General features: G+C 41.5%; 5 protein-coding genes and 1 long non-coding RNA gene across 8 annotated transcripts; 2 read left to right on the top strand and 4 right to left on the bottom strand.

The window, feature by feature from the left end:
* Positions 1-3,430: 3,430 nt before the first annotated feature.
* LOC309835870 lies at positions 3,431-18,430 on the bottom strand. The gene is made up of 4 exons (XR_014298058.1): positions 18,353-18,430; positions 17,558-17,783; positions 4,675-4,765; positions 3,431-4,430 (listed from the first exon to the last, which is right to left on the bottom strand). It is a non-coding gene; the product is annotated as an uncharacterized lncRNA (long non-coding RNA).
* A 146-nt stretch (positions 18,431-18,576) lies between these two features.
* Positions 18,577-24,920, top strand: SAP18 (Sin3A associated protein 18; the record flags this gene model as incomplete). Its single annotated transcript, XM_082675898.1, has 4 exons — positions 18,577-18,705; positions 18,836-18,945; positions 22,769-22,891; positions 23,152-24,920. 4 exons carry the CDS (start codon positions 18,577-18,579, stop codon positions 23,306-23,308), a joined length of 519 nt encoding a protein of 172 aa, XP_082532024.1. The 3' UTR covers positions 23,309-24,920.
* Positions 24,921-30,874: 5,954 nt separating this feature from the next.
* SKA3 (spindle and kinetochore associated complex subunit 3) lies at positions 30,875-51,817 on the bottom strand (the record flags this gene model as incomplete). Its single annotated transcript, XM_082675669.1, has 8 exons — positions 30,875-31,003; positions 32,376-32,579; positions 34,459-34,544; positions 40,814-40,899; positions 44,483-44,882; positions 48,033-48,198; positions 48,306-48,367; positions 51,715-51,817. 8 exons carry the CDS (start codon positions 51,815-51,817, stop codon positions 30,875-30,877), a joined length of 1,236 nt encoding a protein of 411 aa, XP_082531795.1.
* A 119-nt stretch (positions 51,818-51,936) lies between these two features.
* MRPL57 (mitochondrial ribosomal protein L57) lies at positions 51,937-53,168 on the top strand. The gene is made up of 2 exons (XM_082675589.1): positions 51,937-52,027; positions 52,137-53,168. Exon 2 carries the CDS (start codon positions 52,142-52,144, stop codon positions 52,448-52,450), a length of 309 nt encoding a protein of 102 aa, XP_082531715.1. The 5' UTR covers positions 51,937-52,027; positions 52,137-52,141; the 3' UTR covers positions 52,451-53,168.
* Positions 53,169-53,370: 202 nt separating this feature from the next.
* Positions 53,371-126,615, bottom strand: ZDHHC20 (zDHHC palmitoyltransferase 20). Of its 3 annotated transcripts, XM_082675755.1 has the most exons (13): positions 126,377-126,615; positions 99,062-99,088; positions 95,005-95,108; positions 89,314-89,434; positions 80,693-80,762; positions 79,351-79,383; positions 78,415-78,535; positions 68,919-69,051; positions 65,566-65,692; positions 61,171-61,260; positions 59,672-59,787; positions 58,213-58,290; positions 53,371-56,832 (listed from the first exon to the last, which is right to left on the bottom strand). In XM_082675755.1, exons 1-12 carry the CDS (start codon positions 126,492-126,494, stop codon positions 58,253-58,255), a joined length of 1,098 nt encoding a protein of 365 aa, XP_082531881.1. In that variant the 5' UTR covers positions 126,495-126,615; the 3' UTR covers positions 53,371-56,832; positions 58,213-58,252. The 3 variants fall into 3 exon arrangements, with proteins under 3 accessions (XP_082531881.1, XP_082531882.1, XP_082531883.1); XM_082675756.1 differs by lacking the exon at positions 58,213-58,290; XM_082675757.1 differs by lacking the exons at positions 53,371-56,832; positions 58,213-58,290 and adding an exon at positions 60,137-60,181.
* An 8,954-nt stretch (positions 126,616-135,569) lies between these two features.
* Positions 135,570-220,404, bottom strand: MICU2 (mitochondrial calcium uptake 2; the record flags this gene model as incomplete). Its single annotated transcript, XM_082675897.1, has 12 exons — positions 135,570-136,224; positions 137,789-137,946; positions 138,365-138,473; positions 140,239-140,410; positions 144,921-145,018; positions 149,746-149,811; positions 163,781-163,863; positions 164,805-164,852; positions 171,946-172,021; positions 172,125-172,156; positions 191,741-191,885; positions 220,198-220,404. 12 exons carry the CDS (start codon positions 220,402-220,404, stop codon positions 136,120-136,122), a joined length of 1,299 nt encoding a protein of 432 aa, XP_082532023.1. The 3' UTR covers positions 135,570-136,119.
* Between the last annotated feature and the right edge of the window lie 23,389 nt (positions 220,405-243,793).

Below are 243,793 nucleotides of genomic sequence, written 5' to 3'. Positions count from 1 at the left end.
GTGTGCAGGTTCCTGACTGTGGTGCTTTGACTGCCACTCGGGAGCCCGGCCGGGCCGGCAGCTTCGAGGAGGGGTGCACAAACGGTCTTCCCAAGGGGCTGCACCACCCTGCGTTCCCGCCACCAGCGACCAGAGCGCTTGCTGCCCCACATCCTCGCCGGCATTGGGTGTGGTCGGTGTTCTGAATTTTGGCCCTTCTCGTAGGGGTGGAGTGGTATCTCATTGTTTTAATTTGCATTTCCCTGATGACGTGATGTGGACCATCTCTTCATAGGCTTCTTTGCCATCTGTATGTCTTCTTTGCTGAGATGTCTGTTAAGGTCTTCGGCCCAATTTTTTAAATTGGGTTGGTTGTTTTCTTACTTATTGACATCCTTCTTTTTTACTTGTGCATTTTACTTCACGTATTTTATTGAAAAGGTCTCTAAAAAAGCACGACCCACAAAAATATAGTGCAAATCACATATTAGGAAAAATGAAAAAAAGTGAAATAAATTTTAATTATATATTTTTCTTAACTCCAAATGCTATTTCAACATGTAGTCAATATTAAAAATTTATTGAGATATTTACTTTCTGTTTTTTTTGCATTGAGTCTTCAAAGTCTGGTGTGTATTTTAACTTACAGTATATCTATTATAATATTCAAACCAAAGGAAACCATAAATCAAACAAAAAGACAACATATGGAATGGGAGCAAATATTTGCGAATGATGCAGCCAACAAGGGATTAATTGCCAAAATATACAAACAGCTCATACATCTCAATAACCCAAAAAACAAACAATCCAATCAAAAAATGGACAAAAGATCTAAATAGACATTTCTCCAAAGAAGACATACAGATGGCCAACAGGCACGCGAAAAAATGCTCAACACTGCTAATTACTAGAGAAATGCAAATCAAAACCACAATGAGGTATCACCTCACACCAGTCAGAATGGCCATCATCAAAAAATCTACAAATAACAGATGCTGGAGAGGGTGTGGTGAAAAGGGGACCCTTCTACACTGTTGGTGCAGATGTAAGCTGGTGCAGCCACTATGGAGAACAGTATGAAGGTTCCTTAAAAAACTAAAAATAGAACTTCCATATGATCCAGCAATCCTAATCCTGGGCATATATCTGGAGAAAACTATAATTCGAAAAGACAGGGCTTTCCTGGTGGCGCAGAGGTTAAGAATCCGCCTGCCAATGCAGGGGACACGGGTTTGAGCCCTGGTCCTGGAAGATCCCACATGCCATGAGCAACTAAGCCCGTGTGCCACAACTACTGAGCCTGCGCTCTAGAGCCCACGAGCCACAGCTACTGAAGCCCGTGCACCACAACTACTGAAGCCCGCTCGCCTGGAGCCCGTGCTCCGCAACAAGAGAGGCCATCACAGTGAGACGCCTGCGCACTGCAACAAGGAGTGGCCCCCACTCGCTGCAACTAGAGAAAGCCCGTGGGCAGCAGCGAAGACCCAACATAGCCAAAAATAAATTAAAAAAAAAAGATACATGTAGCACAATGTTCATAGCAGCACTATGTCCAATAGCCAAGACATGGAAGCAACCTAAATGTCCATTGACAGATGAATGGATAAAGAAGATGTGGTACATATATATAATGGAATACTACTCAGCTATAAAAAAGAATGAAATAATGCCATTTGCAGCAACAGATGAACCTAAAGATTATCATACTATGTGAAGTCAGACAGAGAAAGACAAGTATCATACGATACCACTTATATGCGGAATCTAAAAAAATGATACAAATGAACTTATTTATGAAACAGAAACAGACTCATAGACATAGAAAACAAACTTATGGTTACCAAAGGGGAAAGGGGGGGAGGGATAAATTATGAGTTTGGGATTAACAGATACACACTACTATATATAAAACAGATAACCAACAAGGATCTACTATATAATACAGGGAACGATATTCAATATCTTGTAATAACCTATAATGGAAAATAATCTAAAAAAGAACATATCTATCTATCTATATATATATATATAGATATAACTGAATCACTTTGCTGTATACCTGAAACTAATGCAACTTTGTAAATCAACTCTATTTCAATAAATATAAAAAAAAACCCTAACAATATTCAGACTAGTCACTTTTTTTTTCTTTTGGCCACACTGCACGGCATGTGGGATCTTAGTTTCCCGACCAGGTATCGAACCCAGGCTCCCTGCAGTGGAAGCACGGAGTCCTAACCACTGGAGTGCCAGGGAATCCCCCAGACTATCCACATTTTAAATGTTCAAGTCACATGTGGCTAGTGGCTACTGTATAAGGGCATCACGTGTAGGAGCAACGGTTAACCAGGACCCCCCATGGCTGAGAGGGAAAAGTGTTGTGCTGTGGATAACAAGAATAATATTGTAGAGCAGATTTTGGTTTGCAGAGACTTTCCCAAACATTATCTCATGCAATCCTTGGGGCAACCCCATGAGATAATTATTTTCACCACCGTTTTGCAGCGAGAAAATCCAGGCTCCGAGGGGTGAAAGTGGTTGAGTAGGTAATGCAGCCGGCTCGTCTCCCCCGCCACCAAGGCATCTCATCTCCACACAACCTCCTGTTAAGCAGAGACCCTACAATCTAGGCGTCACTGAGGAACACAAAGCCCCTTTCATGAAGAATGCGAGGGCTATACCTCCTCAACCATTCTGGAAAACAACACCCCAAGAAGGAATGCTCACATTAATGTGGGCAAAGGCCAGGGTCACTCAGACTTTAATGCTCATAAGAATTTCTAGATGGGCGTATTTAAAATGAAGATTTCTGGGCCCCAAACCCAGACATTCTTATTCAGCAAGGCTGAGGTGGGAACTCAAGAATCTGCATTTTAATCAAGAGCCCCAGGGTCCTGATACAGGTGGTCCTAAGGCCCATGAGTTTCCATAGATGACCTGGGAGAGAGTGCAGGACCTTGAAATAAGAGTCCTACTGGAGAATTCCCTGGCAGTCCAGTGGTTAGGACTCCGTGCTTTCACTGCTGAGGTGTTGAGGGCGCAGGTTCAATCCCTGGTCGGGGAATCAAGATCCTGCAAGTCGCGTGGCAAGGCCAAAAAAAAAAAAAAAAAAGAAAGAAAACATCTTACTGAAGAACTGAAACTCATATCAGAAGGTTGTTTGACCTCAGGCAATTCCGGAATCCCGGAGAGGCAGCAGGTTCACAGAGGAAATCTACACTCTGCTATACAAGAGGATTTAATGCTAGGTTAAGATGATTGTCATGTATTGCATATAAAAGGAGGTTGTGCATTTTTCTGTAGTATATATTGATGAAATGTTTAGAGAAAGATTATCAAATAAATGTCACCATGTCATTCCACATTGGCACGTATTTATTTATATACATGTGTATCCACACAAAATGAATGAAAAACACCAAAATATTCATAGTTGTTATCACTCTACCTCACAGGGTTATGGATAATTTAAAAAATTTCTTCTTTCACTTTGATATTTTCTTCTGAATTTTGTGCAATACATGTTATTTTAATAAAAAATAAAACATTTCAGGAAATAAGTAATCATAGAGAAAGGTCTTGAAAGATCAGTCCAACTAGTAGTTACTTCTTTGTATAGATGAGGTCTTAGGAAAAGTTTACATTTGGTAGGTTTTTAAAAGACCCATGTTTTCTCACTTGGGTGATAAATGAAGACGATTCATGTTCAATATACTTGCACATTGAGTGTAAAACTGAAAAAGTTGGATCTGTCGGGTCCTCCAAGGCTGGAAGCTGCTTAAAGGAGTTTCCGTCCATTGGCGCCAAGCTGCCCCGGGCACTTTGCATCTCGTGCCAGGTAAGCAGAGATGGAGGAGCTGAGGCTCCAGGGTGTGGGGACCCGAGGGAGGGACAGGGCACCTCAAGTTCTTCTGACATCAAAGCCCAGGGGAACCTCGTGCCTCACAGGGCCAGGCAGATCTGAAACCTAAGGGGCGAGACAAGCCACAGCTGCTGATTTAGCATACAGGTAGCTCTACCCCCAAGCCAAGTGTTCTCTGTTTAAGATGAGAATGCTAACGTGCGGGCATCACAGTTTCAAGGGAGACATCTGAATATGTGTGTGTATTTATATTTTTACATATAAAAAAATATATATATATAATGTATATTTTCTAGAAAGTGCAAGCAAATTTCTAAAGGCAGGAAAAAAAGTGTTTCCAGGCAGCCTCTCCAGTCCTGGCAAGCATGGTACAGCCTTCCGTGGGGCACACGCTCCTCGCTGAGGGCCTGTGGGTGCCCCGCGGGGTGAGTCCTGCATTAGGTCCGGGTTTGGACCTGCCTTGTGTGCTCTTGGACATTTCCTGAGCTGCGATGACAAGGATGCCAAGGGAAGGCGTCTTGAGCCCCCCTCGCTGGGACCCTGCCTGCATCCTTGGGCTCCCAGCCGGGACTCAGGGTCTCCACACCTGAAAGAAAAAGGAAGAAGAGTCGTATAACTTCGCAAGGTTTTTGTGAGCCTTCCATGCACTAATTCATGAGAAGTGCTGAGCCCTCACAGATGAGTAAAATGGAGAAAACTTTGCCAGAAATCCCAGCCCTGTGGTTGCTTAACCGCCAGTTGCTAAGAGCAGGGAGGGCCAAGCACCTGGCGCCCACACCTCCGGGCTTGTCCTCGCCGTGTCCCAGCCCACATCTCTCCTTGAAGCTCACCTGCAGGTCTTAGCATTTACTCCACCAGCTTTTCTCCTCCTTCTTGGTGTCACCCCCTCCTCCTGGGCAGGTTTCATGGGAAGGTCAGGATCTAAGATGATGGAAAGGGCTTTGATGGTCCCATGTGGCCTTCACTCCACCTGGCAGGCAGCACAGCAGACGGAGCTGGGGGAGACAGCAGGAGCCCCCTCTTCTTCCACAGCCAGGGGAGCAGGCCAAGTGCATGGACCTTGGGGACCACAGAAACCTAAGGACTCAGGACAAAACAGGCGTAAAAAGAATGGGGAGGAATTGTGTGAAAATGGCTAAGCCACGTCAATCACTGCAAAACTGCCAGAAAAATTCTCATTTGATGAAAAAGCAGAGTAACTATTCCTTCTGTTCTGTACAGTGGGAAGGTGCATTTCACTCAACGGGACACAAAAATAAACTTTAAAGAAGGAAAAAGACACTGCACAGCATGAGCGAGCTGCTTCTGAAGGAGGCCCCTCCTGCTGCATCACACACAGGACCCGGAGAACTTGCGCTTCTGTGAAGTTCCTTTCAGGGTGCTCGTCCTGACTGAACTCCCACAGCACCCCAGCCTGTACCACCTCCCCACCCCCTTTCCAGCACTGAGCTCCAGGCCCAGCTTCACCAGTCAGCTCCCACTGGTACCAGTCAGTGTGCTTTAGGAAGGAGGTCTGAGGGCCCTCTGCAGAGAGCGTTTGTCTGGCTTTGGGATCAGAGCAATGCCAGCCTCATAGTAAGAGTTGGGAAGTGTTCTACTTTCTGGAAACATTTGTGTAGAGTTGGTCTCATTTCTTCCTTAAATGGATGGAAGAACACAGCAGTGGAACCATGTAGGCCTAGAGTTTTCTGTATGTAATAAGACATTCCTTCTCTTTTAAGAGGCTTTTATATCCTTCTGAGTATTCATCCACTTACTTAAACAGTGATTGAATTAGAACTGCTACACGCTTTGGGCCACATTGAAGGTCTCCAACCCAACTGAAGTGACATGGGCTGAACTTCTGAGGCACCTTAAAAAGCTCACTGGTCTCTAGGTTGTTTGTGAGCTATTTTTGTTATGTAGTCTTACAAAAGACACGAGGATTGGCTGAAAACAGCTACAATTCAGCACTCTATAACAGATTAAAACCCAGATACCTGGCCAAGAAGCATATGAAAAGATGCTCAACATCACTAATCACTAGGTAAATGAAAATCTAAGCCATAATAAGATACCACTTTAATAGTGGGTGACCACTATTAAAACAAAACAAAATGAACGTGGGCTGTGGATCATTTGGGCATGCTCCCTCTACCTTTCTCTAGCTCACTGGTATCTCAGAGAAGAGCTTATACGCTCGTCTGGAGTCCCAGTTTTTGCAGCTGCTGCCCAAGGGGACACCTCCAGATAGCCTGGCTCTGGTGGCCAGTGGGGCTTACACTTGCAGTCCCACAGGGCTGTATACATTGCATTCTTTTAAAAGCTGCTGCCTGAGGGTCTGGCTTCCAGTCAGCCTGAATCCAGGTGCTGAGACCCTCCCCTTTGGGACATGGCAGGTCTTGGCACACGCCTTTTACTGGGAGCAAGTAAAAATATCATAGGCTGTTTGAGCTGCATGTAAATCAATGAACTGAGAACACACCCTCACGCCCTATACAAAAATAAACTCAACATAGCTTAAAGACTTAAATATAAGACATGACACCGTAAAACTCCTAGAAGAAAACATAGGCAAAACATTCTCTTATATAAGTTGTACCAATGTTTTCTTAGGTCACTCTGCCGACCCAATAGGAATAAAAGCAAAAATAAACAAATGGGACCTAATCAAACTTACAAGCTTTTGTACAGCAAAGGAAACCATAAACAAAATGAAAAGACAACCTACAGACTGGGAGAAAATATTTGCAAATGATGCGACTGACAAAGTATTAATTTCCAAGATACACAAACAGCTCATACAATTCAACAACAACACAACAACAACAAACAACCCAATCAAAAAATGGACAGAAGGGCTTCTCTGGTTGCGCAGTGGTTGAGAAACCTCCTGCCAATGCAGGGGACACGGGTTCGAGCCCTGGTCTGGGAAGATCCCACATGCTGTGGAGCAACCAAGCCCATGAGCCACAACTACTGAGCCCACGTGCTGCAACTACTGAAGCCTGCGCGCCTAGAGCCCGTGCTCCACAACAAGAGAAGCCACCACAATGAGAAGCCCGTGCACTGCAACAAAGAGTAGCCCCGCTTGCCACAACTAGAGAAAGCTTGTGTGCAGCAACAAAGACCCAATGCAGCCAAAAATAAATAAATAAATAAATATAAAAAAGAAAAGAAAACCCTCCTTTATTAAAAAAAAAAAAAACCACACAAAAAATTTCATCTACTTAGTTCTTGCCTGTGCATTTTCTAGGCAGGCATTTAAAAAACAAAACAAAACAAAAAAAACAATGGGCAGAAGACCTAAATAGACATTTCTCCAAAGAAGACATACAAATGGCCAACAGGCACATGAAAAGGTACCCAACATTGCTAATTATTAGAGAAATGTAAATCAAAACTACAATGAGTTGCCACCTCACACTGGTCAGAATGGCCATCATTAAAAAATCTACAGGGGCTTCCCTGGTGGCACAGTGGTTAAGAATCTGCCTGCCAACGCAGGGGACACGGGTTCAAGCCCTGGTCTGGGAAGATCCCACATGCTGCGGAGCAACTAAGCCTGTGTGCCACAACTACCGAGCCTGTGAGCCACAACTACTAAGCCTATGTGCCACAACTACTGAAGCCTGTGCGCCTAGAGTCCATGCTCTGCAACAAGAGAAGCCACCGTGAGAAGCCCGTGCACCGCAACAAAGAGCAGTCTCCTCTTGCTGCAACTAGAGAAAGCCTGCGCATAGCAATGAAGACACAATGTAGCCAAAAATAAAAATAAATAAATAAGTAAAAAAAATCTACAAATAACAAATGCTGGAGAGGCTGTGGAGAAAAGGGAACACTCCTGCATTGTTGGTGGGAATGTATATTGGTGTAGGCACTGTGGAAAACAGTATGGAGAACAGTATGGAGGTACCTCAAAAAGCTAAAAATAGAGTTGCCATATGATCCAACAATCTCACTTCTGGACAAATATCTGGACAAAACTATAATTCAAAAAGATACATGCACCCCAAGGTTCATAGCAGCACTATTTACAATAGGCAAGACACGGAAACAACCTAAATGTCCATTGACAGATGAATGGATAAAGAAGATGTGGTACATACATACAATGGAATACTACTCAGCCATAAAAAAAAGAATGAAATAACACTATTTGCAGCAATATGGATAGACCTAGGGATTATCATACTAGGTGAAGTAGGTCAGAAAGAGAAAGACAAATACCATATGATATCACTTATATGTGGTATGACATGATATCACTTTTATGTGGTATGACACATACGAACTTATCTACGAAACAGAAACAGACATACAGACATAGAGAACAGACTTGTGGTTGCCAAGGGGGAGGGGTGTGGGAGGAGGGATTGTTTGGGAGTTTGGGATTAGCAGATGCAAACTATTATATATAAAATGGATAAACAACAAGGTCCTACTGTAGAGCACAGGGAACTATATTCAATATCCTGTGATACACCATAATAGAAAAGAATATGAAAAAGAATGTATATATATGTATAACTGAAACACTTTGGGGTACAGCAGAAATTAATTTACACAACATTGTAAGTCAACTATACTTGAATAAAAAAAATAATAAGCTGTTTGGACAAGCACAAGATTTGAGAGACAACCAAGAGCTGGGGCAGGGTTGAATGACAAATTTCACCTCCAGCACGAGGCCGCTCCTTCAAGACTGGGTGAGGTAGTTGTTTTATCTACTGTATAGAAACCAACACAGAAAGTCAAGCAAAATGAAGAAACAGAGGAATATGTTCCAAATGAAAAAATAAGATAAAATCTCAGAAGAAACTGAATGAAACCGAGATAAGTAATTTACCTGATAAAAAGTTAAAACTAATGGTCATAAAGATGCTTGCTGAAATGAAGAGAAGAATAGATGAACACAGTGAAAATTTCAACAGAGAGATAGAAAATATAAGAAAGTATCAAATAGAAGTAACAGAGCTGAAGAATATAATAACTGAAAAATACACTTAAGGGTTCAACAGCAGACAAGATGAAGCAGTAGAAACAATCAGTGAACATGAAGACAAGGCAGTGAAACTCAACAGAGCAGCAAATAGAAGGAGAAAAATAACTTGTTACATACAAGGGAACCCCCATAAGACTCTCAGCAGATTCTTCAGCAGAAAAAAACTTTTCAGTCCAGGAGGGAGTGTCATGATACATTCAAAGAGCTGAAAGGGGAAAAAACTTGCAACCAAGAATACTCCACCTGACAAAGTTATCATTCAGAATTGAAGGATAAAGAGTTTTCCAGAAAGCAAAAGCTCAAGGAGTTCATCACCATTAAACTAGCCTTAAAAGAAATGTTAAAGGGGCTTCTTTAAGCTGGAAAGAAAGCTGTACGACATTGAGGAAATTGAGAAAACAATCTCATTTACAATTGCACCAAAAAGAATAAAATACCTAGGAATAAATTCAACCTAGGAGGTCAAAGACCTACATACTGAAAACTATAAGACATTCAGAAAAGAAATTGAAGAAGACACAGCTAAATGGAAAAATATTCTATGCTCATGGATTAGAAGAATTAATATTGTTAAAATATCCATACTACCCAAAGCAATCCACAGATTAAAAGCAATCCCTATAAAAATTCCAATGGCATTTTTCACAGAAATAGAACAAACAATCCTAAGATTTGTATGGAACCACAAAAGAGCCTGAAGAGCCAAGCAATCTTGAGAAAGAAAAATAAAGCTGGAGGCATCATGCTCCCTGATTTGCCTATCTGGGATAAATCCCACTTGGTCATAATGTATAACTTTTTACACATTGTTGGATTTGATTTGCTATTATTTGTTAAGGATTTTTGCATCTATGCTTATGATAAATATTAGTCTGTTGTTTTTCTTTCTTGTAATGTCTTTGTCTGGTTTGGGTATTAGGGTAATGCTGGCCTTACAGAATGAGTTAAGAAGTGTTCTCTCTTCTTCTATTTTCTGGAAGAGATTGTAAAGAATTTGTATACTTTCTTCCTTAAGCGTTTGGTTGAATTCACCAGTGAACCCATGTGGGCCTGGTGCTTTCTGTTTTAGAAGGTTATTAGTTATCGATTCATTATAATAGACAAAGGTCTATTCAGATCATCTATTTCTTCTTGTGAGTTTTTATAGAGATTTACTTTTTAAACATTACTTTTAATTTCTAAAAGTAAATATATACTCATAAACAATGTGGAAAACAAAAAAAGATGGAATCACAATTATCCATTACTTTCCAACTCAGAAGAATTTGTTAATATTTTTGAATATTTCCTCCCAGAATGTTTGTGTGCATATATTTTAAAAACATAATTGAATTACTTTATTTATAATATTTTATGCTTCCTTTGAATGTAACATTCTATTACCAGCATAGTTTTAGTCATTAAGAACTTTTTTTAAAAAATAAATTTATTTATTTATTAATTATTGGCTGCGCTGGGTCTTGGTTGCTGTGCGCAGGCTTTCTCTAGTTGCAGTGAGCGGGAGCTACTCTTCGTTTCGGTGCGCGGGCTTCTCATTGTGGTGGCTTCTCTGGTTGCAGAGCACGGGCTCTAGGCGTGCAGGCTTCAGTAGTTGTGGCACACAGGCTTCAGCAGTTGTGGCACACGGGCTTTAGCAGTTGTGGTGGACGGGCTTAGTTGCTCCGTGGCATGTGGGATCTTCCTGGACCAGGGCTCGAAATGATGTCCCCTACATTGGCAGGCGGATTCTTAAACACTGCACCACCAGGTAAGCCCCATTAAGAACCCTTAATAAACATTTTCCAAATAGAAATGTTAACTTACATAACATCCCTGTGTTTCAGTTTTCTCATCTGTAAAATAGGTTCAATAATATACACATCTCATAGGATGGTTGTGAAAAATAAATGAGATAATGCATGCAAACGTGTAAAGTGCCTAGCATGTAGATTGTTAAAAATGGCCATAAATTCCTCCATCCTACGTGCATGCCCTTTTGTAGTGTGTCTTAGCTATAACTGACCAGGAAGTAAAGTCTACTTCTCCACTTCCTTGATTCTTGGCATGGCTTTGCGACTTGCTTTGGCCAACCGAATGCGGCAAAAATGAAGTTGTGTAGCTAATGAGCCAAGTGCTTACTATGCCTTGCAGCTTCTGGTCTGACTCTACTGGAACCCTGAGACCACGAAGTGAAAGACACATGGCCCAGACAACAGCCATAGCCATCAGCTAGATAGGGAGGTGAAGTACCTTAGACCACCTAACCCCCTTCCTCCAAGCTGAGCTCTCAGATAACCACAATTACATGAGGGAAACCAGGCGAGACCGGAGCTGCCTAGCTGAGACCAGCCCAAATAAAATGGTTGTTACTTTAGCTTCTAGGTTTTCAGGTGGTTGTTACACAGCAATAAAAAGATAACTGATACAGTGATGATTAAATACTATTATTATTACTGCCATATAAATCTAAAAGGTGAGACTATGATACTGGGATACTTATCTAAGCACTTTAAAATGTCTTCAAGCATTCAACACATATTTTACTGTCTCATATATATAAAGCAGAATCTTAATATTCAGGCCATGGTGGACATCAATACCACAAAGGAATCTATTCACATACATTTCCTAATCCCAAAGAACTAACAAATAAATTACTGGAGATCTTTCTTCATGTGTAACTTTTTTTTTTTTTTTTTTTTAATATTTTTTGGGGACTTCCCTGGTGGCCCAGTGGTTAAGACTCCATGCTCCCAATGCAGGAGGCCCAGGTTTGATCCCTGGTCAGGGAACTAGATCCTGCATACCACAATTAAAAGATCCTGCATGCCTCCACTAAGACCCAGCATAGCCAAATAAATAAAAGAATAAATAAATATTTAAAAAAACCACCATTTCCCACATGAAAATAAAAAATAAAAATATTTTCAAAATTTTATTTTATTTTTCTTGGCTGTGCCACTTCCCAGGCATGAAGATCCCAACCAGGGATTGATCACACGCCCTGTGCAGTGGAAGCATGAAGTCTTAACCACTGGACCACCTTAATCCCAAGATTAGTACATCTTTATTTGAATGTGCAGGGTAGTGAATTGGCAGAAATGTATAATTAAGTAATTATGGCAGCAATGCTATTTTTTTCATGAAGTTTTCATGAAATCATTTACCCTTGGGCAATATAGGGAGTTGACGGGAAATTAGCCTCTTATTCTGTCCCCCTTGCCTCATTGCAAAACGAAACAGAATCTACAAGACGATGATGGTGATTACAATGGCTCACATTTGTTGAGTGCTTAATATATATAGCAGACACTATGCCAACTATTTTAGATGCATTTATTCCTCATAACAGGTTATTTGGTATTCTGTTATCCTAATATGGATCAGGAATCTGTGTTGGAGCAGTTAAGTGATTCAAGATTAACCAACTAGCAACTGACTGAGCTGAAGTTTAAACTTAAGATCTATCTAACTTCAGAGCCTAAGCTTTTTAAGCATTACTTAAGCTTTTTAGTTGCCTTCCACAACTTGCTTCTGGCAAATACACTGTTGACACTCCGCAGACTCTTGAGGAATAGCATATCTGTTTAAAAATCACTTTCAGGGGGCTTCCCTGGTGGCGCAGTTGTTAATAATCCGCCTGCTAATGCCAGGAACAAGGGTTCGAGCCCTGGTCCTGGAAGATCCCACATGCCGCGGAGCAACTAAGCCCATGCGCCACAACCACTGAGCCTGTGCTCTAGAGCCTGCGAGCCACAACTACTGGGCCTGCCTGCCACAACTACTGAAGCCCACGCACCTAGAGCCCGTGCTCCTCAACAAGAAGAGCCACCGCAATGAGGGGTCCATGTACCACAATGAAGAGTAGCCCCTGCTCGCCGCAACTAGAGAAAACCCGCGTGCAGCAATGAAGACCCAACACAGCCAGAAATAAATAAAATAAAATTTATATAAAAAATAATTTTCAATATAATCATTTAAATGCTTAAAACAGGGGGTCACTTAAAAAAGTGAGAGATATTTCAACTCTCTGAAAAGCAAATGTGACCCGTCATTCTGTTCCATTGGCTTAAAATGTACTGTAAATGAGATGGTTCTGAGAACCAGGGAAGGGCTTAAAAAATGGACTCCCAAATCCCATACCTCAGAGTGTGTTGTAGTGGGAGTAGCCTTTAAAAAACGCTACCAACCGCCCCAAGCTGTAATGCGAAGAATGACTAGAGATGACACAGCAAGACCACTTAGGGACATCAGGACTGGTTCATGGCAGCACTGCTTGTAGTGCTAATGCCAAGCAGGCACGTATGCTCATTTGTAAAAAATACACTTTTTAGGGGAATATGAAACAACCTATCTTCTAAGTAATAATTATACTGCCTCTAGGCTTAATTCTTCTAGGAATGGTTATGGAAATGCATATTTTTTTTCTACTCTTGGTAACAAGCAGATGCTTTACTGAGAGTGTTTACATACACCTTTTTCTGAAATAGAAACCCATAAATAAATATTGTGCTTATAAATGCCATACACCTGGTCTCCCACAGATGTACATGAAGGAAAAATTTGAAAAGTTTAATAACGCCCCCAGAGAGGTTCAAATTTACAATCCACAACTTTTATCAAGAGTCAGAAAATTCTATACAAAATATATTCTATTAAATCTTTTCCAGAAACATGTTTTGTACATATTCATGAATGCCTATTTTCCTGCCACCAGAAGCTGTCCTTAACCTCAGCATCAGAAATAGCCGTGGAGCTATAGTCACTGACTAAGGAGTATTCTGTAAAACTTCACATTACATATTTCTGATTTTAATTAGGATAATTTACCTTTCTCTCAATTTGAAATGCCGGAATATGCAAAAGAAAGAGGGAGAAAAGGAAAAGTGAAGAAAGCTTGATGACCTATTTTCACATACTTCAAATGTTCACTCTTTAAAAAAGTTTTGTGGTAAAATATATATAACATAAAATGTATGATTTTAACTATTTTTAGGTGTACAATTCAGTAACAGTAAGTATATTCATAATGTTGGGCAACCATCACCACTGTCCTTTTCCAGAAATTTTCATTGTCCCAAACAGAAACTCTGTACCCACTAAATAATAACTCCTCAGTCCCATCTCCTGCCAGGCCCAGGTAACCTCTATTCTACTTTTTGTACCTATGAAGTTGTCAATTATAGGTGCCTCATATAAGTGGAATCATACAATACTTGCTCCTCTGTGTCTGGATTATTTCACTTGGCATAATGTTTTCAAGGTTCATCACTATGGTGGCAAGTACCAGTATTTACTTCCTTTTTTAAAAAATTTTATTTATTTTTTGCTGTGTTGGGTCTTCGTTGCCGCACGCAGGCTTTCTCTAGTTGCGGAGAACGAGGGCTACTCTTCATTTTGGTGTGCGGGATTCTCACTTGCAGTGGCTTCTCTTGTTGCAAAGCACAGGCTCTAGGCACACGGGCTTCAGTAGTTGTGGTGTGTGGGCTCAGTAGTTGTGGCACATGGACTTAGTTACTCTGAGGCATGTGGGATCTTCCCGGACCAGGGATCGAACCCGTGTCCCCTGCATTGGCAGGCGGATTGTTAATCACTGTGCCACCAGGGAAGTCCACTTCATTCCTTTTTGAGGCTGCATAATATTCCATAGTATTCATAACCATTCATCTGTTGACACTTAGTTATTTCCACTTTTTGACTATTGTGAACAATGCTGCTATGAACATTGTTCAAATAGCTGTTTCAGTCCCTGCTTTCAATTCTTTTCAGTATATACCTGGAAGTGTAATACTCATTTGAGTAAATTCTAAAGAAAAAGAGAACGGATGCATACTTATATATTAAAACGTGTGTTCAGAGCTGGACCTAGAAGGCCAAGTGAGGTGGATTAAGGGATGCCTGAAAAACTACCTTAACTGTTCTATGATAAAACTATAGTTCCACTGACTCAAGGTATTGGGAAATTCTGTTTTGATGAGAGCTTATTATTTGGAAAGGTTCAAAATGAGAGCTTATATGTAAGAAACTAAACCTCCCCAATATCACCAATAAAAGGTTGTGAGGTTCTTCATTTTCAGTTTCAATGTTTTCCCTTTAACTGATTGACTAGAGTGCCCTCATGTGTCTGTATTTTTATACTACGGTGGTTTTGAAAAAGATTTAATATTGGAATCAGAACTGGGGAGGAAATTTAAGTATCATGCTTTAAAAAGTTGAATGCATGCAAGGTCCCATCCCTAACCAACTTAAAAAAAATTTTTTTTTACAGTGATGTAAATCACATGCATAAAAGACAATCTAAAATGTATAGCTACAATGTAAAGAATGAAAAACCACGCCGCTTTTAGTGAGAAAGAGTACATTACTAGTGCCTTAGAAACTCCCTGGATGCCCTTCAAAATTGCATGAGGCTTACTCTCAGAGGTAACACTGTCCTGAATTTAGTGTTTTCATCCCCTTGCTTCTTGTTATAGTTTTAACACTTGTGTTTGCTTCCCTATATAGTATTTTTTTTGGGGGGGTGCATTCCTATTTTTGAACTTTTCATAAATTGAATCTTATTGTGTTTTCTGTGACTTGCTTTTTTTATACTACCTTTTCAAAAAGCATGTTGATTCATTCGTTCACTTTCAAGTCTTTATGGTACTCCACTTTATAAATAGTCTTCATAGACATTCAGATTGTTTCTAGTTATTATGAATAAAGATGTTAGAACATTATTCAACATGGTGCCTGGTGCTCATGTGTAACAGTTCCCCTAGAGTATACTAATAGGAGTGCAATAGATGAGTCTTAAGGGGTGCACATATCTAGTCTTTCTAGGTAATGCTGGTTTTTCCAAAGTGGATGAGACTAGCCCATAATAATTCCCTTTCCTCCAAATCCTTGCCAGCACTTGGTCATCAGACTTTTACATTCCCGCCAATCTAGTAGAGTGAAATGTTATCTCATTGTGGTTTAAATGTGCATTATGATTATTCATGAGGTTGGGCATCTTTTCCATGTTTCCATGTAATCTGTGTTTTCTCTCCTATGAAATGCCTATCATGTCTTTTCCCACTTTTCTATTGGATTGTCTTTTCCTTACTGATTCATAGGCATTCGTTTTTTCTTTAAGGTGCTATTTTTAAAAAATAGCAAGAAATAACATTCATGGAGAAGAGTATGCACAACACGAAAGCACTGTTTATAAAGAATACTTTTAAATCAAACAACTGAGTAACCACCACCTAGGTCAAAAAATAGAATGTTCTCAACACTCCAGAAGCACCTCCTCTGACCCTCCCTGATCACAGTCCCCTCCTTTGCTCGGAGGTAACTACCATTCTGACTTTTGTAGTAATTACTTCCTTGCTTTTCTCTTTATAATTACATCACCTGGAAATGCACCCTGAACAACATAGTTTAGTACTGCCTACTTCTGGATGTTAAAATGGATTCCCACAGTAAATATTCCTTTGTCTTTGTCTTCGTATACCCAGAACTATGTTTGCGAATTTCATGCTGTTTCGTGTAGCTACTGGTTGGCCAAAAAGTTCCTTCGTTTTTAAGCAAAAATAAAAGACACATTTTTCATTTTCACCAAGAACTTTATTGAACAACCTATTCACCCTTTTGTTCCACTACCTTCTGCCATTTTTCAGGCAACTTCATAATTCCATCTTCCCAAAACTTTTTATCTTTTTGAGCAAAGAACTTTTCTGGCTGCCTTTCACAGTCTTCCAGGGAATTGAAATTTTTTCCATTAAGAGAATTTTGTAAAGACCAAAATAAATGGAAATCCGAAGGTGCAATCAATGTCTGGTGAAAACAGCGGATGAATCAGAACTTCCCAGCCAAGCTGTAACAGTTTTTGCCTGGTCATCAAAGATACATGCAGCCTTGCATTATGCTGATGGAAGAGTATGCATTTTCTGTTGACTAATTCCAGGCACTTTTCTTCCGAGTGCTCCTTTCAGTTGGTCTAATTGGGAGCAATAGTTGTTGAAATTGTTTGGTTTTTCTGTAAGGAGCTCATAATAGAGGACTCCCTTCCAATCCCACCATATACACAACATCACCTTCTTTGGATGAACTCCAGTGATGTTGGTGTGGTTGGAGGTGGTTCATTTCGATTGCCCCACAATCTCTTCCGTTCCACATTATTGTACATCATCTGCTTTTCATCGCCCGTCACAATTTGTTTTAAAAACGGAACGTTTTCCTTATCTTTAAGTAGAGAATCGCACGCGGAAATATGGTCAATAATGTGTCTTTCGCTTAACTTATGTGGAACCCAAACATCAAAGCGATTCGCAAAACCCAGCTGGTGCAAAGGATTTTCAGCGCTTGATCTGGATACTTTGAGTATGCTGTCTATCTCCCACGTGGTATAACGTTGATTGTCCTCCATTAATGTCTCGATTTGATTGCTATCAATCAACTGGTCTAACCCTGGTCTAACCCGAGCGAGGAATTTTACAAACCATTTTTGACACGTTCGATCCGTCACAGCACCGTCTCCACACGCTGCACAAATCTTTTTGTGCGTTTCAGCTGCATTTTTACCTTTCTTGAAATAATAAAGCATGACATGCCGAAAATATTGCTTTTTTTCCTTCCATCTTCAACAGTAAGATGGCTACACAAAAATTCACCAAGTTTTATAAGTCTTTTTTTAAATGCACGCTGATATGATAGCTGTCACATACAATCTAACAAAACTTTCCAATGAAGTGAAAGACAACTAGGTACTGCTAGAGACAGCTTACCGGGAAAAACGAACGAACGTCTTGGCCACCGCAACAGTCCGTTCGTCCTGGTTGCCGTATGCCACCCACTGCTGCTGGGTAGTTGTGCTGCTGCACGGTCTACCACAATTCACTGAAGTATCGTCGCCTTAGACACTTGAGGGGGGGTTCCAGACTTCGTCCTTATTAACGACGCCGCCAGGAATATTCCTGTAGCGTCTCCGGGTGTCCTTGAGCCAGGTTTTCTCTAGAGTAAATACCACAGAGCGGAATTGTTAGATCGCAAGTACACGCACCTTCACGACCCTCAACCGCCCAGAGTGGGCGCACGGCCTACGCCGCCGCCAGCGTCAGAGGATCCCCGCGGTCCACCCACGGCGCAGGTCAGAGCGTCTCATTTCCGCCAAGCCAGCGGGTGCAGTGTGTCTAAAATCCAACCAGCCTAAGCCAGTCCCTGTGGTTTTAACGCGTCCCCGGGTTAGCACTGCGCCCGAACGCCTTCTGTGTTGACCGGACACCTGGATTCCTCCGTTTTAAAGCACTTGCCCAACTCTTCTGCCCACTTCCCACCGGGATGTCTGTGCTTTTCTCCAGGAGTCCTTGGGCCTCCCGGACACTAGCTTTCCAGACACCACACGCCTCTCGGGCGTCTCCTCCGGGCCTGCGGCTTGTTTCTCTGAGAAGCCTTTTTCTTTTTTTTTTTTCACTTTAGTCAGATTTGCCAGCCTTCTCCCGTTAGCGCCTGTAGTACCACGCATCCCATCCCTTGGCCGCGAAGGCGGCTCACGGTTATTCCCAGAGCGCGCTCACCCTTACCTTCCCGGCGTCCGCCTCCCTCAAGCAGCCCCTCCGCGCGCGCCCGTCCCTCAGCGTCTAGCCCGCTACGCCGGCGCCCGCCCTTTCCCAGGACGCAGCGCGCAGGCGCGCCCGCCGGGCCCCCGCACCGCACCGCCTAGTGCGCCTGCGCCGAGAGACGCCCCGCCCTCCACGCCGGTCGTCTATAAATTCTCGAGCGTCTCCTCGCGAGAACCTTGATTCTCATGCTCGCTGTTGGGGTCGGAGGTCAGGGCGAGCGTCTAGCGGGCCGCAGGAGGAAGATGGCGGTGGAGTCGCGTGTTACTCAGGAGGAGATTAAGAAGGAGCCCGAGAAGCCCATCGATAGGGAGAAGGTGCGGGTCTAGAGAGGTAGAGGGGGCCCCGGGGCGGAGGGGCGGCCGGGAGGGGGCGGCCGTGCGCGGGTGGAGGGGAAGGAAGGGGCCGCGCTCGCCGCCTCCTGACTCTCGCCTCTCCCGCCCCCAGACCTGCCCGCTGTTGCTGCGCGTCTTCACCACCAACAACGGCCGCCACCACCGCATGGACGAGTTCTCCCGCGGAAACGTGCCGTCTAGTGAGCTGCAGATCTACACCTGGTGAGTCAGGGCCTGGCGTCGGGGCGGGGGTCGCTGGGGGCCCGCTTGGCGCGTTTTCAGTTCCTCCAGCGCTCGGGGCCTCTGGGCGCAACTCGCGGGAAGTCGGGGTCTCAGCTGTTGGAGAAATGGGTATTTGCTTATCTTGTGGCGCTTTTACGTCTGAGGTTGAAACTTTTGGGTTGTAAAGAATTGAGCCAAGGTTGCTGTCACTGTCTTGGCTGCTTGGTACGAAAGTGACACGTAGGTCGTTCAGTGCGGTAGCCGCCCCTAAACTTGGTCGAGTTTGTGGTGCTAGAATAACATGGGGCGGGGGAGTGGCGCTGTTCGGTGGTATTTGTCGTCCTCGTAGAGCGTCTGCACATAATACTAAGCCTTAGGTGTCCTAGCATGGAAAAAAACAGAACCGGGTGGTTTTTGTTGTGGTGCTTTAATGGAGAAACTTTTGATGTCTGTTTCCTGAAGACCTGCCCCTGAGCGTTTTCCACTCAAGCGTACCTTTCCTACCCCGCGTCTGACTAGGAGCATCACATACAGCAAGCTGCATGCAGCTCCTTGGTTGGACGTTACCGTGGCTTTTTAGTAGCTGTGAAAGGTGTATAATTTTTAAAAATACATCTAGTGTGGTAAAATATATATTTGCCATTTTAATTGTTTAAGGGTACAATTTGCTGGCATTAAATATATTCACATTGTGCAACCATTACCACTATTTACAAAACTTTTAAATTCCCCCCAGCAGAAATTCTGTACCCAGTAAGCAGTAACAATGGGAATTCCTCCCTTACCCCAGTTCCTGGTAGACACTCCTCTATGTCTATATGAATTTATCTATTCTAAGTATTTAATATAAGTGCTCTCATATCGGATTTGTCCTGTTGTGTCTGGCTTATTTCACTTATGTTTGCAAGGTTCATGGTTTAGTATATAATAAAAAGTCATTCTTTCTTAGGGTTGAATAATAGTTCATTGGAAGGATGTGCTACATTTTGTCCACTTGTCTGTTGATGAACACTTAAGGTGTTGTTTCCACCTTTCAGTGAAATTTATGTAGTATGATTCTAGTTAAGTATTGTTCCAGGATAAAAGTTCAGGAAGGTTGATTTAACTTATAGGGAAGAACTGTTATCAATAGATTGATGAACACCTCTGTTCAGATGTTAAAAGTCTATATTTCCTCCAACAAATTAAGAGTTCCTATTTGCCAGGTGCTTTGCTTAGACCCAGAGGGTATAAAGAGGGTACTGCCCCTCTCTAGAGTAAACAATCTCAGAGAGAAAGCAGATGAAATAAATGCTAATTAAGACTTTAGGGTGGAGATGGCAGGGTGAGACTGTTCCACAGACTCTCTACTCTCAATCAAGAAAGAAATTACAAAAATTTCCTGTCCTAAACTGTCCTGTCCATAAACTGCAACCAAACTAGGAAAGACAACCTTATGTTATACCTCAAAATGGTGGCTAAAGAAAGACAGGATGGTTGGTGAGGGGTAGCACAGAGCCCTGCTGCCACTCCCAGAAGCAGTAATGAGGGAAGATTGGGAATTCTTAATTTGTAGAAGTAGACTGAGGGGCCAAAGTAGGAGGCCTTAAGACAAATCAAGGAAAAAGGAGTGAGGTCCAGAGGAGCCCAGCAGAAGCTAGTTGAGTTTGCTAATGTCCAAGGCACTGTGTGGAGCTGTGGGAATACCCACACAGGAGTGATACATCCTGTGCTTGGGTGACCACTAAACAGGTTATGGGAAGAGAATTATGTAGATCACTGTAACGGTTCAATCAGAAACACAGACCAATAGGAGATATAAAGAGATTTATAGCAAAGAATTGGTTCACACAATTGTGGGGACTGCTTAGGTACTTAAGTCCCTAGTCTGTGGTGCAGGTTATGATGAAGAGCAGGCTGGAACTCTGCAGCATAAGCTGCTGAATTTCTTCAGGGAATTCAGTAGCTCTGCTCTGAAGGCCTTTTCAACTGATTGCATGAGGCCCACTCATTGATTAAAAGGGTTTACTCAGATTACCTAGGATAATCTGCCTTAAAGTCAACTGATTATAGACTTTAATCCCATCTAAAGAACACCTTACACAACACCTACCTTAGTGTTTGAATAACTAGGGGCTGTAGCTTCTCGAAATTGACACACAAAACTGACCCTCACAGTCACCTAGCAAAGGCTTCAACCCCGAGAAAGCTCTTGCATTTGTCGCCTGTGTACTCACCTTTTAGACTGCTAATCAGAAAGCAACACTTGGCACTGCAACTGTTGGTTTGGGGAGAGTCCTCAGCAGGTGGGAAGCTTGTGGAGGACTCCCACTGTTTAGGACTGACAAAAGGTGTGAAACGAATTCCCCACGTTCATTATGAGCAAGATGACAATATGTGGGAAATGTTGGAAAGGAAGAAAGAGTCCTTTCTGGTACATAAGTATACACTGTACATACCAGGGAATAATTGACACAATAAACATCATTAGAATGTCAGGTTAAAAAAAAAAAGTTGAGATGAGTTGGAAGCAACATACAGAGATTTGAATAATGAGAGGTTGAAATAAAGCTGTGATGGTGGAGATGGAGAAAAAAATACATTTGATCTGTCTTTTGGCTGTGCCACGTGGCATGTGGGATCTTAGGTTCCCGACCAGGGATTGACCCTGCACCTACAGCAGTGGAAGCGTGGAGTCTTAACCTCTGGACCACCAGGGAAGTCCAGTTTGATCTGTCTTTAGGAGGTAGAAACAACAAGATAGAGATGGGAAGAACTGAACAATGCTTAGGTTTGTGACCTGGGCATCTAAGTGGGTGACGGTAGTTTTGAGAGTAATATGAGAGGAAGGGCATGTTTTGCGGGGGACACTGTTGAGTTCTGTTACGGGCATGTTGAGGATTCAGCAGCAGTAGAGAACGGAAGTCGATGTGGTCATCGTGGATGTTTTTGTTCTCACTGCAGTTGAAGCCATGGTTCTACTTGAGGATAATGTGGTAGAGATGGTATAAATAGGGTGCAGAGTTAAAGCTAGATGATGCCTTGGGTGTTTGATTCCCTGCTCGATGCTGTCCATTGGAATTGTCATCTTTACAGGTGCCTTGTGTCCAGGGTCATTGTATAGCACTCTGCAGGCTGTGTTGCTTCAAGTTCCAAGTCCTCTGTTTCATGTTCCCAGTTGTCAGGGAAGAAAACAATTCAGAAACTTAGACTGTTGCTTATAATACAAGATGCTTATATTTTAAAAGGTTTTTCCAGATTGTGCCATATTAGCTCAAGGGACTATATTAAATTCTGAGTTCAAATAGAAGTTGGCAGGACAAGAATATATATTGTGAAAGGAGCCTATGCTTAGTCTTGAAAATTCCGTAGGTTTCATTGGCTTTAGGAGTCCATCTATTGTAAAACTCATCAGAACACTCAGTCTTAGAAAGGAGATGCTAAAATGTATAAAAGTATGTCTTTGAAATCATGAAAAACAATTATTTTAAGAATTTGGATTAATTTGGACTAGTTATCCTTAAGTGGGTAAATCACTAGGCCAGTGAGATGTTACACAGCAACAAAAGGTAGCATATGTAATTCTGAACTCCCTTTTAGCATATTACCAGTCTGACCTTAATTCATGAAAATTTCAAACACTGAGGCTGGTAAGGGGAATATTTGGGGGCAAATAGTATTAGTAGGTGCTTCAAAATTAACTCAGTTGTAAGACCCTGACAGTTTCTAAGGTAAAGTTGCAATTGAGACACAGGTAATTAACTCACTGTGTGTCAGTATCCTTGGTTACATCATTGCTGATTAATCAAATGTAATGTCTTTTTTTCTAAAAAAAAAAATTCAGGATGGATGCAACCTTGAAAGAACTGACTAGTTTAGTAAAAGAAGTCTACCCAGAAGCCAGAAAGAAGGGCACACACTTCAATTTTGCAATTGTTTTTACAGATCTTAAAAGGCCTGGCTATCGGTAGGTAACTTTTCATTCTTAACCCCTATAATCTCTTTGATTTCAGTATGTTCTGACTGATAGGGATAATCCCTTCAATGAACCCCTTCAGTGGAGGGGAACTGCAGATTTATACATCTTAATATCTGGTTTAGATTAATGCAGTACTTACATTTTAACTGTGCTGTAAGATAAGGGAGCAAGTCCAGCCCCACGGTCACTTTGTAGCACACACTGGCATTGACCAGCCACCCTTTAACAGTTGGTCTCCTTCCCTGCAGAGTAAAGGAGATTGGCAGCACCATGTCTGGGAGAAAGGGGACTGACGACTCCATGACGCTGCAGTCGCAGAAGTTCCAAATCGGAGACTATCTGGACATAGCAATCACTCCTCCAAATCGGGCACCACCTCCTTCAGGGCGCATGAGGCCATACTGAATTTTATTTACTGTTTCTTGAATTTATTTTCCATTCAGTTATGTAAAATAAACTTTCGCTTTTTCGTCCTCCCCTTATTGCCATTAAGCCTTTAAACTCTAAACAAATTGTAATGCATCTATTTAGGAGTTAGATTTGGCTTTGCTGTGGTATGAATATTAATAGAAAGTCCATGTTTCACGTTCTTCTGTAAAATATGAGAAGTGCTCTTAGCATTATATGTAAAACTGTATTATGTTGCAGTCACTTGGAGTGGGAAAGTTAATGGGGCATGGGTTCAGGGTTTAATTTAGTATTGGGGGTTTATACTAAGTAGTGGAGTTGGTATGTTTAAGCCCAAATGGGGCAGAACAGGAAAGCCATGAGATTGTATTAAATAGAGCAGGAGTTTGTCGCCCAGAAGGTTGTATGGAGTTGGGAAGACCTTTGGGAAGGTGAGAGGGGCAGCTGAGGTGTTTTGGAACAGTCTGAGCTGAGGCAAGTTGAAGAAGCTGTCTGTGTTTGAAGGGAGCGGCCTGCCTGAATCAAGGTGTGATGACAAGTTAGAGAAAAGGAGAATGGGTGCCACAGTGATGCCTTTTTATATTTTAAAAATGGTGAGAATGGGGCATTCTGAGGGCAGGAAGTAGTATAGAGGAACAAGGATTAGAACTTAGGATAAGGATGGAAAGGTTTACCTTGAAGATCTGAAAATGCAGGGAGGAATGAAAGAAGAATCTTAAGATCAAGGGAGAAGGTCAGGGATGAGGTCAAGTTAAGTAGGGGATGTTCACACACCCTGTTCAGTGCTGGGGCTGACTCGCTTCTGATTTGAGAGGCAGTATGCACAGTGGTTATAAGCAGTTGGGCTGAACATTTAAATCCTGGTTACACTAACAGCAACCTTGGACAAGTTACTTGAACCTGTTTTTTTTGTTTGTTTAAAATTTGTAAAATGGAGGTTAACAGCCCACAGGATTGTGAAGACTAATTAAATGTTTGCAGAGGGCTTAGAATAGTGTTTGACGTGTAAGAAACAAAGTTAACTATACAGTTCAGTCAGAACGGGTGCCGTCTCTTCCACAGCACTGTTACCGTCTCATTTTGAAGTTTATAAACAGTGTGCAGTATGTGATAAGGCCAGTTACCTTTAGTCTACTGCAGTGGAAAATTTTGAAAATGTGTATTCCAAAATTTGAAAAAATGTACTAGCAAAGTAAAATTGCACTAATTTGATCTTGTACCTACAAAAGCAGCCTTTTAAATCTAATGACTGTAGGATTGGGGTCCCCGGTGCAGTCAACAGGTGACAGATGCAAGCCTGCAACCCAGATCTAGGGCCTCTTCTCCACTGAAGTTTGCACAGACCCTTCGATTCTTTATTCATTCACACTAGATAGGCTTGAGCTCCTTAAGTCACACAATTAACTTAAACCTAATTTTTTGGAGAAGAGGAGCCATGATTACCTTCCTGTTTGTGGAGAAGATACATACTGTGCAGATCAAGAAGGCAGGAACTCATTAAAGGACTTTGAAAGCCAACTTTTCATAATGGTGTGAACTCCTACAATGGGGGCTTCGCCTGTAATTCCAGGCGAGTAGAAAATAAAGCGGTTTATTTGCTTGGTTCCAACGTGGATTTTTTTTTTTTTTTTTTAGGTAAAATTGGTACCTAACAATATATTAGTCTCAGGTATACAGAATAATTCATTATTTGTATGCACTACAAACTGATCACCACCACAAGTCTATAGTTACCATCTGTCACCATACAGTTGACCCCCTTAACCCTTTTGCCCACCCCTGCCCCCCTCACCATTGATAACCAACAATCTGTTCTATCTATGAGTTTGGTTTTGTCTTGTTGGTTGGTTGGTTTTGTGTTTTGGATTCTACATCTAAGTGAGATCATGTGGTACTTGATATCTTTCTCTAATTCTACTCAGCATAATGCCCTCTAGGTCCAAGTTGTTGCTAATGGCAAGATTTCCTTCTTTTTTTATGGCTGAGTAATATTTCATTGCATGTATGTATGTGTCTGTATGTATCTCACAACTTTATCCATTCATCCACCCACAGACCCTTAAGGTTGTTTCCAAACCACGGCTATTATAAATAATTCCTTAGTAAACATGGGGGTGCAGAGAGCTTTTCTCCACACTCTTGTCAACACTTATCTCGTCTTTTTGACAGGTGTCAGGTGTTATTTTTGTGGTTTTGATTTGCATTTCCCTGATGATTAGTGATGTTGAGCACCTTTCCATGTGTCTGTTGGCCATCTCTATGTCCCAACATGGAATTCTTCCATCAAAAGTACAGTTAAAGAATACCTAGTGAATTTATCATTGAATATAATGCTAAGAATGAAAAGACTTGTACTTGGTCCTTATTCATCTCTGGCTGTGACAGTACGGCTTTGAGTGAGCAGCTGAGCTGTTTCACGGTCACCGTGACGGCACGTGCTCAGCCTTCAGTGTCCTGACTGCCTCACAGGCTCTTGAAGTGTTTTCCCTTCGGAGGTTGGTATCTTCAGTTTTCTCACAGCATACAGGAGCTTGGCGTTTTCAGCTACTTACCGGATCCTCGGTAGGGAGTCGATGTTAAGTTTATACTTAAATTTTCATTACCATCGTGGGCACTGGCTCAGGGGATGTTTCAGACATCAACTCTGTGTGTGTGCATGTAGGGGCAGCTGTGAAGGGGAAAGAAAGCTGTTAAACTGTTAGGCAAACTCTTGTTACTCTTACGTAGAGCAGAACTCAGCCTACCTGTTTCTATTCTATCACAAACTCCAAACTTAGCTGTTGTGAAATGGAGCAGCTTATAATTTGAGTGCTGAGCTGTGCTGAGGAGCTCGGGTGGTGCCTGACCTCATGTAACCTTCAGCACTGAGGTGCAGGCAGTGGCTACCATTTTCACTTCAGCGGAAGTGGAGGCCTGCTTTAAGTAACAGCTCACAAGTGGGCTGGGAACCTCTAGGTAGACAACAATAGATGACTTGAAACATACGTTTCCAAAAATAGTGTTGTGTTTTCCTCAGCTCACTGCCAGCTGGCTTCCACCCGCTGCACTGGTACTGCTCTTGCGGTGAAGCTGTCTGCATTACAGACTTCTGCCAGGGGACCGTCATCCAGAGTATGTGGGCATGCTTCAGTTCTGGTGCAAACCAAAACACCTGTCTTTTAAGGAAATGATATGGTCATGGTTTCCAGGTTGAGTGTCAAGAGCAGCCAGGTGAGGTCTGAGTGTTCTGGTGTGTATTGTATTGCTTAGATATAGGTTGTTCTTACAAATTGCTACAGTTTCTTGGAACCTGTAATGGAACAAGCTTGAAGGAAGCATATTTATTCTGTTAGGATTAATCATGAACTAGGCAACTCTTCTATGAAGACAGTCATTGATCTCCCCCCACCCTGTAATCCCTAGGAGGAATAAGCTGAAACCTAAAAAGCAGTTTTAATAATAAATACTAAAATAATTTTAATAAGCAAAACCCATCAGCCTGGGAGTGTCGTGAGTTTACTCTATAAAGGTGATCTAATCACACGCCTACCTCAGAACACCGTTGAGAAGAGCCAGATGAAGGGGGGCTTAGAGGAGGGCCTGGTAGAGAGGGCATGTTCAATAAACAGCTGTTTTAAAAACAAAGAAGAAAAAAGGCATATGTAGCCCCCTCACTTCATGCCTTCAGCTGTCAGAATTTCCTGCTCCTGCCCACGCTGGCGGGCCAGCCCAGCTGCAGCCAACAACTCCTCAGAAAGCGTCCAGGAGAGGATGAAACTATGAATGAGGTGAACCACCCGAGGCCTTTCCAAAATCTGCATGCATTACTGGAGACTGTCAGAATCTGTAGTAGTACTAGCTCCTTCCACACTTCAGGGAATAAAATACGGGATGAATGCCGTGGGCCTGGGGGTGCAGACAGACCCGACACACAGACCCTTCCTCAGAAAGCCGCAGTCTGGTAACAAAAGGTGTAAGTGCCGATGATCAAAGGCGGATTAGAAGGTGTCGTGAGAAAGACAAGTTGCTGCTGAGGATGGCATGTGACCTTGTTCAGCGCCCACAGGGGTTGGATTTCGGCTCCCAGTAGATAAAGGGTGGCGTGAGCTGAAACGCCAGGAACACCGGAGCACTCACCAGGAGTTTGGCCAGAGATCAGGATGAAGAGGACCGTAGGATGCTTCTGCCGTCAGGTGACAAGCGGGGGCGTGGTGGAGGATGGGGGGAGGGAACACAGCCCAGAGGCGGTCAGCAAGGTCTGGGCTGGGAAAATGGGACGTGGAAAGAGAAGTCCATCATTAAAGCCTCAATTTCCTCATCTGAAAAGTCAAAATGCTAGCACCTATTTGCTAAGAGTTACTTTTTAAGAATTAAATGGGTTAATGAATGTACTTAGAACCATGCCTAGCATAGTAAGACCTCAGTAAGTGTTTGATGTTATCACTAACCAGTAAATATTTTAAGTTGGCAGGTACCAGTGTAATAATGAACAAGGCAAGCAAATGAGGTCCTTGACCACATTGACCTTATGGTCCAGTGGGGCAGTGAACATTAAATAAATGTACACTCAAATATTCTGTTACAGATTCTACCAAGTACTATAAAGGATGAGAATAGGGCGCTGACTGGGAAAATCGGTAAAATCTTTGATAAAATGACATTTAATCTGAGACCTGAAGCAGATGAGGCAGGACTGTTAAGAGCTTCACGAAACGAGAAAACAAGGAGTTTATGAATCATTTACCTGAAAAATTGGGGTTAGAGTTGGCCTCCAAGCCCTCCCACGTCTCCTGCTGGAACTTCGGTGGCAGCTCCACCTTCGGCCTCTCCCTTCGTGGCTCCGGGTACACATCTCTGCACATCCAGAAAAACGTTCTGCTCTTCCTAGTAGTTCCCCAAAGTCCCACAATTGGCTCTCTTGGATATGACGTGGGTCACGTGCCCAATACCAACTGGTCAGGGACTGTGACCCTGCTTGGTTGGTCTTGGAACTGGGCTGAGCTCAGGGAAAATCGGAGCGTTTTCCTTTAAGGGGGTAGGAGTGGTGGGCAGACAAAAACATCAAGTATCTACAGCATAAGGATGTGAGGGATAGTCAGCTGAGCAGAGTGGGTGGGAGAAGCCATTTGGGCAGAGAGAGCACCTGTGAAGCCCGGGGCCTATGAAGCCCAGGGCAGGAACGAAGGGAAGGAGAGGAAAGGCCGGCTGCCAGCTGGAGCCCAGGTTTTGAGACAAGAGGGAGGGGCAACTGAGGGTCGAGTCACAGGGGGGTGGTCCTGGAGGCCATGTTGGGACCCTGGATTCCTCTTGAGAGCAGTGGGAGGACACTGAAGGGTAACATTTGAAGTTTGATAAGCCGGAAGCATCCTAGTTCTAGGGAACAGAAACTAAGATCACAGGAGGAGAGTGGTAAGGGCCAGGGAAAGAGAAATTCTGGTCAAACTGAATTGAGGGGCCATCACAAGACAGGTGGAGACACCCAGCAGGCCATCGGAAATGATTAATGGAACGTTCTTTATTTCCCATCTTCAAAAACCTGGTTTCACTCACACCCCCTCTGGCTGCAGCACCATTTCTTCTCTCCCTTCTTGAGCAAAACTCATGAAAAGAGCCGTCTCAGTCCGTGATCTCTGCTTCCTCACCTCCGACCTTTCCAGTCCACCCCAGAAGTCCGTCCTGAGCACTCTGTCAGAATTCATCAGTGCTGTCAGCAACAGCAATTTTGCCAAGTCCAGTGGTAATTCTGTCTTGTCTTGGATTCTCAGCAATATTGATAGAATCGATCACTTGGCTTGAAGTATTTCCTTCCTACTTCACCAGCTTCTTCATCTCCTTTGCTAGATTTTTCTGCCTCTTTCCATCTTCTAAAATGGAACTCCAGGACTCAGCCCTGCATGCACTTTGAATATACTCCCTCCCTCAAGCAATCTGTCCACTCTGTGGACTTAGGTACACAGAGCCATGGTAAATAGTGTATAAAAGGCTGATACAATTTGGGAGTCACCATCGTATATACAAGGCTGACCAGAGCTTACCTGGAAAAATAAAACTAAATATCTTGAATTTTACATTGTATCAATATTTAGCAAAAATTATTACACAGTAGTTCCTAGAACAAAGAATAAATTGTTTTGTTTTAGTGGCAATTTTCTGACAAAACGAAGATTCACAATGTGACAGGTCTTCACATTTGACTTTCAAGGCCCAACCGTAAAAGAGGATAATCTTTGCTGCATCAACTTTACTTAGGCCGGAAGGATCTTGGGCTCCATGGACAGGGCAGCCTGGAGCTCTCAGACAGCTCTAGAGGCACAGCGGACAGTCCAGAGATGAGCACCTGGCCAGGAGGAGTCCTGGGACCCTCCACAGAGCGTGAGGCTCAGGCTCTGTTGGGCTGCTGAGCTGGAGGGGGACCTGGAGAGGTTGCAGCCATGCTGGTAAGAGGTGATTTGAAAGGATGAAACTGACAAGTAAAAATAAAACATCCGTCCTGACTGCAGGCAAGCGTCTAATTTCCAAAAGTCCGAGACACCTACTTCAGTATAGTTACCTAGGCCTGTAAATTCCTCTTCCTAAATTAATTTAAGCTGTCATTTGTAAACAACAGTGCCTTAAAAGAGCACTGTTGAAATAAAAGGTGTAAAAGACTTGGGATAGTCATGAGAGGAGACAGAAGGGCAGAGCTAGACCCAAGGAAGAAGCCCAGGTCTAGCAACAACTGTCTAGCCCAAGAAGACTGAAAGTGGCCTTATCTGAGTAGCAAACTGTAACCTTTAAATTTCAAAAATTATTTATCCTGCTTCCTAATATTACTTAAACCATACTCTTCCATTAGGCAGGGTAAATTTGAAATCAGTGAAATAGTAATGATCTTTCCAAACTGAGTAACTGAACTACACGTCAACAAGACTGAGGTTAGACTAAATCAAACTTAATAAAAAGCATTTAATGACATCAGTGTCCGTGCTCATCTTTAATATGAGTTGGATTTTCAAAAGGGGAAAGATGTCGGGGAATGTGAAAAACAAAGTAAGAGTAGGTTTGCTTTCATCTTTCAGTTTCTATAATGGAAGGATGGATCCACTACAATTTCTGTAGAAAGATACAAACAGAAAATATCAATTAGGTATAACCAATAGCCTTCAATGAAACAAATGACACCGAAGCCATCTATTTTTACACTTATAATATGGTTGGGAGTAGATTCCCAGTGACATTGTAAAACATGGTAGTGTGGGAGCCTGAGATGCAGGGATCACGAATTCTGGACCAAAAGAGAGATGGGGGGCTTCCCTGGTGGCGCAGTGGTTGAGAGTCCGCCTGCCCATGCAGGGGACACGGGTTCGTGCCCCAGAGCGGTTGGGCCCGTGAGCCATGGCTGCTGAGCCTGCGCATCCGGAGCCTGCGCTCGGCAACGGGAGAGGCCACGACAGTGAGAGGTCCACATACCGCGCAAAAAAAAAAAAAAAAAGAGAGATGGGCTGTTACCTAGCTGGCAGATGTCAATTACAAGTGTTTATTACCATTCCAGTGTTCTCCTCAGGTAACAAATCTAGTCCCTCTAGGATGGGAACATACGCACTTTCACCAGTCTTCTCTGTTGCCAGCGTCTCGGACGTCCTGTCCTTCACACCGAGGAAGGAACACTCTGCTGGGCGGCACTTCTCTAACTGCTACCAGAGTAGCTAGGTTTGAGTTGTATTTTGATAAAATCTGAAAGAAAGCAAACTCCTTTCACCAAGTCATATGAACAACATAAATTTGGAAGCTGTTATAAAACATTCAAGAAAAACCAAGGAAAGTTTGAAGATCTGGGTTATTTAAAACAGAGTATTTAGCAGCACAGACATTCAGCAGCACAGAGGTGGAGATATTAGAAGTTTAACTTGGGTGTAGCGGGGATTTCTAAAGCTAAATGCACTGCTGGGTTAGCGGAAGCAAGCAGCAGTGCACCCCTGTGAGCAGATCAGGCCTTTACAAAGGCGGTAGGGAATCTGCATAGGAAAGAGGCGAGATAAACGCTCAAAGAAGGATCATTAGCAATAAAGATTATAAAAACAGGAACCTGAAATGTCAACTATGATTTTTTCACAAAGAAGTAATACATTAAATGCAAGTTTTCCCTCCTTTAACACAGAAGTGAAGAGAGAAGGATCACCATGGCCAACTGGAAACTGTATATAATGCCTGTAGACAGAAGCTGCTCCTTCCGCAGTTTATTATAGTGCCGGGAAAGCACAAAAGATAGAGAAGGAAGGATAACAAATACTTTACTGCTGTCTTAGGATGAGTCCCTTCCCAAGTAGCTTTATCCTTCTCCATAAGCTAGGAAGGTCTCTAGAATGGTTATTAAGAATTCCATTTGCTTAAGCAATAACTCCCCAACACCGTAGCTTTTATCAAGAGGGGATGCTCAAAGAATCAGGCTGGTGGTTATTTAGTAGAGTCGGTAGTTGCTATAAACCAGTAACAGACTACTGGTAAATTATGTTGTACTAAAGAATCAAACATTCTGTGGGAATTCCCTGGCGTTCCAGTGGCTAGGACTCGGCGCTTTCAGTGCTGGGGGCCTTGGTTCAATCCCTTGCCAAGGAACTACGATCCCACCAACCTTGCGGTGGCCAAAAAAAAAAAAGAATCAGATATTCTAATACGTTTAAACAAATGTTTCTCAAACTGAGGCCCAAGACATCTCAAGTTCAAGAAACAGTGATACAAGTTATGCATGATACTCCAACTCTGGAGAACTGGAGGGTAAATGACATTTCTGACTTTGCTAGAAACGCCAGTGGAAACAATGGTCACCATGGTGATCACATTTGAACAATGATTAGAAAATATTATGAGAATACATTTCAGAACAAGAAGTTAAAGAGAAAATGCCTCATGAGGGAACAAAGGCATGATGACATCACTAGCTTGTGCTCAGCTCTGAAGAGCCTTAGCCAGGTGGTCTTAGACAGGCTTAACAGCCCAGAATTTAGATTTAGATCCAAACGAGCACATTAGCCCGATGATAAATAACACAGTTAAATATGGTTTAAGGTATTTTTGCAGAAAACAAACAATAGCCTAGAAAAATAACCTGGCGAATATCTTCTGGAATTGTAGTTACTTCTGGAGGTGTAGGTGTTCTGAGCAGATTCTCATAGGAAGAAATCGTAGGAGAAGAGGGATCCGCAAAATTCTCAAAGCACTCGTCTGAATTTAAAACTAACGATGTACTGTCTTTCATTTCCAAGTCATTTGATGAACTATTTGTTTTTGATAATGGATAATTTGTGGATACCTATAGAATAAAAAGAAATAATTAAATTATGGTGGTATAAAGTAATATAGTAAATAAAAATTGTTAGTTCTGTTGTGATCTCTAAGTAGGCCCCCAAATTACCCCCTCTTCCCTGACCAAGAACTAAATAAAATCAAGGACACAGAGAAATGGCATATGGAGGAAAAAGTACCATCGTCATTACTGAAGGCTGAGCAAGAGCTTCATGTGAAATCTAAATAGGCCTGTTGGCTGAACCCCAGATTTAGACGGATTCACCACCCAGACTCAGGCAACACTATCCTGGGCCAGGTAAGAGTCGTAGGAGGATGAGCTACGCCCTCACTGCTGCCAGGGAGAAAGCCCATTCACGCCAACCTGGCCCGTCTCCCTACGGCAGAGTCAGCAATGAGGCCAGGAACATAAGCAGTGGATTACCACAAGTCGCATGGTGCTACTAAAATTTAATTATACATTAATAACATTTAAAAAACTGAAAATTAGCTTCTCGGATGCACTAGCCACATTTTACATGCTCAGCAGCTAGCTACCACACTGGAGAGCACAGATCACAGAACATTTCCATCACTGCTGAAAGATCCACTGGACGGCCCAATCTACCATATTGCTTGTCTTAAGTGTTCATACCAACTTTCAACAGGGATGAGGTTCTGATTACATAGTAAATTTGTTCAATGGGAAAAATTTGGAAAACAAAGGCATAAAAATCACCCATAGATAACCACTTTCTGGTGTGTTTCTATCCATTCTTATTCCTTAAAATAAAATATATGTGTATATAGGGCTTCTCTGGTGGCGCAGTGGTTGAGAGTCCACCTGCTGATGCAGGGGACACGGGTTCATGCCCTGGTCTGGGAAGATCCCACATGCCACGGAGTGGCTGGGCCCATGAGCCATGGCCGCTGAGCCTACGCGTCCCGAGCCTGTGCTCCGCAACGGGAGAGGCCACAGCAGTGAGAGGCCCGCGTACAGCAAAGACAAAAACAAAAACAAACAAAAAATATATATATATGTGTATGTGTGTATTTATATACATACACATATATATCATTTTCCGTATCATTAAATATTTCTTGAAGACATTCTTTCTATATGTTCTTATCTGTTTTTCAAAACATCCTAGTCACATGACACTGGCTCTTATGGATTTACCATAATATACTTTGCTTCCCATTTATCATTTGACATTTAGTTTGTTCCCATATTCTGCTCTTATAAATAATGCTATTCTTGGGCTTCCCTGGTGGCGCAGTGGTTGAGAGTCCGCCTGCCGATGCAGGGGACGCGGGTTCGTGCCCCTGTCCGGGAAGATCCCACATGCCGCGGAGCGGCTGGGCCCGTAAGCCGTGGCCGCTGAGCCTGCGTGTCCGGAGCCTGTGCTCTGCAACGGGAGAGGCCACAACAGTGAGAGGCCCGCGTACCGCCAAAAAAAAAAAAAATTATCTTTGTCCCAATGTGCCTTAGAATAAATGCTGGTTAAAGGGTATGGAAAAATTTTTTTTTTTTTTTTTGCGGTACGCGGGCCTCTCACTGTTGTGGCCTCTCCCGTTGCGGAGCACAGGCTCCGGACGCACAGGCTCAGCGGCCATGGCTCGCGGGCCCAGCCACTCCGCGGCATGTGGGATCTTCCCGGACCCGGGCACGAACCCATGTCCCCTGCATCAGCAGTTGGACTCTCAACCACTGCGCCACCAGGGAAGCCCTGGAAAAATTTTAAAGCTCTTGATATTTCCTGCCGAATAACTCTCCGGAAACACTGTAAATATACTCCCAAAGGCTACAACAGTCTACGTTTTTTAAACAGACTGTTTGAGTCTGGAAATAGTGTATCGGATTTACTAGGGAAAAGATTAGCACTTTCAATTTTATAGAAGTTTACCAAAGCTGTGCTGTTCTTTGTAGAAGGGATTTTCAAACCAGGAGTGCAGAATGTAGGTGCCACAGGAGAATGTGTATGCTCGGCATCTAGAAGACACATACAATGGCATGAAATACATATTTGAAAATAAGGTTGAAATAAAGATTTTAACTTTTATATTATAATCTTTGTCAGTTTAATTTGTGCACTTTATTTTTAATAACTGAAGAAATTATAACTATTGTGTACTTGACTGGACAAGAAAAAACAAAACTGTCATATTCACAATCTAATTATCATTAGCACTAATAAAAGTTCAGCAGGGTTGCAAGATGCAAATGCAATACACAAAAATGAAGTTCTAGTATAAGATCAACAAACAATAAAAAATATATTTGAAAAAGAATATTTTTCACAATAGCAACAAAAAAGATAAGATACCTACATATAAATCTGTTAAAAACTGTGTAAGACCTTTATGGCAAAATCAAATTTCTGAAGAAGAAAACGGAGGAGGAAGAGGGCAAGGAAGGCCACTTGCCCTCCAAGATATGAGGACTTCCTCTAAAGCTGTAGTAACTAAAAGCAGTGTAACACTGGCCAAGGATGGAAGAACTGGCTACTGGAACGGAAGAGAGAACCTAGAAATGAGAACATGTGTATATGGACATTTGCTATCTGTAACAAAGTATGCAAGCACCCTAAAAATACCGGAGAGAAAAAGTAAACATGTTAGCAAAATGGTCAAACTGGCAAAAGTTTATTAAGTCTAATCATCAAGTGCTGAAAAAGATGGAGAAACAAAAACTCAAACACTGTTGGTGAGAATAAACCACAATAGCCACTTGACAGTGGCAATTTAGCATTTTCTAGAATAAGTAAAGATATGCATCCTCTTTGATCTAGAAATTCTACTCCAAGATGTGAGAGACATGTGTCCAAAGGACAATTTAACTAGAGCACTGCCTGTAATAGTAAACAAACAAACAAACAAAAACAATTTAACTATCCCTTAATAAACAAATGAATAGGGACTTCCCTGGTGGCACAGTGGTTAAGAACCTGCCTGCCAATGCAGGGGACACAGGTTGGAGCCCTGGCCTGGGAAGATCCCACATGCCATGGAGCAACTAACCCCACGTGCCAGAACTACTGAGCATGTGCTCTAGAGCCCGTAAGGCACAACTTCTGAGCCCGCATGCCACAACTATTTAAGTCCATGTGCCTAGAGCCTGTGCTCCACAACAAGAGAAGCCACCGCAATGAGAAGCTCGCACACCCCAACGCAGAGTAGCCCCCGCTCGCTGCAACTAGAGGAAGCCCACGCACAGCAATGAAGACCCAATGCAGCCAAATATAAATAAAATTATAAAAACAAAAAAACAGCACAAAACAGAAAACCAAGGAGGCTGAAGGATAACATTCTAAAATATATCTTACAGGAATCTGAGGAAAAAAATCGAGGAATTAGGAGAGAAGTAATATTATTAAAGAGGTAATATCAGAGAATTTTCCAGAATTAAGGACATGAGTCCTTAGCTTGAAAAATCATGGCTTCACAGGCGAATTCTATCAAACCTTTAGAGAAGAGCTAACACTTATCCTTCTCAAACTCTTCCAAAATATAGCAGAGGGAGGAACACTCCCAAACTCATTCTACGAGGGCACCATCACCCTGATACCAAAGCCAGACAAAGATGTCACAAAGAAAGAAAACTACAGGACAATATCACTGGTGAACATAGATGCAAATATCTTCAACAAAATACTAGCAAACAGAATCTAACAGTGCATTATAAGGATCATACACCATGATCAAGTGGGGTTTATCCCAGGAATGCAAGGATTCTTCAATATATGCAAATCAATCAATGTGATACAACATATTAACAAACTGAAGGATAAAAACCATATGATATTCTCAATAGATGAAGAAAAAGTTTTCAACAAAATTCAACACCGATTTTTGATAAAAACCCTCCAGAAAGTAGGCATAGAGGGAACTTTCCTCAACATAATAAAGGCCATATACGACAAACCCACAGCCAACATCGTCCCCAATGGTGAAAAACTGAAACCATTTCTACTAAGATCAGGAACAAGACAAGGTTGCCCACTCTCACCACTATTATTCAACATAGTTTTGGAAGTTTTAGCCACAGCAATCAGAGAAGAAAACGAAACAGAAGGAATCCAAATGGGAAAAGAAGAAGTAAAGCTGTCACTGTTTGCAGATGACGTGATACTATACATAGAGAATCCTGAAGATGCTACCAGAAAACTACTAGAGCTAATCAATGAATTTGGTAAAGTAGCAGGATACAAAATTAATGCACAGAAATCTCTCGCATTCCTGTACACTAATGATGAAAAATCTGAAAGTGAAATTAAGAAAACACTCCCGGGCTTCCCTGGTGGCGCAGTGGTTGGGAGTCTGCCTGCCCACTCAGGGGACACAGGTTCGTGCCCTGGTCCGGGAAGATCCCACGGGCCGCAGAGTGGCTGGGCCTGTGAGCCATGGCCACTGAGCCTGTGCGTCCGGAGCCTGTGCTCCACAACGGGACAGGCCACAACAGAGAGGCCCGCGTACTGCAAAAAAAAAAAAAAAAAAGAAAACACTCCCATTTACCACTGCAACAAAAAGAATAAAATACCTAGGAATAAACCTACCTAAGGAGACAAAAGACCTGTATGCAGAAAATTATAAGACACTGATGAAAGAAATTAAATAGGTGGAGAGACATACCATGTACTTGGATTGGAAGAATCAACATTGTGAAAATGACTCTACTACCATAAGCAATCTACAGATTCAATGCAATCCCTATCAAACTATCAATGGCATTTTTCACAGAACTAGAACAAAAAATTTCACAATTTGTATGGAAACACAAAAGACCCCGAATAGCCAAAGCAATATTGAGAAAGAAAAACGGAGCTGGACGAATCAGGCGCCCTGACTTCAGACTATACTACAAAGCTACAGTAATCAAGAGAGTATGGTACTGGCACAAAAACAAATATAGATCAATGGAACAGGATACAAAGCCCAGAGATAAACCCACGCACATACGGTCACCTTATTTTTGATAAAGGAGGCAGGAATATACAATGGAGAAAAGACAGCCTCTTCAATAAGTGGTGCTGGGAAAACTGGACAGCTACATGTAAAAGAATAAAATTAGAACACTCCCTAACACCATACACAAAAATAAACTCAAAATGCATTGAAGACCTAAATGTAGGCCAGACCCTATCAAACTCTTAGAGGAAAACATAGGCAGAGCACTCTATGACATAAATCACAGCAAGATCCTTTTTGACCCACCTCCTAAAGAAATGGAAATAGAGACAAAAACAGACAAATGGGACCTAATGAAACTTAAAAGCTTTTGCACAGCAAAGGAAACCATAAACAAGATAAAAAGACAACCCTCAGAATGGGAGAAAATATTTGCAAATGAAGCAACTGACAAAAGATCAATCTCCAAAATTTACAAGCAGCTCATGCAGCTCAATATCAAAAAAACAAACAACCCAATCCAAAAATGGGCAGAAGACCTAAATAGACATTTCTCCAAAGAAGATATACAGATTGCCAACAAACACGTGAAAGAATACTCAACATCATTAATCATTAGAGAAATGCAAATCAAAACTACAATGAGATATCATCTCAAACCAGTCAGAATGACCATCATCAAAAAATCTACAAACAGTAAATGCTGGAGAGGGTGTGGAGAGGTGGGAACCCTCTTGCACTGTTGGTGGGAATGTAAATTGGTACAGCCACTATGGAGAACAGTATGAAGGTTCCTTAAACTAAAAATAGAACTACCATACGACCCAGCAGTCTCACTACTGGGCATATATATACCCTGAGAAAACCATAATTCAAAATAAGTCATGTACCACAATGTTCACTGAAGCTCTGTTTACAATAGCCAGGACACGGAAGAAACCTAAGTGTCCAGTGACAGATGAATGGATAAAGAAGATGTGGCACATATATACAATGGAATATTACTCAGCCATAAAAAGAAACGAAATTGAGTTATTTGTAGTGAGGTGGATCGATCTAGAGACTGTCATACAGGGTGAAGTAAGTCAGAAAGAGAAAAACAAATACTGTATGCTAACACATATATATGGAATCTAAAAAAAAAAAGGTCATGAAGAACCTAGGGGCAGGACGGGAATAAAGACGCAGACCTACTAGAGAATGGACTTGAGGACACGGGGAGGGGGAAGGGTAAGCTGGGACGAAGTGAGAGAGTGGCATGGATATATATACACTACCAAATGTAAAATAGATAGCTAGTGGGAAGGAGCCGCATAGCACAGGGAGATCAGCTCGGTGTTTTGTGACCACCTAGAGGGGTGGGATAGGGAGGGTGGGAGGGAGGGAGCGACAAGAGGGAAGAGATATGGGGATATGTGTATATGTATAGCTGATTCACTTGTTATAAAGCAGAAACTAACAAACCATTGTAAAGCAATTATACTCCAATAAAGATGTGAAAAAAAAAAGAAAAATCATACTAAATTCTAAACATAATAAATAAAAATCTTATAGACTACCAGGGAAAAAAAGACAGATTTTCCACAAAAGAAAGCTAATCAGACCAATAGCACTCTGCTCACCAGCAGCTCACCAGGTCACAATGGAATACTTTCTTTAAAACGTTCAAGAAAAACAAGCTGTCAATCTAGTCGTCTATATCCAGCTAAATTATCATTCAAGAATGAGCAACGACATTGTAAATCAACTATACTTCAATAAAATTTTTAAAATAAGTAAATAACATAAATGATAGCATGGGGGGGGGGGAAAGAATGACACAAAAAAAGGGAAATCTAAACCCAGAAGGAATGAGTGGGATAAAAGAAGCAATGGTAAATTACTAAATTTTAGTAAGTAGAGACTGTAAAAACGGTAATAATCACACTTTTGTGGCATAAAAATAGGGTCAAACTAAATACAGTAGAAACTCTATTAACAAACAAGCCTCCACTTAACCAAATTACTAATGGGTAAACGTAAGCATTCTGTTCCTTCCGTGAAATATACTGCTGATGGTATATTAAAGGATTTCAGTTGGTAAGCTTTTCTTTAGAAAATCCATCCCACTTCAGAAGGCCTAAAGATATTCTCCTTTATCATTTTCTAAAAAGTTTATAGTCCATTGGGAATTGATTTCTGAGTATGATGTGAAGGAGGTAGTGGTTCATTCTTTCTATTAAAAAAAAAAAGGCCTTTATTGAATGTAATCATGCTCTTATAAGTTGAGCTCAGCTTACTATGAGTCAGTTGTATTTTTGTTTTTTAATTTATGTTTGGCTGCTTTGGGTCTTCATTGCTGCACGTGGGCCCTCTCCAGTTGTGACGAGCAGGGGCCGCTCCTCCCTGTGGTGCACAGGCCTCTCATTGCGGTGGCCTCTCCCGTTGCAGAGCATGGGCTCCAGGCACGTGGGCCCCAGTAGTTGTGGCTCACGGGCTCCAGAGCGCACGCTCAGCAGTTGTGGCACATGGGCCCAGTTGCCCCACGGCCTGTGGGATCCTCCCGGAACAGGGCTCGAACCCGTGTCCCCTGCATTGGCAGGCAGACTCCCAACCACTGCGCCACCAGGGAAGCCCCCAGTTGTATTTTTTCAAACCTGTTTATGCCAGCAGTATTTGTTAATTTAATAACAAGTCAGTGCAAATAGCGCAAAAAAAGAATTTCTCTGAAAACATGTCCAAAACTTTGGAAAGACCTGATAGACAAGTTACTTTAAAAAATTTTCCAGTAAATTTGGTATAGGCCAGATGATTATAAATAATTATTCAGGGAAATCATAAAACTCTAGGATTTTTCATTTTATAGTATGTGAAAACCAGTGTTTTCATGTTTGCTGGGACAAATACGAAAACACTACATGAAAATGATTTTCAGTTTTTGTACTATTAAAAAAACCCCAAATTGAAATGGTAGCTGATGTATTCTGGGCGTGGTTTAAATAAGGAAGATAATGTAGAACTCTAATCAACAGGCTGAAGCTAAACTAAAACTAAAAAAAGTATTATTGGCTCTACATCAAAAGATTGGTGAATGAATATATATTTATGTTTTAAGTTAAAATGTTAAAAACAAACAAACAAGCTGATAAATACTGAATACAATCAGGAAGAGTATGAAAAACATTCCAGAAAATTATTTTTCTCTTGTATGAAATCATGCTGAACCTGAATGGAATGGCACTTTCTGTAATTCAATATTATGAACCGAGAAGATGCAGAAGGCTGTTAGAATGTCTCAGGTGATAGAACCATTTTTTTGTACAAAGATAGTCTGAAAAGAGTATAGCTGAGAAGTAACTTGATTTTCACACTTACCATTTTTTTCCAATGGCTGGGTTATGGGGCCAGGAGTGGCAAAGAAATTATTGTTGGTCACTGGTTCTGTTTCTATGGCCTCCTCACTGGCGTGATTCGTAAGGAAATAATAAGGTCAAAAAAAAGTTAATATTTAACCTCTGGAAAAAAATTTAATCTTACTATATATCATCAAGTCTGGACAAATATTCAGTTATGTTTTATGGAACAGTAGTCCCACGGAACAAATTGTTTTTTTGTTTTTAAATGTATATCCATGGCTCAAAAAAAGGTTAAGAACCATTTTGTATTGACAGTTTTGACTTAGAAGTGGGTTAAAAGTCTTTAACGTAGGGACTTCCCTGGCGGTCCAGTGGTTGGAACTCTGCGCTTCCACTGCAGAGGGGCACAGGTTTGATCCCTGGTCGGGAAACTAGGATCCAACATGCCGTGCGGCCAAAAAAACCCAAAAACAACTTTGACTTCAAGGAAAGCTATGAGTTCAACTCATTAGTTCAAATATAGGAATTATATATAGCTCATGGCTTCAAAATCATAAAGTGGAATTTTATACCAGTATACAGATAGAGATTAAGAACGTTTTTTTAGACTAAGAAGACTCATCCTGCTATCTTAAGGTAGTTCTAGCCAATTACCCAGATGTCTGAAATACAGTTATAAAGAAGAGTATCACTGAATACTAGAAGATGGTTCAATTAACCAACTGTCCTAGTGTAATTTACTGAATAATCTTTACTTCAAAAACACCTTCAGTATATATTAAGTTCTTATGTAAATTAGAGGCTGTTTCTGGGCTATTCTGTTCCTGCAATAGGTCCATTCTGTCACAATTTTATACTGCTTTACTTACTGTAGCTTTATATATTTTAATAACTAGTAGGTTAAGTCCCCTCATTACTGTTATTTTTCATTATTTTCTTAGTTATCCTTACTTTTTATTCTTCCAAATAATTTTAGAATAATTCTGTCAAATATCCCTCACTTTCTACCTTAAAAAAAAATCCCAAGGAGGTTTTATTGTAATTGTATGATATCCATAAATTAACTTGATATGATTGAACATCTTAATAATATTCAGTCATTCTATTCAGGATTATGGTCTATTTTTTCATCCTAATTTTCCCTTTATATAACTCAGAAATATTTAATGGTTTTATTCATATAGGTCTTTCACATACAACTGGCATGAGTATTTTACCTTTCTGTTTCAAATTTGAATGATTTCCCCCCCTGTATTTACCAATTAGTTATTAATACAATATAGGAAAGCATATTACTTTAAATAGTTATAACTATATAAAATACATCTTATCAATATATCAGCTTCTTTCTTGAACTTTTATTATTTCTAGAAATTTTAGATGTGACTTTCTGGAGTTGCCCAGGCACAAAACATGGCCTAGAAATACATCAGAGTAATACTTATTTCTGTTTCCTATCTCATTACATAGGCCAGAACATCAAGAATGACATTAAAAAAAAATGATGTTTAATAGTGGTAACAGATAGCTTCACTATTAAGTTAGATATTCATATTGTTTATTATGTTAATGAAGTATCTTTCCACTTAGAATTTGACCAAACAATTTAAATGAAGAACAGGTGTCAAATTTCATAAAATTCCTTACTGAGGAATAATAGGATAATCTATTGAGATTACCCTAGTTTTAAATTAATTAATTAATTTTATTTTTGGCTGCGTTGGGTCTTTGTTGCTGCATGCGGGCCTTTCTAGTTGTGGCGAGCAGAGGCTACTCTTTGTTGTGGTGTATGTGCTTCTCATTGTGGTGGCTTCTCTTGTTGCAGAGCATGGGTTCCAGGCATGTGGGCTTTGGTAGTTGTGGCTCACGGGCTCTGGAGTGCAGGCTCAGTAGTTGTGGCGCAAGGGCTTAGTTGCTCCACGGCATGTGGGATCTTCCCGGACCAGTGCTCGAACCCATGTCCCCTGCACTGGCAGGCGGTTCCTTAACCACTGCACCACCAGGTTAAGTCCTCTTTTTTTTCTTGTTGAATCATAGAAATGGTGTATTTTATGAGTTCCCAAATATTAAACTATCTTTGCATTCCTGGGACAAGCTTAACGTGGAAGTTATGCATTATAGTTTTACTATTCTGTAGAATTCAATTTATGAGTATTTTAATTGGGATTTTAACATGTATATTCACAATTAGATTGGGCCATAGCTTCCTTTGGTGTGCTCTTTCTGTGTTTGTATCAAGGGTATATCAATGTCAAACTGAACTGCAGAGTTTTCTGTCGTATTCTAGTTTTAGAAAAATAACTTTTTTTTGAGTGTGTGTTCCAATAAAATTTTATTTACAAAAAATAGGCAGTAGGCTGGGTTTGGTCTCTGGCTATAGTTTGAAGACCCCTGAGAATGACAGTTCTTTTTAAAAATCATTATTTTCATAGTATCTCATTCTTAAGGCAGTTTATAATTTTTTATCCATTATACCCCACTAACTCTATGTAAGCAGGATGGGTATGGTTGTATCCATTTCACTAGCGTTTGTGAGTCTGGAGGTCCCCAGGTTAGGTGTTGGCATCTGAACTAGAACGTATGTCTCCTTCTCAGAAAAAGAACTTTTATGTAAGATGGAAGGTATATGTTCTCTGAAATTATGAAAGGATTCAATCCAGGAAACCATCTGTGCTCAGAGCTTTTTGGAGCTACTTCTCTGATAACTTTTCTAGTTTTCTTCTCTGATTTTTGGTCTATATAGGTTTTCTAATTCAAGTCTGTTTTGATAATTTTGTGTTGTTTTCAAAACTTTTTAATTTATCTGAATTTTCTAAATTTCCCAGTATTATACCCTATAGTATTTCTAATAGCTTGAAAAATAAAAAATATAGCCCATAGTTCCTAGTTTTGCCATTTACATTAATGTTTAAATAAGAACCAATTCTTCAACATATCAGTTTTACCCTTCTGAAAATATTTTGTAATGACATTTTATCTTTAGTGTTCACTCTCTTCACTTTTCCCCACAATTGTGGGGTTTTCTTCTGACACTTTGAGTTGAATGTTTATTTTCCTTCTTTAATAACCACAGTTCTTAAAGGTATAGATTTATATGTGGTACTGTGATATGCGGTATTTTCATTTTCATTGTAACTCATTAATTACCACTTCCATACTAATCACTCCCCATCTCTTTAGTCTAGCATGGAATTCATCACTGCGCTTCAAATTCATATTAAAATACCTAAGCTTAAGAGCACCTCAAAACCAACATGTAAGGAAACTCATCACCTTTACTGCATCCCAAGCTGCAGGTATTTCTATTTCAGTTCCCAAGCATCACTTCAGGCAACAAAACAGAAATCTGTGATTTACCCAAGATCCTCTTCTCTTCCCAAGTCTCCATACCAAATCAGTCGTAAGTTTTTAATAATTTTACTTTTTATTTTATCCCTTCTTCTCTATCCTACCATATACCATCTGTTTTCAGGCTCTTACCATTCCTTCTATATCTTCTAACCTGAGGAAACTAATAGCTAACACTTTACTGATGGAATTGGTGATTCAGAGAAGTTTGGAATATGAAGTATCTGAAAATCTTTGAAGGAAAGATATTGTCTGAAACATACTTCTTCTAGGGAAGAAAAATCAAATACAAAAGATTTAGAAAGTTAGATAAAATGCTCCTTTTAAGAAAGCTGCTCACCTGTTATTCTTCACATTTTTAAGTCCCATTGTATAATCTTCATTTAAACACATAGTATATTCAGAGATACCAAAGTGTTCTAATTTAGGAGTCACACACTCAAAATCATCCATCTTTAGTGCACATTTGGGAGTTTTTACTAGTGGCCGTTTGGAAAATGGAGTTAAAATTTTTGGCTCTTCCTTCTCGTTGTTTACTGCCTGGGGAGGGTTTGGCAGAACTTGGGATATCATGTACCGCTCGAGTCCAAAATCGGAAAGTTGTGGACTACGTGGAGGCTTCTCAGAAACAGAACTGCTTGGAGGAGCGGAATCCGACAAATCACCCTTCACATCAGGCTTCTCAGGATTTTCACGTTTATTGTTCTCTGGTTTAGAGTCAACGACTTCTTGCTCATCCCCTGGGAGGAAAAGCCAAGGTCATATTCTGGTCAAACAGCAGACTAGAAAATGTCATACACTAAAACCACATAAAACAGCTCCATTTGAAATGTCCCAAATCAGCAAAGGTCCTGACTCTCTCCTTATTCTCTAAGGTTTTATTTCAATTGTCCCTTTAAATTTCTGACATGTACCGCCTTGTCCATCCATATGTCATCTAGGGGATTACATTAGAGAAGGGGAGTAAACTAAAATGTTAAAAGATGAAAAAACAATACTCACAAATAAAAGTGTAATTTCCTTACTTTCTCAGTTAATGTGATTTACCAGTCTTTCTTAACATATTATGAAACTATCTTATCATGTAATGACATTTAATTACAGTGTGGAGTTAAACTACTATCTAGATTTAACACAAAGTAAAATAATATTATTTTAGATTTCTAACTTACAGATGGCCTAAGGTAAAAAGGAAAGACTGTTACACAAATATAAATTTTTAACCTAAGTCAGTCTGGAACACCTGTATCAAAAACCTAGTTGAGAGAAATCAGAGGAGAAATTAGTGGGATAAGTAGTTTCTCAATCTTTAATAGGTTTTATCTGACTCCAGACCCCCATATGCTTAACCACTACACTGTACATTTCAGACTAAATAACTTTACTAACAACTATACTTTTTCCCACAGTCCTCTGCCATTTCCTGGGTATACCACTGGTTAATAAGTTTGGTGTGGAACTTAGGTTGGATCCAGGATAGGACTTACAATGCCAAGAAAGAGTTCAAGAAGGAGAAATACTAGTTTTTGGTGTGAGAGACAACAGAAAGTGAAAGAGGATACCTAGAAAGAAGGTAAGTGGATTTGGTCAGGATTTGGGCAGAGATTAATTTAACAAATGATAGGGCTTCAGTTAGACAGTGAGATAGCAAGGTATAAAGGTATAAAGTAGAGAATGGAATGGTGGAAGAAAATGCAGAATAACAAATATAAAATGTGTATTAAAGAAATGTAGTATGAAGTAGAGAAGGAAAATTAACCAATAATTGGAAAGGGCTGATAGAAAGAAGAGACAGAGGAGAGGGTGAGATGAAGGAAGAGAAACTAAAATGTATTTAGAATCCCCGATGGGATAGGCATTTTTTTTTTTTGGATAGGCATTTTTATATTTAATTTTTACTCCATTTAATTTTCATATTAACTGCTCCAAGCACAAAAAAAATCTTTGAATATTTTTTCCTCATTTAAAAAATTAAGGTACTTAACAACATTTTGGAGAACATTCAGCTGATAGAATTTAAAGAGCCAAGATCTGAACCCACATCTTTTGATTCTAAATGCTGCCTTATGTTTAAGCATTCGGAGGGAGTTAATAAAGAGATTTGTTTTAGATAATTTTGAACAGATAACATTTGGTTGCTAAATGGGAAATATTAATTGTAATAATCATGCATATTTATTGAAAGAAATGGGAAATAAAATTTTCTAAAATTTCCTGTTTGTTGCATCCTTTTTAAGAAAATACCGGGAAGGGACTTCCCTGGTGGTCCAGTGGCTACGACTCTGTGCTCACAGTGCAGGGGGCCCGGGTTTGATCCCTGGTCAGGAAGCTAGATCCCACACGCTGCAACTAAGACCAATGAGCCAAATAAATAAATATTAAAAAGAAAATACTTATACTTTTTTATTTTTTAGGAGTCATTACAGATTGAAGGAAGTGAAGGCTTGAAGGAGGTGAAGAGGTACACACTTTTTCTATGAAGATATTACTTTCCTTGTTTTGATTGGCAACCGAAACGAACTAGGATAGGATATTGCTTTTTGTGCATGATAAGCCATGACATGTTAAATGTGCAGGATGCACCATTAAAAAAAAAAAGTTATAAACTTTGATTTTGTGGCTTTTGGCCCTTGGAAGAGCTGCTGATTCAGAGCTGTTCTGGCATTGTACTTTCTGTTAATTTTGAGAAATGTTACAAGAACTACCAAAAAACCTATTGTTGAATTTAATTACAAGGCTGTCACTGATGAGTTTAATAAAATAAAGTTATCACCATTATTACTACCTCTTAGGGAGGTATTAGCATCTCTAGTTCACTAGTGAGGAAAAGCAATTTAGAGAAATTATCCAAGGTCACACTTGTAGTAACTGGTGGAACCAGTTTCTGAGTAACCAAAGTCAACCTGTCCACACCAAAGTCAACTGAATTCTTTCCATTATACCATGCGGATTATTTAATATAGCTTCATATATATCCTCGATATATACATATTTGTTGAATCTAATTAATGTTTTATTTATGTACAAAGACTCTCATAGCAGAAATGAAGACACTGAAGCATACTGAAATTAGTTACTCACAGTTATGGGTATAACAATAATAATAGTTAACAATGGGTGATTAGCATACGAGGTACTGTTCTAAGCAAATTTTATCTCATTTAATCCTTATACAGCCTCAGAGGTAGATACTATTAAACGTATCTACTTCATAGGACTTCCCTGGTGGTCCAGTGGTTAGGACTCGGTGCTTTCACTGCCGTGGTCCTGGGCTCAGTTCCTGGGCTCAGTTCCTGGTCGGGGAACTAAGATACTGCAAGCCATGTGGCGCAGCCAAAAACAAAAAAAAATTCTCTCATTTATAGATGAGAAAGTGAGGTACAAAGTTAAGTAACTGGTCAAAGATTAATACAGCTAGAATTAATAATTCTAAACCATCATGCTATCCTACCCTTCATTAGAATTTTAGAACTAAAAAGGACTTTACGAATTTATATAGCCAAAAATCTCTCATTCTATGGAAGAAGAAACTGAGAACGAGAAAAGTGAAATAGCATGCCTTAAAGCTGGTCTCTCAGCTGTTTACTGGCAGAGCTGACCAGAAACAACTATCCTCAAGTGACATAGATTTATCTGGTACCCTTCTTTCATCTAGCACTGTGTTGGTTCTCATCTAGCATTTGCAAAGGAGAGCAAGGACTGTCTTTATATTGTACCACTGATCAGCACTGCATCTGGAACACAGTGATTGCTGAATAAATGATCAAAGGACTATCATATAATGGCAGAGTCAGAACTAGAAACAATGGCCAAGCCTATACTAGTCTTAATCATGCTGCCTTCTTTCTTTAATACTAAAACACATGCTATAAAATGCAAGTTATTCACACCTGAATTTTCCTTGGCACGTGGATTATATCCATACTTCTGGAAAAACTCTCTAATTTTCATGATATCCATTGAATTTTTTTTCATCAGTACTTTTGTTGCCTTTATGAAACCAATGCTTTCTTGACTTTCCAGGCTTGCTTCATCAAGAAGAATATTGACATCATCCTTTTATGAGGAAAGAAAGTACATTTTAATTTAACTTTTGACTAAGTCTATTTAGTTTTTTTAAATTACCACATAAAAATGATAAATTAATATTGTAGGATTGATACCTTTAGAGTCTGGACTTCTGAATGAAGGTCATGTAAAACTCTCATTGGATAATCTTCAAAGTCTTCAATATGAATATTGAAAGAAAAAAGTATAACAAGGAAAAGGAGGAAAAAGAAAGAAAATGTAATTTAGTATAGTTATTTAGAATTACAAAATCCTTGTAGATACTTATTTATAATTTATATCCTGTCATTTGCAAAGAAAAGTGTTAAGACTTTTCTTTAAAATTTTTATTAAACTATAACATACATACAGAAAAGTATAGAAATCATAAGTATATAGTTTGATGAACTTTCAAAGTGAACATACCTATGTAATCAGCACTCAGAGCAGGGACTGGAGGAAGGAAGAGGGAATGTAGTCCTACTTATCTGTTTTTCATTTATGGTGAGTACGTTTTGGTTCCTATTTTTAAAATCTTTGCCAGTGACAATGCTTTGTTTTCTTCTAAAAGCTTTATTGTTTGGCCTTTTGCATTAATTTAATTAATTAATTAATTTTTGGCTGCATTGGGTCTTCGTTGTTGCACGTGGGCTTTCTCTAGTTGCGGCGAGCAGGGGCTACTCTTCATTGAGGTGTGCGGGCTTCTCATTGCAGTGGCTTCCCTTGTTGCAGAGCATGGGCTCTAGGCGGGCTCAGGAGCTGCGGTGCATGGGCTTAGTTGCTCCACAGCGTGTAGGATCTTCTGGGACCAGGGCTCGAACCTGTGTCTCCCGCATTGGCAGGTGGATTCTTAACCACTGCACCACCAGGGAAGTCCTGGCCTTTTGCATTTAGAGCTACAATCCATCAGGAATTGATTTTTGTGTATGGCAAGATGTAAGGATCAAGATCCATTCTTTTTTTTCCATGTGAGTGTGCAATTGACCTGGCACTGAAAAGAAATCCTTTATCCACTGTACCATCACCTTTCTAATTAACCAGTTGGTCATATACCTGACATAGAAGCAGTTTTTAAAAAGATTTCTCTTTTCTATAATATGCCTCCTTTCAAGACTATCTCCTTCCACCTGTTAAAAGTTGATCAATTTTCACATTTGTAGAGATGTGGATGGACCTAGAGACTGTCATACAGAGTGAAGTAAGTCAGAAAGAGAAAAACAACTATTGTAGATTAACGCATATATGTGTAATCTAGAAAAATGGTACAGATGAACCGGTTTGCAGGGCAGAAATACACGCAGATGTAGAGAACAAACGTATGGACGCCAATGGGGGAAAGCGAGGGTGGGTGGTGGTGGTGGTGGGATGAATTGGGAGATTGGGATTGACATATATACACTAATATGTATAAAATGGATAACTAATAAGAACCTGCTGTATAAAAAAAAGAGTTGACCAATTTTCATTAGGAAAATGCAAATCAACAACACAGTGATATTGTATTTCATACCACTAGAATGACTATAATTAAAAAGAAAGACAATAGGGCTTCCCTGGTGGCGCAGTGGTTGAGAGTCCGCCTGCCGATGCAGGGGACACGGGTTCGTGCCCCGGTCTGGGAAGATCCCACATGCCGCGGAGCGGCTGGGCCCGTGAGCCATGGCCGCTGAGCCTGCGCGTCCGGAGCCTGTGCTCCGCAACGGGAGAGGCCACAACGGTGAGAGGCCCGCGTACCGCAAAAAAAAAAAAAAAAAGACAGACAATAACAAATGTTGATGAGGAAGTGGAGAAACTGCATCCCTTATTCACTGCTGGGGGAAATGTACAGTGGTACACTTTGGTAAACAATTTGGTCGTTCCTCAAAAAGCTAAACACAGATTTACCATATGACCCAGCAATTCCACTTCTAAATGCATCCCAAAGAGAACTGAAGATATTACGTTCACATAAAGCGTTGGCACACGAGTGTTTACAACAGCATTAGTCATAATAGCCAAAGTAGAAACAACCCAAATGTTCATCAACTGATGGATAAACAAAATGTGGTAAATCCATACAATGAAATATTATTCAGCAATAAAATGTAATGAAATACTGATACATGCTACCATGACAGGGATGAACCTTGCAACCCTTCGCTAAGTGAAATGTCAGTCACAAAAGAGTACAGATTGTACAATTCCATTTATAGGAGATGTCCGTAATAGGCAGATCTAGAGAGACAGAAAGTAGATTAGCGGCCGCATAAAGCAGTGCGGTCGGTGGGAGCAAGATTCCGGGGACTGGCTGTCAACAGTCACCGGGGTTTGTTTCGGGGGGTTATGAAAATCTAAACTCAGTGTGATGATGGTTGCACACCTCTGTGAAGATACTGAAAACCACTGAATTGTATCCTTTAACATGGTGAATTTTATGAGATTCATAACTGTGATCATAGAAGGCGAATTTAGGGGATGTTCATTTTCTCTAATTATCACAATTCCATATTTTCTGTAATACATGCAGGCCAGGAATTGAAAAAATTATTCCAACTTTTTCTTGTAAAACCAAAAGAAAAGAAAGAATGTGTGTAACCAGGCAATAGATGGGTAAGGAGGTAAATTAGCAAAAGCTTTATGGAAAACTATTCAGCTGTCTAAAAATTCCAAAACCATTAATACAGTTTTGTGTCTTATAGTGTTATCTCAACTACGTAAACAAAGTCAAGCAAAACAAGGCAACGCTAAAAGTAAGGATGGTAGAAAAGCTACTGAACTATTAATAGCTGTGTCTTCTGACGATGAAGTTATAGCAAAGACTTATTTTCTTCTTTCTACTTCTCTGTTACCTCAAATTTTTTGCCGTGCACATAATATTGCTTTCACAGGCACAAGCATAAACATTTTTAAATGGCTGGAAAACTATTCATAATATAGTTAAAGGAAAATGAGTCTGCGTCTACAGGGTGCGATATTTTAAGGCGGATTACAGTTATGACGCACAAAATAATCTCAAAATCTGCACTACTCTTGCAACAACTTCAAAAAGTCTCTTAATACAAACGTTAGTGGTGGAGAATTTTGCTTTACCTATATCTTAAAAAGCAGTACTGCGTATTAGCTTTCGTTTTGGCAGTACGGTTTGTTGGGAAAAATACAGACACTGCAACTGTGGACCATCTGGGTGAGACCAAAGTCACTCTACATGTCAAGAACAGGGCTGAGCGGCTGCGGTTAGAAGAAACGTTCTCTTGGTCGTATTTTTCTTGATAAGCCCCCACTACGTGCACTTGAAAGCTCGTCGTGTGTAAATGAGCGTGTGCATTGCGAGCCCAGCCTGCCGGCTCGATTAGGGCTTTGGTTTCTAAGTGCGGCTGTTTCTCCGCCCCGCGTCCCTGGTGGGGCAGAGGCTGCGCGCAGCGCTGGTCGGGCCCAGGGGTGCCTGGGGCGAAGGGCGCCGCCGCCTCCCCCGGGAGGGCTCCTCACAGTCAGCCGCCTGTCGGTCGGCCAGTGCGCGCACCAGCGCCCCTCACGCGGCTCACTCACCGCTGTCCTCTCCGTCCAGCGCTCGATGCAGCTGAGCCGTCTCGCCGTCCAGGGTGACGGCCAGAGACCGCAGCTTCCCGCAGAAGCCCCGGATCAGATCCATGGACCAGCCCCACGCTCGTCCTCAGCGCGCGCGCACGTTTGAATCCCGGCGCCGGAAACGCCATTGGTTCCGCGACTCGCGCAAGGCCCTTCTCGCGAGAGCTGAAGCCTCGCGCGAGGAGACGGGCGACGCGTCGAGAAAGCGCGCTTGCGGTTTCCGGCTTCCGGCGTCGTGTGCCGGTGTGAGGAGGGCGGCCGTGCGGCGCGGCTGGTGAGTGTTGGGGCGCGGTCGGGTTGGCCTGCGGGCGGCGGCGGGGCTCCCCTCTCCCTTCTCCCCGTGGCCGGCGCGCTGCCGACTCCCGCTTCTGTGCCCTCGGCAGGCGCCATGTTCCTGACCGCGCTCCTGCGCCGCGGCCGCATCCCCGGCCGGCAGTGGATCGGGAAGCACCGGCGGCCGCGACCCGTGTCGGCGCAGGCGAAGCAGAACATGGTCCGCCGCCTGGAAGTCGAGGCGGAGAACCACTACTGGCTCAGCCGGCCTTTCCTCACGGCCGAGCAGGAGCGGGGCCACGCGGCGGCCCGCCGGGCGGCCGCCTTCCAGGCGCTCAAGGCGGCGCAGGCGTCCAAGTTCCCCGCGTCCCGGCGGCTGGAGGACCAGCTCGGCCACCTCAAGGTCACCGGGAAGTGGTCCTGACCCGCGCCACGCCGCCTGCGTCCTGCGGCGGCGAGCGGGAGCCTCTGGCCGGAGCCCCACGGAGCCCCGGCCAAGCCGAGCGAGTGCCTGCGACGGAGGCCCCGGGCCCGCGCTCCCCACCGCCCGCAGTGTGTTTCGGTCGGATCGCGTCTCGCTTCTCTTGTCCTGAGGACGGAACGGACGGCGCCTGCGTCTTACGGGATGCGGAACGCAACCTGCGCGCAGCCGCAATAAAGCTGCCGACCGCGCTCTGGCCTCTGGGCCTCGGTGCGAGATTCTGCCGGGGGCTTTGCCGTGCATGCTCGCTTACCTTCTGCCGACAGGTCTTGCCTAAGCGGACATGAAAAAAATCTACTTTTCCAGTTGAACGCGCTCCTAAAAATAGCGGTTTCTGGTGAGATTTGCTCCAAAAATTGGACAATTGGACATCGTCTATTTTGGGGGACTTCCCCCGGAACTAAGACCCTTAAGCCAGGCGGCGCAGCCAAAAAACAAACCAGACAAACAATAGTCTGTTTAAAAAAAATCAGGTTGTCACCTCAGTATTGAAATTTAAGGATGATTTATGTGTTTTGGATATGAGTCCTTTTTCAGGTATTCTTTTTCCAGTGTTCGACTTTTCATTCTTTTAACAGAATGGCTTTCAAAGAATGGAAGTTCTTAGGTTTGATGAAGGGGACAATTGAAAATTGTTCAATAAAAGCTAAATTAAAACGTTTTTGATAAAGCCGTGTGTGCTCTGGCGTAGGCAGACCACAGTGTCGTCGCACTCAGGTAGTCCCCGTGGTTACCCGAAGGATCAGCCCCATCGCTTTCCCAAGGCAACACTGTGCCTTGCCACACCTGCCAGGTGACTAAAGCAACAGTCATACTCTAACAACAACAACAGCAACAACAGCTGTTCAAATACAGGACTTTATTTATTTATTAATAAAGTAATCATTATTACGATTTTTGGAAAAAAACAAGTTTTAAAATGTTCAGCCTTCATGTTAATGTAGGTTAGGCCACCCAAAAGGCAAAGCAAAGATAACATTAAGTCATGGTCCAGGGTTACACTTATGAAAAACAAATACAAGATTTACGGGACATGATATGTAAAAACAACCAAAGTAAACTATTTCAAATTTGTTTATATAAAAACATATTAAAGATCACTTTAAAATAGTGTCCACCTTTTCTGTAAATGGGCATAGACTAACCTGCAATCATGTACAAATGTGATAAACTCAACAGCTTTCTGAAGCTTTTAATACAAACACAATTCCTTGCTGCTTTATGCAACTCAACAAAATAATACAAAGTGAAGTCGTTAGAAAAATATGGACCTTGCTGAATCTATCTTGCATTTTTAATTTAAGTTGGAAAATATAGTTCAGATCATAAGAAACACATGAATTTTAGACTTACATATTAGCTGTATCTTATAGAATATGAGATACGGTCTTTATTTTGGCTGAAATGCAAAAATATGGTTAATTTCTCTAACAGATCAGTTAAAAATACTTTCCATTGATAGCAGTGCTAGTCCTAGAACAAAATGTAAGCAAAACATCTGTAAGTCAGTTGTCTTATCAGCGCCCCAAATATGCAGATCCTAACACTGAGCCCTTAAAATGCATCTGCTTTAAAGATGACGGAAGGGAAATCTCACATGACTGAAAATCTGAAAATCCTACAAACAGTCAAAATCTGCTATTAATAGAAATAAATTCAAGTAAACATTGCATATTTGATTTAAGCTAAGTTAACTTATGACACTTTGGATCATAACCACTAAATATGTCAAAGGATTTTAAAAAATCATCCATATGCAAAGATGAAACTGTACTACGTAAGCGGTGCAAGTTCAGTGACCACTAAGCTGTAGCTGCTCTTTGGTTTGGCACAGTGACAGTGGTCAGATGCCTCAGGTACTGAATATTCAAGTAAGTTTGTACCCACGTAAAACCAAGTTTCCTGTCTAATTTGTTTTTAATGGCGATGGCAAGACCTGAAATTCAACTTTTATTTTCCTTAAATATTATCACAACTGTTCAAGTGTTTGAAGGAACAAAGACAGTACTAATAAATTTTGACAGGGCTTCATTCTGACCATTTCTCCGCAAAGGTTGGCAGCACTAATCAATCCCAGAGAAATACCAAAGAGTCAGCCTTTCCCTGATTCCCATACCACTTGTAGGCCCTTGCCAACAGTCATTAATATGTACAACTAAACGAAGCCAAATATTTAGAACATGGCAAATGTTGGCCATAAATTAATTAAACCAAAGGTAACTAAATTAAAAGGCTTTAGCTGAAAATTCCTGAAAAGGTGTTTACTAATGCTATTAAGATGATGTTAACATAGTGAAAGAACTGAAAAAGAAACACCACAAAAGCACCCAAATAGGTTAAAGGGAAAAGTAAGTTTCCTCAGTTGTTAGGTGCATGCAAATCCTTTGACCTGAATGTAAAAATACCCACAAGAAGTACCAGGACATTTCTGAAAGCAGTCACTTACGTTTAAACATTTACTATTTCCTTATAATACTCAAACCGCCAAACTGAAGTGGTGTTTCTGGTTGGTAAACTGATATCCCTTAACTCTCATAAGTTTTCTAGAATCAAGATTATTAAGACTACAGTGTTGAAATAAAGGTAGAAACTGTATTACAGTATTCCAAACTATATTTTCAAAGCTAAACTCATTCCTCTAGTTCAAAGGGGGAAAAAATTACTTGCTTTTAACATCTAATATTAATATAGCCCATGGAATTAGACAAATCCTATAAATTATAAACCTGGAATAGTAGGCTATAAAATTTGTGCTACATTAGGAGATTATAGAGCTATCCCTAGTATATTGTTTGGCGTCCAGAAGGAACTCCAAATATACCTGTTGGACGAATGTTAAGTAAGGTATTATGCAAAATTAGAAATTGAAGAATGTTAAAGGTCGTCCAGTCGAAATCATTCTTAACACCCCTCTCCCCAACCCCATTTTATAGACAAGGAAACTATAACATGTTTTTACAGACGCTGGTTAAAACTGATCTCCACCCACCACTGGAAGCAATCAGTCATTTTAGCTTGTGTGTGTCTGACTAAGCAGAGTATAAAGGAGGAGTAACATCTGTATATTGTTTCTCCGCTATAGGACACTATTTTCCTTTAGAATCAATGCAACGATCCCTGTCACTTAGATTGGATTTCAAAAGGAAAAGGGGGATAAGTGTCTAGGCAGAAAGGGGTTGCTGTTAGGAAGTCAGATTTAAAATCCTGCATGTAAGAGTGGAATCCACCTCTCAGAGAATGGAAGCTTTGAATGATACTCAAGTGAGAATTTCCTTCTTGAGAGCAGTGTTATGCTGAACAGTTTGACCCTAGTTCAAATTGTATTTTATGTTGCTGTTTAAGCTATTATAGGATTACTGTAAAAAGTTTCAAAGCAAATTTCAGTCATTACCTAAATTGAAATTTGCAAGTCAGCTCAGCAGCAGGCAGCACTCTGAAAACATACTTTAACAGCTTTCTGTAGCTTGTCTTTCGCTTTATTTTTCTTCCAGCCACTTCTACCCAATCCTACTGTGTCCAGTATTTCTACAGCACACGTAACCTTTGTTTCTCTACCTGTATAAATACTCATGAAAGTTCAACAAGAGTATATTGAGAGCAGAGAGAAACAAAAAAATTTCTTATACTGCCAAATTTTCTTCAAGCCTTGGGCACAACACTGCACATGGTTTAATTAATGCTTAGAACTAAGCCTTCAATGAATTATACAAATATGCTCCATGTTTTAAATGATTAGGTATCTAAATCCTTCTGAGTGTTATTTTATAGCAACAATAAAAAAAATCTTTAGTAAAAATGTTGAAAAGTATAAAACAGTAACTATAAATTAGCAAACACCAAGTTGTTTTTAAAGCAATTATTTTCTTTTTCTTACACAGTACAAGCACTCTCAGCCACCATACTGACCTAGATGTACTTCACTTAAAACAAGTTTTTTACCTTGTGTTTCTGGAGTGAAAATTTATATGGATACTAAGAACTCTAATAATGTAACTCAGGTATCAAAAGAATACATACGCCATGTTAACATGTGACCTGACAGCTCATATTATAGCATATCATAATACGTTATTATGAGTAAATGTTATTTCCAAAGTAAAATTAAGTCACTTTTGTAGCTGTAAGTCAGTGTTGAACAAGTGGGCTCATTTAAGATTAAGGCATCTTCCAGCTCTGGAGCAGTGCTTCTGTGGATCCAACAATCTGTACAAAGGTTTCCTTTTTTAAAAAATATATCTTCATTTATACTTCAATTATTTAATTCCACTGATCATCATCTTGCGTATAAAACTGAAAATATTCAGTCCATAATGTTTTTTATAAACCTATAAAACCGGAAACAATTGAATTATTGATTAAAACTTGATTTTATATTTCTGAAAATAAGATTAAATAGTTCTTTGGGCTAAGGTATAAAGCTGCTAATACAACACAAAAGGAAAGAAATACTTTAATATTACTAATATTCTAATAATAATAAAGGTTCTTAGACGCTGTAAATAAGGGACAGATCACTGACTTTCCCTGAAGCCATTAAGTGAGCATTTTAATAGAGGCAGATCCTTACACTTTTCCCTTAGTGTTAACTTGGGCATAATCTGAGAAGACTGCTATCAGATGTTTATGGGAATTTCAGTGAGGATTCTCAACCACCACGAGCATCAGCCATTGCTCCGCCTACAGCCTACACTGAGAAGACGCGGTGGGGCTGCCAATGACACGGGATCACCGCCTGCAGCTCCTGCTGCCCTCTGCCTGCCCGGAGCCCCACCGGGGGCTGTTTCTGATGCTCTCTGAGTCTTAGGCTCTGGCTGTGACTTGGACATGGACTCCAGGTCCTTGTAAGGAACTGAATGCTAATGATAAACACCAAGCAAGGAAGCAGATGTCCCCTAGATGAGACTACAGATGAGAACAGAGCAACTGAGGTAATAAAGGTGTGTTGTCTTAAGCTGCTAAGTGTGTGATAATTTGTTAGGTAGCAATAGGTAACCAAGAAACACTACACGTAGGTTTTCAAAACTCTAACAGCTGCGCGTGATGCTGCTGAGCCAGTGAGCTTAGCTTCCGACTTGAATGTGCATACCTGTCTTCTCTGTTTTTAAGCAGCAGGAGAGTTCACTACATCCCTGCATTCAGTCAGTGTTAGCACTGCCCTCACTGCTCCTACTGGCCCATGGGGAAGGGCTTCTATTCCTACTTCAATCAACCTCCTCTGGCTACCGCGCCTCCTCTGGCTACTGCAAAGGCATCACTGACTCATGTACTTGGCTGCAGTAAGCTGCTCTTCTGCTGTATCTTTTACCAAGTAAATAACATCAATGAACCTCTTAAGTCTTTTTTTCAGACTTTAATCTTAGTCACTCTTCTCTGGATCAAATATCTTCAGTAGTGGGCAAAAGTCACCTTTTTTCCTTAAACTAATTAATAAGGTACCGTTCAGTGAAAAGGGTAGTTGTCCATATACCAATCCTAACAATTTTTATTAGTTTCCTCATTAATCTACCAATAAATATCCAGTAAGATCATGCTAGGAGTGGTAAGAAAAATGGGAGTTAGGCAGACGTTACCTTCCAATCTCTCCTGAACTACCTGATTTTGCTGATATAATGGAAAGAGTAAAAAAGACTGAATTGCAAACTGTTTTGAGATTATGACATGCAAATAAACTAATTTTTGGAGAAATTACCTTTATACTGTCTTACCTTGCTCTTATTCAACTGGTTAGTTATGAACAAGTGGTACTCAATTTTCTATTGCCACTGTTACATGGTTATTTGTCCCTGTAAGCACATAATTATATATGACATGACAAAAAAAGAAGTATTAAGTTTCTGGCTAAATGGTAAAATTGATGATTACAGTAAAAGCAAGTATTATGTAGGCACTAAATAGGCTTCTGGTGCCAACCATTTGCCTTCTGTTAGAACCCAGAAGGAAGGAAAGCAGTGCTAAAATCTCGAAGTCTGGTTTTATGCTTATTTTTGTAAAAACGTCCATTGGCTCTAAAGATGTTCAGGAGCAATAATTTCAAGTTCACAAATGGATTTTTCCCTTTATTTTATACTGAGGGTCTAATGACCTGAATGAAGACCTTTTTTTAAAAATTTATTTTATTTATTTATTTTTGGCTGTGCTGGGTCTTTGTTGTGGTGCACGGGCTTCTCACTGCAGTGGCCTCTCTTGTTGCGGAGCACAGGCTCCAGGCACGTGGGCTTGAGTAGTTGTGGCACACGGGCTCAGTAGTTGTGGCTCACGGGCTCCAGAGCACAGGCCCAGCAGCTGCAGCACATGGGCTCTGTTGCTCTGCGGCATGTGGGATCCTTCCGGACCAGGGCTCGAACCTGTGTCCCCTGCATTGGCAGGTGGATTCCTAACCCTTGGGCCACCAGGGAAGTCCCCTGAATGAAGGTCTCAATGAAACTAATTTAAGAGAAGTTAAATGCTGCTGAAAGCCAAAATGACAATAACAACAAATCAGAAATCGTGACAGCAAGCTTTCAAGTTTTAGGGTATTTCCTAGAGTTAGTACCAAACCATTTTCCTACAGTGCAAGAAGAATGTTATTACTAGTATTATTAAGAACCACAGATATGTTTTAAGCTATAATGCTAGTGAGTGGCCAGACTATATTATAAACCGAGGCCTGATTCAAAAGCCCACTTGTGTCTTATCAACTGTTGTATAATGTACCACAGTTCATGAAATGATTAAGAGTCATCATGGTTCAAATACATTCAGTGCACTCTTTTTATACTAAGACAAGACAGCCAAAGAGTACAAGGCATTTCAAAATTATTTTCAAATAAGCAAAAGCTATGACCCCCAAATTAACCTTGTTTAAGCATTATCCAGAATATTATGCCGAAAGAATTTTCTACATCTGAGGTGACAAAACACACGGCTGGGTAACAACAAGGAAAAACAAAATTATGAACAGAAAAAAACACAGCAGCAGCCACTACACTTCCTCACTCAACCTTCGCCTCCGTGAAAGCTACCAGTAATCGCTAACGGCCCACGTGTAAGATATTTTATTAAAAAGTTTCAAATATTTTAGTATTTTAAAATAGCACATAATGTATTTTAATTTTTCCACATTTATTAAACCTGGTGATTTTCATTTTAACCAGACAAAGCAATGTTTTCAGATGACGGCATTACCTGATCTGATAACACCTTCTTCAGATCCATTCTCTAGCCACTGAGATTCACTGTCCAACAAGCGGTTTTTTGATTCACTAAGCGGTTTGATAGGAAAGGGTGGGTTTGAGCCAATACTGAAAGAGGAGCAAATAATTTAGTAAATAGTCTAATGCTCAATTAATAATACTTAATTAATAAGCAGCAAATTAGTATTCCTTCTCCTAAATATGTGAGGGCAACTCATGAGATCTCAGCACTCTGAAAAAGCTCCATCTTCAGGAGAAAATGTGCCCCAACCCCCCCGCATTAAATGGCTCTCTAGACCCAAGAACTTGTACTCAGCACTGCCAACGAAAACAATTAGATGAAAGAAAAACAGCTTCAGAGGCCAATCTGAAACATTTTTAACATGTTAATCAAGAGCCGTAAGGTAGCACAAGGACAGGTGAGGATCTATGTCTGTGGCCAGGACAAAAAGATTACCTGTCATTTCCCAAGTTTTCTGCTTTCTACCTCTGCAGTATAGATCTAAGGGGAAAAAATGATTTAGTGATTTAGCGTAGACTTAGTTTTCTAGCTAAGACATCCAGGGAGGGAGGGAATGGAGGAAAAAAAGAAGAAGGAAAAGGGAACTAGTATTGTTGGGGACCCACTATGGGCAGACGCTGTGCTGGGTGCTTTCTACACACCATCGCAATCTTCACAATAACCCCCGAAGGGAGTACAAATCCTCCTCTCATAGAGCTGGCAGCTGAGGCTCAGACAGTTTAAGTAACTTCTTGGAGCTCTGAGGTCCTAGGTTCTAAGGCCTATGTTCTTCCAAAATTAATCCGCTAGCTTGGAATTTATAATCCCTCCTCCCCCACAACTTATTTCTGTAGTCAGTAAGTTTCAAGTGTTTCACTTTGACAGAAGCATCTCTATCTCCTTTAAAATTTCATTTAAAATGAACTATTTCTCTGAATTTATGAATCAGTGTGCTCGCCATACAAACTCTGAGAAAATATCCTCTAAGACGAAGAAGAAAAATTTTGTATTTGTATTTTTGAATCCTCATTAATATCATTTTCACGCTGCAGTTAAAATCTGTTTATCAAAATAAAATGGTGAATAGTACAATGACTAACTTCTTTGAAAATGTAACTGATATAAACCAACATAATCAAATCTTGAAAGAGTCTTCGTTTCTAGGAAGAGGCAGCGCAGGTAGGGTAGCCGTGCTTCCTACCCTGCCAGACGCGTCCAGTGACATGAGACTGTCCTGCTTCAACTACTAACAGCAAGCGTTCACTTTATTACTCTCAAAAGTGTTCTGGTTTGAATCATAAAAAAATATGGTTATCCTGAGCATATCAGCTATATCCACATTTTAACCCTCAGTTAAAAAAACTGAATAGAATTTCTCTTTATCTGTGCTGGCTTGCTACGTCACTACTATATTCATCTATGTATCCCACACACACACACACAGTTTGCTCTATAATGAATTCTGAAAAACGTAATGACAAGAAGCGCACCTTCTGGTATTTTCACTGTGGTTTGAAACAGATGCTTGTTCTGGATCCGTCCCCACAAGACGAGTCGGAAAACTGCAGCCATCACCCTGACTGCATAAGAAAAATATCAGTGATAATTTAATCATGTTCAGTTCAATCTAAGTGGTCAATTTAACACCTATTTTCCAGAGGCATGGTATAAAATGATCACAACTTGTCATTTCAGAGAATGATTTCTAAGATTTCTAATTTAGACAGTTATTAGACTCTACTGAGGAAGTAAGTCTTTTTCTTTTATAATTTACATATAGTTAAAAATAGTATCTTCCATGACTATTAAAATGATCATGTCTATTAAAGTTATGATAAACATACATATTCAAATATTTGGGTAACTGACCTGCTTATCACAATCATTTAAAGATATCATAAATGCTCAAACTGAAATTCAAGATGTAAGTTCCACATATTTATTTATTCAACAACGTTCATTAAACGAAAATATACTGGATGTTCTGAGTACCATTTGAAGTGCTAGGGATATACCACTGAACAAAAGAAAAGAAAATCTCTGGCTTCAAGAAGTTCACAACTTAAAAAAAAGTACAGCTATGCCTTCTACATTCTAAAAACATCAAAACTGTGTACCGCAGGGAATTCCATTTCCAGCCAAGATGGATTAAACGGTATATTTGACCTCCTGTTGAACAGTACATACAACAACTCTTTTCAAAACAGGCAGCACAGAACTGTGGTGTCTGAAAGAAGAGAAACCAACCAAGGAGTTGCAGCTTCTGCCAGAACTTGAGCACCAACAGGGGTATGTGCAGAGCAAGGTGGTCTCACTGAATTAAGGTGACAGAGATGGGAGTTTCGAGAAGACGAGGAGGTTTGCTTCTATCGGACAGAGCTGAGGAAGAGGGATATGTGCAGAGAAAGGGCTACAGAAATCTGCACAGGGTTTTACTTGAGTCTTCTGATGAATACTAAGCCACACATGTGAATCTGGGAAAAGAACAACTGGGGAGTGTAAGCTGAACAATTCAGAGCCTGCCCAGCACTGAAAGCCATTTGCATTCGACCTGCCAGAGTAGAGAGACCTCACTGAACATGTGGATACGGCAGAGACCGCAGCAGGCTCTCACCTTTGCTGTAGGACTAAACTTGCCCTAAAGAAAATGCTACTTTACACCCAAGCACAGGTTTCAGCAAGCATCAGGAGGACTAAGCTGAAACAGAAGTCGGCCAAAACAAAATTCAACATCCTTTAAAGGGAGACCAAATTTAAACACTCAGAATTCAAAATGTCCACCATCCAATCAAAAATTACCAGCCTAAAAAGCAGGAGAATGTGATCACAACCGGAAGAAAATAAAGTCAACAGAAAAGATTTAGAAATGACCGTGACCACTTGAAACAGAGACGCTAAACCAGTGACTATAAATATGTCCATGAATTAAATGGAGAAAGTGGATATAAAGAGAAACGAAATGTAAGATATAAAAAAGAACCAAATTGAACTCCTGGAGCTGAAAAATAGAATATCTGAAATAAGAAATTCACTGGATGACCTTAACAGTAGACAATACAGAAGAAAAGATAAGTGAACTCACAGACGTAACAACAGAAACAATCCAATTTGAAGCAAAGAGAAAAAAGATGGAGGGGGAGAAGGGAGGGACAACAGCAATGACCGGTGGGTCACGACATACATTTAAGAGAACTGAAAAGCTAGTGGGGGAAGGGCACAGGAAGAGGGAAGCAGGCAGAAAAAACAATTGAAAATTATTTCAAAATTATTCAGATTGGACTTCCCTGGTGGCACAGTGGTTAAGAATCCTCCTGCCAATGCAGGGGACACAGGTTAGAGCCCTGATCCGGGAAGATCCCACATGCCATGGAGCAACTAAGCCCATGCACCACAACTACTGAGCCTGCGCTCTGGAGCCCGCAAGCCACAACTACTGAGCCCATGTGCCACAACTAGTGAGCCCGTGTGCCACAACTACTGCAAGCCGTGTGCCTAGAGCCTGTGCTCCGCAACAAAGAGAAGCCACTAAATGAGAAGCCCGCACACAGCAACAAAGAGTAGCCCCTGCTCGCTGCAACTAGAGAAGGCCTGCGCACAGCAACGAAGACCCAACGCAGCCAAATGAATAAATAAATAATTCAGATTTGATGAAAACTACAAGTTCATAGATCCAAGAAGCCTAATGAACTCCAAAGAGGATAAACACAAGGCAAACCATACTAAGGAACATCATCATCAGACTACTTAAAACCAGTGATAAAGATAAAATCTTAAAAGTAGCCACAGGGGAAAAAAAGACATAGTAATTTACAAGCATACCTCGTTTTATTGTGTTTCATTTTACTGTGCTTTGCAGATACTGTGATTTTTATAAATTAAAGGTTTGAGGCAACCCTACATTGAGCAAGTCTATCAGTGCTATTTTCCCAGCAGCATTTGCTCACTTTGTGTCTCTGTGTCACATTTTGGCAATTCTCACAATACTTCAAACCCTCCACCAGCAAAAAGATTACGACTTGCTGAAGGCTCAGATAACGATTAGCAGTTTTTAGCAATAAAGTATTTTTAAATCAAAGTATGTACATTGTTTTTTTTAGACATAATGCTATTGAACAATTAACAGTCTATGGTTATAGACTGTTATATGCACTGGGAAACCAAAAAATTCGTATGACTCACTTTACTATGATATTTGCTTTATTGCGGTGGTCTGGAACCAAACCTGCAATAATCTCGAGGTGTGCCTGTACAAACAGTGGAATAAAGATAAGAGAGAGGCTGATTTATTGACACAAACAACACAAGCCAGATGATAATGGAACAACATCTTCAAAGAAGGGGAAAAAAAAACAAAGACAAAAAACCCAACTGCCAACATTGAAATTTCTGTTTAGAGAAAATAACCTTAAAAAATAATAGTCTATGTTCCAACCAGTCGGAGTGGAAACACCTGAATATAAGAGACAACAGATAAAGCGCACAGAAGAGACCGGCGCACTTGAAGATGAAACTCAGGAAAAAGACTGAACAGAAGGTGAGCAGCCACCAGTGAGCCGTGGCGGAGCCTCCTGAGGAGCCACAGACGTGTAACTGGCATCCCTGCAGGGACAAGGCAAGGGAGGCGGCAGAAGAAATACTTAAAAGTACTTTCCAAATCTGATGAAAGTTTAAAAATTACAGATCCAAGGAGCTCAACAATCCTAAGCACGAGAATCATGAAGAAAACGACACCAGGCATGTCATAATCACATTGCAAGAAACTAGTGATAAACAAAATCTTAAAAGCAGCCAGAGAAAAATGTCATATTACACAAATAATAATAAACATAATATCCACAAACTTCTCATCAGAAACAATGCAAGCAGCACCTACAATTCCACAATTCTACAACCAAGCAAAACGTCTTTCAAAAATGGAGGCAAGGGCTTCCCTGGTGGCACAGTGGTTGAGAGTCCACCTGCCGATGCAGGGGACACGGGTTCGTGCCCCGGTCCAGGAAGATCCCACATGCCGTGGAGCGGCTGGGCCCGTGAGCCATGGCCGCTGAGCCTGCGCGTCCGGAGCCTGTGCTCCGCAACGGGAGAGGCCACAACAGTGAGAGGCCCGTGTACCAAAAAAAAAAAAAAAAAAAAAAAATGAAGGCAATTGGGAATTCCCTGGCCGTCCAGTGGTTAGGACTTTGAACTTTCACTGCTGGGGCCTGGTTCAAGCTCTGGTCAGGGAACTAAGATCCCATGTGGCGTGGCGAAAAAAAAAAAAAAAAAGAAAGAAAGAATGCAAATATGTCATTTTCAGACAAAATAACAAGCAATACAGTTCCTTGTTAAGGGAAAAAAGGAAAAAACCCACAACACTTACAAATATGGTACTTGAATTTCAAATACTTTTTCCTTCTCTATAATGACTTTTGGTATATACATGGCCTAGGATGGCTGAGAATTTGAGAGAAAAGGAACTTATGAATCATCTTGAGCATATATTCTCATTTAAATTTAAATGCAGGTAAAAACTGCATTATGTGTTGGGTCTTCTTTGATTTAAGACACAACAGAATACGTAACCTGTACTAGAAATCTTTGAAGATATGGCTAATAAATATAAATTCATATGATTCTTTACTTCACAAACTCATTTTCATTTTGAAAGAAAAAGAGTGATTCTTATTTTCTATGAATCATCTTTTTTTTCTCATTCAAATATATGCCTCAACTCTCCTTCACCCTTATAAAAAACATGACAAATAAAATATTTCATGTAATCAAGATATTCTGAGTTTTAATTCTTAAGGCTCATAATGTCATAATATACTATATTCTCTGAATCATTTAATCAGAGAGACAATCACAGGTTCCATAATTCCTGAGACGTGCATTTTATAAACTACCTTGAAAATATTGGAAGTAGCCAATATTTCTTTTCATCACCAAAGACTTGTCTCCAATTTTTACTGCATCCAAGCGAGAAACCGTTTCCATCAGGTCCATATGAAAATGTGGGTGCACGGAATGATTCTGTTACAGATATATATTACAAAAAAGAAGAGTTAACCTATTCGAAAATTATAGGAGGGAAGGAAAGTACCAATTTTTTTTCTTTTTAAACTCTTTTGGGAAAAAATATAACCTCTTGAATATTTCATCACCCTTATAAAATGAAAATGTCAAAATAATTATGTGATATTAAGGAAAATCGACTGAAGAATGTTCAATACACCTTAGCCTTTTCCTTTCTTTTTTTTTTTTTAAAGATATTCTATCTCTTGCAACTTCACTCATTCATTATGTATCAACTTCCTACTACGTGCCTATGGCAAAGCACCAGGTTTTGGGATCCCAAGGTAAAGCAGATGAAATTCTGACCAGAGAACCCAGTCTAACAAACGTCTATCAGAATGACAGTGTGATAGAGATACAGGCGGGGTGGTGGCCAAGGAAGGTGAAATATGCAGGAGGTGACGCCTGAGCTCGATCCTGAGCTATGAATAATAACAAGTGAGGAAGCTGATGGGGGCCAGAACCTAGGATCTCTGTTTAAAGAAAGAATGCATTGCGGAATGTTTTATAAGCTATGGATAAGAAGGAGCCAGGGAGAGACGGATTGGGAAAGGTTGATGACACAGAAAAGTGAAGTAAAAACTGATGGAAGAAAGTTCTAGAAGAAATGGGATGGCCTTTAGAAAAGTTCTAAAGATTAGATAGATACCAGATAGAGACAGATACCAGAAAAGACATCGTGTCTGCAGAAGTTAGAAAGAGGGTGACAGTGATGGGTTTGAAAGTAGGAATGTTTGTGTTAGGTTATAAAGGTGAGACGATAAGAATTTACTTGTGGCAACTTCTAATTTTTCTATGAAGCGTTCACAAAATAGGTAAGGAAAATAGGGAGGATGATGAAAGTCTGGAATACCTATTGTGGGTAATAAGGTGGCAAACCTGATCAGAAACACGTGACATTACTACCAAATAGAGCTGAGGGTCTAAGTGAGGTCTGAGGCTTTGAATCTGTAGTTGTGACCACCTCTGTGGGAGCGAGACGGCCTTCACCAGCTCTCTCCAGCCCCATCGCACTGGGAGAAGAACGCATCGCTGGAATAACCTGGGTCAGGGGCTGGCAAAGGCGTTATGGGAGAAGAGGCACTTAGGGGCGTGTGTGATGCGAGGGTGCTGCTGGGAGCTTGGGGGCATTTATTAAAGGATCTAGAATGGAAAAGGGTGAGAAACAAAACCAGAAGGGAAAGGAACGTGGGAGAAAAGTGGTGGAGTGTGGAGGACTCAGTAAGCTAAAAAGGGCGCACACTGGAACACGGAAAGGGAGAGCTGAACGGATAAAGACTGTGGTCAGAGAATGGAAACTTCAAGGTGAAAATGTGAGGCCTCTTCAGTTTCAAGTGATGAAAGGTTCAGTGTTTGGGTACAGGAATGACTGGCTATCAGGATCAAAGAGACCAACCAGCCTTTCTGGGGTGACAGCAGCAGTTTGAATGTATTAATAGAAACTCTGTAACATGAGAAATGATTCAAGGTAGGGCGGTGACAGCTATGAGGAAGGTACAAGTGATGCCCCAAAGGACATCTGGAAGCAGCAGTGGAGAGCTGGGTAACACCAGGGTGTGTGGGGAGTGGTGTGTTAGGGGAAGGTTTTTCAAAGTGTGGGTTTAAACATCTGAATAGGCTGTAAAATCAATTCAGTGCTTTGAAACCAGCATTTCTTTTTAAAGAACTGGAACAGAAAATATTAGAGTATTTTGGACAGAGTAGACATTAATGATGTTTTACGAAGATTCTGCTTATTCTACTTACATAATTTTATACATGTGTGTGCATGCACTAGGTAGTGATATGAAATGATGCATTTCTTACCGGAGTCACTGGTAAAAACGTTTGAAAAGGATTGTTTTTAAGAGAACAATGTGTTTCCCAGGAAGCACTCACCTCTCAGACACCTACAGGGTTTGGGTGGGAAACAAATGAAGCAGGGTGGGAACCGAGGCCAATTAAATGCTCGTGGCCACCGAAGCAGTCAGCCACTACTGAGCTCCTACCGAATGACACCAGGTGGGAAAAGAGGGCCACCAGAGTCGTCAGTTTTGAAAAGAAGAAATCTCCTTTTCTGTGAGAAATCTCTCAGTGTCCAGCTGCTTGGGAGGTCTGAAGAGCTAGGCTTTGCATGTGGGCTGCCTTCTATGACCTCGGGTTAAAGGTGAAGAGATGACAGGATATTCTGTGACGATGATAAATTAATTGACATGAGGAAGCTTATTCACATGGGAAGGGATGAAAGCATGGGAAGTGGAGGAGAAGCAACAGCAGAGTGAGCTGGGAAAGGCGGGGCACCGCACCCTTACCCTGGAAGCCGTCATATTTTACAGGACTCCGAAGACACGAGATTAAAGTGATCCAAATATAAAAGTACCTAAGAATCTCCCTACAGCGTCTGCATCTTTCTATGTTAAAATATGTCCAACTCTCCTTTAGACAGCAGGGAGTGTTTAACTTTCTTTGGAAACACTGTGACAGATCCCCATTTTCTTAGCCAATACCTCAATATTCCAGTTATGGCTGGTGTTGCTGTTTACATGCCAATGGCTTAGTCTGAGCGCCACACCACTGTTGTTTAAGGAGTGTGTGTCAGGCTTCCCTGGTGGCGCAGTGGTTGAGAGTCTGCCAGTCGATGCAGGGGACACGGGTTCGTGCCCCGGTCCGGGAAGATCCATATGCCGCGGAGCGGCTGGGCCCGTGAGCCATGACCGCTGAGCCTGCGCGTCCGGAGCCTGTGCTCCGCAACGGGAGAGGCCACAGCAGTGAGAGGCCCGCGTACCGCAAAAAAAAAAAAAAAAAAAAAAAAAAAAAAGTGTGTGTCCAATTATTGGAATACCTTACTGAATTCTTCCCCAATATTTTCATTTTAAAAAAATGAGCAAAAAAGGGACATAAGTGCTAACATTAGTGATACAACAAATGCAGGAAACAGCTTTTATTAAAATTTATAAAATATAGTCAGTTCTCTACTTTTATATACAACACACTACTGAAAAATTATAGAAAAGTCAATCTTACTTCCTCAACCTTCTCAAAATTATGAACCTTTACATTTATTAAACAGCCATTGTTCCTATCCAGTCCAAGTTAATTTTAATACAGAATTATTTTATCTTTATCATCTTTTGTCCTTCTCTAGATTTCATGTTCATCTGTGTCCATTTTCCTAAATAATTACGCTTTATTTTAACCTACTTACCTATGGTTGTTCTGTTTTTTCCAACTAGCCAGCAGTGGTAGCTGAGAAGTGACAATACGCTGATGAAGAACATTGTCGACACAAAGAACAGAAAAAGTATGTGGAATTTTGCACGTGTATCTGAGAGTTCATTCTGAGGAAGGAAAAAAGAAGACTTACTTTTCAGAAGAGTCAACCTCCAAAATATACTCTTACAAATTTGGTTCTTCCTGAACATTGCTGAATTTGCCAAAAAATTACCAGATATGAGAAGTAATAAAATAAATTAGGTAATACATCCAAAAGCAACATTTCCCAAAGCAGAGAATTGGTATTATCAGAGGGGCTTGCTTACATAACATGTCAGAAAGAGTCACTTTAAAAACCACTCTTGGGCGTCCCTGGTGGCGCAGTGGTTGAGAGTCCGCCTGCCGATGCAGGGGACGCGGGTTCGTGCCCCGGTTCGGGAGGATCCCACATGCCGCGGAGCGGCTGGGCCCGTGAGCCATGGCCGCTGAGCCTGCGCGTCCGGAGCCTGTGCTCCGCAACGGGAGAGGCCACAACAGTGAGAGGCCCGTGTACCACACACACACACACACAAAAAAGTAAAAAACTGCTCTTAAATTTTAGCAATAGTTTCAGTAATAAAATAAAAAGATGGACATTTTTACCCAACGTTTTTCTTTTGTACTTTATACACATATTCAAGCTTTCCCCAACATCCAGGATACACGAGGGTTTTCTCCATCTACGCTACTATTTGCTTGTTTTAATTATATAACCAGAAACTAATTGTGATAAATTTATTTTTGGATTTCCCTAGTCTCTGTCTTCGGAACACCACTGCACACAGTCATCCCTTCAGCTGCTTCCATTCCTACCTCTTTAATCCTTTCTCCTTTCCTACAGAGCCTGTTTTGGTAATTACCGATTTTGGTATGTCAATTTGCCACGAGGCACTAGTGAACGAAAACAGCTTCTGTTACCCATTCTAATGGCTAGATTCATTTCAACAGAAGCAAAGTGTTAACCCAGAAGCAGTCAGTCTCTAGCATGAGGATTAGAAGGAAGCCTTTACGCATTCGCTCTCACGACAAAGCCGCACAGCCAGCCACAGCCTCACACAAGAGCTGCTCCTGCTTGATTTAAACACTGTTTACAGGCTAACAGGACGGTTTTTAGCATTAGGTGATTCTGACATCTATCTTCTCCTCTTCTCTTCCAGAGTAGCCGCAATACCTTTTAAATACATCAAGTGATTCTTCTATCTCCCCATCTTGTGAAACAAATGAGTACTATACATACTCACTATCAATGTCACAAAAAAGATGGCAAGAATATCATGGCAATGATGTATTTTTTTTTAAATTTATTTAATTTATTTATTTTTGGCTGCGTTGGGTCTTCGTTGCTGCGTGCGGGCTTTCTCTAGTTGTGGAGAGCAGGGGCTACTCTTCGTTGTGGTGCGCGGGCTTCTCATTGCAGTGGCTTCTCTTGTTGCAGAGCACGGGCTGTAGGCGTGTGGGCTTCCGTAGTTGCGGCACATGCGCTCAGTAGTTGTGGCTCGCGGGCTCTAGAGCGCAGGCTCAGTAGTTGTGGCACACGGGCTTAGTTGCTCCGTGGCACGTGGGATCTTCCCAGACCAGGGCTCGAACCCGTGTCCCCTGCATTGGCAGGTGGATTCTCAACCACTGTGCCACCAGGGAGGCCTGCAATGACGTATTTTACCTCTGGACAACTCTGTAGATTTCCTGTGGCAAAGCTTGTATAAATAGAGACAACGCATTAAGAAACCACTTTTTATACAAAACTATCCTGCGCACTATTGTTATAAACCTTTCATGTTTGGAAGGACCACTAAGACGTGGCTCTCTAAAGGCCATCAACGACGTTTCCTCAAAAACCACAAAAGAACATTCTGCTCTCCAAGCACATTTAGGGTACACTTTACACACCTTTCCACAAAGTTTTTAAAACAGAGACTTGTATCTAGGAAAGCATAAAATTGATTTTTTTAGCAAACAGCTTTTTAAAAGCTTCGGATGAGTAGTTTCTAAAAGCTAGATCTAGTAATTTCTCACCTGCCTCAATGGTACTGCAGTAGCCTTCCAAGGGGTGCCGTCTCCTCCCCTCCGGTCTACTTTCCACAAAGCAGCCAGAGGGACCCTTTATAAGGCCGATGGCGTTACCCCCTGCTCCCCATTCCACGGCCCTTGCAACGCCCGCAAAGACCCTGCATCTCTGGCCGCCTCCTGGACCCGTTCCCCCTGCTCATCTAGGCCAGCCTTGCCAGCGGCCTGGCATGGTGCTCCTCTGGGCCTTTACGCTAAAGGTCAGATGTCTCCTCTGTTTGAAACACTCTTCTCTCAGGTATCCACTAAGTCCCGTCAAGTCTTTGCTCAGCTTTCTTACTGAGGCCTACCACAATCACGCTTAAAAAACTTCAGATGTAATTGACATATAATGCTATTTTAGTTCCAGGAGTTCAACATAATGATTCCATATATGTCTAAATGGCAAAATGATCACTACAGTAAGTCTAGTTAACATCCATCACCACACAGAGTCACAAAACCTTTTTTCTCGTGAGGAGATCTTTCAAGACCTACCCTTAGACACTTTCAAATATACTTATTAGCCACAGTCACCATGTCGTACATTACAGCCCCAGGCTTATTCTGCCACCTTCTCCCACTTCGCCCATCCCCCACCCCCCACCTCTGACAACCACCAAAATGTTCTTTGTATCTATGGGGTTTTTTTTTATTCCACATAAAAGTTAGATAATATGGTATTTGTTTTTCTCTGTCTGACTTTATTCCCTTATGATAATGCCCTCAAGGTCCATCTGAGTTGTCAAAAACGGCAAGATTTCCTTCTTGTTCTATGGCAGAATTTATACCATTTATGCAACGGTATAAATTCCGTTGCATATTTATACCACAATTTCTTCATCCACCAATGTAAACTTAAGAGTGTTTTCATGTCTTGGCTGTCATAAACAATGCTGCAATGAACACAGGGATGCAGATATCTTTTTGAGTTAGTGTTTTCCTTTCTTTTGGATATACTCCCAGCAGTGGAATTCCTGGATTGTATAATAGTTCTAATTTTAATTTTTTGAGGACTCTCCGTACCATTCTCCATAATGGCCGCGCTAATTTACACTCCCACCAACAGCACACAAGGGCTCTCTTTTCTCCACATCCTTGCCAAAACTTGTTATTTCTTGTCTTTTTGGTAATGGCCATTCTGACAGGTGTGAGGTGGTACCCTGCCGTGGTCTGGTTTGCACTTCCCTGATGATTAGTGATGCTGAGCATCTTTGCAGGTGTCTGTTGGCCATCTGCATGTCTTCACTGGAAAAATGTCTATTCAGATCTTCTGACCATTTTTTTTGGTTGTTGTTGTTGTTTTTGTTTTTGTTTTTTTGGTGGTACGCGGGCCTCTCACTGCTGCGGCCTCTCCCTTTGCGGAGCACAGGCTCCGGACACACAGGCTCAGCGGCCATGGCTCACGGGCCCAGCCGCTCCGCGGCATGTGGGATCTTCCCGGACCGGAGCACGAACCTGTGTCCCCTGCATCGGCAGGCAGACTCTCAACCACTGCGCCACCAGGGAAGCCCCTGACCATTTTTTAATCAGATTGTTTTGTTTTTGCTATTAAGTTGTATGAGTTCTTTATATATTTTGAATATTACTCCTTATCAGATACACAATTTTCAAATATTTTCTTCCATTTAGCAGGCTGCCTTTTCATTTTGTTAATGATTTCCTTTTCTGTGCAGAAGCTTCTAGTGTGACATGGTCCCACTTGTTTAGTTTTGCTTTTGTGGCTTTTGCATTTGATGTCAAATCCAAAAACTCATCGCCAAGGCTGATGTCAAGGAGCTTACCACCTGTATTTTCTTCTAGATTTACGATTTCAGGTCTCATGTTCAAGTCTCTAGTCCATTTGGAATTGATCTTTGTCTATGATGTAGGATTGAGGTTCAGTTTCACTCTTTTGCATGTGGCTGCCCAGGTTTCCCAGCATCCTTTACTGAAGAGACTGTCCTTTCCCCATTGTACCTTCTTGGCTCCTTGTCATAAATTAACTGACCGTATGTGCATGGATTGATCTCTGTGCTCTCTTATTCTGTTCCACTGATCTATGTGTCTGTTTTTATTCCAATAACATACTGTTTTGATTACTACAGATGTGTGATATAATTTGAAACCAGGAAGTGAGATGCCTCTGGCGTTGTTCTTTTCCTTCAAGCCTGCTTTGGTTATTTGGCTCTTTTGTGGTTCTACGCGCATTTTAGGATTGTTCTATTTCTGTGGAAAATGGCATTGGAATTTTGATGGGGACGGCACTGACTCCGTAGACTGCTTTGGGTAGTATGGACATTTTAAACAATATGAATTCTTCCAATCCATAATCACAGATTATTTTTTTCTAACAGTTTTTTTGCAGACTCTACGATTTTCTAATATGTCACTTGAAAACAGAGACAGTTTTACTTCTTCCTTTCCTATCTGGATGCATTTTATTTCTTTTACTTGCCTAACTGTCCTGGCTGCCTAAGACTTTCGATACTATGTTGAATAAAAGTGGCAAGAATGGGCAACCTTGTCTTGTTCCTGATATTAGAGGAAAAGCTTTCAGCTTTTCACCACTGAGTATGATGTTAGCTGTAGGCTTGTCAATATATGGCCTTTATTAAGCTGAGGTGCATTCCCTCTATACCCATTTTGTTGACAGTTTTTATCATAAATGGATGCTGAATTTTGACAAATGCTTTTTCTGCATCTATTGAGATGATGATACAATTTTTATCCTTCATTCTGTTAATGTGGTGTATCACGTTGACTGATGTGCAGATGTTGAACCATCCTTGCCTCCCTGGAATAAATCCCACTTGATCATAGTGTATGGTCCTTTTAATGTATTGTTGAATTTGGTTTGCTAATATTTTGTTGAGGATTTTTAAATCTATGTTCATCAGGGATACTGGCCTGTAATTTTCTTGTGGTGACCTTGTTTGGTTTTACTATTGGGGTAACACTGACCTTATAAAGTGAATCTGGAAGTGTTCTCTCTTCCATTTTTGGGAAGTCTGAGAAGGACAGGTGTTAACTCTTCACCTGTGAAGCCACCTGGTCTGGGACTTTTGTTTGTTGGGACGTTTTTGATTACTTATTCAATCTCCTTACTATTAATGAGTCTGTTCAGATTTTCTATTTCTTCATGATTCAGTCTTGGTAGGTTGTATGTTTCTAGGAATTTATCCATTTTTTCTAGGTTATCCAATTAACTGGCATATAATTGTTCATAGAAATCTCTTTGATCCTTTGTATTTATCAGTTGTAATGTCTCTCTCTCTTTTTTTTTAATATTTATTTTTGGCTGTGTTGGATCTTTGTTGCTGTGCACTGGATTTCTCTAGGTTCTCTAGTTGCACCACCAGGAAAGCCCTAAGAGCTGGTTTCTTGTAAAGATAAACAGAATAGACAGGCCTTTCCCTTGTCTCACCAAGAAAAAAAGAGAAGACTCAAAATCAGAAATGAAAGAGGACTTCCCTGGTGGCACAGTGGTTAAGAATCTGCCTGCCAATGCAGGGGACATGGGTTCGATCCCTGGTCCGTGAAGATCCCACATACCGTGGAGCAACTAAGCCCGTGCGCTGCAACTACTGAGCCTATGCTCTAGAGCCCCCGAGCCACAACTCCTGAGCCCGCGTGCCACAACTACTGAAGCCCACACACCTAGAGCCCGTGCTCCACACAAGAGAAGCCACCGCAATGAGAAGCCTGTGCACCCACAAGGAGGAGTAGCCCCCGTTCACCACAACTAGAGAAAGCCTGCGTGCAACAACAAAGACCCAACTCAGCCAAAAATAGACAAAACAAAACCCCCAAAAAACAGCTCTTAGTTTCACTCATCTTTTTAGTTTCTGTTCCATTTATTTTCACTCTGATCTTTATTTCCTTCCTTTTAGCGCTTTTTAAAAAATTTTAATCTTGGCTGCTCTGCAGGGCATGTGGGATCTTAGTTCCCCAGTCAGGGACTGAACTCAAGCCCCCTGCAATGGCAGCATGGAGTCTTAACCACTGGACCACCAGGGAAGCCCCTAACTTCAGGCTTTTTTCTTTTTCTAGTTCCTTGAAGTGTAAAATTAGGTTACTTGAGATCTTTCTTACTTCTTAACACAGGTTTATCTCTATGAACTTCCCTCTTAGAACTGCTTCTGCTGCATCCCATATGTTTTGTTATGTTGTATTTCCATTTTCATTTGTCTCAAGATATTTTTTGATTCCTTCTTTCATCCATTGGTTGTTCAGTTGCATGTTTAATCTAAACATATTTGTGAATTTTCCAGTTTTTTTTCTTGGAATTGATTTCTAGTTTCATATCACTGTAATTAAAAAAGATGCTTGCTATGATTTCAATATTCTTAAATTTGCAAGACTTGTTTTGTGACCTAACATGTAACCTATCATGGAGGACGTTCCATATGCACTTGAGAAAAACGTGTATTCTGTTGCTTTTGGATGAAGTGTTCTGTATAAATTTGTTAAGTCCATTTGGACTAAAGTGTCATTTAAGTCCAATGTTTCTTTATTTCATTTCTGTCTAGATGATTCATCCACTGATGAAAGTGGGGTATTAAAGTCCCTTACTATTATTGTCTTGCTCTCTATTTCTCCCTTTACTTCTGTTAATATCTACTTTATATATTTAGGTGCTCCTTTGTTGGGTGCATAAATGTTCTTTTTTTTTTTCCCCTGTGCCGTGTGGCATGTGGGATCTTGGTTCCCTGACCAGGGATCGAACCCATGCCCCCTGCATTGGAAGCGTGGAGTCTTAACCACTGGAACGCCAGAGAAATCCCGCATAAATATTCTTATCTCGGATATCCACTAAGTTCCTTCAAGTCTTGCTCAAATTTAATCTTCTTATGGAGGTCTGCCACGATCACTCTCTTTAGTGCTATAACCTGCGCCCGTCACACCTCCCTCCCCACACACTTGCTAAATCCCTTACTCTGCTCTACTTGTTCTTCACAGCATTTACTTTCTAATATACAATATAATTTACTTATTTATGATGTTTATTATTTGTTTCCCCTTTCTCAAAAGTACATTCTACAAAGACAGAGCTCTTGGTCTCTTCTGTATATTGATATATCCCAAGTGCCTAGAACATATGTGCCTGGCACATAGTAATGGTTGAAGAATGGAGAAAAAAGTAGACTTTAGTTTATTAGTCTTTCCTTACTCATGATGACTCAAAAATTTTGTTGTTGTTGTTTGTTTATTATTATTTTTGCCTGCGTTGGGTCTGTTGCTGCGCGCGGGCTTTCTCTAGTTGCGACGAGCAGGGGCTACTCTTTGTGGTATGCGGGCTTCTCAATGCAGTGACTTCTCTTATTGTGGAGCATGGGCTCTAGGCATGCGGGCTTCAGTAGTTGTGGTGCGCAGGCTTCAGTAGTTGTGGCTCGGGGGCTCTAGAGCACAGGCTCAGTAGTTGTGGCACATGGGCTTAGTTGCTCCGCAGCATGTGGGATCTTCCCAGACCAGGGCTAGAACCCGTGTCCCCTACACTGGCAGGCGGATTCTCAACCACTGCGCCACCAGGGAAGCCCTCAAAAAGTTTTAAAATATTTATATTTTAATTAATAAATCATCACATGCAAACATAAGTTTCTGATAAAGAAATGGGAAATTCTACAATTTGGACTTCTTTCATCTGGCACAGATTCACCTTCATTTATTATTTTAAAAGAATCTTTGGCTGTGCTGCACAGTTTGCAGGATCTTAGTTCCCAAACCAGGGACTGAACCCTGGGCCACAACAGTGAAAGCAGCGGTCCTAACCACTGGACCTCCAGGGAATTCCCTCCTCTTCATTTAAGTAGGACCACTGAGTGTGGTGAAGTAGGCTGCACGCTGAACAAAGCTGCCCGACTAGGGGGCAACAGGGGCTGAAACTCATTAGGCTGGTACCACACGGAACTGAGGTGCTCGTTTCTAATACGCACAAAGGGCCTGCAAGTGCTAGCATACCCTGGTTTTAAATACCCAAGCTTTAAAAGTCTAATGATGTTTTAATGAAAATCCTTCCAAAATGTATTAGACATTTCCTGGAAAATTAATTCTGTTTGATGACTCAAGTATCTGGATGTCGGAAGAGAAAGATCTAAGTTAAAATTTTGGCTTCCTATACTACTAAGTATGTGACCTTGTTAGTTACCTAACTTTTGCAACCTCAGTTTCCAACTCTGAAAGCTGGAATAATAGTAGCTCCTTCTGCACTCATTATACTTTCTTCCTTTCTGTATTCTTGATGCTCTTGCATCTGGAGCCTTGCTGACTGGGGAGAGAGTGCCTCTCCCAGGGCCATCCAATTCTTACCGAGATAGCAAGGAATGTACCTCTCATATACAAACTAATCAATCCAGAGCCCATACTCCAAAACACCTCCTTTCTCTGGCTCTCACACTCTAGGGGGACAGCCTGCATCCTCGGAGACCACTGAAATTATTCAGACTAGTTAACCCTAAGTGCATCTACCCTGCCTCACCATGCTTTCCCACGGGCCCTGCGCCTTCTGCTTCCTAAGCAACTCTGGTGCTTCCCTGTGTGGCCCTGCACGGGGTGGCATGAACCCTCCCTTGGAACTGTGAGTAACAAACTATCTTTTCAATGGTTATCATCTCCTGATCTGTCAGCTTCACCATACCTGAAGAAAAATAAAACCTACATTTTAAAATACCTTCATAGGGACTTCCCTGGCGGCGCAATGGTTTTGCAACACAGCCAAAAATAAATAAATAAATAAATAAAATAAAATAAAATACCTTCATAGGATTTTTAGGAAGAGTAAATACAAAAGTACCTTTAACCACAATAACCCCCACCTTCAAAATCAAAGATTTAAATGGAGGGAGGAAAAAAAAACACAATAAAAATGCCAGAAGAAAAGCTGGGTAAATATCTGTATAAACTTACAGTGAACAGAATAAAGCCAGAAATCGTAATTTAAAAGTACTGCCTTAAAAATATAAAATTTTGATTTAGTAAAAACAAAAGCAAACAGGGTTACAAGACATCGATCAAAATTGTGGAAAAACTCACAATTTGCAACTCACAACAGAAAAAGTATTAATATCTCCAGAGACAGGAAACAGATTAGTGGTTACCTGGGGCTGGGGATTTCACTTTTATTACTGTAAAACTGCATTGAGTCTCATCATCTGAAATAAAAGTAATTACTTCCCTAAAACTGATACTATGGTTCGAAACAGTTTGGATTACTAAAAGAAGCTCACTATATCCTATTTAATATTCATTTATTTACAAACATGTATATATGAAGGTAAATTTTAACCCCAACTGTCTTCTGAGCCATTATAAACTCTAACTAGTAAAATTAAGTATGTCTACTTATAATAAAGAATGAAGGAATTATTTATGAAATAGCATCTTAAAAAGCCCTAAATATATGTTTTAAGATAGAAAAAAAGACTTACCGTCCAAAATTTTATAAAGTACTGTAAAACTGTTGTAGCCACGAAAAGGCAATATAATAGAGAGTACAATAGAAACAGCAGGAAGAATTTGTAATTAGAAAATCCCACACAGTTATTCACCCTAGAAGAATAAAGAAAATCACACTGTAAAAATAAGACAAACTCACAGAAACAAACACTAGAATGGTGTTTGCCAGGGGCTGAGGGGAGGGGAGTGGGGAGTGTTTAATGGGTACCGAGTTTCAGTTTTGCAAGATGAAAAAGTTCTGGACACTGGTTGCAAAACAATGTGAACATACTTAACACTGCTGAACTGTACACTTAAAAATGGCTAAGACGGGGCTTCCCTGGTGGCGCAGTGGTTGAGAGTCCGCCTGCCGATGCAGGGGACGCGGGTTCGTGCCCCGGTCCAGGAAGATCCCACATGCCGCGGAGCAGCTAGGCCCGTGAGCCGTGGCCGCTGAGCCTGCGAGCCGGAGCCTGTGCTCCGCAACGGGAGAGGCCACAACAGTGAGAGGCCCACGTACCGCAAAAAAAAAAAAAAAAAAGGCTAAGACGGCAAATTTAATGTTTTTTTTTTTACCATAATAATAACAAATAGGACAGATGAAAAAACTTAAAATCACTATAACTAGAAAATGGGTCATTTGGGAAGTAGAGAGCAAGTGTCTTAATTATGGATGTGTGTTTTAAATAAATTCTGTAAGGAATTTGGAATTTCAATGTTAATTCTTAGTAGACAATTATTTGGGTTAATAACATCAGAATGTATTTTTAAAGGAAAACATGTAGCAGAAACATAAAACTAGATCAATCTTGATATCTATGAGTAATTAAATTAACCTTCAACATTTAGGAATGCTGAGGTAAATCACTCCAAGTACCCCCCTCCCACCTCTCCAGCCCCACGTCATTTCCTCTGTGGTTTACACGTACCAAGGGCAGTGGTGATCCATCTTAAGAACACACCTAAGAAACAAACGAGCATAAGAAAATCCACGTAGAAAAATTTCCCTGATTCTAATTTCTGATAATTTTTGTTTTTTACTTAAAATTTTCTCTTCAGCAATACATCTTAGAAAAACCAACCCTGTAGACATTAGGTTAGAGACCATTTCTGTTATTTCCACAAATACTTTCGTAGGTAAGAAGTAATGACTTTTCACACTGAGAAATCAGCTGAGCATAGCCAGCTGACTTGGACCACATCAAACAACATTTTAATATACAGATGTGGTGCATATAGCACTTGGTACATTAACTAGATCTAGTTTACAAAGTCAGCTGAGGAAAGTAAAATGAAAGTTATTTCAAACGTGCAAGTGATAAAACTTTAGAAGCAAATATTGTTAAAATATTAACACTGATGGGCTTGTAGGTGGTTATTTTTTTTCCACAGATTTTATACAATTCTATCCCATGTATAAGAACCACTGTACTTTTATAATCAGAAAAAGAAAAACCCCAAATTTGCCTCCCCACCAGTATACGTAATGTATATTTGCATAAAGTTAGACAAGGGATCATTTCAAGTAATACAACAAATAAGTAAACTGATACCCAAAAGGTTAAACGACTTGTCTCACTCGAGTTCAAGGACTCACTGGAATTCCCATACTAGGGGTCTTTCTTTCAACACACTACCTTCTCACAAGAGCATAAGGGATAAAATCTTTGAAATTTTTGGGGGAACAACTTCAGAGGTGGTAACTGAAAGTAATAATGGGACTTCTCTGGTGGTCCAGTGGTTAAGACTCCATGCTCCCAATGCAGGGGACCAGGGTTCGATCCCTAGTCAGGGAACTAGATCCTACACGCCACAACTAAAGATCCTGTGTGCTGCAACTAAGAGCCAGTGCAGCCAAATAAATACATAAGTAAATATCAAAAAAAGAAAGTAATATTTTTGTGGATTGTTAGGTTTTAATACCAACATTAATAATAAAAACAAGAAAAGTGCCATGATGGTCTTTTTAATCCAGGAATTAAAGTTATCTTTCTCAAGGGGGGGGTATTACTTACTTGGTCATCAATACTACATTAAGCATATGCACAAGAAGTACACATACTTAAAAAAAATTCTAACAACTGGTACAGGAACTGTTATCAAAGATTACTTCAAAGTATATTCTAGCTTACATACATATTTATGTTAGCTCTGCATACAGAGCAAATAATGGGAGAGGATGCAGTGCCTTTGCTAAGTTCCTTCACTTTCTGCTCTCCCATCTCCAGTTCCAGTACTGGGGTTAAATGAAAGCCAAAGAGAAACACTTACATGTCACATGCTGAGCAGTGATGCGCACGGTCAGGCTTAATCAGCTGACATCTTTCACAGTATCTGATGGCTACATTTAAGAATTAAAAGGAAGTTGTTGAAGAACGTATGTTTAGAGTTGAGTTCACTTGACTATAAAATTTGCTTTCATTTCTTAGAAACAACTCTAGGAAACTGACAACTAATAATTTTAAAATAATACCAAAGTTCATTGGAGAGTTTATGAAATCCAAATGTCGAGAGGCAGAAGGGAACCTCAGAAATGTAGCTGGCCCAGCAACGTTCAGATGAATAAGGAGATCCAAGGAAATAAGGAACTGGTATAAAGTCAGACATGTAGTTTAGTGGCAAAACTCAGATACACTAAGACCTAAATCAAGTATCTTCTCCTACTGTACCATGATGTCTGTAGTAAAATATCAAAACAAACGTTCTCAATCATCTCCCACCCCATCCCAGATAAATAGCAAAATTGCAAACATACTATTGCGAAAGAACTCTAAACTTCTTCCCAGTGAATTCTAATATATACAGTTTGTATTTTCATTCATTCAAAACACAATGAGCACCTACTAGGGGCCAGATATTGCTCTTGGCATAAATCCCCGCCTTCACGGAACTCACGCTCTAGTGGAAAAGACGGGGAGTAAAAACCAAGGTAAGGTGACAAAATAAGTCGTATATTAGTGATAGGTGCTGACAGGAAACATAAAGCAGGGAAGGGGAGTTGGGGTAATGTAATTTTAGAGTCATTTGAGAAAACTGAAACTGAAAGAAGGGAGCTGGTCAGTCACACAGATCTGTGGGAAAAGAGGAATCTGAGGAGACGGCACAGGCCTCGGGTGGGAGGGTGCTCAGGGTGCACGAACAGCGAGGGGCCGGTGTGCTTGGAGCAGAGGGGAAAGGAGGAGGACACAAGGCAGGGTCAGAGAAGCTGCATCAGGTAAGGCTTGCTCTCCCCACTCCGCTCAAGTACTCTGAGAGAAAAGAAGCCAACTGGAGGGGACTTCCTGGCGGTCCAGTGGTTAGGACTCCATGCTCCCAACGCAGGGGTGCGGGTTCAATCCCTGGTCGGGGAACGAGGATCCCGCATGCCACACAGCACAGACAAAAACAAAAAGCCAACTGAACGAAGAGCTCCACCAGAACCTGCAGAACATTCAGAACCTGAGGTTCTGGTTTTTGAAATCTAAGTAAGTGACAAACCAGTTCTTTGAGATTTATGAGGGAAATGTCCCAAGACTTCACAAATCAAGAATTCTTTAAAACCATTATTTTGGATGAATAGAGAATAATAAAATTACAGTGAGATACTAACCTTCTTCCATATCGTGGCCTCCAAAGCAAACAAATGCTTCTTGGCAACAAGACAAATGACTACGGGTCTTTCGCTAGAGCTGAAACGTTCACAGATTTAGAGCATCTGACTAATACATACTCTGCGGGATCTACTGTAAGTGCGGTAGACTTCTGGGGGTATCCGCCTGGTCTACAGGCCACTCTCTTTCCAGGAAAGGATTTCAGACCCCTTTTCTACCTGGACTGTGTGAACCCACCCACCTCCCCCTTCTGGTCCACGCTCTCTCCTACGAATCAGGGCTGAGGGGCAGTGAGCTGTATCTCACGGGGTGGAACTGAGTAACACACGATGGCCGCGCTTCGCCACGTGGATGGGATAAGAAAGGGAGAATCATTTTAAGGGCGACAGTGTAGGAAGTGAGCAGATGCCAGGGAGCAGCAGGGACAGCTGCAGGAGCCCCTCTGGCCCCCGGGTCTCAGCTCCAGTCCCTTCTTGCACTCCTGCCCTCAGGGCACAGGAGACACCCACCACTTTCTTACACCACCCCGTACGTTATGGTAGTTTCTTTTGGAGGGAAGGGGGAGTTAAAAAGCTTACGCTGTTGTCTGTTACTTGTGATCATTAGGGCTAACAGACATAGTAACAGCAGAGAAAACAGGTTCAAATAAAAATTTAAATTAAACATACCCTCTAAAAAGTAGATGGACCATGTCATGTTAGTGTTTTTGGAAAAGAATTTGGCCATATCTATAAAAGCGTAAGGCATGAACACTCTCTGCCCGGGATCTCTGCCGCTAGAAAATTTATTCTATAGACATGCTCTCACCACAACATGGTTTCAATAACAAAGCACTAGGAATAACGAATTATGAAGGTAGTTAAGCATTTTATGATACACTACACAGACTTTAACAAGAATTCTCCATACAAAATAGACACATACCCTAAACTGGAAGAGTGCAAACATATTAAGTGGAAAAAAGCAAACTGCAGAATAGTTTGATATACAGCATGTTTCATATCTCTGAGGGGGGAGAAGCATATATGTATTTTTCTATTTACACATCCCAATACAATGCATCCACCTTCAGACTTGAATTAACATATATAAGAGAGACACAAAGTGTTATTTTGAAGCAGTGTTAGCAGTTACACCTGTTAGAAGGCAGCTACCCAGGTAACCAAATCTGTACTGGTTAATACCTATCCACTCTCATTGTTAAAATGTTAATTGATTGTATATAAGTTTTGCAATATTCTGTTATATATAAAAAATTTCTGCAAGGATATACAAGAAGCATGGCAACCTCTGGGGAGTAGTGCCAGGTAAGGGGCAGACACTTCTCATTTGGTATCCTTAAAACAATATTTTTAAATCATGTTCCTGTATTACTTTTATAATTTAAACCAAACTTCAAGATGAAGGGAATTTATACAAATATCCCCTTATCAAATGAATAACGTGTACCTTACTGAGGGCCTTCTGTAGTACCTTGGCTAGACTGGACACTAGGGAAGTGAACCCATACAAGGTAGGAAAAGCAGAGCAGGTAAAAAGGACCTGAGAGGTCTTCTAACTCAACCTCTCATTTTTCAGGTTAGAAACACCCCAAAACCTAAAGAGAAAACAAGTGGTTTGCCCAAGATTATCTCCCTCTCTCTCTAAACGAGTGGTCAGATCGGGATCAGAAGCTCGGTGTCTTATTTCCTTTTCCTCTACATTTCCTCCACTCAAAATTCTGCCGTTGCTCTGAGATGAGATGAAACGAAACAGACTTTTCAAGAAGCCTTTTTAAGGGTCTTGATGACTGAGTAGATAGAAGAACTGAAGTAAAAGCAGCTGTCCAAGAAAACTGCGGTTTCTAGGAGGGGTGGCCAGAAGAGTGATGCTGCCAGTGCCAGAAACAAGCTTGATGCTGGCGGGTGGAGGGAGTAGGTGGGTATGGGAGGGGGGTTAGGTTGTTTTTCTTTCTTTCGTTCATTCATTCAACAAATACTCAGTCTCTACCCTGTGACAAACACTGCTCCATGCTGAGAATATAAAGTTGAACAAGACAGACTTCCCTCCTGCCCCCATGGTGTTAGGTTTTGCTCCACTTGAATTGGGATAACAGGTCACTCAGGTACAGCTATCCTTCGGAAGGTGGGGATACGAGAATGGAGCTCTAGTGGGCGCACATGCCAAGGGGAGTGCCAAAGCCCCGACCAGGGCCCTGGGGGAGGGCAAGGCAGCCTCGTCCCTCTGAAGGCGCAGCTGCAGTCCACCCCTCTGCCTGACAACAAGAAAGGGTCTGGGCAGCAAGCGCATGCTCGTGTGACAACATCCCTCAATCTGCTAGTTCACAGTAAGGAAAGATAACTCAGTCTGACAACTATTAAAGAAAACAAATCGTCTGAGACACAGTGAACCAACGATCACAATATTGTGGTGTCAGAGTTCCATGGTTAAAAACAGCTGAAGGAACAGTACAAAAAGAATTGGGACGAGGCGCCCTTGTGAAGTGGGGTTAAAAAAATGTAGGAGGAAGAATAAACATTCAAAGATGCAGAAACAACTAGGATGGGAAAGCACGAAGAAGAAAGTTTTTCCAAAGAAGAAAGTTTTTCAAGCAGTTAGAATGAAAAGCCACCGAACTTGGTTAGGAAGAATGAAAGCCAGCTGCCTGGAATCTGCTGGGAAGGAAAAGAGGCCCAGGGTACAGACGACTTATGGGGGACCCACCACGGTCAAAGGGAAGAGAAAATAGAATGGTAGTTGGAACACGTAAGAACCAAATTTTTGTTGTTGTTGTTGTTGTTTTTCTGCGATACACGGGCCTCTCACTGCCGCGGCCTCTCCCGTCGCGGAGCACAGGCTCCGGACGCGCAAGCCCAGCGGCCATGGCTCACGGGCCCAGCCACTCCGCGGCACGCGGGATCCTCCCGGACCGGGGCACGAACCCGCGTCCCCTGCATCGGCAGGCGGACTCCCAACCACTGCGCCACCAGGGAAGCCCCTTGTTGTTGTTTTTAAGAGGAGATACACTTTGAAGTATACCTGAAAGCAGAGGGAAGAAATGGGTTGGAAATTATTAAGTAAAGAAGATTTTTAGGAGCAAACTGTGGGAGAAGGGAAGAAAGAGGTCAGCAATCTTTATGCAAGTTTAATAAAGGACAAGAATGCAGACCCCAAGAAGGAAGCGAGGTCCTGAGGGACAGCCAAGTGCGTGCAGGTGCAGGGCGGCCCCCGAGCCTGGAAGCAGCTGGGGCTCTGCCGCCATATTTCACACTCGTTCTCTCCTACTTACTAGCTTGTGACCTTGGGTCAGTAACTCACTTTCTGAAAGCCTCAATTTCCTCTTTTGTAAATGCAAATAGTATCAAGCGCAAAGGACTACTGTGCAGATCAAAAAAAATATGGAACATATCAAATTCCCAGTAAAGCAGTTACTATCGTTACAATAATGTTATTGTTTTTGATAAAACACAAAGTGAGACTCTAGGATGGGAAAAATCAGTGAAGGGGAGAAAACTACGGAGATCTTTCAAGTGTATAAGCAGCCATTATGGAGAACACCCAGGAACAGATTCATCCCACAAACGCCTCCTGGGGGCCTGGGGGGTGACGCACTGGCTGTGTTAGGGCCGTGGACGGAGATCCCAGTGCCAGAGCCTCAGAACAGAGTCAAGGAGGGAGGAGCACAGACAACCAGCAGACGGCGACCTGCGATCTACAAAGCAAGAGTGTGAGAAGTTCAGAGAAGATTTCAAAAATCTCTTCTTGCTTAAGTGAATAGAAATGGTTGAAGAGAGCTGGACAGTGAATTAAAACTTTAAAGTAGATTTAGGGAGGAGAAAACTATCATTCTAGGAAGAGGAAAAGACATAAAAATAAAAGGTGGGGAAGGACAGAGTTTTAGCGGAGTTGACACAGGGAAATGGAGCGGGAGAAAGCTAAAGAGAAACACTGGCTGTATCCAGACTGTGGAGGGCGGAGGTTTAGAAAGACTCATTTTGCTTCCTTAATAGACGAGATGTCCACGTGGTTCAAAAAAGCACAAAAAGGAGCGCAGTGACAGCCCCCACGCCCCTCCACGAAGGCAGCTCCGTCCCTTTCACTAATCTCTGGTCTAAGAAAGATCCACTTTCTATAACATGTGGTTCTGTAATTTCATTTTTTAAAGAATGCATGATATTATTTCTATAATAAGGAAAAAAGAAGAAAAACCTCCAATGTTCTTTGGGATTCTAAGCAGTAGAAATGCAGTATAAAACGGTGCTCAAGGGCAGGGGCTCTGTCTGCAGTCAGAAGATAAGGTGTAAATCACAGACCTTGCCACTTGGGACGTCAGGGCCCTCCCTGTGTCGCACTTCTTTGTCTCTAATGTGGGGATAAGTGCTGCACTGTCTCCGAGGGGCGTAAATAATCACCATGAAGTGCTCAGCAAAATTCTCCTGCACTACTCAACAGAGGAAGGGCATTTTTCAGAGTAGTGGAAAGCCATTAAAATTAATGAAAGGTAATAAAGCTTTAAAGGCAAAGACTTTACGTTAGCAGCTTTTAACTCTTTGGGGCATAGGTACTGCTCTGGAAATCAAAAGAATGGGTTACTTCAAAAAGTACCCCAAATTTTGTGTTTAATCTCACGGTTTCATTAATTCTCTGAAATCTTGGGACTTTGGGTTAAAAACACCTAGGGAATTTCCTGGCGGTCCAGTGGTTAGGACTCTGCGCTTCCACTGCAGGGCACATGGGTTCGATCGCCTGTCAGGGAATTAAGATCCCGCATGCCCTGCAGCACGGCCAAAAAAAAAAAAAAAAAATCTAATCTACATAACTGCAGCTACTAACAACTGTTGTAAACTAAACATTTTATAATTGTATATAAAAAGGGATTATTTTAAATTAGCTCTCGGACTTCCCTGGTGGTGCCGCGGTTAAGAATCTGCCTGCCATTGCAGGGGACACGGGTTGGAGCCCTGGTCCGGGAAGGTCCCACATGCCGTGGAGCAACTAAGCCCGTGCACCACAACTACTGAGCCTGCGCTCTAAAGCCCGCGAGCCACAGCTACTGAGCCCACTTGCCGCAACTACTGAAGCCCACGTGCCTAGAGCCCGTGCTCCGCAACAAGAGAAGCCACCGCAATGAGAAGCCTGCACACCTCAACAAAGAGTAGCCCCCGCTCACCACAACTAGAGAAAGCCCGTGGGTAGCAACGAAGACCCAATGCAGCCAAAAATAAATAAACGTTAAAAATAAATATATAAATAAGCTCTCATTTACTGAAAATTTATTACTGTACACTGAGATCTATACTAAGTGCTTGTCTCATTTTTGTATACTTCCAGAGATTTAGAGACTATTATTCTCATTTTAAAATGAGGAAACCAGGGCTTAGGAAGTTTAAGTGACTCTCATTGCACTAGCAATGGAAAAGCTGGGGTTTGATCTGAAATCCATGTTTTCATTCTATACGGTAATATATTGGTTATGCAAAGGGATAGTACAGGCATACCTCGTTTTATTGCGCTTCACAGGTACTGCGTTTTTTTGTTTGTTTTTTTTTTTTACAAACTGAAGGTCTGTGGCAACCCTGCATCGAGCAAATCTATTGGTGCCATTTTCCCAGCAGCATTTGCTCACTTTGTGTCTCTGTGTCACATTTTGGTAATTCTCAAAATATTTCAAGCTTCATTATTATTTTATTTGTTATGGTGATCTGTGATCAGTGATCTTTGATATTACTGCTATGATTTGCTGAAGGCTCAGATGATGGTTAGCACTTTTTAGCAATAAGGTATTTTTAAATTAAGGTATGTATGTGTTTCTCTGACATAATGCTACTGCACACTCAACAGGCTACAGTACAGTGTAAACATAGCGGTTACACGCACCGGGAAACCAAAAAGTTCGCGTGACTTGCTTTATTGTGATATCCACCTTATTGCACTGGGCTGGAACCAAACCTACAGTATCTCCAAGGTGCGCCTATATGAAATGCATGAAAGAGTTAAACGTCGGTCAAATATCCCCTTCTAAAATTTTGCACAAATGTAAAATGTTCTTAAGTCAGAATGTGTACATAATTATACAAAGGTAAAGCTCCTTTTATTTCCCCTCAGAGCTGAGAAGCATAGGGGTTCTATAGGCAGAGCACCTTTTCACATACTATCTGTATGACCTACCTGTATGACTACCTATATGACTACCTGTATGACCTTCATCAAGTTACTTAACCTGTCTCGTCTGTAAAATGGAGAGAGCAGTGTCTCCGTCACAGGCTGGTGTGAAGTTTAGATGAGTCTGTATGTGTAAAGAACTTAGGTCAGAGTAACTGTTAGCTATCACCATTATCTGGTATTTGCATGAATTAGTGAGATGTATAATACATAATTTAAAACAATTTCCTGTACTTAAATGACCAGTCTGGCCGCTCACAGGTCCATCCCTATCAGTAAGGCTCTGCCCCTGAAAAAAGGAAGCTGCTGCAGTCACAAACGTCAAGGGGGCCAGTGGGACAGACACAGCTTCGGAACCAGACAAACCTGACTTCAAATTCGGGCTCTCTGAATACTAGCTTTATAGCCTTGAACAAGCTTCTTCCCCTTGATGTCTTTTATTTCTCCCCATTCTAAGTTATCACATTCTTGATTTTTAAAAAAATTACTCAGTGATGACATAAAATATTCAAATTCAAATCAGGATTTCCAAATGATGGTTTGCTAAAAATTATAAATGAAATTTTTAGCCATGAAGATTGAGTTGGAAAAAAAAAAGAAATGCAGAAAAAAGAGATCCACATTAAAGTGAGCTCCTTAAAAAATCTATATCAGGGGACTTCCCTGGTGGCACAGTGGTTAAGAATCCACCTGCCAATGCAAGGGATACGGGTTCAAGCCCTGGCCTGGGAAGATCCCACATGCCGTGGAGCAGCTAAGCCCGTGAGCCACAACTACTGAGCCCACGTGCCACAACTACTGAGCCCACATGCCTAGAGCCCGTGCTCCACAACAAGAGAAGCCACTGCAATGGGAAGCCTGTGCACCGCAATGAAGAGTAGCTCCCGCTCATTGCAACTAAAGCCCACGCGCAGCAACGAAGACCCAACGCAGCCATAAATAAATAAATTCATTTGAAAAATCTATATCAACATATGTACATACCTATTATCTGAAATACCATGTAAGATACACAACACGTGAAAATCCTGTTCCCACAGATGTTATTTGTGGCAACCACAATATCCACTTAATAGTCAAATCATGCAAATATATCTTGGCAAAAATTACCATATTTTAAACATTATTTGGGAAGAAGAGCTTAAGATTTGTTTTTCTTACTCTTTGAAGCTGATGTGGTGTAGATAGGTAAGTCCCTTGCTGCTCTTCTCAAAATTTCTTGCTGTCTTTCTTGGCTGAATTCCTTTTCATAACGTTCCTTTTCAGAATTAGACAAGCAGAACTATAAAAGGAGAAATAACTATTAATTCTTTTTAATCCCATAATTATTAACTATCAGGCTCAGAAAAACAAAGTTGTATCCAGAACAGAAAAAACAAAAATATTTCCTTCTATAAAGGCAAAACTTGTCTTCGAATTTGTTTAGGAAGCTAAATCAAGCACATTTTAACAAAACCACACACATACCTTTGACAGATTGAGAAATATTTGCCCTCCATACTAATGATGGCAAAGAACATGAACTAAATATTTTTTGCATTTTTGTTTTTTACAGAGAAGATTAACTTTCCCCATCAAAAAGGGCTTAATATATATTTTCTGTTAGTAAAAATTCTGGTGTTTGAAAGTTAGTGTCAAGAGATTTGGAAGAATGTCCAAAGAGTCACTTGCTTTGCGTAACAGGCTATATCACAGGCATGGGGCTCTACTATTTTCTGGCCAAATTTCTCAATGAGGACAACAAGTCCTTCTTTCACTACTCTGTTTTTGCTTTTAAAAAGCTAATCAATCAGGGTGCTTTCTCCAGAAGTATTAAGGATTGCCAAGGTAAGCACAATCTCCTTTTCTCAAGGACAGATTCCTTTATAGAGTTGTTTCCAGTTTCCACTTCTGAAGTTTTAATTCCCGTGTGTGGGCAGCCTCCAGCCTATTTCTTTAAATAGCATTTTCCTTACAAAGGACTTGTTCAGTTGCTCTTCTTTTCATGTCATCCCAGCATCTCAAGGACCTCAGTTTTATGCCTCTATTTTATGTAACCAGGAGTTATTTTTCAGTGTCTGTTGGTCTTTATTTCACAGATTTTTTTAAAAAACAAAAAAATGGCCTAGACATGCTCTTGATCATAGTTCATACTTTAACAATACTGTTCCTCAGTTTTTATTTACTTACAGGGTTTTGCTTGAAAAGGTCTAAGGGGTCGTGACTAAACTTTATCTTTTAAAATTTGAGTATTTTGGTCTACCTGCGAACTCAAGTGCCAAGTCTTCCACACTCTCAACGCCTCATTGTCAACAACGGCACTGCCTTCCTGATGCAGCCTCTTCTGTTACAAATGGGGCGATAGGGCAGCACAGGCAGGATTAAGAGCTCCGGGGTGAGGAAACTGTGATCCCAAGCAGCTCAGGGAATTTTCTAAAGCTGCAGAATTATTGGCAGAGCTGATATAAAAACACGAGTCTCTTGAGTTCTACCCTAGTATGTTTCCCTCTGTGCTGCTCATGTGAAATACGTGTTCTTTCTTTTTACAGACTTGTTACTCTAGCCTGGCCAAAACACGATGGCTTAAGAAGTAGCAGAGTCCACTTAGATGGCCCAGCCCAGCTCCCACAACTAAATCTTGGTGGCACACAAGAAACCCCCAAGCTGCTCATAAAGGACAAGAAGTAACATGGACACATGAACAGGACAGAAAAAAATCACACACAAGCTTGACGTTGACACTCTGGAGGTCACTCAGCTAAACTCCAGGCAGGCTGGAATCTTCAGACATTTCTGAGATCCACCCCCTCGAATACTGTCAGGTACAAAAATACTTTCCTACTTTGTAAGACGGCCCGTTCTCCTTTAAGAGAACTGTAACTTGCTAGAAAGTTCTTCCCTGACATGATGCATCTCTGAAACATTCAGAACAGAGAATAAAAATCATATGGTATAACGTTAAATACATATTTGGAAGAAAGATGCTCTGATCAAATTTTACGGTTTCCTTGTAAAACCTGAACAGAATTGTCCTGGGCTGAGCTGTCTCTAGCCAGGCCTCCAAGTCATTACTTTTCCGTAAGAACTATGGTTATAAATTACGAAAAGCTTAAACCAAATGAAAATCTCAAGAGACACCAGGATTTTAGATGAGGAATGGAACAAAACAAAACTTAAAATGAGCTAGATGTTTGAAATTATTCCTGTGTATTTTTCATTAAATACTACTGAACAGAATTCAAACTATGAAATGCCATTATTTTAAATTTAGTGTTCAAATGGTTCAATTTAAGTATCTGTTACACACCAATTAAGAGCTTGGCACTGTCCCAGGTACCAGGGATCCAAAGATGAATAAAAATACAGCCTTTGCCTTCAAAAACACATTCCTATAGTTCAGTACGAATGTTAACCATGTAAACATAGAATTACAAATCAGCAATTCTTTGCAAGGTGTGATCAAAGCTCCCTTGGGAGGGCTGAGGGCCGTCAATGAAAGTTTCTCGGAAGAAGAGGTACCTAAACGGGGTTTAGAAAGATCAACAGGAATCGTCCAGGAAGACAAAGCAGAAAGAAAACTTTGGCAAAAGAAGCGGCACATGGAAAACACAAAGAGGTGAAAATAGTATATTCAGGGCAACACACTACTTGAATACAGAGTTCCAGGAAGAAGCAATGGACATGAAGTAGGACCTCAGCTCGTGAAGGGTCTGTGTACCAGGCAAATGACCAGCCCACTGGCAACCTCTGCAGGAATGCCAGAGAAGCGACAGAACCGTATTTTCTTTTTAGAAAGATGACACTTAGTGATGGAAGATGCCTACCAGCTTTTCTTATGCTGCTTCCTCCTTACCATTCATTCATTCAAGTATTTAGTAATCTATTATATACTAGGTGTGATTCTAGGCAATGAAGATACAGCAGTAAATAACAGAGTCTTCCTTCAAAAAGCTTATCCTTTAGTGGAAGAGATAACTTACAAAGGTCTCAGCTTTAATACCACTTCTTCACAGATTTCTTTGATCACACTATCTAAAACAGCTTTTTTCCTAATAGCTGTTACTGTTATGCTCTGCCACATCATCGCGTTCTTTTCCTAAATGTATCACGATTTATAACACTTTATGTTTGTCTTGTTCTTTTTATTCCCAGAGCCCACCACAGTCTGACAAAGAGCAGATGCTTAGGAAATACTTGCTGCCTGAAAGAATGAAAAAAGAATGCCTACCTTTATAACTTAACTTCCCTAAAAATGTATAGTTTTTGCTTTTTCGACCCAACCAATCCCCCTAGATCCAAGCCCGAAGTGCTGCTCAAGCCTCTACATTTAGAGTCCTTTTAATGCGGTCATGAACATCTATCTCACAACTATGCAATTTCCTATCAAGAGCTACTCAGGCAGCCCAGAGTAAGCTTATTCAGAAAGATAATCTTACATTCCTGTCCCTGGTTGTCACTGCAGCCTAGCTTAGCTGTCCCTTCATGACTGAATAATCAATCCATTCAATACTTACTGATGCCCACTGTGTGCCGGATAGTGGGAGAGGGATATAGTGGAGAACGTGATAGAAATGATCCCTGCCCTTAAACAACCGGCAATTTAATAAGGTGATACATACAGGTAAGCAGGCAATTACAATACTAGATGACAAGGTCCATGACAGGGAAGGTAGATCGTGCCATAGAAGGGCCACTGGACACAGGCTGTCAATTACACTTACAATTACACTTACAGGAATAGGGGAGCATGAAGGATGGAGTGGACGTAAAGGCTTAATTAAGCACTGGGCTAAATGCTAAATGGGTACAACATTGCAAATACAACAACCAAAAAAGAAAAAAGTAAGTTAGATGGCACTAATGTGCTAGGCATTCTTTTAAGCACTTGCCCTATAGCATTAATTATATATTATTATAAATACCATCAATCACATGTACGTATGGTTAATTTATTTAACCCATACAACAATCCAATAAGGTGCATACGACTACCATCCTCACTTTACAGAGGACGTACCTGAGGTACAGACAGCTAAGGAGTGTGTCCAACGTCACGCGGCTAGAAACGCAGAGGGATGAGGCAGACGAGGGGGTCTGGAGCTGGGGCCTGAGTTCTGAACCTCTGTACTATCCTGTTTCTCAAAAGTATTGCCAATTGTTTTTCTTATTATATTTTTTATTTCCTGTAATAAAAACTATTTACTTTCACACATGCTATGTTTCCAACAGCCATCACACTACTAGTAATTGATTAGATAAAATTAGGTCCTTTTCAACTTAAGAGATTAAGATATGGGTGGCAATTTGTAATATAACTTTAAGGGCCGACTAATTATTAGCAAATGTTTGAAGAATATATTTGAAGAAACAGTAAGCTTGATTTGTGGTTTACATTATCCCTTAAAACAAAAGCCCCCAGTAGAAACAACGGGCAGTGAGAGTCTGGCGTTACCCACTACTGCTGAATGTACGGGCAGCACCCAGCAATACTCCTCCTGGGCATCTGCCCCTAAGGACTACGTATGTACGTACATGTGCCAGAATGTTGACGGCAGTCCTACGTGTAGAAGCCTGAGACTGCAAGCTGCCCAACCGCCCACGCCCATCAACAGTAGACCAGATAAACTGTGTTTTATAACACAGCAGAGGAGGGAGCCACGGCTGTATACAACAACATGCATGCATCGCACACGAAGAGAACGTTAATGAAAGAAGGCAGACACGCAAGCACACGTCCTGTGTGACTCCATCCACGGGAGGCGCAGACCAGGCAAAGCCAACTGATGCTACTGGGTGGGCAGGGGTCGGGGGAGCAGTGGCTGCAGGGAGTGTGAGGGGCTCACGGGAAAGCAGTCACGTTCTGCTTCTGGAACTGGGTGCTGGTTACTCACGTGTCCAGTTCATGAAAATTCGTCAAGTGTACATTTATGGCATGTACAGTTTTCTGCATATATGTTCTATAAAAAGTTAAATGGAAGTTGATATCTTTAAACATACGTCTATAACTTTTAATGGATTTTGATGGATCTAATACAAAGGGAAACAATTACATTATTACCACCATCTAGTATTTGAGTGCTAACCATATGGCAAGTCCTATGTTAAATGCTTTACATGAATGAATCTCACTTAATCCTCACAAACATCCTACAGAGGCGGGCATGACTGTTAGCTCCACTTTCCAAATAGAAAACTAAGCCTTGGATTCATTAAGTAATGTGTTGGAGCAGAAAATCAAACTCAGGCAGTCCTAACTCCAGAGAATATATTCTTATCTATCTAGCTATTCTAAACTTTAGATGAAGAGAATTCAGTCAGCTACATCAAGGCAAAAAAGACATAGTGGTCTTCAGCTCTACTCCACATAAATGTGTACTCATATTATTTCCAAGTGGAACCTCCAAGCAGCAAAAACACTAGCCACACTAGGTGTAACGAGCCACAGCACAGACAATTTGTTTCCCGCGATCAAAGCACTTTATTTAGTTGCAGCTTATTTGTTCAGGCCTGAGAAAAAATAAATGTTGAAAGTTTCCAAAAATAAACTCTACTTTCCTAACTCAATTCTGTCCCTTAAGATTATTCACTCCAGTGACATAAAGTACATCTTTAATTTAAGAAAACATAGCATGGCAGAAGAATATTAGCACAGCTAAACCTCAGCGCCATCATCCAACTTTTACGAGGCTGCGTCAGTGGGCTGTATCTGAGGGATACGCTGATGACTCACACTCACAATGCAGAGTTACCAAGCAATTTATGAATGAAAACAGAACAAATGCATTATGTAATAAAGTTTTAACAAAGGTAACACAGGGAAAATAATTCCATAATTAGTGAAAACATTTGGTAATTTACCAACATTAAATTTACCTCTTTGGAGGGGGAAGCGGGAGATGTGAAAATTGTCATCCAATAGGACCATACAAACATAACAATGAACAGATGGAAAGCCACAAGGTAAACAACGGCCTTTCCTGGTAAATAAAAACAAATAACATTTCATTGAATCCAGGTGAAAACAGGAAAAAGCATTACATATTAAAACACAATATTTAGGGTCAGGAGGCTCGATCCAATAAAAAATTTAATTAAAATGTACTAAAAACATCAAATATATACACTCCTTTATCTGCATGACGTTAACATTACAGATATGAAAAAACATTCTATTCCTGCATTTAAGGGTTATTGGCCTGGTTTATAAATAAAGACTGTATTCTGAGATGAGATTTGATTTCATTAAGTTGCTGAAGATTTAAGCTGAACTCTTATGAGCACCTCCTTCAAAAGCACTTCCTAAAAGTTAGATTTTAAATGACTTAAAAATTATTATTTAATGTTCACTATGAACATTAAATCCAAGGAACTATATACTGAAAATAAACAACTCAATTCCTGGACTGTCAGGAAAGGTATCCTAAATTCCATTGTCGTTTTCAACACGGGGTAACGAAAAAATTTTAGCCACTCTGAATTTCTGCCATAACTGTTTCCTAAGTGGATTAGTGTAACATTGCAACATCTTTATCTCCAAATATTAACTCACTGATATAACTAAAAACTTTTTGTTGTGTTCTGTGGTTTTTCTATCTGTAAGAAGTGGGACTGGTTTCCATTAAGAAGCCAGAACTATTTACCAAGTGCTTAAATTCTTTTTCAGTTTGGAATGCAGCACCACAAACTCACTGAAGAAAACAAAGCACAGATGAGCACAAAAGTTTGAGATTCTACTCATTTGTAAAGTTTGGATCAAATATTACTTTTTCCAAAAGCCTCCTCCATTACTTTCAGAATTTATTATCCCTTCATACTATTCTCCCCAAATAATTTACTCAGACTTCAATTAAAGCACTTAATGTGTTTCCTTTAAGTTAGCTGCTTAATATTGATAAGTTAATAAATGCAAAACACTTAGAACAGTGTCTGACACATAATAAATATTGGCTATTATCATCCTTGCTGTCCAAGTATAGTAGTTCCTTATTCTCAAAAACTGGTTCTTTTTGTGCATTCCCTATTTCAGTGTTACCCAAGTATATAGACTGATAAAAGTTTTCACTGGTCTGCAGTTAAATGAGAAACATTAAGAAAAATGTAGTGAAGTTTTTATAAAGCTAACATGTATTCAATTTGAAGTACTGTCCTTCCTTTGGTCTGAGGTTACTTTTCCTTATGTTTTTGGTTTTTAAAAAATGTTTTCACATAAAATAATGATACAAAATTGACAACTTGCTGGACCCCAGCATTTTCTTCTTCAATTATACTGGTCCATGTCTGGTCTAACAGAGCAGAACCCTGAGACACACAGATGACTGATGCAGGAAGCCAGGGCTCGATGGCCCTCACAACGCATGGCTGGCTAATCAGCACGGAGCGCGTACTTCAACTTCTAGCTCCTAAAATCTCTTTCAAAGTAAACTTCTCATTCTTTTCACTGCTAGTGCAATAGTTCTTAAATTGTTGCTCATCTCATATGGGTCACTGCACAAGCCAATGGGCGCCCTTGCCTTCCAGTCTCTTGCTTCCAATCCATCTCAGTGGCCAGCGTAAGATATATGGCTCACCGTTTCTTATCCCCCTTGGCTATGCAATTCCTGGGAAATAGCTCCACCTACATGACTAATGAATGCATTCTAAAACTCTGAAACTTCCTAGTAACCATATTTATTTTAACTATAGCTACTCAAGTCAGCCCTTCTACCTACTGAAAGTCTACTAGAAGACATATAACGTTACCGTATTTCTAGCCCTCACAATGGTCTCGTGGGTATTCTTTCAGTTTACAAATGTGAAATTGAAGGCTCAGAAAATTTAATATTTTGCCCAGTGTTACTTACTTACTAAATGATAACGTCAGAATTCAAACCCATATATGCTTGATAAAAACCCAAGGTCTTTGTCACTGTGTCATATCTAAACTAATTTTCCTCCGCTTTTTAAATTATTATCTTAGTGGTCACATCCTACTTCAGAGATAACATCTGGTGCCAAGACGAAGCCCTAACCACAACTTCCTTCTATTCTCAAATATGCTTTCTTTTCACTTTCACAAAAACTGATGTCATCCTCGTTGAATATTGTGGTTTCGCAAAATCTGCATTCTCTATCATTCCAGCTCCCTCTATGCTAAACCCCATGGTCTAACCAATGGATTCAAAAGCATCCCCTCATTTGTTTCTCCTTTGGAAAAACAGGCTGGAGCTCAGTCTCCTGTTACACCAACACTGAAGCCATTTTTCAAGCCTGCAATTTTATCTTCACCTATAGCTCATCTCACTTCTTTATATTACTGCCTTGCCCCCACATTCAATCAAGTTTGTCAATCCTCATCTACGTATTATTGCATAGCTTGGTTACTTTAACTTTAAACTTCTTAATCACTGAGTTACTTACAACTAAGGCTAGAATACAGAACAATATACTTTAACATTTTTTAAACATTTAATATTTTTTTAGAATATTTTTGCTCTCCGTAAGAACAAAAGCACATGGTTTTTGCCTTAAAAAATCTTAACCTTCAGTTAAAGAAAGAAAAGATAAAATAAATCTCTTAGTATATTGCCTGGAATATAGTAAGCACTTAATAGACGGTAGTTATCAAATTATAATATAAATAATAACAGGAGATATTGTTTTTAAATAAGTTCAAATTAGTGTGATTACTAATAATCCCATATATATGCTATAAACTATTGGTTAGAAGTAATACTTAAAGTAAAAGCTTAACTCATCAAATTAAATCAAAGTTCAAAGAAAAACTGAACCTATAAATCAAAAGGTCTGACTCAAAAATCACCTGTAACTGAATTAAGAAACAAATAAGCAAACAAAAAACTTTACTCAAAGACTCTCTGAAAGACATGGGGAAAATAGCCCCAAGAAATAATGATCCAAGTTAAAAGTTCTTTTATAAGAACTTCAGAAATTCTCTGCTTTCTACGTCTGTGCTTTCAACACACAGGAAACAGTTTTGATTTTAAGCAAGAAAAACAAGCCTACCAAGATTGAGTCTATATTTATTGTTACTGAGAAGTTAGATCCAAAGTCAACTTGAGGTGTACATGCTTAATGCCTTCTATTTTCAACAATAAGAATATTTATTAATAATTTCTAGGGACTTCCCTTGCGGTCCAGTGGATAGGACTCAGCGCTTCCTCTGCAGGGTACACGGGTTGGATCCCCGGTCAGGGAACTAAGATCCTGCAAACTACGCAGCTCGGCCAAAAAAACAACCACCACACAAAAAAATTTCTAATTATTCAACTGTTTTAGAAATCCTCTGGATTTTCATATCTCAAATCAAATTTTATTTTTGAAATTTGATCTCAAAGGACTTAAAATTTTCTTTTATCTCAATAAAATTTTGAGTAATGATTTTTCTCTCCAGACACTGTCTCTTTGATTAGTCATTAAAACTTTAATTCCATTTCAAAATGAACTAGTAATACAATTTACAAATTCAGAGTCTGGTTACTTAATCAAATGACTATGAGTAGTGAAGTACTATTTTAAACAAATGCATAAACAAGAGAACCACCAATAAAATTTAGACATCATGAAACACCTCCTCCTCAAACTTAGCTAGAACTGATATTAAAAATCTTTGAACCACTACTATAAAGAGTTCTGAAGAATATACAAGGCAAAAATATGTATATAAGTACATCAAAGAAGTCTGGGTACCAGATGCCTTACAAAATAACAGCAACTTCAATTCACATAAATCACACAAATGAGAATACACTGAATGTATAAAAACAAACCTAATAACACATCTCCTTTTAACTACTTAAGCTTTAAGAATATATATCTCCTTCCTGGAAACCAAAACACACAGAGTCATCACTAAATAACAAGTATATGGGTTGTAATTAAGATACCATAAGTAGTCTACTTAACTTGAGAGTAAAAGTTAAAAGCGCCTTACCGTTTTCTCCATTTCCAGAAAGTGTAACTAGAATAGAAGAAAACACAGTGAATATATTTTAAACACTCGTATATAACCTTTATTTCAGGTTGACTATTCATCACCTTAATATCATTTTCATAAACATAAACTTTAGTTGTAAAATGTAAACAATAAGGCAAATTCAGAACTGCACACTCAAAAACCACGGAAACACTAAAATTCAAATTCTTCTGTACCATAAACATGGCAATCACACTAAAATTTTTCTTCAGACCTTTGGTAATTTTAAGTGTATCTAGATGGTTATAGCGATGATGTTTTCTTTAGCTCTTTTCTTAATGCTACCTACAGAATGAGCAGAACTCTCCTCTAGGCACTCACAGGGCACTTAATTAAGTAGTCTGTGATGTAACTTACCAAACTTTTTGTAAAAGCTACACACAAAACACACTGTTATTTTTCTACAGAAAAAAAAAAAGAGGAACTTATCCTGTGATTTTTAGAGCACTTTTCTTCCTAGTTTGAAACCCTGGGAACTGCTCCTTATTCCTCCTCTCTGGATAGTCCAATGGCCTCTGGGTCCTGTTGATTCTACTACCTAAGTCTCTTCACATCCGCCTCCCCCTCCCATTTCTCCCATTGCCTTGTTTTAGGACTTTCTCAAATGCGATAGCTTAAAGCAACTCTACTCGCAGTTTAACACGTCCTCATCACCAGCAAATCTGAAGATGGAATACTCTTCAACACCCACCGGTCACTTACAGAAAAAAGTCCACAATCTTCAGAGTAGCAAACACTATAGGCCCTCTGTGATCTACAATCTGTCCCCCTCTCCAGTCTCTTGTCATTTGCCCATACCCACGGTCTAATTATCCTGAAAAAAACCTGCAGTTTCCTAAATACATCAAGATGTTTCACACACAATTGCTTCCCCTATTCATCCTTCAAGACCCGGTGTATACACTCCCTCCTTGGCAAAGCCTTCCTGAGTCCCACTCTAGGCAGAGCGGGTCACTCCTTTATTTCAACGTTGCTCACCCCTCCATCTCTACCATACCACCTCATTTTTCACAATTACTTGTTGACATGTCTGTCTCACCCCGCTGGACTGCATTAGCGTGGAATCATGTCTTAGAACAATAACAAACCTAACAGTTATCATTAGTTCCTTCTTACAGATAAATAAACTAAGACTCAAAATAATTAAAGGACGTCCCTGAGGTCACAGAGCTAGTACATGCTGTGTAGGTAAGATCTGAACTCAAGGGCTTCCCTGGTGGTGCAGTGGTTAAGAATCCACCTGCCAATGCAGGGGACACGGGTTCAAGCCCTGGTCCAGGAAGATCGCACATACCGCGGAGCAACTAAGCCCGTGAGCCACAACTATTGAGCCCTCGCGCCACAACTACTGAAGCCCGTGCTCCGCAACAAGGGAAGCCACCGCAATGAGAAGCCCGCATACCGCAACGAAGAGTAGCCCCTGCTCGCTGCAACTAGAGAAAGCCCGTGCACGGCAATGAAGAATCAACACAGCCAAAAATAAATAAGTAAAATTAATTTAAAAAAAAATCTGAACTCAAGTCTACTTGGACTTGTATTCTTTCCTGGAGTGTTTCACTTTATTCAGTATTTTAGTTCCAAAGCCTGGCATACAGCAACAATGCTTAAGAAATGTTTATTAATTCAATATCCATTTTTGACTAAAATCTCATTTTTGACTAAAGTATCCAGGAGTATCTGGATACTTCCTTAACAAACTAAAATATATCTATCTCAATCCCCAAACCAACATAATTTAATGAGAAAACACAATAGAAGTATTGTGTCAGGAACATAACATAACAAGAAGGTTCATGATCATTACTTTTTTTTTTTTCTTTAATATTGTTTCAGAGAGGCATAGGGTTTTTTCCAGCCCATCTTAGGTCATTCAGGTATGGTCTGGGGTAGTTAAACCCTGGGCTGGTCCCCTCTGGCCTCACAAAGCATTTCCCCTTTATGCTAGTGTACACTACTAAAAATATAATTTTCATTACGTGCCATGATATGAAATGATTGGGAAGAACTACAGTAGCCACACAATTATAAAAGAGAAATAAGTTAATTGTATAGAAATTGAAAAGAAGACATATGTATCACTACTTGTAGGTTATATGACTACATTCTTTTATAGTCAAAGAAAACCAACTGAAAAACTATTATAAGAGGTGATAGTGTACAAAAACTGATATACAGAAATCAGTAGTTTCCCAATATACACGTAATCACTATGTAGAAGTTATAATAAAAGAAAGTTCTATTTACAAAGCCACCTAAGAAAATAATGTTCCTAGGAATAAATGTAAGAACTGAGCAAGATCTATACAAAAAGAAACGTTTTGATGTTTCTGAGGGACACTAATAAAAATCTGAACAGGTGGAAAGGCTTATATTCTTACATAGAAGAGTCATCATTAAAATGACAATTCTCCTGAGGTTATTCTTATAAATTTAGTGTCATCTCAATAAAAATACTTTTATTTTTTAAGCAGTCAGATTCCAAAGTTCATTTGTGGAAAAATAAACTTACACGATGAAGTAGGAAAATTTTGAAAGAGATGGATAATGAAGTAGCACTAGTCAAGTCAAATCCTAGAGCACAGTATTCTAAAAATACTACAAACGCCGCAACTATTAAAACACTTGTACCGGCTCATGAATAAATACATCACTGGAACAGAACAGAACGCTCCCAAATGGAACCAAATGCATATAAGAATTCGCTATGTGATAACCATGGGATTTCAAATCAGTGTGGATAGAACCAATAAATAGCATCAGAATAAACGGGTGGCCATGTGGAAAAAAGATACCATTGAGATTCACAACACAGGTCAGGATAAATCCCAAAAGTATCAAAGATTTAAATGCAAAAAATAAAAACAAAATGATGCGTGTACTACATGAAACAAGGGAAATTTAAAATATATACGCTTTTGGAGCTAAGTAGGTATTTCAGAGTATGACACAGAACACTGAAGCCACAGGAAAATACTGATATATTTGACTGCATAAAAGTAAAAATAAACGCTCGAAAAAAATCACTACAAGACAACAAGAAACTAGAAAAAAACAGTCACAATTCTTACTATGGACTAAAAACTAATTTCTCTGTTTAAAGAGTACCTACAAATCAATAAGAGTTGTTTTTAAACAACCCACTTTTTCACAGAAAAGGAAATACAAACATCTCAAACATAAAAAAGATGGTCAACCTCATTCATAACAGAAATCCAAAGTAAAACTACAAGAAGATACCATTTTTAGTAATCGTATTAGTACAGATCAAAAGTTGATAACATACTGTGTGATCACACTTGTCAGAGCAGAGTTCTGATTTAAATTGCATCTGGCTAACAGTTTCTGGTGGCTGCCTCTTCCAACTTCCCACTAAGACAGCACGCAACTACAGGAAGCAACAAAATTGTTCCACACCAAAAACAAAGCTAGACAAACCAAGAATGACCAGAACTACTTCGTCAAGAGGGCCTTCCTGACCACAGGAGGGGGGTAAATAAATCTATACAATTCCCTTATCATAACACTCCTGGCACTGGTATGTAATTACTAGTTTCTAATCTGTAGTTCCTTCCAGATTTTTCTTGGAGGAAGGGACACGACTGAGTCACCAACGCCTGGCACAGGGTGGAGTGGAGCCAGCCCTCAGGATCTGTTAGCTGCCCCTCCGACTACACAGACAAAGGACAGTTAGGGACAACCAACACTGGGCCGTCTGCAGAGCCTCTGGCCTCACAGAGGGATATTCCGTTTTCTGAGGATCCCAATATAGTTTTAAAAATTCTTTTGATGATAAAGTCAGAACTATAAAAAACATTACACATACTAATGGTTACATGTGCCTTGTAAAGGTATAATGAATGTCCTTTTTTCAGTCATGTCAGTGACCATGTATAATCTCATTTGCAGATAATATTAATCTAAATTAATCTAAGTTTCTCTGTGAACCTGAGAGCTGGCCACATGCTCTTCTCCACTTAACTGCCCCCTTTTCTCACCTACTCCCCACTAATTGAGATTGAAAATCCCAGATACTCCCACTTTACCACCATCCTTTGCCTCTACTGTGGCCATGTGATACAGTTTTGGCTAATGGATACATCTTTGGAAAGGGAAAAGTTATGGTGGAAAAACCTTTTTCTTCTTGACAAGTGAGCAGCATGTGAGGAGAAAGCCGTATTACTGCCTTCACCCTGTTTTTGCTTTGCATACTTACAATGTAAGGATGTGCTGACAATCTGTAACTGCCGGCGTTCAGCCTCGAGGGAGGACTGTTTGCTGGGTACAGGGTTCTGGGCGGACAGTTCTTTTCATTTCACGCTTGAAAAATGCCACAGCACTTCCTTTTGGCCTCCACAGCTTCTGATGAAAAACCTGCTGTTGTTCTAACTTCCCCCCATAGGTAAGGTACACTTCTGTCACTGTTTTCAAGATTTTATCTGTCTTTAGTTTTCACAAGTTTGGTTATGATGTGTCTTGGCATGGATTTCTTTATCTTGTTTAGCATTCACTCAGCTTCTAGAACCTGTAGGTTTACGTCTTTTGTCACACTTGCAAAAATTTAAGCTACTATTCCTTCAAGTACTTTTTCAGCCACACTCTCGTTCTTCTCTCCTTCTGGAACTCTGATGACACACAGTTTAGATATTTTTTTTAATAGTTTCACAAGTCCCTGATGATCTATTCATTTTTATTTCTCAGTTTAATTTCTTCTGTTGTTCACACTGGGTAATTTTTATTCCATCTTTAAGTTCACCGATTCTTTCCTCTGCCCTCTCCATTCTGCTACTGAGTAGACTTTTATGAGTTTTTTAATTTGGCTATCGTATTTTTCAGTTCTAAAATTTCCAGTTCTAAAGATGGGTCTCCTCTACATCTTTGCCAACCGAAGGTCACACAGACTTTCTCATATGTTCACTTCTGTAAGGTTTATAGGTTTTACATTTAGGTCTGTAATAGATTTTAAATGCTGATCTTAAAAAAATATGGTATGAAGTGAGGACTGAGGTTAATTTTTCTGCCTAGAGATGGACAATAGTTCCAATATCGTTAGCCAACAAAACTATACTTTCTCTACTGAGTTACCTTGGATTGTCTCATGAAAATTAATCCGCTATATTTGTGAGGGTTTATTTCTGAAGTCTCTATGCTGCCCCACTGATCTATATCGTCCACTCCTACTCTAACACCACCCTGACTTGATTCCAAGCAGCTTTAGAAAATCCTGAAATCAGACAGTATGACTCCTCCAGCTTCTTTTTCTAAAGTGTTTGGGCTATTTTAGGTCCTTTGCATTTCCATATAAATTTTAAGCTCATCTTTGATTAAAAAAAAATAGCCAGGCTTCCCTGGTGGCGCAGTGGTTGAGAGTCCGCCTGCCGATGCAGGGGACATGGGTTCGTGCCCCAGTCCGGGAATGTCCCACATGCCGCGGAGCGGCTGGGCCCGTGAGCCATGGCCGCTGAGCCTGCGCATCCGGAGCCTGTGCTACGCAACGGGAGAGGCCACAACAGTGAGAGGGCCTGCATACTGCAAAAAAAAAAAAAACAACAAACAACAACAACAACAAAAAGCCTGCTGGGATTTTTGGCTGGTACTGTATTGTCTCTGTAGAGCACTTTAGAAAGAACTGATATCCTTACAGTATCGTCTCCATTCCATGATCCCAGCGTATCTCTTCACTTTAGATTTTACCTGATCGATACACAAACCTGGCACATATTTTGTTAGATTTATCCCTTTTATTTAATTTCTTGATGCAATCATAAATCAGCATTTTAAAAATTGAGGTATAGTTGATTTACAATATTATATGTTTCAGGTGTACAACATAGTGATTCACAATTTTTAAAGATTATACTCCATTTATAGTTACTATAAAACACTGGCTATATTCCCTGTGCTGTACAATATATCCTTGTAGCTTATTTATTTTATATATAGTCATTTGTACCTCTTAATCCTCCATCAGTTGTTACCCCTCCTCCCTTCCCTCTCCCCACTGGTAACCTCTAGTTTGTTCTCCTATATCTGTGAGTCTGTTTCTTTTTTGTTATACTGACTAGTTTTTTTTTTTTTTTAGATTCCCCATATAAGGGATAACATATAGTATCTTCCTCTGACTTATTTCACTAAGTGTAATATCTTCTAGTTCCATCCATGTCATTGCAAATGGCAAAATTTCATTATTTTTCATGATGAAGTGGTATTCCATGGTAATATATATACCACATTTTCTTTATCCATTCATCTGTTGATGGACACTTAAGTTGCTTCCATACCTTGGCTATTTTAAGTAATACTGCTATGAACACTGGGGTGCATGTATCTTTCCAAATTAGTGTTTTCATTTTCTTAGAATATATACCCAGGAGTAGAACTGCTGGATCATATGGTAATTCTATTTTTAATTTTTGAGGACCCTCCATACTGTTTTCCACAGTGTCTGCACCAATTTCCATTCCCACCAACAGTGTACAGGGGCTCCCTTTTCTCCACATCCTTGCCGACATTTGTCATTTGTGGCCTTTTTGATAATAGACATTCTGACAAGTGTGAGGTGATATCTCACTGTGGTTTTGATTTGCATTTCTCTAATGATTAGCAATGTTGAGAATCTTTTCACGTGCCTGTTGGCCATCTGTATGTCTCCTCTGGAAAATTGTCTATTCAGGTCTTCTGCCCATTTTTTAATCAGGTTTTTTTTTGATGTTGGGTTGTATGAGCTATTTATATATTTTGGATATTAACCCCTTATTGGTCATATCATTTGTAAATATTTCCTGCCATGCAGTAGCTTGTCTCTTCATTTTATCGATGGTTTCCATTGCTGTCCAAAAGCTTGTAAGTTTAATTAGTCCCCCTCCTTCCTTTTTTTTGGCCTTACCTCGCAGCATGCAGGATCTTAGTTCCCTGACCAGGGATCTAACCTGCGCCCACTGCAGTGGAAGCACAGAGTCTTAACCACTGGACCGCCAGGAAAGTCCCCTAATTAGGTCCCGTTTGTTTATGTTTGCTTTTATTTTCTTTGCCTTAGGAGATAGATCCAAAAAAATACTGACACAATTTACGTCAAAGAGTGTTCTGCCTATGTTTTCTTCCAGGAGTTTTATGGTTTGAGGTCTTACATTTAGGTCTTTCATCCATTTTGAGTTTATCTTTGTACATGGTGCGAGAAAATGTTTTAATTTCGTTCTTTCACATGTAGCTGTCCAGTTTTTTCAGCACCACTTTTGAAGAGACTGTCTTTTCCCCATTATATATTCTTTCCCCCTCTGTCATAGGTTAATTAACAATCAGTGAGTGGGTTTATTTCTGGGCTCTCTATCCTGTTCTGTTGATCTATGTGTCTGTTTTTGTGCCAGTACCATAGTTTTGATTACTGTAGCTTTGTAGTATAGTCTGAAGTCAAGGAGCGTAATTCCTCCAGCTCTGTTCTTTCTCAAGATTGTTTTGGCTATTTGGGGTCTTTTGTGTCTCCACACAAATTTTAAACTTATTTGTTCTAGTCCTATGAAAAATGCCCTTGGTGTTTTGATAGGGATTGCACTGAATCTGTAGATTGCCTGGGTAATATGGTCATTTTAACAATATTATTTCTTTCAATCCATGAAAATAATACATCTTTCCATCTGTTTGCCATCTTCAATTGCTTTCATCAGTATCTCATAGTTTTCTAAGTACAGATCTTTTATCTTCTTAGGTAGGTTTATTCCTAGGTGTGTTTTTTTTTTTTTTTGATGCGATGGTAAATGCAAGTTTCCTTCATTTCTCTTTCTGTTAGTTTGTTGTTACTATACAGAAATGCAACAGATTTCTGATATTTGTTTTGTATCCTGCAACTTTACCAAAATTGATGAGCTTTAGTAGTTTTTTTGCTGGGGTCTTTAGGATTTTCTATGTATAGTACCATGTAGTCTGAAAACAGTGACAGTTTTACTCTTACTTTCCTATTTGGGTGCCTTTTATTTCTTTTTCTCCTCTGACTGCTGTGGCTAGAACTTCCTATACTATGTTTAATAAAAATGGTGAGAGTGGCATTCTTGTCTTGTTCCTGACCTTAGAGGAATGATTTCAGCTTTTCATTGTTGTGTATATTAGCTGTGGGATTATCATCTATGGCCTTTATTATGTTGAGGTAGTTCCCTCTATACCCACTTTCTGGAGAGTTTTTATCATAAATGGATGTTGAATTTTGTCAAAAGTTTTTTCTGCATCTGTTGAGATGATCATATGGTTTTTATTCTTCAATTTGTTAATATCATGTATCACACTGATTGATTTGTGGATACTGATCTATCCTTGCACCCCTGGAATAAATCCCACTTGATCATGGTAAATGATCCTTTTAATGTACTGTTGAATTTGACTTGCTAACATTTTGTTGAGGATTTTTGCATCTATGTCCATCAGCGATACTGGCCTGTTATTTTCCTTTTTTGTGATATCTTTGTCTGGTTTTGGTATCAGGGTGATACCGGCCTCACAGAATGAGTTCAGAAGCACTCCATCTTCTGCAGTTTTTTAGAATAGTTTGAGAAGGATAGGTATTAAGTCTTCTCAAATTTGGTAGAATTCACCTGTGAGGCCATCTGGTCATGGACGTTTGTTTGTTGGGGATTTCTTTTATTACTGATTCAATTTCGTTACTGGTAATTGGCCTGTTCATATTTGCCATTTCTTCTTGGTTCAGCCTTGGGAGATTGTACACTTCTAGTAATCTGTCTACTTCTTCTAGGTTATCCACTTTATTGGCCTATTGCTGTTCGTAATAATCTGCCATGATCTCTTGTATTTCTGTGGTGTCAGTTTTAACTTCTTTTTAATTTCTGATTTTATTGATTCAGGCCCTCTCTTTTTTTCTTATGAGTCTGGCTAAAGGTTTATCAATTTTTAAAAATATTTTCAAAGAACCAGCTCTTTGTTTCATTCATCTGTTCTATTTTCTTAAGTCACTAATTCATTTATTTCTGCTCTGATTTTTTACTTCTTGCCTTCTACTAACTTTGGGTTTTGTTCTTGTTTTTCTCATCCTTTCTCGTAAGGTTAAGTTGCTTATTTGAGATTTTTCTTATTTCCGGACGTAGGCTTTTATCACTATAAACTTCCCACTTACAACTGCTGTTGCTGCATCCCATAGATTTTGGATCGCTGTGTTGTTTTCATTTGTCTCCATATTTTTTTTGATTTTTTCAGTGATCCATTGGTTGTTTAGTAGCATATTTTCTAGCCTCCACTTGTTTGTGTTTTTGCAGTTTTTTTCTTGTAGTTGATTTCTAGTCTCATAGTATTGTGGCCAGATAAGATGCCTGATATTATTTCAATCAATGAGACCATTAATACTGCCAGTAATATGATTACTGAAAGGTTTAAATAACTTGTTGCATATATGCTCTATATTCTCTAATAGCTGTACCATATATACTTTGTTAGAGCAAATAACCATTACAAACTATATTTTTCTCTTCCTTATAACCCTCCTCACTTAGGTCTATAAGAACATATGTACATATTTAATGTTCATATCAGAGTTTAAGTTGCTGTCTCTGTAGTCATTTGGGTTGTCTAAAGCACATCCTCATTCTCTAGCAAACTGGTTTTGTCGTAGATACAATTCAAGTTGTTCTGTTTATATGCAGTGATTTGGGGGAGACTCAAAAATAATAACCCGTTACCATCATCTTCCCAGAATCCCAAAAGACACGGACTTTTTTTAAATGTTGAGCCTTCTTTTAATTTATTTATTTTTATTTTTGGCTGTGTTGGGTCTTCATTTCTGTGCAAGTGCTTTCTCTAGTTGTGGCAAGCGGGGGCCACTCTTCATTGCGGTGCGCGGGCCTCTCACTGTTGCGGCCTCTCGTTGCGGAGCACAGGCTCCAGACGCGCAGGCTCAGTAGTTGTGGCTCACGGGCCTAGTTGCTCTGCAGCATCTGGGATCTTCCCAGACCAGGGCTCAAACCTGTGTCCCCTGCATCGGCTGGCAGATTCTCAACCACTGCGCCACCAGGGAAGCCTGACAGTGACTTTTTGAAGAGAGGAGGCCAGATGTCTTGTGAAATGTGCTACATTCTGAACTTGTTTCTTTTTGGTGTCCTTTACTTCTTCATCTACCCCAACCTTCTCCTCCTCCTACCATTCCATTCAAAGTCTAATGGCTTGAGTATAATTTGAGGGAACGGGGGAAGAGGATGGACAAGAATACTCATCTGGGTACTGTACAGTATTTAAGGAGATACTCAGGAGACACATTATTTAAGTTTGTCACTATCAGTGATGCTACGTTTGGCCATTTGGTAAGGTAGTGACCACCAAATGTCTCCTTTGTAAAGGTCCATTTTTGACTTGGACAATCACGAAATCTTTTTTTTTTTTTTTTTTTTACGAAATCTTTTGTGGAGTACAACGTTAAGGGTATGTGAATATCTTCTTCCCCTAACGGTTTTAGCATCCACTGATATGCCTTGCCTGAATCTATTATTTCGTAGAATTAGAAAATCACCATTAAAAGCCCTCTATTATTTTTTTATTTTATTTTATTTTTGCGGTACGCGGGCCTCTCACTGTTGTGACCTCTCCCGTTGCGGAGCACAGGCTCCGGACGCGCAGGCTCAGCGGCCATGGCTCACAGACCCAGCCGCTCTGCGGCATGTGGGATCTTCCCGGACCGGGGCATGAACCCGTGTCCCCTGCATCGGCAGGCGGACTCTCAACCACTGTGCCACCAGGGAAGCCCAAGCCCTCTATTATTTATTTCCATAGTTTTAAGCTGGCATTCTTCTGTAAAGAGCTTTCCCTCACTGGAGATGAACTAGAGTCATTCTAAAAAGGCAGTACAAAAATATAATTATTTCCCTTTAATTACCCGTTTTCAGAATAAGATTTTGGTATAATATTTATCTCCAGCACATCCCTGGTGGTGCAGTGGTTAAGGGTCCACCTGCCAATGCTGGGGACACGGGTTCGGGCCCTGGTCTGGAAAGATCCCACATGCCACGGAGCAACTAAGCCCGTGCACCACAACTACTGAGCCTGTGCTCCAGAGCTTGCGAACCACAACCACTGAGCCCGTGTGCCACAACTACTGAAGCCTGCGCCTACAGCCCATGCTCCGCAACAAGAGAAGCCACCGCAATGAGAAGCCCACGTTCTGCAATGAAGAGTAGCCCCAGCTTGCCGCAACTAGAGAAAGCCCACGCGCAGCAACAAAGACCCAACGCAGCCTAAATAAATAAATAAATAGATTAATTAATTTAAAAAATTCACCTCCATTGTTAGCAAATAAATTTAGTTTTTCTCTTCTTGAATATCAACACAGAAACTTACGGATTTTATTTACTCGATGTGTCATCAAGTACACTCATTTTTATGTTCAAATTGTCTCACTTGGCTAATGCCTCTTCCAGCTGACTCCTGTAGCATCTCGATCATCCCATTAGTCGCTGAGCACTTCCTTGCACAGCACAAGATGTCCCAGGCTCATTTTATATTTTCCTCCCCTGGACCTGACATTAGCCACTTCTTCAAAGGTCACTGGTTCCTTTTAATGATATTTAGAAACCAAGCTCTGAATTCTCAGGGTACTCACAGCTACTGGAGTTTCATTGCTTTTAGGCCCTTTGGGTTACAGAAGGAGCATTATACACTTATATTTATATTCACACTGATATTTCCAATTCAAATTGAACGATTCAAATAGAACAAATAGAGTTTTTTCCTTAATTTCTCGGCATTATATTTGTATCTCTTTACTTTCACAATGAAAATCTTAGTTCCTAAGTAATTTACTTATTTATTCAGTTTAAACTAAAATATACATAAAACAGTTTAAAAACTACATATTAGTTTAAGATTTCTTTGCAGTTTTTTTGTTTTATTCTGTTTTGGCTTTAAACTACATCCAACTAAGGAGTCCTGTGTTACTTTCAAAACTCACTTGAAATAATTCTTTCCTCTGTGTAGTTATAGTACCAACTTCATAAAATTAAGTTCGTTTCATGATTTCAAATTTTACAGTTTGCTTTTACCCCTCTTTGTTTTATTTTTATTTTGGATATGTAACAAATATAAATGTTTCAACGTTAAAACTATGTAAAAAAGGTACACAGGAAGGCCTGGCTTTCATTCCTCACCCCCTCACCCCAGGTAATCATTTTTATTAGTGTTTGTTTTATCCTTCCACTATTTCTTTTAGCAAAATAAGCAAGTATGTATTTCTAATTTCTTCCTTTACATATTTTGGTCTACACCTTGCTTTTTTCACTTACACCCTAGAAATCACTACACATTAGTACACAGAGACAACTATTGTTTCCTTTTTAAAGCACTGCATGGCATTCCACTGTGTGGGTGTTCCAGTTATACAACCAGGCCTCTATTGATAGCCATCTGGGTTGTCTCCAATCTTCTGCTGTTACAAACAGCGCAGCAATGACTAACCCTATGCATGTGTTGTTTACTTGTGGAAGTTTATCTTCAGTGCAGATTTCGAACAGTGGGATTACTGGACTGAAAGTAAATCTGTCTGCTTTCCCCAAACTCAATTATAGGGGTTGTACCATTTTGATACTCCTACAAGCAATGCATGAGGCTGCTTATTTCTCTACAATAAAATATTTTCAGACTTTTGATACTACAGGGTAATTTTACTTTGCATTAAATAAATTAGGGTAAGAATCTTCTCATATGTTTATAAGCCATTTTTGTTTTTTTCCCCTATGAACTGTCTATGTCACATCCATTTTTTTTTTTTTTTTTTAAATCAGGCTTTCCTCACTCCCTGGTTGTAAGATCGTCCAGCCACGTTTTCTCCTAGTATTGGAAGGTTCTTATTTTTTATATTCAGATTTGGTCCATTTTGAAATGGCAGATTCCAGGGGCAGGAAAAGTATCAGATAAGCCTAAAAAAAATCTCCTGGCACCTGAAGATAAGGAGAGAAAAATGATGGTGACATGTCAAAAGGACACAGAAACCAAACTGAAAGGGTTCCTACTGGCTAAATCTGGGACAATTTGAGCAACAAAATAAACGATACAGGGATTTCCCTGGTGGTGCAGTGGTTAAGAATCAGCCTGCCAATGCAGGGGACACGGGTTCGAGCTCTGGTCTGGGAAGATCCCATACTCCGCGGAGCAACTAAGCCTGTGCGCCACGACTACTGAGCTTGCGCTCTAGAGCCCGCAAGCCACAGCTACTGAGCCCGCGTGTCACAACTACTGAAGCCCGCACACCTAGAGCCCGTGCTCCTCAACAAGAGAAGCCACCTCAACGAGAAGCCCGCACACTGCAACGAAGAGTAGACCCCGCTTGCTGTAACTAGAGAAAGCCCGCGTGCAGCAACAAAGACCCAATGCAGCCAAAAATAAATAAATAAATAATAAGTTTATAAAAAATAAATGATATGTTATAATCCATAAAATAAGAACCCATGAGAGCAGGATGATGTAAATGAATGAATAAATAAATAAATGGGGAGGAGGGAAAGCGCTTCCTTTCAGTTTAATTCTAATTATTAAATGTAGAAGAAATCACAGAATTTAGAAAATCACCGTTTGGCAACCAGCACAGTAACTGTTTCAAGCAAGAGTCCTCAACAGATGCTAAAAAAGAGTAAGCGCAAGTAATCACGAACAGATTTTCCCACAAAGATACTCGTCTCAGGTTGGGTTCTCTGGAATCAGGTGCTGAGACAGAGTCTGGGGTGCAAGATACTCACTAGGGATCAACACGTGTGAAAGGAAGTGGGGGAAGCAGAACTGGGCAGAGGTAGACGTCTCACTACAGTTCAGGCCTATCCAAGCTTTGGCCACAGGCAGGGAGCTCTGAAGAAGTCCACCCCTTCTCACTCAGCACTGGATGCCACCGCCCAGGAAGGGTGTGACCTTGCGTGAGCTGAGTCACACTGAACAAACTGAGCTGACTGCTGGAAGCTGTCTGCTGACTGCACGTGCCACAACTGAGCAAGTCCTTCCTCAAAGAGGGATATGTGTGGGTTGTCTGGTCTGCCAGAATACGTATTAATTACAAGGAAAACTGTACCTTTACAGAATGGAGAAACTTGGCTGATACCAGCTTGTGTGGTGACCAAAGTAAACAGTTCCCAAGACAGTACAATCAATGACACAGCATTACTTTTGTGGTATTCATGCTATAAAATGTATACATGAGGAAACATCAGACATACCTAATTTGAGGGACATTCTACACAAGAAGCCTGTACTCTTCAAAAATGTCACAGTCATGAAACACAAAACAAGACTGAGGAGCTCTTCCAGATCAAAGGACACTAGAGAGACCTGACAGCTAATTGCAATGTGTGAGCCCGGCCCGGCCTGTGGAGCAGAACAACGGTTTAGTGGGACAACTGGAGAAGTCCCAGTAAGGCTTACAGATTAGAGAGTAGCATTTTATCATGCTAATTTCCTGACCTTGATATCTGTACTCTGATTATATAAGAGAATGTTCTCTGCTATAGACTGAATGTTTGTGTTCCCCCAAAATTCATGTTAAATCCTAAGGCCCAGTGTGATAGTATTTGAAGGTGGGGCCTTTGGGAAGTGATTACATCATGAGAGTGAGGCTCTCATCAATGGGATTAGTGCCCTAATAAGAAAGAGATCCCTCACTCCTTCCATCATGTGACAATACAGTGAAAAGATGGCCATCTATGAACCAAGAAGTGCGCCCTCACCAGACCCTGCTGGCACCTTGATCTTAGACTTCCAGCCTCCCTAAGTGAGAAATAAATTTCTACTGTTTATAAACCACCAACATAAGTCTATGGTATTCTGTTAAAGAACCTGAACAGACTAAGACACTCTTGTTTTTAGAACAAACACTGACGCATTTACAGGTAAAGGGACATAAGGTCTGCAACTTACTCTCAAATATTTCAAAGACAGAATGAATAAATGATAAAGCATGTAGCAAATGATAACCTTTAGGGAATCTGGGTGAAGGATATATGAAAATTCTTTGTACTATTTTTCACAAGTCTAAAATTATTTGAAAATAAAAAGTGTAAAATATAAGAAAAAAGTATTTTATCCATTTGTAGTTTATCTTGGAATACAGTGTGAGATATGGACCCAATTTTACTCTTATCAAATATCTATCCAGTTGTCCCACCTTCTCCTCTCCTCTTTATTCTAAATTTCTATATTTACTGTCTATTTCTGGACATTCTATTCTATTCCACTGGCCAATATGTCTGTCCACACATCATACCATACAACTGGTACACAATTTTTATAACAGATTTTATTTTTTAGAGCAGTTTTAGGTTCATAGCAAAACTGAACAAAAAGTAGACAGAGTTCTTTTTTACACCCCCTGCTCTCACAGTTTTAATTATAGCGATTTGTGGTTTAAAATCAAGTGATGTTTTGCACTCTTTATCATTCTTTCAGAGATTTCTTGGTTGCTCTTTCTTGTTTATTTTTCCATGTGACCTTTAGGATCAACTTGTCTAGTGCCAGAAAAAACAAAACAAAAAACCATTTACTGGGACTGGATTTATGCATTAAATTGGGGAGAACTGAAGTCTTCGTAATGCCGAGTTATTCTATTCATGAACATGAAATACGTAATGTTTTCCCATTTGTTCAAGTCTACTTCTATGTTTTTCAGAAATGCTTTCCTCCTATAGACCTGGCATTTTTCTTGAGTTTCTTAAGTATTTTATCTTTTTGATGTTATTGGAAATGGAGACTTGACTTCTACCATATTTTCAATTATTCATTATTTTATTTACTGTGTACGTATAGAAAGTATTGGGTTTTGTCTGCTAATTCTATATCCTGCCATTTTACTCAATTCCTTTTGTTTAGGTGTTCTGTTGTTATTGACTCTCTTGGCTTTTCAACATATACTATCACGTCATCTGCATGTAGAAATAGCTTTCCCTCTTCCTTTCCAATATCTTATGCTTCTAATTATTCTCTCTTGATTGAATGTGGTAACTGGTTTTGTCAATACAATGTTATTCAATACATAGCAATGGACACAGTGATATGTATTTACTGCTGGTTTTAGTGGAAATTAAGTATTTTGTGTGTGTGCAATTTTGTTTGAAAGGTAACCATTTACTCGTATTTTATTATGTTTTTAATCCGGTATGGATGTTGGATTTTTCAAATATCTTTTTGGCATCTACAGAAATCATGATTTTTCTTCCTAAATGTATTAATATGATGACTCAAGTAACAAAAGTAGAAGGAATTAGTTATTACCCTTTACATCCACTGCTAACACCATTTCCTTCAGAGGCACAAGTCCCTTCAGTTCTGATCGCTTACCACCCCCAACACCACTAATGGAGCTTTGTTCCCAAAGGTCAACAACTGTCTTAGTCTAAAAGGATTTAAATAGATGTTTCATGAAAAAGAATTCTACGGCAAAAAAGAATTTAGAAAACTACTGGATTAAACAAATTTACATACTTAGTTACAGCAGGGCTTCTTAAAATGTGTAATGTGCAAATTAGCACTGTGAAAATAACGATAGAGACCATTATATAAAGTCCAAATGAATCTGACAATGTGCATTTATACATTTTTGAATCCACAGTGTCAAATACAGTACCTGGAACACTAAACAGTCCATGTTTGTTACATTACTAAAATAACATAGAGATTTTTTTTTCTTAAACAAAATTCACATTTTATTTAGGTTGAAATAAGCATAGGGATGTTTTTAAGGTCAGGAGAGTATCTGTATTTGAAATTGTGGGTTATCTACTCTGTGAATACATTCCAATTCTCCCTCTTGTACTAGGACGGGAAGTGGCAGAAACACAATCAATTCACTCATTCAATGAATCTATTGAGTACACATTACACAGGGCCTGTTTTAGGTTCTGGAAATAAAGCAGTGAACACACTTATCAGGAGAGAAACGCAAACAACTACATGTCAAGAATTAATAAGTGCTATGAGGAACCACAAAGCAGGGTAAGGAGAAAGTGAAAGAGGAAGTACTTAAAATATAGGGTAGTCAGGAAAGCCTCTTTGATGGGGGAATATCGCCACAGAAATCTAGATGAAGTGAGAGAGCTAGGCTTGTGGAAATCCGGGAGGAAAGCATGCCAGACAGAAGGAAGAGTAAGTACAAAGGTTCTCAGGTGGGACCACGCAAGGCCTGAGATGTACGGAGGGCTGGCTGGCTGAAGCAGAATGAGTGAAGGAAGAGATGAGTCAGAAGCAGGGGCGGGCCAAGGCACTAAGGGCCTCACAGGCTCCGGAAAGAGCTCTGGATTTCATTAAGAGCAAAGGAGGAAGCCACTGGAGCATGCAGAGGACTAAAGATCTTGACTTCGACTTTAAAAGACTCACTCTGGCTCTTTGGAGGGTGGGGGAAGAGCGGACCGTCAGGAGGCCAGGGCACGTGTGTACGTGATGTGTGCCGCAGCCACGACGCCACACCTCCTTTCTTAACGCTGACACCACTGTTAACATTTTGGTGTGCTGGTATTATTTCCTTCAGGTGCTGATGACATCCTTTCCGTGCAAGTAGTTTAAAAGGCTTCCCTGAGGACTTCACGTTTAATAAGCTCATGTTCAGTCAGGATGTTAATAATCACTGTCCCTCCTATGAGTCCAGCTGGGTGGGCCACAGTTCACGTTAGTGAGTATAACGCAGCACCGGGAAGAGTGAAAGAACAGAGAGAAGAGAGATGTTTTAAAAACAATTAAAAGAAATCCTTACCATCAAGACTTACGGACCTCTTGTCTTAGAGAAATCGCTTCTTCATGAAACCATAATCCCCATTATTTGTGACTATTTCAGTTACTGAAGTGTAGGTGCCCATCTGCTCAAGAAGATGTGCTGCATGTCTCAGCAGTATGTAAATCTGTGTAGCTCATCTGCTCCCAGGAATAGCAGCAGGTACTAATCTTCTTAAAGTCCCACGTGATGCTGGTGTGGCGAGCTCCCCCCTTTGACAACAGTTCTCCCACATGCACACTACTGACACTATCACAAGCTCATAGCAAAACAGGAACCCACTTTTACAACAGGATCTTCAAATGCAGCCGGTTTTTTAAAAAGTGTGAGAATGTGCTCCTTCACTCACTTAAGACTGTGTGTGGGCATGGGGGGAACACAACGCTAAGAATTTAAAAAAACACTTCCTGCCGAAAAAGGGAAGGCAAGAAAAAGTATGCTCGTGGCTATTTACATCTCTCCCCACCCCCAGTAACATTTGAAAGCTTACCCTGCTAAGAACGTTACGTGATTCTGTAAGACAGGCATTACCCCGTTTTATACCATAGGGACAAATTCAGAGAGGCTAAATGAGTTATTAAGATCATTCAACAAGTAAAAAGGTACAGCAGGGAGGCCAGTGTGGCAGAACAACTAAAAGAGTGGAAAGGAAATGACGTCAGAGACGTAATGAGGGGAAGAGGCCACAGTAAGGACGTTAAGAGCTCCAGTGAACAAGAGAGGAGGCCAGCCAAGGTTTTCACTAGAGTGACAAATCTGGTGTTAGTTTTAAAGGGATCATTCTGGCTGCTTTGTGGAAGATAGGGTACAGGTGGGAAGATCGGGGTGAAGTGAGGAGGAAGAGACAGACATAAGGGTGCTACAATAAAATAAGTGATATGGGCTTCCCTGGTGGCGCAGTGGTTGAGAGTCCGCCTGCCGATGCAGGGGACACGGGTTCGTGCCCCGGTCCGGGAAGATCCCACGTGCCGCGGAGCGGCTGGGCCCGTGAGCCATGGCCGCTGAGCATGCGCGTCCAGAGCCTGTGCTCCGCAACGGGAGAGGCCACAGCAGTGAGAGGCCCGCGTACCGCAAAAAAAAATAAAAAAATAAAAATAAAGTGATAATGTGGCATAACAAACCAGCTCAAACTTAGTGACTTTATTATCATTTCTTCTCTGGCCGCACAGCACATCATGCAGGATCGTAGCTCCCCAACCAGGGGTTGAACCCGCACCCCCTGCAGTAAAAGTGTGGAATCTTAACCACTGGACCACCAGGGAAATCTCCCAACCTTAGTGACTTTAAACAACCACCATTTATTATTTCCTACGATCGCGTGGATCAGCAGTTCAGGCTGTGATCTGCTGGGCTGTTTTTCTACTAGAGCTGCAGTCAACAGGCAGCTAGACTGGGGCAGGAGCTCATCCACACCTCAGGCACTTTGGTGCTTAACTCATCTTGCCTTGGCCTCTCTCTCCATGTGGTCCAGCCTGAACGGTGACCAGAACGTTCCAGAAGAGTTAACATGAAAGATGCATGCTGTTTTGAGCCTAGGCTCCAGATCTCACACATCACCCCCACCACGTTCTATTAGTCAAAAAAGTACAAACCCAGCCCAGATTCACTGGGTGCGTAAACAGACTCCACCTCTTGGGAGGAAGTAGAAATTATTGTGGCCACGTTTTTCAACCTACTACACACGACAGAGATCATGGTGGCTTGAAGAAATATAGCTGCAATGGTGGTGGTGAGAAGCAACTGGATTTTGGTACACTTAATGACAGGGTTTGCTGATTAACGGGATGTAAAATGACTTTTCAACCAGGGAACTGAAAGGATGAAACTGCCATTTACTGAGCTAAGATAGGAGGCGCAGTTCAGCAGAGAGAAAAAAACTCAAAGGAGCTTTGTTTTGGACAATAAGTCTGAGATGCCTCTAAGATATATGAGCAGAGATGTCAAGTAAACAGACATTAGAGGCTGGAGTTTAGCATGTGACGTCTTCTTTGCCACAAAGTGGAAGTGACCAGCAGAGAAAAAAAGTTTTATCCATGTGACTAGGGCATAATGTTGTTCTTCCAAATAGTCTAACCTGGTTTCTAAGTTGTCCAGCACCTCTTCCATCTTCCTTGACTTATAAGAAAGCACTAAAGGCCCAAAGAAGGTTCAGTTTATATGGAAGAAAATAAAAGCTCTTTTTGTTCGTTTGGGCTTGGGTTTTTTGGGGTATTATCTACAGAGTTCTCTCAGACCAATCTGCTTTCTAGTATCAACAGAAAATGCTACCAGATTAAATCACTAGCAGTCATAAGGAAAAAAAAATTGTTCTTCAAAAAAAGAAAAGAAAAAGGCCAGGATAATGAAGAATGCAAATAATGAAGTTTGCAGAACACTATAGCTTTCTTTTTTTTTTTAACAATAGCTTTCAAAAGGCAAGTTATATAGAAAAGTATTACACTCCAGCTCTAAAAACAGATATGAAATAACAAAATTAAAACATTTTAAAAAACACTCTAATTCATGTCATTCCTATAATTATGTCCTCTGTTGAGGATGAGATTTAGGGAGCCAGATTTTTTCAAAACAGTATCATCATAATTTCAAAGAATCATTGTTTCAAAATCCAAAACAGAGACTGCAGAACCAATAAACAATATCATGTAGCCTTTAACCCCAAAGAATGTTGAAATATATGTTGGTAATTGTAATTTAATTGTTATTGTGGATGTTTGTTCAACATATTCAAAAATGATTCAAGTGAGTTTATAGGAGTATGATTCCATTTGATTCAACACGTATTTATTGAAAGTCTACTAGTAACTAGATTCTCTAGTGGATACAAAGATGAACAGGACCCAACCATACTATAAATCTTAAAAGCAGGATTTTTAAAATACTTAAACGTAATAAAGTGTATGGTTTTTATTTATATTCTAATTCAATGCACAAGTGACCTGTGGAGGCTTACTAGAAATATATTCTTAAATAAAACTGCATTTTAGAAACAGAAAAATACAAATTAGAATGTGAAGTAGAGAATAAAGGGAGAAATACTGATATATGCTACAATACAGATGAACCTCCAAAACATGTGAAAGACACGAGGCACAAAAGACCACTTACTGTTTGACTTCATTTATATGAGATGTCCAGAAAAGGCATGCAGAGACAGAGCGTTGATTAGTGCTGCCTGCGACTGGGGATGGGAACAGGAATTAACCACAAATGGTCACAAGGGATCTGACTGGGGTGATAAAAAATGTTCTAAAAATGGATGGTCGTAATGACTGCGTAACTTGGTTAAGTTTTCTAAAAATCACTACAAATAAATAAATTTTATGGTATGTAAATTATACCTTGATAAAGTTGCTTTTTGAAAAAAAGGCAAAATAAAAACTTTTACAGACATACACAAGCAGAAATAACTTATCACCAACTGACCTGCATTACAATAAATGTTAAAGAAAGCCCTCAGGCAGAAGAAAATGACACCAGTTGGAAATATAGATTTATAAAAAAGAATGAAGTATACCAGAAATGATAACTACATAGGTAAACATATAAGATTTGTTTACTTATTTAAATATTTTTAAAAGATAATAAACTGTCTAAACAAAGTAACAGCAATATAGTGTTAGTTTCATAGCATATAAAATGCTAACAGCACAAAGGCTACGAGGGAAGAAATGGAAGAACGCTTTTACAGGGTACTGTGCGTGAACCGGTATATCAATGGAAGGTGGAGTATGATAAATTAAACACGTATGCTATAAACCTTCAAGCAATGACTAAAGTAAGAGTTACAGCTAATAAGCCAACAAAAGAGAGAAAACAGAATCATACAAAATCATTTAAAATCTTTTGAAAATTGATTAATTCAAAAGAAGGCAGGACGAGGAGGAAAAGGGAAAAAAGAACAGACAGGACAGATTTTTTAAAAAGCAAATGATAAGACTTAAAGTTACCCATATCAACAATCACGTTAAATGCAAATGGTCAAAACAGGCCAATTAAAAGGCAGAGGTGGTACAGCACGGTGATATCGCTGTATTTGAGAGTTGCTGAGAGAGTAAATTTTAAAAGTTTGCACCACAAGGAAAGAACTTTGTAACTATGTGTGGTGATGGATGCTAACTAATCTTGTGATCATTTTGCAATACATGCATATATTGACTCACTATGCTGGACACCTGAAATGAATGTTATATGTCAATTAAAGCTCAATTTAAAACAAGAAAAGAAAGGGCAGATATTTTCAGACTGGATTAAAAAAGCAAGACCCAACTATATGCTGCTTACAAGAAATGCATTTTAAATATAAAAATTAAACAGGGGAAAGTAAAAGGACATACCATGCTAATACTAATCAAAAGAAAGATTAGTGGACATGTTAATATCTGCTAAAGTAGATTTCAAAGCAAACAATATCACCAGGGATAAGAAAGTCACTTCATAATGATAAAGGGTCAATTCATGAAGAGGACACAACAATCCTAAACATTTTATGTACCTAATTACGGAGCTGCAAAATACATGAAGCAAAAGCTGAGAGAACTACTAGGAGAAAGAGACAAATCCAATTATTGTTATACCTCTCTGAGTAATTAATTGATAAAACAAATAGAAAGTCAGCAAGAACACAGAAGATTCAAACACTATCAACCAACCTGCCTTAACTGACATTTATGGAGCATTATGACATAACAGAATACCCAACAACAAACAACAAAATACACTGCTGAATACAGAATACATTTTTCTCAAATGCACATGGGACGCTTCAAAGACAGACCACATTCTGGGCCATAAAACAAGCCTGAATATATTTTAAAGGACAAGTCATAATTCTTAAAGGACAAGTAATTCTGACCACACAGAATTACATTTGAAATCAGTAACAAAAAGAGATCTGAAAAATCCCCAAGTAACTGCAAACTACATAGCATACTTATAAAATAACCTGTGGGTCAAAGGTGAAATGAAAAATGAAATTAGAAAATAATTTTAACTGAATTTAAATGAAAATACAATACATCAACATTCATGGGATGTGAATAAAGCAGTATTTGGGGTAGATATATAGGAGTAAACACTTAAAAAAGGGCTCAAATCAATTAGTTCAATTTGCATATTGAGAAACTAGAGAAAGAGCAAGTTAATCCCAAAGTAAAAGGGAAAGGGAAATAATATAAGACAAGAAATCAGTGAAATAGAAAACAGAAAAACAATAGAGAAAAATAAGTGAAATCAAAAGCTGGTTCTTTTGAAATCAATAAAATACATTGGAGTCAACTGTGTCAAGACAGTGTGCTCAATGTTGATGTTTAAGCTATTTATCTTGTCTCTTTCTAAATCTGAAGAAACTATGCAGGAAACATAGGAATTATTAGATACATAGATTCAGAGGTTACCGTTCTATCCTACATATCCTCTGAAAAAAGATAAAAGGCATACCCATCCTTGGACAAACCATACAGATCTTCCAAGTAATAGTTTTCTCAGAAGTAAAATAAAGGGATTGAATTAGATCATCTCTAAGATCTCTTTAAGGTCTCAGATCATCTAAATGCCAAATAAGAGGTACACATCTACTACTAATAGCTCCCAACGACCTGATAAAATCCTAGGAAACTGTACTAGCACTTTCCCCAACAATAACCAGCTTGACCAAGCTGGAAAAGTTGGTCAATCCGCCCATAACTAAACTCATATGTCTGAATATTAGCCTTGAGGAAAAAAATGAAGGATTTCAGTTTAATTTAAAATCAAGGGGGCTTCCCTGGTGGCACAGTGGTTGAAAATCCGCCTGCCAATGCAGGGGACACGGGTTCGAGCCCTGGTCCGGGAAGATCCCACATGCTGCGGAGCAACTAAGCCCATGTGCCACAACTACTGAGCCTGTGCTCTAGAGCCCGCAAGCCACAACTACTGAGCCCACGAGCCACAACTACTGAGCCTGCGTGCTGCAACTACTGAAGCCCGTGTGCCTGGAGCCCGTGCTCCGCAACAAGAAAAGCCACCACAATGAGAAGCCTGCGCACTGCAACGAAGAGTAGCCCCTTGTCGCCACAATTAGAGAAAGCCCGTGAGCAGCGATGAAGACGCAACACAGCCAAAAATAAATAAATAAATAAAATTAAAAAAAATAAAATAAAATAAAAAATAAAAAAATAAAATCAAGGACCAATATTACTAATTACTCCATCGTTACTTCTCCGCTTTTCACCCCGTGAGATGGCCATCTCAGATGCATTACTTCTTACTCAACTTTATCCTCAATATTACTCCTACCAGTAATAGGAGTTGCTGATTATATATATTTCTATGTGTATGTGTATATATGTGTGTATGTGTATGGAATTACAGAATTAAGAAGTTATAGAGGCTAGGCTGGAACAAGGGCCTCTCATAAACAATTTATTTTTTCAAATGTCCTACGGTGGGCCATGCATTTTTACCATCTGAGATATTTAGGAACCTTCAGCTACTACCTTTCAGGAAAAAATTACCTTATATAAATAATTATAGATAAGACTGAAATCTGCCCTGAGTGTCCAGATCTGGATAATCAAGTCCACTACTCTTGCACAGTAGTTAAATATAAAAGCATGGACCCTGGAGCCAAACCACCTGAGTTCCAATTCTGGTTATGCCATTTACTAGTTGTATGACCCTGCACAAATCACTTAACTTTTTTTATTATGAGAATTAAATAAATTAACATATCTGAAGATACAATTATCATTCTCTCCCATCTAATTTGATAAAGAACACCAGAAACGGAGAAAATTCTGTAAAAATTATTGAAACAGCACTTTAAATAAAACTCACACTTCACTCAGTTTAAAGCTCCTATAAAGTTATACATTGATGTATCTCAGTAGGATGGTCTGTGCTTATACAAAAATAAATTATACATAAGTAGCATAAAGGACAGTTTTAGGGCTTCCCTGGTGGCGCAGTGGTTGAAAGTCTGCCTGCCGATGCAGGGGACACGGGTTCGTGCCCCGGTCCGGGAAGATCCCACATGCCGCGGAGTGGCTGGGCCCGTGAGCCATGGCCGCTGAGCCTGCGCGTCCGGAGCCTGTGCTCCGCAACGGGAGAGGCCCGTGTACCGCAGAAAAAAAAAAAAAAAAAAAAAGGACAGTTTTAATGTGAGAGTGAATGAGCTTTTACGCTCCACCATGTAGGCCAGTGACACTGCACAGCTCCCAAACGCTCCCTAGTTAAAGTCTGATAACTTAGAAACAGTAAACGCAGTCCCTATGTAAGACCTGTCACCACTGAGTATTTCAAAATTCTGCCAAGCATTTGGGCCTTAACTGTTGCAGAATGTTTTAACTTAATGAAATCCTGGGGGTGTGATCTCTAAATGACGGGCCTAAAGCCTAACTGATCTCCTAAGAGGGCAACCACTTAGCTCTGCCCCAATTCCCCATCGTGGACAGAACAATTACAGTTCCAGTGACCCTCTTGGCTCACGAAAAGTTATATGCAGAGTGGAAAGATGTGGGTCATACCCCTGTAGCCACTCAACAGCTGTGTGACCGACCAAAGGACCAGGCTCATTCCCTTCATCTGTAGAGACACCTATGCTCAGAGGCATGAAAGGGGTAAAGGGAAGAACGATGGAATGTTCCCCCGTACTAGCACATGCACGTTCCTTTCCCTTCATGTTTTCTTTTTTTTTTAAGAATTTTTTTTTTTATGTGGACCATTTTTTTTTAAAATAAATTTATTTATTTTTGGCTGTGTTGGGTCTTCGTTGCTGCGCACAGGCTTTCTCTAGTTGTGGCGAGCGGGGTTACTCTTCGTTGCGATGTACGGGCTTCTCATTGTGGTGGCTTCTCCTGTTGTGGAGCACGGGCTCTAGGCGCACAGGCTTCAGTAGTTGTGGCACGTGGGCTCAGTAGTTGTGGCTCGCGGGCTCTAGAGCACAGGCTCAGCAGTTGTGGGCACAGGTTTAGCTGCTCCGCAGCATGTGGGATCTTCCTGGACCAGGGCTCGAACCTGTGTCTCCTGCATTGGCAGCCAGATTCCTAACCACTGCGCCACCAGGGAAGCCCTGATGTGGACCATTTTTAAAGTGTTTATTGAATTTGTTACAATATTGCTTCTGTTTCGGTTTTTTGGCTGCAAGGCATGTGGGATCCCAATCCCAGCTCCCTGACCAGGGATGGAACTCTCACCCCCTGTACTGGAAGGCTAAGTCTTAACCACTGGACCGCCAGGAAAGTCCCTCCCTTCGTGTTTGATGTCACCTTTTGATATGTATGATAACCATCTACAGGTTAAATGTGCAGTTTCAACATAAACGCACATTTTCAAGTAAAGCTTCAGAACCTTTACTTTAAAACCACTATGGAATTAGAAGAGGGAGGGAATAATCTCTGATAGAAATAAGATTGGTGGAATAAATCTTATTCCCACTTCAGAGTAAATAGGTATGGGACTTCCCTGGCAGTCCAGTGGTTAGGACTCCGGGCTTCCACTTCAGAGGGCACGGCTTCCATCCCTGGTGGAGGAACTAAGATCCCGCAAGCCAGAGGGGTGCGGTCAAAAAGAGAAGGTAAAGTATCATCACCAAGCTGTTGAGGGTCCCATGATCATGATCACTTTCTGGAAGTAGCTTTAAGAAATACCTAAATCTGGTCAATTTTAATTGATGCAAACATTTTCGGCAAACATTTTGGTATCCAAAAGGATGAAACTAAACAATCCCATGCAACAGATGAACTCCATTATTATTTGGAAACGTATTCCACAACTAATTTATTCTAGATCTACTTGCAGGGATAGTTTCCCTGAAAATTAAATGTTTTATAGGTACAAAATAACTTTCTCAAACGTGGGTATTTTCATTTAAAAACCTGCTCTCAAAACTTCTGAGCCAAAGCAGTCTCTCTCACGTGCAGAACTCGGTTTTAACCAAGTACTTATTCGCGAGCTGTACCAGCGCAGGGCCCTGACCCAAGGGGTCCCGATTCTGCCCTTCCAAGTAGAGTGGGTGGTGCCACTTCTTCCCATTCAGACAATTAGCATCTACCTCCTGTGCCTTTTCTCCCCTTAAGGTATACACTGCTGGGCCCTTCAGAAAACTGCAGACTCGGCGTAGACCCAGACGAGATCATTCTGGGGGACCAAGGCACCAGGTTTTCCGACAGCACGGACCGACACGAGCGGCAGACACGCCGAGCGACGCAGAGGAGGCCGGCGGGTCCGGGGAGCGGCGGCTGGACCCCGGCCCCGGCGTGGGCGCTCCGCGGCGACCCTCCGCCCGCGCTCAGGGCCCAGGGCCGAGGAGAACGCCCTCGGAACCCAGGCGGAGGGAACGTCAACTCCGCAAACAGCCGGGACACAGAGGCCGGGCCCGGCGGCCGCCGCTCCCTCGCCTCAGAAGCACATTGTGTCTAAGAGGTTGGACGCCGACCCGAAACACACGGGCTGAACCGGGCCCCGCGGCCGGGCTCGGGCGTACACACGCGAGCGCGGGGGAGCGCCCTGCCCACCGAGTGCGCCTGCCCGGCGCCGGAGGCCGCGCCGAGGGGCCTCACCCCGCCCCGCCCGGTACTCACACACGCACAGCTCCACCACGTACGCGTAGTAGGACCACACGACCACGAAGGTGATGAAGAGCACCGGCACCCAGCCCACGGTGCGCTGGCAGCAGCGCCAGAACGTGCAGGGCGCCATGTTCCGCCGGCTGCCTCGGCACCCAGCTGCCCGGGGTGGCGGGGCGCGCCAGACCCCCGGCGGCGGCGACGGCGGCGGCGGCGGCGGCGGCGGCGGCGGAGGCAGCAGCAGCAGCGTCTACTCGGGCACTCCCCGCGGCTCGGCGCCCCGCCCCCGCCTCCGCCCCGTCCCCTCCCCGACCCGCGTCGCGCCCGCGCCCGGCCCCGCCCCCGTCGCATTGCGTCCGCTTCCACCGCCGCCGGGGGCGGGGCATGAATGGGCGTGGCCTGCTCGGCGGGCGGCGGAAGGGGCGGGGTAGCGGGCGGCGGAAGTGAGCGGAGGGAGCGTGCAGGCGCAGTGTGCAGCGCCTCCTGGCGGCCGGCGAGGGCGTGGCGCGGCTCTGGCTGACTGAGGCTCCCGGGGGAGGCTCCCCGCAGGGCGACCGCGCCCACCCGAGGTGTGGTCTCAGGGGCCCCATGTGCGTCTCGTTTGGGACCCCCACCCTTTGAAATAATTTGCTCGTGTTTCGGGCGGAAGCCCTCCGTTTTCGGAGATGGAAATCGTAGGTGCGTGTGATTTAGGATGGAAGCCGTGTAGTGTGTCAGTTTGATTTGAAACCCAAATTTAAGGTTGAGTTGTGAACGGGTAACAACCCTCTCCGTGCCCGGCAAAAACTACTGAAATTTCCAGAATTTGTTTTTACCTGGCGAATCTAAACAACGGCTGTAGTCATTAACGCCTGTAATCATTAAAGAACCTTCAAGTTTCGCTGCTTGCAGATTCACGGGAGACAGATGACCCTGTTGAGTGAGTCCGTGACCTTGGCCTCTGGGATGGACCTTGCCGCGGAGGGAGCACAGGAAGGGCAGGCACTCATCCCTGCCCAGGGCGTGGACGTTCATCTCCCCGTACCGCGTTCTTCTCTTTCGTGACGAAAGCAGATGGACAACGCCTGTTTGCCAGGCCCTAAGCCAGGTGTTCTAGTTCATGTAAAGGGGACAAATCATGTCCCAGCCAAGGCGGCTCCCCCATACCGCCTTGTGGGACAGCTTCTTCCTTCAGGACCGTGGCGTTCAACAGAGCCTGGAGGAAATAGGGCAGCTCTCCGTCCCGGAAGTGTGCAGCTGCCCTGAGGACTGCATCTGCAGAGTCCCCACTGTCACCGCCACCCAGGAACTCCAAAATGCCATTTTAAGTTCCCGTTCCGAGCTGAGGCTGGGGAAGAATAAGGGCAACTAGAGGTAGCTGTGAAACCATTAGACCCAGTTTACAGAAGCCATGTAGCTATAAATATGGAGAGTGAAGAAGAAAAAACCCCAGAAACTCATAAATTTAGAATTAAACTACAATTCCAAAACACACACACAAATCTAATACTAAGAGAGAACGCAAAAAAATAAATAAATAATAATTAACAATAAGAACTTGAATTTGGGACTTCCCTGGTGGTCCAGCGGTTAAGGCTCTGCACTTCCGATGCAGGAGGGCTGGTCGGGGAACTAAGATCCCACATGCCGCGTGGTGTGGCCAAAAAAAAAAAAAAAGAACTTGAATTCACTGAAAATAATTTTATGAAGCAGTCTTACAAAGGCTTTTAAAAACAGTATACGGCACGAGTTCCCTAGTGGTCTAGAGATTAGGATCCAGCACTTTTACTGCCGTGGCCTGGGTGTGTGGTGTGGCCAGAAAGTAAATAAAATAAAATAATAAAAACAGTATATGGCATGCCCAAAGGGGTAAGTGAAAAAATAATTTCCATCTGAAAAGAACAAAAATTTTTGAAACAAAATAATAAAAATTGGGAAAAGAACAGGTGGATTTTAAAAGTAACCATTTAGAAATCTTCAGAATATTAAAATATTGTCAAATTAAAAACTCTGAATAGACAGATTCTAATCTGGACACTGGAGAAGAGGGATTTAGCAAGTTGGAAGATGGTTCTAATTCATCCAGAACACAACACAGAATAATTTTTAAATATGAAAAGCATGGAAGATATACCGGCAGACTTAAACATACATTTATGATAAGCGTTCCAGAAGAGGATGAGAGGAATGTCAAAGAAATGAGTTTTGAAAAGATTAAGTATGAGAATATTCCAGAACTGAAGAAAGACATAAGTCCTTAAAACCTAGACACAGAGTAGTGAAACTATAAACATTTAGAATAAAGAGAAAAATCTTTAGGATTTTTCAGATTCCAGAGATAGAAATCAAATTTCCTTTGGTAACCAAAGGAACACTAACTACACTGGCAGCTGACTTCCCTCTCAGCGATAACAGATGCCAGAAGACAACAAAGTGGTATTTTCAGTGCTGAGAGAAAGTAATTAATATCCCTAAATTTTATAACCAGAGAAATGATCACTTAAGAGCAAAGGCAAAGTGAAAAGGCAGCCAATGGAATGGGAGAAACATTTGCAAATCATATATCTGATAAGGGATTGCTCTGCAGAAAATGTAAAGAACTGGCCCTTCCCCTCCCCCTGGCATCTCCCACCCCTCCGTCAGACCTGGCCCATCTCTGCCTCAGGGGAGCCTTCCCTTAATCCCTGTCCTTGCCTGGCTGCTAAGGAATTGGTCCCAATCTCACAGGACCAACTTTCCCCCAGACCTTGACTTTACTGAATGTAAAAGTAACATTTCCACTACCCATCCCTTAAACATCAGAAACGCTCCATCCATCAGCAGAGATGGGTTCCAGTTTATGGTGCCTTTTCCGCCCTTTTCTTTTTTAATCTTTTTATTTTGAAACAATTTTAAGTTTGCAGAAGAGTTTTTAAGATAGTAGAGTTCCTATATAGCCTTCACTCAGCCTCCCTAATGCTAACATCTTATAAAACCATGATGTATTTATCAAAACTAAGAAATTAACATGGATACAACACTTTAAACTACAGGCTGATTTTTACCAGTTTTCCCACGAATATCCTTTTCTGCCCCAGAATCCCACTTTGCATTTAGTCGCCACATCTTCTTAGTCTCCTCCAGTCTGTCTTCCTTGCTTTGCATGGAAAAACACTTTCAAAAAGTACTGGTCAGAGGGCTTCCCTGGTGGCGCAGCGGTTGAGAGTCCGCCTGCTGATGCAGGGGACGCGGGTTCGTGCCCCGGTTCGGGAGGATCCCACATGCCGCGCAGCGGCTGGGCCCGTGAGCCATGGCTGCTGAGCCTGCGCGTCCGGAGCCTGTGCTCCGCAACAGGAGAGGCCACAACAGTGAGAGGCCCGCGTACGGCCAAAAAAAAAAAAAAAAAAAAAGTACTGGTCAGGTATTTTTCAGAATGTCCTTCAATCTGGGTTTGTCTGATGTTTTCCCATGACTAGACTGCGGTTGTGGATTTGGGGAAGAAAAGCACAGAGATGTGTGCCTTTCTCATCATGGCAGGTGGATGTGATGTTGACAAGCCTACTGTTGACGTTAGCCTTCATCACGTGCTTAAGGTACTGTGTCCACTGTAAAGTCACAATTTCCCTTTCCCTGCACTCTGCATTAGAAAACAGTCGTCAAGTCCAGCCACATTCAAAGGGAAAGGAATTAAATTCTACCTCCTGCAGGGAGGAATGTCAAGGACTTTGTGGCCATCTGTTCAATTTTGGGCGAGGTACTTTGAGGCTATGCAAATATCCTGCTTCTCTGCAAAGTTTCTCCCACTAATTTGAACATCCATTGGTGGCCCTTGGCCGCACCAGGCCTTTTTCTTTTTCTTTGCTGTGTAGTTGACTAATGATCTGTTTGTTGACTAATGAAATGCAGCCAAAAAGTGTGTCCAGAGACTCAGCTGTCACGGTGGGATGACAAATAGATTCCTGACCCTGATGACTGCAAGAGTTTCTGGTTTGGTTAGATCTGTGTTTGCTCATCTGGAATCTGTCCCCAGAAAGCTTCCGGGCCACTGGTTCACTGATCGGTCCAGGCACATGTTACTGACTGCATTTAGGCTACAGGGAAAGCCTGGGTTTGGCTGCTGCCTCAGGGAACATTGACTCCCTACCAGAAAAGAGCAGGTTTTTAGGAAACATTACGCAGCTCTACTGTCTGCATTGCTGTTATCTGTCTATGATTGTTCTGGATTGAGAACTGACAAGTTTCTGGCAAACAAAGGCAGAGTGGACACGCCATTCCAGACAGGAGAGGGGCACAGGCCAAGCTCTTGAGTGTGTGTCTGTGCGTGTGTAGGTGTGTGTGTGTGAGGGAGTGTCGGTATTTGGAACTGCCCTGCAGTCATTCAGCCTCTCTATGTTAAACCCCTGTATGATAGACTCAGGTACTTCTCCTATGTATGATTATTTAATTAAAGATAGTTTCCCCAGACTGTGAGCTTTCTGAAAGAGGGACTAGGTCTGTTTTGCTTCCATGGTGAGCCCAGCACACAGTCGGGCACAGAAGAGGCACTGAATCATATTAATTGACATAACCTGGAATTAGGGGTGTCCATGCTTTCCCCACAGTTTTCTCAAACTCCCCATAACTCTGATCACAGAAGCAGTCTTGTATACGGTGGTGATGTTCTTAGTATTATTAGAATAGCGTTAAAGCTTATTTATATCATGAGGTGAAGAAACATTTGTGGACCAGCCTAGGGATGGAACCATGATGTGGATAAAGTGACTTGGGCATAGTGGAGAAAAGATGGGTCGTGGTGTCAGTGACATTTGGATTCAAGCCCCAGCTTCCTCACTGGTTAGCTATATAATATCGTGGGATTTATCTAAGTTCCCTGAGATTCAGTTTCTTCTATCAGGGATAATAGCATCAATCTCACAGTGGGAGGGTTAGATGAAATTTTATATACAATGTATGTATATACAGGTATATATGTAGTATATGTAAAAATATGTGTATATGTACTTGTATGTATACATGAACCTGTACATCTACTGTGTGTATATATACTAGTATGAATATACGTATGCTCGTCTACCTATCTTGTGTACCTATAGTTCCTGATGTATGGTCATTTTATCAGTTAGGATTCACATTAAGTATTTCGACAGAGAAAAGTTACTACAAGGACGTGGTTAAACAGGTGTTAGAGAAGCAAAGAGCAAAGGGGACTGAGGTCCCACAGAGGAAGCACCGGCAGGAAGAGCCCCCCACCCCTGAGGCTGGGGCACAAAGAGAAGAGGGGCAGTGTGTTAGGATCCAGAAGCTTGAAGGAACGGCCCCGGGCTGCTTAGTGAGGGAAGCCTGCCAATGGTGCTGGTTGTCCGGGAGAACACAGCGATCTGGTTCTGGGAGTGCCAGAACGTTCACAGCAACCGGAACAGTGGGAGACTGGTACCAAGGGCTGCTAGGGTGCCGGCTGGGGCTCTGGGGACATTGGCAGGACAGCAGCAGATGGGAGCACGGCCCAACCCAGCATCACAAGGCTGACTGTGTATGGGAGGGAGGGCTGGGAACAGAGACAACAGCTCAGCAACTAGCAAAATCACGGAACTTAATCTGTTGCGTTCATCACGTTAACCACTGCCTGGAATTCCACTGTACAACTCTAGCACAATTTATTTATCACTTTCATGGTGCTGGACATTCAAGCTAGTTCAAATGAATACAAATTAAATTTGTATTAATTGAAATGATGCTGCAATGAAAATTCCTTCAATTCACTTTGGATTGTAATGTTTTGTCACTGGGGAGAGCTTGTATGACATGCTGTAAACCATAAAGGAGTTATTAATTAATACTATTTTCTCCCAAGATTGAATGTCTAAATATTATGTAAATCCAGGTGTTATAAATGTTAGAAGGAAAATATTTTCTCCCGTTTCATCCTCTTGGAAAGAAAGCTTCCATACAGGGAAGACTAGCACCTCGCAGAGTGCACTGGATAGAGCAGGTTCAATAGAGATTTGATACTAACGCTGCTGAAGAAATAACCTACCCCAAATACAATGCGTCACCTAGAGATTCCAGAGGTTAATTTCCTTCCTCACTGAACATAAGCAAACACAAATTTCACGTGAATGGGCACCATGGTAGTGCCCTGTGTTCATTTCTCTACGAGCTGGGGGATATTTAACCAAGGCTCGTCCGGCCAAAGTCTCCTACGGGGCTCCTTCAATAAGTCATTTTTGAAATACTCTGTAATTTTCTGGGTATTTGCTTGGTTTTTCTGTTAAAGGTCACGCTTGGTGCTCAAGGAAGATAAACTGTTTTGGAAAAGCAAGAGTGCCACCTTGTGGAACATTTGTGCTGCAGTTCTTTTATTTTAAAGGCGCTGCCGGGCTACGTCCCCGGACGGGCAGGGTTCTCCTCATTTTCTCCCTGAATCTCATCTTTCTGTCTCATTTATTCTACGGCACTGGGATGCTATTGGTGTCAGTTTGCCCCCAGCTTTTGAGGACGTGCCGTTTCCCTTAAACACACCTTAGCTCCTCGTCTGCCCTGTGCTGCCTTTATCTACTTCTCTGTTTCCTTCTTAGCATCAGACTCTGATTTTGCTGTTTGCTTCGTACCTCCCCGGGGAAGATCGGGGAAATTTCTTTAAAAATCCACGTAACCGTTACAATTTAGAGAGAAATACCTGCCGCTTAGGAGGAGAGCGGGGCGACCGTGGAGTTGAACAGCCCTCCAGAGGTCAGGAATCCTCCGCTGAGCTCCAGCCTCTGTCCCGGGCTGACTGGAGGTCGGCTCAGCTGCTCACCTTGTGCTTTCCTTCGGAACAAGGTCGGCAGACAGGGCGGCGTCTGGAGAAAGGCCTCACGGGTCACTGAGAGGAGGTTCAGGCGCCCGTACTGCAGGGCAGGTGCTGCCTTTTCTCCCTTCTCCTTCCTCCTGTTCATCACCACCCGGGCGGAGGTGAGGGGTGGCGGGATACGGGACACTCGGAGGCTTAGAAAAGAGAAAAGACCCGGGGCTACAGGGCCTGGCCGGCTCCTCTCTGCTTCGCCACGTCTCACCGAAAGTCTAAAACGTGCCCCAGTAAGAGGAGGAGAAAATAAAATATACAAATCAAATGAGAATCTTTTCCATAGCTGTTAATTTAGGGAACACTTTCAGATATACTGGTGACAAAGGGTTACATATGGAGAATTCTTGGATCAAGTCCTCAGTGGGCAGCCGACTTCTTGAAATCGCCCCTGATCTCTGGCGCTGAGTCATAGACCTGCGGGCCCCCGGAGACCCCCAAACTGGTCTCAGCCGTTAGACTCTCCACGTGGGGAGGAAGCACCCACCCTCGCCGCCCTCTGGGAGCAGCAACCCCCTTTTGATAAGCCTCCTTCTCTGCCCCCTCCAGCCCTGGGGGTCAAGGAAGCTGCGCGCGTTCCGTACAGACGCCACCCTTCGGGGCACACATGATTGGCCAGGGGTGGACCCTGGCCCCGGCGGCAGCCAAGCAGCACTTCCCTGGTCCTGCGCTGGGCCTGGCGCAGCCAGAGAGGATGGAGTGACGCACAGAGCAAACGGTGGTGCGGGCCCGGTGGGTCCTTTGGTATAGTAGTGTCTGCACATGTGCATATTGATTATACGCTATTTTATTATAAATTAAAAAACATAGGTTAGTGCTTTATGTTATTAAAAATATGTAAGGTTATGTTACGTATAAATTTCATTTCAGGATAGTATAAGGGCATTAGAAGAAGAAATTAAAAAAAAAATCGTGGTGGTGGGGAAAGGATATTAGGTCTCACTTGGTGGAGAACCAAGATGTAGATATGAATCCCTTCTTGGCTTCTGACATTTCCAAATACTTTTTCTCAACTATTTACCACTGGTTAACCTTGTCCATATCATACATTGTTTTTTAAAAATAGCTTCTTTAAGGGGCTTCCCTGGTGGCGCAGTGGTTAAGAATCCACCTGCCAATGCAGGGGACACGGGTTCGAGCCCTGGTCTGGGAAGATCCCACATGCTGCGGAGCAAGTAAGCCTGTGCCCACAACTGCTGAGCCTGCCCTCTAGAGCCCGTGAGCCACAACTACTGAGCCCACATGCCACAATTACTGAAGCCCACACGCCTAGAGCCTGTGCTCTGCAACAAGAGAAGCCACTGCAATGAGAAGCCCATGCACTGCCATGAAGAGTAGCCCCCGCTCGCCGCAACTAAAGAAAGCCCACGCGCAGCAATGAAGACCCAACGCAGCCAAAGATAAATTAAAAAAAAAAAAAGCTTCTTTAAGATATAATTCACATACCATATAGTTTACCCACATAAACAATTCAGCGTCTATTGGTGTATTACAATACTGATTTTTAAAAATTACGTTAAAAAGGATATATATGTATATACACACAAAATTGCCCTTTTAACCATTTTAAGTGCACAATTTAGTGGCATTAATTAAATGTGCAAACATCACCATTATGCATTTCCATAATTTTCCATCACCTTAAACCCAAATTCTGTAACCATTAAGCAGCAATCCCCCATCCGCTGTCCTTCCCAGCCCCTGGCAACCTCTAGTCCACTTTCTGTCTCTATGAAGTTGCCTATTCTAGGGACCTACATAAGTGGAATCATACAGTACTAGTCCTTTTGTGTCTGGCTTATTTTACTTAGCATAATATTTCCAAGGTTTGCCTGCACCTGTCTTGGAATCAGCTGTTTATCCAGAGAGTGGAACATGTTTTAAATATTTGCACTATTCTTGAGAAGCATATTAAAAATAATTTTTATTTGCCATATTTAAAATATTTATATTTAATGCCAATTAAATTCTAGTACAATTTTAAACATTCACCCATAAACCACTATATCCCAAGAGACCCTTATCATGTGATCAAGGTTCTCCCGATCACACTTTTAAAAAAAAATTTATTTGTTTTATTTATTTTTGGCCGCAATGGATCTTTGGGGCGGTGCATGGGCTTATCATTGCGGTGGCTTCTCTTGTTGCGGAGCACGGGATCTAGGCACTTGGGCTTCAGTAGTTGTGGCACGCGGGCTCAAAAGTTGTGGCTCATGGGCTCTAGAGCGCAGGCTCACAAGTTGTGGCACAGGGGCTTAGTTGCTCCGTGGCATGTGGGATCTTCCCGGACCAGGGGTCAAACCCGTGTCTCCTGCATTGGCAGGCGGATTCTTAAGCACTGTGCCACCAGGGAAGCCCCCCAAAATGTAGTTTTAAACAGTACATATAAAACAAAATGCACCTCAGTAATTTTTTATCTTTATAAATATTTTATTGTTTCCAGAACATTCCAGAATACTGAAATTTACATATTACTTTAAAGACAACTAATATACAGCTCACTGAAATAAAATGTACAAGAAGTCTATGAGATGTAAGGTACAGATAAGAAAGCCTGAAATGTTTTAACTTAATTTGCCCTACTAGGAGCATCAGGACTGCAGAATTGATCCTGGCCTCACGTCAGTGACTCTTCCTGTGCGCCTGTTGACTGCTCCAGAGAACGTGCTGTGCTGCTGTGTTGACACCAGTGAATGACCAGGTTTTCCATCTTATCAAAGTGTTACTTCAATCCTAGGCTTTGGACAGAGTCCACTGTCTGTTTTTGTAAAAGAATACTTTCTTTTTACGAAGTTCTGTAATGAAATCTTACTGAGAAATTATTGAATCAGAAAGCAAATACAAGGCATCTTTATATTACAAAGGAAATCAATGAAGACTTAAGAAGATAACCATCTAGTACTTTAAGAAATCCCCAGTTCCGACACTTGGAGCAACGTAATTCCCACATTATGTTTTTCTACAAAGGACCTCTTCCTGCTTGTTTCCAGACTTCTTTCACTCCTTTAATGCTTTCTTTTTTCACACATTTCCAGTATTCTTGTATACTGAGCTGTTGCGGCACCTGTTAACCAAAAATGAAAACGAAGGGTCACAGTCTGCGAGTTAAACCCGGTTCACACGTGCTTGTCACTGCACAGTCCCACATTCCTCCAGAAAGGACTGGAGGTGATGGCGCTGTGAAGGTGACTGCAGCAGACTGTAAACTAAAGGTAAAGGATGAGAAGTGAATGTGAGTGTGAGTATCCCAGGGTACCGAGAGAATAGAGGCTCCTCCCCAACAAGGAAACAAAGACTTCGTGTGGCTTTCTTTCATATGTTGGTTTTAAAATGTAATTATTTCATAATGTTTTTGGTTTTCTGGTGAACTTCAGTTAGCTATGTGGAACAAAAATTATAAGCCTAAAACTCTGACCTACCCTTGGCTAAAATTAAAAAGAAAGAAACCATAAGTCACAATATACTTGATGAGAAGCCTTAAGAAGAAACAGTGGGTTGGCCAAAGAGTTCGTCTGGGGAAACACGAATGAACTCTCCGGCCAACCCAATGATATGGTGATATATAATATACTGTAATTCTCACAAGTACTGTGTGGCTGTGATTTCTCTCAGTTAAAGGAGAAGCAAAGATTAGACACCATCTGGCTCCTGGTGGTCATATGCATAGCATGGCTGGAAATCCACCAAGTGGAAGCAAAAGTCGATTTCAGATTATATTTATGTCCTTTTCCTATCACTGATTTGAAGCTCTTCTCTTTAATATGTTTTTGAGAAACGGCAAAGAGGCTGCTGGATATGTTAAACTGTTAACTGGAAAGGCTGGTTTAATTTCCAGGAATGTGATCGTTAACTATGAGGTGCTGGATAAGCACAAGCTAGTGGAAATCACTATTTGTTCATTTTCCGTAAATAATGTTTGCAGCAGGAAAACGAATGTGCTCTTCTAAGTTGTAATTGAACAGCTCTGTTTACATGAACCCACCGCAGTCTCTCTCCTGTTCTCTCTCCTGCCTTTCTTCTGCACTCATTACCTACTTATCATCTCCTGGAACCTTGTTTTCAGCCTGCGGATGGCTTTCATGAGTGTCCCTAGCAGATTCTAATCTAAACAAAATTTTGAGTTTGATTTGTCCCTCAGTTATAGACCACTACGTGAATCTGAGTGAACAATGATAAGAGCTAACATCTACTTCAAGTGTCTCAGCCACTACATTAAATATTTTACGCTCAACTCTCATAATAATTCTTTCTGGTAGATTCTGTTTCTCACTGTTACAGATGAGGAATCTGAGGCTCAGAAAAATTAAGTGTCTTTTCAAGATTTGGCAGTTAGTATGTGATAGGGCTGGGGTTTGAGTCTAGGTGTCTAACTACAAAGCCCAAAGCAAAATTCTAGGCTAAGACTTCTGAGTAGCGCTTCCTGACTCAGACTATTTTAAAAAAAAGCAAAGAAAAACGGTGGATCCCACCTGTAGGAGATACTTCAGTTTTGTAACTATAGCTTATGATCTCTTTAAAAATGATGAAAACTCCATTTAAGACTGTACATTTGCTCAAATTCTAGGTTTACTTCCATTCATTTAACTACATTTGAACATGTAACTATTTAAAAACTCAAAATCTGTTACCCATAAACCTCGATGCATCCTGTTTTTTAACACCCCAAGAAACTCTTCATGACTGAGACACTCATCACCATCCAAATCAAAGATCTTGAAGACGGTGTCCAAGATATTGTCGGAGAGTTCTTGTCCCGTTGCTACCTTCACAGCTCTCTTAAACTCCGCTAAAAGGAGAAAATATAAAAACTCATCAACAATGTAAAATAGTCTAAGTCTAAATGTTTATTATTTGAGAAGTAAAAACAACTCTATATATTTATCACTTGGGAAGTAAAACAAGAACAAAAATGTGTTCAAATAATAAACTTGGCTGAGAAATGTCAGCACGCTATTTTAATGTAATCAGTGTTTTGAACACAGATATTTAAATATTTTCTTCTACTTCTCAGGGGAAAGGTAAAGTAAAAGCAAAAAAGTAATTGTTAATAAACTGTTGTAAATCTGGAATAACCACATTGAATTCATTGAAAGGCCAATCAACTGTTTTTTCTGGTAAGTGGTCCCTTGATTGGTATCAACCAGGTGAAGAACAGAGTGATACTGTTTACAGATGATACAAATTAAGTGATTCATATAACTTACCTAGTCTGACAGGGCGATGAGCTAAACTGAACATCTGCATGGCAATAGCGAAGTCTTCCAAGTGGGTCGCAAAATGACAAAATGACTTGAACTCATCCAAACTAATGCTCTAATAAAATAACAAAGTGAGTTTTTATTACAATCTTGTAAACACATTAAATGATTTTATGAATACAACTGTGCGTCCTCTTTTCTGTCATAAAGCCTGTGCACTTACATCTTTCTAAGCAAGTCTATTGAAAAATCTGAGATGCAGGATAACAACAGAACTATAGATTCTAGAGATTAGGAGGAACCCCAGGAGGTTACGTGCAGGGCCCCTGGGTGTGCCCGTGCAGACTGAGCACTGTGTGAGCGTGAGTGCATGGCTGGGGGCCCCGGGGCTGTGAGCGTGGGGCTGTGGGCGTGTGTTACAGCCCCGCTGTATCTCCTCAAAGGTCCTACGTGGGGCTTCCCTGGTGGCGCAGTGGTTGAGAGTCCACCTGCCGATGCAGGGGACACGGGTTTGTGACCCGGTCCAGGGAGATCCCACATGCCGCGGAGCGGCTGGGCCTGTGAGCCATGGCCACTGAGCCTGCGCGTCTGGAGCCTGTGCTCCGCAACGGGAGAGGCCACAACAGTGAGAGGCCTGCGTACCGCAAAAAAAAAAAAAAAAAAAAAAAAAATTGAATTGCTGGAATGTGACTCACTCCTTTCTTTTCCTGCCTCTGAGGCTGGCGTTTCTAGCAGATGGGGGAGCTCCAAAGGGGCGGAGACTCGGAGAGTGTGGGTCCCCCAGCAACTGCGTGGGCAGGGTCTCCCACCAGCCCACAAGGGATGTGCAGCATGACTGAGAAGGAAGCTCTCCCGTGTCAGCCTTGGGCTTCCAGGGCTAACGTGAAACTGCAGCAAACCTAGGCTGTTCAGACTGTACAACATTACATTTACAGACTGATTTAAGGGACAACTGCTATGTTTATAATAGTAAGACATTCTAGTCAATACCAGGGGGTGTCTCTACAGTTAGATAAGTTTTCTTTTCTATCCATCAAGGCTTTAAAGTTTTTTCTATATATTTCTTGTTAAATTTATTTCTAATTGTTATATATCTCTATTGCAATTATAAATGAGATCTTCATTATATTTTATTATCTTTTTCCTCATTACAGAGATAGATTTAAAAAAATTATATAAAAACACATGCCCACTAAGAGGTAAAATGAGGTCTGGGTTTAAAAAAAAAAAATTATTCATTTATTTATTTTTGGCTGTGTTGGGTCTTCCTCGCTGCACGCGGGCTTTCGCTAGTTGTGGTGAGTGGGGGCTACTCTTCATTGCAGTGCGCGGGCTTCTCACTGCGGTGGCTTCTCTTGTTGCGGAGTGCAGACTCTAGGCACGCGGGCTTCAGTAGCTGTGGCACGCGGGCTCAGTAGTTGTAGCTCGCGGGCTCTAGAGCGCAGGCTCAGTAGTTGTGGTGCACAGGCTTAGTTACTCCGTGGCATGTGGGATCTTCCCAGACCAGGGCTCAAACCCATGTGCCCTGCACTGGCAGGCAGATTCTTAACCACTGTGCCACCAGGGAAGTCCTGAGGTCTGGGTTTTAATTTGGGGTAGTGGGGCACATAATGAGGGAACTTAAAAAACAAAAAAAACCCCAAAAAACCACCTGCCCATTTGAAAAAAAAGTTTTTTGGAACAATAAAGTAAAAAATTACTCAAAATCTTACCACTGTCCATTAACCATTATTAACAATCATCATTTCATGCATCACACAATTATATAATAGACAGTAGGTTCGTCTTCATTAATTTGGAAGTTACTTTATTGAATTATATAAACACGTCTAACTTACTGTTTCATTTTCATCATGAGCGTAATAAAAAGGCACACCAACCTCTCCTGCGGACAGCTTCTCTCTCACATTTTTCCAATAAACGTCTTTATTTTCAGTGTTGGTGAATAAAAGGAGCCATTCTGCGAAGTCTTCTTTTCTCATGAAACTCAGACCTTTAGAGAACTGAAGGAACTCCATTTCTTGGACCTCCGTCTGCAAGTTTTCCATAAATCTAAATGTTAAAATATGAGATGGATGTCAGTAACTCATGGCTTCGCCTTAGTGCTATAAATGGACTGCAGGCACCTTAAGCAGCACCTCTATGAGTTTCAATACGTTGCAGATCCCCTTACGTACCTTCCACGTGTTAAAAGATCTGTACTACATGTCATGTCACAATTTAACAGAAATATACATGGGGAGCAAAATATATTCTCGTTCAATGGGAGAAGAACTGTCACTGTTAAAAATTTACTTGCTTTAGAGCCTGCATTTATTCCGCAGACCTTAAAAGTATGACGGGGAAGTTTGATTTCAGGCTTCTACCTATGTGATAGGTAAGAGTCGGTTTCCTACAACATTTTCTGAATGTACTGGATACATGAATTTATTTATCAATGCCGTGTGTCTTTGGGTCAAAGCAGAATTTTATCTAAAATTTGAAACATTTCAAGTTTGGGCTGATCAACTAACTCTTTTAGTGATACGCTTTGTCCTCCATTTTACTGAGTTTTACTGTACTGGGTGCTGTGATGGCATCAACTGATTCTTACAAGGACTGTTAAAAGGGTGTTTTACTTGCAAATGAGTGTACAGTGATAAAGGAAGTAGAAGATATGGTATAAAAACATTACTAACTGTTCCTTTCCTTTTTCTTTTTCTTTGGGCTCTACCTGAGGCTGAAATATTATAAACTTAATTGTTGTTAAACTATCCACTGTCTGGTTTAAGCTCTTTCATCTTAACTAATTATACTACTTCTGAAGAACATTAAATATGCTTAATGATAAAATCTTGTCTCAAATTATACGTCTTGTCAAGACATGAAAGTCTGGGACACGATACTGGCCATAAATATCTGAATTGAAGAATTTACAGTATAAAAGACCACCAAATGCATCCTGAACAAATTAAATAGTTTATAAATTAGTGTCTTAATTGGAAGACAGTGTCATAATTGGAAACAACGGGAGAAGTCTGTTTTGCTTATCTGGGTTTTTTAGGCCACAGTGTCTTGTAGAGTATTTACTACTAATTTGCAAGTTTACCAATCAAGGCCATTCTTCCCGAGAGCTGATCGCGGAATATATTTACCAGCACAGCACTGCTTACAGACATCTCTGAATTTATAAAAGCTCTTCATGAATTTAGAACATCCTCAACTAATCACTGGTATTTCAGAATAAAAAAAAAATCCCAGTCCTAGAAAGCACATCTGCATCAGTATCTTCCTAATTTTTCCTGATGAGAAAACTTGAGACCAATTTTCTTCCCTTTCCAACCACTTCCCTATCTTCAGTCACAAAGTTATTTTAAGCTTTAACTATTTATTGGAATAAAAAATGAGGTCAAACATACCACACAGGAAATAAACACAGGGGTTATTTCTGGTCACTAGTTTTAGGGCTAACCGTTGAGTTTAGAGGAAGAGAAAAAGAAATGCAGAAGACAAGTCCCCAGTAAAGTAAGACGACAGGGAGGAAGAGACAGGAAAAACAAAGAAGACAGACAGGCACTGGCACAGAGCAGGTAAACGCCATCGCCAGCTGCCTGCGGAGTCTGCGCTTCAGTATTTTTCCCCCGAACTATATATATGCTGATAAAGAACTGAATTTTCACAATTAAATTACCTGTTGATTTCATAACAATGAATAGACACCAAAATTCCAGGAGATAGAACTTAAATTATACTTTAGCTTTTACTGAAATGGCTAAGTGGTATTTCAGCTGGAGAATCTGACTAGTTGTAGAAGTAAAAAAAAAAAAAAACCCAAACAAGCCACCAATTTATCCACATGTTCCCTCAGTCACTGGTAAGTTTCTCTTGACACCTGATGGCATCTACTAAGTCCATCTGTCCCTCTGGTCACCTGGGGGGACTACTTCCTTGAAAGCCCACCCAGTGCCCCCAACCACCTAGCCAGCAACTGCAGGACCACCTCTTTCAGAAACTCTGTGACTGCTCGAAACTTAAGACAAACCTGTGTCTGAATTTCACCTCTCCAATTTCTAGCTACATGATCTATTATAATAGTTATACCTGCATCACATATAAGCTTGTGAACAGCCTCACTGAGTGGGTCTCATCATCACCATCTCACTGGTGAAGGAACAGACCCAACACTCAGGTCCAATCGCTTGTCAAATCAAATCACACTTAGCAAACTGTCAAGTTCCGCACTGGAACCCAGGTTTGTTTAAATCATAAATATGTGTTTTTTTTCAAAGTATAATATTGTTTCTCTAAATGAGAAAACTAGTATCTCTAGGTAAATACCATAATTAGCTACCACAATGCTAACTCTGTGTCACCTTCCCTGCCTTTCCTTGAGACTTATAAGCTGTACTTTATAAAACAATATCCTTTATCAGACAAGCTGTAAAGAGGATGCTAAGACAAAGGTCAGAAGAGAGAAGCAAACATCTTTTTATAAGGAAGGATTATACGTTATACTCCCATAAAAACAAAACTATAAGCTCCACATAACACATACTGAAAGAACTTCTTGTGCAATTTCAATGAGTAATTTGGCCACTATAATGGTGACCGGTTAAAAATTATATATATAATTTTATATTATATTATATATACATAATATAATATAATATATGGAAGCTATTTTCTGTTACTTTACGACTTACGCAAAATGTTAAAGACATGTTATGATTACCGAGTTCTAGCCCAGTGCACCTGTAACGTTAATTTCAGGGGCGGCCTCCTCCATCTAAGGGCCAAGTCCCTGAAAAACTGCATTTTTTGTTAATTGGATTCTTCGTTAATTGGATCTTTTTTTTAATTGCGTAATGGTATTACAAATTTCACAGGGCCCATTAATTACAGAAACTTTAAGAAAAAGTTTAAAGTAAGAATTCTAAATGAAATTATTCCCTTTAAGGAAAGTTAAAGTTAGAAGCAACTTTAAACAATCACTAAGCCCTACAATTTTATCTCCTAAATGTGTCTTGAAAACTCCCAGTCCAAAGTCTTTATCGCCACCCCACTGGTTCAGGGCTCCTCTCACTCCTCATCTGCAGTAGCCCAGCGGGCTCGTGTCGCATCGGATCCCCCTTGTCGTTGCCCACCATCTTGCCAGAGTGACGCCCATCTGACCAGGCACCAAGTGCGGGACGCCTGCGGGGCCTCCCTTACGGCGTAACTCAAGCTGGACCTTCTGGTGCGTGAGCCCTCACACAGGAAGCGTACGCCTCCCGGGCCTCCACCTTCCCCTCTGCCCACCCCTCATGCTTGTTTATTTCTCTACCATGCCTGCCCTCTCTGATTCCTGGACAAGCCATATGTTCTCCCGCGTGTCCTTCCTCGTGCTGTTCTCCGTCCCTCCCTCCCCGACCATTTCTCCCTGGCTAATTCCTGCTCACCTGTCAAGATCGGCGTAGGGCTATTTCCCCCAGAAAGCTTCCTGATCACCCACTCCAGAAGTGATCTTCTGCGCTGCCCCAAACCCTATCCACCTGTGACAGCACTGACCGAATGCGTTTAAATGTTCTCTGCACGTTTACTAGATGGTTCCCAGGAGGGACCAGCCCTGCGTCTGAGGCACAGCCCGGCACATAGCAGCACGTGGAATACACTCCGTCAGTCTTCAGTTAGCTGCACTGAGTTGACAAGAGGCGTCTCCTTCCTCCCAAATCGGTGCTTTTCCACCATTCTGAGCTGCTTCCTGGTATTTGTTCTAAGACTCTGGTTAGTGGGGAGGCCCGCGAGCACAGGGTCTGGTTCCGCATGGAGTGGTGCTTGCCGGGGAGGAGGTGAACAGGACACGACACTGCGGTGCTTACGATGCCACAGACTGTAAGTGCGATTCCCTCCCTGCAGGTGAAGACGTGAGTGCAGCGAGGTCCGCAAGCTGGACTGGACCACAGACACGCCCACCACGTACCAACGCATCAAGAGGCCTGTGCTGTCCACAGCTGCTTTCACGCTGTGACGGCTGAGCTGCGCAGCCAGGACAGAGACCGTCCTCACTGCCTGGCCCTTTACAAAGAAGGGCTGCCGACCCCTGGGCTGGGGGCGGGGACGGCGGGAGCAGAGCTGGGCTGTCCCAGCTGTGCCGTCTCAGCAGAGCCGGCCCCAGCTCCTGCCAACCATCAGCAGACGGCAACAGCAGGGGCCCGTCCAGTCTAGAAGGCCCGATTCTGGCCCCCGCTGGAGAAGCACCCAGCTGACCCAAAGACTCATGGCAATAACGAATGGTCACTGTTTTAAGTTGGGCTGGTTTGTTGTGAATTAAGAACTAACTGATACGAGGGGCATCTCTCTCGTCTAGCTGCAAACAGTAAGTTACTAATTATTGTAGTCTGTAAAATGAATACTACTTTTCATAATAGGTTAGAGGTATTTTTGAGCATAGTAACTTTAGTTTACATTTCACAGGTTTTGCTCTCAGAGATACTGTATCTGGTTTTATGCCCGGCAGTTCTGGGACATAAATAAATGTATTCAGTTGTTTCTTTACCTCTTACCTATAAAATTTCTCTAAATGAATATAAATATTTGCATTTACCTTCGAAATTCTTTATAGTGAAGTTTTCTTTCTCCTCTTTTTCCAAAGAAACGTATCTGAAGGGTTGTGTTAATTTCAGGTTCTTTCACTGTCGGTTCCTGTAAAAAAATGATACAATAATTTCAAGTAATTATATAACCAAGAACAAAAAATGGATCCTGTAGCCTGGAATTCTTAGGACAATACCCACAAAAGATTCTTGTAACAACAACAAGAGGGCGAGAACAGATGTCGCCATTCTGTCTGTTACTCTGCATGACACTATTCTATATCATGGCTCAAGCAGGAGGGAAACAACAGGGCTAAAACGCTCAAAGGATCCAAGGTGGACTTCAGCAGTGAACGACATTTTGGATCAGGCCAAAAAGAGAGCTTAGAATAGTGAGATGAGTTATTTTCAAATGTGACCCTTAGGCATTTTCTAGTAAAGCAGGACTGAGAGAATTAAAGCAGGGAAGTCTTGGACCTTTTGCTGAATGCTAGAAATGAAGCACTAGCTTTTCCTAGTTATAAAGTTACCGGCTGAGGATTCCATTCAAGGCTACGAGAGAAGCAGATTCACAGACTCTTCCTCCTTCAAATCTCCAATAAAATAAACAAAAATAATAACAAAACAGAGCTGCTAAAAAGATTATCAGCAGCAACTAAACAACAAGTGGGGGTACAAACTTAAACCAAATAATCTGAAAAAGAGCATCTGCAGAAAGAAATTCAGGCACTGGATGGTCCAGCCTGCTCCCCAATCCTGCCCCCACTTCCCAGATACAGCAGCAGGTGGGGTGACTGTCACATGGTGAGAACTCATGAAAGCCTGGGTGTAGTGGGCGAGAAGGTGGCTGGTACCCGCGAGGCTCCGAGACAGCGTGTGGGCTCAGGCAGAGGGCGGGCCGGCTTCCGGACTTAGAACCTTCTGGGCACTGTTCAACTGAAGGATGATCGGGAGCCCAGAGAGGGGAATGCGCCTTGGAGGGCGGAGTGGGCTGTGGTCTAGGGCCTTTACGGCAGCACAGGAAAGTGAGCACAGTTTAGTCCTCCAGCAAGGGCTGCAGGGCAGGGCATCAAAACGTGACCACCTGCAGCTCAGAACCAGAGCTGGCCCGGGGAAGGCAGCGACAGACTTGAAAAGAGCCTGAGGTGGGACGGAGGCCCAGCCTCCCAGCCTGTGAGCAGGGCTGCATCTGCAAGCGGACACCCTGCTCAGTCTCTGCTCGACACCGGCCATGCGGACATGGGGACAGCTCCCAGGAGGCCAGGCAGAGACGAGCGCAGCCTCAGGTTCTGGAGGGGACAGACTGCAGAGACTCAGCGCAGGCAAGTCACCCACACATCCAGCAACCAGCCGGCCACAGCCCTGGGCCTGCAGGGGGCTCGCCCACACCTCACCGCCCCTGCCAAGGGGTCGGCTCATGGGGAGGAAGCGGTGGTCCCAGTGGGGCTGATTGACACAGAGCCTTCCACAGTACTGACTCTTAAACACTTGACTTTGTGTCTAATAATTTTATAAAACAGTCACTATAAATACAAATGTGGATTTTAACTGGACTTCCACACAAGTGTGGGCAGGAAGTCATGCCTGGAGTTTTTTCTTAATTCCCATATAAATGCTCAGGAGATATACTAAAACACAAAACCGTATGTATTCTCGTTAAGGTTAGAATATGATCAGGATGTCTACCAAGAACACTATTACTAAACATTTTTGGGGGTAATTTTGTCCAATACATAAAGGAATAAACTAAGATTAATATTATTTAGAAATAATTTTATACTTAGAACAACCAGGAAAATCAACATAAAAAATAAGAAAATTCAGTAAAGATAGACTGATACAGAAACATTAAAAATTAAATGAATTTCCCGCTTAACAGCAATAATTTTTCCTTTGAGGGTAAAGAGTCTATTTATAATAGTAAAAAAGTTAAGTAATGAAATATCCCTAGGGATGCCCTTAAGAAACAAATTTCAGATGAATGAAAAATTTATATGTAAGAAAATAAAACCACAACTAAATCAGAGGATAACATAGGTTAGTATTTAACAACTGACTTTGATGTGGGGAAGGCATTTTAAAGAATGAAAGTAACTGAATAAATAAAAAGACAGCTAAACATGACTACATTAAAAATAAAAACATCTATAACCAAAACATCATAAACAAAAACAAATCTGAAAAATATTTCAATAATTTTGACAGACACTAGGTTAATATTCTCAAGTATATGAAGAAAAACCCTAAAGAAATTCCCAAAGAACAGAAACAGAAAATTTGGGTGTGAGGGAGACCCAAGAGGGAGGGGATATGGGGATATGTGTATACGTATAGCTGATTCACTTTGTTATAAAGCAGAAACTAACACACCATTGTAAAGCAATTATACTCCAATAAAGATGTTAAAAAAAAAGAAACAGAAAATTTATAAAATAAGAAACATGAATGGTATACATAACTATCTTAAAAAACAATCTGGGATACCTTTTCCCCGGTCATACTGACACAGATTAAGAAACAAAACAAAAAAGATACCAACCCTGGAGAACCTGCCGGCAGGCCTGTAGACTGTTACCACCTTTGTGGAAGGCAGCCTGACAATATGGGTCAAAGCCTTACAAGTAGTCATGTCTTCACCCGACAACCTGACTCTTAGATCTCTGTCTTAAATTTACACATGTAGCTATTTACTGCATCGTACAGCAAAGATTTGGAAACAGTCTTAATGACCAAGAACAGGTCAATGGTTAAAAGTGCTATATCTGGGGCTTCCCTGGTGGCGCAGTGGTTAAGAATCCACCTGCCAATGCAGGGGACACGGGTTCGAGCCCTGGTCTGGGAAGATCCCACATGCTGCGGAGCAAGTAAGCCTGTGCCCACAACTGCTGAGCCTGCCCTCTAGAGCCCGTGAGCCACAACTACTGAGCCCACATGCCACAATTACTGAAGCCCACACGCCTAGAGCCTGTGCTCTGCAACAAGAGAAGCCACTGCAATGAGAAGCCCGCGCACGGCAATGAAGAGTAGCCCCCGCTCGCCGCAACTAGAGAAAGCCCGCACAGCAACGAAGACCCAGAGCGGCCAAAAATAAATAAATAAAATAAATCTATTAAAAAAAAAGTTTTAAAAAAGTGTTATACCCATAAGATTAGGTATTTTTTCATTCATTAAAAACTATTTACGGAGTATATAGGGTACGCCTGGTGCTTTACCAGGCTATGCAGATACAACTTGTATAGTAAGGAATTAACCTTACCCAGATGTCTGGCCTTTTTGCCCTGGGCTGCTAGGAGGTGGTCCCTAAGAGAAGGTGTCTTTGTTTACCTGGGGGCCTTGGGCCACAACAGGTAGTCCAACAATGAGATTTGGGGTGGAGGCTTTGGGCCATAGGGTATCAGCTTGACCTCCAGAAGGGCTAGAGTCTGAGGTCAGCCACGAGGACAGCCAACCAGGTTTCCATGGCTGACCCCAACAGTCTCTGGACACCAAAGCCCTGGCTGGCACTACTCCGTGTGTGCTGTCACAGTCACTGCTGGGAAAGTCAGTGCTTTCCACACTCCCCTGGGAGAGGATGACCAGAACCTCTGGATTCTGCCTATGAGTCTCTCCCCTTGGCTGATTTTAACCTGCACCCTCTCGCTGTAATAAACCGTAGCCCCGGACCTAACAACTTTTGGGGAGTGCTATGAGTCCTTCCAATGAATTATCAGACCCAAGGTGATACTGGGGGCCCCCTGAGCCTCCAGCTGGCATCAGAGGTAAGGGTGGTCGCGTGGCCTGCTCCCTAACCTCACACGACCTCAGAAAGAATGAGGATGCGCACGCTCCAGAAGACACAGACGATTAAACGATTACCCTAAGGAGGGGCAGGTGGTGTGGCAGGACACGCAGGGAGCTGAGGACACAGAGGAGGTGCACACCTGGGAGGCGGGGCACCATCAGAGGGCCCGGACACACGAGAAACAAGTCCAGCACAGGGCTGCTCAGAGGGAACGAAATACAAAAAAATTGTGATTCTAATAATTTGCAAAATTTGAAGCAGACATGCTCTAAAAGATGAAATGATTTGGAAATTTAAGAAAATCTAACAGAAAGCAAATTGTGGAATTACAACTGATTAAAAGATTATCAATCTTTTAAAATTTAAGGATATACATTGCTGGTGGGAATGAAAGTTGGTTCATTTTCTACAGAAGATATGTGCCAATATTTATCAAAGTTTATCAACAACCTTAGAAATGTTCATACCTTTTGACCCAGCAAGTGAATTTCTGGGAAGTTACCCCTTGGATATATTCACATATATATAAAGTGATATGATTACAGATTATTAACTGCATTATTTGCAATATCAAAAGACTGGATACATGTTAAATATCTTTCAAATGGGGAATGGTTACATCAACGGGTACATCCATCCATACAGCGAAGTACTACGGAGCCATTAAAAAGAATGAGATGTTCGGATATGGCAAGAAACAATGGGAGGATATGGAACAGTGTATGGTATGCTACTGCTTGTATAAAAATGGTAAAAAGAACACACGGAAATGTTTAGTTGCTTATTTACATACATGCTTATATACACATGAAATATCTCTGGAAGAATACCCAGGACCTGGGTCATGGGGAGGAGAGCTCTGCCCTGCATACATCCTCTTGTGAGTCTTTTGAGGTCTGGATCATGTGAATGTAGAAAATCTATTTAAAATATTTAGAAAAATTAAGTTACTGTTAATTTCCCCAACTATTTGGGAATACTTATTTGAGCAAACAGAATAGAGAAGCTATTGTAAATAACATCTGCTTGGAAATATTTAGTTCATTTGCACATACCTGGCATTCTGTTTCATTAGTTATTCTTGTCTTCGAGTCATCCTGTTTACTTATGATCTTCTGCAGCTAGAAAGAATGCAAACATGAATTTAGATGCATGTCTACTGGATTTTAAAAAACAACCTAAAAAACAGATGCTAAGTTTTTATTATAAAATGTTTACTAGTTATTTGTTAAATATTAAATTATTTTTGCATTGTAACTCCTAATATTAGTTTTTACCCCTTAGATCATATAAGAATCAAAGGAGAAAACAGATATGCAAGTATTAACATTATTATGAGTTGGATCATTTGTTCTCCTAAGAAAGCTGGCTTACTTTATGTGTGTATCTATCTATCTATCTATATAAAATATATACACACACATATATATATTCTAAAGGCATCACTGTATAAAAACTTCATGATTACCCTCATTCTTCAAGAGAATTTTTATTCCCTTCTTTTTTTCTCTATCTCTTCTCTTCTTTTTCTATCTCTGGTGCTTTATGACCACATTTCAAGTACCTAGCTCTTAAAAAGCTATTCGTATCATATAAATGCTCTTCCTTTTTCTCCTTATGCATTTACAAAGCATTAAAATAATTTAAAGGCCTACATTTCTACTAATTATAAACTGTCAATAGTACCTTCAAAAAAAACCCAAAAAAACCAAAAAAAAAAACAGTACCTTCAGACTGAGTATATTAAAAAACCTACCTACCTTTCAGAGTCATTTGTACCAATCCTCACATGGAAAGCAAATTAAAAAAAAAGTTTTTAAAAAAAATTAAATGTAGACAAAATCTCAAACTATGGATTCAAATCAATTAGGAGACAAACCTTCACCCATTTTTTCTAGGCTACTTCTTTCTTAATAGTTTGAAAACTGCTGCCACTAAATTCCAAATCAATGAAGTAGTTGCTTCTATTTTATTTGTTTTAGGCATATGGTTTATCTCTAGTTCTCTAAAGCCCTCAAACTTTTCAACATTCTCCCACCCCCACTTATTTTAGGGAATGAAGTTGAAAAGCTTTCGTTTTATCCTTTATTTTTAAATTGACCATCAACATACTGCCAAGTTCAATACCCAAACACTTCTTGCTTTGCTTTCCACACCTCCTCTTAAAATTTTTAATAATAGAAATTTCAGACATAGCAAAGAGACTCCTATAATAACCCACCATATATACACTATTCAGCTTCCACAGTTCACAGTATCCTGCCATTCTCGGTCCAGCTATACTTCTACTACCTATTCTTGGTTCCCTTCTCAATTATTATTATTTATATCTCTTCTGGAAAAATTTTTATCCACTGAAACGTACACATCTTAGCCATACAGTTTTAACCTGAGTAACCAATCCTCTGCCACAGAGCAGAACATTTCCTTTCCTCAGAATGCTTCTTGTGTCAATTCCCAGGCAATGCATTCTAGCTGCATCCCCACAGAGGCAGAATCAAATTAGTTTCACTTAGTTTACAAATTCAAATAAATGGTATCAAGGAGTACGTGTTCCTTTGCGTCTCTTTTCACTCAGTATAATGATTTTGTGATTTATCCATGTTGTTTGCATATCAGTAGTTTGTTCTCACTTATTGCTGAGCTGTATCCCATTTGTATAAATACACCAATATTTATCCATTCACTCATGATAGATGTTTGCATTGCTGTCTCCAGTTTTTGGCTACTGTGAATCAAGCTGCCATAAACTTTCCGTTTTCCCAGCTTTACTGAGGTATACTTAATATACAGAACATTGCACACAATAATGTACACGTTTTGATGAATTTGTACCTAGGCATACACCCATGATACATCACCACAATCGAGGTAATAAACGTATCAATCACCTCTGTTTTTGTTTGTTTGGGGTTTTTTTTGGTGGTAAGAACACTTAGCATGACACTCAGCCTCTTAACGGAGTTCCAAGTGCAGGGTACCATATTGCTAACTACACCCATTATGTTGTACAGCACAGCTCTGCCACCAACTTTCCTGTTTTTGACATGTTTTAATATTTCTCTTGAATAAATACCCAGGAGGGGAACAGTTAGGTCTGTGCAACTTTACAAGAAACCACCAAACCCTTTTCCAAAGTGAATTCTCGTTCCTTCACATCCTCACCATTTGGTGTGATCAGTTTTTTTAATTTCAGCCATTCTGTTGGAAGTACTGTACTACTTCACTGTGGTTTTAACTTGCATTTCCCTGAGAACTCACGTGGAGCACTTTTTCAAGTGCCATCTCCCATTTGTACATTTTCTCTCGTGAAGTTTCTGTTGTAGTCTTTTGCGTACTTAAAAAATTTTTTTAAAACTATTAAGTTGTAAGCATTTGTTATATATTCTGGATACAAGCCTTTTGTTAGATATGTTTGGAAAATATTTTCTCTTATCCTACAATTTGCCTATTCGTTTTCTTAATAAACAGAAGTTATTAATTTTGATGATGACTACTTTATCAGGTTTTTCTTTTACGGTTACTGCTTTTAGTGCCCTAAGCAACTCTGCCTACCCTAGATTCTGAAGATATTCTCTTATATTTTTTCCCAGAAGCTTAGTGGTTTTAGTTTTTATGTTTAGATATATAATACATCTCAAATACATTTTTTTTCAAATACATTTTTTTTTCAAATACATTTTTGTATGTGGTGTGAGGCAGAGGTTATGACTAATCGTTTTCATATATACATCCTATCCGTTTGTTCTAGTGTCATTTGTTGAAAAGACTTTTCCCATTAACTGATTTGGTGTCTTTATTGAAAATTAAGTGACCATGTAAGCGTGGACTCTTTACTATCCTCCACTATCTACTTGTCCATCCTGTGGGCAATATCACAGTGTCACTGTTACTATAGCTTTGTAGTGTCTTAAAGTCAGGTAGTGTGAGAGTCAACCAGATTTGTTCTTGTTTCTCAAGATTGATTTGAGTATTTTAGGTCCTTTGCTTTTATTTATTTATTTATTTGGGCCACGCCTCATGGCTTGCTGGATCTCAGTTCCCCAACCAGGGGTCTTAGGCTCCCTGCAGTGGAAGTGCAGAGTCCTAACCACTGGACCGCCAGGGAATTCCCAGGTCTTCTGCTTTTTTCTTTCTGTCTTTTTTTTCTTTTATAAATTTATTTATTTATTTGGCTGCGTTGGGTCTTCCTTGCTGCACGTGGGCTTGCTCTAGTTGTGGCGAGCGGGGGCTACTCTTAGTTGCAGTGCGCAGGCTTCTCCTTGCAGGGGCTTCTCTTTGTTGCGGAGCACAGGGTCTAGGCACGTGGGCTTCAGTAGTTGTGGCACGTGGGCTCAGTAGTTGTGGCTTGTGGGCTCTAGAGCGCAGGCTCAGTAGTTGTGGCGCATGGGCTTAGTTGCTCTGCAGCATGTGGGATCTTCCCGGACCTGGGCTCGAACCCTTGTCCCCTGCATTGGCAGGCGGATTCCTAACATTGCACCACCAAGCAAGTCCCAGGTCCTCTGCTTTTAAATATACACTTTAGGGACTTCCCTGGTGGCGCAGTGGTTAAGAATCTGCCTGCCAATGCAGGGGACATGAGTTCGAGCCCTGGTCTGGGAAGATCCCACATGTCGTGGAGCAGCTAAGCCCATATGCCACAGCTACTGAAGCCTGCACGCCTAGAGCCCGTGCTCTGCAAAAGAGAAGCCACTGCAAGAAGCCCGTGCACTGCAACGAAGAGTAGCCCCTGCTCGCCTCAACTACCCAATGCAGCCAAAAATAAATTAACAAACATTTTAAAATCGGCTTGTCAACTTCTATAAAAAAAGACTGCTGGGATTTTGCTTGGCAAAGTTTAATCTCTAGACCAATTTGGGAAGAATTAAATCTTCTAATCCATTAACATGGTATATTCCGCCATTTACTGAGGCCTCCTTGAATTTCTACCAGCGATGTCTGAAGTTTTTGGTGTATGTTTTTTGTTAAATTTATTTCTACTTATTTTATACCATCCAAAAAGAACTGATCTTAATTTCATTTTCCAAATGTTTGCTACTAATTATATGGAAATACAATAGATTTTTCCATACTGATCTTCTATGCTTTGATTTTGTTGTTGGTTCCTTAGTCATATTATCTGTGAATAAAGTCAAATATACTTCTTCCTTTCTAATATTTTTATCTCTCTATTTTCTTTTCCTGTATTGCTGTTATCTTTAGAATCTCCAGTAAACTGTTAAACAGCAGAGGTAAGAAAAGACATCCTTTGCCTTGTTCCTGATTAAGGGGAAAGCATTCAGTATTTTGTGTTGTAGCATGACATTAAAAAAATTTTTTTGTAAATGCCCTTTATCAGTTTGAAGAAGTTCTCTCCTATTCCTACTCTGAGTTTTACACAAAAATGTTTATTTTGTTAGATGCTCTGTCTGCATGTTCTGATATGATCATGTTGGTTTCTCCTTTATTCTGTTAATATGATGGACTGCACTGACTGATTTTCAACCATGAAATGAATTTTGTATTCCTTGGATAAATCTCACTTGGTTGTGATGTATTATTTTATATGGTGCTTGATGTGTTTTGTTCTATCTGGTTAGGTATTTTCATACCTCTGTTCATGAGGAAAGTTGGTCTATAATTTACTTCTCCTGTTAGGTTTTTGCCAAGTTTTAGTTATCAGGGATATGTTGGTCTCATAACATGAGGGAAATGTTCCTTTTTCTTGTATTTTCTGAAAGAAACTATGCAAACTGGGCACAGTTTGACAGATTTCACCAGTGAAACCATCTGAGCCTGGACATTTCTTTGTGGGAAAGTTTTTGATAACAAACCCAATCCTTTGATACAGGACTATTTAGATTTCTACCCCACCTCTTGTTTTGGTAAGTTTTGCTTTTTTTTTTTTTTTTCGCGGTACGCGGGCCTCTCACTGTTGTGGCCTCTCCCGTTGCGGAGCACAGGCTCCGGACGCGCAGGCTAAGCGGCCATGGCTCATGGGCCTAGGCGCTCCGTGGCACGTGGGATCTTCCCGGACTGGGGCACGAACCTGTGTCCCCTGCATCGGCAGGCAGACTCTCAACCACTGCGCCACCAGGGAAGCCGTGAGTTTTGCTTTTTTAAGGCACTTGTCCAGTCATCTGAGTTATCAGGTTAATAGTCACATACGAATCAGTTGTTCACAATATTCCATTTTTATCCTTCTGATACCTCTAGGATCTCTGGTGATTTCTCTCTTTTCATTGCTAATACTGGTAATATGGATCTCCTTTTGTTGTTTGTTTTTGCTAGATCAAGTACTGAAAATTAGTCAAAATTTATCATATAATTAAAAAAACAATAGATGTTAGTCATAAAATGATAAATTTTATAGAAAATTCAAAACATCTTTTTTATTATAAGACACTTAATAATGTTATAATAACCTTCACATAGTTATGATAAATAGTTAAAACCAAACAAACGAAACAAAAAAGCAAATAGGATTAGTTGACTGAAATACGAATTTTTTAGGAGGCTTATTACAGTACTGGCTTATTCCAATTTAGTGTAATTTAGAACAAGGGTCTGTCCTAAAGTCTACCCATGTGGGTTTAGTGCCACATAAAGCTTGTCCTGTCAGAGTCGTATCTAGAACATTTTGGTCTGGACTCAGGGAGAGTGTTACCCAGGTTGGTGCATGTTGAAATTACAGTGCTGTATATTTAGTTCTATAATAGCCCCATTAGAAACTATTTTGTATCCAGGTATCCTCTTAGGCCAAAAGGTCTCTCTGGTCTACCAAGATACTTTCTAAGATGGCTTGTGCATGATGCTGATTCATGACAGCAACGGACTAAGTGCCTCTCCTGCAACCATTCTAAGTGCTGGGATATAGTGGTTACGGAAAGATAACATCCTTGCTGTTGTTAACTTACATTCTAATGGGCCAGAGGTAACAAACAAGTGAACAAATAAATAAGAGAATTTCAGATGGGGGAAAGGGCATTCTAGGTGGAGGTAAGAGCAAAGTCTGGCAGAAACAGGGGTGCTTTCTTAGAGAAACCAAAAAAGGTAAAGCTTTTATACATAAGTGGTAAAAGAAGCAGGAAGACACATTCAAATACAAATTCTGAATGTCTAAAAAACTACCAACAAATTGACTGACTTTATACTGATCCATACTTTCAATTTCAGGCTGAAAATGAAGAAAGTACATAGGGTCAATCTAACTTATTTTTGCTTCCAGGATGGATCATACTATTAAATTCTGGAGTAAGAACACTGTTCCAAAATCAAGAAGGATAAATTCTACTGAAGGCCTTTATATTTAATAATAACTCTAGCAGGTGTATTTAGCATGATAAAATTATAACCTGACTGCATTAAGAGCAGTCCTTCCTACCAGTATGGAAACAATGTGAAACCAGAGGACCACCTAAGGAGAAATTTATACTAGTAAACAGACTTGTCAGTCTATCTATTTATTGTTTAAAGAAGTTGCACTGAAACCCTGGCACTCATCCCAATAAGCAGATGTACTACTCATCAAGGTAAAAATTAAATGGACTTACTATTACTGGCTTTGATCATTGCTGGCACTGTGTGTTATTATCTGACAGAGAATGGCTTATACGCTTAGTTGCTATTTTACTTGTTCTTGGGAGAAAGAAGTAAGCGATACACTTACCAACACAGTTTGTAGATCTGGATATTAATAAGACAGGAATGTACCACAAAACACAAAAGTAATAAACTAAGGCAATTTGTATTTTAGGACATCTTTACAAGACTTTATATTAATACATTTCTTCATTACTTTTGCATTTGCTGTTCAAATCACGTTGTTATATCTATGTTTTGGGTATTAAAGTAACTCTCATTACTTTTCTAGCAACAACTAAAATGCACAGGGGAAACATTCAGATAAGCTGAAAAAAAGAACAAACCCACAAAACCCTGCCTTTTAAATATGCTTTTCTGATCTGAAAAGAACTGTTTGGTGCTTTCAATAAACTTTCAGGGCTTCCCTGGTGGCGCAGTGGTTGAGAGTCCGCCTGCTGATGCAGGGGACGCGGGTTCGTGCCCTGGTCCGGGAAGGTCTCACATGTCCCGGAGCGGCTGGGCCCGTGAGCCATGGCGGCTGAGCCTGCGCATCCAGAGCCTGTGCTCCGCAACAGGAGAGGCCACAACAGTGAGAGGCCTGGGTACCACAAAAACAAAAAACTTTCAAATAGAAGATGCTACAAACTTAGGTGTCCTAACACAAGGACCATGGAAATGAAATAATTATTTAAATAATTAATGTAAGCATAGTTTTTTCTCCTCTATGCTGTTATTTTACTTTTTATTTTAAAAAAATTTATTTATTTATTTTTGGCTGTGTTGGGTCTGCATTGCTGTGCACAGGCTTTCTCTAGTTGCGGCGAGCGGGGGCTACTCTTCATTGCAGTGTGCAGCCTTTCTCAGCCCGGTCCTCCTCTGAATTCTCCCACATGCGAGGCAGGGTAACACTGAAGAAAGAGCGAGCTCCAGAGCTGGACAGACTTAGAATCAAACCATGCGCTGCATAACAGTTTCCTCATCTGTAAGGCGGTGACGTCTCTTGTTGTGGAGCACAGCCTCTAGGTGTGCGGGCCCAGTAGTTGTGGCTCGCGGGCTCTAGAGTGCAGGCTTAGTAGTTGTGACGCATGGGCTTAGTTGCTCTGCAGCATGTGGGAACTTCCCAGACCAGGGATCGAACCCGTGTCCCCTGCATTGGCAGGCGGATTCTCAACCACTGCGCCACCAGGGAAGTCCCCTATGCTGTTATTTTAAATCGACAAACTGCATCATGCTCATGGGTTATCAAGTTTAGTGTTTTATTCCTAAGATCAGCACAAAGAACCCTTTATAGGCTTAGAAGGTTGAGCTTTATAAACTTAAACTTAAAAAAAAAATCAGTGATGTATCCTAACATTCTTTTTCTTGTTTCCTTAATTCATGGATTGGTCATCTAAGAATTTCCCAAACATTTAAGGAAAAAACTGTAGTATTTAGAAAGTGTTCTGTAAATTCAGAGTGTTCAACTATTACGTTAAAACAAGTACTTGAAAAGCTTTTGAGGCAGGTTTGCTCAACAGGTGCAGGAGCAGAGGCTGCCCACACAGAAAGGAGACTGCTGGGTGGCCCTGAGTCTCCCCGAGAAGAGGACTGAAAAAGGAAAGGGGACGAGGACGTTCAGTGTCGGTCGGGGCCACCGCGTGACCGCGCTGCAGAGCACCTGAGCCTTGGTGCTGCATGTGTGACAGTGAGGTCACCAGGGGCCCCACTGTGTCCACTTCATGACGCTACCTCAGCTTTCCCGTTCTGGGGGGGCGGACAGTGGGGACAGCGCTTCTAAAACCTGGCCTCCTCTTGTGACTCCCAGGAAGGAACAGAGCAGAAAGTTCACCCAGGGCTGAGGGGTTACGGTTTGCGTGAACTTACACCCTTACCTAGCCCAGCCTTTCATGATTCTTAACCTCTACTTGAATAATAACGACCATCTCAAGCACATCCTTCTCCCGGACCTGAGGCAGCCTGAGGTGCTGGAATGTGAGGGGCTCCGTGACTTATGACACTGGTATTTCAGGTCCTACTTGTGCAGACAGACACATTTTCACCCTCAAGCTAACCTCAAACCAGTTTAACCTCAAACCTTCCTTAATCATCAGACATCCCAGAAGAGCAATTTTTCTCTGCTGCCACCAACTCTGCATTTCCCATTCACGTCTTCTGTTCCGCAGCCTCGGTCCCCAGTGACCTGCAAGTTTAAGGGGCTCCCCGCGGCCCCTGTGGCACCTGAGGACGCCTCAAGGAGATGGATGCTGCGTGCTCTGCCCCGAGCCCACCGCCCGCACTCTGCCGTGCTTCTCCTTCTCTACCTGCTCCTTCTTTCAGCCCCTGGCTTCTCACCCTCAGCTTGGTCCCGTAAGCGAACCTGTTCTCTAGACTCTGGCTTACCCACCTCACTCTACATTCTCCGCTCTGAGGTCACACACGCTCAGGACTTAACGGTCACCTCTTCCAGGACGCTTCCTAGTCCCAGCCCCACTCGGGGTCTGCAGACAGCTGCCTGCATGGATGTCCTACGAGTTTAGCAGGCTCACATTCCCAAGCTCAGAGTTAAGGCCTTTCTCAGCCCGGTCCTCCTCTGAATTCTCCCACATGCGAGGCAGGGTAACACTGAGGAAAGAGCGAGCTCCAGAGCTGGACAGACCTAGAATCAAACCATGCGCTGCACAACAGTTTCCTCACCTGTAAGGTGGGGACACTACTACTGATTTTGTAGGCTGCTGTAAAGATCTAATAATGTAGCACAGACGTCATAACCGATCCTCCAGAGAATGAGTCCTCTGTGCCCTTTGATCAGTTAGCACTATCATGACTCCTGGTCAGGCTGGCCGGAAAAAGCAGTGACCACCGTTGATTTCTTCCTCATGCTGGAGGCTGGGCCCCACAGAGCCTGCACGCAGCACCTCGTGCGGGATTTCCCACTTCTCACTCCCAGCTGAAAACTGGACGATGACAACAGCCTATGGGCCTCCTGGCCTCCAGGCTCTCCACTTCCGGTTGGTCTTTCACACTGCGGCCAGAGATGAATCTGGAACACTGACGAGCCGGCTGGTCTCCCCGACAGAGTGTGCAATTCACATCCTACGTGTCTGTGCACATTTCAGCTGCACAGCTTCAACCACAGTTTCAGACAGCAGCCTATAGGTATTATTTCCCCAAGGGAACACTAACGACGGTCACTTAATCACTGTTTGTGCCAAACACAGCAATGTTATTTCTGCTTTCCTTCACCTGAATGGAACTGATTTCAAAGATAAATTTATGATGACTATCTAGTATTTCCCTTCTTTCGTGCTTTTCGAGTATTTTTAACCCAAGGTCCTGAGTAAGAGCTATGTATGATATCTGGAAATTCTTGGTTCTTTCCATTTTGTCTGTTTACAAGTACCTTCAACTTCTTGGTGGAATTCCAGGCTGCTTTCATAAAGCAGTTGGTAACTGGTTAACAGTGATAAACTTTACCCACGCTGCTTCTTTGGAAACAAACAGATTTGGTAATGTTTGTTCACAATGACCTAATGAAACACATTTTTGTTTTCAAATCCATATCTCTTACATATGACATATTTGAATAAATGAAACATTCAAAAGATTCTTTAAGCAGTTAAATGGTACGGTTTTCTCTATAGATTTTCTATTACATTAAAAAATTTATTATTATTTATTTTATTTATTTATTTTTGACTGCACTGGGTCTTCGTTGCTGTGTGCAGGCTTTCTCTAGTTGCGGCGAGCGGGGGCTGCTCTTTGTTGCGGTGTGCCGTCTTCTCGTTGCGGTGGCTTCTCTTGTTGTAGAGCACGGGCTCTAGGAGCCGGGCTTCAGTAGTTGTGGCTCACGGGCTCTAGAGTGCCAGCTTAGTAGTTGTGGCACACGGGCTTAGTTGCTCCGCGGCATGTGGGATCTTCCAGAACCAGGGCTCGAACCTGTGTCCCCTGCATTGGCAGGCGGATTCTTAAACCACTGCGCCACCAGGGAAGCCCCTCTATTACTTTTAACTTCTCCCACTTTGAGAAAATGAATTCCACAAGATCACGACCTGTTTCTCTGAACAGTACAGTGAAACCTCACGTATCTAGAGAAACACTTCAGGCAACTCCAATCCTTGGGAATCCTCCAGCTTTCTTACCTAAGCTGAAAACCCAGAAGTAAGAAAAACCTTCTCAGCATTTGAGACAACTGTCATAAAGAGCATGTAATAAGATATACTAAAAAGTTTCTAAAAATCTACAGCCTTGTATGTTCTAAAGCAGTGCTGACCAACAGTGATGCAATGGAGCCACACAGTGATTTCAATTTTTTAGTAGGGCATTAAAAAGAGCAAAAAGACAAATCTGTATCACGGTGCTTAGCACGTATTAACTACTTAGACAAGCACTGACGAATTAATGAGTACTCACATAAATGACTAACTTATGACTTTTAAAAAAGCCTTTGAGATATGAAACAAATGGAACTCTCTTACATTGCTGGTGGGGATGCAAAATGGAACACAGATTTCGGAAAACAAACTGGCAACTTCTTACTTTATACTTAGCATATGACCCAGAAACTCCACCCCCACATATTTAGTCAAAGAAAACATATGTTCACCCAAGACCTGTGTATGAATATTCACAGCAGCTTTATTTATAACAGCCCCAACCTGAAAACCACCAAAATGTTCATCAAGTGACTAGATAAACAGATCACATCCACACAATACTACTACTCAGCAATAAAAAGGAGCAAACTACTGACAAATGCAACACACAGATGAATCTGAGTCAAACAAAGAGTACATATCAATACTTTCTGATTCCATTTATACGAAACTCCAGGAAAGGAACACATCTATGCTGGAAGAAAGCAGACCACTGGCTGGTCTCCTGGGGCCAGGAGACGGGAGGAACTGAGTGTAAGGATACAGGAGGACTTTGTGGAGTGTGGAAATGTTTTAGATCTTGACTGGGCTGGTGGTGACATGAGCAAGTGGACTCTTTGAACAGGTACATCTGATTGTATATAAAGGATCCCTCATATCCCTTTGATAAGGATCCATCCACAGGCTTTGCAAATTTAATTACTAAAATATTTGGTTTTATATGTAGGAAACTATCTCAAAGATTAGAAACAAACAATATAGCAAAAAAGGTCTTCAGTAGGGAATGCATTTATAAATCAGTGGGATCCTGCAAAAATGAGGTTTATAAATATTTAACATCTTTAGAAGTTATCTGGAAGAGGGTGTATAGTATATAAATCTAAGCGTAAAGTAAATGACAAGAACACATATGTGAGTGGGCAGTAAAGCAGCAGGTGAAATTCTCAGTGTTGCAGCTTGAAGTGCAGCAGAAACCATTTACTGCGGCCAGTGTCGGTAGTTGTTCAATTATTCTAAAAAGTTTGTTAGGTGGCGCAGTGGTTAAGAATCCACCAGCCAATGCAGGGGACACGGGTTCGAGTCCTGGTACGGGAAGATCCCACGTGCCGTGGAGCAACTAAGCCTGTGCGCCACAACTACTGAGCCTGTGCTCTAGAGCCCACGAGCCACGACTACTAAGCCCACGTGCCACAACTACTAAGCCCGTGCGCCTAGAGCCTGTGCTCTGCAACAAGAGAAGCCACTGCAATAAGTATGCACGCCGCAATGAAGAGTAGCCCCCGCTCGCCGCAACTAGAAAAAGCCTGCGTGCAGCAACGAAGACCCAACGCAGCCAAAAAAAAAAAAGGTCTGTTAATCTGGGGAGTCATTTGAAAAAATAGATACCTACATAACAAACATTTAAATTAACTTAAAGAAGTAACATCCATTTTAGAACCAAAGCCTTTTTTCTTTGGAGTGAAGCCACTGATTGAAATTACTGGTTATTTTTCTTGCCTAAGTATTTTATTTATTTATTTTTTTGCGGTGCATGGGCCTCTCACTGCTGTGGCCTCTCCCGTTGCGGAGCACAGGCTCCGTATGCGCAGGCTCAGCAGCCATGGCTCACGGGGCATGTGGGATCTTCCTGGACCGGGACACGAACCCATGTCCTCTGCATTGGCAGGCGGACTCTCAACCGCTGCGCCACCAGGGAAGCCCTTATAAAAGATAATTTAACATCTGTAGTTTCCAGTTTCATTTTTGTTAAAGTGCAGCAAAAAATATAAAGAAACAGGTGAAATTAATATCTCAAAATTATGACTTTATCATGTACTCAATACAAGAATCAAGATGTTTTACATTCCTGTCTTTCTTCTTCAAACCCCAGTGCATATTTTACACTACAAGACACTCGGATAGTGTATTTCATTGGAAATACGGGCACACGTCGTTTTATTGTGCTCTGCAGATTTTGTGTTTTTTACAAACTGAAGGTTTGTGGTAGCCCTGCATTGTCAGATGATGGTTGGCATTTGTTAGCAATAAAATATTTTTAAATTAAGGCATAGACATTGTTTTTTAAAGATATAATGCTATTCCACACTTAATAGACTACAGGATAGTAAAAACATAACTTTTATCTGCCCTGAGAAAGTAAAACATCTGTGTGACTTGCTTTATTGTGGTGGTCTGGAACCAAACCCACAATTTCTCCAAGGTGTACCTGTACTTGATCCATATTTAGATTTTGTAAAATTTAGAAAAGTAAATAAAAAGTAAATAAAAATTAAAAAGCAGATCCACATACTCAAGTTGTTTCAAATATACTTGAAAATCTGCCAATACCTGAAGTGAATGTCAGTTTTTAAATTTAAATTTAATTAAAATTCGGAAACTCAAGTTTCTTAGTCACAAGTTATATTTAACAGCCGCATGTGGCTACTGGCTACTTGACCGAACAGTCCAAGAACGACTCGTTTTAAATATAATTTCAACAAGCCTTGTGGTCTGTCTTCCCAGTACACTGGGGACTGGGAGAAAGACACAGAGGACAGAACTGACTTATCTTCTCCATAAAGCGCTGCTCTAGATCGGGAACAGTAAGCTCTGCCTGGCATACTCCCCGCTGTTTACATGCACTGACGTACTTTTAACAGTACCATCGACTTCCTTGGAACGGAGTAAAATGTACTGCTGGCGTGTTACAGAGTTATGTCTTGGGAAATATCATTTAAACATATTTCACCTTTTCAATTATGAGCCTTCACAAATTCCTAGAGAATCTGAACCAATTTATACCTTTTGTGGCTTTTTCATTTTCCCTCCCTATTCTTCCTGAAGGCTTAAGGTTTTATTTTCCTTATTCTTTTTTTGGTGGGGGTGTATCAATAATTTTTAACCATCTATAAAGCGCTTTCTGTTGTATTATCATTTGCTGAAATCATAAAAATAAAACTCTAAAACATTGCAGATGCTTAAGTTCATTTCTCCTTTTGGAATCTCATGCTCTGTTCTGTAACTGTTTCCTCAAGGCTGTATTATAGAAAATTTAATATTTTTGAATGTATAAATGATTTCTTGACATTTCATATGTAAGCAGTAAATATAATTTTCATTTTAATGGAAATGTAAAATTATCACACAAACATCCAGGTGTTTTATAATAAACCAAAAATAACTAGAATCTACTTACTTTAAAAAATTCCTTTTTCTCAACCATCTCATCACCATCTGCATCCAACATCTGAAATGCAACATGAAACCCAGTATGGGGTTCTGCAAGTGAAAAATGAATAATTATGTAAATGTTGGTGGAATGCAAGTTACCTGAAGATCTACAGGTCTTCAAACTTGAAATAAGCAACCAGAAACAACATGAGTAAGTGCCTAAAGTAGAGGAAAAACAACCTCTTCTCAGGATAACAATTTTCAAAGGCTGATATGTTTCCATGGTGTGCCGTTCTGCTATTAAGTGTTCTGCCCTTCAAAGCAAAATTCATTTCAGAACGTATTTCTTCCGCTCTACTAGGGGCTTTCCTATATTCTTACAGTATGTTCTCTATTTTCACATTGATTACTACTCTTTATTTCCCTTTCCCGAGAGTAGGGTTTTGTAAAACTTATTTTGAAATAATCTTAGGCTTACAGAAGTACTGCAAAGCTGGTACGGTGAGTTCCCACGGGCCCCCACCCAGCCTTCTCTCATGGCCGCATCTTGCGTAACCATAGTACCTTTACAAAAACTAAGAAATTAGCACCTTTAACTAAACTACAGACTTCATTTGAATTCCATGGTTTTTCTATTCTAGGGTCAAACACAAGGAAGCCTGTTGCGTTTAATTGCTATGTCTCCTTATCTCCTCAGAGCTGTGAAAGTTTCTCAGTCTTTCCTCGATTCTCATGACCCGGACAGTTTGCAGAGAGTTACTGGTCAGGAATTTTGCAGAATGTCACGTGAGGGATTTTTAATATTCCTAAGTGAAGGCTGCGTCTGACTCTTCAGTTCAATAAGCCTTCAATTAAGGAGACAAAGTTGTGGGGAGCCTGAGTGCAGGGGAGGTGGTAATCTCACCCAACAGAATCATCCTGTAGGTACAGAACGCAAGGCACCAATAACATTTTTCACGATAAAGATATAAATACCAAACTTCCAACACCCTGTCTGGTAAGACGAGAGAATTCCACATGATCGATGAGAAAAACTGTGGAATACTTACTAGTAAGGATTGTAAGTAAGAAAAGATATTCGGTATATGAAACCAGCCCTGAAAGAGATAAAGACATCAGAAAGCAAGTTTTAGATGGTTTAGAAGTAATCATATACATACTATATGGAACCTTCACCTAATTAAAAACACACACATTGTTACTTTAAATTACCTCTCTGGTATAGTGGAAAATTTTCATAAGAGAGTTAAGTATAGTACTAATACTTCAAAAACAAGGAGACTTTTATTAGGTCACTATTACTAGAAAGGAAGGGGAATGGTCATTGGTCAGCAAGTACAAGTGTCCACTAGAGGTTTTATCTGCATGGCATTTTGTGTAATTTCACCTCAAATTTTACTATTCATAACAGCTCAAGTGAAGCAAACTTATAAATTCAGTAGAGTGACAGAGATTTGGATATACCAGAGGTCAAACCATGTTATTTAAAATGAAGGAATTAAATTTCTGTAGCAGTGACTTGATTTTAATCTATAGGTTCTCCCTGGTCTTTCTTCCCCTCAGTTTCAACTTAATTGTTGAAGAAGCCTGGTCATTTGTCCGGTGAAGTTTAAGATTTGCTAACTGCATCTTTTTGGTGTCATTTCACATGTTCCTCTAACGTCTATATTTTCTACAAACTGGTACTTACTTAGATCCAGAGCTGTGCTCAGATTCAAGTTTAGTTTTCGGCAAGAATTCTTTTTTTTTGGCCGCACCGTGCGGCATGCGGGATCTTAGTTCTCCAACCAGGGATCAAACCTGTGCCCCCTGCATTGAGAGCGCAGAGTCTTAACCACTGGACCACCAGGGAAGTCCCAAGAATTCTTAATAGATGGTGCTGCATACTTCCACCAGGAGGTCAAAATGTAAATGTTTACAGAAGATGCTAAATACCACTGAGAGATACTGATAGTGAGTTCCAGGACTTAAAAAAAGGTGAAGTCTTCCAGAGTTTAGATGACCGAAGATGTCTCAGAGGAAGTAGTTCTAAAAATGGTCTTTGTTCCTTTTTATGGTTGAGTAACTATACTCCAATAAAAATTAATTAAAAAAATGGTCTTTGAATGATAGGTGAAAACTGCAATGAAGCAGGGGTGGTATAAGTGGGAAAGCCATATGTATAGGAGAGATGAAGCTGCATATGAACACTGAAAAGCGAGTATTTGTCTGCAAGGATGTTCCTGTGGAAGAGTCAGTGGGAAGCACAGCTACCTGGTGGCTCAGAGATGAAGAAGGAAGCCTGGCAGAGGGTGATGGCAGCGGATCTGCACCATCCTGCTGTGAAGGAGGACCAGCCCCTATGGGCCCCCGGTCAGATACAGCAGAGACACACGGCCGAAAGCAGTGCAGAGCAAATGAGGCAGGTAAGGGTTTGACACCCAGGTAGTTCAGTGCTTCAGCTAACAGGCAACTTCCAGTATGTATTTAAATGCTCTTAATGACTTAACAGTTTTTTACATTAGCAATTTTTCTGTCATTTTCATCTTGGAGCAGTTGTGCTTCCCTTTAATAAAAAGCCTAGAGTAAGTCTTCAGGTATTTTTTCCTAGAAATATTCAGTGTTTATATGAAGGGAGAATAAATTAAATGTGTTTTGTCATATCTCATACCTGAGAGAAATGCTCTAACGTTAGTTGAAGGATCAAAGTATTTCATATCTTGGCAGCCTCAAAAAAGTGAACAGTTTTTTTCTGATTTTCAAAGGAATACAGCAATGTGAAAAAATGGCCAAACTGCTGGACTGAACTGGGCTTGGTGCCAAAAGGAGACCTCACTTTTCTTTTCTTGAGACATAGGTACATGTCCTGTGCAGAGGGGAACTTCTTGAAAAAGAAAATTCTTTGAAATACTGACTTAAATAAAATGCTTGAATAAACACAGTTGAGACAGTGTAAAAACAGCTCCCTACACTCTCAAGATAGATTATAGACAATACAGCTCTCCAACAGCATTCTAGGCACCTGCCTCTGAAAAGCTTTTAAAGGAAACTGACACTTCTGAATACTTATAGGAGAAACAGTTTAATACATATTTGTTGCACTGAATTGTAAAATAAATGCCGTTAAATGTCAATGTTTCAAAACTGCATGTCAAATAGGAAAGTATTTTAAATAATTTATATTAAAAAAAAATTTTTTTTGGCTACACCGCACGGCCTGCAGAACTTCCCTGACCAGGGACTGAACCCCCTGCAGTGGAAGCGTGGAATCTTAACCACTGGAGCACCAGAAAAGTCCCTATATTTAAAAATTTATTAAAGAATCCTTAAGGGTCACTAGAAGAGATGATTAAATTCTGTTAGTTACTATGCTTCTCTAGAAATATTTTAAATTTGGAACCGTTGAAAAATATGACTTGCTACTAACTGCAATTTTGAGAACTCTGTTCTCCAAAGAGAAATTACTACATGTATCATAAGAACACATTTATATCTTACAATATATGTTATAATTTATATTCAGTATATCCTTGAGGATGGTATTATGTTGAGAATTCTGCTCAGTTTCAAAAAATACATAATAATTATAACTTATAATTTACTTTTCTTTATAATAATGCATGGAGGTGGATTATTTTATTTCAAGACTATACTACCCTTTTGTTAGTTATGATGTAATATACATTTTGATAGTTCTTTTAGGTGGTAATATAGAATATTTTAAATTGTTCCAAATGTAGCTAAATTTTACATTCTTTTTTTTCAAATGACTTCACTAATATCAACAAAGGAGTATATCTGGAAAAAAGTGTATCTTGAATCTTTCCTATAAAATATTCAGTGTTTTTTCTTTAAGCTGGAATGTACATTTCAACTCACGTATTTCAGAGAAAAACTAAAAAAATAAGTCTTGTTAAGTCCTTCCTCAACATTTTTTCTTGTCCTGTAAGTTCTCTAGAGGTGGGAGAAGAGAGGATGAATTCAATAAATATTTAGAAGGCAAAATTAGAAAGATCTGTGTTTGGCTGCATATGAAGGATGGAGGGGCAAAGAGAAAGGGTTCAAAGCTATTTCCGGGTTTCAATGAGCTGGGTGAAAAGTACCACCACCCAGTAAGACACAAACAAAGCCTGGGTTGAGGGCAGCTGGCGTCTGGAGAAGCGGCAGCGCTTGGGGAGGCCGCAGTGGTTCTTACTTGGCCTTTTCACTCACTCTTCTTCTGATCCCTCACCACCACGTGGCTCTGTTCTCCTGCATTTCCCTGTCAGTGGCTTAATTTCCTTGTCACCAGTAAGTTCTACCATCAAGTCCCGATTTCCTTACCAGTCCTAATTAGTGACGGCTGTTTTTAATACACCCCCGCGTGAACGGCAGGAAGTTAGGTTGAATTCTCCTCCTGCCGCTGCCCAGCGCACATTTTCATTCGTCCTCTCTGACTCTGAAGTGGATGCTACCATGGTCTCTCTCTCCCTGCAGTCACTTCTTTCTTCTTGTTTCCCTTAAAGCCTCTCTTTCCTCTATTTCTCCTACTAATATCCTTATAGATTTGCCTAAAGGGGGAAAAAAAAATCAACTTTCTGCTTTGGACTTACATTTTCTGTTTATTTTTCGAACAGTCCGTCACTAAGGGCTTTCTCCCCCGTCATCCAGAAATACTGACTTTTTATTCTTTAAGAAATCTGTGTGATGCCCCTGTTCATTTTGAGAATATAAGTAGTCCTCCAGTTACATAAAGAACAGGGAACGAGAACTATCGAGTGGGAAAAGTGTGTGAGTAGGCTAATGGATCTGTCTCCTATGGTTAGAAAGCGGTACGTACAGATGGAGAGACAGAGCTGGAGATACAGATGTGTATGTGTCTGTTACTGAAAGTTAGAGACAGTAAATAGAAGTTACTAACCACCTTTCTCAGTACCCTCTGTATTTCCTATGGTATGGAAGCAGCACAGCTGGTAACGACACAGATTCACAACCCTCCTTCCCGAGACCAGACCGTGACTGCGGACATGGCCCGGGCCCAGCAGAACCTCTAACTGAGCAGCTCCAGGGACAACCCCGCCCCCGCCCCCCAGCCCGTCTGAAGCGCTACGATTGTAACTAACACAGTTCTGGAAGCTGCACTAACTGTCTACTTCCCCTCAGGTCGAACTGCTGCATTCAGGCCTCCACGAACCCTGAGCCCGGAAGCCTGGCCACTCCACGCTGTCATCTCCGAGCCAAGAACACGACGGTCTGCTCGCTGCTCTGAAACCTCCACTCCCCCGTCGTATAGGAGGCCTCAAAAACATTGCCCTTCACTTGCCAGGGAGCCTCCCACTTCCTTCAGTTTGTTAAATCTTGCTTTTAAACCTCGGTGTCTCCTGTGAGAACAGAGTGTCTGCCGGCTTTTCAGGGCTGACGAGTGGCTTTGCGCTCTGCCTCTGTCCACCGTGCCGCCCAGCGCGTGGCCCCTGCAGTCACTGCGGAACCTCCCGCCGTCTCCTCTTCTGCGCCCTCCGCAGGCGCCTCGGCCCCCTCTGCCCAGACGAGAGGGGTTTCTCTCATCTGACTTGTGGCCTTCTTACAGCTCCCCCACGGCAACCCGCCGTTCTCAGGACAAGGCCCACGCTCCTGGACACTCCCTCCCACGCTGCCTACGTACGGCTGACGCTCTGCTCACCTCTCTAGCTTAGGTCCAACCGCCCTCAGCGGCCACACCCCACTTTCCAAACGGCCTCTGTCCTCTTTGTTGACACACCTGCAGCTGGTCTGCACTTCATCCTTCCGGAACCAACCAACCTCCATGCCTCTGCTTCTCCCCGGACACTCTGCGACGCTCTCCCGAATGGCCTTCCTCAGTAAACACCTTTAACTGGTCGCCGTGTGCTGAGCCCTGCCGCACCTGCAAGCGGCTTCTCCGCTCGGGACGCCGGCACCCTTGCAGACGGCTCAAGTGGTGATTCCTCTCCCCACTGCCACGCTCATCCCAGACCTTTGCTCTTCCAACCTCTTGCAGAAACCTGTTACTCCGAGGCTGATGCCGTCGAGCTGACCACCTCCGACTTTCTTCCTGGTCACCTACCCAGCTCCCTCTCTTCAGCCTTCCGTCGCCGGAGGCCTAAGCGCCTGGTCCATCGTCCAGCACACAGGACCACACTCTACTCTCAGACCTGGGGTCACCTCGTCACATTCACGCTGCCACTTACTCTGCTCCAGCCGGCCGATTCCATGACCGCACCCGAGGCCAAGCTCACCTGCAGCGGCTTCTCCGAACCGGAGCGCAGACCCCGGCTCTGCGCGCACGGTGGGCCCCGCTCCTGGGTTCCCAGCTCACCTGCTCCCACCCTCACTGGCCGCTCTCTCCTGAATTCCCACTTTCTTTCCATCGCTCTTCCCATCTTACTTTTTTCTCTCCAAGGCTTGTTACTTAAAGACTCTCGTGTTTTTAAGTAAAACTGCTGCCCTCGACACCGTTAACCCCCTAGCCCACGACTTTTCTTCCCTGTGTTTGCCTAGTAACACCCTAACCGCATGCTTCTGTGTACTTCCCGGCCTGCCCGCGGCCAGGGGAGAACCAGCTGGTGGCCACTTCAAACCTCCTACTTTCTCCACACCCTCCACTTTACGAAGGAATCAGGGCCACCCTCCAAACCCGCCTCAACTTCTCAGCCCTGCTCTGCAAACATGTGCGGTAAACACCCGCACATCATCCCTCCCCACGCGGTACAACGCAAAGCTCCCCGCTGAGGGGCGCGCCCTCCACAGAGCTCTGCACACCCTCCGCCCCCTCACACCCAGACGTGCGCTCAAAGCCCTTCGTGCAACACAGACCGCCAGGACCGGCCTCCAGCTCACACCCGCCCCGCCCCGCACCACTGTCCTCCACGCTCTGCAATCTGCCCCCAGAACCCGTCCCAGCACCGCCCCTGCCCTTGCTGACGCGCGGGAGCACCTCCCCACCGCCAGTGCTAACCACGTTCTAACCCCCTTCCTTCACGGGCCCTGCACACTGATGCTCCCTCCCTCCCAGGCTCCCGAGACTCCCTCTCCCCCTCTGATGCCTCTGCCTCCTCTCCTGCACGGCACCTCCTCCTCCTCTGCTCCCGTGAATGCTGGTGTCCTCTGCGCTATCTCTGAGGCTTTGTCTTCTTACTTTAGAATAATCACTTTACTTACTTATCTGGCTGCACCCCTCGGCATGCAGAACTTCCCTGCCCAGGGATCAAACCCGCACCCCCCTGCAGTGGAAGCACAGAGTCTTAACCACTGGACTGCCAGGGAAGTCCTTTCTCTTCTTCTTCTTCTTTTTTTTTTTTAAAAATATTTATTTATTTGGCTGCGTCGGGTCTTAGTTGCGGCACTCGGGATCTTTTGTTGCAGCGTGCAGGCTCTTAGTTGTGGTGCGTGGGCTTAGCTGCCCTGCAGCATATGGAATCTTAGTTCCACAACCAGGCATCGAACCCGAGTCCCTTGCATTGGAAGGCGGATTCTTAACCACTGGACCACCAGGGAAGTCCCAAATCCTTTCTCTTCTCTTTTTTTTCTTTTATAAATAAATAAATAAATTTATGTATGTATGTATTTATTTATGGCTGCATTGGGTCTTCGTTGCTATGCGTGGGCTTTCTCTAGTTGTGGCGAGCGGGGGCTACTCTTTGTTGTGGTGTGCAGGCTTCTCACTGTGGTGGCTTCTTTTGTTGCAGAGCACGGGCTCTAGGTGCACAGGCTTCAGTAGTTGCAGCACGCAGGCTCAGCAGTTGTGGCACACGGGCTTAGCTGCTCCGCAGCATGTGGGATCTTAGTTCCCAGACCAATTGAACCCGCGCCCCCTGCACTGGCAGGTGGATTCCAAATCATTGCACCACCAAGGAAGCCCATCTCTCCTTATTCTTTTTTTTTCTCTTTTTATTTTCTCTCTTTTTTTCTCTTTTTTTTCTTCTTTTTTTTCTCTCCTTATTCTTGATGCTCTGCCTCACCTTTCTCTGCAAGCTTACTGAAATCAATGTTTAAATAATTTTTCTGTGATTGCTCAGAGAGTTTAAGAAAAAGTTGCTTCAAATGTAATGAGTATTTTATTATGATTTAAAAACATCTATTAAATAACACACTTATAACATTCTCTCTGCAGATTCTCTAATGTATGTTCTTCAATATGCAGCTGCAAACCTCATAACTTAATTCCTTAATAATACTTTGGTTAAATAAAACACAAGTAAAACAAATAAAAATTACCTTTATCGCCAAGGTCTCTAAAAAAAGTTGATCCACAACCAGCTCCTTTGATTCCTGCCAGTACGTCCTCAATATCCTTTGAATAAACATATTAAAATCTTTCAATTTAACTTATAATAGTTGATTTTCTATCTTAAAAAAAAAGAAAAAGAAAAAAGACCTTCACCTCCATTGCTTACCTTATTTGTCAGCCTCTTGACTAAAGTTTTACCTATAGCAAAGAAGAAATATTATTTAGTACCCATATACCTTGGTAAAATTCAACTTCCATTAAGAAGAAAATCACTTAAAAGACAAAACAAATAACTAAATATTTATAAAAAATAGAAGTCTGGCAATTTCAGCTAATATCTTTAAACAGAAGTTATGAGCCAGAGAATTCTAAGTGTAAACACAAACACTGTAGTTCTTTGTAAGACCTATGTTCACTTTCACTCACTCCCTTCCAGAAATATGGAACCTTCTAACCATCTCTCACTCATCATAGCTGTCTAAGAGAAATAAGTTTGTGCCAAACATTATTTCTTTCTTTACATGATTATTAAAATCTGTCTCCTTTTGCTTTCATTGACTAAAAAAATACACATTCATCTTTCAGAAAGCTACCTTTTTAACCCTGAAAGGTTCTTAAGGTCACAGCTCTGCAGTCAGATCTAAAGGCTGGTCAGGGGCTTCCCTGGTGGCGCAGTGGTTAAGAATCCACCTGCCAATGCAGGGGACACGGGTTCAGGCCCTGGTATGGGAAGATCCCACATGCCGTGGAGCAACTAAGCCCGCGAACCACAATTACTGAGCCTGCGCTCTAGAGCCTGCGAGCCACAACTACTCAGCTCGTGTGCCACAACTACTGAAGCCCGGGCGCCTAGACGCCATGCTCCCCAACAAGAGAAGCCCGCTCGCCGCAACTAGAGGAAGCCCGCGCGCAACGACGAAGACCCAGTGCAGCCAAAAATAAATAAATAAAATAAACAAATAAATAAATAAAATAAAAGTAAAGGCTGGCCAAGATGGCTGTTCATTCTAAAGTGATGTTACTTTTAACAGTTTCCTACTGGATAACAGATTAAAATTCTTTCAGGCTTTCCGCCATCGTCTTTAGGCTGACTTCATTTTCCTCTTATCCACTGTAATTCTAAAGCAATCACCTTGCTTCTTTTGTTGAGACTTTTTCTGAAGACAGCCTCAAGCCATTTACACATCTAGAACACTGAAAAATATTTTGTTAATTTTATTTCTTACGTAAGCCATATGCATCACAAACTTCCCTTCTTGCTCTCAAAATTATCCATGAAGTTTGTTCAGTGCAATTACATGGTGTGTGAAAATTCAGGTGACAGGTTGAAAAAAAACAATACTTTTAGATGTGGCTTTTTGCAGTTTGGGATGCTTAAATTTGGATTATAAATCTACTGGGGACAAATTCTATTATTTACTGTTAATAAATTATCAAGATTTTATTTTTGCTTTAATAATTAAAACATTAATTGTGAACATGACCATATAATTTTTAGAAACATCTATGACCATGTTTGTAAGCTTAGGAGTTACTGTTTTGGAAAAATTGTCACTGATAAACTATTGTTACCCAATGACAAATAACTCGATTCTAATGTTAGATGCTATTATAACATGAGATCATCAAATAGATAGAAGTTACCCGGTAATTTCATGTTGACTACAAGTTCTGCCGGATACCTGTATATGTATTTGATTATCAAAAATGGAGAATCCATGTACTAAATGAACTTGTCTTGAAAAAAATTTTTTTCAAAATGGAATATTAGAAAATGGTAAAGAAATTACCTTTGCTGATAAAAAGTCTGGGGTACCTCTGTTACAGAAAATTCATTTTTAGGTTAAAAAAGAAAAAGACAAGGCAGAGCTCCTAGGAGAACACCTTGTCTTTCTGACTTCCTTTCTCCTAAGTCAATAAACATTTCTCTGAGTAAGAGAGGAGACTGTGGTGTTTCCAACCCAGAACCCTCTGCTGGGGTTTCTTAGTGCGTCTCACCCAGGCTGCCTGGTTTTAGACCACTCGTTTATGGGCTCCCCAAGGAGAGAGACCAAGTATCAGATTTAAGAGGGGTGCGGTCTGGTCGGCTACACGAGGGGCATGACCTTTGTCCATCTGACAACAGTAACAACACAAAGACACATTAAATATACTTAAATATATGTATTCATTTTTGCCAGTCCTCTCCCCCCTACTTTTTAAAAAATTGAGGAAGAGTTGATGTCCAATATTAGTCTCAGACATAAAACATAGTGATTAATAATTTTGATAGGTTATACTCCATTTATAGTTATTGTAAGATATTGGTCATATTCCCTGTGCTGTAGCAGGGGTCCCCAAACCCCGGGCTGCGGACCAGCATCGGCCCCGTGGCCTGTGAGGAACCAGGCCACACGGCAGGATGTGAGTGGCGGGTGAGGGTGTGAAGCTTCATCTGCTCCCCCATCGCTCGCATCACCGCCTGAACCATCCCCCCCCCCGCCCCGTCCCGGTCCGCGGAAAAACTGTCTTCCACGAAACCGGTCCCTGGTGCCAAAAGGGCTGGGGACCGCTGCTGTAGAGTATATCCTTGTAGCTTATTTTACACAGAGTAGTTTGTATCTCTTAATCCCCTATCCCTATATTGCCCCTCTCCTTCTTCTCTTTCCCCACTGGCTTTCTCTGTATCTGTGAGTCTGTCTCTTTTTTGTTACATTCATTTGTTGTATTGTTTAGATTCCACATATATGTGATAACATAGTGTTTGCCTTTCTCTGTCTGACTTAGCATAATGCCCTCTGGGTCCATCTATATTGCTGCAAATGGCAAAAATTCATTCTCTTTTATGGCTGAGTACTATTCCACTGTATGTATACACCACATCATCTTTATCCATTCATCTATTGATGGACACCTGGGTTGCTTCCGTATCTCGGCAATTGTAAATAGTGCTGCTGTGAACATCTGGATGCATGTATCTTTTCAAATGTTTTCTTTGGATACATACCGAGGAGTGGAATTGCTGGATCATATGGTAGTTCTATTTTTATTTTTTTGAGGAACCTCTATACGGTCTTCCACAGTGTGCATCAATTTACATTCCCACCAACAGTGTAGGAGGGTTCCCTTTTCTCCATATCCTCGCCAACATTTGTTATTTGTGTTCTTTTTGAGGACGGCCACTCTGACTGGTGTGAGGTGATACCTCATTGTAGTTTTGGTTTGCATTTCTCTGGTGATTTGCAATGTTAAGCATCTTTTCATGTGCCTGTTGGCCATCTGTATGTCTTCTCTGGAAAAATGTCTATTCAGGTCTCCTGCCCATCTTTTAATTGTGTCTTTTGTTTTCTTGAGGTTGAGTTGAATGAGCTGTTTATGTATTTTGGATATTAACCCCTAATCAGCCACATTATTTGTAAATATTTTCACACACATAAGAAACGCATTCTTATTGTTTTCATAGCTATTTCATATACATTTATGCTGTCATATAAAAATAACAGAATGGGAAAAACTTAACAGCAAAAAAGGCAGATCTAGAGTTGAGGATGCCTTGCTTCACTGTGCTAGTATGAAAGGATGGAAAATACATTGTAGCTTTTCTTGGTAGGGGAAGGGATAAATCTTCAACACTATGATGGAATTTTGGCTCAAGAAGTAGAGTGTTTTAAAAGGTCTCCACCTACTCTGGAGATTCCACCACGTGGTTTTCACTGTTTACAGAGGATTTCTGAAGTTAAAAGCCAGGAACAAGCACATCTTGTTACAGGCAAACAGCCATTTTAATACTTAAAGTAAGTAAAACTGCAACAATACATATTAAGTGTTGTTACAGGTCAAATAAATCTTTGCCTGTAGCCAAAATAAAGTTATTTGATAACCATAACTACAAAAACATTGCTAATAGTATCTAATTCAACTTCATTTTGCTAGAGATAAGTGGACTTTTGACACATAAAAATTGCACAGTAGAGACATTTACATCATTTCACATCTTGCATAAATACATGGAACAACTTAGCATCAATATTAGAATTGGTATAAGAGCTGATTACACACTTGCTTGAATTCAGTCTCAGCTATGATGGAAATCAAGGCAGAAAATAGCACATTAGCAAAGTGACTGAGCTCCCGAATATCACTAATAAAAGTGATAACTGGAGGAAAAAAAGGAAGGCAAATTTCAGTGGTGCTATTTTCTTTCAACAAAGCATATGGCTTGTTTATTTTGCTGGAATATTTAAATAGTGAGAGCCAGAGATGACCTCTGGTTGGCATTTCTTCTAGAGGAAGACAAATGTGATGCCCTAAAATGCCTAAAACTGGCCTCCTTGCCAACTTTGATAAGTCGCTTCTTGAAATACATTTACATCTTTTTTTTTTTCTTTTCGGTACGCGGGCCTCTCACTGCTGTGGCCTCTCCCGTTGCGGAGCACAGGCTCCGGACGCGCAGGCTCAGCGGCCATGGTTCACGGGCCCAGCCGCTCCGCGGCACGTGGGATCTTCCCGGACCGGGGCACGAACCTGTGTCCCCTGAATCGGCAGGCGGACTCTCAACCACTGCGCCACCAGGGAAGCCCACATTTACATCATTTTTGAATGGAAAAACGAGAAATGTGACTTTCTTTTTTGCAACCTTAAGCACTGTGAAATAATTAATAACATTATACATAACAAATAATTTAATTACAGCTTGAAAACTGATATAAAGGGGGAAATAGAAAGCTAAGAAACTAAACAATGGGGAGCGGGGAAGGTGAGGAAAAGCTTCTCCAAATGAGAGCTGCTTAAGTTAAGATCTGACAGATTAGCAGGAATTAGCCCAGAAAAGTGGGGCTGAAAGCGTTCCGGGACTAGCAGGTGAATCGGGCCTGAGATGGAAGGGCTGGAACCCTCTGCCAACACAGCAGGCCCTGCGGTGCCCCCCCACCCCCGCCATGAGGTGGAAGAGCGCCATGGTTGTGAAGGGGGTGTTACTATCTCACGACCTCTACTTTCTCTTTGAGCGGCGATCAGGTCCTTTGCTGGAGTGTGTAGGACAAAGTGTAAGGCCACGACACAGCGGAGATGCTGGTGTACAGAAATACAACCGATTTTCATACAGAGGTGCTGTGTCCTATGACCTTGACAACTCCCTTACTAGTTTAGTAGTCTTATTATTTGTGGATACTTTGAGATTTTCTACATAATCATGTCTCTGAACAAAGACAACTTCCCTTTCCCTTTTAAATCTGTAGGTCTCATTTCTTTTCCTTGCCTTTTTGCACTGGTCGCTACTTCCGGTAGCATGGTGAATACAAGCCGTGAGAGTGGACAGCCTTGCCTACTCCCTGATCTCAGAGGCAAAGCATCTAATCTTTTACTATTAAGAACGATACTAGCAACTGGCTGTAGGCCCACATGGCCTTTTAGGACCTAGCCTTCAAAGTGCCACACTGTCACATCCATGCATCTCTAGGAGTGGAAGTCGCAAAGGTCACGGAGAGGGGATACAGGTCCCACCTCTTGATGGGGGCTGACAAAGTTCTGGAAGAGCATACGGGACCAGAAATACCGTTGCAGCCATTTTTGGAAATACAACCTGCTGCAGCATCTTAACAGATTTATCCCCTCAGAGGGAATATTCTTCTCCCTTTTGTTGTTTGCTTAAGGAAATGTATCCATTTTTCTCACACCCTTTGTGAAGTCATGATTCCTCCAGCTCTCTGATGAAACTACCACATTAGATAGTCTATTACCCCAACTCTACACTAGATTGTGAATTCCATTAATATCTGTTTTATTTACCACTACATCCCCAAGGCCTAACACAGTGCCTCTTACAGGAGGTGTAGCCAATAAAATTTTTAATAAAGGTGTGGATTATAACTCATCATTTCATTATATAATAACTGTTGATATATTTACTTATTAAGCTGTTTAATAAATACTTGTGCCAGGCACTGTGCCAGTCCGGGAACACGGTCGAACGAGAGACCGTGACGGGGCCGTTCCCCAGCAGAGGGACGGCGGGCGGGGAGGCGCAGGGCACCCACAGCACGTTTACGGTTGCTGACCTGAGATGCCTCTGGTCAGATGAGAGGTCTGGTCTGGAGACACACACGTGAAAAAGTCAGTGTTCAGGCACAGCTAAGTCACTGATGGGGGCAAGGTCCTCGAGGAAGAAGGCAAGGAGGAGAGAGGACGACCTGAAGATGGAAGCTTAAGAAGATCTCGTAAGGGGGCATCAGTTTTGTCCCCAAGACTAGACCGGAGACTCTCTGAGGGTGCGTGTCACATTTACTGTTTACATCCTCCAGGATTTTCATTTTGGTGTGAAATTAAACCCCAGACTGATCTGATCTGGGCTGCTCTGTGTGTCAGGTTCCCCATGTCCCCAAACACCATGGAAACCAGCTGTCCTTATGAGGGATTAAAGTTGTTCCTCGTGCCACAGCCTCCACTTGATAAAGACGCCACAGGATGAAGCTGGGACCAGAGCTCAGCGCTTCAGTGTGGACCGAGCTTGGCACTGGGGAATAAACCTTCCAGGCTAATGCTTCTTGATGCCACATTCCAAAACCGTCCAAACTGTTGATAAATGACCTTTGAAATACATACAGTGAACAGTTCTTCCAGTTTCTTATGACAACAATCACAAAAATAAGCCAGAAGTCATATGTATATGAATGTTAGAAAACAGAATCCAAGTTTTAATTTTTTTCTCAGGATGCTGAATGAAAAGTTGAATCATTTTAGAATTAAACGTCTTAATTTTTACTTTTTATTTGTTGTATACAAGCCCGGTAAAGTAGGCTTACATTGGATGTAATTCCAAAGAATCTCATATTTAGAATGATTTTTTTTTTTTTTTGCGGTACGCGGGCCTCTCACTGTTGTGGCCTCTCCCGTTGCGGAGCACAGGCTCCGGAAGCGCAGGCTCAGAGGCCATGGCTCATGGGCCCAGCCGCTCCGTGGCAGGTGGGATCTTCCCGGACCGGGGCACAAACCCATGTCCCCTGCATTGGCAGGCAGACTCTCAACCACTGCGCCACCAGGGAAGCCCCTCACCCCTTCTTTTTAATGATTCCTTTTTATATCATTCAGAGAACAACAATAAGTAAGCTGATTAAAAGCATAAGAATATAAGGGTAGAGGGAAACTGACCCTCCTGAATATCCTTCCAAGGAGGAGAAATCTGTCTTTAAGAAATAAAAGCATGGCCCGTGGGCTTTAAACCTGTTCTTCTCACACAGGAAAATGCATCCTCCCCAGTCAGGGTGAGGGGTCATGAGCTAGGTAGGGGACAGACAAACTATTTGCCACCCTGCAGTCTGACGACTATGGACGTGCTCACCACGCCCCATCTTAGGTACGTGTGTGCATGTGTGTGTTTACAAGAAGACCGGGAGAGGAGAAAGTATTTACGTGTGGAGATGGGTCAGCACTCAGATGCTGCCAGGGCAGTGTGCTCACGGCCCACTCTTACCCACGTACTGATTGGATGGGAAGGAGACTGCTTAGTGAGTCCTTGGAAGCCTAAGCAGCTAATTTTTTTGGCAAATGAATTTATCAGCAATCTGTGCTTTTAAAACTCCTGAGATGGCTCCTACAAATCAGTTCACTCTTCTGTAAGAATTGACCTAGATGAATATGTTTCGGTTTAGACCCACAATGAGTTCTCTGATATTGGAAATGCATATAAAGAGTCATGTTTGGGCTTCCCTGGTGGCGCAGTGGTTGAGAGTCTGCCTGCCGATGCAGGGCACACGGGTTCGTGCCCCGGTCCGGGAAGATCCCACATGCCGTGGAGCGGCTGGGCCCGTGAGCCATGGCCGCTGAGCCTGCGCGTCCGGAGCCTGTGCTCCACAACGGGAGAGGCCACGACAGTGAGAGGCCACGACAGTGAGAGGCCCGCGTACCGCAAAAAAAAAAAAAAAAAAAAAAGAGTCATGTTTTTATTATTTTAGCGTCTCCATTTATTTTTTGCAAATAATTTTATTTATTTATTTATTTATTTACTGTATTCATTTTTTTCACACACACACACTGTATTTTATTTTTACAAGAGATAAATAAACTGATACCAAGCATTGTAAATGGATGGCCACAACAAAAGCAACAATGACTGCAATTACCAAACACGAAACACACTCACACTGTGTCATAATATTGACATTCAGTCCAGGAATCCTCCATTGTAACAGCTCCTTTACTCTGCAGTGAAAATTGATTTGTATGTTTTTTTGCCTCTGGGTCCTTGTGGGATTTTTTTTTTTTATTCAAACAGAAAGTCACAAAAATTATAATCATCCTCATCAGTTCACTCAGTCCCATGTAATTAATTTTTTTTCATCTTGGTCTTTTGTTAGCACTGTTATGAATTCATCAGTTTTCCATTAGAGTTCTGAAAATGCTTATTCATTCAGTTCAGCAGTATGGTCAGTTACCAGAAACCTGTACTTGTCAGAGTCATTTCCATGAAAATAATTTTAAAATTAATATTTTCAACTGGGAACAAGGATTGGTATTTTTATATGTTTTTATAGCTTTATTGCGATATACTTCATATATCACAAAATCCGTCCATTGAAACTGTATAGTTCAATGGTTTTTAGTATATTCAGAGTGGTACAACCATCACCACCACCTACTTTCAGAACATTTTCATTACCCGCCAGAAGAACGGAAAGCCCATTAGCAGTCACTCCTTTTCCCCTACGTGTGGGCAACCACGGATCTACTTTGTCTCTACAGATCTGCCTATGATGGACACTTCACATAAATGGAATCACACTACCTTTTAGCTGCTCCCACTTACTCTCCCCAACTTGTAAATGCTGGGTCATCCCAGAGCTCATTCCTTCCACCCACCTTTCCCATCTAAACTCACTTTTGCAACCTCATGAAGTCTCAGCTCTCATGAATCCACTGAAGAGTCTTCAACCTACATTTCAGTTCCGTTCTCTCTCCTACTTGTACATCTAACTGCTCACTCAACACTTCTTCTTGGACGCCTGACAGAAACTCCTGTGAATGAATGAATACCTACTATGTGCCGGGCACTACTCTGGGTATTTTGTTTATGTCACTGAGCACAAGGGACACACATTCCTGTCACGGAGCAGACGCTCTAGGGGGAGAAACAGACAATAAACAGTAAACTTCAAAAGTAAGGAAATTGTAAATACATATTATAGTAAACATTAGGGTGTGACAAGTGCTATGGAAAATAACTGAACAAGGTAAGAGGGATTGAAAGGGCAGCAGCGTGGAATAAGATGGGGCTGAGATGTGAGCACAGCACTGTGCTTGTAACAAAAGCCTCTGGAAAGAGGGGCAGGCATTTATCTTGTGGCTCTTGGGGAGCTGGACAGTCTCGTCACTGCTGTTTGCGCTGGCGAGTCAGCAGTCGGTCTGTCCTGCATTTTCCACCGCAGTGCCTGCAAATGAGGTAAAAGAACCCTGACGCATCCTTCCCTGACTTCTGTGCATCCTGCCTTGCTTTGGTCAGCTGGATAAAAATGCAGCTCCGTCTGACTAAACAAATGGAAATAACGTGTCCTTAACAAAAGTTACTAAGGTAGAAAGACACAGTATAAACGCTCTCTCTATGCTGTTACAACAGCATTAGTTCTAAGGCAGAGCTGTACACATTTCATAGTAACAGAACATTACATTTAAGCGTGCAGGCCATTAAGGCAAGAAGGAAAATTATGCTTGACCACAACATTTTCTAATATAAGATAATCTTTCTAATAATATAAAGCCTCATTATGGTACCCTTAAACACATTTTCAGCAAATTTTTAATTCTGAAGATGCTAAAATTAATTCAATAAAATTGCAATGTAGAAGGAATACAATAAACATCATATTCTACTAAAATGAGCTGCATGCTAAAATTACTGTGAGAAAAAGTCATAAGAAATTTGACTTTTAATAACATTTCTCCAAGTAAAATTTAAGTGCTTTCCTCATGACAACGACATATTGTTGCTGTCTTACATAAAGAGCTTTAAATGGAAGAGTTGGTTTTTAAGTTGCTCTGTATGACGGAACCAAAGGGTACCACCCACAGGATAGACACAGGCACAAGTCAGAGCAAGAGGGCTCCGAGCAGTAAGTTAAGAGCTCCTAGAACCGCTAAACGCGTTTACGGAGAGTAAAAGGATCAGTGTGTTGTTCAGAAGAAGGAGGTCCAGCCTGAAGGAAAGGAGTCCTTCGCAATAATCTGGGGAGAAGTGCTGAGGGCCTACCCTGAGCAAAAGACACAGAGGAGGACACAGAGAAGGACAGAGAAGAGAAGTGGAGGAGGAAGAATAAGCTGCTCTTGGTGACGGAGCAGATACAAAACATGAGGCAGCTGGACATGTCCACGAAAACTCCCCACAGCCTGAGTGAGCTGGGGGAGCGCCACCGCAGGGAAAGGGGGCACCGGAAAGAGTGTGATGGGGAGGAAGCGGGCTTCAGTTTCGGATGCGCTGAGTTCCAGATGCCTGTGGGGATAACGCACGAATGTAAGTGCCTGATGCACAGCGAGACCAGAGCTTCTAGGGGCCAGCAGAGAGCTTGAGACACGAAAAACGACCCTGAAGCGACAACGGTGAAGCCGTGAGCAGCAATAACCCCCTGGGGGACTGTGTCTAAGGGAGCAGCGCTGAAGGGAGGGAGCATTTAGGCGCTGGTAGGAAGAGGAAGCACAAAGGAAACTAACGGCAGGAACACATCGCTGAGAACAAAACCACAGGCGCCCAGGGAGAGACGTCCACAGCAGCACGTGCTGCTAGAGGGTCAGTCAAGAGTCAGGCGAACAGCAGCCGCCCGTCTTGGCCATTTGGGGGCCACCGCTGACGTTCAAGAGAATAGTCAGCAGAGAGGGAAGGCAGGAAGCCAGACTGTGGTGCAGGCCGCGAGAGCAGGGGCCGCCCGCTGGAAAGCGAGTAGCTGGCGGGGCTGACTGTGCTGGGGTCGTCAAGGCAGTAAAGACACAAGAGGGTCTGTAAGCTTCAGACACTGAGACGGTAGAGGCAGAGAGAACGAGGGAAGGAGATGCAGAGAGGGTGGTGGAGGAACGAGTCTCAGCAGGGCAGGGAGCAGCGCTGGCAGAAGGCTAGGCAGCGATGTGTAAATGCCTTGGAGAATCTAGGCCAAGTTGAAGAACATGAATTTAGTGGCTCCAATCTGCATAACCATGGGATTTTCTCCAACAGTTCACAGCAGTCTAGGTTCAACAAGGACAAAGGGGAAAGATACTGGGAAGCAATTATTAAAGAGTGACAAAATGACAAACCATGTGGCTACAGGGAAGGAAGAAGGTCCAGAAGGAGTTGAGAACTTGGGAAAAATGGGATAACTGAGAGCAGAAGCTTTTATGAAGTCAAGAATAGGTATGCTGGGTATGAGAAAGTGGGTAAAGTGGGATTCTGTAATTTGGGATTTCAAAACTGGGGCAATTCTAAGTAATGGACATGGGAGGTGAATGATAAGAACGAAGGTCACTAAAATTGAGAACTAAGTACTGTAAGGCTAACGACATTCAGTAGAAAACAGCATCAAAGCTTGGAATTCAATAGAAAAGAACTTAAATAAGGGAAGATGGTGTTTTAGCTAGATAACCTAATTCTGAAAGGAGCACGTTTTTATGGTTTTCTGAGTGTGCAGTAAGGGATTAGGGTGACACTGATCTCCCCCAAACCTAACAAATAATGAAGGAGAACAAAGAGCCAGCATCCACCTGAAAGAGGCGTGGGGAGAGGGTTCAAATAAGCCCCATCATAAATAAAGTATATTATTTGTAAGAAGTCCAGGAAGATAAATACCAGGTAAAAATGAGTTTAGGAGCTAATAGATTTCAGACTGCTTTATTTCTTTCTGTTTACACGTGAGGATCACGGGTCATTGGGGTGCCTCCCTTTTTTCTTGTTTTGCTGTTCATCATGATCCGTAGGAATGCAACCAAGATTCTTCGTCTTCTTATCCATGATGAAAAATGAAGAGGAAGGACATCATATGCATAAAGGATGTATTATTCGGCCTTCAAAATTACTCAATTCTTCATTTAGCTAAATGCCTTCTGATAGAGTTTAACTGCATTCCAATGAATAATAAAGTGGAAACATTATAAGAACCTAAGTTGGTTGAATCAAGGGTTGCATGAAAACAACAACAATGAAAGAAAGAAAAAGCCATGTAAACTTTGAACTTCATTAGAAGAACCTGGGTCTATGGCTAAAACAAAGTAGAGCGAAGTAAAACTTCGATTCAATTGAAAGAACATAAAATGGGAGAAAATTCTTTTTTTTTTTTTTGGTGGGGGGCCTGTGCTGCACGGCTTGTGGGATCTCAGTTCCCCAATCAGGGATTGAACCAGGGCCATGGCAGTGAAAGCCTGGAATCCTAACCACTAGGTCACTAGGGAAATCCCAGGAAAATTCTTGAAAGAACATAAAACGGGGCAAATTCTTCGACGACACTGAGCACAAGACTAAATAGCTCCTGTTACATGAGGAAGAAAATACAAATGTTTCTGAGAGAAAGTCAAAGGAGTGAACCACTGAGTCAGGTAAAGAGAAAACAGACATTAACACATACTGTTTACAAGTATATGATATGTTAATATTCTGCTAATCAAGCTTTTACAACCTCCACTTGAAACCCTAAATGAAAAAATTAGAATAAATTACAATACAGGTCACAGCACAGACATTTCTGATAAATAAGAACTGTTCGCCTATTAAGTATTTCTAAAAAATTCTTTCATTATCCTTTGTTTTCTTTCATAATATCATCCTGTTTTGTACCTTTCAGATAAAAATTTTTAGAAAAAGCAGTCTATACCTGTCATTTTCATTTCTTTCTAATTCTTTCTTTAACTGTCCACCACTCTCTTGACACCGATCTACCAAAGGTCCTGGTGACCCATGCTGATGACCAAATCCAACAGCCTCTCCCCAATTCCCATCCTACTGGATCTTTCTGGACACCACACTACTGACCAAACACTTCCTGCTCCCGTGACACTGCACTCTCATCCGTGGCCAATGGTCTTATTTAAAAAATCTCTGTAACTGGCTCTTCTTGCTTCACTCACCTTCTAAATGTAGATTTCTTTAAGACTTTTTTTTTTTTTTGCGGTACATGGGCCTCTCACTGCTGTGGCCTCTCCCGTTGCGGAGCACAGGCTCTGGACGCACAGGCTCAGCGGCCATGGCTCATGGGCCCAGCCGCTCCGCGGCACGTGGGATCTTCCCAGACCAGGGCACGAACCTGTGTCCCCTGCATCGGCAGGCGGACTCTCAACCACTGCGCCACCAGGGAAGCCCCTAAGACATATTTTTAACTTTTTCTTTTTAATGCAAATAACAAATATTTGTTGCTGATGAATTAGAAAATTACAAGACAAAAAGAAAATACAAAAACTGGTAATTCCAAAAGTAAGAGTGAACTACTAGCAATGTGGCGAATATCCTTGCAGACTGTATGTTACTTACACGTATATATAAACAAGGAAAAATGGGATCTCACTCTTCATATGCTTTTAGAAAGTTGCCTAACTGACAGACTTGAAGGGAAAAAAGACAGTTCGACAATAATAGATTTCAATACTCTACTTTCAACAATGGACAGAACCGCCACAGAGAAGATCAGTAAAGAACTAGAGAATGCGAACAACACTATAAACCAGCATGCTGAAACTTACGGAACACAGTAAAAAATAGGAAATGTGAATGTATCCAAACAAGTATGGAGTGTGAATCAGTAACCAAAAACTTCCCAACGGGGCTTCCCTGGTGGCGCAGTGGTTGAGAGTCCGCCTGCCGATGCAGGGGACACAGGTTCGCGCCCCGGTCCGGGAAGATCCCACATGCCGCGGAGCGGCTGGGCCCGTGAGCCATGGCCGCTGAGCCTGCGCGTCCGGAGCCTGTGCTCCGCAACGGGAGACACCACGGCAGTGAGAGGCCTGCATACCACAAAAAGAAACAAACAAAAAACAACCTCCCAACAAAGAAAAGCCCAGGGCCAATGGTCTCACTAGTGAATCCTACCAAACATTTAAAGAATTAACACCAATCCTCCTCAAACTCTTCCAAAATCTGAAGAGGAGGTAACATGTGTGAACTCATTCTAAGAGACCAGCACTACTCTGATACCAAAGCTAGACACAAACAAGGAAAGTAAACTACTACAGGCTACCACTATCTTTTATTAATATTGGTGTAAAATTTCTCAAAAAAATACTAGAAAACAGAATCTAACAGTCCGTTAAAAGCATTATACACCATGAGCAAATGGGATTTATCACTGGAATGCAAGGTGGTTCAAGATATGAAAATCAATCCATGCAACAGACCACATTAATAGAATGAAAGAAAAACCCCACAAGATCATCTCAATAGATGCAAAAGAAGCATCTGACAGGGCTTCCCTGGTGGCACAGTGGTTGAGAGTCGGCCTGCCAATGCAGGGGACGTGGGTTCGAGCCCTGGTCTGGGACGATCCCACATGCCGCATAGCAACTGGGCCCGTGCGCCACAATTACTGAGCCTGCGCGTCTGGAGCCTGTGCTCCGCAACAAGAGAGGCCGCGATAGCGAGAGGCCCGCGCACCGCGATGAAGAGTGGCCCCCGCCTGCCGCAACTAGAGAAAGCCCTCACACAGAAACGAAGACCCAACACAGCCATAAATAATAAAATAAATAAATAAAAATGTTAAGTGGAAAAACAGTATAAAAATTGGTCTAAAAAAAAAAGAGAAGCATCTGACAAAATCTAACACCCTTTCATGGTAAAAACACCCAATAAACTAGGAATAGAAGAGACCTTCCTTAACATTATAAAGGGCACACATATGTAATATGAGAGCTAACATCATACTCAATGATGAAGACTGAAAGCTTTAACAGAAACATTAGGAACAAGAAAAGGATGCTGCTTTTGCCACTTCTATTTAACATGTGACTAGAACTTCTAGCCAGAGTAATTAGGCAGGAAAAAGAAATAAAAAGCTTCCAAATAGGAAAGGAACAAGTCCAGTTAAATCTGCTCATAGAAAACATGATCTCATTATGCAGGAAATCTTAAGAAATTCACAAAAAACTGTTAGAGCTAATGAGTGAATTTATCAAAGTTATAGCATACAAAATCAACACACATAAATCAGTTGTATTTCTATATACTAGCAATGAGTAATCCCATAATGAAATTAAGAAAACAATTCCATTTGCAATAGCATCACAAAGAATTAAATATTGGGGAATAAATTTAACCAAAGAGGTGTAAAACTTGCACAGTAAAAGCTATAAAACTTGATGGAAGAATTAAAGATTTAGATACATGGAAAGACATCTTGTGTTAATGGAGTGGAAGACCTAATATTGTTAGGATGACAGTACTACAAAAAGCAATCTTTCTATTCATTGCAATCCCTATCACAATTCCAATGGTGCTTTTTTTTTTTTTTAACAGTAGGTGGGCCTCTCACTGTTGTGGCCTCTCCCGTCGTGGAGCACAGGCTCCGGACGTGCAGGCTCAGCGGCCATGGCTCACGGGCCCAGCCGCTCTGCGGCATGTGGGATCTTCCCAGACCGGGGCACGAACCCGTGTCCCCTGCATCGGCAGGCAGACTCTCAACCACTGCACCACCAGGGAAGCCCCAATGGTGCTTTTTGAAGAAACAGAAAAGGCCATCCTAAAATTCATATGGAATTTCAAGAGACCTTGAATAGCTAAAAGAATCTTGAAAAAGAACAAAGTTGGAGGATTCAGACTTCCTGATTTCAAACCCTAATACAAAGCTACAGTAATCAGGCCTGTGTGGTACTAGCAAAGGATACACATACAGAACAACAAAACAGAATTGAGAGTTTGGAAATAAACCTATACATTTATTTTGGATATTGACAAGGAAGCCAGGAAAATTCAATGGGGGAAACAACACTCTTTTCAACAAATGAATAATCAGATCATTAGATAACAGATAAAAATAATTAGATAATAAATAATAAACAGAGAGCCACATGCAAAAGAATGAAGTTGCACCCTTTTACTTTACACCACTTACAAAAATTAACTTAAAATGGATCAAAGACCTAACCTCAATAGTTAAAACTATAAAACAGGGGCAAATCTTTATGACTTTGTATTTGGCAATATTTTCTCAACTATGACACTAAAAATATAGTCAACAAAAGTAAAACAAATACATATGACTTCATCAAAATTAAAAACTTTTGTGTATCAAAGGACACTATGAAGAGAGTGAAATGATAATCCACAGAATCAGAGAAAAACGGAATTTGCCCATTTCATCTAAGTTATTTGCATACAGTTGTTCATTGTATTCCTTTACGATCCTTTATGATCTAAGTTATTTGCACACAATTGTGTTCCTTTATGATCTTTTAGGATCCTTATGATTCCTTTATGATCCTTTATGTATTCCTTTATGATCCTTTTGACTTCTGTTAAGGTTGTTAGTAATGCTCCCTCTTTCACCGTTTTCTAATAGTTTTGAGTTTTCTCTTTTTTTTCCCTTGGTCAATTTAGCTAAAGTTTTTTCAACTTTTGACACCTCTTTTCAAAGAAACAGCTTTTAGTTTCATTGATTTTCCTCTACTTTTTCTAGCCTCTATTTTCTTTATCTATCATCTTTGTTATTTCCTTTCTTTTGCTTGCTTTAGGTTTAGTTTGCTCTTCTTTCTCCAGTGCCTTAAGATGACAGGTTAGGTTACTGCTTTGAGACCTTTTTCTTTATTAATACAGGTATTTACTGTTGTAAACTGTCCTCTAAGCACTCTTTTAGCTGCATTCTATAACTTTTGATGTATTATGTCTTCATTTTCATTCATCTCAAAGTATTTTCTTTTTCTTTCTTTTTTAAGAAATTCAAGTATAGTTGATTTACAATGTTGTGTTAGTTTCAGGTGCACAGCAAAGTGATTCAGTTATACATATATACATCTGTTCTTTTTCAGATTCTTTTCCCTTATAGGTTAATACAAAATATTGAGTATCGTTCCCTGTGCTGTACAGTAGATCCCTGTTGGTTATTTATTTTATATATAGTAGTGTGTATATGTTAATCTAAAACTCCTAATTTATCCCTCCCCTCCATTTTCCCCTCTGGTAAAGTTTGTTTTCTATGTCTGTGGGTCTATTTCTGTTTTGTACATAAGTTCATTTGTATTTTTTTTTTTTTGGTTCCATCTATAAGTGGTATCATATGATACTTGTCTTTGTCTGGCTTACTTCACTTAGTATGATAATCTCTAGGTCCATCCATGTTGCTGCAAATGGCATTATTTCCTTCTTTTTTATGGCTAAGGCTCCACTGTATATATAGACCACATCTTTATTCATTCATCTGTGGATGGACACTTGGGTTGCTGCCATGTCTCGGCTATTGTATACAGTGCTGCTATGAACATTGGAGTGCATGTATCTTTTCGAATTAGAGTTTTCTCCAGATGTATGCCCAGAATTGCTGGAATTGCTGGATCATACGGTAACTCTATTTTCAGTTTTCTGAGGAACCTCCCTACTGTTCTCCACAGTGGCTGCACCAATTTACATTCCCACCAACAGTGCCAAAGGGTTCCCTTTTCTCCACACCCTCTCCAGCATTTACTGTTTGTAGATTTTTTTTTTTTTTTGTGGTACATGGGCCTCTCACTGTTGTGGCCTCTCCCGTTGCGGAACACAGGCTCCAGACGCGCAGGCTCAGCCGCCATGGCTCATGGGCCTAGCCGCTCTGCGGCATGTGGGATCTTCCCGGACTGGGGCACGAACCCATGTCCCCTGCATTGGCAGGCGGACTCTCAACCACTGCGCCACCAGGGAAGCCCTGTTTGTAGATTTTTTGATGATGGCCATTCTGACTGCTGTGAGGTGATACCTCATTGTAGTTTTGATTTGCATTTCTCTCATGATTAGTGATGTTGAGCATCTTTTCATGTGTTTGCTGGCAATCTGTATATCTTCTTTGGAGAAATGTCTATTTAGATCTTCTGCCCATTTTTTGATTGGGTTGTTTGTTTTTTTGATATTGAGCTGCTTGTATATTTTGGAGATTAATTCCTTGTCAGTCATATTGTTTGCAAATATTTTCTCTCATTCTGTAGGTTGTCTTTTTGTTTTGTTTATGGTTTCCTTTGCTGTGCAAAAGCTATTAAGTTTAATTATGTCCCATTTGTTTATTTTTATTTCCATTACTCTAGGAGACAAATCCAAAAAGATATTGCTGTGATTTATGTCAAAGAGTGTTCTGCCTACATTTTCCTCTAGGAATTTCATAGTATCAATCCCACATTTAGGCCTTTTGAGTTTATTTTTGTATTCATCCTGCTTGGTATCCATTTTGAGTTTATTTTTGTATTAATCCTGCTTGGTATTCTGTGAGTTTCTTGAATCTGTGGTTTGGTGTTTGTTAATAATTTTGGAAAATTCTCAGCTGTTAATACTACAAATATTTCTTCTGTTCTTTCTTCTCTTTCTGGTATTGCCATTATGGGCATGTTACACTTTTTGAATTATACCACAGTTTCTGAATATTGTTTTTTCCAGTCTTTTTTCTTTTCAGTTTGGGAAGTTTTTTTTTTTTTTTTTTAACATCTTTATTGGGGTATAATTGCTTTACAATGGTGTGTTAGTTTCTGCTTTATAACAAAGTGAATCAGTCATACATAAACATATGTTCAGTTTGGGAAGTTTTGACTGACATACCTTCAAGATCACCAATTATTTTCTGGGCCCAGAGGATTATTCTGATGAGACCATCAAAGGCATTCTTCATCTCTGTTACAGAGGTTTTTATTTCTAACATTTCCTTTTGACTCTAAGAGTTCCCCTATCTCGGTTTACATTACCCATCTGTTATTATATGCTGTGAACTCTTCCTTTTAGAGTCCTCAGTATATTATGGTTATTCAGAATTCCTGGTCTGACAATTCCAAAATATCTTCTATATTTGAATCAGGTTCTGATGTTTGCTTTTGCCTCTTCAGATGACGCTTTTTGCCGTTTAGCATACCACTTGATTTTACTGTTGAGAGCCAGATATGATGTGCTGGGTAAACATTACTGCAGTAAATAGGCCTTTGGTGTGAGGTTCTATGTTTACTTGGCTACCATTAGGCTACCATTCTTATTAGTCATCCATTTTATCCACATCAGTGTATACATGTCAATCCCAATCACCCAATTCATCCCACCACCACCCCACCCCTTGTGTGACCCTCCTAATTGCTCTAACCTAGTTTCTTTTTTTTGCCCAATTTAAAACATCAACACCACCAAAACGTAACATCTTGGATGAATTAGTTACCCTATTAAGAACTTATTTAGTGACACTTAAAAACTTACCTATTTTTTCCCTCTCTTTAGGATACTTTTTTTTTTTTTTTTTGCGGTACGCGGGCCTCTCACTGCTGTGGCCTCTCCCGTTGCGGAGCACAGGCTGCGGACGCGCAGGCTCAGCGTCCATGGCTCGTGGGCCCAGCCACTCTGCGGCATGTGGGATCTTCCCGGACCGGGGCACGAACCCGTGTGCCCTGCATCGGCAGGCGGACTCTCAACCACTGCGCCACCAGGGAAGCCCTTTTCCTCTTTTTAGAAAAACCCACATACAAAGCAACTATTTCTTAGATAAATAAATAAATAAAAGTTTAGTCTCACAAGGGTTGAAAGTCTAAATAATTAAGTAAACGCATGGTACAAAGAATGATGATAATTAAGATGAAGAAAAGCTGTTACCAATTCTATAAAACAGAGGTTTTTCAGCCCTAATATTTGATTTTTTTAACTTAAAAAACAAAAACACAACTTACGTTCGATTTGGTCAAACATTACTGAGAAGAGGAAGTCCCGTGGTGTCATGTAATACTCTCCCCCGTGTTCCAGTGAGGAAAACTGCATGAAGCGCTGTTTACGAGGAGACGGTTTCCCTTTCATCTCTCCAGAGTCCACACTTTCCTAAAAGAAAAAGAAATTGCAATTTCAGATTTTTTTCAGTATCAGTCCCCAACTTAGCTACTTCTACAATAATCTTTAAAGAGTAATTTTAGTGTTTAGGTATAACAACCTCCAAACTTTGAAGTCATTTACTGAACAGATATTTACTGAGTGCACAGGCACTGAAAACAGAGCAGTGATGAGGCTAACCTGAGGAACCTGCATTCCCAAACAGGAGAATGACAATTAACGAATAAATGTATAAAATAATATAAGACACTAAGAAGTGCCATGAAGAGATATAAAGCAGGATAAGAAAGTGATTAGTAACATTTCGGGGCTTCCCTGGTGGTGCAGTGGTTGAGAATCCGTCTGCCAATGCAGGGGACACGGGTTCGAGTCCTGGTCCGGGAAGATCCCACATGCCGCGGAGCAACTAAGCCCGTGCGCCACAACTACTGAACCTGCGCTCTAGAGCCCTCGAGCCACAACTACGGAGCCCGTGTGCCGCAACTACTGAAGCCCGCACGCCTAGAGCCCGTGCTCCACAACAAGAGAAGCCACTGCAATGAGAAGCCCGTGCACTGCAACGAAGAGTAGCCTCCACTCGCCGCAACTAGAGAAAGCCCGCGCACAGCAACGAAGACCCAACGGAGGCAAAAATAAATAAATAAAATAAATAAATTTTTTTAAAAAGTAATATTTCATTGGGATGGACAAGGAGAGCCTTTCCGAACAGGTGACATTCAACGAGACTAAATGAGGCAGGCCTTGTGGGCTTGGGCTCTGGAGGGAGAGCATTCCAAGGAGGAGGTAAAGAAAGAAGACAGACCATGGGACAGGAACAAGCGTGGTGTGCTCAAGGGTGGTATGGCGGAAGAGAAGCTCAGGGAGACAGGACGGCAGCAGATCATGTAAAGATGAAGTACATCCATTCTGATCAGTGGCCCTGATTTTAGGAATATATTGACATCATGGGTGCACAGTGCTAAGAGAAGAAGAATGGCTAAGATATTGTTACTGTCAGAGTCTGTACCTTAGACAATGGGACCTGGGCCTTGACCCAAATGCTGATAGAGACGATACTGAAATATTTATTGCTAACCTTTCACGGAGCACTTACTATGTGCTAGGCACTGTACTAGTTAAGTACCCTCCGTGGACTATTTAGTTAATCCTCACAGTAACTGAACAGTAGATACTACAGTAGATATGAAAACTGTAAAGTAAATGCAGAGCCAGGATAAAAAACCAGGTGTGTCTGACTCAAAAGTGTTTCAATCTCTTAACTACCACAACTACCCTCCTACCCATGGCTAGGCACTGTGCCCTAGGCAGCCTGGAAGAAGACGACATACCAGTCAGCACACGTGCCAAGGTCAAAATAGGAACCTTGACTCAGAACACGTCATCTGTGAAATCCAAGAGCACACTGGCACTCGGGACCGCTCTCCTGAAGGTAACAAGCTAAATCAGACCACGACATCCTTCCTGGACACGTCGCTTCCATTCCATGCTGACACACAAGTCATGTTCAGTAAGTGCTGAGTGGAGTGAAATGGGGAAAAACGGCAATTCCGGTTGCTTAAACCTCCAAATTCAAAGCCGTCAACAGCTCCCTTTAGCTGATCTCAGTCCTCTAACCAGTATTAATTCTCTCTCCCCAGTTTGACAACTGGCTTCCTTGAGTGCCTACCAGAATACTGGCCGTATACAGAACACTCAATAATACTGCACTGAGAGTGCCCTGTCTTCTCCAGATCTTGCCTCTTCATGTCTTTCCTTTTCTTTCCCCTTAAATTACTACTATAAAAATAACTCAAGGGGCATGTCTTAATTATATGAGTCCATACTCTTATCTCAGTCATCAGAAAATTGAATTTTATTAATATTTTCTGAACATTTTATACATGAAGTAGATAAATTATCATTTGATATATTATCAAATGGATAGTATTTGTAGGAAAACAGTGGTAAACAAGACAAACAGTAATTCCTACTAGAATGTACTAAGTGCCTTGGCAGTGAATTTACAGAAAGTATACAGATGGGATAGGGAAGGGAGAGGGGTAAGAGTCTTCTCAGTAAATGTCACAGCACTGGCAAAGTCCTAGATACAAGAGTAATACAGTGTATTGAAGAGCTGAAGAAGTTAAACACGGATATATACATTATTAGCTTAAAGAATATTTGTGTTTATTATACCAATGTTAATATATAGTCTATTAGATTTTAAAAGGTAAATAATCTATATAGAAATAGGTATATGAATTTCCAAATCTTTAAATAAATGTTGGTTCTTAAAAAAAAATTATTTATTTATTGGCCATGCCACACGGCATCTGGGATCTTAGTTCCCCCACCAGGGATTGAACCCGTGCCCTCTGCAGTGGAAGTGCGGAGTCTTAACCACTGGACCGCCAGGGAAGTCCCAATGCTGGCTCTTTTATATTATCTTGTATCTAAGTTGTTCATGACTAGTTAAAAAAATATCTTTTACCAACCACTTAATCCCTTTTATGCAAACAAACATATTCTTCTTTCTAAACTTCAACCAACTAAAAGGGGCCAATTACTCATTTATCCTCCTCAAGTGCTCTCATAACAGGATGGATCGTTATTCTGTCTCTTTTGGTTTTCATGCTGTCCTCTATCTTGTGGCAATCTTCCTCTTTCCTGGTCCTAATCTATACTGAAAATGACCAACAAGTAAAAACACAAACCTCCCACTCTCTTGCAGCAAGACATGAAAACTATTCCTCCATCTCATGGTTACCATGTTCTATACACTTGTATGCGTCTATAACTTGCATAAGCGTAACATTTCTGAAGATTCTTGAGAAGAGTCAATTATTCTGGGAAGTGTCATTTTATTTTTATTTTAAAAATATTTTTAAACCCTTTACTGAATTTGTTACAATATTGCTTCTGTTTTATGTTTTGGTTATTTGGCTGCAAGGCATGTGGGATCTTAGCTCCCCGACCAGGGACTGAACCCACACCCCCTGAAATGGAAGGTGAAGTCCCAACCACTGGACCACCAGGGAGGCCCCCTGGGCAGTGCCATTTCAGATAATGGTTGATTGGGTTGCCATCCCTTCCGATTTTGGTTAAATATCCTCCCCAATGAACAAGAAAAGGTAGAAACTAAAGCTCCCTTCCCTGGGTTGATTTCTGAACTTGAAACTGCCATATGAATTGTAGCCCATGAATTTAGAAGGTCACTTACAAGCAAATGACCTCCACATTTGCCCACCACCATGATCCTCTACCAGTAGGCGATGTGGCATAAAACTATCTAACGACCCCCTACTAACATCCTTACAACTCAACCTGGTGTCATACCTTTAATTTCTGCTACTTCATAGTATAAATAAACCTATTCTACTACCCCCAAATCCTGCAACTCCCTTTGCCAGCACTAGCAATGTCTCTCCTTTTTCTATTCTTTTCCACCACCTCTCACACTGCTTACTGAGGACACAGCTATCAGTTGGAGGCCATCACCTGTGTAGATACTAATCCCACCATTTCCCTTATGCAATATATAGTGGAAGCCTCCAAGTCACCACCTCTTACTACTAGAGTCTTTCCCTTCATCCTAACTTCTACCCGCCGACCTCCCAAGTAAATACGTAATCAAGCATCTGCTAGTGTGAGGGCACTCCAGGAAGAGACAGGACACATACTAATCAAAGGGGCAACAGGACAGTAATAAACACTAACAATAGAGCTAATGTGAATTAAACACATGCAAGGTAGGGTGCTAAAATCTTTACATACATGGTCCCACTCAACCTTCACAATGACCCCAATAGGAGACTTCATTTTATCAGCCTCATTTTACAAAAGAAGAAACCAAAGCTTGTCAAGGTTAACCAGCTTGCCTGGGTTAACATGGCAAGTCAGCGGATAGCATAGAGGCAATATGACAACCTCAGCTCAACCACTATCCTATGCCCGCTCCTCTAAGGATTACATAAACTAGGAAAATAGAGAAATCAGTGTGGGTAATGACAGTTGAGAAAGTTTTCATAAAAAGAGTGGGATTTAAGTTAGGCTCTAGAGAATAACAAAGAATAGAACTAGAATTAGCCATCCTAAAGACCTGGGCTAAGAGTTGTCCATTTCCTAAATGACATGTATTGTTTCCCTTGTTCAATAAAATTTAAAATAAGTAGGATGTTATGAACACAATTCTTCGCTACAGCAAAATTTACGCAGAGGAAAGAAGAGTATTGTTCTGAAATTTCCAGAGCCTTTCTAATTCCAAGTTGACGAACCAACAAATCAATTTTCTTTAAGTCCCCTTTGTCATACAGCAGTTGAATTTTAAAGGACCACAAATTGATGTGTATTATATATTTATGCTTACTTCGCAGAATTTGGAAGATCAATTGGCATTTTGAATCTTTTATCTATAAAGTTTATTCTTGCCATACTTCACATGTATGACCACTATGATCAAAGCTCCGATGGATGGATTTAACATCAAGAATTAACAATGTCTGTCTGCCCCCAACCCTTCCATCCTCTCCCCTGGTGCTCTCCTGCTCACGTGAGCATGCTCTCTCTGCCCACATCCTCCTGTCTCTCCCCTCCTTCCCACGCACGTTTCAGGTGGCTTTTTTCTGTTGCTGCTGCTTGCGTATTCCTTGAACTGACCATATGGTTTTGGGCACTCATTCTTCTCTCTCGTTTCCCCCGTCTCTCTCTCACAGATATGTGTACATGTGGCGTATCTGTGGTCAGTTGTGCTTGGTGAACTGAGTTTGAGTTTGGTTAAGTGCAGGCAGAGGATCAGTGTGGATGCGGAGGATGGGGAGGAATAACCAATTCTATCTGAGACAACACAAGGGCAGATGCCCAGCTTAGTGCCGTTAGTACTGCTCCATACCAGGCGGTGAAAAAGTCCACAAATTCATCTTCAAACATTTAAGAACCTGTTATGTGTCACTGTTCTGCAGATATACAGATGGACACTGTGAGGTCTCGGCCTTTAAGGAGCTCACAAAAGGGAATGCTGGAGAGCAAACAAACAATTCAGAGCACTGGCTCCAAGGTCAAACTATCCTGGATGCAAATTCCAGTTCTGTCACTCACTAGGTATGTGACCTAGGACCAATTATCAGCTGACTCACGAACAGTGAGGAAACAGGTATCAAGCTGCCTGGACTTAAATCCCAGCTCTGTCACTTGGCCAAGTTCGAACTGTGACTTCTCCCTAACTAATCTGTAAAATGAAGAAGACAGTAGTATCTACTTAAAGGGTCTTTTATAAACCGTGTGGTTCAATGAAATAATACACATACTACGTGCTCTGGAAGGTCAGCCATTACTATCATGATCGTCGTAATTCAAACAAATGCTCTAACAGAAATATGTAAAAAATTGTAGGAGAAGGCAGAGAGAGGACCAATTAACTGCCTTGTTAATTGGAAGACTTAACAAAGGCATCCCAGGCCAGGAGAAATGGGACCTGGGCTGCAAACGGTGAGGAGTTGCCAAGACCGGGAGCAACAGTAGAGCAAAGCGTGCTACAGCCAGTCCTGAGGTCTGGGCAGCAGGTCCAGGGGGCAGAGAGTCTCTGGGGGACGCGACCAAAATGGACAGAAGGGGAGAAGGGCAGACACAGTGCACCAGGAAGACCGTCTTGGATGTGGGCATTTTCGTTTAATTCACACAAGAGCCAGCGTAGACGGAAGACACTGGAAGGTACACGGCTGATGCTGCAGGATATCTCATACCATGATTCAGCACTTAGTCTACACATCCATCCAATACGCTTGACTTTTCAGTCTCAAAACCCCAGCATATTAGAAACATTACATTACAAATGCTAGAGTCAAGTATACTAGTGGCAGAAGGGAGATCTTACAGCCTGAAAGTGAGACAGGAGAGAAAAATTAAAGAAGCCAGACCTGGCCACAATAGTCTGGATCAATCTATGTCATGACGACCAACAAACAGCCACTAGGTCTATTTATGTGATGATGGTCTTCAGTCACTTAGAAATTGCTAATTATGTAGGGAACATTTTGTTAAAAATGTGTAATGTAGCTTAACTGTTTTTAATGTAAATCTTGCATTAAAAAAAGATGTTTTATTACTTACGAGGGTAATTTTAGTTGTCTGGAAGATTCACTTACAGGGCATAACTCATACCCCACTGACGCTGTATAAACTCAGCATTACTCTCTAATCTACTATATATATCCAAAGCACTTTGTAGAATGTATGTTACATAAAAATACCAGGGCCACGCTTATATAAACTGAAAATGATTAGAACTGTGAGTAAAAGCACAGTGTCTTTCAGAAAAATACAAGTAGACATAGTTCGGGCTCGTCATAAACACTATTACATGTCATATAAAATTAGACCACAGGATACAAATCTTTTCATCTTCCAACACTGTTAACAGTCACTTTTAAAAAAACTTACTACTAGTGTATTCTTAGTCATGATGAGCTCTCACTTACAGGAAAAGCATCTATACAAATAGCCATTCAATATGCTGACACCTAGGTTTCAGGATGTCAGGAGAAATCTGAATGTCATCTCCTAGGGCTAAATCAATTCCTTTCAAACATAAAAGGTATCATAAGGCAAACCATAATTTTAAGTAGTTGATATAGGATATAAATAAATGTTGCTATGCACGTCTAAAAATCTGTTAAATTCCAGGAGCCGTTTCAAGGGTATGGTGAGAATACCAGCACTGGAGGAACTCGGAACCTCCAGCTTTTATTTTTAAAAATATTTATTTATTTATTTAGGCTGCATCGGGTCTTAGTTACAGCACGCAGGATCTTCACTGCAGCACGTGGGATCTTTAGTTGCGGCACGTGCGATTGTTTTTTTTAGTTGCAGAATGCGGACTCTTGGTTGCAGCATGCATGTGGGATCTCGTTCCCCAACCAGGAATTGAACACAGGCCCTGGCATTGGGAGTGTGGAGTCTTACCCACTGGACTACCAGAGAAGTCCCGGAACCTCCAGCTTTTATAGGCTCTGCTACAAAAAACAAGTTTTCTTTTTCCCTTTGGATTTTTGGTTTTCACTCTCAATCTATACGATTATCCACTTGCAAATAAAATTTGGGAAGGTCCTTTCTCTATGCTAAAAAAAGAAAAAGGTATAATGTACCTTCCTGAGTTAACTCTTAATGCAATCAAAGGGTCATTAAAAACAACAAAAACAAAAACAACAAAAAAAAACAAAACCATAAATTGATGAGAAAGCAGTAAGTAAAACTTCTTAAAATCTCCGTCCCAAAACCTGACAAAGAACCAGAATGAAAACCAGAAAATAAGGACAGCCATGCTGATGCTAGCTCCTACCTCCCACTCTAAACTGTTCTAGAAAGATCTTCCATTGATAGATACTGATAATGCTGACCCACCTGCACGACAGTACTAGGAATGAAAACTAGTTTCCTCCCCCAGAGTGTGATGGAACGAGAGGACGAGATTCTGGAATCCCTTGCGGATGGGGCAGCCGGGCCTGGGTGTGTGCACTGCACGCCTCCGGGGGCCCCCTCACACTGGGATCGCAGACAGCTGTGGAGCAGATGGCAGGAAGGTGCACTGTGGAAGGTGACTTCCTCTAACCTGCAGGGGTAACGCTGTCACTGAGAGCTCCCAAGTGCAGGGATGTGCAGGCCAGAGAGGACCGTGGGGAGTCCCCCCGGAAACCCCTGTCACTCGCTGCTGTCACTAGAGACCCAGCACATGCCTCTTTCCCCTCCTGCGTCCTGTCAAAGGAGGGCTGGCATCAGCAGAGGATGCCGGGCACGGCTGGGCAGAGGAAAATACTGCGTCCACAGCCACGCTGACCAAAAAGCCAGCAACTATGTCCGAGGGCACTTCTCTAAAGGGGCAGGCACTCCAAACAGGGGGAATCGCAAAGGCCACCCCTGGGGATGCGCTAACCCCCAGCGTGGCAGGAAGGCAGAACGCCCAGAGGAGAGCCAGGACACACCTCGCTCCTCCTCCAGTCCCGCAGGCAGCAGACTGACCCACAGTCCATGGAAACTATGAACATCCTGCTCTGCAGCTAATGTTCTGATGTGAAGGTAAAGAGTGCTCAGTTCAAGATGGAAAGGGTCAAGCTTATACACTCACAATGTCCTTGGCAAATAACGTACCTGGCTAGACCATCTGTTTAAAACCTGATGTTGGGCCTGTCCAAATTCTCTGGGAAAATGCAGAGCAATAGGAAACCACAATGAAAATCAAATTCTGAAAGAAAGCAGAAAAAAATCACAGAAAACAAAAGACGTGATCGATGCACTTTAAACATCCGAGAGCAAAGATAAGATGCAAGATGACAGAGGCCTCTGAAAGGGAGCCAGCCCAGCCGCACAAGCGGAGTAGACACGAAAGATGCCAGTATGAAACGAGAAGCTCTAAGAAACAGGAAAGACTAGAACCAACACTGCAGAAAATACACAAACTACGGATAGGAAAAAAAACCACATAGAAGGCAGAAGAAAAGCACAGAGAAAAGCATTTAGGGAAAAGAATATCCACATGTGTGACAGACACCAAGGATTCAACATGAAAACTGCTGTACTTCAGGAAGACAGAGAACAAATCAGCAACAGATTTGCTCAAAAACAGCGTGGGAAAACCTCACTGAAACCCTCAAAGACCTGAATTTACTACCCTATCTGCCACTGCCCTATGTGAATATACTCAGGTTTGAATAATCCTAGAAGACCTCGGGGGAGATTGGTCAGTTTTAGTTCTTTCAGAAAACCTAAATAAGGCAGATGTTAGAAAATCTAAGTAAGGTTAGAACTATGATGCCCTTATTGCTGGATTCAACCTCTTAAAAGCGGTTCTCAGAGAAGATAGTACAAAAAAATGACACAGTAAATGATTAAGCAAGATGTGGTTCTAAGATAATGCTTAAAAGACACACATCACCCTTGTATACTAAGTGAGGAAATGAAAGCAGTGTGAGGGGGTAACATTCTCAAGCTATTCAACCCGAAAGGCTGGGGAGAATTTTTTTTGCCCCTCTTCACTCCAACTTATTTATTGCAGTGCAGGAGAACTATTCAGTAGGAATGGACTAAACGGTACCAATCTTAATGTTTACCTGAAGGAGATATCCTAAGTTACTTGGACTCAACCCTGTCGGCCTCAGGAAGAAGAGGAGCCTATGGAATGTGCTTGTGGAGATCAAAGCACTGCTGAGGGTCTGCTGGGGGCTCTGCCCCTAAACCTCCCGGGACTGGGTGGAAAGTGATGGGAGCGGGGATGAGTCCGTCCCAGTACCACTAGATTTGCTTCTCAAACCTGCATCTAAAGCTAAATGTATGGGAGAGGAGGGGCAGAATCAAAGCTGGGACTGGAGCTATCCTCAACATGTGAGAACCGTCCACATGGTTCTGGTTAAATGTAAAATGCTCCATGGCTTTCAAGGATTACTTGTAATGCAGTAAAAAATGTGACAAAGGAATTAAGAGCAATGAGTGATATGAACTAGATAAAAGAGATCTTTGAAAGCTGATGACTTCTGTGAAAACATTTCACTAGTTTATTGCCTTTAAAGCAACAGGTGCTTCACCATTCTGTCTCTACTTTTCATCCATGAAGTGACAAATTGGAAAAAGTGTTCTGTTCTTTGTTGAACATTCTTTGGTCTCTACATTTCTAATGAAAAAAAGTGGGAAAAGAAAAGCCCTTCCTTACAATGCTTTCAGTATGTCCAACAGATATACATTGCATCAGGCAAAGTGTAGTAAAACCTATTCATTTGCGGTTTTTATTTTGGAATTTGCAGTAATCTGGATAAAATGTAATTGTTTTGTTGTCTTTGAACTTTCTGTGGTGTAATTAAAGAATATCTTTTCTTCTTAAAGAAAACTTCACAACTGGAAATTTTCAGTCATTAGACAGAACTTTTCCATTTCACTCTGAATCAGGGAGTTTTTATTGTACATGAAACAAAATACTACCAGAGTAAATTAGAACTATTCACTGCATAAGCTATGCTTCACGATAAATTCTACAAAATGACAGAGTATTAGTGAGGGAGACAAAAGTCATTCCTGGGAAAACTGGGAGCAACTAAGTAAAGCTTCTCCTGAGAAATGATGGAGTCGCTTTAGCCTACTGCCCTACTCGCAAGGGAAATACTACTCTGTGAACTGCTCCTACAACCATTCAGTATCAACTTATTTAATAAATATTACATGTCTCCTACGACCAAGCACTGTATAAAGTGACACATGAACAGACACCCCCTTTCTAGTGGGGGGAGGCCTAACACAAGTGGGTGAATGCTAGACAGAAGTATGAAAGGAGCACTAAGCACTTAGCAAACGTGAAAGTCCCACAGTGATAAATTCCAATCTCTGATAGTTACTTTTCCAATATTACTTATCAACCATGACATTCTGACTTCTTTCTTTTCAAAATGAGAGATATGTACACGTACCACAATGTTCATAGAAGCACTATTCACAACAGTCAAGACATGGGAGCAACCCAAGTGTCCATCGACAGATGGATGGATAAAGAAGATGTGGTATGTATACACAAAGGAATATTATTCAGCCATAAAAAAGAATGAAATAATGCCATTTGCAGCAACATGGATGGACCTAGAGATTATCATACTAAGTGAAGTAAGCCAGACAGAGACAGACAAATATCATATGACACCATTTATATGTGGAATCTTAAAAAACAAATGAACTTGTTTACAAAACAGAAACAGGGACTTCCCTGGTGGTGCAGTGGTTAGGAATCCACCTGCCAATGCGGCGGACACAGATTTGAGCCCTGGTCCGGGAAGATCCCACATGCTGCAGAGCAACTAAGCCCGTATGCCACAACTATTGAGCCCGCATGCCACAACTACTGAAGCCTGCGTGCCTAAAGCCCGTGCACCGCAACAAGAGAAGCCACCGTAATGAGAAGCCCGTGCACCGCAAGGAAGAGCAGCCCCTGCTCACTGCAACTAGAGAAAGCCCACACGCAGCAACAAAGACCCAACGCAGCCAAAAATAAATAAAAAACAAAACAAACAACAACAACAACAAAAAACAGACTCACAGACATAGAAAACGAACCTATGGTTACAAAAGTGGAAAGGGGGCAGGGATAAATTAGGAGTATGGGATTAACAGATACACACCACTATATATAAAATAGATAAACAACAAGGGTTTACTGTATAGCACAGGGAACTAAAAAAAAAAAGAGAGACAGAGATGTACCGAACTAATATTTTTCATTATTATATAATTAAATTTAAATAGAAGACTCCTAACAGGTCTGGTATCAGCAAATTTATCTCGGTTGTGATCTCTCTTCTTCAGGCAACTGAGAAGTACAGCAGAGCCTAACAAGGAGCCTTTTGTGATATAAGCTACGATCTAAATTTCAGGACCCTTACAAACCCATGCAAAAAAGTCTCCTCAAAACTGAGAACTTCAAGTATGCCTGGGGAAAGTGCTGCTATCAAAGGGCTGAGTCATAAACAGAGGCTACCATGAGGGTTAACAACATTTAGGATATTATATCCTACAACACACACAGTGTGGAGCGAAGAGGGGATGGATTAAAGGATCCCTTCTCGCCTTTCTCCCATCCCTCCACAGGCAACAGCTGCAGTCTGTAGCTGTATGTATTTTATAGTTTAGGATTCCAGAAGGAAAGTGATTCATCCATATGGTATTTTGCATTGCTTTCCCCCCATGCTCCCACATTCTCCATGATCCGCTCAGGCTTCCATACCCCCAGTCCCCAGCAAAAGACTGTCCCCGCTACATGCTTCCTCGGTTTACAGGAAGCACAGAGTGAGGATGGCTTTCTAAAGCTTGTGGCTGAATACTGACGGCAGTTTGCCTCTCTACCACCAAGTCCCTTAAGCCCCACACCCTAACCCTACACAAAATTTGGTCAAAGACTGGAATTAGTTAAAAAACAACAAGAACAAAAAACCCCAAACAGCAACACGTTGCTTGCATACAAATTTTATCCCAAAAATAGAACACATTTTTTGAAAACCTTCGGATAAATGGGAAAATAATGAAAGCTTGAAGGGGCAGATATGCAATTTCCTATTAAAAACAAAAATTACATTTCTATTTTAAAATGCCATTGATACTATTATTTTTATGAATTGGTCTTGTACGAAACAAATACGGTACTAATTTTAAATGTCAACCTTAGTTTTGGTCTTTGCTAACATAATTTTCCTGAAACTGACTGGGTTTGCTGGTGTGTCCTTAGCTTCAGTTTTCGCCTTGCTACCTCTGATGAGCTTTAATAAACCTCTGCTGCACCTCTTTCCAGAAGACAGATTAAATAACCACTAACCGCTTCTGATGGTAATTAAACCTCACGAAGCTAAGCGTGATAGTTAGCTGCTTCTGGCCCTTTCATTTGTTAGGGTTCCGGTACTCCCCCCTCTAAGAGCCCTCCCCCAGTGCCCATTCTGGGTTAGGGTGTCCTAGAGCGAGTGTACAGGACTCAGTAAATGCTTATCAAAGCCCTGGTGACTCTGCACTGCATCTGTCTGCCCCCGGCATGCCTTCCTTTGGTTAATATGTTAAATGGTTAAAAAAGTGTGCCAGGAATGAGTGAATCTTTATGAATGGGAACCAATTCCAAACTTGAAGTGTGATATTAAAAAAATAACAATTTAAAAATAGATTTCAGTCCTTGAACCAATACGTGAAAGGGTTTTGTGCTTATGTATTTTAAACCCTATTAATAATTTATTAAAATATCTTTAGGTAGCTAGGTATGTACAAGTGCACCCAAGTGTGTACACAATTATTTCCTCTTATTACAACCACAAATTACTGCATACTGTTAATTACTTTAGATTTTAAAAATGCCTTCATAACAGGAGCACAGAGGCAAAGCTGTGGACAGGGGGTGGCAGTGTTAACTGTACCAAAAGGATATTGCTCATTTTGCGCCTGTTGCACAAGCCATGGAATCTCAGAAACAGATGCTCTGAAACTGCGCTGCACCAGCTGCTGCGCACTTTCTGTCCGTAAATCTGAATGATCTGATGGATTTCAGGCCTTATATCATGTTTGGCTTGGGTTGTAACGGATCTTTTCAGCTTCCGCTTGGAGTTTGTGGACATAACAATACAATATGTCTAAGATAAAAGTTTTGATTAAAATGTATTTGTAGCAAATGAGCAGGGGATGAGCTGAACATTTTACCAAGCATTGACAAAACACATATAGATACTACTTTTACAAAAAAGGTACTAAGATGCATGTCATTTCTGTTGATGTTTATAAATTAAATCACCAGTAAATAAAGTAATACATAGATTACATGATACAAAAAGGAGAGTAACGCACATATATGATTACACATTTTGGCAAATTAATTTACTATTCAATAAAGCTCTGCTTTGTGTCTGTAAACCATGAACACAGGACAAACAGTTTAAGACCTGGCAAGGACTTGCCAGAATCTCCCTCTTTGCTTTCACCTGATTCTTTGGACATATTTCATGCTCGTAAGACATCCATGCTCTCATTTAGTAATTTCTGAAGATACTTTAACAGTGAAGATTTTAAAAGATTCCATAATAGAATCTGCTATATAATGGCTGAAAAACCAAACAGACTGTTTGCTTGTTTGTTTGTTTAAGGTAGCACCTAACATAACTAAAGTAAACAACCGCTAAATAAACAAGCTGAAGAGAATCCCCACTTTCCCACTTCTACTGCCAGCACTGCTAGCGTTCAGCCCCTTTTCCCTTCAACTTCACCACCCTTCTCTGCCTTTAACGACAGGTGGTATCCGACGAGGATACACGAGTTTCCACATCTAGCCTTCATGTACAGGGCAAAAGCAGGATAAAACTGTGCCAGTTAATCATATACTAAGTGAGCAGAATTGTTAGCAGTTGCCCAAGGCAACAGTGAGCCTGTACCAAATACGAAGTTTTCGGGTGCATGCTTCAGAAAAATCCTTATCTTGACCCTTAAGCATTTTAGAATCTTATATGAGAAACAAAACCACTGAAAACTTATAGTTTATGGTAAGTTGTTACATACACATTTAAGGGTTGGCATGGACAGAACGAGCACTTGGGTAATCTTTCCCTTTTAAAATTTATTTGGTGGTGAATTTACTCCTGTGCTCTTTATAATCAAGAGAATAATCCTAGTTAAATCTTAACTAGGATTAGGGAAGAAAGGGAAAAAGAAGGAACAGATACTTGTAGGCTAAAATAGAGCCTGAAGTTCTGAAATGATTCAGGCAACCCTAATCTCCAAACTTGAACTGCTAGTGAAGTCCCAAAGAGTTACTCTGAATATTTAAAGACTCGGATGAACTTTGTCACCTTGTTTAGTGTGAAATTAGTTTCTAAATATTCATGGCTGTTGTTTAGATACTCTTTTAACTTATAATAAAAAACTTCATATAGTTATATTAGTACCAATATTAAAACTGTTACTATGAAATCATCGTTTAGGCTCTGAGTTCCTGCATGACCCACCTCACTCGCATGCTAGAGGGTAAAGAGAATAAACCTGAAGACACTTTCTTGGATAATGGACCTTTATGATTTAAAGGAGAGGGATATGGTAATAGACCAAGGCATCTGTGACACTTACAAAGGTGTAAACAGGATAAGCTAGTACAACAGGGCTAACAGAAGGCACACTGGGCTAGAAAAGAGAATGTACAGTCAGAACAGAAGTGAAGTACTGGTAAAAGGGAAGAGTAAATACCATAAAGTAAAGGTAAATATTGTAAATTATCTGATCTGAGGGTAATATCCAAAACCGAAGAGTAACGCAGTGACAGGATCAAAACAGTTTACTTGAAAATAATTTTAGATATAACACCTGAAACATTTTGCAATGTAAAGAAGGACAAATATTAAGAACCTAGAAGGGACAAGAATATAACCTAAAAATTTAGAGCAGAGCCTCATAACCCCACACTACAATGCTTCCTGGTGCTTGTGACTCCTGGAAATTATAGGTGAAAACACTGTATGAGCTTTTTGGGAGACAGTACATAACTTTTATCATATTCTCAACCTATTCAAAGAATAAATGACAGGGGACTTCCCTGGCAGTCCAGTGGTTAAGAATCCGCCTTCCAATGCAGGGGACGTGGGTTCGATCCCTGGTCGGGGAACTAAGATCCCACATGCTGCGGGGCAACTAAGCCCACGTGCTGCAAACTATAGAGCCCTCACACTCTGGAACCCGTGTGCCACAACTAGAGAGAAGCCCACGTGCTGCAATGAAGAGCCCGCGCGCCACAACAAAAAGATCCCACATGCCACAACTAAGACCCAATGCAGCCAAAAATAAAAATAAATAAAATATAAAAAAAGAATGACAAAGATGAATCAGCAAACGTGAGTAATAATATGGTAAAATACAATAACAATTAGTAAAAAGAAAAAAAAGCTCCAATTCTAAGCACTGCTCATGTTAGAACAGCATAGAGTTAATTAACTCTAAATAACTGAGATGATCCGTTCTCAACACATGGCTGTAGAAGACTTAAAATTGAACAGAAAAAGTTTTCTCCCGCAGGACTAAATATAAAATGAGAAAACAATTAATTCCAAGTCCTTTAAAAATCTTATATTTTCCACCAGCTAAAGCACATTAATTAAAATAAAAAATACACAACTGCTGTACAGCCAGAATAAAGCAAAGTACTAAAGGACATCATCGTTGTATAAAAAATTCAAATAAAAGCTTGGTCTTAATCAAGTCTTATATGTGTATCTGCACAATTCTGATTTTCACATTGCTTTCTCTTTCCGCTGATATGGGCTAAAGCCATGTAGGCTGCCTTCCCCAAACCAGGCACTGCCCTATATAAGCAAGCATAATAAATACTCACAGCCTCTAACAGAGAAACAACTAAAGAGCAATACAGACGAAAAGAGCCTGGAGAGCGAGGAGACAGGGGCAAGAGGTGGTCTCCAAGAGGATAGCGTCAGCTCACTGTCACTAGAACGACCTCTCTGCAACTACACTTATTTCTTTTTTTAAAAAATTTATTTATTTGTTTTATTTTTATTAATTAATTATTTTTTTGCGGTACGCGGGCCTCTCACTGCTGTGGCCTCTCCCGTTGCGGAGCACAGGCTCCAGACGCACAGGCTCAGCGGCCATGGCTCATGGGCCCAGCCGCTCCGCGGCACGTGGGATCTTCCCGGACCGGGGCACGAACCCGTGTCCCCTGCATCGGCAGGCGGACTCCCAACCATTGCGCCACCAGGGAAGCCCTATTTAATTTATTTTTTGGCTGCATTGGGTCTTCAGTGCTGTGCGCTGGCTTTCTCTAGTTGCGGCGAGCAGGGGCTACTCTTCGTTGAGGTGCACAGGCTTCTCGTTGCGGTGGCTTCTCTTGTTGCGGAGCATGGGCTCTAGGCACGCAGGCTTCAGTAGTCGCAGCACATGGGCTCAGCATTTGTGGCTCGTGGGCTCTAGAGCACAGGCTCAGCAGTTGTGGCGCATGGGCTTAGTTGCTCCGCAGCATGTGGGATATTCCTGGACCAGAGCTCGAACCTGTGTCCTCAGCATTGGCAGGCGGATTCTTTTTTTTTTTTAAAACATCTTTATTGGAGTATAATTGCTTTACAATGGCGTGTTCGTTTCTGCTTTATAACAAAGTGAATCAGCTATACGTATACATATATCCCCGTATCTCCTCCCTCTTGCGTCTCCCTCCCACCCTCCCTATCCCACCCCTCTATGTGGTCACAAAGCACCGAGCTGATCTCCCTGTGCTATGTGGCTGCTTCCCACTAGCTATCTATTTTACATTTGGTAGTGTACATATGTCCATGCCACTCTCTCACTTTGTCACAGCTTACCCTTCCCCCTCCCCATATCCTCAAGTCCATTCTCTAGTAGGTCTGTGTCTTTATTCCTGTCCTGGCAGGCAGATTCTTAACCACTGCACCACCAGGGAAGTCCCCACACTTATTTCTTAACTTCACAGCCATTGGCTATATTTCTATAACATGAGAGAACGATAGTTGTTAATACCTTAACACTGCCTTGCAAAGTTTTAAATAAGTTTTAATCAAAACCTTCTCACTCAAGATACAACACCCAAAACTTTAACAGTAACTAGTCTCTTCAAGTCATGAAGAGGCAAAATGGTTCTTATGTGTTTCTTTTTGCCACTTTTCCTAAATTTTCTATAACATATGCATATCTCAATAAGAAAAAAGCCAACATAAGTAAGTAATCTTTAAGAATTAAGAAAGAGCCAACAGCTGGAACTCCCTTCCTAATATATTTCAAGAAATTTCAATAACCATAATAAAACAGCATTTCTTTAGGGTTTTAAGGAGCAATCTTTTCATGACTGTAATTGAAGACGGATTTAATCACTGCCTAATGGCAGTACTAATAAAATACAAAGTCCTAATTTAAAAACAAAACAGTTGCAGTATTAAAGTCAAGCTTCAATTACAAATAAAATATGGTTAGTATTAAGTTTTTAAGAAAGAAAAGTGTGTCTGGCTCACAGGCTAACGCTGTCGTCTTTCCACTGCAGCAGTTCCTGGTTAAACCGCAATGTTCCCTTATCACCACCCCCTCCTGCTGCTCACTAAAGTAGCTCACTCGAGAGGAGCTCAGCCTTTCACATCATACTTCAGCGCAAGCGGGACTGTCACTGGAGGAACGTTAGGAGGTGTTCAGCTGCTCACTGCCTCTCCTCGGCAGCTGCCGAAGCCACGCACTTAGAGCAGGATGTACCACAAGAGCAGGCTCCTGACCCTGACTTCAGCCCTGGACCAAATCCCAGCATTCCAGAACTCCCCACCAATGTGGGCCTGAACAGAGGCAGAAGCCCTACTAGGGATCTGCTTCTGATCTGAGCTGGCTCTTAATTGGTCAACTATGACCAAATTTAAACTGAAAAAGATTTTGTCTTTAGAACACCTAATGGTGTGATTTAATCTCTTGGTATTTATACTCTGCACACACTCAAAAACATAGAAACCCCATTTATAATTTCTTATTATGTATAATCTTCTAATTGTGCATAGTAGCAAATGAGAAGAATGACTGATATTCCCAAATAGCAGATAGACTAAGCCAATCATACTTTGCTTTGGAATATCTACTGATAAAACAATTTGTGGAAAAACACTGTGCTTTCCTATTTAAGGTTCATTTTATCTAATTTAAAAAATGGTTTGCATGTCTAGGGCACACAGCAGCCAAGTGATGAGGACAGAGGAGGGAGCCTCCTGGAACTATGCTTGTGTAGCAGGAAACACTGAGGCTGCACAACTGCTACCACAGGCACATCACTCATACAATACACATGTGGATAAACTGAAGATTTTATAAGGCTGTATTTCTTTTTTTTTTTTCGTCGTCTTCTTCTTTTTTTGTGTGTGTGGTACGTGGGCCTCTCACTGTTGTGGCCTCGCCCGTTGCAGAGCACAGGCTCTGGACGTGCAGGCTCAGCGGCCATGGCTTACGGGTCCAGCCGCTCCGCGGCACCTGGCATCTTCCCGGACCGGGGCACGAACCCGTGTCCCCTGCATCGGCAGGCTGTACAGGCTGTACTCTTCTTAATGGAGAGTAATCACAACTTTTATTCTGCGTACCACACATTCATGAAACTTTCACAGATGTCAGTGAAAAGTTTCTATATAGACTAGGGTGTGCTTAAATATAGGATCCACTAAGTATTATTTCTATATTGAAATTATTTATAATCTGAAACATTTAACTATCTTTTTTATGGAGAGCACATTAAGAGAAGATATCTGCTATGGCTTACTTTACCAAATATTTACCACTTTTTAAACTGTAAATTTTAAGTTCATATACTCTACTATTGATGGCTTAGGATATGTTTATGCACTGTTACAATTCATAAAACTCCAAACTCACAGTAACAAAAGCATTAATTTGAATGCATTATCTACCAGAACATATGCTTTATAGAATAAGAGTAAATAGTAATTTTTTACTCAGGTTCAGCTAAATAAATATAATTGCAAAAGGAAAGATTAAAAAATGCTTCTGCTTTTACATTACAATTTGTTTTTCTTCCCTTCTTGGCCCCCTTGTCCCCCCTCCCCAAGAAGCACCTCCACAGATGTGCAGTAAGATACAGAAAGAGTGTCATATCACACAAGGAAGGAAAGTAAGACAACCTCTCATTCATGCAGGACAAATAGCTATGCCAAAAGCACAAATTACATCTAATTAGAGGGTATAACTTTGTCATCTTTTTTTTCATAATCTGGCCATTTACACACTTTGATTTTTGACTTCCATTTGGGTTTACTAACATCAAAGCTTTGTCATCACTTATATGTTTCCAGAGACATTTTTACCTGAGGCAATAAAGTATAAAAACTTCTTTGCATTCTTGCTGTACTGCTGTAAGAAAGCTTTAGTCTTCATTAGGCTTACAATGTTTCACGGTTATTAAACTTCTGTATGTTGCTATAAAGTTCATTGCCCTTGGCATACCAATTTTAAATGTACTATCGTTAAACCCAATGCACTGCACACAAATACACTCCAACCAAGTAGACTCCAATATATTATTGTTTTACTCTTGCTAAAGTCTTACTAATGTCCTTTTCTCCCCTTTTCACAAAAATAATGACCACAAATATACTCAGACAACTCGAAATAAAAGAAAGCAATGCCAACTTAATTTTATGAATTGTTTAGGGCTCTTATAGCAAATTAAAATAGTTCCATCTCATTAAATACATTATTTGAGCTTTTAAAATACTCATTGATATGCAATAGAAAAAGAGTCCTGCATCTAATGACACTTGCAAAATCGCTTTCCCAGTTAACATATTTCTGTTTGACTATTTAAACATGATGATCCACATTCCTTGCTTTTATTTATTTAAAATTTGTGATCACCATTTGTTTTAGTCAGGTTGTACTCACAAAATGTGAGTTCAAAATGTGAATTTAAATAATATCAAAGAAACACCACATTTGATGTTCTCTTACTATTTTAGAATTTTAAAATTTAATGCCACGATGCAATATATTCTTCTCATTAAACTCATAATACCAAGGCTTCTTTTGTTTTAGACATTAAAATTAATTAATTAATTAATCTGGCTGCATTGGATCTTCGCTGCTGTGTGCGGGCTTTCTCTAGTTGAGGCGAGCAGGGGCTACTCTTCGTTGCGGTGCGCGGGCTTCTCATTGCGGTGGCTTCTCTTGTTGCAGAGCACGGGCTCTAGGTGTGTGGGCTTCAGTAGTTGTGGCTCGTGGGCTCTAGAACACAGGCTCAGTAGTTGTGGTGCACGGGCTTAGCTGCTCCGCGGTGTGTGGGATCTTCCCGGATCAGGACTCGAGCCTGTGTCCGCTGCACTGGCAGGCATATTCTTAACCACTGCGCCACCAGGGAAGCCCAAGGTTTCTTAAAAATAGTTCGTTAGGTAATATTTTTTAGCTACCTTAGAAAAACTCACCAAAAGCAAGCCATCAGAAGTTTGTGGCCAGTGGTCCTATATTCATCCTAACTACTGTTTCGAAGCTCTCGTTCTTCATGAACGGTGTTAAACCCGTCGCTCCCTCCCTCTCTGGGTTTTCTCTCAGGCAGCAGTCATTACTGCTATGACCCTTCTGACCCGCCCACGTTTCCCTGATTCTACCTCCTAGTTTTCCGGAGCAGCTCACCATCAGGGTCTCCTGTCTACAGCCAGCTGGTAGGGTTAACCATGCCCTCTGCTTTCACTCCTGTCAGGTTGAAGGAGGAAAACTTGTTAGTCTCAAAGCCCAACCTTCTACCTGGGGTCTGACTCCAGGTAACCTCCTTCCTCAAAGACCTCCACCTATAATCACCCCCACAGAGCTGGACCAATTTTTGCCTCCTTATTATATCATTCTCCCAGCCAGCGTCTCTTTTAATACCCTTTACAGCAACACTTCTAGAAAGAAGCATCTCTATTCACTTTCTTTGCTTCCTCACTTCAGTCTCTCCTCAACACATTCCAATTAAATTTGCCCCCAGTATTTCACTGAAATGCCTTTTGTCAAGGTTACCAACAACTCCCCTACTGCCACACCCGAAGCTCAACTGTCTGTCCTCACCCTCTCAGTAGCAACAGACTTAAGTGAGTTACAGATTCGAAGCAATCCCTATCAAAATCTCAATGACATTTTTTATGGAAATAGAAAAAAAATTCTAAAATTCATCTAGAACCACAAAAGACACTGAAGAGTCAAAGCAATCTTGAGTGAGAAGAACAAATCTGGACGCGTCACACTTCCTGATTTCAAAATCTATTCCAAACCTACAGTAATAAAACCAGAAGTAGCAGGTGCTGAAAAGTATGGTACTGGCATAAAAACAGATAATACGGACCAATGGAACAGAAAAAGAGACCAGAAGTAAATTCATGCATTTACAGTCAACTGATCTTCAGTAAGGGTGCCTAGAACACGCAATGGGTAAAGGATAGTCTCTTCAAATAATGGTGTTGGGAAAACTGGACAGCCACATGCAGAAGAATGAACTGGACCCTCATCTCACACCTTATACAAAAATTAACTCAAAATGGGTTAAAGACTTAAATGTAAGAACCAAAACAGTAAAACTATGAGATGAAAATATAGGGAAAACTTCTTGACATTGGTCTGGGCAATGATCTTTTTTTTTGGATATGACACCAAAAACACAGGGAACAAAAGCAAAAATTCTCAAGGCTACATCAAACTAAAAAGCTTCTGCACAGCAAAGGAAACAATCAACAGAGTCAAAGACAACCTATGGAATGGGAGAAAATATTTATAAACCATACATCTGATAAGAGGTTAATATCCAAAATATTGAGGGAACTCAAGTCAATGGCAAAAAAACAAAACAAAAAAACCTTGATTAGAAAATGGGCAAAGGATCTGATCAGCATTTTTAAAAAGAAGACATACAAAAGACCAACAGATAAATGAAACAGTGCTGACGATCACGAATCATCAGGGAAATGCAAATCAGAACCACAGTGAGGTATCACCTCCCACCTGTCAGAATGGCTATTATCAAAGAGACAAGACATAAGTGCTGGTGAGGACTGGAGAAAAGGCAACCCTCAGGCACTGCTGGTGGGAGTGGAAATTGGTGAAGCCACTGTGGAAAATCCCTCAAAAAATGAACACTACAACTACCGTATGATCCAGCAGTCCTGCTTCTGGGTATGTATCTAAAGGAAGTGAAATCGCTATCTCTAAGAGACATCTGCACTCCCAGGGCCACTGCAGCTTTATTCACAAGAGCCAAGCTATGGAAAGAACCTGTTTGCATCAGCAGATAATGGATAAAGACAATATCGATACACACACTTACCCACAAGATGGAACACTATTCAGCCTTGAAAAAGGAAATCCTGCCATTTGTAACAACATGGATGAACCTGGAGGACATTATGCTCAGTGAAATATGCTCAGCCAGATACAGACAGACAGACACTACGTGGCTCACTCATCTGTGAAGTGTGAAGAGTCAAGCTCACAGAAGAACGAAGTAGAATGGTGGTTGCCAGAGGCTGGGGCATGGGAGATGCTGATCAAAGGGTAGAAGTGTCAGTTATGCAGGATGAGTAAGCCCTGGAGATCTAGAAGACAGCATGGTGACATATACACCATACATACAATACTATATCATATGCTTGAGGTCTAGATCTTAGACCTCAAGAGGGTAGATCTTAAGTGTTCTCACCAACCCCCCCACCCCCCCAATGGTAACTTCATGAGGTGATGGATGCTAATTAGCTTGACTGTGTTGATGATCTCTGTTACACGAAGAAAACATCAAGTTGCACACCTTGAATATATACAGTACACCTCAATAAAACTGAAGGATAAGCAAAACAAAAACCCCTTCCAGGAATGCTTTTAAAAACCTGGGAATGGGAGGGACTGCCTTCTCCAGCCGCCTCTCTTGGGCATCGCTCCATCCGATGCCGCCTCTGCTTAAACCACAGGAGCCGTGTGCAACTCTGCCCAAGCCCTGAGAATATACCAGACTTTAGACTGGGTGGGAGGTGGGGAGATCAACAGGTTGTAAGAGAACACACCCTTTCCAGTCCCGCACCCAGACTCGCCTGCGTGCTCTAAATTCTCCTGCCCTCAGGCAAGCAGCCCGCCCTCACCAGTGGAGCCTGAGCCACACTCACGTCCTTAGGGGGCTGACTCTTCACGGGAAACACTGGCCATGCAAACCCAAACCATTCTCCCCCAAGAGGAATTCAGCCAGTTGTTAACAGACAGACCTTGCTGTGTTTACATCTTTAGTCCGTGTAATCAATACTACACAAAGTGTGTGTCATGCATTTAACTACAATATCAAAATATAGTGTCTATTAATACAGTTGGTTTTAGGCATATGTCAGGATTATTTTCCAAATTTAAAAATAATTTAATTGGCTTGAGGTTTAAAAGTTGAAGCATCTCAATAATTCGAATGAAAATGCAATTAATTTTATTCTAAAATTTATTCTGATTTTTAATGTGATAGCTCCGGACAAAAGCTTGCTGTATAAAGACAGATATAAACATTAACAATATGAATTAAAATTAAATATCATACACAGTAATAGGTGAAATGGACCCACCTTTAAACTTTTGAGACAAAGGTATACCAATTATTGTTTCATTATAGATTTCATCAATTTATTTACCCATTCAATAAATACTTAGCACACCTACTATGCACAAGACTCTTTTCTAGGCTCTTGGGATATAGCAGAAAAGAGCAAGGTTTCTTATTTACTTAGAAGGTTTCTTTACAAGGTTTCCTACTGGGAAAATGGCATATGTCTCTATGACTCTAAGTGTGTAATTGAGTGTACATAGGACATTTAGTAACTGAGCTGATTCTGAACATTTCTAGAAACTGCCTGCCTATTATTTCTACGAAGACTAATCAAACCAAAGTTAGACAAGGTCACTTCATTACATAGTGCAGTTCATTTATTTACTCTTTGGATAAACATTTATTATGTGCCATTGTGTGACTGTGAATGTTTCAGGCACCGAGAATATAGAGATGAAAAAGATAAGAGGCCATTCTTCTGGGGGAGACAAAATAAACAAGTAGATAAAATAATTTCAGGGAGTGGTAAGTTCTACAAAAGAAAAGAAAAATGAATTAAATGTTAAGAAAAGCTTCCAAGGATTTATAAATACAAATTTAAATAAACATATCAAAGGGAATCTGATACTTATGAATCTACAGAATAAAAAATTTGGATTTATTTAGAATAAAAAGCATTTATACAGTATTATAGACTAGGTTATATAAAACAATTCTACCTTAAACATGGTGGAAAAATTTTTCATTAAAAAGCAAACCAAAAAAATCCTATTATGAAGTCAGAGAAACATATATTCAATATCACATATAATTTGAAAATTAATATAAGGCCAAAAATTATAAAAATTTAGAGAATAAATGAAATACTCATTCAACAAATCAATAAGAACAAATAAAATATTATCACTGCTGTCACCTGCAAACTGTAATGCATTTAACTTTGGCTTTATGGTTTTCTCTTTACTTTTTCTCCCCCCTCAGTTTTAGGCCTTATTTACAAGGATTTATAATATCAAAATGATTCAGAAAAGCTTTACTTTTAACTCTGATCTTACATGCCATTGAGGATTTACTTAGTAATATGGAAATGTTTGTTTTCATCAGTTTTTGGTTTACCAATATATTATTTCTAGCTTGCAATAGCAAAATACAGTAATAGCAAAAAAACTTTTACATAGTATTGAAATTCCTGCAGGAAGATTATTTTGCCATTGCAACTTGAAAACTCTAGAGCTCTGTTTCTCCATGAAATAACTTTCTATATTTTTTAATATACCAAGGTTTATTAAGAATGCAGCTATCCTTTTAAGGCAGAATGGACTGGAATAATAGAATAATTTTGTCTTCTCTCTTCTATCATTTATCTGATTTTACTATGCCAGAATCACATATAATAATACTTAAAGAGAGTAATACTAAAATCTAGAACAGTTTTCAAATATACTTAAGTGTTTCAGAGGAAGCAGCTTACATACAAGTAACTGACAGGCTGACATGCTCTAAAGCAAGTCATGCCCTAAAGGATATCTGTAGGAGCAATATGTTGTTGTCCAGATGTAATCGCTTGTTCAGGACTCCTGTAGGGATCCCCCGCTTCAGGCCACTTCGCTTTCACCAAATTCACCAAAGACCTACACAGTACTCGCTCCCGCTAACCCAAAGAAACCTGGAGATTTTCGCTTTTACGAAAAAAGGCAAAAATCGAAAAAATTGCTCAGCCTTTGTTTTTCAGCGACCCATTAAAGGGGCAGCGCACAGCCCAGGCAGCAAGAGCGGCCCTGGGGACTACACTCAGCATCTCAGCATCAGATGCCAGAGCTCTGAACTGTGTCTGTGAGCTTCTGTGCTTCATCTCCATTTATTTTCTGCATCCGTTAGCAAGACGTGTCCTAACGGCTCCTTCACTTTATGCCATTTCGGCTTACAAAAGGTTTCACAGAAATGCTCTACTTTTGGATAGTGGGGGAGAACCTGCATATGTTCTGAAACAATACAATTACATTTTACACAAGACTCCTGCAACTTAGACTCTGCAAATTTATCTTCTAAACTTCTTTCAAATTCATCCACTAATTTAGCCATCACCAACTCTCTCCTGAATTATTTCAACAGCTCCTGACCTCACTTTCAATCCATTCCCTTCACTAAAGTCTCCATATACTCTTTCCAAAGGTCCAAGTCAAATCTGCAATATAGTAATATGTGTAATTCTTGATTTATGCGTTAAATAACATGATATGGTGGCATGTTTAATAAGCACTGTAATTTCAAAGAAGTGATACTTTGAGATATCTGTAACAACTGTATCAGAATAGGAAAAGATCTGAGGTTGAGGTTGTTACACTGTCAGTTACTGTTAATACTTCTGTAGCTAGTTGCCTACATTCACAATTGAAGAAAATGTTAAGTTATAGGTCAAAGAAAACAAAAATGTAATCTTTTTCTATTTAAATTCAAAGACTCCCTGAATTCTATGCCTGTATTCTTGGGGGACCATGAAGGTTAAGAAGCCCTATGATGGCTCCCTGCTGTCCTCAGGATAAAAATTTCTTCATGACCTGATTCCCTGCCACCTCTACCTGTTCTGAACCTCCTCGTGTACAGCTCTCATCCTACTGAGTCCAACTCCTCCCACCAGACCTTTGCAACACTGTTCCCTTGCATGCAGTATTCCTCCCCTTCTCTTTGCCCAGCAAACTCCATTCATCCCACAGGCATCAGTTTACAGGTCACTGCTCAGGAACATGAGCTTGTGGGAGGGGCTCTTCCAGGTGCCCCCAGAGCACCCAGCACTTACCACCACTATCGCCCTGTATTAAAATTGCCCCCGCACTAAACTGTAAGCACTTGAACCGTGTCTTGAATTCCCCACTCCTTGCATACTGCCTGGCACACAGGTAGCACTTCAATAATTGTGGAAAGAAGAAAGAAAGAAGGGAAATGCCAAAATATCTGCTGTTTCATGAGCTTGAATTCTACCCTTAATTCCTGACTGGCCCTCACAAATGCAAGCGCTGGTCACAATGGAAATCTGCAGCGTATGAGGCAGTGAGTATAAGTTCACTATTTTTACTGGAAAAATCACTTACTGTGATGACTGAAAATGAAGGACGTTATCACTATTACTAAGTCATGTCAGGAAGACTGTACCACCTTGCAATGCTAAGCAAAATAACTATGTAATACATAAAAGTGTATCAAGAGCACATCTATCTCAGCAGCTTTCGACCATGCACACATGACTCCAAAGCGGCGGTGGTGCTGACGGCCGGGGCGGCGGCGGGACTGACAGGCCCTCTCTTAGGGAAATGTTACCCCAGCCAGTGAGGTGGAGGGAGTTTTCAAACTACAGGCCCCTCAATTCCTGCTGTATTCAGCCACTGCTGCTGAGAGGAAGGTGAGGTCGTCTTCAAGTCCACTGGGGTGGCAAAAGGACGAAAATCACTGTTTTAATCAAAGTCGTCCAACAGCAGATCAAGCAAATGCTGTGTCAACAGACCTTGTAAACCCACTGATCATACAATGGTTTCTGTATTACTTTAGCTGGGCTGCAAGTACCAAAGGTTGCAGGGAGGGAAGGGAGCTGGGGAGAATTCAAAACACCACACTGGTGTAAAGTTTTAGCGTCCTGTCAGGAATTGAAAACACAAACAGGCTAGCAGTGGGCCACAAAAACAGTGACAAGGATGGACTGAACCCGGAATCCACAAATTGCTGAGGGGGTAAAACCGAAGCCATTTCTGGGCACACGGAGTGAACCCCTTTGATAGACAGTGTGTCTGAGGAGCGCTAGGTCAGAGCGTGACGACAGATGGCTCTGCGCGACAAAATTTAAAAATGTGGATTTCGTCCTAGGAGCACGAGGCACTAATGGTTTCTGAAGAAGCGTATGTCATGTAGTTAAAGTGATACTCTTGGGAAGATTAAACAGGATGAGTTAAGCGGTTGAGAACAGAGACAGAGAAACCCAAGATGGATAATAAACTTAATTGCTTGACACAAAATGAACAAAAATACTATAAAACACTGTTAGACAGATCCTTCCACCTGTAATCAGAACTGGTGTGAGAATGGGGGGAGAGTTATTGCCCGTTTTAACATTGTGGCCTCTTAATTGAATACAAGTAAACATACTGTATGTCAATACCTAACTTTAATTCACAAGGCCTGCCTTCCTCTCTTTGGTTGTATATGACCGTTGAGTTTTTCAGAACTCAAGGCACTTAGAAAGGCATAATGTAAATCTAACCAACAGAAAAAGAATACTGCTTTTAATTTTCAAAAATATTCACACAAACTTAAAAGAATTAAAATGTCCTTTAAATATTTAAAAAGTAGTACCCTTTTTCAAATGTTTTGCGTGACAATTTGATATTGAACCAGGGAACATGACCTTTACTTTCAAACATGGTAGTTTTAAAAGAAACGTCTTTTGTGTGGTACTCAGAGTCCGCGGAAGCATGAAGGTTTACGACATGTGATACTGTTCCTGACAGTTGACCATCAAACCTGGCAAGCATCGACCAGCCGATTGCCTCTTTTATTATTAAAAAGGTCACCTGTTAGGACAGCTGGACCACGGGGCGCAGCTGCGGGCCCGGGCGCACGGGACACGCCCCCACCGTCCCCGCGGGTCCCTGGCGCAGGCTGCCGGGGTCCGCCCCAGCCCCCCACTCTTCACCCGCACCCTCCACCCGCCGGGCGTCCGAGGACTGAGGGGCGCGGCGGGGCTGCCGCACGGGGCCCGTCCCGTACCTGGGCTACCACGGTGAGGCCGCCCTGGGGCGCCGCCATGTTCACGCGGCCGTGGTACCATGTTGCTCCTGCTCCCGCCAGGGCCACGCCGACCACTGCCGCCGCCACGGGCCCGGAGTTTGGCCAGGCCCGCCGGCCGGCAGCCAGCCCGCGCCGCAGCCTTCCGCCCCAGGCCGCCAGCCGCGCGCCGCCCACCGCCGTCGCCATTTTTGCGGAAGCGCCCAGTAGCCGTGTTCGCGTCGCTTCCCACAGCGGCCCGAAAACTCGCCCGCGGCCGCGGTGTCGCGAGACCCAGGCAGTCTCCGTCCCGCCCCCGAGCCCACGCGCTGTGCTGGGGGCGGGGACGGGGCGGGGCCTCGGCGAGGGGCGGGGCCTGGTAGGGGCGGGGCGCAGTGGCCGGGAGGGAGTGGGTACGCCGCCGGGTGTGGCACCAGGATCGCCTTGCCGTGTAAGGGGGGGCGTGTCCTGTGGGGCCAGGGCCGGGCGGGGGTCAAGGGCCTGGGGCCGGGGTCGCGCGAGGCGGCTGGCTGGCTGGCACCGGGCGGCGGTCGCGGTGAGCCGGGAGCCGCTTTCTCGGGGGGCGTGATCAAGGCGGTGCGACAGGGTCCCTGGTGTTGGGCGCTGACGGACACGCCCTGCGGGTCCTGGGAACCGGGTCGGCTCGGCAAACAACGGGCTGCGTTCCGAGTCACTTACCTGAGTCAGAAAGCTGCTCAAGCTCTACATGTTTCCGCACAGGCCTCGAGGACACAACCTGGTTTAAAAATATTGTATTCTATTGTCTCACTGTGGCAGCTAAGCAAACTTTTTAAAAAATGTATTTTTCAGTTGGTGAAATATACATAACACTATCATCTTAACCATCTTTTAGCTCACAGTTCGGTGGTATCAAGTACATTCACGTTGTTGTGCAACTATCACCACCATCATCTCCAGGACGTTTTTTGTCTTGCAAAACTGGCGAACTTAAAAAAAAAAAGCGTCTTCCCTGTCTTTTAAATCCTTCCAGTCCTTACATTCTCATCTGCTCTTTGGTTTTTGCTAAATCATCTTCTTTCCCAGCCGTCTAACTTTGACGAAGTAGTTTGTTTTTTTTTCTTTTGCGGTACGCGGGCCTCTCACTGTTGTGGCCTCTCGCGTTGCGGAGCACAGGCTCCGGACACGCAGACTCAGCGGCCGTGGCTCACGGGCCCAGCCGCTCCGCGGCATGTGGGATCTTCCCGGACCGGGGCACGAACCCGCGTCCCCTGCATCGGCAGGCGGACTCTCAACCACTGCGCCACGAGGGAAGCCCTGTTGTTTTTTTTTTTTAATAAAATTTTCTGTTTTTAAAAAATGTATTCTATTTATTTTTTATTTTTTAAAAATTTTTGGCTGCATTGGGTCCTCGTTGCTGTGCACGGGCTTTCTCTAGTTGCAGCGAGCGGGGGCTACTCTTCGTTGCAGTGCGTGGGCTTCTCACTGCGGTGACTTCTGTTGTTGCGGAGCATGGGCTCTAGGCGTGCGGGCTTCAGTAGTTGTGGCACGTGGGCTCAGTAGTTGTGGCTCGCTGGCCGTAGGGCGTAGGCTCAGTAGTTTTGGTGCATGGGCTTAGTTGCTGTGTGGCATGTGGGATCTTCCAGGACCAGGCAATCACTATTTGCAGTGTTGGCTTTAAACTCTTCTAATAAAGTGTTTGATGGTGTCTATTATCCCACCTGGCCCCGCGTCAGATGCAGCAGCACACCTTCCCCATGTCTCTAGCATCAGGGACCCAGGTGTTTTCCCCAGCACAGGCTTGGGCAACCCTCAGTCCTGGCCGTTCCACTGATTATAAGAAATGATTTAGCTGAGGCAGATGGCTTGGCTTTGTTTTGTGGTCTCTGATCCTCAGATTCACTGCTCTTTACTTTTCAGAGTAAATTTACTTAATAAACTTGGTTCAGCCTCTGAAATGTCCCTAAGCCATCAGAAGCTTTACTGGGGCATGCAGTAACTTACAGCCCATGTCAAAGGTGCCAAGAGTCCTCATCACATAATCACTGCCATCTTGAAGTTATGCAAAACAAACTAAAACCCAAAAACAAAGAACAAGTACCACACTAAATCTACTTTGACCACTTGATGCCTTGGGTCCTCTGGTCACGATCCGCCCTTCCTTCTTGCTCCCTTTCCTTAGCCAGCTTGTCTAAACTGCTCTGCAGTTGGAGCTTCCTCATTTTACCCAGCTGCTGGAACCACTTTTGGTGTCCTTCCCAGGCAGGAAGTAGAGGGACTCAGTGCACAGCTGTCTGATCCAGACCACAGGGTTTGCATCCTGCCTCTACCGGCATGATCACAGTGATTAGGGGCAAATTACTTAAACTCTCTGAGTCTGAATTTTCTCAACTATAAACACTGTCTCAGGGTTTGGGGTTGGGGGATTACATGAGATGTCCCACAGGAAGCGACTAGTCAAGTGCCCTGTAGACTCACCGCAGATGTCAGCTTACCCTCTTCAAGATTTGGTTCACTGCTGCCTTCTGATCACAAATGAGCTTGGCCAAATGCCAATGAGTCCAGAGGGCTGGCCTGTCTAACCCGAGACCTTCCCGCTCTTTCCTACCTGACTTGACCCCGTAGACCTCTGGTCCGTTTTCCACCTCTGCTGACTCTGGTAGCTCTCGGCAGATGTCCTGCTTTTCTGGGTTATTGACATCTAGCTCGTTTCTGTCCCTGGGGATTATAGGGTTTCTAGGACATGTTTGTACATCCTGGATGTCTTACCTTAAAGCTTATTCTTTTTCTTTTTTTGGCATGCGGGATCTTGGTTCCCTGACCAGGGATCGAACCCATGCTCCCTCCATTAGGAGCACAGAGTCTTAGCCACTGGGCCACCTGGAAATCCCAAAGCTTATTGTTGATTTCCAGGAGCCACAGTTACAACATGTAGTTGTGTGGTTGTGTGTATACATGCCACCTAATTCACAGCTCCTCTACACATTTAATGAAAGCTGGCATCTATCACGTGGTCATGATTCCAAGCCCCAAATAGGGGTATATTCCTATTAGAGCATTTGGTGTCTTTAAAAACATTGTATTTCTCCCACAGTTTGACATCCTCGTGGGCGAGGATATCTTATTTTTCTGAGCACAATGCCCCGCACATATTAGACATTCAGTGAAGGAGTGAATGTGTCACCAAGCGAGGACGGCACAAGTGAAGCACTGCTGTGACGATTTCCATTCTTCGGGCATCAAACATACAGAAATATTACTATCGTGTAATTTATTTTCCAAGACAAAAGCCTCATTTTAAATTATTTTCTTTTGCTGAAAATCTTTGAACCTACTTGAAAAACTGTGCTTTGTAATTATTATTATTATTTTTGTGTGTGTTATGTGCCCAGGCCTCTAGAACTCTCATTAAGACTTAATGCATTCCAACTTTTCTTTTGCAGAGGAAACACATTCTTATAATAGAGCCAATCTCTAGCCGACTAACCATTCTAAGTATGAAATCTTCCCTGGCAGCTGCTGACATTTGTCTGAACACATTGAATGTATTGGTCTTTTTAGGCTCTGGCTTTGTTCAGTTCTTCCTCACCAGCTGTAGAGAAAGTCCCTGGCTGGGATGTATTTTCAACCACGTAGTTTATAAACCAATCCCCGAATGAGGAATGGCTTCTAAAGCTATCAGATTTATGCTGTTTTAAATGGTGATTGGAGAAAGACAGAATATAAACACCGATCGTTTCAAAGTATCATTCTTAATTCACTTACTCTGTGCTCCTTTTCTGTAGGAGGGACAAAATTTATATGGAAGAAAAACTGTGCTCAAGGGGCGTTACTTTCACTGGAGAGACCAAGCCTGAATTTCAAAACAATGCAGGATGGCGTTGAACTATTGTACTGAACAGAGGAGGAAGAGTGTGGTGAGCTTGAATAGAGAGGAAGGCATCTAGGGAAGCGGGGAGACTTGATCTAGAACTTGGGAAGCCAGAAGGGTTTCTACAGGTAGAATCCTCCAAGACTGGAGGAACACTAGGGTTGACAGCCTGGGCACGAGGTAGATATGGTGGGTGTTTCCATGGCTTGGAGCAGAAGGGCTGGTTCAGGGCTGCCCTGGAGTAGCTTGAGGGCGGGGTCATGCAATAATCTCCACCAATGTATGGACCGGTTGTCATCTCTCTTGACCCCTCTACATGTTTGTCTTTGGGGTATTCATGCCTCCTTTCTGGCATCCCCACCCACCTCGTGCCTGGTCTCCTCTGCAGCTCAGACCCTCTCTGCCCTTGTCTTCTACCTGTCCAGATTTTATCCTGGCCTTTCTCGCCCACTGTCCCATGGGCTTCTCTAAATCATCTTCCTTCCTGCTGACAACCTGACTTTGATTTTCTCTGGGTTGCTGGTCTTGAACAAAAGAGATCACCTGGCTTTTCTTTTTCTAGAAAAAAAAGCTTTTCTTTTCTTTTTCTAGAAAAAAAAAGCTTTTTTTCTAGCTTTTCTTTTTCCTTTTTTTCTTTTTTCTTTTTTTTTCTTTTGCAGTACGTGGGCCTCTCACTGTTGTGGCCTCTTCTGTTGCCGGAGCACAGGCTCCAGACGTGCAGGCTCAGTGGCCGTGGCTCACGGGCCCAGCCGCTCCACGGCATGTGGGATCTTCCCGGACCAGGTCACGAACCCGTGTCCCCTGCATCGGCAGGCGGACTCTCAACCACTGTGCCACCAGGGAAGCCCCACCTAGCTTTTCTTATTGAAGGCATTTATTCTATCGTATCTCCATTTAAAAAGATGAAGTTATCAACTCAAATGCATCTTTAATCCTAGCATGTGTGGGGAAGATAAAAAAAATTGCTATCCTGATTCTGAAAGATTGTTTGCTGTTATATTACAGAATAATGGGTGTTAAGATTGATTATCTTAGGTGGAGGAGAAAAAAATATGGAGGGTCTCAAAAGATAAATTAAAGATGTTGGACTCAGCCCTGTAGTAATAAACAGTATTTGAATGGACATTATAAAGAACTATTGCTTGGAATAGACAGAGGTTAATCTATATTTATGGTGGATAATTGTGTAGCAGAGGGTATGAATCATCCTCAGAGGCCCTAGATGAGTCAAAAGAATTGCTAATTATGTCTTTTTTGTGCAGCTTGGGGCCACGGGTAAAAATATCTGGGTATCGTGATTGATACCAGCATGTGTAGAAATAGGTCAAGATGAAATCTTCCTGACAGTGAAAAAGCAGTGCCAAGAGTTGCATTTTCAACGTCTTTCAGATCCTCCTCTGCTTCTCATTCCCTCCCCATCACCCAGCTCACAGTCTCGTCACTGCAGGCTTTGATGATCGCCGTCGTCTCTTACCACGGACTGTTGCTTCTACTCTTTTTCTCCTCTGAAGCAGCCCATAGATCTATGTCAGATCAATCTTCCTAAAACATTTCTTTCACCATACTTCCATTAGCTGTGCGATTTAACCTTCCTAAACCTCCGTCTCCTGGTTGGAAAATGCGGAGATTGCTTTCAGTTTATTTTTCCAGTTCTAAAATTCTCACTCTGTGCCACTCCAGAGTGGCTTTTTTTTTTCGTTTGGCAAATAATACTGAGTGTGGAATCCATGCCAAGCGGAGTGCCACCCCTTAGAGATGCAGACACAGCCCGCGGCCACAGTGCCCTGTTATGGGCAGGGGTCTCCTCACACTGGATTGGCCCCTAGGCTTGGAACTTGTGGACGTGTGTGACCCCCATTTGTGTATGTTTTTTCCCAAATCTACACATTTACAGCTAAATGTTAAAAATCACATAATAAAAACTTAAATGGTGAGATAAAAGATGAAATAGTATTTATAAAATTTAAATTTTATTATTTAAGGTGCAATTAATGTTTTGCTCTAAAACTGTTAATATTATTTTAGTGAGATCGGTGTGATTACATTGGCTTCATTAACTTAGAAAATCTTTTTCTAAAATACTTTTGAAAAAAATTTATTTTGTTTATTTATTTTTGGCTGCTTTGGGTCTTTGTTGCTGCGCGCAGGCTTTCTCTAGTTACAGCGAGTGGGGACGACTCTTCGTTGCGGTGCGCAGGTTTCTCATTGCGGTGGCTTCTCTCGTTGCGGAGCACGGGCTCTAGGCACGCAGGCTTCAGGAGTTGTGGCACGCGGGCTCAGTAGTTGTGGCTCGTGGGCTCTAGAGCGCAGGCTCAGTAGTCGTGGTGCACAGGCTTAGCTACTCTGCGGCATGTGGGATCTTCCCGGACCAGGGCTCAAACTTGTGTCCCCTGCACTGGCAGGTGGATTCTTAACCACTGCGCCACCAGGGAAGTCCCTGTTTTGTATTTCTTAATAATGTTTGTAATCCAATGAACACACAAAACTTCACCGAGAAAAAAATGCTGGGAAGTTAGGGGACACCAAGGAGTGGAGAGAAGAAGAGTGAGTGAAAAGTCTTGTTGTACAAGCATGTGTCACACTTCCACATCCCTGGGAGAGCTGTCTGTGTGTGATGAAGTGCACTAACGAAAGCGTGATAGCACAACGTTTGAAGTTGCAAGCAGGATTTTCTCCAGAGAGCACATTTATGAAACAGACTGTGCATGTCCGGGATATTTGATTGTTTTCAAATCACTTATAATGTCTCCAAAGTTATGTATATTCCGCCAAGAAAGAAAATCAACACTTTTTTTTTCCTCTGCCCTTTTTCAACTGTAAACCATACATCTCAAGCAAATCAAAGACGGTGACTGAAGAAGAGTTAAGGAAGGTGGCGCGTCTGTCCAGATGAGCAAGGGAAGACGGGGACAGGAATGAAAAACCTAATGAGATGTTCTTTGATCGCAAGATTTCAGCAGAAATTTCCAAGTCCATGATATGTGTTTATGTGATCAAGACACCCAGAATACCGTAGATGTCTTCAACTGTGTAAAAAACTAAGGCGTTAAGTTAGTGCAAAAGCTTTGCTACTTTCATTGTTTCACAATAAAAAATTTTCAATTTCATTATGCTTTCCCTTCCCCCAAGGGTAGATCTGTTCTTTTTCTGTCTTCAGGCTACCACGCTATGTGACCATGTGGCCTAAGGTGACTTGTCCAGTGGAGGCCGTCAGGGTGCAGGACGGTCATCTGACAGCAGAATCTCAGGTCCCTCCAGAAGCTTCTCTCTCTGTCTTGGTTTCCCGAGTTTCTTTTGTGCTCCAGGGACTCAGAAAAACACACGGAGATGGTCACCATTCAGTGGTTCCCCCGAGATAATGCTGATCCCAAGGTGCTGAGACTTGTTGCGGATCTGGTAGGGAGGGTGGAGTCTGGGGGACAGGCGACCCTCCAGTACATCACCGTGAGACAGCAGACTGATGGCTGGGCATGTCGGGGACCTGCTTGGTAGGCAGGGAGGTGACGCCGGTAGCCTTGAGGGATTCGGTCTGGCTATGTCCTCCTGGCCGTGACCACAGTGACCTCTGCCAGTTGTGAGGCCTTCAGCTGCGACCTTTGGGTGCTGGGGGGAGGGGAGGGCCAGGACGCTGAGGCTAAGAGGAGCTGGGTGGAAGCTGGGTGGCTCTTGAGAGCCAGCAGCCCTGGCCAGGCCAGGGGGACAGCTTCAGAATTTGAGCCAGTAACCCGAGTCTGTGAAGAGACGCGCAGAGCAGCATCCCGTTTGGGGCTGGGCTTCAGGACGGGGACGTTGGTTTGTAGAAGAGCCGGCACAGGGGAAGGATGGGGCTGCTTCTGGGCTCCTTGGGGGAAGGGGTGACCGTGGAGGCCTGTCTTCAGGGAGACAGCCACGGGGTGGGGGGGCAGGCCTGCTGGTTCCCCCAGGCCCTCTGACCTTCCACACCAGCTCAAGTGGCTGATTTGCCGTTACTCTTTGGGGGTCCCCGGGGCCTCCTGGGGTGCCTGAGATGTTTTGCAGGGTTGGGCTGGCAGGGCCACGTGCCTTCAGTAGGAGGGCTGGGGTGGGAGACCCGTCCAGAGCCGGGGGGCAAGTGAGCAGAGGCAGCAGGAAACGGAGGGTGTGAACGCTGAGCCCGGGCGGGAAGGCTCGGAGGCTGCCGTGCTTGTTCCGATTGCTGGGGTGACGTTGAGGATGGCGGACTCTTGGCAGGGCTGCAGGCTGGTGGCGTCTCTGTGGGCCAGTGGCTGCCCTCGGCTGCTTACATGTGGTCCCGCGTGGATGAGCTGTGAGCCCACAGCTGGGGCCTGGGGTGGCGTGAAGGCAGTGGGGACATCGCACGATCGGCGCTTCCGACCGCGTGGCCCGGATTCCCACCGTGACATTTACGTAGCGTCCCACCTGTCACCGAGCCAGCCAGGGTCTGCTCCCCCATGCCCAGAAAGCCAGCCCACCGCCGCCGGGGGATGGGAAGGGCAGCTTTTATCGCAGAACCAAGCAGGAGCCCGGGGGACACGGAACCACGTACACAGGGACTGTGGGACTTTCCACCTTTTTGTTGGACTGAAAGAAAACGACGCGTGGGAACTTTAACATCTCGCTCCTGCGTCATCCGTGGTGCATACCCTCTCCTTTGAGAACAGCGGGTCTGGTGCATCCTGGAGCAAGTCCAGCCTCCCAGCTTAGCGTTCCCAGTGGTGGGAAAGACAACCTCATAGATCCGCCAAACCCCAGTGCTTCCCTCTGCGGGGGGCACGCAGGCAGCTGCGGTGAGATGGCGTTGGGCCACCAGGTCCGGCCGCGCTACATCAGGGGAGCTGGTTTGCATCCATTCCGAGCTGACGAGTTGAGAGCCAGCGAGCCATACTTTCCTGCTAAAAAAAATAAAAATAAATCACTCTTTTAATGTTTCTTTAAATACCTCAAATACTTGTTGGTAAAGAAGTTGATATGAACACATTAAGAAATATGGAGACTTTTACTGTTACCTGTCCTATTTTTCAGTTAGAATATAGACTAGTTTGTAACAGGTTTTCTAGGTTTTTGTAGCTTTCCCAATAACATATAATAAATATTTCTTGGTTGATTGATTAATAAAGATGTTAGTATATGTGTTGATTTAAAAAAATATGATTGATTAATAAAGATGTTAGTATATGTGTTGATTTTAAAAAAACACAAAAATGTGTTGATTTAAAATTCCATTTTAAATTTAAAATGGAATCAGATGGGATAAATGGAACAGAAGTTAGGAGAAGGGATATTATAATAGTAAATGATTAAAGATCAGACAAACTGTAGGTATATTTATATGGTGTACATGTATTTTGTGACATATATGCTTTTCTATATTTCAGTTCAAATGATCTCAGTGTGTATTGCAATCTTTTTGTAAGAAACATTTTGTTTCTCACTCAAATGTAGGTATTGAGAAGCATAATAACTTATTCAGGCAGAAAAGTAGTGTTTACAAATTTCATTAAATATCTTTTTATGAAGTAAAAGGAGAAAAGTAGTGGCATAGTACGTGGGACATTTTTTATTAACGTAAGAATTGTTTAAGTATATTTTCCTCTAGTGCAAATACCAAGAGCACAACGGCTGCAGAGAAACAGATACTGAAACGCTGCATTGTGATTTTTTTTTCAAAAAAGATGACAGCAATGATGAGTTTCATAGTGAGTGAAGGAGAGGTCTGACAATAGCCGTATCTACCTGCCAATGTCAGGCGGAACAGCAGCTATGCTCAGCTAGAGTAACGGCCACCAGGACACAAAGGAGGTGCTGCGGACACTTCCTTCATTCCTTGGACGGCCGTGATGTCCCCTGGGGTAGGCACTGAAAAATCGCCAAGGCTCTGGGTCCCTGTTAACGGTAACTCCTTAAAGAGCTGCCTGCAGCATCAGAAAGATACACGATGTTTGAAAGCATGGTTTTCATAGGTGAATTACCAGAAGAAAAATATATGTGACTATGTAGTGTGTGTGTGTGTGTGCGTGTGTGTGTTACATTTGCTTATTTGTGAACAAACGTTTGTTTGAATTTGTTTGTGTGAAGTAGCTTTTTGTAAATGATAATATAATGCGTCCAGAGGGTGTCAAATTCAGGAATGAAGGATTACTTATCCATATATAATACAGTATATAAGGTAGTAAACTGTACTGTATAGATCTGAAGCATGCTTGGTAAAATAAAAAAGGTGCCCTTTGGTAAAATTTCACAGTGCTTCTTTCTTTGTGAAGTCTTATCAAAGTTCTAAGTCCTTTTTCTAGCATGTGTGAGATTCTTCAAAAATACTTTCCTCAGAGATCAAAATTCTAAATTTCAGATTGGGTTAAATACATTTTATAATTCATCCTGCAGCTGTCGGAGCTATAAAGGGGTAAAATGAGAATTGCTTTTTAGGGCGTATTTCTCAACAGAGCAGTTTTGAAAATGAAACCAAATTTTCACGCTCCACTTGACATTGGAATTTAAAGTTATTTTTACAGGCTCCACTGCAGTCACTATGTGAAACATTAAAAAAGTTATTAGAATATAGTAAGTTAATAGTTAAAACAATTTTCTTCCAGCATCTTATTCGGTAAATAAAAAACAGCAATACAAATTATATCTTGCTATCACCTTTAATGGGTTTTTGTATTTATGCTTTAACCAAATAACACATTTTCTTGTGTTGAATGTTTCCTCCCTTTTAATTATAGCCAGATTCGCTGCCTCGGCAGGTAGAGCTTTTATTAACTTGAAAGTATGTTTGTTTTAAGTAAGGGCTGTGTGACAGACCCTTCAAGGGAAACCACATTTTCTCTGAAAGGCAGTGCGGTGTCTAAATATAGCCCCAAGTCCCTAGAACATTGAGGGACTGGAACATTGTCAGGTATCCCTACTGGAGACAGATCTGCTTTCGATTTTACAAAGTAGCGACTGTATGAAATCACTGAAGCTGGACCAAAAAAAAAAAAGGCTTCCAATTCATGGTAAATCCCAGAGAAGACAGACAAGCCACAGAGCAGGAGCGAGAAGACCTGGGTCCAGCCTCCTTTTTGTCTTTGATTTGGAAGGCCTCTGACCTTGGGCACCCCCGTGAAGTGGGGCACCACGTTTTTGTCTTATTCTCCGTCCTCCTTCCGTGACCTCCCGCCCCCCGCAAGAGCCTGTCCCCGAGGGCTTGGCCCCCTGACGGCCAGCTAATCCGGGTAAGGGATCTGTGAAGGGCCCCGTTCAGAGAAGGGGGCTTGCTGACCCTAATCCCCATGACTCTGAGAAATCAGGCTCAGGCTACAGCTTAATGATGGAAGGATTTGGGTTCTTTTACAGTGGAGACTGTTAAGTATCACTCCCGTAGTAATTCCGGAAGGCTTATAAAATGAGAGAATTTCTCCTATGTCTGAGACAGCTTAACTCTTGACATTAACCTGGGAGGCCATGAAGATGTTGCGGCGAAGAGTAAATTCTGGGTGACCTACTGGGCTTAGATGTGTGACTTCAGCGTCAAGCCCTTTAGATACAAGAGACCATCTGAGGTCCGATCACTACTCCTGTGAACTTCCAAAGAGACTGTGGGTCCCAGTATGAGAGCAACAAGTAGAAAACCCTAGTTTCATATATTTAGATGAAGAGTAATGAAACAACAAAAACAAAATAACTGAAACCTAACAAAATGAATGGCTTGCCCAGAGTTCTAGCACAAAATAAGGATGGCATCAAGAATAAAAAATCCAGGTTTTCTAGTCTCAGTGGAACTCTCTTTTCACAACAATATACTACTTCTCAAATTTAAATTACGAAAAATGAACTTATTTACAAAACAGAAACGACTCACAGACATAAGAAAACAAACTTATGGTTATCAAAGGGGGAAGGGGCTGGGAGAGCGGATAAATTAGGAGTTTGAGATTAACATACACAATACTATATATAAAATAGATAATCAACAAGGACCTACTGTATAGCTCAGGGAACTCTATTCTAAATATCTTGTGATAACCTATACAGGAAAAGAATCTGAAAAAGAATACATATATATGTATAGCTGAATCACTTTGCTGTACACCCGAAACTAACACAACATTGTAAATCAACTATACGTCAATAAGAAAATAAAATAAAATTACCATTAATTAGTCAATTGATGAGCTTTTCACGAATGATTTAAATATCCCCCCAAATATAATACTGGCTGAAGACCAGCCGATTACCATTTTTCTAATAAGAACAAATATTTAGTGGCATCAGTGTGGACAATTCTGAATAGTTTAGATCAGTGCTTTTCGACCATAATGTGCAAACAAATGACTGGGATGTCTTGTTAAAATGCAGGTCAATTTCTGCAGGAATGAGGTGGAGCTTGCATTTCTAACAAGCTCCCTAGAGATTCTGATGCAGCCTGACCAGCAGGGTTAAGACTGAGCACGGAAGACCCTACCACCCTCGGAAAGTTTCCTGCCTTTAGAGAACTCCCACTTATGGCAGTAGATGAGACAAATGAACAGAAGTAAGACAACAATAAATATAACTTGAATTCATCTGATTTTTAAAAAATGTATATTATTTCTTTCTGAATGATAGATTTTTCCCAATTCGCTGAACGTCCCTCCTGGCCAGCTCCTTTTTTTACTTTTTATAGAGTGTCTAGAAAATCACTCTGTACATAGTAGCTGTTAAGAAATGCCAACTACCTGTCATCACAGGTCATTGTAAATACCAGATGGAAATTCCAAGAGGAACCGGATCATTCAGTCTCGTGATAAAATTCCTTTCAGTAATGGATTATCCGAATGGCTGGATGGTGGGTTTCTTTGCAACTTCATTAACTCCCCCCAAACTCGCCCCTTCACAGGCAGAGCAGGGGCAGGCCGCCTCTTCACTGCCTGGGGACATTCTGCAGACCGCGAGGCTGGTAGGCAGAGTGTGTGCAGATGGATGGCTATGCACTGTCTCCTGGTTAGACCGGGGCTTCAGGGTGAGGAATCAGGAGATGAAAGCCATGAAAAAGCCTGGGATTCTCTCAAAAATAGTCCAGAGCTGTGCTGTCCCGGACAGGAGACACTGGCCACTCGCAGCAGTTTAATTAGCATTAAATGAAAAATGTAAATTCAGTTCTGCAGTTGCTCTGGGTGCATTTCAGGCACACACATGGTTAGTGCCTACTGTGTGGGAGGATAGCGGTGCAGATACAGGACATTTTCATCATCCCAGAAAGTTCTGTTGGACACAAGGGGCAAAAAAGGAATGAAAAGCCTGATTCGTGTGGTGGCTGGAAGTTATCAAAGAAACGTTCAACGAGACAGAGATTGCTCAATGACGGCATTTCAGCCAGAGAGCAGGGTAGTGGAATGGGGCAGGTTTAGTTTGGGGGGAAGGGAGAAGAAGGATAAAATTAGTTGCTCACATCATAACCAATTATTTTGACTTTTTACATTTTTTTTCCTGAGCGGTGGGTACACACTACAGAACCCATCCACTTAGAAAACATTTTCTTTCCCTGACCATATAGTGCTTTCTGCAGTGCCGTCGTGTATTGCTTTGCACATAGTTTATGCTGTGTAAACTGCTCTTGACTTTGGGGGTCCCCCACGCCCAATCGTAAGCCCATGTTCTTGTGTAACTCTGATTAACTTATGAAAACTCTTTATGCTGGTGGATCAGAGGTTCTGCCTTTATGTCTTATGACATTTTCTGATAATTCTCTTTCCATTCACTTCACTCATTCATTTGACGAGCGTTTATTAAATACCTCCTAGGTGCCAGGCATCTGTTAATTCTTCTTCTTTCTTCTCTTCTCCCAAGACGGCTTCTTTCTTCTAGTTGAGATTTTAAACAGTAATAAAATGAAATTTCCCAGCCAGAACTTAATATTACAAAATCTGTTCTAAGTGGAGCAAACCACACTCTTTAGCAATCTGGGCAAATGGATTGACTTTGATCTTAGGAGGAGAGAACTTTTATAGCGTTCTTCTCTGGCCTGAGATCCCCTCTGATGACTTAGCATCCTTAGGGCCTGTATCAGTTTCCTAGGGCTGCCATAATAAATTACCACAAACTGGGGTGGGGGGGAGCTTCAAACATAAGAAACGCATTCTCTCATGCTTCTGGAGGCCGGAAGTCTGAAATCAAGGTGTCAGCAGGGCCGTGCTCCCTCTGAAGGCTCCAGGGAAGAATCCTTCTTGCCTCTTCCCACGTAGTGGCTGCTGGGAATTCTCAGCACTCCTGGGCTTACAGCTGCATCCTCCAACCTGTGCCTGCATCATCACATGCTGTCTTCCGTCTGTGTGTGTCTGTGTGTCCGTGTCCAAACCTCCTTCTCTTTTCTATTACAAAGGCCCCAGTCCCTGGGTTAGGGTCCATTTTAGTCCACTATGACCTCATCTTAACTTGATTACATCTGCAAGGACTATTTCCAAATAAGGTCACGCTCGTCAGGACTGGAGCATCTTTTTGGAGGACACAATTCACCCACAACAGACACACCCACACAGATGTATACATGCAGGTCGTTGATTTTAGCCCCGGTAAAAGCAGCAAGGAAGCAGGACTCCAGGGCGAGCCTGACGTTCGACAAGAGAAGAAGCAACATTGCTCTGACCCTTGGTCCTTCCAGCTTCTCTAGGGAGCAGATGGGATGAGCCGTGAAGAAGATCAAAGACTGCTGGGGACCAGAGGGCAGAGTGCTGAGCACACGGACACCAAGTGGATTGTAAATCACTTCTGCCCCTTTCGTTCTCTCCTACTACTCTTCGTTCTGCCTCCTCTGTCCTCCCCTCCTTCCCTTCTCCTTTCAGTCTCTCTGTCATCCCTTTTCTTTGAGCCCAAAAGCAAAGAAGAAATATATTATGTGACCAAAGAACTTCTGAGGGACACTAGCTTATTCCCCATTAGGTTTAATGTTTAATTTAATTTAATTTAATTTTAGTGTTTAATCCAGAATTCTGAGGACAAATCATAGGGCAGGGTTTGTAAATTTCATTACGTTGGCCGTCAACCAAGTTTTGGTGGGACTGACTTTCTCAACCAATTTTCTCCTTTCTCCTGTCTTACTGATTTCCATAGCACACAGTAGCAACGTACAGTATCTTGTTAATCAATACATAGACATAAAACATTTGTAAAACAGGGCATCTTCTCTTAACATTTCCTAAAGAGCTGACTCGTTATAGGTTAATCTACTCCGATTTTCGTGAAACTTTTGTCCATTCCTATTACAAATATTTATAAAGCACCCACTATGAATAAAGGATTTTGCTAGAATTTGTGGATGATGCAGAAATAACTAGGATATAGTCCTGCTTTCAGGAAGTTTCCGGTTTGGTGGGAAAGAGACTCAGATATAAATTACTATGATATAAGGTGAAATGTGATAAATGCTGCAATCCAGGTTCAGATGTTTGGGGACAGAGGGGTTGATAATGACTGGGAGGGCCTTGGAAGAGGTCAGGAGTTTGTACTGGGAATTCAGGAATGGAGAGTGTGTCAGCTAGCAGCTGTTCCTTGAAGGACGTTGCCCTTGGAATACGTGGGCAAAGGTGTTGATTTGCAGAGTGGGCAGGTCCTGGGGGAAGGAGCAACAGGAGGGTGTGGTTAGAAGGATGTGAAGTGGAAATAAGGCTGGAAAGAGGTCGAACGATCCAGAAGACAAGGGTTTTTCTTTGAATTCCAGATCGAAGTATTTGGACTTCATTCCATACTTAACGGAGAATCATCAAAGTGTCTCACTGGCGGCCCAGAAGGTCAGTTGGGAAGCTGTTGAAATGGTCCGCGAGTCAGGATGTAAAGATCTGACCTAGAAAAGGGGTGGAGGATGTGGAGAACAGGGGAAATTGAGGCACAGGTGGAAGTAGGATCACGAGAACCTGGCAGCGGACAGGATGTTGACGAGGAGGGAAAACGGAGTGCCCGGGAGGGGCCTCGTGCAAGGACGAGGTGAGGGGGCCATGGAGAGTCTATTGCGGTCTTCTGGTATTTTTGAACCATTGATGTAGGGAAGTCCAGCAGGGGGTGAAAAATGCATGTTTGGAGTTGTGAAGAGCAGTCAGAGTTAGGGATGAATATTATTAACTAAAGAAAGGATTTTAGAGAGAAAGGTGATGCCCAGCCTTTCTATACTATAGAAACATTGTATGCTTAAAGTAAATTTATCCTGTCGGAAAAACACTTAGAAGCAAGAGCATTATTACTTACTAAACATAACTGTGTCTAGAGAGGGAAAAATATATAAAATGGAAAAACACCAAAGGGATAAGAAAAGACTTAGGATCCTAGGGAAATAAGGGTTAGTCCTCCCCAGGGGCTAGTTTAAAAAATTATGTGTTGATTGAAGGGAGCTTTGTTATTGATTTTATATTTCTGATTATATAATTGGTTATTGAGTTTATGTTTTATGATGGGTCCCTGAAAGGTTGCAGAATATGTTTAAGTAAAAGTATCACAACCTTAGTGTTTGGATGGGGCCGTCAGATAGAAAGCCGTGCGGGCAGCCCATGACCTGGAAAGTATTCTGCCTGCAATTCTTTTTTTTTTTTTTAAAGAAGATGTTGGGGGTAGGAGTTTATTAATTAATTAATTAATTTTTGCTGTTGGGTCTTCGTTTCTGTGTGAGGGCTTTCTCTAGTTGTGGCAAGCGGGGGCCACTCTTCATCGCGGTGCGCGGGCCTCTCACTGTCGCGGCCTCTCTTGCTGCGGAGCACAGGCTCCAGACGCGCAGGTTCCGTAGTTGTGGCTCACAGGCCTAGTTGCTCCGCGGCATGTGGGATCCTCCCAGACCAGGGCTCGAACCCGTGTCCCCTGCATTAGCAGGCAGATTCTCAACCACTGCGCCACCAGGGAAGCCCCCTGCCTGCAATTCTTAAGTCCTTTTAGTCAATTAGAAAGCATTTCTAGTTTTATGTAATTTGAAGATGAATTTCCCAACGGTTATGAATGCCCAACGATGGAAGTGGCTTCTTCAGGAGGCCTTAAACTTCCCGCTCGGGAAGTGTTTCGGGAAAACAGGATTGGCTCTCTGTTGAGGTTATTTCTGAAAGCGTTTTATTTGGATGGGAAGTTGGCCCTAATGACGGTCACCCTGGGACTGAGCTCTTGGCACTCCCCGCCGGATCAGGAGTTGAAGGGCGAGTTGGGTGCTGCACGGTTAGGGATTGGGTCCTGCCCTCGGCCCAAGGACATTTCCGTTCAAAGGCTCACAGGAGACTAGAAATAACCTTAGTGCCTTTCATCTTTACTTTATTTTCTAACCTTTTAACATTTTTCAGTCCTTGGGTGTGAAGAGTAAGACTGGACACACGTTTTAACGGATGTTTTGTTTTGTTTGAATTTTGAAGGCAGCCACAAAGAGAAGCTTTATTTTTAAATTATATCTTTAAAATTTTATCCCAAGCCAACTTTTGGAGTTTAAATGGAAAAATTAACAAAGTATGTCTATGTTATGATATTTGAAGACATGGTATCAGTACAAAATACCTTAAATTTCTGAATTGACTGTAACACTGACCATTTTGTCTATACCTAAGTGGTACAGTTCATCACTTAACTTATTTGCTTTTTCACTTGAATTGTAATCTCTTTTCTATACTTAGAATATATGCTTTTCTCACCATTATTACAAAATTAGTCAACTGAATATGGCAAATCTCAAATAAAAAATGGTAAATCTCAAATAAAAACAGACATAAAATACAACTACTTAGTATTTTCTCCCACTGCAGTAGTCTTCTTTTTTTAAAATTAATTAATTAATTAATTGATTTTTGGCTGTGTTGGGTCTTCGTTGCTGCACGTAGGCTTTCTCTAGTTGCGGCGAGCTGGGGCTACTCTTTGTTGCGGTGTGCAGGCTTCTCATTACAGTGGCTTCTCTCGTTGCAGAGCACGGACTCTAGGTGCGTGGGCTTCAGTAGTTGCAGCACACGGGCTCAGAAGTTGTGGCTTGCAGGCTCTAGAGCGCAGGCTCAGTAGTTGTGGCACATGAGCTTAGTTGCTCCACGGCATATGGGAATCTTCCAGGACCAGGGCTCTAACCCGCGTCCCCTGCACTGGCAGGTGGATTCTTAACCACTGTGCCACCAGGGGAGCCCTTAAATGTTAATTTTTAAAAAAGATTTGTCATTTAATTCACTTTTTCTCTGTCTGCTGGCTGGAAATTACACATTCTCTTTTCACATTTGAAATCTTACTATGCATACTTACTTTATCAACATTTAAAGTTAAAATTTTAACCCCTTGTAAACAATTCAGGTCCTCAGAACACTTTAGCTTTGATCATTTTCTCCTAGTTTACATGTTATGTTCATCATCCTATCCTTTTCTTTACAAACCAGACATTATTATTAATTCAAAAAGCAAATATTTACTTAGGTTTTCCTACATTCTAAAGAAGTTATTTGCACACCTTTCCTTCCTGCACCTTGGTCCCTCCTGAGACCATTTTCCTTTTTCCTGAATACATCTTTCAGAAGTTCCTCTAGTGTAGTTTATTACTGGTTAGCACTCATTTTTTAATTTATCAGAACATGTCTTAAGTTTGAACTTTTCCTTGAAATTTAACTTTTCTGGGCATACAATTCAATACATCTGAAGGCACTTTGCTGCTTTCCTGCCTCGGTTATTGCTTCTGAGGTGTCCACTCACTACCCAATTGTGGGTTCTTGGTGATGTGTCATTTTGTTCTGAAGAGTCTCATTATGTGTTGTGAACAGTAGTTTACTAAAATGTGTGTAGCTGTGGATTAATATTTGTTTTCTTGTTCAATACATGTTGTACTTCTAACACCTGTGAAGTCATGTCTTTCTTTAGTTCTGGAAAGTTCTCAGTCATTATCTTTCCAACTACTGTCTCTTCTCCATTCTGACTAGTTTCTCCTTCTGTGAGACTTTTACTTTCCATTCTCCTATATCTATTAGTGCTTCTTCCAGATTTTCTACTTTCCTGTCCCTCTATGCTGCCTCCAAGTAGTTTTTTCAGATCAGTCTTCCAGTTCATGATTTTCTCTTCAGCTATATTTTCTGCTATTTAATCCACCAAGGTTTAAACATTTTAACAATTATTATTTATTCATTAAATTAAAAAAAATTGTGGTAAAATACATTTCAATAAAATTTACCACCTTCACCATTTTTAAGTGTACAGTTCAGTGGTATTAAACACAGTCACAGTGCTGTACAGCCAACACCACCACCTGATACCAAAGCCAGACAAAGACACAATCAAAGAAGGAAAAGTACAGACTAATATACCTTATGAACATTAATGCAAAAATCCTCAACAAAATACTAGCAAACAGAATTCAGCAGCATATTAAAAGAATTACACATCAAGGTCAAGTAGGATTTATTCATGAAATGCAAGGATGGTTCAACATATGAAAGCTAATCAATGTAGTTTGCCACATCAACAGAATGAAGGGAAAAAAAAACACATTATGATCTCAATTGATGTGAAAAAAATCATTTGACAAAATTCAACACCTTTTCATGGTAAAAACACTGAATAAACTAGGAATAGAAGGAAAGTATCTCAACATAATTAAAGCCATATATGAAAATCACATAGTAAACCTCATACTCAACAGTAAAAGATGGAAAGTGTTTCCTGTAAGATTAGGAACAAGGCAAGGATATCATCTCACCCTTTCTACTCAGCAAAGTACTGGAAGTTCTAGCCAGAACAATTAGAAAAGAAAAAGAAAGAAAAGGAATCCAAATAAGAAAGGAAGAAGTAAAATTAAGTCCATTTGCAGATGATATTATCTTATATGTAGAAAACCCTAAAGATTTCACAGAAACCTGTTAGAACTAACAAATGAATTCAGTAGCAGGATATAAAGTCAACACACAAAAATCAGTTGTATTTCTGTGCATGAACGATGAACAGTAGCACCAAAAGAATAAAATACTTAGGAATTAACCTAAGCAAAGAAGTGAAAGGCTATCTCCATGGGAGGCCTCTGCCTTTATGACGTAAAGGGAAGAGCGAGCACAGAGAATTATACACAAAACTCTGCTCTGTAAACTCTCCGGTGACACTTGTCATCCAACTCACATTTATTGGGGGAGAGACCTGGGAATACCGTCTTCCATACGCCCGGGGAGGGGTAAGGAGGACCAGAGACTAGTCAGCCTTAGTGATGACTAACCATACCTTAGTCCCATAAACCCAGCACTGAAGCGAAAGTGGTGTTTCATGCAAAATTCATTTGTTCCGCGGTGAGTTGTCCTTTCAGACTCTCTAGCCTGTGATTCCACCGGATTGGGAGGCCCCAGCACATTCTCAAGTGCGCTAAGACTTGAGAGCCATGCGATGTCACAAATCCTACTTTGAGTTTCCAAAAACTCAACTGACTAATTTTGATAAGGTGTATGGAATATGAGATAGTTCCTAATGCTATTTACTCAAGAGCAAATGCTTGAATTATTTAAATGTAATGAAATAGATTATAGTGGATATCAATTTGGGTAGAGAAAGCACAAAGTAGTATATATAAATATAAATGAAGATATTGGGAAAAATACAGGTCAAACAGGACTGAGAAAGGTAAATGACTTTTGGAAAAAATTATAAGGCACACATGCTATCACTCACACTGCTCCTTTGAAGCAATTGAATATTCCAGATTCCTCTCTGATAAGTATTGATAATGGTACTTGGGTGAAATGATTATTTCTAGAAAGTTTAGGATGTGTAACAGTAGTGGAATTAGTTCTTGTTAATTCTTATTAGAATTATTAATTTTGTTACTTCTTTTATTGACCGTTTTCTTTGTAACATGTGTTATAATATGAAATTTTATATATATGCAAATCATATATATATATATATATATATATATATGTCTCTAGGCTCTAAAATAAGCTGAATTAAGAAGCATGATAGGGCTTCCTTGGTGGCGCAGTGGTTGAGAGTCCGCCTGCCGATGCAGGGGATACGGGTTCGTGCCCCGGTCCGGGAAGATCCCACATGCCGCAGAGTGGCTGGGCCCGTGAGCCATGGCGACTGAGCCTGTGCGTCCGGAGCCTGTGCTCCGCAACGGGAGAGGCCACAACAGTGAGAGGCCTGTGTACCGCAAAAAAAAAAAAAAAAAAAGAAGCATGATAAATCATGTCAAGATTAACAATGTTAATTGATATATTTTGCTCCAAACTCCAGTAAGATTTATTAGGGTCTCTGTATCTAAGTCTAATGTGAATAACAGAGTTTTGGATAATTGCTATTAAGTAGAAGAAACAAGTTAAGTAGGAAATAAATCTATTAGGTCACAACACTATTAAGGACACAAGTATAGAATTACTAGTGTTTAAATCTATTTTCAGTATTTCAAAATTATATGTTGCATGAAAATGCTAAACTCGGAGAAGATTATTGAGTCTCTAGTTTCTCCGTGTGAGCAGCTGCTAAAGGCTAATGATTATAATTAATATGATTATTGTTAATAATAATAATTAATAGTAAAGTCTATCTTAAAATGTGATGCTTTAAAAAATAATATTGGAGATAACAAGTGTATGTAATTTTTTCCTCAATAAAGTTTAAGATTGTAAAACTACATCACAATTATTGTTTCCTATAAAACACATCGTATTTTAACTGGGATTATTTCCTGTAGTCAAGGTAGTTAAAGAAAATACTTCTGAAAAACACATGAAGCTCCTTGGGAAAAGAGATGCCACCTGAATAGAGGAAAAGGTATTATCATTCTAATATTTGTACTAATGACAAGGGAAAAAGACCCATTTGACCTTTGTATGTAATGATAGGAAGGTTTGAATTCTCTGGAAGTTAATTTTATTGTTGAATGGCTATTTAATTGAGCAGAAAATTAAAAACACTCTTTTCTCATGATAAATTTTGTTATGGGATTCTGCAAATTTCTTATATTACTAACAACAAAAAAAGTTTTTTCTTAGAACTTAAGTGTGGTTCGTAATGGCCACACGGCTGGCAGGATGCTCTGGGTGTGAGGCCGTTCACTCTCCCCCGCAGCCGGAAGGGTAGGTCACCAAACTGGGTGCAAAGGGACCGAGGATCGGAACTGGGGGGAGTCTGATTTCCAGCCATCTTCCCCGACTCTGGGGCTGTGTCCCCCGCAGCGAGGAAGGCTTGGAGCCACCCACGGATTTACTGCTCTTTTTAGAGTTGACCCTCCTGCAACTGACTAATTTTCAGTGGGGTCACAGCTGACTCGTGTACATACAATAAAAACAAGGCAAGATACTGGATACACAAATCTAGAGTTAAGAAAAGAAAAAGGTGAAATTTGAAATCTCTTGTTCAATTGTTAAAGGCATTATATAATTTTAGATTGGGAGAAACATTTGACATTTTTTATTAACTCTAATTTTACAAAGGAGGTAAATGAACCCAGAGACTGGACGGTTTTTGTGCTGATCTTGCAATAACCCAGGCCTACCGACTCCTAGTTAGTGACGTTCCTCTAGATAAAGATTTTCCTTTTTTTTGAACACCGTCTTGTTACTAGGCTTTAATAATTTTGTTTTCTACAAACAGACGAGCAAACCTGAAGCCTACGGCGTCAGGCTGTGAATGACCAAGCTCTTGTTTACTTCTTTCCTGCCTTCAACTTTCTCTTTTTTCTTATGTGTCTTTATGGATGTATTCGTGTGTAATGTGCATCCGGCTTCTCGAAATGGGTGGTGACCGGAAGATGTGTTTCCTTCTTTTGACTGACAATAAAAAATCGTGATATGAAATTAATGCTCTACTTGTCCATGACAGTGTCTTTGGAAGATGTTTTGTCCCACGGGTGCCCCATTGGAAGGCAGAGGGAGGTCAACTCCGTAGCTCGTGGTCGCCAGCCTGATGGCTCGGGTGACACTATTTTGGGGCGGGTCTACACCTCACATCCGGTCAGCCACGGTGTCACTCTTCTGGGCTGTGTGGTAGGCAGGTTCTCACACTGCCCGTGCTCTGTCCTCAGCTCGGACTCACAGACAGGAGGGAGAGGCCAAGCGTGTCTCGCCCCTCCTCTGCCTGCTGGGCCACTGTGTGCCCATCGGCCACCGAGGGACCCTGGTTCCCTTTTGCTTCAGGTGTCACTGCTAATCTCCGTCACTTCCTAACACCTCCATCTCAAGTGCATTTGACTCTGGAGATGACTTTTTAAAAGACCAGTCCTCCGAGTTAAGTCCAAGAGCTGCCACTTATAACCTGACTGCTCTTCTCTTGAGTTGAGTTAAAACTTTTCCTTCCTTTCTCCCGGGATTGTCTGTGGCTCCAGTGAGATAATGTCAGGGGAACCTTTGTAGTAAAGAGACGCATTGTTATTGTGTGTTTCTGTCATCAAAACTGATAGCTTATCTGGGCTTGAGCCCCTGGCATAGAGATTCTGATGTCAGTTGTCCTGGGGGTGGTCTGGGCACCACATTTTCAGAAGTTTCCAGGAGGTTCTAACAGTGAGACTCACACTGCACTTCCCATCAGTGGTTCTCCAAATGCGGTCCTCAGACCAATAGCATCACCTGGAAACTTGTTAGAGGGGCACATTCTCTGGCCCCAGCCAGACCTGCTCCCTGGGGCTCTGGGGAGTCTGCCACCCTCTCAAAGGGGCGGGCAGGGGGTGGACGCTGCCCGGCCTCCACTCCTTCCCCCCTGCTCCCCTGTGGCTGGAGGAGGGGAACTTTTCCCTCGCAGGCCTGACCAGTCCTTCGTGCAGGTCCCACCTTCTAGCAGGCCAAATTCGGACATCGGAATGGGGTTCATTTGTGTGACACCCAGATTCCAAGCACCCAGCATATGCCAGCAAGGCCT

The sequence above is a fragment of the Grampus griseus genome (assembly GCF_964374135.1).
Source record: "Grampus griseus genome assembly, chromosome: 18".
In the NCBI taxonomy this organism is placed as follows: domain Eukaryota; kingdom Metazoa; phylum Chordata; class Mammalia; order Artiodactyla; family Delphinidae; genus Grampus; species Grampus griseus.
This window is presented reverse-complemented; position numbering and strand designations above follow the sequence as displayed.

Coding starts and splice junctions, on each gene's coding strand:
- MRPL57 (XM_082675589.1), top strand. CDS start 52,142: ATGTTCCTGACCGCGCTCCTGCGCCGCGGCCGCATCCCCGGCCGGCAG.
- ZDHHC20 (XM_082675755.1), bottom strand. CDS start 126,494: ATGGCGCCCTGCACGTTCTGGCGCTGCTGCCAGCGCACCGTGGGCTGG. Junction 78,536..79,350: donor ATGGATCACCACTGCCCTTG/GTACGTGTAAAC, acceptor TTATTCTTCTAG/GGTGAATAACTGTGTGGGAT. Junction 61,261..65,565: donor CTACTTCCAATATTTTCAAG/GTAGTTTATAAA, acceptor TTTCTTATGCAG/TCAGGGTGATGGCTGCAGTT.